We start from the raw sequence: 235075 nt of genomic DNA, 5'->3' as shown, positions 1-235075 counted from the left end.
CCCCAGGTGCAGCACCAGCCACTGCCGCCGGCCCGGAAACCCGTGGCCGGCAGGGGGCGCTCGCTGCAGGACGAGGCGCGTTCTCCTCGGGTCAGGCCCCTGGCTGCGAGTCCTCTGATTCTCCAGCCCTGGGGAGGCGGGATTTGGCACCACCCCTCCCCTGTCACTGTGCCTAAGGCAGTGCGTGGCCTGCAGGAGGCAACCGCGAGGTAGTTCCTGTTGGCTTCCACGTACGTAGGCCTTACCCTGTGCTGGTGCTTGGTGTGCCCTGGGTCATTTGATCCTCACAACCACCACGGGGTGGGTGGCAGTGTTATCCCCATTTTACAGATGAGGAAACTGAGCCACTACAGGTGACCCAACTCACCACAAGTCACCCAGGATTCACACCCAGGCAACTGATTAGGGGTACAGTCATCCCAAGCAGGAGTCATGACTAGCCCAAGGAGGTAGTTGCTCAGAGCAGGGAGGCGTCTCTTCAGGGAGAGGCTTCAGGGACAAAGGAGGACACGTGTGGAGCCCTGGACCCTGAGCCAGCTCTCCGTGAGCGGAGCAGCTCTGAGGAGCACTGTGGGAGGAGTGTGTGGAGGCGGGAAACTTGTATGCCCTAGGATGGTTGTTTCCCTGCAGCTCAGCCTGGCTAGCCAGGCTCTACCTCACAGTAGGCTGAGGGTCACAACTGCAAGCCCCCCCTGGGGCAAGGTTATGGCCAGGAAGGCCAGAGCCAGCTTCAAACCAGTCCTTCCAAAAGATAACCAAATGGCTGGGCTGGGTCTGCAGGAAGTTCCCCTCACTCTCCTGCCATCCCCAGTTTGGCCCTGGCTTTCACTCCAAGCTCTTTGACATTGGGTTCTGATTTGGGCTCCATTGATGTGGTCTCTGGGTTTAAAAAAAGGAAAAATGCTAGAGCTCCTGAAAGGCCCAAACTTAGAGGGTGAGGGTGCTGAAGTCTGAGCATGCTTTCTCCAGCCTGTTTGACAGCACTAAGCCTGGGGGAACCTGTGATCCTCAACCCCAGCATTCTAGCCCACCTGGCCCCTCTGCCCCACTTGGCTTTCCCAGTTTATCCAGTCCAGTAGGTCACCCCCAGACCAAGTGCAGGCATCAGTTGATCCCTGGCATTGTCTGGGCCAGACCTCGGTACTCTGGCTTGCAGTTGTGAGTAGGAGCATGTTCTGGGGGGCCAGGGGGGAGGAGTGCTGTGAATGTCAACTCTGGAAGCAGTCAGGGCCTGAAGGAGATGGAGAGAGGATCTAGTCTAACCTGTCCCAGTAGGGAGCCCCCAAGAGGAGTCTGATTTTTGAGGTTGGGCTGGAGACAAAGGACATCCACCTCCTACCTACCCTCTGGCATCCTCTGTCGTATCCAGCCCCAGGACTGAGCACCAATCAGTGTTTATACCCAGAGTCACAGTCAGTGAATGACAGGGGTGGTAAAGTCTCCAAAGATAGCCACCAAGGATTTACTCCCTCCCTGGTGCAGGCCTCTCCCCTGCTGAGGGGTGGAGCTCACTTCCCCTCCTCCTGACTTTGGGCTGGCCCCGTGACTATTTTGATCATTAGGTAGAAAAATGCATCATTTGTGGTGGAAGTGATATCCTGGGACTTCTCAGCTCTGGCCCTAAAAGGCCATGAGGAAACTTCTGTCTTCTTCCTCCCAAGATGCATGCTCCTGGAGGCCCAGCTGCCACACTGAGGAAGCCCAAGCCACCACATGGTAAACGGAGGGCCCAACCCAATAGCCCCAGTGAAGTGCCCATCTCATAAGGGAGGCCATCCCAACACCTTGAGCCAACTACAGACTGCGCACAACTGCCTGGCCAACCCCCAGAACCTGAAAAGGATCTTGTTTTAAGCCTCTATGTTTTGAGGTGGATAGCTACACAGCAACAGATGCATGGAACAGCATGTCTTAGGGAGTTTGCTCTCCTGAGACCGCGCTCACAAGATCTGTCTTCCCCCAAAAGGAATCCACCCAAGCATCTTGAGGAATGACTTGGTCCGTAAGTCCTCTGACCTCACCCAGGTAGACATCTGACTGTGCAGGAGCCCCATGGAGAAGCCAGAGAGTCCGAGACCGTAGGCTCACGTTCCGGGAAAGAACAAGTCCCAAGGGCTGGAGGTGCAGAGTGGTGGTGCTAAGGCTCCTGCATGTTTGGGGGCTTCTGAGGTGGCTTGATTTTATTCAGCCCTTGATCCACCTGTGAGCCCTCCTGACTCCTTTGAAGTCCACAGCCACCTCGAAACATCTTGTTAAGAGTGAAAGCCCCACTGGGGTTCCTGGGTGGCTCAGTGGGTCAAGCATTTGCTTTCTGCTCAAGTCACAATCCCAGTATCTAGTCCCCCATCAGGCTTCTCTGCTCAGTGGGGAGTATGCTTCTCCCTCTGCTCATGTGCGGTCTCTTTCTCAAATAAATAAAATCTTTAAAAAAAGAAAAAAAAAGAGTGAACACTCCACCAACAAGTGGGAGGAGTCTCTTTCTTCCCCTAACCACTGAGAAGGGAGAAGAAAGAGATAAAGACCAAACTGCACCAACCCTAAGTATGAAAAGCAGCCTTAAATTTATTTATTATTTTATTTATTTATTCATGAGAGACCCAGAGAGAGGCAGAGGGAGAAGCAGGCTCCAGGCAGGGAGCCTGACACGGGACTCAATCCAGGGTCTCCAGGATCACGCCCTGGGCTGAAGGCAGGAACTCAACCACTGAGCCACCCAGGCATCCTGAAAAGCAGCCTTAAATTTAAATGTCTACAGGTGTGGCCTTCTACACTCTAAAAAGGTTGCAAGTTGTGTTGACTTTTTCTCCTGTTAGCAGCAGCCTTAAATTTACAGCTTTCTGCTGGCAAAGGGGCCTTGAAACCTGACCACGGGGAAGAGTGTCAGGTTGCTATGAAGGAAAAAAGGTCAAGTGGCATTTCACCTCCCTGCTAACTTTAGCAGTGAATAATGAAGAAGGTGTTCAAATTTTAATTAACACAGGACTGTGGCTAATAGCTAACCAGCTCTCCCGTTTTGTAGCTAAAGAAATTGAGGTTAGCAGCCCACTGAGGGGACACTGGGCACAGCCCCTCCCACATTCATCCAGCACCACACCAGTTTTTTTTTTAATATTTTATTTATTTATTCATGAGAGACACTGAGGCAGAGGCAGAGACAATAGGCAAAGGGAGAAGCAAGCTCCCTGTGGGGAGCCTGATGTGGGACTCGATCCCAGGACCCCAGGATCACGAGCTGAGCCAAAGGCAGATGCTTAACCACTGAGCCACCCAGGTGCCCACCATGCCAGTTTTAACCCTGCCATACAAATAACCCCCAGCCCACAAACCCAGAACCAAAGAGCATGGTAGTTGTGTGCAACCTGCTGTATCAGTGGACTCTTCTTGCTACGTAACAAATCAGCCTCAAAACATAGTGGCTTGCAACAGAAGCCATTCATTATTTTCACATGGCAGGGTAGACAGGGTGGCAGTTCCCCTGAGGGGTCCCCTGAGCCTGGGCTCGCTCACGTAGCTGCAGTCAGCTGGAGTGTCAGCTGGGCTAGAGGGCTCAAGATGGGGGCACCGATGTGTGTAGCAGGTGGTGCTGGCTTTCAGCTGGGAGACTCCTTATGGCCTCTCATTCTCCATCAACTACACTGCCTTCTTGATACAGGGTGGGGGTGGGGGTTTGGGACAAAGCTCTAAGATATTACAGGAAGAAGCTGCAAGGTCTCTTGAGACCCAAGCTTTGGGTATTTACTCAACATCACTTTGGCCACATTCTACTAGTCCAGGCAAGCCTGGACTGCTGTATGGTTTGCTTATTTAAGAATGGAAGCTCCAGCACATGATGAGATGAGCACTGGGTGTTATACTATATGTTGGCAAACTGAATTTAAATTAACAACAAAAAAAGAATGGAAGCTCCATGAGGGCTGGGAGCTGTGCTGCTCAGTTCACTGCTATAGCTCCAGCACTGAGAACAGGGTCTAGCACGTAGTAGGTGCTCAGTGAAGATTTGTGGAAGGAATGAATGACAGGATGCTCTTGCTACTGTGCTAGATGGAGGTAGGGATGGCCTGATTTTTGCGACTTAGGGAGCCCTGTGTTCTGGAACCAGCTCCCAACCTTTTGGCTAAGTTTCACAGCATGTTTGACAATACAAAAGCTCAATATTAAAAATGGTACCTAAGTTTAGAAAACAGAAGTTAGACCATGTACTTATAGCTGCTCACTCGTGGAGGGAGACAAAACCAGGCTCCTAAGCCTACCAGCTAAGAAGTGGACCTGGACAGACCCAGAGTGACCCCAGCAAGGAATAACCCTAGTGCAGTCCAGGATTGGCTGTGACCCACACAGTAGGGGGTTAGAGAGCAAAGAATGTATGAGTTATCCACTGTTCTACTTTTAGGGTTTTTTTTTAAGGTGCTTTTATAAAATAGACTACTTTTTAGAGCAGTTTCAAGTACACCACTAAAGTGAGTAAGAATTCCCATGTGTTTCCCTCCTCCATGCACAGCTTCCCTATCAGTATCCTGCACCATAGTACATTTTACAGTCAATGAAATGATCCACTTTCAAGAATGTGGGAAATGCTCATCCTATGATGGTGGGAAAAATCAGGACACCATGAAATATACAAATATGAGAATATGAGTCTCTTAATTGTTATACATATGCGATTTCATCAAATTCACCAATTAAAAAGTTATTTCATGTGCCATCAAAAAGGGAAAAAATACTACCAATTAATTATAAGACTCCATCAACTAATCAGTTGTCATTCTAATTTCTAATTTGTTAAAATATCAGAAATGGTGTTGGGAAAGCTGGACATCTAAAAGCAAAAGAATGAAGACATATGCTTGCCTTATTCCACATACAAAAATTAACTCAAAATGGACAAAAGACTTAAACATAAGACCTGACTGTTATAGCTCTTAGAAAAAAAAAATAGGGGAAAAACTCCATGACATTGAAGTTGGCGATGACTCCTCAGATAGGATACCAGAAGCACAGGCAACAAAAACAGACAAACAGGAATGACCACACCAAACTTAAAACTTCTGCACTGCAAAGGAAACAATCAATAGAGTGACAAATCAACCTACAGAATGGGAGAAACTATTAGTCAACCATATATCTGATAAGAGGTTAATATCTTAATATCTAGAATATACAAAGAACTCTTACAACCCATCAAAAAATTTGGCAAAGGACTTGCTCGAATAAACATTTCTTCAAAGATACACAAATGGCCAAAAAGCATATGAAAATATGCTCAACATCACAACCAGGAAAATGCAAATCCAACCACAATGAGATATTATTGCATACTCATTAAGATGATCACTATATAGAAAAAAAAGATGAAATGAGCACTGGGTGTTATACTATATGCTGGCAAATTGAATTTAAATAAAATTTAAGAAAAAAGTACTGAAACAGATGTGAGGACATTTGTTTTTAAAGATTATATTTATTCATGAGAGACACAGAGAAAGGCAGAGACATAGGGAGGGAGAAGCAGGCTCTCTATGGAGAGCCTGATGTGGGACTAGATCCCAGGACCCCAGATCATGACCTGAGCCAAAGGCGGTCAACCACTGAGCCACCCACAACTGCTGAGCCACCCCCGTGCTCCAGATTTGAGGAAATCTGAACCCTTACATACCGTTGGTGGAAATGTAATTTTGGTGTAACCACTATGGAAAATAATATGGAGGTTCCCTGAAAAAATTAAAAACAGAACAGCAATCCCTCTTCTGGGTTATATATGTAAAAGAACTGAAGGCATATTTCCATACCTGTGTTCGCTGCAGCATAATTCACAATAGCAAAGAGGTCGAAGAAGGGAAATACGTGCTCATTGAGGAATGAATGGATTAAAAACCCGTGAGATCTTACTGAGCTTTAAAAAAATAGGAAATCACGTCATGTGACAACATGGATGCACCTCGAGTACATTATGCAAAGTGAAATAAGCCAGTAACAAAAAGATAAATACTGTAGGACCCCCACCTATGAGAGTTATCCTGAGCAGCCAAACTCTAAAGCAGTAAGTGGGATGGTGGTTGCCAGGGCCTGGGAAGCGGCTGAGGAAGGGGAGTCACTTCCTGTTCAGTGGGTAGAGTTTCAATAAAAGTTCCATGTGTTGCACAGCAATGTCCAGAGAGCGGACACTACGTTTCTAAATGGTCAAGATGGTAAATTTTATGTTCAGCACACACAACAGCTTTCCTAGGTTTCCCCAAACCTCCACAAGCTATACTTTTTAAAAAGTGCTATAAATAATAAGCAAGAATGACTTTGGCATTGGCGGGATCTGTGACCCTCACCCCACCCCGGCGCTGGCCTGCAGGAGGGCTGGAGGCTGGCAGGTGGCCACGCCCTGCCCCGGGAAGAGGCCTCGTCTCCCACCTGCCTCTCCGGGAACAGACCCTGTGGCCACAGGCCAAACGAGGTCAGAGGGACCTAATTTCCTTCAAAAAAAAATTTTTTTTTAAAACACAAGGCCTATAAAAACGTTCACAGCATCATAATAAGCACCCATATTCCCGGCCTTTCAGCTTCTTGCTTCTCCTAGAATAGAAACCAAACTTTACCAACAAAGTTCCCTTTGCCCCTGTCCCCGGCCAGTCTCCTTTACTCCGGTGTTACCCCCTCCGCACGCCCTCGCCTTCAGCGAGCGGTCGGCACCGCCCCCGCCGCCGCTCTCCCCGGCCGCGCCCTCCGGCTCGCAGCACCCCTCTCCCTGGGCCCCGCCGCCCCGCCCCGCCCCGCCCCGCCCCGCCCCGCCGCGCCCTCCCCTCCCCTCCCCTTCCTCCGCCGGGCGCTCCCCCGCCGGCCCTGCGGCCCCGCGCAGCCCGGGGACCCCTGTCTCCGTGGGCGGCCGCGGAGCTTCCTCCCGGGCGAGGCCGCCTCGCCTACGGAGCGCCTCCGCGGAGTGTCCCGGGCCAGGGCGCGGCGCGAACGAGCCGGACGGAGCCCGCAGGAGCGGAGGTCGCCTCCCCTCGCCCCGGAGCCCGGCCCGCTCCGCCCCGCGCCCCCGGCGCCCCGCACGTCTCTGCGCGGCCCGGCCCGAGCCCCCGGCGCCGCCCGCCGAACCTGCGGCCGCACGGCACCGACCCGGCCCCGGCTCGCGGGCGTTCGCGGCCTCTGCCCCGGGTCTCCCCGGAAGGCGCGCCGCGAGTTCGGGTCCCGCTGCAGCCCGGAGGCTGGTGCCCGGCCCGCGCCCGCAGCCGCCCCGGAGCCGGGCAGAGCGGGTCCCGGCGCGCGGCCCGGGGGGCGGGGCGGCCCGGGGGCGGGGGCGGGGCCGGGGGCGGGGCCTCGCCCTTCCCGCGCCTGCGCCGCCTACCCTCCACTGAGAGCTTCCACCGCTCGCTCGGCTGTCAGGCGCGGTGGCCAAGTGGTAAGGCGTCGGTCTCGTAAACCGAAGATCGCGGGTTCGAACCCCGTCCGTGCCTGGGGCTGGAGGTTGGGGTTTGGCGGTGGGGCTCTGCGGCCCCCACGTGCGCCGTCCCTTAACTGCGCGGTATGTTTTTACTTTTCAGCTTGTATTCGGGCGCCCTCGGTCCCTCCCCTCCCCGAGGCCGCGCAGTCGCTCGCGCAGGCCGGGCCAGGGCGCCCGGGCTCTCGGGGCCCCTCGTTGCCCGCTCGGTCCCCGCCGCGCCGGGCTTCCCGGTGGCATTTCGTGCCCCCGCAGCCCCGCTCGCCCTGCCGCACCCTCCCCCCTCCCCCCCCCCAAGACTCTCCTGGGATCCCTGTGGAGCCGCTGCGGGCCCCGGGGAAGGGCCCATGCTCTGATGTCTCCGGTGGGGGAGGGGGCGGCCTGGTGTCGCGGGGGTTGCGTGTCTTAGGGTGGCAGAACTTCCCAGAAAGCACGTTGGAATTTCTGGAGCGGTGTTTTCTGGTTTGCGTGTGTTCCTTGAAAGGCGAGTCCACCTGTGCCTACTGCCCGCACTGTTGCCTAGGAAGCCGGCCGCGTGGCTGGACCGACTGGTAGGCGCTTAGCCCTTCCCCAGCCCTCGTGAAATTACGGTGTGAGTCTGGTGCCTGCCTGTGTGATCCTTTCAGTCTGGCCCCTAGCCGGTTATGACACTCCCCAAGTCATCTCTAGGATAAACAGCCCAATTTAATATGACACGATGTTGAGGGCCTCTCATTCCTGAATCATTCTAGTCTGTCCCCTTCTTTAATTGTGATCCTCAGCACTGAAAATACTGTACTCCAGAGAGAGTTTTGTGGATGGAACTTCGCCTCCCTCATCCCATATTTCTGTTAATATGACCCCAAATCACATTACCTTTCCAGAGGCCCCATTGCACCCTTAACGGTGGGGAGCTTCAGGTGGATTGAATGTCAGCAGAGTCTCTGAGGTGATGTATGGAGTTATCAGAAGACAGGATGTGGGGCTCAGGGAGCAGGGAAATCTATTGGTTTTTTTTCCCTCAGGCTCCAGTAAATGGAAGAAATGCTCTTGGCTTTTGAAGGGAATGCTGAGCTAAGGATTCAGTGTTATCATGGACTTGTTAGTAAATGCAAATTGAGACAGATTCCAGATATTCAGAAATAGGAAGAGGAAAGGTCCCAAACTATTGGATATTGCCTTGAATCTTATCCCTTCAGTTGGATTCCTGATGAGAAGAAACTTGCAAGGTTACGTATTGGGTTTCCTGTTGCAGCTGGAGCAGAGAATTTCACGCTTGCAGAGGCAGGGTGATGAACCAAGCTGAAATTAATAAAAGAGGGTTGAGGTACAGAAGATGTCAACATACAGATGGAGGAAACGGGACTCCAGAGGTAAAGGACCAGAGACAAAGGTCAAGGATGCGACCCAGGTTAAGGTGGGTGAGGAAAGGAGGAGCAGTTTCAAGTACCAGGGTGAGCATGGGAGCAGAGTTCTTGTGGTTACCTTGAGAGCCCATGGGTATCTACACTCACCTGTGGTGGGTCACTGGCTTAAAGAGTGGGGTGCTGGGCAGCAAGAGATACCTGTGTCGGGTTTATGCCCTGACCTCTATTAAATCACTAACACACCCTGGACCTCAGCTTAGCTGCAACCTTCAAAAGTTGAAAGAGATGTTTCCTAAATACCTTGCGGCCTGAAATTCTGTTTTCTCTCTCGGAGCCCAGACCTTGGAGAAGTCAGGGGACTTCAAGCTGTCCCGCCCATCTCTCTCATGGCTGCCAAGTGGTGACAAATAGTAGTCCCTTTCACGGTGGGGCCTGGTCATCCTGACCTCATGAGAAGGTCCAATGACCCTGGCTCCTCCACCCAGAGAGGGACAGTCAGTGCTCCCTGATGGGCAAGACGAGAGCGGCAAAGGCCCCCATTCCTATAGCCTGCCTCCTACTCTAGTTGTGACACGCAGCCCTGAAGAGACTACTCCAGAGATGGTTCCCTTGACTGTCAGTTTTCCCTTGCTCAGACCTCCTCCCAGTTGCTCCCTCCAGGATCTAGAACAGAACACAGAGCCTCTGGCCTTCTAGTTTGAGAGCCACGTCGGCAGACAGCCATTTGTGGGCAGCTGAAACCTCCAGGATATTTTTAAAAACATACACTACTTTAGGTCAGGCCTCTTCCTTCCTGTACATAAATATTATTATTTAACTTAAAAGCAGAATTTGGCAAGTGTATCTATTTTGCCTCCTGCTGTCAGTTTGAATCCAATATTCCAGCCTAGAGAGAGGGATTTTTAAATCTTTCATTGTACAATAAAACACAGATTCGAGAGCCACACATCAGGTCAGTGTCTTAATGAATTATAAGAAGAATACCACTCAGGTCAGAGAACTTGGCCAGGCACCCCAGAAATCTCTTTTATGTGCCCCCTGCCCTCAATCACAACCTGCCCCCACAGCCAGAAGTAATGATACTCCCTAGTTAGTGATTATTTTCTTGCATTTTTACACATCAGCTAGTTGTACATCTTTATAGTCTATAATTTAACTTTGTTCATCTTTTTTAAAAAAAAAGATTTTATTTATTTACTCATGAGAGACACACAGAGGCAGAGACACAGGCAGAGGGAGAAGCAGGCTCCCTGCAGAGATCCTGATGCGGGACTCGGGACTCGATCCCAGGACCTTGGGATCATGACCGGAGCCCCAGGCACATGCTCAACACTGAGCCACCCAGGCATCCCTAACTTTGTTCATCTTTAAAACTGATCTTTTAAACTCTTTTTTCTTTTCAATCACTAGTATTATCTTCTTTCCCTTTCACTTCTTGCAATGTATCAGTTGAGGAATCTTGCCTGTTTGACCTGTCGGGTTTCCCATAGTCTGGGCTTTGCTAACTGCTAACGTTTGGTGCAGTTAAACAAGCTCCTCTGAAAAAAAAAATAAAATAAAATAAAAAATAAAAATAAATAAAAATAAAAAAAATAAAAACAAGCTCCTCTGTCCTTGGTATGTCCTGCAGATCAACAGCTATATCCAGACACTGGATCAGAGTCAGTTTCCAGGTCTTTGGCAAAATGCAAGTATAACCCTGTGTGAGAAACCTCTGATTCCCGCAGGTAATAAGTGACTCAGCTTCTTGTCTAGGATCTCTCTGTAGTCTCACACCATGGCTGGGAGGCCCCTTAGGGCTGGGACAGTGTCTCACTTATGCCTGGGTTTTTAGCACCTGGTATAGAGGAGCCCTGGCATAAGAGGGGTCCCTGTTTGGAGGGTTGGGGACGTCTTCCCTGATGGTGATGTTGTGGCTGGGTTCTGGAGGATGAATAGGAATTCACCAGAGCACTGCAAGGTCTTGGGTATTTCTGCCCTCATTCACTCATCTTTGACACTCAAATACCATGAGCTAGGTTGAAGCTCACCAGGCAGGGGTAGGTTTTTCTTTACCTCCTGGCCCCTCTAACCTTGCACATAAAATGAAATTGCAAATTAAGAAACAAAAACAAAGTGAGAATTTATAATAAGCAAATACTAAAGGTCCACCCTCATTCTTGGGGGCAGAAGTTACCAATTTGGAATCATGGCCTGACAGGAATGAAAATGACCATCTAGTCCTCCTATTTTATAGCTATAGAAGCAGTTAAAGAGAGGGAAGTGATTCATTCAAGTTTATCCAGAAAGCTCTAGCTTTTATAATACAGACTAGGCTCTTCCACAGAATGAGCACAAATCTGTTTGGAAATGCCATCTCCAGGATCCCTGGGTGGCTCAGCGGTTTGGTGCCTGCCTTTGGCCCAGGGCGAGATCTTGGAGGCTTGGGATGGAGTCCCATGTCGGGCTCCCGGCAGGGAGCCTGCTTCTCTCTCTGCCTGTGTCTCTGCCTCTCTCTGTGTGTCTTTCATGAATGAATAAATAAATAAAATCTTAAAAAAAAAAAAGAAATGCCATCTCCATTATTAATTGACATGTACCCAGGAGATGGCCCATCTCTTTGCCAGTCTGTGAGCCAAGCAGGCACCTTATTTGTCTAATATTCACCCCCAGCAATAGGAAAAGCACATTGGGACAAAATAAGAGGCTTGACCAGGCCACTCGGGTTATAGAGGCAGGGAGGAACACAGACAAACATGGCCAATGGTTGGAATCCCCAGGAGAGTAACTAGCTTTTCTAGACCAAGGGCTCTCACATGGTCCAGGCATTTACCTGCCCATGGAAAGCCTTTCAGAGAGTCCTGGCTGGGACGGCTGGGACCCTGGGCCAGGAGGGCTCCTTGTGTGACCTTACTTCCCACCCTCTCCGCCTCACTCCTTAGGTCACATCCAGAGGGTATAACCCAAGCAGAGTGTCAGACCACCTGCCTCCGCCCTAACCCCCCTCATGCAGGAAAACCGAATCCAGCTTGAAGCACTGCTTTGGCATTACTGCGATATTACTACACCTGGAAAGAATTGACTCCTTTCCGGGGAATGTACTCCTCCGCTGCTGCTTGTGGGCAAGCGTTGTGCCCTCTTGAGTGACCTAGACAGATAAAGGGCCTCTTTATATGTTGACTGGATGAATGAAAGTCAACAATTTTTTAAAAAGTCAACAACTTCTTTGGAATAGGCAAAGGAATAGGCAAGCCGGGAGAAACCACAGCGAAGATCCTGCTCCAGTTGTGTCAGTGATGACACAGAGGCCGAGAGGCAAAGAATAACTGATTGAAGGTGGCACAGGCATGAGAGACCCCAAATGTTGACAGGACCAGTGATCCCCGGGATGGCTTCTTGGCAGTAAGGACTTTTGTGCCCAGCCTGTCTTTCTCCTGAGCTCTGGGACTCTCCCCTGTGTCCAAGCCATCTGGGCTGGGAAACAAAATGCCTGTAGATTGCCATCTGAACAAACTATGTCGTGCCTTGTGTCAGAGCTCTTTCTGGCTGATGGCAGGAAGCTGGAAAGAAGCCAGCACAGTCGGGACTGGGACGTTGCATCTGATAGGCTGGATGGTCCGGAGGAGGAAGTTGAGCAGAAAGAATGCAGCACAGAGTGACCTTGGGTAAATCATTTCACCTCCGCAAGCCCAGTGTCTGTATCAGTAAATAGGGGGTTCCTCCCCACCCCCGCCCCCAGCCCCACCACCCCACAGCACTTTATGTGTTGTTAGGGATGTGGCAGGTGTTCATGTACAGGAGCGGAGAATCAATACCACAACATGAAGTGGATATGAAATACCTTGAGTGGTTTGGGCTTTGGAGACCACAGTCAATGTTGGCCCATCTGCCCTTGGGGGATGTGGTTCCCCTCTGAGAGGAAATTGGGGAAATCAATAAGTATTGGAGAGAGTGATTCTTCGGGGCTCAGCCCTGGGGGCCCTTGCCGAGGGTTTAGGGTAGTCCAGCCCATCCAATAATAGTAAAGCTAGGTTCTCAGGGCAGTGTAGGCAGGCCTCAAAGGCATTCGGCAAATATTTACTGAGTGTGCATTATATGCCAGGCACTGGGACACAGTAACGTATGAAACAGAAATTCCTACCCCTGTGGAGCCTACATTCTGGCAGGTGGAGGCAAAGATCAGCAAGGAGACACAACATGTACTTAGATGAGCAAAATATGTGGCACATCAGAGGGGAAAGGACTGAGTGAAGGGAAAAATGCTAAGTGATGAGGAAGGAGGCTGCTGTTTAAAATAGGTCAGCCAAGGAAGACCTAGGGAAGAATCTAGAACGGGGAGGGGGTGGGGGGAACAAGGTCAATGTCTCCAGCTCTCTGGGATTTTGTCCTCAAGGCAGGTCGATCCCTGCCTTGGAAGGAGCCATGGAGATGGATGTGGGCAGGAGTGTCTGGGACCTTAAAAGTGCCCCTGTCACAGCACGCCCTCCCCTCCCCACCTCCCTCAAGGGCTCTGGCTTGCTAAAGAGCCTAACTCCTAGGGGTCATTTGTGCGGAGGAGCATGCAAAAGGGGCAGAAGCCCGAGCAGACTTGGAGAAGGCAAAGGCGACATGAATGGCTCTGGATGTTGGGCTTCTCTGAGCTGTTTCCCTGGAGCAGCTGGTGGAAGGTACGCTGGACCCGGGAGGAACTGGGCAGAGAGGGGCTGGTCTCTGCAGTGACCCTGGCAAGTAATTTCACCTCTAGAATGTGGGCAATAATAATAATACCCACCCGAGGGCCAGCGTCAGAACGTAAGGAGAAGCACAGGGTCTTGGCACCTAGAAATTTCTCACTGAGGGCTATCTCATCTTGGCACATTCTCCAAGGCGATATTTCTCAAATTGCAGGACGTCACCATGCGTGGAGCACGAAGGAAATTTTAATGGCTTGCGGGCAGCACTTTTTTTTTAACGGAACAGAATAGGATAACAAAATTGTTTCAAGTGTGTAAAAATTGTTTCAATGAGACATTTTGTGTGTGGGTATAGATATCTCCTACCACGGGGCGTGACCGGAAATTTGGAAGCCACTGCCCTTAGATGGTGCTTCTGTAACTGGCAGGCCACTGTCCCCGTTTTGGCCGTATCAGAATGCCACTTGTACTCGTATAGGCTGAATCCTTGGCTGTGAGCTGGCTCACTTTATTTTTTGCCTCATCGTGACAACAACATTCATGACATTTACATTAAAAAAATACAGCACATTTTTTTCAACCTGAAACCATCTCACACATGAGGATAGCGCTCAGGGACGCTGGTGGTCAGGAGTGTCACAGTGAAAGCACTTGTTCCAAGTACGGCTGGAGGAGCTGTGAGACTCAAGCCAGCCCCCGCCCACTGTCCAGCTTTCCCCGTCCTTGGGGTTAGCCTTCCCACCGTGCCCCCTCAAGGACAGCCCCTGTCTGCTTGTGGACTGGCTCTGGGTCTTTTTTTGGGATGGAACCCCCAGTGGAGGCCAGGGCCCAGTATCTAACTTTGTCTTGTGAGCTGTGCCAACTCCGCCGAATCTCCTTTCGAGTCCAGCTTTGATTCCATTGATGGGATTAGGTGCCCCCCATGGCCATGTGCTTTGATGTGGTCAGGGGGTAGCAGGGAGATTTCTAGCTCAGGGAGCAAATCTTAATCTTCTGCAGGCTTCTCTGGGATCAGCGCTGGGGTAAACCCATTACATCCCTGCCCTTTCATCCCCCCAGGGCACCGGCTCCTCCAGGCTCCTCCAAGCTCCGAGATCCAAAGGGTTTGTCAGATTTAGAGAGAGCAATAAAAGGGGAAGAAAAAACAGCATGAACCCCAGGCCCCCTCTAGCATGGGCAGCATCACCAGCAATGTCAGGGCATCTTCCTCTTTCTTCCCTTCTAATCCTAGGCTCCCACAAAATGAGGATTACAGACGCTTGGGGCCGGCTCAGGCTGCCCCAGCACTGGGTGCCTCTGCCAGTGCCTGGCCGCCATCTGCCCTCCACCCTTCCTAGAGCCACTCTCTCCTGGGAGGACCTGCTCCCGCACATCTGTCTGCCTCGTCCTGGCAGCCACTTCCCTGCGTGGGGGGAGCCCGTTAATTGAGCAGATAAACCAGTCAACTTCCACCGCGGTGAGGTTTTAAGCCATGTTTTGGGTTGGTGAAGCCAGAAAGGAGAAGATAGGAACGTAGCCAATAGCCATATCAGGCCACAAACAGGTATGTCTTATTATTTTCCTTAAATGAGACCCCAAGGCTCCATGTGAAGCGAGGCAGGGGCATTCAGTCTCAGTAGTGATTTGGATCTCCAGCATCCCCTCTTACAGCCTCCTTCATGTTCCCTGGAACCCTGGCCATTTTGAGGATGGGCATCTGGGAGAGGCCCGCGGACACTCCTGGCCGCTCTCAGACGAGAAACGCAGTTACTCCGCCGACCTTCTGGCGTCTCCAGAGGGAGTGGGCCAGCAGGTCCCCACCAAGGGGATCCCACTGACTTCCGACCTCTCCAGTCTTGGGAACACTCTCTGGGCGTCTCAGCCTTTCTCTACCATCCTTTCTCCCCACAGACCCCCTAGAGGAGCTCAGGTTTTCAGAAAGCGCAGTTAAAAGCGGTGGTTTGCAGGAACTGGGGGGGGGGGGGGGGGATGGGGGGAGAAAACACAAAATTAACATCTCAGCAGAGCGTGCTGCCGGTTACCAGGCTGGGCGCCTGACGCGGATTGTCTCGTTGGTTGTGGTCACCGAAGGCGGCAAGAAGCGCCCGGCCGGCTCCGGGTTCCAAACCGGGAGGTCGAGGCAGGCCGCGGGAGCGCTCCGCCAGGGCGGGGCCGCGGCCCAGGAGCAGCGTGGCCGGCAGGGGGCTCTCCGCGCCGGCCTTCGCGCCAGGACGCGCCGGCAGCCGCTCGGACCGGTCAGAGGAGGAAGAGGGAAAATTACTGGAGCTCGGGGGCGGGACGGCTGCGTGCCTGGGAGGAAGGCACTCGAAACTGTCGAGTCGGTCGAGTCGGGCGGCTCGGGAGCCCGGCAGAGGGGCGCCCCGGCCCCCCCCGCCCGCGCGTCTGGCCCGCGGGCGCCTCAGCCCCGAGCGGGCGCCTCAGCCCCGAGCGGGCGCCGCGGCCGGGGGCGGGGGCGGTGCCGCCGAGGGGCGGGCGGAGGGCGGGCTGGGGCGGGGCGCCGGCCGCTCGGCTCCGGGAGGCGGTGCGGGCGGGCGCTGGCCGCGTCCGCCCGCCGGGAGCCGCGGGGCGCGCAGCCTTCCCGATGTGTCACCAGCACGTGGAGCTGGCTAGGGCCGCGCGAGCGGGCGGGACGAGCTCCCCCAACTTTCGAGGGGTCCCGCCGCCCCGCTCCCCTCCCCGCGGCGCCGGGCTCGCGCTCCTCGGGGAGGGGGCGGCGGCGGCGGCCCCCGGGGCCGGGCGGGCTGAGCGAGGCCCCCGCCCCGGGCCGGGCGCGCGCGGGGCCCCGGGACGTCGGGGAGCAGGGCCCCGCTCGCAGCGGCTTCCCCGACCCCCGGCGGCGGCGACGCGGGCTCGGCGGTGCGGGAGGGCGCGGCCTGCGGTGGGAGGCGCCCCGGCCCGGCCCCGCCCGGCCCCGGCCCCGGCCCCGGCCCCGGCCCCGGCCCCGGCCCCGGCCCTGCGGATCCGAGCGCAGGTAACCGAGGCGGCGCGCGGCTGGGCCTCGCGGGCGCGGAGTGGGATCGCGGCGAAGTTTCTCGGCGTGTGACTCGAGCGCTGTCGGCGGGGGAGCGGGGTCGGGGGAGGCTGGTCCCCCCCGCCCGGCCCTCGGCCTGCACCGGGGGGGCCTGGAAGCCACGACGCCGCGTAGCGCCCCGGAGGCCGGCTTCGGAGCCCGCGGGCCGAGGTCGGGCGGGGCGGGGGCCGTCGCGGGCGGACGCCGCGGGGGGACCCAGCGCCTCGGAAGGCGGGCGGCGGGCGGGCGGCGGGATCCGGCCGGAGGGAGCCCGTCGGGGACGGGCCCGCACCGCCACCTCGGAGACGCGCGGGAGCCGAGGGCTGGGTCTTTGCGGGCGAGATGAGGGTGTCGGTTCAACTGGCCTACAAAGTCCCAGTCCTCGGCCCCCAGGACCGGCGGCTTCTCCAAGCTCCAGGCCGGCAGGGCGGGAGCTCGGCGCCCAGCGGGAGCGGGGACCCTGCGGGGCCCGCACCGGAGAGGGTAGGGCGCGGGGCGCTCGGCGCGGGGCGCTCGGCGCGGGCCGCGTGCACATTCCGGGGATCCCCGTGCTTCGCAGCAGCAGTGGGAATGTGCTCAGAACTTTAACTCGGCCACTGTGTGCAGGCGGTGTCAGGTCGGTGTCCTTCCCGCCGGGGCGGACGTGGAGTGGGGGGGAGACACGGCCTCCTGACCCCCAGCCCCCGGGCGCCCCAGCTCCCCCGCTCCCCACGCGCATTCCCCGACTGGGGCTTGCCCTGCCGCGCTGCGGGGGGCGGCTGCCTTGAGCTCGGAAGTGGGGAGGATCACCGATTTCTGGACTTGTCCCTGGGCACATGGGACGGGGTGTGGAGGGTTAGCCCCTGCCGCTCCCTTCCACCACCGTTTGTTCAAAGATACATCTTTGTGGGACTGTTCTTTTGTTCCCCGATCTATGCAACTGGTGTTGACTGTGGCTGGAGTTTTCGGGTTTTATGCCGAGGTTCCCCCTTCTTCCACCCTCTACCCGAGCACTTTGTTCTAGGCCCCCTCCCCCAAAAGAATAGCTCTACCAGCCCCGGAAACCTCGAGTTTGTTGGGCGTTGGGACCTTTGTTTATTTTTGTTTATATTTTGTTTTGGCTATCTTGGCAGTGGGGACCTTGGAAAATCATTTGGGAACACGCGGTGAGGTGACCTGAACAGTCTGAAGGGCAAGCTGACAAAAACAGGGCACCTTGGGCCCGCTTCCGCCTGGCTTTGGAAACCCAGAGAGTTTTCTAGAAGCAGGAGGAGGGTGAGGGAGAAGTCACCCCCGCCAGGTTGGCCAACCCCCCCTGGAAGTTGTGCGCAGACCTCCATCTGGAAGGTTTTCCTACAGGCTTATGTGAGCTTAGTATGGAGTAGACTTTGCAGGAACCCTATGTAGCCTCTGCCCCTGTTTTGGTGGTCATGTGGGGGCCTGAACGGAGGGGGTCAGGTATGTGGAGGGGAACCCCATGGGCTATGGGGTCACTGAGGCAAGGTTGGGCCTGTGAATCCAGGAGTGGACACAGCCTTGCCACGCAGCTGGCCTGCATGTTTTCAGTGTGAGGTTTGTCCTGCATGCCCTAGTTTGTGTAAGCGCAGATGCCACAATTATGGAGAAAAGTTTGTTTGGCCGGGTATCTAAGCGTACAGGTTATCTTAACAAATTCTCAGTGTCGAGGCAGAACTGTCTAAGAGTGGGCTAGGGAGCTTCGACTGGAGGCCTTACCCTATTTAAGAAAAATCGCTCTCTTCTCTGGAGTACTGAACCAGGTTGGGAAAACAAAGTTCTCCCTTTGAACGCACGCCTCTCCCAGCCCTGGGGATGAGTATCTTAAAGTAAATGAAGTGGAAATCTCCAGAATGTTATGTGGTCATAAAAAAAAAAAAAAAAACCCCACAGAACTGGGCTGGAGGGATGGGATGTGGAAAAGCAGGCCCAGCTGGCTGATTCACACCCACCCTGGAAGGGACCGACGCTGGGATCATGGACAGAAGTCCTGGGAATCAAGCATAAGGAGCCGGGAGCGTTCTTGGACTGGTTCAGGTGGCTGGCAGTTTTCCCTTGGGCATAGCTGGGGCTGACCTGGGTTTTAGGGATTTTTAGGAAATGCCTTGGTGCTTCATTGCTTTGGGGGAAGTGAGTGATTACGTTTTTCCTTTTCGGGATTTTTCCTTTGCAGAATGTGACTGAATCAGCCACACAGTGGGCTGGGCTGGCCTGGCCCCCAGCAGCTGATTTGTGCTTTGATTTAAGCCATTGTATTTAGGAATTATGCTTTGGTTGAGAGCCTTTTGAGTTTTCTGTCCCTTTTGAATTCTCATTAGTCCCTGAAACAGATGCCTCCCTCCCACCACCCCCGCAGCACCCCAAGTACCTGTTAGCCAGGTACCTCTTAGCTCCACCGGGAAAGAGGCTTACAAGGCAGACTTGTGTGCCCTGGAGCCGTCTTCTACTCTGGAAGCAGCTAAATGCAGGGTGGAAAGCTGGTGGGAGGGACGGGTTTCAACCAGACCCCCAGGGAGACCCATGGAAGACTTAAAATCCAGCTGGACACCTGGTCCTGCCTCCTGGGAGGAAACTTGTATTCCCTCAGTTCTTAAGTAGATTGCAGCCTGGTGAATAATTAACCTCGCCTTTGTAGCCTTTTTTTTTTTTTTTTTAAAGAAAAATCCCAACCTAGGAAAGATTAAAGATCCATTTTTGTTCAGCAGGATAGGATTGGCAAAGGAAGTGTTGGGAGAAGCCAGCCCTCTCATCTCATCCCCCATGTCCTAGCAACTTTGGAAGTTCTGATACTTAAAAGTATCTCCAGGGTCGCGTGCTGGTGGCTGTCCCTGAAAGTGGCCTCTGAGCTGCTTTGCCAGGTCTGCCTTTGCCCAAAAGCCAAGTTTTCTGAACCCTCAGCAAAGGTCAGGATTCTGGCCCCTGCTTTGCACTTTGGGTGACGTGACGCTCCCGCACCCAGTGGATTTTGCCACCGGGTGGTCACTGGCCCGTCTCGGCTCTTCTACACCGAAAGTGCAGTGCTCCTAATCTGTGACAGATCTGTGGAAGAGTTGTGCCAGGAGCAAGGGGTCAGCCTGAGTTCTGTGAAGGGTTTTTCTTGAAGCAGCCTACTGTGAGGGCCATGAAGACAGACCTTAGGTCCAGACGAGCTCGAGTTGGAGTCCTGACTGCCACCTGCCAGCTGAGTGGCCTTGGGCAAGTAACTTCTCTGTGCCCATTCCTTCCCTTGTAAACGGGGGTATGTCATGTTGTGTGTGGTGAGGCTTATAGGAACAATGGAGGTTCGGTGCCTGGCACTCACCATTGGACCTTTGACGTGCTCATCTCCTCGGCTCTCTTATTTGGGATCTGCGTGTGTATACGTGTTGGTTGAGAACAGTGTAGAGTGATTGTGACCTCAGGCTTGTGAGGGGCTGGCAGGTTGGAAGGTTGTCTCCCTTGCTGTCTAAATATGTAGCCTTGGGCAAGCTACTTAACCCACTGGGAACAGCAGCTTTGTAATCCTAAAGTGGAGATGATGCCTGGGAGCCTCTTCCCCTGGCTCCACCTTTCTTGTCTACCAGCCCTGTGGAGGGGGCAGGCCCCGGCTGGGGTTACAGCTGTAAGACGGGTCTGGCCCCTGGTGGCCCACTGTGATTTGCTCTGAGAGCAGCCTAGGGGTATCGTGAGTCCTCTCGTGGCTGGGGCTGAGGCCCAGAGGGGAGAGGCTCCCCCAGCATCTCCTGGCTGCCGTGCCGGAGACTCCTGGTGCAGTGGGGCTTCCCAGGTTGGGAGGCAGCAAATGTGAGCTGTGGAACAGGAGGCGGGTGGGGTTGGATGGGCCAGCACAGAGTACTTAAAGTACCCTGGATGTGCTCCTGTGGCCACCTCGAACATCTGCTCTGCAATACATCCAGCCTGAAAGGCCCAAAGATTGGCGTTCTGACACTGAGCACATTTTGTGAAAGGGCCCCAGGAAAGGTGAATTGCCACAGCTGCTTTTGGCTTGCTACTTCATTGACCCAACGGGGAGCTAACGTACTCTAGTGGTATCCGTCAAGCAGGGTACGAAATTAAAGTGGGGATGGTGGTAGAAAGAAATAAGTTGATACTCCAAAAAAAAAAAAAATACTGCAGAGTAATCAACACGGGAAACAAAAATCAGAATTTTGTTGGACTTCCTTATACTTTTTTTTTTTTTTATGGCTCAGTGATGTTTTTATTTTGAATTTAAACCCAGTGCTTAAGAGAGACCATCATCTTTTCAGTGCTTTAGAGACCTTCGTAGTCCTCTCTGGCCGTGGGCAGCAGGCTGGGCTCACAGCGGCCACGGAGCAGGTGACTTCTCACCCACTGCTCAGCTCTCTCCCTCCTCCCTTTGGCACGGTCTGGGGAATTTTGAAATCTGGGGAATTTTGAAATCGCCCTGTAGCCAGACCCCTTGTGTTTGCTGCCCAGGAGAACTAGGGAGGGAGGTGCTGTGTGGAAAGAACCATCTCCTGATCTTAATCTCTGCTCTGCCACTCTGGGCTGGAGAGCCCCTTCTCGTTCAAGTGGGGGATTGGGCTTAATGTAGTGTGCACACCCCTTGTAGCCTTAACTTTCTTCCACGATTCTGGGCCAGGAGGCACAGATGAGGGCACAAGGTTAGAACCTGGGGCTGTGGTTTGGAGGGGTGGGGAAGGGACTCTGAAATGTGCAGCTGGGAAATTTGGATCAGTCTGTGAAGACTTTGTGGTTCATTCTCATGAAACTCACTTCCTCTCATTGGATTTCTGCCCTCGGGTGTGTGGGGTTCAGGGGAAAAGCTAGCTTCTCCTTCTTGGTGACTGAGGCATTCATTCTGCTCTTCAGTTTTCTCTTTCTCTATCCTTTGCAAGGTAGATCTCCCCCACTCTCCTAAAAACAAGTGCGTTGCATTGCTGCTTACCTGCTGTTGGCACCCGGCTTTCCAAAAGATTGGTGGAAGACAAAAATCCTTCCCTGCTGAAGACAGGCATTGGCCAAAGGGTGTAGGCTTTGCAGTTGGAAACCAGGCTCTCCCATGGACTAGCTGAGTGACCTTGGACCAGTGACATGCCTTCCTGGGACTCAGTTTTCCTGGCTGTGATGATACACGCCTGTCTTGTAGTAGGACCAGAGGATCAAATGAGAATGCGCATGTGCAACGCCAGGCGTGCTGGGTGGGAGGGGAGTACGCGTAGCTGTTCTCGAGTGACACCAGTAGTTCATCCCAGGGCCTGTGGGGCCAGTGAAGAAACCCCAGTGAGGTCGAGGAAAGACAACCTGAGCCTGGCAAGCAGCTTGCTGGCTTAATATCTGAGGAGAAAATATTGGGAGAAAAGCAAGTCCTTGCTGGGGGATGGGAGCAGAAAAGTCACTGCTTCTTCAGGGAGACATGCTGGGTACAGCCTGGTATGTGTGTGGGGGGGTGGGGGGCGTGTTGCTGACCCCTCTCCCAGGGGTGGGTTCATGCAGTCCCTCTCCTCTGCCCATGAGAAGGCACAGGTTAGTAGGAGAGTCGAGATAACATTCCCTTGAATCCCTTCCCACAGAGCTTGCTGTTGTGAGCTTAAAAACATGGCGGGGAAAATGTATCTTTGCTCTGGGAACTTTGAGGGCGATTAAACAGATTCTTGGAACCAGGACTTGCATATGAGCAAAATGTTAGTCTCCAACTTGCCTAGCCAGACCGCTGTCTATCTGAGAAAAGTCAACCAGACCACGTGCTCCCAGCTGGTCAGCGTGGAGGGTTCACCCTCCCCTGGCTTGGGTCTCCCTCTCTCTTCCCCTGCCTCTCCTGTGTCTGGTGATAGCAAGCATTCATTGTCACTCAGGTCTGGACGCACACTAACCTTGGCCAAGTCACTGAACGTTAAACCATCTGGCAATATATCACATTTCGTCAGTGGGCCTTTTCTATATAGATGAGGATAGAGGGGCAGTGCTAGGTGCTGGAAAACCACTTAAGCACTGACAGTGGGAAGGGGCGCAGGGTCCAGGACCTTGACTTGAATGTGAGGGGTGGCGGTGGAGCAGGGGGGCTGCTCCTTAAAATAGAAGTAGTCTGAAGAACCAGCTCCCCCTCTTTCCAGCTCCCGAGTGGGGGGATGGGGCTGCTGCCAACCTACTTGGCATCCTCCCTTTCGTCCTTTTGGTGGATTTTGTTGTAATTAGACAAGTCGCGACAAATATTCCATTGCCCTTTGGGCTGGGGAGTTGTGAGGACTCCTGCCTGGAAACCGGGCCTCATTCACTGGGGAGCCATAATTAAGCAAGAGAACAGTTCTGGGGCCCTTGATTCAATAAAGACCCTTTTATGATGTTGGTTTTTCCCAGAAAAATAATACCACTTTGCCCCGTTTATTGCATTTAGATGTGTAATCATATTAGAGTTGAACAGCCCGGGGGACTGAAGTTACGCAGTTGGGGTTTTCACCAAAGCCTGTTACCCGGTCTTCAGAGGAAAACCGTGTCCTCAGAAAAAAAGCAAATGACAAGGAACATTTTTGAGGATTTTTCTCTCTTGGCATTCAAAGGCGATTTTCTTGCATCAGGGTGAGAGTTGGCCCAGGATGAAAACCAGAAAGTGAAACTAACTGGAGTGGCCCGTGTCAGGGCCGGTGTCACTGCGGGCCCCTGGTGCTCTCCGCAGCCCGGCCTGTGGGCCTGTGGCCGGGCCATGCGTGCCCAGCGTGGTCCCTCCTGGTCCGGCAGACGGGCAGACTGGATTTGTCAGATGGGCAGCACGTGTGCCCCGCCAGGGCTGGAGGAAATGCCAGAGAGGATGCCTGTGCCCTCTCCACCAGGAGTCGTGGTGTCCCAGCACGTCGGCACCGCGGTGGCAGGGCCGCAGGCGCCGGGGCTCGCAGGTGGCCGCGCTGGGCTGGGCCGCCCCGCCCCGTGGAGGGCAGTCAGCCCTGACTAAATATAGTCCTGGAGGTCGCGGGCAGCTTTGGTTGGTTGGGAGGGTCTGCCTGGCCCCGCCCACGGCCGCTGGCCCCGCCCTCCAGGAGGTCGGCTCTGGGAGGGATGCCCTGCCCCAGGCCGGCGCTCTGGCGTGCAGGCCCCTTCGCAGCCAGCGAACATCCCCTCTCACCTTCTTACCCCAGGCGTTTTGTCGGAATCTACGTGTTTCCCAATTCTGGAGTAAAATCCCTCCTAAAAATCTGCCCAGAGCCGGGTTAGGCAGAGCTCATCTGTGGAGACCAGAACCTCTTTCCCAATTTGGGGTTTAGAAATCTCAGGCGATGAGGAAATTTCTGGGAGTCATTTGTAGGAGTGCTCTATTAAGAAACAGAGGGTATGACATTTCAGAATGCTGAAACCCTGTTGCATCAAAGAGGGGTGGGAGGGGAGAAAGCCACTTACTTTCAGGACAGCTGATGGGAGGTATTGCTGAAATTTTTTTAAGTTGTCACCCTTTACTGCAGAAGCACTGCATTTTATAGATGATTCCACAGTTTATAGATAATGGGTATTAAAAATATTCTTTCAGGATGACTGTCATAAGGCTTGAGGTTTTTGGTTTTTTAAACTTATAATTTAAACTTTCTGGATGTTTTACACTCTTTGGAAGAAATGCTATTAAATTATATGTACATAAAAATAATATGTAGTGGGTTTTTTGGTTTTTTGTTTTTTTTTTTTTTTTTTTTTTGCTTTTTTCTTCTCCAAAGGAATATAATTAGAACATCTGAAACCAGATTACCCAATTAGTACATTTTTCTAATTAGCTGTTAGGAATGTGTGATGAGATGAATTATTGTAGACTTCCAAATGGAACTTTGGCCACAGGGAGGTTCAGAGCAATTACACAAAGGGGAAAAAAAATCATGTGTTTTCAGTTCTGGTTACCATCCCCTCACCTGCTCCCAGTAAAACACCTCCTGTGCCTGCCCACCAGGCAGCAACAGTGTCCAGACAAAAGGTTCATCTTCCTTAGCTCAAGTAAATGGAGTTGAAAAAATTATTCATCATGTCTGCTTCTCTTTGCTCCTGACAGTGGAGCAGGTCGATGAAGGCAGGTTTTAAATGCTGCTTTTTTTACATTTATCAGCAGTAATGTCAGTGGCTGTTCTTTGAGGAAAAAAGTCCTGGTGATAGTTCATTCAGTTCATCTTTTGGGCATGCCTCATGTGTACTTGCTTTGTGCCTGGTGGCCACGGGGAGAGTCTGCAGGGGTGGGGACCTACAGCCAAGACCAGGGAATGAAGCTGGGATCCAGCTTTTGTACTTTTTTTTTGTTGTCGTATATATTTCTATTGGAGTTCGATTTGCCAACATATAGTATAACACCCAGTGATCATCCCGTCAAGTGCCCCACTCACTGCTCGTCACCCAGTCACCCCAACCCTCCGTCCACCTCCCCTTCTACTACCCCTTGTTCGTTTCCCAGAGTTAGGAGTCTCTCATGTTTTGTCACCCTTTCTGATTTTTCCCACTTATTTTCTCTCCTTAACCCCTATAATCCCTTTCACTATTTTTTATATTCTCTGTATGAGTGAAACCATATGATTGTCCTTCTCTGATTGACTCACTTCACTCAGCATAATACCCTCCAGTTCCATCTACATCGAAGCAAATGGTGGGTATTCGTCATTTCTAACGGCTGAGTAATATTCCATTGTATTTATTTTTTAAAGATTTATTTATTTATTTATGAGAGAGAGAGAGAGAGAGGCAGAGACACAGGAGGAGGGAGAAGCAGGCTCCATGCCGGGAGCCTGACACAGGACTCGATCCCAGGACTCCAGGATCATGCCCTGGGCCAAAGGCAGGCGCCAAACCGTGGAGCCACCCAGGGATCCCCTATTCCATTGTATTTATAGACCACATCTTTATCCATTTGTACTTTTTAGCTCTTAATTGGTGCAGGCTCACGGTCCTTACCTGAAAACCAGAAGTTTGTTGTTATAAAGGATTTCATGGGAAAACCTGCCCCAAAACTGACTTGAGACCATTAGAATATGTATTTCTCTTAGGGGGTGTGAACATTCGTGGGTTTCATTGCAGAGATGTGAATGTGTTTAATTAGGGGTGCTGCCCTGCAGGAGTGTTGCAAAATATGTGGTATGTGCACCTTTACCTTTTTAAACCCTCAACAGTTCTGAAATACATATGGTCTGAGGGTTCCAGGTGAGAGATGGCAGCTCTGTGCCCCAGGCTGGGGGCCCAGAAGGAGCCTGTGGGCTGAGCCAGGGGCCAACCGACAGGTGGGCCAGATGCCCAAGGAGCAGGCCTCACAGTCCTCGGAGCTCTTCCCTCATCAGGCCTTAAGTCCCATAAAGGCTCAGAGATTTTGCTCACTGTTGTGTTCTGTGTCTGGAGCACACTAGGTACTGAGTGAACACTGCTCAGAAGCAGGCGTGGGTGAAGTTTTTTCTAGGCCAAATACGGTTTCTCTCTATTGGAACTCTTCTCTTTTGGTGTGCAAGCAGTCATAGATACTACATGAAAGAGTCCACCTGTGTTGTAATAAAACTTTATATATAAAAACAAGAGGTGGTGTGGGTTTGGCTCACGGGCCTTCAGTCTGCCAACTCCTGTGAGAAGGATCAAAGCATCTTTTTTTTTTAAGATTTTATTTATTTATGAGACACAGAGAGAGGCAGGCTACTCTCGGGGAGCCTGATGCAGAACTCGAGCCCAGGACCCCGGGATCACGCCCTGAACCCAAGGCAGACACTCAACTGAGCCACCCAGGCATCTCTCAATGCATCTTTAAACTCTTCTTTCCCATAGACTCTTCTTTCCCATACTGTTGGCTGAGCTGTCTGCGGGCCTTCTCTGCTTGTCTTGTTTCCCTCTCCTGTGGAGTCTCCCTTAAAGAGACCAAAGGTGTGGCTTTGGTGGTGGAACCCACTCCTGGCTCCAGCTGTGGACGAAAGGAGTGTGCTGCCTCCTTGGACCAGCCTCATTAGCAGGAGTGGGTATTTGTACAGACAGATGCATTCAGGCTCTGAGCCAAATTTGCCCAGGGGCACTTGGACCTCTACTCACTGATGAGTTCTTTTTGGGGGGCTGTGCCAACCCCAAGGCATGTTGGCCAGTCGGCATCAGGCCAGGCAGGGCTGGAGAGTTTGTGGGGTGTGTGTGTGTGGGGGGGGGAGCCGAAGGGGGGGAGTGCAAGCATTTAGGAGCTGAGATGTTCTTAGCAAAAGAATTTCCGGCTGAGAGAGATTGGTTATTGTAAACCTGGGGACTCTAATAGAGAAGTTTCAGGTCTCCTGGCTTTGTTCATCCCAGCCTGTGAACAGCCAGCATGGGTGGATTGGGCCAGCGAGTTCAGGAAGGCTTTCTGGGGCAGCAGAGACTCCAGCCCAGCTGTCCTGGGGCTGACTAGGTAGGTGCCAGGGGAAGGGCCTGTAGAGCCCTCTCCCCTGGGTTGGAGCACCAGCATCCCTCCAGCTGGCCTAACTCAGCTCCCTTTGCTAGGGGAGTTTGGCCCCTGACTCAAAGCATGCTGGGCCTCTGCAGGCCCCAGGGCCAGACCATGTCAGCCAGCCCCTGCTGCAGGCCCCAGCATCCCTGTCTGCCCAGGAGCTTCTCTGGAGGACGGGTTCCCCCAAGACATTTTGGGACTGTTGCCCACTGCCCAACCACTTCCTTCCCTAGTCCGGGTGGGACTGGCACATACTTTTCTTTTTCTAAAGCAAATTCCAAACAAGGGCTGATAACTCTGGTTGGCTTTTTTTTTTTCCTTCCACCATGGTTTTGTGGGTTGCTGGCTATTTTAGGGACTCCAAATTCAGAGTGGAGCCTCCTTACTCTGCAGCTCCTCTGGAAGCCTTGATGGCTTTTCACACACATTACCCGCCCCCGCCCCCCCCCCCCCAGCAGCGGGGACAGGCCCTCAGTCATCAACATGTGATCAGCACTGGCCAGGCTCAGGAAAGGCCAGGGGACCTGCATTTGTGGGGGGGGGGGGGGGGGAGTCTGCTGTCAGCCATGCCCAAGTCAGTCACTGTCACATGCCTAGCACGGCAGGGGGTCATCCTCTGGCCACTCCTTGGGCAGCGTCCCACTCCTACCCGACCTCACCTCATTATTGAATATCTGGGTCATGGGACATTGTCCTAAGGTGAGTAGATGGCTTAGAGCGGTGCTTCTGAAGCTGGAAGCTGAGGGTGTCCCCAAGAATCACACAGGGAGCCTGTTTGCAATGCACACTGGGGCCCTGGAGCCAGCATTGCTAATAAGTGTGTGTGATTGGGATGTATGTCGTTTGAGGACTGGGCAGCTGGGAGGCCAGTAGGTAAAGCAGCTTCGCAAGCATGGGGTCAGGGGGAGCAGGGAGAAAGAAGGGGCCAGGGTCAGGAAAGGTTACCCAGAAGAGGGAAGCTGAGTCCAGAAGAACACAGCAGAGGGTGCCAGTCATGATCGCTCACCCTGATAGAATGCTTTGTGCCAGGCAGAGTTCTAAGCCTTCGATGCGAATGAACTTAAATCCTCCCAACAGCCCCCGAAACAGGTAGTTACCCTGATCTTGCAGAGGAGTGGACCAAAGTCCAGAGGGGTTGAATAGCCCACAGAAGGCCCTGTGGCCGTGAAGCCGTGAGCTGGGTCTCATCCTCTCATTCTGCCTGCTGTACAGGAGCCAGTGCACCCCAGGTGGCAGGACCAGTTCACATGGAAGTTGTGCAAACTGAGGGCTGGGGCTTCTGAGCAGGCGAAGCACGATCGTGTTGTTTAGTTCAGATGGCTTTGGTCCTGGTGTGTAGGGGACAGCTTGGGTTTTGCCGGAGGAGTGTATGGCCATGATATTGGTTAGGGTAGAAGGCTGTGGGCAAGAGGACAGTTGTCATAACACAGTTGGGCAAGGGTAAGGCGGTAGCCAGGCTGCTAGGTTTCTGGGCATACTTCCTCTCAGTCTGGACAAGGAAGGTCCTGTGCTGTGGGGTGAAGGTGCTACCGTAGTGCTCGGGGAGCAGCAAGGCCTGTGCCCAGAACCTTGTCCCAGTTGCTCTTCCAAGAGGGGAAGAATTCTCCGTGATGTGAGTCTTTGGCAACTCCCAGGGGGTCCTGGCCTAGCCCCCACCCTTGGGGTCCAAGGGGGAAGGGGAAACCACTTGGAGAGGGTGATACACTTTTGTCAGGAACCTGCTAAGTGCTTGGTATATTTATTTCCCTTCAATCCTCCCACAGCCCTGCAAAGTAGGCTTCTTATTTATTCCTAGTTACAAATGTGAAAGCCAAGGCACAGAGAAGTGAGGTGACTTATACACGGTCACACAGCAAGTAAATAAAGAATGGCACCAGGTCTGTCTTCTGTGGGCTGTGCTTTCACCGCAGCAGGGCCGCCCGTGTTCTGAGAGGCTACAGGTGGTACACACATAGCATGACTGGTGACGGGTCCCCAAGGGGTAGTGCGGTGTCAAGGTAGGTGGGGTGTCAGGGTGGGTGGGGCATGTTCCCAGTGGCCAGTTGGGCAGGTCCTGGGCCTGGGGGCCTGGGTGGAATGGCCTGGCATCAGGGCACAAGTGATCCACTAATGGGTGGCATTCTGCACCATGAGCTTCAGAGGAGTCAAAAGCCCAGGGCCTATAGAGGGGAGGCTTTGCTGCCCTGGAGGCCTGCTCAGATTGGGCTGTAGAAGGGATCACCCCAGAAAGAAGGCCCGTAAACCAGGCTCTGGTTCTGGAAGCCCCTTTCATCCTCCTATAAGTAAAGAAATCGATCACCATCCTCTTCCCTTTCTTCTTGGTCAGTTTCTGACTATTCTCTCACCCCATTCCTAGTTTCTTCCCACCTATGCCTCCCAGCAGAGCCTGTCAGCTGGTTGTTTCGAACCTGAAGGCCACCCGAGACATACTAGCTGTCTTTGCCCATTATAGGCTATTTTTTTAAAATAGTTATTTATTTACTTATGCTAGACATAGAGAGAGAGAGAGAGAGAGAGGCAGAGACACAAGAGGAAGAAGCAGGCTCCATGCAGGGAGCCCGACGTGGGACTCGATCCCGGGACTCCAGGATCGCGCCCTGGGCCAAAAGCAGGTGCCAAACTGCTGAGCCACCCAGGGATCCCCTATAGGCTATTTTTGTAGTGGTCGGGGACCTGCGTTCCTATTCAGGCCAGCCTAATGCTCTTGCCTCTTCCAGAGCCCACCTCTGATGAAGTGGGCAGGATGTGTTAGAGCCTGGGGAAGGCTGGACAGTGTGCTGTTTCTTGCATGTTGCACCCTCTTGCCTCCTACAAGTGACTGTTGGCTTTTCAAGAGCTAAGCCTTTGGTTCCTACGACAGAGCTGAAATTCTCTTAAGTCCTCTAAAAGGGAAGAGATGGTGGGCGCTTAGTTCCAACTGGACCCGTTTTAGAGACAGGGTAAAGCAAAGCCATGGGAACCAGAGCTCAGCCCCCACCCCCCACCCCCCTGACTCTTACTAGAGTCTTAGGTCTTTCAGTAGTTCTTCTCTTGGGCTTTAGGAGTCGAGCAGCTATGACCACCCCCCACCCCATATTCTCCTCTCTACCCTCACCCAGCTTGACCTCTGAGGAAGTCTGGGGCTGACTCTTGCATTCCTATGCCACATTAGGCCTGTGACTTCACTTGGCTTGTCAGGCGCTCAGTCTCTACAAGATGGCTCTACACCCCACAGGTGAACACAAGGGCCAGATGACTCTTCTCGAGGGTCTTAACTGCATTCCCTAGTTCTTGGGACTGTTCTCGTCCACTTGGGATTCCTTTACATTCCAGTCCATGGCTTGTTGTGGGCAGAAAGCACGGCATTTAGAAAACTGGCTCTGGGTGGAGCAAAGGCTGGTCATTCCTGGGTGTGCTGTGGGGGGCAGTGAGGCTGGCCACCTGCCAGGCCAAACATTGGCAAGAATTGTGCCACGGTGGAGACTCGGCAGCCCCCCTACCCACCACAGAGCTCTCTGGCTGTAGGGTGGTGGGTCGGCGTCGGGTGAGGGTTTGCCGTCTCCACCTCAGCCCCCCTGGGCCAGCTGGTTGACTGCTTACTTACCTGGAGAGTGTTCAAGGACAGCAAGAAAAATGAGGGACTTTCAGGGGCAGCTGTGTTTTCTGACTCAGTCATAATGCCCCTAAAAATCCTTATTGTTCTTGCAGTGTGCATCGGGCAGCAGCTGCCAACCCACCCCTTGCCTACCTGGCCACCCTGGAACAGGAAGTGCTTCCTGGGGTCACGTTGGGATGTCCTCCCCCATCCTCTTGAAACGAGAGTGAATTATTAAAACAATTCTGTTGGGCCAATGCATTGATTTGCATATATGTTTACAATTTTTTTCTTTTTTTTCTTTGGAGGAGGGTTAGGGAGGGCTGAGCATTGAGACAGTCCTGCGCAGATTGGAACTCAGGAGAACACAGGGCCTCCTCAGTTTGTGTGTGGTGAAGGTTTGCAGGAGGCCGGCTGCATGGGCAGGGCCCCAGGATGGGTGCCCTTGGGGCTGGTTATGTCAAGAGCAGTGGTGTTGGGCTGGCGAAGATGTCCACTGCTCCTGAGAAGTTGGAACTGTTTAGGGGCAGGAGGGGTGAAGGCACCCGGGCAGGAAACTGTACTGCATTTTAAAACAGGGAGCCCAGCCCAATCCCTGAGAGCCAGTGACCTGGCCATTTTGAAAACATGCTCCTGGTGGATTCAAGGGCTTCTCCCCGCCAATCCCTGCTGTACCCTTGGAGCTTGCTTTTTCTCAGCTGGGATAGAGAACACTCTATCCTGCTTTCACCTCCCGGGGCTCCTCCCTTCTCAGTAGGCACCCCCATCCCCACCTCTTCCAGCCCACCCCAGACATTTTGGCTGAGCCTTGAGTGGATTTAGGGTTACTTGCTGGGGGACTATCAAGAGGAAATACCAATTTGTGACACATCCCTCTCAACCCAGGAAAGCCAGTTCATAAGAATGTTCCCAGGTCCCAAAGCAACAGTCCTTCCCCTCTAGCTGAGGCTGAGCAGGTGGCTTGCCCATGCGTGGATAGACAGGAAGGTGATCAAGCAGCAAGCAGGACTGTGCCTGCTGCTGTGCTCCATCCCAGGGCTCATCGACATCACAGGTCAGCAAGGGAAATTAATCCTCCAGCTATTTCTTAGGTTTCCAGGCGCAGACTTGCAACTCTGGTCACTGGAGAAGATGGCTGTCTGCAGGACCCTGACCGTGTGATCATCCTTCTGGCCAGCCTGGCCTCTTGCTCCTTAGGCTCTGGTCATCCCAGCTGGGCCTCCACACCAGCTCTCCCAGAGACAGTTTTTAAAGGGCTGGGTTTGCTCAGGAGCCTCAGCATTCTTCCACCCAGGAGAAAGGACAGCATCAAGGTAAAGGTTAACAGGAGGTTAGGGGTGGGGTGGGGTGTGGAGTGATGTTTATCCCTTCTTGGGAAGAGGTGGATGGGGTTTTCATTAAGTGAGATTCTCACCACCTACAATAAGCATGGGGTGCTTTGTCATTCCTCATAGCTAAGCGTTTGCTAACTTTAAATCAGCTATCTCTCCCTAAGGCCCCTTTGCCCTGCCCTGCCATCCCTCCCAAACCTCCTTATTCCTGAATTTGTTCCTCATTCTTTATAAACACTTGCAAAAAACAAAAAAACCTCATCAATTTGTTGAAAAAAGTAATACATGAAAAATAAAGCTGAGTACTGTTTCCCCCAACTGTAGAAGAACCGCCTTCCATTGTAGAGCATTTCAAAATTCAGGAGGAGGAAAAGGCTTATAAAAATGCCGTGCCTAGAGATAATGTCTGCTAATGAAATAGATCCTTCCAGCATTTTTCCCCTATGTGCATACACACCCCACCCAGTTAGCAGGACTAGGGCTTTTAAAAGGCGTGAGGCTTATAACCCATTTGAGCAATGGCCCTGTGCCCTTGGGAGCCAGAGTCTCTCTTTTCTTTTTGCCAAGTGGGATGAGCCGAAGCTCGCCTGCAGCCAGGAACCTCAGAGCTCTCAGTGGTGGGTACTGGAGCCACACTAGGTCGCTCTTCTCCACGGAGATTGATGAAGTTGGGGAGGCTAAACCTGTAGGCTTTGTCCTGATTGATTTCCACGTGGGCTGCTACACTGCCTCTGGACTCCGGCTGCACTAAGATTCTGGGAAGCCTTCTACCCATGTCAGCCCCTGTTCCTCCTCCCCAGCCAGGAAGGCCAGTTGGATTTGGGCTGCCAGGAATGGGGGTAGAGGAGGGCACCCAGGGATGGGAATCTTTGTCTTCTGCTCCTCAGGTGCTCCTATTAAGCAGCTGGAGAACTACTCCGGCTCTGTGGCCACAAGTTAGAGCTGAAGAGATTGTTGAGGCTCTGCCTTCAGAGCCCAGTCGAGAAGATGTGACCATCTGCAGCTGGCAGAATTTTACGTCCGATGCTTTTCCCTGCTGCTCAGAGTCATCTTTTGATCCTCATTTTACAGGATGGGCTGAGGCATGAGTGGTCTGGATACCCACCAGAAGACACAGCTAGGGATCCCTGGGTGGCGCAGCGGTTTAGCGCCTGCCTTTGGCCCAGGGCACGATCCTGGAGACCCGGGATCGAATCCCACGTCGGGCTCCCGGTGCATGGAGCCTGCTTCTCCCTCTGCCTATGTCTCTGCCTCTCTCTCTCTCTCACTGTGTGCCTATCATAAATAAATAAAAATTTAAAAAGTAAAATAAAACAGAAGACACAGCTAGGATGGGCAGAGCTGGGGCTGACTCCCAGGGCCAGGGCTTTCAGTAATAATTACTTATAATTAGCATTCGGTTCTAACAAGCATATCCTGATGCTTACTAATACTTAAGCATTTGGTCAGCCAGTATCCGGAGGTGCGTGGGTGGGTGCTGCTGTCTCATGGAGGAGGTATCTGCACCACAGGGAGGCTGGGTTCCCACCCCTGGGTCTTTCTGATGTGACTGCGCACCTGGCCAGCCTGCATCCACAGCTACCCCCATTCAGCCTGCCATGTGGCCCAGGATCCCAGTTCTGGGCCGGGCAAGATTTAACCCCATTTTCAGAACACACCAGAGGCGTGGCCTAGGTAACGCAGCTGTGGCTGGCAGAGGCTCCTGATTCCCTGTTCCCTGCCTGCACAGAGGTGTCTAGGAAGGAGCACGGCCCGCGTGGGGCTTGCTCATCTGGGCCCTGCTCTGGGCTGGCAGCCCTAGGGGTCGGGACCCCTGCTGGAGGTGCCTAGGTCTCCAGAAAGCTGTCCCTCCCCCTCCCTCTTTCCTATGGAGCTAATGTCCAGGAGCCTGGCCGGAGGGCCACCTGGGCAGGCTGCCAGTGCAGGGATCTCATGGGCGGGAGCATTGTGAACTCCAGGAAGCAGTTGGCTGTTCCTGGGCCAGTCTGCAGAGCTGGAGGGCCAGGCTGCCTCACACATGCTGGGTGGAGCAAGGAGCTGAGAACCCTACTTTCCCAGAGCCCAGCAGCTCTGGGCCAGGCCCACAGGCTTTCTTGGGCAATGAGGGCCTGAGCCTTGGCCACGCCTTCCCTTGTTGGCCTTGGCTCTCTCTTTCTCAGTCTGGCTCTCCCCCTGCCCCCCTACCAGCTATTTTGCAGCAGACTGCACACTCTTGGCAATGACATCCTTTTAACCTGCTTCCCAGAAAACAGGATGGTTGGGCAGGCAGACTCAGCCAGCACGTTGGTGGGAAACAGGGCAGTCGACCTCAGCTCAGGCTTTCTTTGCCCATGCTCCTTGGGGGACCGGGTTGGGAGGTGGCCCTAAGCTGCCTTGGCTTACCTGGGTCAGAAATAACCTCAGCTCAACTTACAGCCTAGAGCAGTCAGGCTGAGGCCAGAGCTCTGAGCTTCTGGAGTTGGGGTGTGGGGAGGGACAGGGCTTTGCCCAGGAGTCTGGTCAGGGGCAACCACGTAGCTGGGGGCCTTGAGTAAATGCCCCCCACCTTGGAGTCTTGCCTCATTTGTCCGATGGGCATAATAGTGCCCTTTAGAAATGTGTCTGAATGTAAGGCTTCTGAATACAAATACGAAGCCGTTGCTCCCTTCGTGCCCCTTTGAGGAGGACATTTCAACAGAGAATCCTGGGAGGTGTCTGGCATGGAGAAGATGCTCACTTAATGTAGTTGCACTGCTGAGGAAGTGAGGTTTGGGTCTCAGTATGTTGGATGGTGCCTTCCATCCTTATCTCTACAAAGATGACCTTCCCTTCCTCTTCCTTTCTGGCCCTCCTGCCCTGGCGGGACCCTGTAGGGATGGTGCCTCTGGCTTCCAATGCTGCATTCCTCTTGGGTTGGGCCCGCCGAGACCCATAGCCCATGGAGGCCTCCTTCCCCTCCTTGACGTTCGTCCTGCAAGTCCGGACGCCAGCTCCAAGGCGTTCCCTCTGGGCCTGGGCCAGAGTAGCTGTAGCAGAGCTCCTCCCTCCCCCACCAGCCTCCTTGGGTGCAGACAGCCTAGCACAGGCAGGAAGGGCCTTCTGTTTGCCTTGGCTGGTGGGGAAGAGATTAGTGCTCGCTTTCTGTTTTGACTTTGTATCTAACTCACAGACAGACCTGTGACGTCACAAAAAAGCGCACTTCAGCCTTCAATGAGTTTAGGTGTTCCTAATACCTGGCCACTCTAGAGATGGTTGGAGGATAATACCACCCTCTGGGTGTGTAGAGAAATGTGATGGCCACTTGTCAGCTTTCCCTACCCAGCATCCACAGCCCTTTCTCCTGATAACGTCTCTTCTCCTTCAGAGGATCACCTCTCCGCCACCCTCACATTAGAGGCAAACATGGATCAGGATGGACATGAAGACTCCCCCTTAGGGGTTTTGCAGCAACTACAGGGAAAGAGGCATTTGTTTTTCATGGAATTTGCCAGGTTGATGGAGCTGCTGGTGGCCATCCTGTTCTCCACTTGAGGTCGAAGCCAACAAAGGAAAGAGCTCAGAAATGGAGAGAATATCCTATCCAGACATCAGTAAGCCCCTGGATCCAGCCATTCCTGAAGCTAATGTAGCCATTGATTCACCTGATTATATGAGCCAAAGCATTTCTTTTTTGCTAAAATTATCCTGAGTTGGGTTTCTGTCATAGAGAGGGTCCTAATAAAGCAATATTTTTCTTTGGTCTTATTTAAAAAAAAATCATTTCTGAGGTATACTTTACACTTTACATGCAATAAAATCTACCCATTTTAAGTGCCCAAGTCAAGTTTTATCTACCACCATTGAGATATAGAACATTTCAAGCTCCAGGACAACCACTGACCTGCTTTTGTTGTAGAGGTTAATTTTGCCTTTTCTAGAATTTCATATAAGTATTATCATTTAGCATATACTCTTTTGTGTCTGGCTTTATTCAGTATGTCTTTGAGATTCACCCATGCCGTGTGCCTCAGTAGTTCATGCCTTACTACTGAGAAGCATTCCACTGTATGGATGTACCACTGTTTGCTCAGCCATATATAAGAGGGTGGTCATTTAGGCTATATCTGGATTGTGACTGTTACAAATAAAGCTGCTTTGAACATGAGTCTGTGTGGGCATATGTTTCCATTTTTGCACCTAGACATCAGTCTCATTTTACAGTCGAGGAGACTAATGGTCAGAGAGGTAAAATGACTTGTCCAAGGTCACACGGCTGAGGGACCCTGCCGTTTGCACCAGAAACACAAGTGGGCCAGTTATGTAGCACCGGGGCATGGGTGTTCCTTAATAACAACCTCAGACTGCTTGGGGGAGGTTGCTCATGGAATCCTTGTGCTCAAGAATGTCATTGCCAGAAGGGACAGTCAGAATGAGTTGTAGTCATGTTCTTCACCTTTTCATGCCATTTGTTTTTCCCTGTGGATTCAACCATTGGAGATTATATCTACTAAACAGTATTCGTGAAACCAGGCTCTACCTCCCTAAACACATAAAGATGCATCCAAAACTATCTGATCTGATAATCACTGAGCAAACTTGTATGAAGATTTGGCGTTGAAATCACTCCAGCCCCAATGGGGGACCTGCTTTTTCTTTTTTCGGGCTTGGAATCAACAAACCATGGGCCCATCCCAGGAGTCGGAGGATGTCAAGTTGGTAAGCCCTGGTTTAGCACAGCCTCTCCTCTCACAGGTGCTCCAGCCAGATCTCTCTCCCTCCAGGTCTTCTCTCTGCTGAGGTCAGCCCTTGAAGGTCAAGTGCATGTTGTGAACGCAACAGGGGTCAAATCCCATGAGACTCAGAATCATCCTTGGGTTCAGCTGTGCCAAAGCCAGGACTTTAAGCCTTTAAGCTTAAGCCTTCCTCTCCTTCATTTGAGCCACCTGCAACTGAAAGAGTCCTGGCTAATACAGCTTAGCCAGGACTGCACCCTTCGGTGAAGCTTTCCTCAAGTTCTCCTGGCAAAGGCAATGAACAGCCAGTCCAGTTCACTTCCGGGGGCGTGGTGGTGGTGGTGCAAACACTGCTCATTGCTTTACATGCATTATCTCAAATCCTCTCAACAACCCTAGGGAAGGCAATGGTCATCCCCATTTTACTGCAGGGGAAACTGAGGCACAGAGATGTAGATGTAGCATATTCAGAGTGTGGGTGCATCGCATGCATCGTGTGTACCTCTACGGTTTCTATCTGCTCCCCTGTTCGCCATACCCCTGGTTGGCTGCTCTGCCCCTGTCGTGGCTGTCCACAATTGAAGCTGGACCTGCCGCCTCTGCACAGGCTGACCCTTTCCAGGCTACATCCCAGCATAAATGGTCTGGCTCCGGCGTGGCCACCAAAGGGGCCAGAGAACACAACCCTTACACATGGAGGGAATTAGTTCTCAGGGGCGAACTTTGAGCAGTAGGAGACAAGGTGGAAGGACAATCCCTCTCCTCCCGTTTGGACCATTTGAGGCACATTTCCCATGTGTGGTCTGTTGTAAAGCAGTGACTGTGTTCTTAAACATCACCTGGCATTGCTTCCCCTTCTTCCCTACACTCCCTGTCTTCTCCCTCCCCCTCGCTGCCCTGTGGTTCCACCTCTATGTTAGCAGCATTCATTCCCTAGCCAAAGGCTCCTTTTTCTGGGGAACACAAGCAGTATGGCTCCTGGGTCTGCACTATACTGTTGCAGTGAACAGAACAAGAGAAGGCTGCATTGCATCATTGCCCTGGGGGTGGGGAATAGGTAGGGGATGGGGTCAGTGCCAAATTCATCAGCTCATTCTCCTTTATATCCAACCACCACCCACTCATTCACTATGTTTAATCGGTCAAATCCTCTCTGACCCGCCCCTGTATTTCAGGCCCCACTCACCTCCATCTGGGAGAGAAGAGTCCATGCTGCTTGTAATGTGATGCTGCAAGGTACTCAGCCTTTCTGAGCCACTTTTCCCATCTGAAAAATGGGGAAAAGAATTGTCTTACCACATAGGACTGTTGACAGGCTAAATGGACACTTAGTTTTGTGCCTGGCAATAGGTATAGGAGCCTTTGTTGATGCTCCCTGTTCAAAGTCACCTCTTCCAGGGATCCCTGGGTGGCGCAGCGGTTTGGCGCCTGCCTTTGGCCCAGGGCGCGATCCTGGAGACCCGGGATCGAATCCCACGTCGGGCTCCCGGTGCATGGAGCCTGCCTCTCTCTCCCTCTCTCACTGTGTGCCTATCATAAATAAATAAAATAAATAAAAAATATATATATATAAAAAAAAAACAAAGTCACCTCTTCCAAGTATGGCCCTGCTCTCTAGAAAATCCCCCTCCTCCATTATGAGTATATAGGGCTTCCCCCCACACCAGTCCCATGCCCATCACCAGACCCACGCTAATCCACGCATCCCAGTATTGACCTTGAATATTGGCTCAGGCCTGGGCATGAGACCCAAGTTGGAGTGGTCCTTGTAACAGTGTCCTGAAGTTTTTGGAATAAACGCGTGCTTGTCTTTGCTGAGATCATTAGCTTGGAGCAATCAGAGGTCATTTTTACTATTTGGCCATTTGAGAATGATGTCAGGAGACCACAGAGCCAAGAGGTGGAGCAAGACACAGAATGCTGATGATGTCTTTGGAGCTCCTGGATCCAGTCATACCAGAAGCTAGTTAACAGCTGGGATTTTTTAGGAATTAATACAAAAACCAAGTATCTTTTTATTTGTTTAAGCCCGTTTGGGTTGAGTTTCTATTACTTAAAACTGAAGCAATCTGTTTTTTATTTTTTATTTATTTATTTATTTTAAGATTTTATCCATTCATTTTAGAGAGAGAGTGCACGTGAGCAAGTGAGTGGTGGGTGTAACAGGGGAGGAGGGACCGAGAATCTCAAGCAGACTCCACACTGAGCGATGCAGGGCTCAATTCCATGATGGCAGGATCATGACCTGAGCTTAAACCAAGAGTCAGATGCTTAACTGACTGAGCCACCCAGGCGCCCCTGAAGTGGTCTTGACTAATCTAGTAATAGGTTCTCTACATAATTGCTGCTGGTATTGCAATTAATATTATTATTATAAACACATTACTAGAAGATGCAGCCATGGGGATGCCTAGGCCAGGTTTCTCCAGAGGCTCTTGCCGCCCTCCACACATTATACCCTGGATATCAGCTGCCTGAGTGTGGGGGGTTTCATGTTTGCTGCTGATCTATCTCAGGTAACTCTGTGCCACAGGGTAGGTGGGCTAATAGACATGTTTCATGAACAAGGCCCATCATCCACTGCCTCCTCCATCATGCCCTGCCTTCCAACTCCCATACCAGATACACATTTTGCTCTCTCTCTTGTCCTTGGCCACTGTCCGAAGCCACTGTGGTGTCTGCCGGGAGACCATCTTGGCAAACAGAGCTGTTTTCAGTGTCCTTTTGAGGGCCTCATTCAGCCCTTTACCTGTTCAGATAGTGTTTTAAAAATATATTTACTAAAAGTCTCCATTATAGGGGCACCTGGGTGGCTCAGGGATTGAACATCTGCCTGCCTTTGGCACAGGTCATGATCCCAGGGTCCTGGAATTGAATCCTACATCAGATTCTGATGCTTCTCCCTCTGCCTATGGCTTTGCCTCTCTGTGTCTCTCATGAATAAATAAATAAAAATCTTTTTAAAAAAAGTCTCCATTATAGATCCCTATCTTACACCACCCACTAAAATGAAGTCAAAATTCTCTAAAGACTACTGTAGTGCCAGAAGCTGTAAAAAACCGAGAAGAAAACATAGCGGAAAAGCTCCCTGACATGGGCCTTGGCAATGATTTTTGGGATATTATACCCAGAGCGCAAGGGACAAAATAAACAAGCAGGCCTACACCAAAGCAAAAAGCTCTTGCTGAGCAAGAGAAATTGACCACAAGGTGGAAAGACAACCTACAGAATGGGAAAAAAATATTTGCAAATCGTATCTGATAAGGGGTTAAGATCTAAAATGTATAAAAAAATGCATGCAACTCGAGAATGAAAAAACAAGTAGTTTAATTTAAAAATGGGCAAAGGACTCAAGAAGATTTTTCCAGAAAAGATGTACACATGGTCCACACGTACATGAAAAGGTGCTCAACATCACTCATCATCAGGGAAATGCAAGTCAAAACCACTAAGAGATATCATCTCACACCTGTCAGATCAGCCAGCGTCGAGAAAACAAGAGATAGCAGATGGTGAGGGTGTGGAAAAGGGGGGATTGTAACCTATGCAGCCGCTGTGGGGAAAAGGATGGGGGCTCCTCCAAGTACGAGAAAGAGGAACACCATAGGATCCAGTCATTCCACTCCTGGGCATTTACCCAAAGAAAACAAATCACTAATTTGAAAAGATACATGCACCCCTATGTTCATTGCTGCATTACTTACAATAGCCAAGATATGGAAGCACCCAAGGATCCATTAACAGATGAAGGGATAAAGAAGATGTGGTGTATATAAAATTGGAATATTACTCAGCCATCAAAAAGAATGAAATCTTGCCATTTGTGACAACATGGATGGACCTACAGGATATTATGCAAAGTGAAGTAAGTCAGACAGAAAAAGACAAATGCCATATGATTTCACTCATAGGTCAAATCTAAACACAAAACAAATGAACAAACACACCAAAAAACCCAGACTCTTAAATACAGAAAACAAGCTGGTGGTTGCCAAGGGGAGGTGGGGGGTGGGACAGGTAAAATAGGTGAATGGGATTTAAGAGGTACAAACTTCTAGTTATAAAATAAACCAGGACACCTGGGTGGCTCAGCAGATGAGCCTCTGCCTTTGGCTCAAGGTGTGATCCCAGGGTTTGAGGATCAAGTTCTGTATTGGGCTCCCTGCGAGGAGCCTGCTTCTCCGTCTGTCTCTATTCTCTCACTGTGTCTCTCATGAATGAATAAATAAAATCTTAAAGAATAAAATAAAATAAATCATGGAGATGAAAAGTACGGCACAGGGAACGTAGTCAATAATATTGTAATAACGTTGCACGGTGACAAGTGGTGACTACACCTATCATGGTGAGCTGAGTAATGTACAGAATTGTTAAATCACTATGTTGTATACCTAAAACTCATATAACATTGTGTGTCAACTATACTTTGATAATAATCAATCATAATACATTTTTAAAACTTTCAAATAGAATGGCCCTATGACAGCAATTCCATTTCCAGGAATATATCAGAAGGAATGAAAACACTATGTCAGGCAGCCTTGGTGGCTCAGTGGTTTAGCGCCGCCTTCAGCCCAGGGTGTGAAGAATGGAGACCCAGGATCGAGTCCCATGTCAGGCTCCCTGCATGGAGCCTGCTTCTCTCTGCCTATGTCTCTGCCTCTCTACCTCTCTCGGTCTCTCTGTGTGTCTCTCACGAATAAATAAATTAAAAAAATCTTTTTTAAAAATAAAAGAAAACATTATGTCAAAGACACATCTGCAGCCCCACGTTCATAGCAGGATTATTTAAAATAACCAAGACATGACCTAAGTGTCCATCGACTGATGAACGGATAAAGAAAATGTTATACACACATGGGTGCATGCGTGTGTGCACACACGCACATGCTGGATTATCATTCAGCCATAAAAAGAAGGAAATCCTGCCATCTGTGACAACACAGATGCTAAGTGAAATAAGTCAGAGAAAGACAAATACTGTATGATCTCACTTAGACATAGAATCTAAAAAACAAAACTCATAGAAAAAGAGATCAGATTTGTGGTTACTAGAGACAGGGGAGGAGATGGGGGATTGGCTGAAGGTGCTCAAAAGGTATAAACTTCTGGTGATAAGATAATTAAGTTTCAGGGATGTAATGTACAGCATGATGACAATAGTCAACACTGCCTGTACGGTGTATCTGAAAGGTAAGAGCATAGAGCCTAAGAATTCTTGTCCATCACAAGAAAAAAAAGTTTTCTTCTTTTTGCTTTCTTTTTGTATCCATAGAGAGGATGCATGTAAACTAAGATTATTTTGGCGATCATATCACAACGTATGGGAGTTAAGTCAGTATGCTACACACCTTCAACCTTCATAGTGCTGTGTGCTAATTATCTCTCCATAAGAAGGGGGTATGGGAGAAGTGTCCATTAGGCTGGGTACCAGGAAGAGATGCAGAAATGAATAATGCTTTGCCTGCCTTCAGGGAGCTTCTGTGTTAGTGGGGGGTATCCAAGCTGACAATTTTGGTACAATTATTTAATATTTGGCATTTGGATAATTATCTGGTATTCTTCTATAGACCAGATAGATCATGAAACAACTCTAAAGAGCATCTTTTGGTTTTAAGCTAAGCTGGAACTAATCAGTTTATCTAAGAAAACTTGGTGATGCGGGTAGGGGGGTAGAGAAGTGCCTCCTGGGTGTGAAGCTCTGTACTCAGCCTCCCAAAATCAATCTAATAGCTAAACTGGAATAATTGTCCCATTCTGTTTGATGAAGAAACAAGCTCAGAGAGGTAAAATATGTTCCTGAGCAGAAATGGGATCTGGCCCCAAGTCGCTGTGCTGTACTGGGAGTACCTGGGTGGCCCTAGGGACTGAGTTCTGGACGCCAGCGGGCAGCACAGGCTGCTCGCCGGCTCCCTTGGAACCCCGTGGGAACACTGACTCTTCCACATTCCGGCCCGAGTAACAACTACTGGTTTCCCCGTCTCCATCTCCCCCCGCCCCCGCCCCGTAGGAGTTGCAGGCTGTAGTTACCCCCACGTCTTCCACATCCTGACCCTCCACCAGCCTCTGGCCCGTGGTAGGCTCAGTGTCGTGGGGGTACCTGTGGGGTTGGTCCTCGCCATCCTTTCTCCCTTTCTTCCCGTGCCGCCCTCGTCCTTCCGGGGAGAACCCCCTCCTCTGCGGCTCTCTGGGGGTCCTAGGAGATTTCAATCCTCCCGGAAGCGGGGGCGTGTGTGTCACGTGACCCTGTGAGGCCAATCAGACTGCAGCACGCCGTGGATTGGCCCAACGGGTGAGCACGTAAGCCAATCAGAGTCCTTCCCTGGCACAGTCCGCCTTGCCCCCGGGGCTCCGGAGCTCCAGGCCTCCGACCGCAGCGCCCCGGGGGCCGTGGGGGGGGCGGGGAGAGCGGGGGCCCTGACCAGTCCCACGCGCCCCGTAATATATGCACATGGTAGCAAACAGCACAAAAGAGCTCCTAAAGGAAAGCGACGGGCTCCGCCCTGTTCTTCCCGCTTCGTTCCAGAGACCAACTGTTTGACACGTTTCCTTTTGTATTTTTTCTGATGTTTACCTTCATAACTCAAGAGAATGTACTTCTACTAGACCCATTTCTTGGCTTATAACTTTAGACCAAATCCACTGCTGTCTCCATACGGTTTGTGAGAACTTAGCTCACCTGCACTCCTACCTCCCTCTTAACTGAATGTATAATACCTCTAGTAGGTGTCCATTGATTGCCTATATCTAAATGTCTATTTCTTTTTTCAACTTTGGGTAGTTTATCCTATCTTGCCAGCCCTTTTCAGAATAAGAATAAATATGGCTGTTCCTACCACTCCTCTGCCTATCCACGTGCCACCTTGGTCAGCAATAAGTTTTTTTTACATTGTCTGTGGCATTCGTATTTTCTTCGGCCCCACAATCAAGATTTGACTGCTTTGTTCACAGTTGATCCAAAAGATTAAACCCATGAAACTGCATTTATATGACTATAATTGTAAAAATACTGTTTACTATAAACACCCCCTCTTAGCCGGAGCTCATTGGATTGGAGTTTGTTTTGGTTAGGTCCTAACTCAAATTTGGATGGGATTGGATCAGATCCATCCACATGCCACTGAGACAGAACTCTTCCAGGGCTTGCGACCTGCGCAGCACCAAGGGCCTGTGCCTAGAAGGGCTTTGCGCTTGGTTTGATGTTTTGCTCTATCTTGAAATTCATGATCATTTTTGAACAAAAGTCCTCACAATTATACAGGCAATCCTGAGCTCATCGCCTTGCTGATAGAAGCCTGGGCCTCCTGAGAAACTCTCCTCAGGCAGGAAGGATAGGCAGGGTCCTTAGGCATGTCCTGAAGCAGCCATGGGAAACTAAAGTGGGACGCCATGGATGTGAGCATGGCTGCTGAATGTAGTCTACCTTGTGATATCCAGATGGTCTTCTCCAAGGTCCTTCTTACAAAGGGCTGAAAGATTGGCAAACTTGGGCTGCATGAGGGAGGTGAGCATCAAGGCTAAATGATCAGCTCAAGGTCCCATGCTTATAAATGGCAGGTCCCAGAATCAAATCCTGACCTGATTCCTGACCCCAACCTTTACTGCTCCACCATCTGCCTCCACAACAGTTCTGCATATGATGCAGCACATGGATTTGAGTTCCAGGACTGATCCTAATTTGCTGGTGTCCTTTAGTGAGGGGCTTGCCCTCTCTGGACCACTCAACCCAGAGTCCACTGGAGGGAGCAGATAAACTTTAAAAGTCTCATTCAAACAGAATAACTACATGCCCGGTAATAGAAAAGAGTATGTTTCTTCTATAGACAGTTCCAGCTAATAAATGCAGAAGGAATGAAACGTAATACCATTTTGTAGTCCCTAATAAATTAATTGCTTGAATGGCTGCTAACGTCACAAAAAAAGAGAATAAGACACCATGTGCCTCTTGATAGAAGACCTCAACACCATCTAATGAGGTAGTCTTGCCTCCCGCCCCCCAAAAAATCAAACTTGAATCTGATCAAGCCTCTGCTTCTAACTACCAAGTTCCAGGACAGAGGACAGAGAGACATATTCTATGACAACACAAGGCAGCAATAAGCAAAATGCCACAAGATGAACAGCTAGTTTCTTCCCATGAATATATAAAAACAAAACAAAGCCCTAGACCCAAAGAAACTCATAATTGATTTACCCACCAATTATAATGTGTAGACCTGATTTGGTTAGAAATTTACACTCTAAAGAAGACAATTATGCAACAATGGGAAATTTGAGCACTGGCTGGGTCTTTGATAATATTAGGACTTAAATTTTTGGTGTAATAATGGTATTGTGATTATGGTTTAGTTTGTAAGGAAGAGTCTTTTAGGGATACACACTGACATATTTATGGATGAAATGATGTCATGGTTGGCATCCTGCTTCAAAATAATACAGGAGGAGGGGTGTGGATTGCAGGGAGGGTCAGGATGAGGCAGGATGGGCTGTAGGTCGATGATTGTCAGAACTGAGTGATAGGGATATGAAGATGGGTTATATTATTATCTCTGGCTTTACGTATAACCAATTATAGCTTTTTTAAAGTTTCTTTTCATTTTTAAAAAAGATTTAGAGAGAGCAAAAGAGAGAGAGAGAGAGAGAGAGAGAGAGAGAATGAATGGAAGAGGGAGAAGGGGCCGAGGCAGAGGAAGAGGGAGAAGCAGGCTCTCCTCTGAGCAGGGAGCCCAATGCAGAACTCAGTCCCAGGACCCTTGGATCATGACCTGAGCCGAAGGCAGACACTTTACCAACTGACCCACCTAGGCACCCTTCTTTTCATTTTTGAAAAAAGTTTCTTTTCAGTTTTTAAGAAGTTCCTTCAGCCCATAGGGAGAATCCAAGGCAGCCCAGGCTGAGAGTGGGAGATGGGAGAGAAGAATAGCCACTCCTTTTCTGAGTAGGGCTGAGGGGCTGATTTAGGGAACACTGGTTCTTGCATCTCCCTTCCTGACACCCATGGCCAGGCTGGGCCCTGGAGTGTCATGGTCACTATGCCCAGACTCTAGTCTAAAGTGTGGCTTTCCTGGTGTTTAGATGAGCTCATGGAGCTGGACGCTATAATTGTAGAACTCTGGCCTCAGCCCACAAGCCCAGCTCCCCACTCCCTGGGGGACACTGGCTCCGTATTCCAGGCACATCCTCAGCCACATCAAACCATCTGGCTGTCAGCACAGGGCAGGAGAAGGTGCAGCAGCTGGTGGGAGCTTTGGAGCATTCCCAGACATATTTCCCACAATACCCGTGGTGCTGGTGGTGTGGCCAGGGCTGGGCACTGAGGACCGAGAGGGTTGGAAGGCCATTCTCTGGCCCACCACCCAGGAGTGTCCCCCCAAGGGAGTGGGTGCTGACCACCTTGGGGCCCTGTGTGCCTGTGTAGCCCTGACAAGCTGCTTCCCCTCCCTAGGCCTTGGCTTCCCCATCCAGTGAAGGTGGCTCAGCGTTTCCCAGTAGGCTGCTAGTGATCTTTAGGATGGACAATCCCTCTTAGTGAGCATTCCCAGTCCCCTGCCCATTAAATGCCACAAGCAGTCCCAGTCACTCTGGCCACCAAAAACTCCCTCCCACATTTCCATCCACCCCTGGGTTGCAACCTACTATGGGTCTCTGAGGACCCTGCCAAGCCCATAGTTCTGTGCATCAATGTTTCCGGAGAATTCAGGACAAATTGAGAAAGAGAGGGGCAGAAACTGTTAACACGACTCACGGACTTGCAGGGAGATGCTATTTGGATGGGTCTCGAAGTTCACTGAGAGTTTACAAGAGGAGCACGAAGGTGTGGGGACTGGGTGAAGGGAATTGAGGCTTCTTGGCGGAAAGATCAGCCTGTGCGTGGCCTGAAGGTATGAAAGAGCATGTGGTCTCTGAAGAAGTGCAGAATTTCCCTGTGGCGCCAAGCTTTGGCCTGTGCTGAAAATCCAGGCAATAGAGGTAGGACATTAACTGTGAACCACAGGGAACCAGCAAGGATGTTCAAATGGGGCAGGAGTGGGTTTTCCCATGACAGTCCCTCTGGACTGAGACATCACCGACACCTGTGCCCAAACCAGGAGAATGTCTTTCTGGGAAGAACCCTGGGGGTCAGAACAGCAGAGAGTGCAGGTCCCCAGCTGGGATCTCTTGCCCTAATGACCCCTGGTGGCTGGGGGCAGGGTGGAGATTGGGAGGTGACACCGAAGGAGGGGCTGCTCAAATAATTGAAGACTCCTGCATGTATGAGCAAGAGTGTGAGTGTGTGAATGCATGTGTGGGTAGATGTGTACGAGTATGTGAACAAGTATGTAAGCATGTGTGTGTGGACCCCCGAGGGTCCACACAGGCTGCTCATTCCTTCGTCTAACAAGTACGTGCCAGGTGCCCAGAGGTGAGCAACGCTGACCTGGCCCTTGCCCTCATGGAGCATGGAATCTAGTGGATCTAGTGCAGGGGAGAGGAATAAAGAGAAAACCAAACCAAACACGTTCCACAAATTTGATTGTGACCCGGCTCTGTAGGAGATGAGCCGAGTGGGGGACCCTTTGGGTGGGCTGGTTGGGCAGACCTCTCAGAGCAGGTGGCACTCAAGCAGAGAATCTACAGTGGATATTTGCTGAGCTCAAGCCATCCAAAGTGCTCTCCTTCCTAGCAGTCCGTGGGGGGATTACCTCTTCCCCACCAAACAGAGCCTACCAAGTTCCCTCCACCCTCCTCTAGCCACAGGGTGGACACGGGACCCAGTGCGGCCAGTGAGAACCTCCTTCTGACCCAGGTGGAGGGCAGAGGGTTGGAGACCCTGGCCACCTCCTGCCCTTCCAGCCACTTGGCCCTCTGGAGTGGTCTTGGTCCTTGCCCGTTCCCCAGGGCCTGGTTTCCAGCCTTTGAGCCCATTTTTCTGAGCTCGCATGGGTGTGTCCATATCTGTGGATTTGGTTTTTGGCTTTGGAAGGAGCAGAGCCAGAACAAGAATGCAAGGGAAACAGAGGAGGCTCACAGATGAGGTTCCCCGGGAATCCCCACTCCTGTCAACGATGTGGGAAGGGGGCGCAGAGGCCACGGTGCTTCCTGGAGCCGGCACCTCTACCTGGCACACACTTGTGCACACTCACTCCTGTGCCTCAGCAGGGCTTGCGGGGAGGAAATGCCAGCTGCATTGCTTTAAGCCTCTCTCAGCCTCCCCAGAGACTTTCCTCTGCTTCAGCGCTTCCTCTGAGGCCGTGTCAGTGGTGCAGGCCTGGTCGCCTGGGCGGGCCTCCGGTGGGGGCCTGTGACTCAGAGCCCAGCCAGGCAGAGGCAGGATGTCAGCGCCATTCACTGGGCCATGAGGAATCTCACTCTTCTATTTATAGGCAGTGCAACTGCTGGCCCAGGCTGGTGGGGAAGAAGCGGCCTCTGCAGCACGGGTGTCAGGGGAATGGGAGCAGTGAGCCTGGGGTGAGGATGAAGCCAAGCTCTCCCCACCCCCTCTGCCTACATCAGGGGGCTCCGGACTAGGAGTGAACTGGACCAGCTCTCCCACTCCAGAATAGTCAAGGCTGGGGCAGCCCAGGACAAGGAACACATAGCCTGTGTGACCCATAAAGTGAGTGAGGCTGAGGCGACAAACACCTGAGTGGCATGGCCTGTCACAGCCCCGGAAGGGTGGGCTCCAGGGAAAGGTAGCACCCAGAGGCAAGGCATCCTGAAGTTTGGCCCCAGAGAATTCACCCTACATGTCCCATATTGGGGTCCTAACTTGCTTCATCTGTCAAAGATCGCTGATCCCACCTACCATGGCCCTATGGCCAAGATGGCTCCTTATTTTTAAAAAAACTCTGAGGTTGTGATACCTACTCCGAGCCAGGCCCTGCCACATATATTCCCTGGTTCAATCTCCCAAAGCCTTATAATGTAGGTATCAATAAGCCCATTTAACAGAAGTCAAAACTGAGGTTCAGCATGGTTAGGTAGTTGCTTGGTTTGGGGCAGGTGCTTGTGCACAAATGTGCACCATGTGCACAAGTGTGCAAATAGAAGCTCCATTACCCGGTCACAGGGTGTTGGGAGAGTAAATGAGATCACACTGCCTATTATTGGTCACCATCTCTTTATGGAGCACTCATCTACCTGGCTTACATTGTCCTTGGCTGAGCTTGCATCTCCGATCACATTGGAATATCCGTGTGTCATGGGTTTGTCTGTCTCCCACACTGGGCAAAGTAAGCAAAGAGTCTTGTTCCCCCTATAACTGCGGCCCCCAGCCTAGAGACTGGAACTGAGCAGTTGCTCAGAAAAGCCTGTTGCTCTTTAGCTGTCCCCACCTCAAGGACCTTCAGAGGCTCCCCCACCCTCAGACTCTGCTTCTGCTGGAGCAGCCCTGCTGGGTGCTCTGCTACACGGGATCTATGACTTGGGGCAGATACTGAAAACGCCAGAAGGGCCACCTCTTCCAGAGGGGCTGGCTGTGGGACTTGGAACCAGGCTGCAAGCTCCAGACTCTCTTGTGGGAACCAATTTCTTGAACAGGAGGCCCTTCCAGTGGAGGCTCCTCACCGTTCCTTCCACCCCATGCACATGGCCTTCTAAATGATCAGCAAACCTCAGAGTCTTTTCTGAGTCTTGCAAACTTTGCAGCCTGACAGTATCTGAATGTCACTGCCTCTTCTATCCCCCACAGGACACGATGAGCGTGCATAGGAGGGAATAAAGTTGGGGGTGGAAGAGAGAGGGTTAGTTCTGAGGCTCCCTAAGCTTAGGAGGAGTTCATATAAAGGGAAAAGGGGCCCTAAGGGGTAAGGATCTTGGGGAAGGGAGGTAAACCCTCAAGAATGTGGACAGAAGAATAGGGCCCCTGGATGGCTCCATTAGTTAAGCGTCTGACTCTCGGTTATGGCTCAGGTCACAGATCCCAGAGTCCTGGGATTGAGCCCCATGTCAGGCTCCCCATAGGGAGCCTGCCTGCCTGTGTCTCTGCTTCTCTCTCTTTATCTCTAATGAATGGATAAATAAAATCTTAAAAAAAAAAAAGAAAGAAAGAATAAGAAAGAAAGAAAACTCCCTCTGGCTGTGGGGGTAATGGGACTGGAGGAGACAAGCTGGTGCCAGGAGGACCAGGCACCATTGTGGCCTTCATGGTGAGAGATGAACTCCGGAGGGGTTAGAAAACATGGGGTGGGCGGGAGGGGAATACTGAGAAAGAGCTATGACGTGGTGTTGACCGGCCTCACTAAGGCCCAGCCCACACTGATGAAGTTTGGGGTGACCAGAGCCGGGGGAGGACGAGCCCCCAGGAACCCCAAAGAGACCCTGTCACCAGCGCCAGCTGGATGGGTGCAGAAATGACATCATTTTCGTGTACTTAACACAAGGTAAACAGGGGCAGAAAAACCCAAGCCCTCATTATCTAACTTGGTAGCTGGCGGCTGGCTCCTTAACAACCGGTTTCCTGGGATTCTGCAGTCCTCAGGCGGTGGGGAGCCAGATGGAAGGGGCTTCTACTCCCCGTGCACAGTGAGCGTGATACTGGCCCCTTTGCCTGGGCCTCTTCCTTTGAGTCCTTTCCTACGTGTGCATGGAGCTCAGGACCTGCTGAGGCCCAGGCACCAGGCTAGCCACTGGGGTATGGTGGAGAGCAAAAGCAAATGTGGTGGGGTAGGGGGATTTGATTTTAGCAACCAGGTGGGCTTGAGACCTCAAGAGTACAGGAAGGAAGTGGGGAGACCAAGTGGCGAGGTTGTTGTAAGCATTCCAGCATAAGCTGGACAATCCTGAAGGCACCTTGGAGATCATCCAGTCTGACCCTTGATTTTACAGATGGGTAAACTGAGGCTCAGGGAACTCAAACAATGCATCTAGAGTCATATACTGGGAGAGAAACAGGGATAAGACTACAACTCAGGTGTTCTGATGGCTGTGCTTCTTTCTGACAAATCCACTAAGAACCAGCCAATTTAAGAATAGAAAGAAAGAAAGAAAAACAGCAAAGCATATAGTCTGGCCTCCCCCTTAACACTCATCACCCAGGCATGCACACATGTGGGCTTTCCAGAGGGTCAAAGAAATGCCTTCTTGCTGGATGGGTCCCAAGTGCTTTCCCTTTGTCCCTGGAACCTACCCCACAATCCAATCTAATCCAATCCAGTGGGAGGAAGAGCTTCCTCCTGGCGGAAAGAGCCAAAGGATGACCAACGGTGGCCAGGCAGCCTCAGGGGAATGGCCCATGAGCCACAGTTGCTGACGCGGTGGTGGGAGCACCTGGCCCCTCTCCACCCTCCCTTGATGGAAAGCCCCAGTGAGGGGACAATTTCCCAAGGAGGGCCGAGGCACAGCAAGTCTCTGAGGCTGCCCACCCTCTGGGGGCTCTGGGCTTTCCCTTGCAAAGCACACCACACCCACCCACTCCCTGCAAAAGTCTGGTAGACTTCATTCCCTGCCTTAAACAACAGCAACAAACTACAGCAACACTTCCTTTTTCTAAGGTCAGTTGAGTAAAACAAACAGCATGGAGAAAAGCTGGAGAACTAGCCGTGTGTCTTTGGACAGGTTCCTAGTTTCCCTGGGCTCCAGCTTCCTCATCCGTATTGAACCCTAACTGTCCCTAAACTTCACTGACTTGTGAGTTTGAATAACTACTTAATATTAATGCCCAAAGCTACTAAATCCAAGCCCCCCCTTCTCCCAGCAGTGCTTTCCGGGGACCCCCAAGGGGGCCTCCTTGCCTGTCCTCTGGGGTTATGGGGGCCACACCCTATGGCTAGAACTTGGGAATGTTACCTTACATGGCAAGAGAGATTTTGCAGGTGTGATTAGATTAGAGGTCCTGAGATAGGGAGATTATCCAAGTGGGCCCAATGCAGTCACAGGGGCCCCTATCGGAGGGGGGCAGAAGCGTCAGAGTCAGAGAAGATGAAGCAGTGACAGAAGCAGAGGAGAAAAGGCCAAGGCAGGAGTCATTCAAGGGAGGGGACGTGGGCCCAGAGGTGCCGGCAGCCTCTAGAGGCTGCAAAAGGCAAGTAAGTGGATCCTCCTCGAACCACCAGAAGAAATGCAGCCGTGCCCAAAACTTGATTTTAGGAATTCTGACCTCCAGCATGAGACAGAAGAATTCATATCATTGCAAGCTACTAGGTTTGTAGCTTGTTAGAGCAGCAATAGGAAACTGACATGTAGGACCAAACTCCTGGGGACAGATGGCTGCTCACATTCCTCCTAGACCACTCTGCCTGTCCTTCTCTGCCTCTTTGGGCCACTGCCACATCCTTGGTGGCTCCGAGACAGCCACCCCTGCTGGCAACAGTTTCTATGTGGGCTTCCCTCTGCTGTTTACCCCAACTGCAATCATCGGCAATCTTCAGGGAACAGCACTGGTTTGCTCCTCTCCTGGCTCGCACAGGTCACAACTGCTCCCTCCACCCAGACAGACCCACCCCAGGTTGATGTAACTGCCACATGACCAACAGGACCATCCTCACCAATCATACTTCAGTTGATCTCTAAGTGGAGCTCCCTGTACTGGAGGTCCCTCACTCATTGATGAATTCTTCTCAAGACCCTCCATTCTCCACCCAGCCCATCACCTCCAAGATAGTCATTTTCTGTATGAATGCCTCCAGATGTGTATGTGTTTCAAGGTTCATGTGTTTCTTCCCCACCCACCGCCCAGAAAGCAGCTGACCCACATAGATACATGGTAGGAGACAGGAGGTATAGCAGGTGCCAAACCCCATATGTCACGAACCGACCAGAGACCAGGTTCAAGGGCATGACACAACCTGTCCATATAGCTTATAAGCTGGATCTATCTGTGAACTGGGTTCACCATTGCTTATGAGTCCCTCCCTACCTCCCTGCTTGGGGTCTGGACCCCCAATATTGATGACCTCCAGCCCCTTCCTGCCTCCAGGTCCCTTCCCTACCTCCTTCTCACTGGTGGCATTAATTATCTCCATCCCCATGACCCAGTTCAGCAGCATTTTTTTTTTTTTTGAAGCAACCACTGACAAGGGTCAATTATGCAGGATCTTGAGAGCACTTTTCTTTCAAAGACTTTTACAAGTTTCATTTAGTTAGGCAAATGACAGGTGTTCCCTGAAGAAAATGGTTAAGCAAAAAACAAAAGGACAGAACAGTCTTAAGTGTCCAGCAATGAGTGTGGATAATGAATGGATAAAGAGATATACACAAAGGAATATTATTTGACCATAAAAAAGAAGGAAATCCTGCCATTTGCAACAGCATGAACAAATGGACCTTGAGGATATTATGCTAAGTAAATTTTTGACAAAGGCAAATACTGTATGCTGTCACACGTGGAGTCTTAAAAAAAAAAAAACCAGAAACAAAACAAAACCTGCAAACACAAAAAACCAAACTCATAGAAAAAGAGATCAGATTTGTGGTGGCCAGAAACAGGGGTGGGGGAAGTGGTTGGATGAAGGTGGTCAAAAGGCACTGACTTTCAGTTCTGAGATGACTAGGTACTGGGGGAGTAATATACAACATGGTGACTCCAGCCAACACTGGTGCATGGTATATTTCAAAGGGAAGAGAATAAATCCTAAGGGTTCTCATCATGCAGAAAAAAAATATTTTTTCTTTTTTCTTTTTGTATCATGAGATGAGGGATGTTAACTAAACTTAAATTTACTGTGGTCATCACGATATATGCAAGTCAAGTCATGTTGCTGTACACGTTCAACTTCTACAGTGCTATATGTCAATTCTATCCCAATAAACCTGGAAAAAATAGAGCAATATATATTCAGCACATTTGGGTAAATGGGAAAAAAAAGAAGCAAATAAAAATGATCTGTATTCTGACTATATAAAGATAACAATCCAATAATCCATTGCTGACATTTTGGTGTATATCTGATATATATATATATATTTTCATCACAATCATGCCACTCCAACACAGGCTTTTTTCTCACTCAGCAAATGTATGATAAACTGCTTTCTGGGTCAACAGACACACATCTACATCACTATTTTTCACGGGCATATGGTTTTTGCCTAAGTGAATGTGCTACATTATGTGAAATCTACTGTTGGACAGTTATGTTTCCACTTTTCCAAAGCTGTAAACAATGTTGCCTTGTAAATACTTCTTGGCCTACTTTTTCAGCTATTTTGGGAGGATAAATTCCTAGAGGTGAAATTGCTGGGTCAGAGGGTGTGCGCATTTTTAAGGTTTTTGGTGCATATTTGTGGCCTGCTCTTAATTCCAGACTCATTTCTTTCCTGCTCTGGATTTGCCACCCAGTTTAGCATTAGCTCGAGGACAAATAAGTTTAGGTGGTAAATCTGTTCTTTGTAATTCTCCAGGCTGCATCTCTCAATTAATATGTATGATTGGGGAAGGGGGTGGGGGATGGACTCTAGTTTCCAAATGCTTGGCATTTTACTGCATCCTGATATTAAAGCATCCTGATGTTCTGGGATGTTTGGGTCTTCCTAGTAATAATGGGCATTGGATTAAATGGTACTTTTCCCTTCTAGACTGACAAATTCCTAGTTAGGCCAAAGACAGTGTGATTTCTCTGAACCTCAATTTACTCATCTGTAAAGTGGAGATATTAACTGTACTTTGCAGAATTTTCATGGTGGGAGAGAAAGGAATCCTGCTTGGTGTCTGACACATGGTGAACCCACACCACTGTGATTTTGTCCTGCCTGTCTTGGGCCCCAGGTGGAATTCAGTGGGGTCTCTTGGCCCACATGTTGGCACTGGACACTTGGATCCTCATAGGCCCTGCTCCTGGCGATCCCAATCCATATTTCCAGCCAGCCTCCCTCAAGAGCAAACTCCAGATTTGCTCTACCTTAAAAAGCCCTTGAGCTCTCAGAAGGACAACCACATGAGAGAACAGAACATTAGAGAAAATTGCTTGTCTAAAATAGACAAATAATTTTCATTTCATCCTTACCTCCGTGTTCTACTTTATCTGTCTTTGCTGTCCTTCTTTCTACATAAACCAGGCACGAGGGCGATATTATTCTTATAAATTCTTGAGATGGATTACATAATAATCTAGACTGGAAACTTCAAAAGAAAGGCAAATGCTTGGTAAATGGACAAAAGCCTTTGCAACTATTTAAAGAGACAAAGCCCAGATCACCCTTTGCCTCCTGATGCTCAATAGTGGCCTGGCCTCCTTCTTGGGCTTTCCAAAGACAGTCCTAGCTGAATCTGTTCAGAGCTGTCTGGCCCAACTTCCCAGATGACCAGAATCACCTGACAGACTTATGAAAATGCAGATCCCTTGGCCCCAGGACAGATCTCTTGAGTCAGATTCTCCAGGGAAGAGACCTGTATATTTACAAACGTACATTATACATTTAACAAATGGCCCTGGGTAATTCTTAACACCATAAAAAATAATCAGCACACTATTAGAGAGGGAGAAAATATTCGTGGTTTTCAACCTTGGCTGCAAATTACATCTCCTGGGGACCTTTAAAAGCATGACACCCAGTTAAATCAGAATCCCGGTCATCTTGAGAACTGTGTACAGGGACCGGGGGAAGACTTCTGACTACATGTGAGCCGAGAGTCCTGGGTTCTAGCACTGGTTTCACCACTAACTCATTGGGTGGCATCCCTAGTCCATAGTGACCACATCTGCAAAATGAGGGACTAGGGCTAGCCCAGCGGGAAAATGCTTTCTGCCATGTGTCAGTCTGACTGACTGGAAGTGACTGGGTCCCAATGTAGAAGATTCTGGGGTTGGGCCTGGGCTAAACAGGAAAGTGCCTTAACTGATTAGTGACATCTGCCATGGATGCAGACAGAGGGCATTGGCCTCTGCACTGGTGCTTTCTATCCCGGACTAGGTCCCCTCTAAGCTTCAGTGACATAATTGATAATGGCACCAGATTTGTTATGATAAAGAATCGAGATAATCTATACAAAAAACACCTTGCAACCTGTATAGTGCCGTACAGATGTTAGTTATTATAGAATAGTTATTACTTTAGTTCGAGGATGTTATCTCTTTGACACTTTTTAAGGCAGGTTGTGAGCAGCAAGTAGCCTGCCCAGGCCAGAGCAAGGTGAGGTGGTGTGTCTGGATCAGAATGCACTCTTGAACTGGGAACCAGATGGGATTACAGTAATGGATAATTGAGCTTATCAGGGGTTTCAGAGCCAGAACTCTTCTTTTTTTCAACCTGAGAAGTGAAATGGTAGAGGGAAGACAAGAAAGAGGGTTCTGGATTCCAAAGAGTAGCTCTGCCCCAACTAGAGCCTACTGACCATATAGTCTTTCTACTTGCAGGAAGGGTTATATTTAAGGTCCCCAGCCACCCTATCTACCCATCTATTCATCCACCCATCTCTCTACTCATCCACTTGTGCATCAGTCCATTTATGGACCTACATTCATTGAGAATTTACCATGTAGCAGATATGTTCTAGATTCTGGGATACAGTTGGGGCTGCTATGTTGCAAAAGTCCAGGGAGCAGCATTCACATAGGTGTTCACATAGACATCACACAGATAGATATTTGCATAGATCCATTTGGAGACAAACAAGACAGACAAGATCTTTGCTGGCATGGATTTTTCATTCTAGAGGGAGGACAGACAATAAAGAAGAAAACAAAATTAATGAACAAGAACATGTCGCAGAATGATAAGTTCTAAGAAGAAACCCAAACAGGGTGATGTGATAGACAGTGACAGGTATGGGACAGATTGGGTACCTAATTTGGATATAGTGGCCAGGAAAAGTGATATTTCAATAAAGGCCTGAATGACAAGGAGCAGTTTGCCATGTGAAATCTAGAGCATATCAGGCAGTCAGGACAGCAAGTGCAAAGGTCCTGAGATAATTGTTTCTGAACAATTCTAGAAATCAAAAGAATGCCAGTGTGGCTAGAGCTCAGTGTGTGAAGGGGAGAGTGGTAAGAGATAAGTGAACTTTTGGCTTAAGCAACTGGATGAATGGTTGATGCCATTTATTGGGACAGAGAAGACTGAGGGAGGAACAGATGGGCAGGGAAGTGAATCAAGAGATCTATTTGGACCATGTTACCCTTAAGGTGCATATCAGAAGTATTGAGTGGACGGCTGGACTTTGGAACACAGAGGTCAAAATGGAGGTATGAATTTGGGAATTGTGGTAGACATGGGGGTTGCTTATTCAATATCCATACCCATTTTTCATGCCAGCTACCCTAATTTATGTTGCTGTGTCCACATCTCCTATGTACTTGAGACAATAGCACATCTGCACTAGGAATGACATGTAGAGCTCAAGTCCAAGCCAATGATACATCCTTTCATCTGGTCATGTAACTGGCTCAGGAGTGGGCATTTGAGTCCATCTGAGGCTGCAGACAAGTGTTAGTTTCCTAGCTCTTTCTAGAGCACTCTAGAAGAAACCTCCTTTTCCTCCTGAATATGAAGAATCTGGAAGTCATTGGCAGCCATCTTGCAACCATGAAGGGGAGCCAGGATTACTGTAAGGTTGATACAATGGAAAGCAGAGCATACGGACATAGGAAAAAGAAAATGTAAATCTTCTGACATCAAGTCACTGGAGCCCATCCTATCTCAGAGATTTATTTGACAAGAAATGTGCCCAATTATCTAAGCCAAATTGGGTTGAGGTCTCTGTTACTTGCAGCTGAACATAACCCAACTGATAATGGCCATGGGACTAGATGCCATCTGGGGAATGTGTGGGGGAGAATGTAGGTAAACTAGGAAGTGGGTGGACCCAGAGGTAGGCTACTGAAACTTTTCCAAAGAAGGGAGTGATCCCTGAATGCAGTAATCCTGGAAGTTTTCCTGTGTATTATCTAGACCTGTTTTATTAGAGAGGAAGTAAATGCACTAAAACAAAAAACAAAACCACAGCCCCTGTGCCACAGAAGCTAGATTTAAGCAACCTCTGCCATTTGCCATCTGTGTAAGTCTGGACAATTCATTTACCCTCTGAGCTTCCATTCCGACCCCTGTGAGAAGGAGGTAACAATATCCACATCAAAGGGCTCTATGGGGATGGGGACAACAGAGTGGCTCAGCGGTTGAATGGTTGAGCCACTGCCCTCAGCCCAGGACATGATCCTGGGGTCCTGGGATCGAGTTCCACATCAGGCTCCCTGCAGGGAACCTGCTACTCCCTCTGCCTATGTCTCTGCCTCTCCCTGTGTCTCTCATGACTAAATAAGTAAAATCTTTAAGAAAAAAAAAGGGGGCTCTATGAAGGTTATCGGTGTGAAGAATGTGTCAGGCCATGGCAGGTGACACTTTCTATCTCTTCCTTTTGCCTTCCCTTTGGTGGTATAAGACCCTCTCTCTCAAAACATTGTGAAGAATGCTGAGTCATTTTATCATAAAACCAAACATTTTAAGTGCCCCCTCAAATATTCTGACTCCAGAGAAAAAATTGATAACCAGACACATGTTCCTCCTTTTCATGCATCTACCACATTTTAGCATGAAAATAGATGCTCTAATTAGGGAAGAAAGAAGCATCCAGTCTGGTGGGTGCTAAGTGATGACTCATGTGGAACAGGGAGGAAAGGCTGCTTCTAACAGGGGTCACCCTGATAAGATGACCCATCCTCAGAGGTCCTGAGACTATAGCCCCAAGGGTGGAAAACTGGAATAGAACTACTGGAGTCTGAGGCATCACAGGAGGCCAGGATACTGATTAGGGACATGTTAAGCTCCCAAAAGGTGAGATAGAGAGATCCTCCCAAGCCACTGCCATGTATCTTATCTAGCAGAGAAACATTTCTTGGCTGGGCCCAAGTCCCACCTCTGCTACTTAATAGCTGTACAGCCTGGGCAAGCCTATTCAATGCACCTGTACTTCCATTCTTTCATCTGTAAAAGGTAAAATTGGGAGAGTAACGTTCTTCCTAATGTGCTCATGTATCGCTGAAAGGAATGCAAAAAAGTATAACTCTTATTGAGGGAAATTTGGTAGTATCTGGTAAAATTACATAAGCAACTATACTTGGACCCAGCAGTTCCATTTTTTAAGGACTCTATTCCAAAACCACAATGGCAAAAATTCAAAAGACATATGCCCAAACCTATTTGTTGTGGCACAATTTATAGTAATAAGAGACTAGAAACAATGCAAATGTTCATCATTTCAGCACTGGTTGAATAAATTATGGTCCATCCATACAATGGAGTTCTATGCAGCTGCTAAAAGGAATGAGGACTACTTAGATATATTGCTTTGGGAGTGATCTCCCAGATACAATGTTAAGTGAAAAAAAGAGAAAAGTTAGTATAACCATTTATCCAAGAAATGAGGGAGAATGTGTGTATCTGGTGTAAGAAAGTGGTTTAGTTTCATTCTTTTGCATGTAGCTGTCCAGTTTTCCTAAGACCATTTATTGAAGAAACTGTTTTCTCTTCACAGTATATTTTTGCCTCCTTTCTTGCAGATTAATTGACATAAAAGCATGGGTTTGTTTCTGGGTTCTCAGTTCTAATTCCATTGATTTATGTATCTATTTTTGTGCTAGCACTATACTGTTTTCATTATTATAGCTTTGTAGTAAATCTTGTGTGTAATGTTTGCTCCCAATGTGCTCACATATCTCCAGCAGGAATGCAACACACACACACACACACACACACACACACACACACACACACACACACAGTTTTTTAGATTGGGAGGATAACCAATAAGTTTCTTGAATGATTACCTATAAGGAGAGGAGGAAGGGCAAAGAGTCTAGACTTCTCTAAAAGTGGTTAAGAATATCATTCCCTCTATTTTTGTGTATGTTGGGAATCTTCCATGATACAATATGTTTTTTAAATGCTTGTTCCCCTGATCTCACGCTAACCAATGGACTCCAAAGCATGGTTCAGAACCACCACCTACATACACAGTCTTTTCTCAGCCTTTTATATTAGAAGCAGTAAGCTCTCTTGATTAAGTGATTGACTAAATGCTTTGCATCTCTTTTTTCTGCAGCTGAGTCCACCCTACACAATACACAATTCTGCTATTTCTCTTCTAAGTCTTGGCTTGGCCTTTCCCTCCAGGCTTGAAAGGTCTGGATTCACCTCACAGAGAACCAACCTCTAGTCCTTTTCTTACCATATGTTCTCAAGGATATGGAAGCCAGAAGTCTGGGCCCTGCTATTCCTTGGACACAGCCCCAGGTCCACAAAGCAGTTGGAAGGCACACTGGCAGCTCTACATTATTAATGGTCCCTTGCTCTATAAGCAAGGGACACTTGATTTGGCCTGGTGGTTTTGAATTATTCTTATTTCTTTTAAAATACAGAGTTCTTGTATTCAAATCTTACAGTGAACCCAACTTTTTAAGCAGATTAAAAATGTAAGCTTCTCTGGTTAAAAGAGAGAAGAGTTCGGAGCCCTAAGCTCTCAGCTACCACTGCAGCAGAGCCTACCAGGTATCCACATCATCATGCTTTCACTCCTTCCTCCTTAGTCACCTAGAAGCTCTATTTTCAGCTGAGCTGAACATACTGTTACCTGGAATAAAAGACTAATTTCTAGCTATCCTTATAGCTAGATAGAGTCATGTGACCATATCCTGACATCAGAAGTAAAGGGAAATGATGTATTCACTTTTGGTAAATCTTATTAAAAGAAGGGGGGGACCAAAAATTATTAGAATAAATGAATTCGGTAAAATTTGCTGAATTCAAAATCAATGTACAGAAATCCCTTGCATTTCTATACACTACTAACAAAACAACAGAAAGGGAAATTAAGAAAACACCCCATTTATAATTGCAACAAAAAGAATACAATACTTAGGAATAAATTTAACCAAAGAAGTGACAAAACTATATTCTGAAAACTGTTAAGACACTAGTGAAAGAAATTGAAGATGATACAAATAAATGGAAAGATATACCATGCTCATGGATTGGAAGAATTAAAATTATTAAAATGTCCATACTACCCAAAGGAATTTACAAATCCAATCCAATCCTTATCAAAATACCAACAGTAGGGATCCCTGGGTGGCGCAGCGGTTTAGCGCCTGCCTTTGGCCCAGGGCTCGGTCCTGGAGACCCGGGATCGAATCCCACGTCAGGCTCCCGGTGCATGAAGCCTGCTTCTCCCTCTGCCTGTGTCTCTGCCTCTCTCTCTCTCTCTGTGCGACTATCATAAATAAAAAAAAATAAAAATAAAATACCAACAGTATTTTGTACAGAACCAAAACAAAAACCCCTTAAAAGACCCCAATAGCCAAAGGACTCTTGCAGAAGAAGGATAAAGCTTAAGGTATCAGAACCCCAGATTTCAGGACTTGCTACAAAGCTATAGTAATCAAAATGGTATGGCACTGGTATAAAAACAAACACATAGATCAATGGAATAGAATTGAGAGCCTAGAATTAAACCCACACTTCTTATATGGTCAATTAATCTTCAACAAAGGAGGCAAAAATATACAATGGTAAAAGTTTCTTCAATAAATGGTGCCAAGAAAGCTGGACAGCTAAACGCAAAAGAAAAAAACTGGAGCACTTTCTTACACCATGTACAAAAATAAACTCAAAATGAATTAAAGACCTAAATGTAAGGCTTGAAATTATAAACTCCTAAAAGAAGACATAAGCAGTACTCTCGTGGACTTCACCCTTAGCAGCGTTTTTCTGGATATGCCTCCCCAGGCAAGGGAAACAAAAGCAAAAGTAAACAATCGGTACTGAATCAAGATAAAGAGCTTTTTGCACAATGAAGGAAACCATCAACAAAACAAAAAGGTAACCTGAGTGGAAGAAGATATTTGCAAATGATATACCCTATAAGGGGTTAATATCCAGAATATATAAAGAACTTACACAACTCAACACCAACCCCCACACACACAAGTAACCCAATTAAAAATGGGCAGAGAACCTGAATAGATGTTTTTCCAAATAAAATATGCAGATGGCCAATGGACATATGAAAAGACACTCAACATCACTCATCATCAGGAAAATGCAAATGAAAACAATAATGAGGTATATCGCCTTATACCAGTCAGAATGGCTAGTATCAAAAAGACAAAAAATAACAAGTGTTGTCAAGGATGTGGAGAAAAGGGAACACATATGTACTGTTGGTGGGAATGTTAATTGCTATGGCTACTGTGGAAAACAGTATGGAGGCTCCTCAAAAAACTAAAAATAGAAGTACCATATGATCCAGTAACTCCCTCTCTGGGTATTTACCCAAGGAAGATGAAAACACTAATTAAAAGGGATACATGTACCCCTGTGTATATTGCAGGATTATTTATACTAGCCAAGATATGGAAGCAACCTAAGCATCCATTGGTAGATGAATGATAAAGAACACATACACATACACACACAAAGGAATATTGCTTGGCCATAAAAATTAATAAAGTTTTGCCATTTGTTACATGGAAGAGGGTATTATGCTAAGTGAAACAAGTCAGACAGAAAAAGACAAATACCATATGATTTCATTTATCATGGAATCTAAAAAACAAAACAAACAGCAAAAGAAGAAATAGGCTCATGAATATAAACTAGTGGCTCCAGAAGGGAGGGAAGCAGAGAGATAGGCAATATATGGGAAGGGGAAAGAAAAGTATAAACTTCCAGTTGTAAGATAAAGAAGCCACAAGCATGGAGCATACAGCATAGTGAATCGAGTCAATAATATTGTAATCACTTTGTGTGGTGACAGATGGTAACTACACTTACTATAGCGAGCATTTTGTAAAGTACAAAATTGTTGAATCACAATGTTGTACACCTAAACCTAATCTAATATTGTATGTCAGATATGCTTCAACTTTAAAAAAAAAAAAAAGAATATGCTGTCACTATAATCTATTGTCCTTCATAGTGTTTTAAAATTTATAAACTTCCTCATATGGGTCAAGTTTAGTCCCAGGCATTTTATTTTGTTGTTATTTTAAAAGGGGTCTTTTCTTTCTAATATAACTTTTTAAGAAAAAGAAAAGATATACACTTAACCTAGGACCCAACAATCTCTTATCTAGGTATCTATCCTACAGAAATAAAACCACCAACATATAAAGACATGTGTTTAAAGTTATTTGTTATAATAATGCTTATAATGACAAAGATTAAAAAGAATTTTTTATTTATTGAATAAAAATAAATTATGGCAGATCCACAATATGGAATAATATGTAGCTATATAAAAGCTGAATTAGATCTTCATTTAATGAATAACTTTAAAAAACAGTAATTGTATTTATGTGAATAAAGTAAGTTTCAGGGGATCCCTGGATGGCTCAGTGGTTTAATGTCTGCCTTTGGCTCAGGGTGAGATCCTGGAGTCCCGGGATCAAGTCCCACATCAGATGAAATCCCCATATACATGTGTACATGTCTATATGAGCATGGAGAAAGATGAAGAAGGATCTATAGCAGACCATTAATATTAGTTATTTGAGGTGGGATATGTATTTATTGAGAATATGAAGATATATGACAACACTAGCATATAAAACAGACCAGAAGAAGTTGAGCAAAAGTGTTCTAAAGTCCTTGTGTTGTCTGGGAAGCAAGAACAAGTGCTAGTTAATCATTGATTTTGATATATCAAGGATGCATATCGTTTATCTTTAGCATAACCTATAAAATAATTGTAAAGGGGTAAATAACTTCTGAGCAAATGAGGGATGGAAAACAGGAAAATTCTTTTTTTTTTATCTTTTTTCTTTTTTTTAATTTTTTTTTAAATTTATTTATGACAGTCACAGAGAGAGAGAGAGAGAGAGGCAGAGACACAGGCAGAGGGAGAAGCAGGCTCCATGCACCGGGAGCCCGACGTGGGATTCGATCCCGGGTCTCCAGGATCGCGCCCTGGGCCAAAGACAGGCGCCAAACCACTGCGCCACCCAGGGATCCCAACAGGAAAATTCTTAATCCAAAAGGGGTCAGTGAAGGAGAGGTAAGAAACATGGAACAGAAGGAACAGACAGAAAACAGTAAAATGATAGCTTAAAAGCAAATACATCAGTAATTACAAAAAATATACAGTAAATGCTCCAATAACTGTTAGAATAGAAAACACAACTCTGTTGTTTACAGGAAGCACATCTAAGAAACCAAGATACAGAAAGGTTGAAAGTAAAATATAGGGAAAAGTAATTCCATGATAGATTAACCAAAAGGAAGTTAGTGGTGCTATATTAGTATCTTTTGATGTAGATTTTAAGGCAAAAAGAATTGCTAGAGATAAGTAGGGAATTTTGTGACTATAAAACATTCAATTCACTAAGAAGATAGAACAATTCCAATTTTGTATTCACCTAATAGTACAGCTTTAAGTATATGAAAAGCAAACATTCAGAAGAAATAGAAAATTCCACAAAGAAGAAAATTTTAGAACACAACTCCCAGATACTGATTTTTTTTAATCAGATAAAGATTTGAATACTATAATCAGTAAAATTGACCTAATGGAAATATATAAAACACTGCACCCAATGACTGCCAAAAATACACTCTTTGTAAGTATACCTTAAACATTTACAAAATTATATATATGCTGGGCCAGAAAGCAAATTTTAAAACCTTTGAAAAGCTGAAATTATACAGGGGCTATTTATTCTATGATCATAATGTAATTACACTGAAATCACCATAAAGAGATAATGTTTAGAAATTAGGAAATATACTTCTAAATAACCTATGAGTTAGAAATGAAATCATAACAGAAATTCTAAAATATTTTGAGCTGAATAATGCAAGGTACTATGTATCAACAGTTGCGGGATATACCTAAAGATATGCTTATAGAACTCTAACCACATGTATTAGAAAAGAAAAAAGGCCTAAAAGCCAACAGCTTAAGCTTTCACTTCAAAATTTTAACCAAAGACTAACAAATCAAACTCAAAGAAAATAGAAGGAAGAAAATATTCAAGGGCAGAAATTAAATGAAATTTAGGAAATGCACACTAAAGAGTATTGAACAACATGAATAGTTGTGTCGGAAAAATCAATACAACTGGTAAACCCCAAGCAAGACTGACATGAAAAAGAGACAGAAAGGCATACGTAATGAATGTCAGCAGTGAAACAGGGAATCTTATAGATTCCACAGATATTGAAAGGACAAGAAGAAAATATGGTGAAGAACTATGCACCAATACATTTTAAATATCAGATGAAATAGACAAATTTCTTGTAAAATGTGACTTGCAGAAAATGACACGAGAAAACAGAAAAATGGAATATTCTTAAGACATAGTCAATCAATAATTTAAAATATTCCCACAAAGAAAACTGTAGTTCTGGATAGCTTTACTAGCAAATTCTGCCAAATACATAAGGAATAAATAATTTCAAACTTGCAAACTCTTCTAGGGAATAAAAGATATTAATCCCCTACTTATTTTGTGAAGATTTTGTAAGACTCTGACAACAGAATCGATCCAGAACATTTAGAGGAAAAAAAATTACAAGCCAGTCTCATGCCCGAACATAAATGTAAAAATTCTCAACAAAATATTTCTCAGCCTATTTATGAATAGATCAAGTTGGGTTTATTCTACATAAATGCAAAGTTGGATCAACATTTGAAAATCAGTCAATATTGACAGAATAAAGGACAAAAACTATCTCAATAAATGCAGAAAAATATTTTGATAAAATTTAACATCAATTCATGATTCTTAGCAAACTTAGAATGGAAGGAAATTCCTAAACATGAGAAGTGACATCTTGAAAACACCTATTGTAATCTTCATACATAATAGTGAAATGATGAAATATTTCCCTTTGAAATCAAGAACAAAATAAGGATATTTGTCATCACTAATGTTATCATTGTATTAGTCTACTGCAGTAAGACAAGAAAGGATTGAAAGAACTACAACAGTCATAATTTGTATATAATTTATGATGTGTGGAAAATCTAAAGGAGTTAGATACATTTTGAAAATTAATGAATAAATTTAGTTATGCATTCGAAACAAGGTCAATATAGTAGAACTGTATTTCTATGTATCAGGAAAAAAACAAATACAATGAAACAAAAATATACCATTTTCAATAGCATAAAAATAAACCTAAGAATAAATCTAATAAAATATGTTACAAAGTAAACCTCCAAACAGTATGAGAAATAGCAAAGATCAAAATAGAGGACTATACCATGTTCATGAATTGAAGATTCAATATTGTAAAGATGTCTACTGCACCCAAATTATTATATAAATTCAATGTAATCTCAACCAAAATCAACTTTTTTTGCAGAGCTTGACAAGCTGATTCAAAACTGCATATGAAAGAACAAAGGCTTAAGAACAGCCACATCATTCTTAAATGAGAAGAACAAGATGGGAGGACTTTTTCTATTTCACATCAAGAATTATTATAAAGGGCAGCCTGGGTGGCTCAGTAGTTTAGCACCACCTTCGGCTTGGGGCATGATCCTGGAGACCCTGGATGAAGTCCCTCATCAGGGTCCCTACATGGAGCCTGCTTCTCCCTCTGCCTGTGTCTCTGTGTCTCTCTATATCTCTCTCTCATGAATAAATAAATAAAATCCTTTAAAAAAAGAATTATTATAAAAAATACAGCATTTAATAGTGTAGTATAAAGACAAATTTGTCAATGGAACAGAATAAAAGATCAGAAACAAACCGAGTGGTATATATACACACATGAGATTTATGACAAAGGCAGCCCTGAAGAACAGTAGGGAAATGACAGTCTTTTCAATAACTGGTGTTGGACAATATAATTATATGTCCTTTTGAGGCAAGAATACATTGTATAATTCCACAGGAAGTGAAAAACAGATACATATGAAAAGAAAAGCAAAAGGTAGGAAAGAAGGAAGGAATCCTTCTAGATAACAGAGGTAAAGATTTTCAAGAACTGTCATAAAGGAACTTTTGATCATCAAAAGACATTCAGAGAATGAAAGAACAAGCCACAAGGTGGGAGAAGATATTTGCAACACAAATAACCACAAAAAACTCACAGTGATAATATATTTTTAAAATTCTTTCAAATCAGCCAAAAAGAAAACAGGGCCAGGGATTTGAAAAAGCACTTTACAAAAGAGATTGCCAATGGCTAATAAATGAAAAGGCACTCAACCTGATTATTAATCAGGGAAATGCAAAATAAAACATGACCTGATACCACTAAACACCCACAAGAATGTCTAAAATTAAGCAGTGATAATAACAAGTGTTGGCAAGGATTTAGAGCAATGGCCCCTCTCACACACTGCTGATTGGAGTACAAATTAATACAACTACTTTGGAAAACCATTTGGCATTATCTACTAAAGCAGTACACCACATAGCATCGGACCCAAGCTCATCCCAATAGAAATGTTTGCATGTGTCACCAAGAAATACAATTAGAATGCTCATAGTGGCATCATTCACAAAACCCAAAAATCAAAAGCAATCCAAAAGGCCATCAAACATGAAATAGAGAAATACATTTGGTATGTTTAGACAGTGAATGAACTATAGTTCATATAGTTCATATAGTTGCCATATAGTACAACCTGGATGAATCCCACAAATATAATACTGAATAAAATAAGCCAGCAAAGGAGCATGTATAGTTCGATTTATATATATATATATATATATTTTTTTTTAAAGATTTTATTTATTTATTCATGAGAGACACAGAGAGAGAGAGAGAGGCAGAGACACAGGCAGAGGGAGAAGCAGGCTCCATGCAGGGAGCCCGACGTGGGACTCCATCCCAGGTCTCTAGGATCACGCCCTGAGCTGAAGGCCGCGCTAAACCGCTGAGCCACCCGGGCTGCCCAGTTCGATTTATATAAAGTTCAAAAATTAGGCACAACTGAATTAGAGCTGAAGATTACAAGGACAGTGGGCAAAGCCATAAAGAGAAGCAAGAAAGACGTTAATATCAAGATTATGTTAATTATATGGAAAGGGAAAGGTAGTAATCCAAGAGGTAGGAACCAGGCTTCTGGGGTGCTAGAATGATCTATTTCTTTTCTTGACCTGAGGTATATTGGCGTTTGCTCTAGGACAGTGCACGGAGATACCTTTGTTTTTTCCACTTTATGTATCTATGTTACACTTCAGAAAATTTTATTATTTTTTAAAGATTGTATTTATTTGAGAGAGAGGGAGAGAGCACAAGCAGGGGGAGGGGCAGGCGGAAAGAGAGAAGCAGGCTTTCTGCTGAGCAGGAAGCCTGTTGTGAGGCTTAACCCCAGAACCCTGATATCATGACCTGAGCAGAAGGCAGATGCTTTACTGACTAAGCCATCCAGGCGTTCCTACATTTCAGAAAATTTTAAGTGATTCTGATAATATTGCGGCAACATTTTAAAATAAAATATGCATAAAGAATTAGAAAACATGGGGAAAATCCTTGGTTTGATTAGGTTACAAAATTTGAGCAATTTTAATCTTGGATATCTGTTGTTATTTTAGCATTAAAATAATTTATAATTTAATAAAGTAACTTCTAAATGAATATTTGGGAACAGGTAGTATTAGGAAAGATAAATTAATCCAGAATAATCTGAGACTTAGGAAATGTGCTGAAGAACACACAAAGGGATTTTTTAAGATCTACTCAGAGAAATGACAAAAAGAAAGCCAAGGCGAGTCCAGGGCTTGGGGGCTTTGATGTCATGTAAACAGATGATGAAGAGAAAGCAGAGCCACTCAGTTTTTATTTTGCTTCTGTCTTCATCCAGGAGAATAATCTTCAAACTGGAAAAGAAAGAACAGACACCACAAAGCCCAAGATGAATGAAGAAACCAAAATGTGATCACAGATTAGTCAACATAGCTTGTGGGTAATCAGAGGACTGGAATGGAGGCAGAGGGCAGATAACAAAGAAATATAATCTTGTGGTTTCAACCACGAAGGATCTAGTCAATACATTTTCCTGCCTCAAATCCAGAGCAAGGTATAAACAGGTTGTTTGTGGACCTTTCTAAAGGCAGAGGTGCTCACTTGGAGCTTCCCATGAATCAGCACGAACAAGTCCCACCAGATGGTTTCATTTCATACATTCACAACACCAGATTGAACATACCAGACATAGTTTGTGTGGGTTGCAGATTGGGATTTTTATAAATCTTATATGGTTCAGAATTCTCTAGAAGAATGGGGAACCTATTGCAAGTGGGAAGTTACCCTAATTTGGGTTTTTAAAATTTGACTGGGAAGACACAGTATCAGTGAAGACAGGCTAGGTTGTGCTGCAATAACAAGATAACCCCAAATCTCAGTGGCTTCAGCAAGGAGGCTCATTTCTCATCCATGCCGTAAATCCACAGCATATCAGCAGGACCCTCTGCCCTGCCTCCTCCTCTTCTGGGACCCAGGCTGAGGGGGCAGCCAGACCTGGAGCATTGCTGATCACTGCAGCAGGAGGAAAGAGCATGGTGAGCTGTGTTTTGAAGGCTATCACCCTGGAGAGGCGGTGCAAATCTCAAAGTGGGACAAGCTTCCTGTGTGCTGGAAAGATGAAGCGCCTGGAATACCTGGGGAGGAGCACTCCTGATCTCTGTAGAGGTCTTCAGCCCTCTCGTGTGGCAATGTGAACTGATCCAAGCAAGGAGGGCGAGAAGGAGTACCGGCAGCTGGGTAGGGATCCAGGCCTTGGCACATGAAGGCCTACGGTTTCCCCTCCTCTCCTGATTGTGGTTCCAGGAGTAGGAGTAAGTCAGAGCATGAACCAGACTAGCCCATGGCTGGGCATGAAGTGTGAGGGAACCAGATACCAGATGAAGGCAGTATTTCCTGATTCCGCTCTCCCTTCATGCCTGTGCCCCCTTGTCCCCAGTGCCCTTGCTTCTCTTCACTTCCAGTTCTTCTCTCTCCCAGCCCTCTTGGATGTAAGGTTCTGAAATGATGCATCTCTGTCTTTACTTAGTCTTGCCTTAATTAGCCTCTATACCTCAAAAGACACCATAAGCAAGAACTACCTAAAAATTCAAAAGTAGAAGGGTATTGAAATATTTGCCAGTATAATCATATGAATGGAATATTACCACTTTTCCAAATGGCATTATAAATGAGCATTTATTGACAACAAATACATCATAACATATCTTTCAAAAGTTGTGACAAAACCCAACACCCTTCGAGATAAAAACTGTCCGTACACTAGGAATAGAGGGGAACTTCCTCAGCCTGATAAAGAATACCTACAAAAGCCCGCAGCTTACATCATAGTTAATGGTGACAACTCTAAACCTTCCCTCTGAGATCGGGTACAAGGCAAGGATGTCCCCTCTCCCCACTCCTTATCATCATTGAACAGGAAAGCCTTGCTAATGCAATCAGACAAGAAAAGGAAATGGAAAGTATACAGACTGGGAAGGAAGAAATAAAAAGCAGTCGTAAGGTGGTGACGCAGCGCTAGGCAGAAGGGGGGACTCTTGGTGATATCTGTAGCTGCCCCCTGGACAGGCAAGGGTGTTCAGGATGAATCTGGTGCAATAGTGAGAAGCCTGACAGACCAGCACCCAGAGAAGTGGCTCATATCAAGGACTGTAGCCAACGAAATGCATTCACAGCCAAGGTGGCACTGGCATTTTCCCCGGAGCTACTGATGACGCACTTTGTGTATAAATTAGTGCGAGCAAGTTCACCCCTGGTTGTCCTCTGGCTGGCATGCCAGGAAGCTCCTGCTTTCACAGAGCCCTTCTGGTTAGAGAGGCCAATAAACTTTATTGCTGGCTTTTTAAAGTCAAGGTCCAGTAAAGATACTGGAGGTAAAAAGTACTAGCCAAGTATGGTGAATATATGAATATGAGCATTTTCTAGTTATGACCACTTTGTCTCCCTATTCCCCCAGACTTCCACTCCTATAGTGAAACCACACATTGTGGATTAACAGCACAGGCTGCTGGGGTTCAAATCCAAACCCAGTGTCACCTTTGTGGGACCTCGAGTTAGCTATGTGGCTTTCCTGGCCTCAGTGTCCCTAACTGTAAAATAATATTTCAGAGACTTGTGTTGAGATTTAAATTAGATTAAATATAAAGGATTTAGAATGCAGCTTGGTCTGGAGAAAGTACCCAGGAATTTTTTTTTTTAATTTATTCATGAGAGACAGAGAGAGAGAGGCAGAGACACAAGCAGAGGGAGAAACAGGCTCCCTCTGGAGAGCCCAATGCGGGACTCGATCCCAGGACACTGGGATCACAACCTGAGCCAAAGGCAGATGCTGAGCCACCAGGTGCCCTGCATCCAATAAATATTACACATTGTTTTTATTATTACAAATATAGTCCAATAGTATTACAATACAGAACAATAATTTCAAGAAGAGTCTGCAAGTCAATTAGAGTATCTTTGTAGGCAAACAGAAAATGTGAGATTCCTAATAGTAAAACCATATGAAGTAAAGGGAGGTGGAACATCTGCAGAGAGGAGAGATTCAGGAATTGGTGTCACCTCCCATGATGAAGGAACTAGTGTCACCCTTTGAAGCAGGTATTTGGTGGTGTGCCCTTAAGTATTCAATTCAGAACATGAATAAGGTGATGCTTCAGATCAATAGGGAGAGAAAAAAAATACTCAATTTTGTTAACATTTTGGGGGAAAAAGTTAAGTTAGCCTCGCCACAGTGTCACATTCCGAAATGAATTCCTAACAGATTGAGTTACATGTGAAACATGAATAAAGATCTAGAAGAAGAAATAGGTATGGAGACCATTTTAAGCAATGTGAAGGGTTTTGGATTCCTCCTCCACTCGGTGAACCATTGGAGCCAGGGACTGAAGATTAGGGACAGCTATCTGGCCCTTTGGCTGCTCTCAGACCCCGAGTGACTGGCATCTTGTTGAGCTGAGTGTGACTCCTACCTTAAAAAAATTTTTTTTTCAATTGAGGGACAGTTGACACACATTACACTCATTTTAGGTGTACAACATAGTGATTCAACAACTCAACACATTGTGCTATGCACACAAGTGTGGCTGCCATCTGTCACCACACAATGCTACTACAGCACCATTGACTTTATCCCCTATGCTATGCCTTTCATGCCCATCACTTATTCATTCCACAACAGGAAGCCTGTATCTCCCTCTTCCCCTATTTTACCCATCCCCCCATGATCCCTACATTTAAAGACAGATATATTCTCACAGTGTGGCCTCAATGCTGGCCAACCACTTCCTCCAGAACTCAACCAAAGAAAACGAAACCCTGATCCCCTCCTGTAATAGAAGAAGTCCTGACTGTTGTCCTAAATAAGAAACAATATGTCCAGTGGTTATAGGGCCCATTCTACATGTGCCTTCGCCTTACCCTCTGGTTTAAAAAGCCTAAAAGACATGATTCCCTGATCATGCCCTTTCCCCCCGACCCCCTCCACCATTTCTCCCTCCTAGCCCTGCCCATGCTCCTTATCCTGCTCTACCATTTTTTTTCATTATCATTCACCACTTTTTTTTAAATTTTTTTTTAATTTATTTATGATAGTCACACAGAGAGAGAGAGAGAGAGAGAGGCAGAGACACAGGCAGAAGGAGAAACAGGCTCCATGCACCGGGAGCCCGACGTGGGATTCGATCCCGAGTCCCCAGGATAACGCCCTGGGCCAAAGGCAGGCGCTAAACTGCTGCGCCACCCAGGGATCCCTCATTCACCACTTTCTAACACATAATTCACTTACTAGGTTTATTGTTTATTACCCAGCTCCCTGCCCCCACAACTATAAGCTCCAGGAGAACTGGGAATTTTATCTGTTTTCTTCATTGATGGATCAATGAATGGAATGGAATGGAATGGAATGGAATGGAATGGAATGGAATGGAATGGAATGGAATGGAATGGAATGGAATGGAATAGAATAGAACCTGGCACCTCATTGGCACTTTATACATATTTCTTAACTTAATATATCACTGGACAGGGAATGGCTTTCTAAGCTTGATATCAAAGAAAGTAAATGCAAAGAAGCATACTGATAGGTTTTTCCATGTCTTCCAAATTTTTCTGAGCCATAATCAAACAGAAACTGAAGTATCTAACAATAGGTGGTCTATAAAACAAATTCTTACACGTCTATACAGTAGAGGACTTCCAGCAACTCCAAATAGTGTTGCAGATCAAAATGTACTATCATGATGAAGAAAGACCATGATATATATATAAGGAAGTAAAAACAACCGGTTCTAACATGTTGACCCAAATCTTGCTTAAAGATGTATAGAAAAACTGTAAGATGTTTTCCCCCAAGGGTCAGTAGCTCAATCATTAAAACAATAATTATTAGTACCATATTGATTGTTATTAATTTTGCCCTTAGGAGTTCCTGAGATAGTACAGAGGCCCTGTCTGCCCAATAACTCAGACATCTCTTCAAGTTCTCACTATTTTTCATCATTACTGCTTTTTTGGTTTCCGTTATTATTATTTAAAATTTGTTGCCTAGGGATCCCTGGGTGGCTCAGTGGTTGAGTGTCTGCCTTAGGCTCTGGCATGATCCCAGGGTCCTGGAATCAAGTTCCTCATTGGGCTCCTTATAGGGAGTCTGCATCTCCCTCTGCCTATGTCTCTGCCTCTCTCTCTGGGTCTGTCATGAATAAATAAATGAAATCTTTAAAAAAAAATGTGTTTCCTGTACTAGATGATGAGTTCCTGGAAAGCAAGGACAAATGATTAGGTTTGAGGTCTTAAACCTGAGGACTTTTACAGACTGTTCTCACTTAGCCCCTGGGGTAACCAGGACATCCAAGGAGGAACTAATGTCTGAAGGATACCAAAGAGTATCCTCCCAGGACAGGGCAGCTCAGTGGAGCAGGGGCTGGGGGGGGGGGGCTTCCCCTCCCCCCCCCCCACTTCCTTGCACACCCTCCTGATCACCTAACATCCGAGAACCAGGACTAGTAGGCTGTGATCCTTCAAGGCCTACTAGGGGAGGGGTCAAGGAGGAAGAAATTCTGATCCTTCCTATCAGTCTTTCAGAGATGGGATGGGTGGGCCACTGGCACTTTCATGTGCCCCACTGAGCTTCCATCAAGACTGTGGGAGCTGCATTAAGAAACATAGGAAATGGGATCCCTGGGTGGCGCAGCGGTTTAGCGCCTGCCTTTGGCCCAGGGCGCAATCCTGGAGACCCGGGATTGAATCCCATGTCGGGCTCTCGGTGCATGGAGCCTGCTTCTCCCTCTGCCTGTGTCTCTGCCTCTCTCTCTCTCTCTCTCTCTCACTGTGTGCCTATCATAAATAAATAAAATTTAAAAAAAAACTTATTTAAAAAATGAATTAGGAAGTTGAGGAAGTCCTTGCACATTTCAACGTCACCTTTTACCTCTAAAGGGGCTAAAGTGTATTAAGCATCTTCTATGAAAAGTGAGGAAATGAATACCCTAACACTCTCAGTCTGCTGTGAAATTTTCCTTATTTTTACTTTTTCAATGTTTACAATGTTATGTTCTAAAACCATAGTACTGGGGGATCCCTGGGTGGCGCAGCGTTTTGGCGCCTGCCTTTGGCCCAGGGCGCGATCCTGGAGACCCGGGATCGAATCCCATGTCGGGCTCCCGGTGCATGCAGCCTGCTTCTCCCTCTGCCTATGTCTCTGCCTCTCTCTCTCTCTCTCTGTGTGTGTGTGTGACTACCATAAATAAATAAAAATTTTTAAAAAATTAAAAAAAATAAATAAATAAAATTAAATTAAAAAAAAAAAAACAACATAGGAAATGTCCAAAGAGGCCTATTTCCCATCTTCCCTCCCTCTACCCTTGGCCACGGCTATACCCAGCACGTCCTGCCCCTCCCAGGAAGTCAGCCCAGAGTCTTCCCAAGTTCTTCATGGCCTTTGGTTATGTTTGCTTCCAGATCAGCACAGTCATTGCCCCATTTTACCCAGAGGCTTGGGAGAGGTAGCCTTGAAGGCCATGGAAATGATGTAGACTGGTTTGTAGTCTGGTTTGACCAGGTTCACTTCTAGCGACTTAACCTCCCTGAGGCTCAGGGTCCAGATGGACAAAATGGTGGGAAGTGTCAACCTTCCCAACGAGGAAGTGGAGGCTCAGATCTACCTCCCACTAGTGTTTCTCAGAACACTGTGGGCGGTTAGGGCAGGCTATGTCCTTGTTGTGAAGGACTAGCCTGTGTGCTATGGGATATTGACCATCCCCGGTTCCTTAGAGTGTCCAGTCACTGGGACAACCCAGATGCCCCAGGCATTTCAAAGTGTCACCTAAGCCAGCATTCCAGTAAGAGGACACTGTACTCCTTGAAGGCAAAGACCAAAGCCAGGTGGCCGATAGGGGTTCAGTATGACTCTGCTACTTTCATGGACTTTTCTTTTTAATTTAAGAAAAAATTGGGATTCCTGGGTGGCTCAGTGGTTGAGCATCTGCCTTCAGCTCAGCGTGTGATCTCAGGGTCCTAGAATCAAGTCCCACCTTTGGCTCCCTACTGGGAACCTGCTTCTCCCTCTGCTTATGTCTCTGCCTCTCTCTGTGTGTCTCTCATGAATAGATAGATGAAATCTTTAAAATTAAAAAAAAAAATCACCTCTGGGGGCAGTTATGTGATTAGGGTAGCACTCATAGTATGGTACCCATGGGCTTTGCCCAGGTGGCTGCCAGACTGAGGGCCAAAGAGACAGGCCCAGGCATGGCAGCAGCCTGGGATAGATCACACTCTGCCACCACCTTATAAGTCCTGGAGCTTAGCTCAGAAGGAGTTGGCCAACAGAGCCTTGTGGCAGGCTGAGGTGTCAAGAAGGGGGTGTCACAACCCAGGGTGATACCACAGAAGCTTCAGGGCAGAAGGACAGGACACTTGCATTCAAACAGTCCTGTCGCCAGGCCCAAATATCCTGTCCTCCCCTGTTGCTTGGCCCACATACCCTGGGCTCCTTGGCTCTGCCCAGAGATGAACGATGGTCACATCTACCCTGTGACCTCCGTAGTGACATGCCAGCTTCTAGGAATACACTTAGCACAGGCCCCGGGGGGGGGGGGGGGCTCACCTCACACCCCTGAGCCTGTTTCCTCAGCTATGAATAGCAATCACCTCCATCAGGCTGAAATCGCTTAGTATCCAGAGGTGCTGCATCTCTGTGTTCACTCTCTGCTCCTGTTACCAACAGCCAGCAGGTGCATAAAAAAATCCTGACTCTCAGTCCTGGCTGCACTATTTTCTAGCCACGGGACTCTGGGTGGGTTGTTTCACCTTTTTGAACATGCATTTAATTACCAAATAAACAGAATAACTACTGCTGACCTTCCAGGAGCTGTTGTGACAATCAAATGAGCTAATGGCTGGAAATATTTTTGCAAACTCCCAAGCCAGCACACCCTCCCCTCTATGTGCACCGCACCCCTCTGGCCCAGAAGCCTAAGATGATGGTCCAGGAGGTGAGCAATGCCTTCCAGTCCATTCCTAGTCCCTCTGGGGAGACAGCTCACTGGCTTCCAGGGACTCTCAGGGAGTTTGCAATTGCACATGTATTCAACAATCTAATTTCTTTCAACAAGATGCTTTTTTTTTTGCTCAGTCATGCACAAATTCGGATTTTTTTTTTCTTTCACTTTGTCATTTTGGGCATTTTTCTCCCTTTTATTGTATGTGTTTTCTGTTCCTGTGGGTAGGAGACCCCTTGGCACAGCAAGAATTTGTCTTGGGTACTTCATCTCCCCCGCTCCCCACCGCACCAACCTCACTTCTTGCCCAGCAAGGATTCTAGGCAGGGCACAAGTGCTGTACAAATGGGTTGCTTTGGTCCACAGTACAGGCCCCTGGCAAGCAGAGCTGGAGACCTTGGGCCTGATAGGAACAAATGTCATTGGTAAGGGAGGGTCCATACCTCTACCACCAGGAAAGAAGATTTTCTTTTTCCAATTCACTTAATTAGGAACAAATCCCTAAGCCAATCGGGTAACAGAATAGCCCTGCTGAACTGGTAGCCCAAAGGTCCTGCCAATCTTTGAGTTCCTTCTTGCCCAGGGGCTATGGGTGGGGACTCCCCAGATAAAGCCACTCCCTCCAAGGGGGATTTAAAACCAGAAGTATTTTTGCCTCCTGTCCTCTGAGAGAAAGGCTGTGCCCAAAACCAGGACAGCGTTTTTTAATAAATGCTTTTTTTTTTAAGATTCTATTTATTTATAAGAGAGTAAGAGAAAGAGCACACATGTGCACATGCACACAGAGCCGAGGATGAGGAGCCAAAGGAGAGACAAGCAGACCATGCGCTGAGCCCTGAACCCCACATGGGACTCTATCTCGGGACCCTGAGATCATTATCTGAGCCAAAACCAAGAATCAGACTTAATGTACTGAGCCACTCAGGCTCCCCCAAAATCAGGACAGCTTTAACTGCTATGGTTTCACCCTTCTGTATGTGTCCTGACCACTCACTACTCCCCAGGAGCTGAACCCCAAAGGCCATTCCAAGATCTCTTCTTCTAGGAAGTCAGTCTCACCCACACCCTGCTTGACCCTCAGGTGCTGGTGGGCACTTTGTCCTCTGAAATCCTACGATCCCATGCTCTGTTGTCTACAGACTTTCTATGCTTCCAAATATTTACCTGGGCTCTTTCTCATCTGCGCTGCCCTTTTAGACCCGTGAGCTCCTACAAGATAGATAGTCCTGCTCTTTGCTGTAGACCCAACAATGCAAGTCAAGAGCTGTCCCCAGAGTGAATGATCAAAGAGTCAGGTTTTATCTCCCTTCTCTTCCACTTCGCCACCACCTTCCGGCTGTGCCAGGGCATGAGGTTCCTCTAAGACAAGGTTCACATCTCCCCTCCACCACTTCACTGCATGACAATGCATCTCCAGCACCCAGCACAGTGCTTGGCACAGAGTAGGTATCCAAACATTTCAGTGTTTGTGGGACTGATGTGCAGCAGGATTGGACACATATTCATACTACACTCATATTTGTGAAGAAAAATGTCACTTCTTTCTCTATAACTGATATGCATTTCTTAGGAACTGTCTAGGGAGGCAGGCCAGCTCCAACTTACCAGGGAAAGATAGTCCATCCTACAGACTTAAACACTGGACACATGGCCACTATACCTTGATGTTCTCAGGCTCCATCTACTTGCTCATTCTTATCCCAAACAAGGGACTCTGCGTTCTTAATAAAATCCGTTGGGAGTAGAAGGGGTAAAATATTCAGACTTGTTCCTTCCTCTGCAGTCTGCCCTCTGCCCCACAGCAGTGATCCTGGAGTCTCTGCCAGAGGAATTGAGAAAAACTTGCTCTCTGCAATGTCTTCTTTTAAGCTTATTGTCTTGCTATAGGTTCAAGTAAAAATCTAACTAGACAATGTTGCACAGTGACTGTTGTTCTAGCAGATATCCACTCTCCCAAGACAGGGACATCCTAAATGGGTGATACACCTTATCACAACAAGACATACAGTTGTGGAAATACATATGGAAAAATTCGATATATTAAAAAAATTGTGTATTTTTTATATATATGTATACATAAAAGCAGTCCTCATTATTCACAGGTCCTATATTTTCAAATTTGCCTACTACCTAACATTTCTTCAGAAGCCCCAAATCAATGTTCACTATGAGTTATTCACAGACACGTCAGAAGAGGCAAAAGAGACATGTCAAAAGCACCTCAATGCCCACACTCCCAGGTGAAGTTAAACAAGGCTATGCTCTGCCTTGTGCTCTCAACTCTTACACTGTAAACAAGTGTCCTTTTTATGTTCTATTTAGTGACATGCTTTTTGACATGCTTTTTGAATTTTTGTGTTTTGGGGGTGATTGCACTATATAACGTGGTCCCTAAGGATGGTGTTCAACTGCTGTCTAGCACTCCTAAGTGTAAGAAGGCTGGATGTGCCTTACGGAGAAACTATGTGTGTTAGATAAGCACCATAATGGTGCTAGATGACCCATAATTGGTGCTACTGGCTGTGAGTTCAATGTTAGTGAATCAACAATATATATTCAATAAAGTGTCTTACATATATACATACATACATATTGATCTCTTTACAAAAATGTGATTGGAGGCTTATTGGAACTTAATCTTGAATATCCCATAGGAGCAATTGCTCTGTATTCATTAATTCAGTATTTATAGTGACTTTATAGAACATAACTACCATGAATAATGAGAATTTTTTTAAACACCCAAAATATATATTCTACATTTAGGAGGCATTTGTCATGATTCTGGCCACCTAGCATTTGAATCCCCTTCTATAATTTGGGGAATTCCTCCCTATAGTTCTTGGCAAAGCAAGGAGCCTACCCTCCACTTCAGAACCAGGGTATGACATGCGACCCAGACTCTGAATCAGAGCTAGTGCCACAAGGAAGGGAGAAGATTGAGAAATAATCCAAAGCATTCCCATTGGTGGAGATGGCAGCAGTTCCAGGGGCATTGTGGAGGGGCCAGTGCTAGTAGGGTTGGCAATGCAAGCCATTGCAAGCCACTGTGCCCATAGCATCCTGCACCTGGATCTGAGAATGCCACAGGGCACTGTTAGTGGCTGCAGAGCCTGGAGCCTAGTTTCCCAATTCTGGGTCATCTGGAGATGACCCAATATCCTTTTAATAAAGTCCCTTTCTGTTTAAATTAGCCATAGTTAGTTTCTATTGTTTGCAACCAAGAATCGTGTTTGTGTATGTACATGCCCATATATATTGAGCTATTGTGTGTTTGCTTGTTTACAAGTGAATGAGTGAATGGGAATGAAGGAGTGTTGGTGAGGGAGGCTTCATGGAAGAAGAGATCACTAGGCGGATCTTGAGGGCTTGCCAGGGGAACAAGGAAGGGAAAAGTGTTCCAAGCAGTGTGGACTGCACGTGTGAAGGTATGAGGGGGAAATGAACAGCACGGCACATTTGGGACACCCTAAGGCTTTCAGTGAAGCTGGAGCATCGGGTCTGTGGAAGGTAACATTGGAAGTGGGGCAGTGAGGAGGGCCAGCTATAGGTGCTGGAGGAGAGGCAGGAATGAGGCTCTGGTCCTCTCTCTGTGGTCCCCTCAGACCCTGGAGGCATACTCTCATCCACACCCAGCACAATATGTTTTCACCTCTCAGGCCAACCAGACACGCACACACACACATATGCCCACAAGGAATCAACCAAACAGATGCATTCTTGAGGGCGGAGAAAGCCAAATGGCTTCCCAGCAGTCCAGGGAAAAGGTATTGTTTATAAGAGTTCTCAAAGCACCATGTGAAGACATCCAGGTTCTTCTAGGGACACTGAATGAGAATGTGACTGGGTTGAAGGTGGGCTTAGTCAGCTCAGGCGGCCATGGCAACATATCACAGACTGAATGGCTGAAGCAACAGAAATGTATTTCCTCATGGTCTGGAGGCTCAAGACCAAGGTGCCAGCATGGTAGGGTTCTGGTGAGGGCTCTCTTGCTGGCCTATAGATGGTGGCCTTCTCACTGTGGCCTCACGTGGTAGGGAGAGAACTAGATCTCAATCTCTCTCTCTCATGTTATAGGGTCATAGTCCTGACAGCTCAGGGTCCCAACCTTTTGACCTGACTTAACCTTAATTGCCTCCTAAGGACCCCATCTCCAGATACAATCACACTGGGAGGTTAGTGCTTCAAAATATAAGAGAGCCACTGCCCTTTGGGGAGCTTCCTTCAGGAAAACAGAGCTTGTGCTGGCTGCCCAGAGACCAGGCCCTCCTTCCAGAAACTGGCTGTGTGGCTTTGGGTGAGTCCTGTGCCCTCTCTGGCATTATCTAGAAAACGAGCAGCTCAGATTAAGCCTCAAAATTCTTTCTTTTGCTAAGATTCTGTGAGAGTCACAAGGCTCTTTGCTTTGGGTTTGGGGTGGGAAGACTTTCCCAGTGGACCAACTGAGTTCCCCCAGGAAAGGTCAGGTCAGGAAGAGTTTGGCTGTTTTCTTTCCAGCTCTTGTAATGAATGTGTTTGGCGCAGGGACTGTCTGTTGCCATGGTGAGAGCTTCCTGAGGTGCTGAGCCCCGGAGACCAGCCTCTGAGACAGCAGCAGCGGCTTGGGGGTGGGGGGCTGTTGGGAGCAGGGGTAGGGAGGGGTGTCAGCAGATTCCAACTCAGGAAGAGGCCCAGAATCAACAGATTTTCTAGCAGCCCTGGCTAAAAGTAGAACTTGGGGATTTTGCAGTTCATCCAACCTCACCAACTCTATTGCTTTCTATTCATGACTTTAGTTCTCTGTTACTTGACCACAAGTACGGATCATTTCTTTTCTGCAAAAGCTGGCTCTCTTAGGCTGGAAGGTTATCAAAAATCAATCTGGGAGGAGAGATGAGTGGTGAGCGGTGTGGAGTAGAACCTCACGATGTAGGGGCACCTGGGTGGCTCAGTGGTTGAGCAATTGCCTTTGGCTCAGGGCATGATCCTGGGGTCCTGGTATCGAGTCTTGCATCAGGCTCCCAACAGGGAGCCTGCTTCTCCCTCTGCCTATGTCTCTGCCTCTGTGTGTGTGTCTCTCATGAATAAATAAATAAAATCTTTAAAAAAAAAAGGAACCTCACAATGCAAAGTATTGTCTTGGACTAGCAGTGTTGTATCACCTGGGAGCTTGTTAGAATAGTCCTGGGCCCCATCTCAGAACCCACGAATTAGAATCTGCATGTTAGCAAAGCTCCACAGGGATTTATGTACATGTTAAAATTCCAGAAGCCCTGCTATAGTGCTAAGAATACCAGCTTAGAAGCCAGCAGACCTGGCGCTGGGGTCAGCTTTGTACTCTGCTGTGTGACTTTGGGCAAGATACCCTTGGCTCTCTGAGACCTAATTTCTATAAATTGGAGAGGTGAAAAGAATTTTTTTCTAAGGTGCTATTACCTTCTGCTGAGAAGCTTTGCTTGGGACAGATTAGTGTTTCCTGGAGGTCTCATCTGGCTTTGAAAACCAACCATCCCAAATCATTCCCCCAGTCAACATGCAGGAATCTGGGGTATTCTGAGCCGCTAAGGAAGACAAAGACAATCAATGGTCTTCTGGAAACTGAGAAAGGATAAAAGTCCATAGGACCTTTGGTGTGATGAAACTGGAAAGTCTACACAACCAGTCAAAAGGAAACAGGCACTGATTTGGTGAGGTATGGGGGTGAGGAGGGGAGGCTGTTCCCTAAATACCAGACTCAATTCATATCTTGCATCCCAGGACAGGTAGTTTAGCACAGTGCTTCCTAAACTGGAACTTGTATCAGAATCACCTGGAAGCCCAATTAAAAGCATTGATTGCCGGACCCCACCTTGAGTTTCTGACTCAGGTGGAGCCAAGAATGTGAATGTCTAACCCAGGTGATACAGATGCTGCTGGTCCAGGGACCAAACTTTGAGGTCTGTTAGCTTAGGACTTTTAAATCCACTGTCTGTGTAGGAGGGATTATTATCCTTACGCTCATTTTACGGATGAGGACCCTATGAATCCATAGTTGATTGGCAGGAAGACAGACTGTAGAGAAAGGTGAGGTAATTCTAGTACCAGTTTCAGTGTGTGTGGGGAGGGTAGGATCGTGAGGGGGGAGTGTTTCCCCACACCATCAAGCAATTCTCCAACACCAGCTACATATCCTACAATTCAACTCAGTTCTGACACTATCTACCTGGAGATAGAGTCAGATTCCACAGGTAATGTGCTCAGTCATAGAAGGCTGCCCACCTTACCTCTACACCGACTGCGGATTGGAGGTTCCAACAACTCCTTCCTTGAGTTTGATTAATTTGCTAGCGTGGCTCACAGGACTCAGAGAACTATTTACGAACTAGAGATTACCAGTTTATTATGCAAGGATGTAACTCAGGCACAGCCTTGTGGAATGGATGCATGAGGCAAGATCTGGGGAAGGTCTTGGGACTTCCATGCCCTCTTTGAGCCCATGCTATTCTCCCTCAAACCTCCATGTACTCACCAACCCAGAAGCTCTCTGAACCCTGTCTTTTGAGGTTTTCATGGAGGTTTCATTGCATAGGCATGATTGATGAGATCATTGCCCATTGGAGATTGATTCAGCCTCCAGCCCCTTTCCCTTCCCCGGAGGTCAGGGGGATGGAACAGAAAGTTCCAACCCTCTAATCACATGGTTGGTTCTCCTGGCAACCAGCCCCCATCCTTAGAGTAGGTCCAAAAGCCACCTAATTAACATAACAAAAAACACCTTCACCACTGTCATCACTTAGGAAATTCCAAGTGTTTTAGGAGCACTGTGCCAGAAATGAAGGCAAAGACCAAATATATGTTATAAATCACAATATGGCAGGAGGAAAAGGCAGAAACACAGCCAATGTTAGCATGCGAAGTTGGGTGGCTGTCCTTACTCAGAAGTCAATAAAGGAGCAGGGATCAGCCTAAGAATGGACCAAGGACAGCTGTCCAGGCATGACAGCTGGAGTGCCCAGGGGCTCAGTCCCAGGAAGAAGGCAGATGCTGGGACACAGGGGTCTGGCAGCCAGGCTGAGCATGCTGGGAGCTCTCCAGCCCCAAGGAGGAGCCCTGGAAATCCCCCTCACTGGGCTGAGGATGCAGGTGGGAAGCACTGAGGAGCTTGGTAGCCCATGACTTCAAGTCTCTCCAAGTCAGGAGCAGTGGGTGGGGAGGGAACCAGAAATGATAAGACACAGTTGTCCTGAGCACAGACTGGGTTGGTGCAACTCCTAGGCTCAGTCACTGGGGAAAGCCACAGGTTAGCTCTGCTGCCCAGGAATAGGCTTCCCTTTGTTGTCTTCCCAGGGGTGGAAGCCTGTGAATCCTGCTAGCAGCTGACAACTGGGGTTACTCACCTGTCAAGGCCAGAAAACCTGCACTGTGCCAGGCTCATGGGGAAGTGAGGAGGGAGGTATTTCTGGAACCCAGATGGAGCTCCATACAGCAGGGCAGCTTTCTGAACCTCAGTCCTTTTTGTTCACCAGAAGTGGGCACACAAACCCTTTAGAGGTAAAGGTACCTTACAGACCACTTAGTTTACTCCTTATTTTAAAGATGTGGTCAGTACATTTGGGACTGCCTCTCTGTCTGCAACTCCTGTTCCTTAGCTTCTGCTGAAAAGGGCAGCCCAAGACAGCCATGTTTGTATCAGGTGATTCATTGTTCTTTTCTGGCCATCTCTGTGTGGATGAGAACTAGTCACCTGACCCAAGAGGAACCAATCTATTGGCTGGCCAATGACCAATCGATTCAATCTCTTGAAAATTTGAATTTAGAGAGTCAGTCATTCATTTTTGGGTCCTGGAATTGGAAAGGGCTGGAGTGGTTATGTTAGGCCATTTTGAGCAAACAGGAGGTGAGGGTAAGGAGAAGGCAGGCAGGGAAGGAAGGAGGAAAGGGAAAAATCCAGCACCTTCAATTGGATGTTTCACAGGAGCCATAAAACCATTATGTGAAGAACCAAACTTCCTCCAACAGTCTGTTTCTCTTCCCACCATCAATAGCTCAGTGAAAGGCACCACCACCCATCCAATTAAGCAAACCAGAAATGTTGGAGTCACTGCTGTCACCTCCTTCTCATTCACAGCATTCAATCAATCATTGCATCTTGTTTTTACTTCCTTAATATCTCTCAAGCCTTGCTTCTCTCCCTCACTCCTAGTACTCCCCTAGACATGACAGCATCATCACTTGCCTGGAGCTCTGCAATGGCCTCCCCACATCCCCTGGAATCTTTCCACTCTATATTCCCTCTATAGCCATCAATCTTTTAAACATGCAAATTTGATATCACTCTCCCACCAGAGAGGGCACAGGCCCCACATGATCTGCCCCTGACTCTCTTTCCACCTCTCTTGCCTCTCACTACACCGTTCTCTGCACTCCAGCCACACTGGCATCCTTACAGTTCTCTAATCTAGAATACTCTTCCCTCCCTCTTCTACCTACTACCTGAAAATGGATCCTTTACAGAGTATGAGAGTGAAGATGGAGAGAGAATTTGAGCCCTTGATCACACTGTACCTGAAGCTAGCATGACACTTGCAAATTCCCCTTCCTTTAATCTAATGTGAATTGGAGTTTCAGTCATTCACAATGCAAAGAACCTTGACTTAGTTTGCCTCCTCTGCTCTGAGCTCCTATACTTGAGGCTTCTGCCTTATTCTTCTTCATATCTCCAGTGTCTTAAAGAAGACCTGGCATTCAGCACTCAAATATTTCTTGATGCTAAAGATTGTACTGTAGAAGAAGAACCAGATAGAAGCAGAGGGAGGCATAGAGAGAAGAGGACCCTCTGCCTGCTTTGAGTGAGCCAACCAAGGAGAGATATCCTTGTGATCAAAGATTCAAGACTCTACAGGGATCCAGCTTGACTTCTTCCCAGTTATCTCTCAGAGGTCACCCAGTCCCTCCTCTGGCTCCAAAGGGGACTATGTTCCCACGGTCCATCTTCTTACAAATTGCCAGATCAAAGCCTAACCAGACAAGGTGAAAGCATCTCAGTTTAGTAGCTTCCAAAAAAACCACTGAACTTAGAAAGCAAAAGAGAAAACCAGAGCCCAAGCCCAACTCTAACCCTTCCTAGGTGGGGCTCTCAGCTTCCCTATCAGTATATTCAGGGTAATGAATGAGATCTGAATCACCCTCTGCCCAGGGTTTACCTGAGATGTATGTGAGTATGAGTTTTAGATGCCATTCTATTATTGCTGTTATCATGTCCTTATATGGTAATAATGCTAAGTTTTCTTAAAACACTACAAAATAGGATCTGCTGTTTACAATAATGAAAAGTGTGTCATTTCAAGACATTCAAAATGAACAGGTGACATACTGGGGTTGAATGCTTGATAGAATCTTTTCCCTTAAAATCACTTAAGTAACTGCTTATTCATCAAGAGTACTCCTGTATTATGTTTTAGGACTTTAGGACCTTTATCAAGATTGCCTGAAAGTTCCTTCCAAAGTTTCATCCGAGCCTCACCAAGTTAGATAGTTCTCTTTACTGACTTGTACCCGTAGTGCAGATAGAAAACTCAAGCTGGAACAGAGAAGGAAAAAAGAAACTTAAAAAATAAAATAAAATAAAATTATATGAGCTGTGCAATGCCTTTCCCTTCCTTAACAGCCCATTGCATCCTCTTCAACACCACTGTGAGAAGCCAAAATAAAAACTGTGGGCCCCCCCAACCTACCCACCTGGCCAGACACAGACCTCCCCTGGAGAATCTCTCTGGTTGTTACTAGAGTCATTTCAATTTGTAGTCATACACCAAAAAGGGTAAGGGAGGTACAAGGCCAATCAGGGGAAGGTGAGGACTTGGTAGGATCATCTAGCAAGAGAATGAGATACCATTTTCATCTATAGAAGTGACACATTGAAAAAAGCTATAATGCTTACTAGTGGTGACAAGGTGGTAAGATGTGCCACCCATGCTTTGGTGATGTCTACAAAGAGCCTAAAACTATTCATAGTTTTTGACCCTTTAATCCTGCACTTCAGAAATTTGTGAACACGAAGATATTCATGGCAGTATTATTTTATAATGGCTCACCTAGATCTCTAGGTTTTGGGGGCTTCTTTCATGTTCATGGGCTCTCATATGGAAAAGGCTCCATATGAGTGTTGGGCTCAAGAGCTGTGTCAGGCTATGTCCTCTCCTCATTCTAGTGGAGGGGGCTGGGGTGGTCCCAGCTTCAGCCTGGGCTATGTTCCTGCTGCAGTGTAGACCTGCCTGGTGTCTGATATATGGGTGGGACAGACCCACCCAGGACTCTACCCAAGTAGAGAATTCAACAAAACAGAAAAAGAGGCAAGCCCATCCAAGTCCACTTAGGCATCAAACCTCAGGGGTCAGAGGGGAGGGGTGACTCTGAGTCCTGCTTGAATCCCAGGCAGAGACAGGACTGCAAATAAACACCGAAAGAGCTATCTGAAACCTTTGAATGACACTAGTCCAAAAAGCCACTCTTCTTAGATCTGTATCTTAAAATGTTCTACAAAATATGGAACAATGCATTGTCACTTCTATGTAGAACTCAGTGTGCTTCTGCCCTAGCAGGTGGCTTAGCAATGGATCCTAGGCCTCTCCATCCTTGAGCCATGGAGGCCTCAAGTGTCTGACACTGATACTGATGAACACCTTGAGGGATGCCACTGAGACTCCAAAAAAGACAGACTGGAGGTCCTGCAATTTTGCATGAAAACCAGGAAAATACTGCTAATTACAGACAAAGTGACAGTCACCCAGGGAAAACATGAATAAATACATCCCAAACTCTGGGAGTTTTACTGTTGCAAAGTACTTTTATGACCATCTTTTGATTCTTAAAATAAAGGGTTCTTCCTTTTACATAAGGAAATAAGCCTGAGACTACTTTCCTCACCCAAGACCATCTCATGGCTATTGGCACAGTCCAGCATCTCTGGTCCATTTTCCTATGACACAGAATTTACCCTGGACCCGGCCTTAGGGGAGAGGCTCCGGTAGACGCTGTGATCTTCAGCACAGGGTAACCCTCAATAAGCAAGGCTACCTACTATTTCCTCCCTTTATCTCCCAGTGCCTTCTCTTCTCCTTCCTTGGTAGGGCACCCCGGACTGCATATCAGCATGAGTTTCCCTTCCCTGCTTCTGCCCTCAGGAGACACAGAGAGTAGAAAAGGGCCTGGACCTGGACCAGACCTCCCACAAACCATCCAGAGTGTATTTCCAGGGCTTGATGATAAAGGAGTCACAGTTTAACCTGGAACATGATCCCAAGACAAGCCTTAGATACTTTTTTGTTGCCTTGATTTGAAGAGCCTTGGGTCAGCCAATTATCGTCCCCCAGAGGCTGTGCCTCTGCTTTCTCTGGTGGGAGGGGAAAGGTGGGAATAGAATCCAGGCTCAGCTGACCAGGAATAGAAGTTGGTTGGGTAATGGACCTACTGTGTCCTGAATACAATGCTAGACATTTTACAGATATAACCCATGAGGTCAGTCTCATCACTATAACTTTCTAGATGAAGAAAGTGACCCTCATGAGTAATTCTTAGAGTTCTGTTTCTAGTAATGGCAGAGAAGCTCCCACTAGACCACAAATAACTATGAACTCTGGACAAAGATTTAAAACAAAACACTGGAAAATAATCAGAAGCAGGCAAAAACCAGGAGTCTACTTTTACCAGTAGACTGGAGATGACAGAAGCAAATCAGAGACCCCAGAAATAGATCAATAGAAAGGATCCAATGCGAAGAATAAAATAGACCTAGGAAAAGAGAATAAATGCCTCAGGGACTTGTAGGGACAATAGTAAAAGGTCTACCATTTGTGTAATTTTAGTCCAAGAAGGAAAAGAGAGAGAGAATAGAAGCGGAAAAAAAAAAAAAAAAGATTTGAGGAATTAGTAGCTGAAATTTCCCCATTTTGGTGAAAGACATAAACTTCTAAACCCAAACATCTTTATGAATCCCAAGCAGAATAAGTACACAACACACACCTAGACATATAATTAAACTATCAAAAACCAAACACAAAGAGAAAAATTTGAAAACAACCAGAGAAAAAAATAATCTCATACAGAGGAAGAAATATAAATATCACTGACTTCTCATCAGAAAGAATGGAGGTGGGCAGCCCAGGTGGCTCAGTGGTTTCGTGCCATCTCCAGCCCAGGACGTGATCCTGGAGACCTGGGATCGAGTCCCACGTTAGGATCGTTGGGCTCCCTGCGTGGAGCCTGCTTCTCCCTCTGCCTGTGCCTCTGCCTCTCTCTCTGTCTCTCATGAATAAATAAACAAAATATTAAAAGGAAAGAAAGAAAGAAAGAAAGCCAGAAGATAGTGGGACACATCTTTATTTATTTTTTATTTGAGAGAGAGAGAGAGAGAGACAGAGCACAAGCAAGGGGACAGGGGCGGGGTGCATAGGGAAAGGAGAAGCAGACTCCTCACTGAGCAGGGAGCTCAATGTGGGGCTGGATCCCAGGACTCTGAGAACATGACCTGAGCCAAAGGCAGATGCTAAACTGACTGAGCCACCCAGGTATCCCAAGGATGATATCTGTAAAGTACTCGGTGGAAAAAACCTGTCAACTCAGAATTTTGTATCCATGAAAAATAACTTTCAAAATTGAAAATGAAACCAAGACATGTTCAGGCAAATGAAAACCAAGAAAATTCCTCACCAGTAGACCTGCCCAAGACAAATTCTAAAGGCAGTTCTTCAGATGGAGGAGACATTCCACCAAACCAGATTATGAGGAAGAAACAAAGAATGTGAGAAATGGCAAAATTATGGTTGAATATAAAAGACCACTTTCCCTCTTTTTAAAGTGCATGTGACTATTTAAAGCAACAATTGTAAATTGTAGGGTTTGTAGTGTCTGTAGGGGTGATATGTATACAACAATTACATGTCACATAAAGAATGGGGAGGTCGTGGCTAATGGACCCATCAAGTTGCAAGGTTTTTATATTTTAGGAGAACACAGGTAGCTTGCCACTGTCCTGCAGTCAGGAGGTAGCAGAGCAAAGGATGACTCATGTCCAAATCCCAACCTGTTTCTTCTACATCAGACCCACTGAGTGGGTAAGGAGGAGGAAGCAACATAGGATAGAGTGTGACAGCCTCAAGTAGCCTCTGGGTTCAACAGCTGCTACACCCGGAGGATTCCCAGGCCCTGGAGTCTGACCCAGTGGATAACCGGGCCGTATGTGCCAGGGCAGGGATGGGGTGGCAGGGATGGGGCCTCAGGGCGAGGCCAGAGCAAAGCACCAGACTCTCATCAAGGCTTGAAGTCAGTTCGTGTGTGTGAGCAGGTGCACCTGTGAAGAGGTGACCTCCAAGAGGTTAGGAAGGTGTCCACTGCCACGGTGAATCCTGACCCCACGCCCTGGCCAGGAAGTGGCTAATTATCCCTGGACATCACCTTTCCAGCTATCCAGGCTCACCAAGGCCTCTGCAGAAGAGCTAGGACAAAGCAGGTCAGAATTTTTGTGGGGGGAATGGGGGCAGGCCAAGGGTGTCCCTCCAGCACTGCAGAGTCTGCCTCCTAGAGCCCGGGAAACCTGTTCCCTCCTTCCATTCATGCAGGGTACCTATAAAGCCATAAAACCTGGACTCCGGACCCAACACCCCAGAACCAGCCCCACGTGTCTGCTGCTCACCAGCGCTTACAGGGCTGGGAGGCACCCTGCTCCTCAGTGTCTGAGCTCCGGGTGCCCCTCTGAGCATCTAGATCCTGCCATGCCATCTTCTTCCCCTGTTGTCCCCACCACCCTAGAGGTGAGAGCTGCCTTCTACAGTTACTTTCTCTGGGTTTTCCTTAGTGTCCCCTTGCTTCTTTTTTTTGTTGTGTGTAACCAATTCCTTCAATTTCCTCTGTTGGGGCACCTGGGTGGCTCAGTTGGTTAAGCATCTGACTTAATTTTGGCTCAGATCATGAGATTGGGCCCTGCATCAGGCTCTGCACTCAGTGGGGCATCTGCTTGAGATTCTCTCCCTCTGCCCCTCCCCCTACTCACTTACTCTCTCTCAAAACAAATAAATCCTTTAAAAAATGAATAAATAAATTTCCTCTGCTGAACTTCTGCATGATTACTGTTTTCCTGGCAGGCTCCTGCTGCTATGGAAAGAAACAGAGGTGCTTCTCCCAGGAGCCTGCTATGGTTCACAGGAGACAGTGTGGGACAGAGGGAAGGACATGGGCTTGGGGCCATGATGGGCCTAAGTCCAAACTCCAGCTCTACTTACTCCCTGAGTGACTGGGGGCAAGCCTCGGTTTCTCCGAGTTTCTCTACACCTCAGTTTCTTCACTTGAAATCAGGCCGATAACACAAACCTGATTAGAGACAAAAACCACAATTTGAACTAAATCAGGCAAAAGGGTGAGATCATTTTGGAAAGTTTCCAGAAAAAGAGCTTATCAATTACAAAGGGTGAGAAAGCAGGGGAATGCTTGCCTCATGTTTGACAGGAACCAGGACTCCCAGTATACGGGGGATCTCTCTCTGCTTCTGTTTGTGGACCTGATTCGTACCATGTAGGAGAGGAAAGTGGCCCCAAGTAGCTTCCAGACTCTCACCTTCACAGCTTTGCTCACATAAGAAAGGACTCCTCCTGCTAGGCCCAGCTCAGTAGTTCAGGTAAAAACCCCCACCTGTGCCACCTCTCAAATGCCTGAGGATGCTTCCCGATTCATTCCTTTGGTAGAGACATAGAAAGCCTGTGTTAAAACACCAAGTATAGGGGCACCTGGGTGGCTCAGCGGTTGAGCGCCTGCCTTCAGCCCAAGGAGTGATCCTGGAGTCCTGGGATTGAGTCCCACCTCAGGCTTCCTGCATGGAGCCTGCTTCTCCCTCTGCCTGTGTCTCTGCCCCTCTCTGTCTCTCATGAACAAATAAAATCTTAAAAAAACAAACTGCCAAGTATACAAGGTCATTATCAGGCAACAATAAGCAGCCTGGGCTTGCCCCAGGTTTTCTGTGGGAGCCTATTGAGTCACTTTCCCTTTCTGAGCCTCAGTCTCTCCCTCTGTCAAGTGGGTACACCAGCTCCATGATTGTGAGAGTCAAGAGTGGCAATGAAGACAGACTTTAACATCCATGTGACGCTCTGTTCATAAGAGGGGTGGACACCTGGGGTTTATCCCAGGTCGAGAAACTAGTGCTACCAACAGAGGGTGGGAGCCAGAGGAAAGGAAGCATAACAACAGGCTTAGAAAAGTAGCAGAGCTCATACAGCAGGTAAGCCCCACTGGCCCAGAGAAGAAGGACGTGCCCCCTGGAGAGAATATCTCAGTCTGGAGAACTCACCTCTACAGGATCAAAACGAGACCGTCCTTCTGACATGGTGACCTTGCTCTGGCACTTCTCTAGTCCTACCGCTGCTTGACCCTTCAGCCACGCTAAATTATTCACAGGCTCCTGAATATATCACTGTTTTACCTCAATGTCTTTGCAAAAACTGTTTCACTGTCCTCCTGGAAAACTACTACACATCCCTCAAAGCCCATTTCAGACATTTCCTCTGTGAAGTCCTGTTTCTTAGCAGCAGACCCTCCCTGCCCCATTCACCAGGGTTGATTACCCCCTCTTTCTTTGTACACCAGTGTGCCTAATACTTCCTGCAAGACAGATGTGGTTCTCAGCCCTCTTTTGTGGATCTGCTGCATCAGGATCACCTCAGAAGTGATCTCAAAATATTCAGGCCCAACCCACCCCCATCCTATGAGAATTTGACTCAGGGAGTCTAGGATGGGGCCAGGTATCAGAAGTTTAAGTTGGTTGTAATGCTCAGTTAGGAGTAGGCAGCTTGCTGGGGTGTGAACTTTGAAAGCAGAGTTTTCTGCTATATACCAGGGCCCAGCTCAGAAGAGTGCTGAGTGAGTATGGAAGGAGGGAGGGAAAGAGGAAAGGTGAGTAGAGGAAGCAGTGGGAGGATGAACATGGGCATGATCAGGGATGGACAGGCAGGAAGGGGCAGGAGGCAAGGGGTCTCACAGGTGAAACTTCTGGACGATTTCTGCCTCATGTCTTGCTGGATATTGGTAAAGACACCAGTTCTGGAGTCAGACGTGACAGTGTTTGAGGCCTGGTTCTGCCACTCACTAGCTGTGTGTGCCTCCACCCCTGTTTCTCTGCCTACCAGCAGTCGTGGCCATAACCTGCCTCATGACAACGTTTGGAGAATCCAGAAGGGCCTTGGAGTCCTGTGTTCTTTAAGCGTTCCTGTGCATGCACCTCACCTGGAGATCTCGTGAAAATGTGGATTCTGACTTGCTGATGTATGGTCTGGAGCCAGAGAGTCTTCAGTTCAATCTCCCAGATGGTGTTGGAGCTGAGGGTCTGTGGGCCAACTCTGAGCTGCAGGGCTACAGAACACACAAACCAGCTAGGCTCCCTCTCAGGCTACCACCCTGTTCCTCTGCAACAGAATGGGCAGCAGGCCAGGCGTGCCCCTGACCTGAGTGCTGTGTGTGTGCAGGCCCTGTGCTCCACACGGAGCAAAGGGAGGCTCCTGCCTGCTCAGTGCTGGACCAGCAGTGACCGAGCTACTAAAACCATCCTGTAGGGAGTCCTGCTGCTGCAGTAACCAATTGCCACAAACGCAGTGGCTTACAACAGGAATGTATTCTCTTAGGGTTCTGGAGGTCAGAATATGAAATGAGTCTTAAAGAACTCAAGGTGTTGGAAAGGGCCCCTTCCTTCTGGAGGCTCCAGGGGAGAATCTATTCCCTAACTCTCCCAGATTCTAGAGGCTTCTGGCATACTTGGGCTTGTGGCTGTGCCACTCCAAGCTTTGTTTCTACCATCCCATTGTCTTATCCTCTTTCTGACCCTCCCGTGTCCTTATAAGGACCCCTGTGGATACACTGGGCCCACCCACATAATCTGGGATAATTGCCCCAAGTCAAAACCTTTACATTTATCAGCACCTGCAAAATCCATTTTACCATGTCAAGTAACAAAGTCACATGTTCTGGAGAAGAGGATGCAGACATCTTTGGGGGGCGTTACCCTGCCTGCCACAATGACTGTCTGGGTATATCATCAGAACTTCCTAAGTCAGACCCTGACAGCAGCTCCTAGGCTGTTCATCTCCAGAGATCAAGCCCCTCGTCACGGTCCCTTCAAGATCCGGGCTCTAGGCCAGAAGAGCGACTTCTTCCACTGGCCATTTCTTAGTCTGACCCTTCCTGTCCTGTGCATTGACTTCTCAAGTGTCAGAGGCTGAAGGGCCAGGGCCAAGATCATGCTATTTCCCCAAGCCCAGGGCACACAGCTCATAAGAGCCAGGGAAGAGGTAACCTCTTGGCAGCAAAGAAGAAAACTGGCAGGAGGGCCAGACAAAAGCAGTCAGAGCACTGGCCAAGGAGGAAGAGTGGATAGTCATTGGAAAGGAAAAGAAAGCTAACAAATCCAGCGCTGCTTTTCCCTAAAACAGTGACTCCCTTGGCCCCACAGACCCTGCCACACTGGTGTGAACTGAGTGTGAATCACTTGATGGCCACATGTTCTGAGCCCATTAATGGCTCCTTGGAGCAAGTGGAGTGACAGGTGCCCGCTCCCACCAAGTAGTCAGAGAATGGGCCCACAGGGCAAACCGAGCCATGCTTTGGCCTGTCCACCATGTCCATGAGTGCAAAGACTGTGCTTTGGACTTAGAGGTAGGAGGACCAACCATCCGGATTTTCCTGAAACGGAGGGCTTTCCTAGGAAGATGGGGGTAAGTTGGCCCCACAGACCCCAGCAGTGGGCTTGGCTCCTGTTCACCCTCCAACCCCATCAGCTGGCAGGTTTCGGAGCTTTTAAGAAAGACTATCCGTGCGAAGCAATGTCTGCAGGTCCAGACGGAACTAAGGGGCCCTTGCAATTGTGGCTGCTGAGTCACACCTGTTCCAGGCAGGGCTGATTCAAGAGCTTGGTTTTCCTTGTCACTAAGAAGATGGAGGGTGGGCTCAGGTTGGAAAGAGGAAGGGAGGAACAGGTCCCCAAATTTAATACTACTCCACTGCCTACTCAGAAGCCTGCAATAGTGGCATGCCTGTCCAAGGTCAAGGATAGTCGTGTGGGGGCACAGGATGTGCTGCTGGAAGTGTGGGGTGTTGCATGCTGGGGTTAGACCCTGGATACCCTGCTTCCCAGCAGAGCAATCCTGAGCTGAGCCCTGAGTGAGCCCCTGGCATCTCTGAGCCTGTTTTCTCACCAGGAAGAGATTAATGAGACCCCCTACACAGAGTTAAGATGAACAGTAAACAACCAACTTGTGAATTTGCCTTCTACAAAGGAGGGGAGGTGGCTCCCATCCTGACCAAGGTCAGTAGGAAAACAAATTAGCAACCAGAGGCTGCCTGGTGAGCTGTGAATTAGAACAAAGGGAGCAGGACAAACCCAGGGCTTTCACCCAAGCTCAGGACCCAGGGCCAGTCCCTCCCTCCCAGCTGTTCCTTCTTCAGTATTTCTCACCCGTCCCTGGCACTCCCATCCTTCCAGCATTACCTCATGTTGGCTGTGTTACAGATGATTTAGATCCTGGTTCCATTATATGACACACAAACACTCTGCTACATTTAAAAAAGAAAAAAATTTTTTAACATAAGTGATCTCATTTGACTGTCCCAGCAACCTTTTGGAAATAGGTGTTAATCTACCCATTTACCGATGTGGAAACTGAGACTTGGAGAGGCTAAGAAAGTCAGACCCACATCTCCAGACACTAAGTTCAATGTTTTCCCCACTGAATGAGACCCTGTGACATCAGACGTGTTGGCAGGGGAGGGTGTCCCTCTGCAGAGAATGCCCCCCAGCTGACAGCACCTGGAAAACACTCCCGTCCTTTGGGTAACTTCCTGGCAGTCCAAATTACTTGACAGGTAGAAAGTTCTTTCCAAAAGGATATGGGTCTCCTTCTCAGTCCCCACTTGACTGCTGAGAGATAATCCTGGGTCTTATCTCTGACTCATCCTCCCATACCCCTTACCCCAGACACCCTGAGCCAACTTCCCTCAGCTGCTGAACATGGAAGGGACAACTCCAATGTACTTGTATGTGAGACAAGGAAATTTACTAGGCTGAGCAGAAAAGAATAATCTCAGTAGGAGGATAATCATGTAAACTACAATCAGGAAGGAGTCCCAGTCCCCTGGTGGGCTGTGCTGGCCTAAATCACAGAGCCCCGCTCTGCTCTCATGGTGCCTCCACCTGACCTCAAGAAAGACCTGACACCCTCAGGAATCCAGCCTGAGAAGGGGTCAGGAACAAAGCTCTGGACCTTGTCCCCTGACAGAGGGCTACAAAACTACTTACTGACTTTTGTAGACTGGGAGATTTTGAAGACCAGAATCGACCAGAACGTTAATACGAAGGAAGCACCAAAGCATTTGTCACCAGATATGGCTGCCAATTTGACCAGCCTCACAGCCCGTGCAGGAAGGGGAGGAAGGTGCGGGTAGAAGGCAATCTTACAAACTCAAAGAGGTGAATCCAGCAATGCTCGCTGCAGCATCCTTGTGATCTGGTGGCCCTGGAAACAGCCTATGTGCCCACCAGTAAAGGAATCAGTAAGTGGACTATAATACCCTCACCTATATCATAGAATTTTTTGCAGTATTAAAAAAGAATGAGAACACTATGAATCTCAAAAACTTAAAAAAAAAAAAAAAGCTACCATATGATCCAGCAATTCCACTTCTGGGCATTTATCAGAAGGAAACAAAAACACCAACCCAAAGAACTATCTGCACCACCATGTTCAGTGCAGCATTATTTAGAATAGCCAGGACATTGAAACAACCTAACTGCTCAGCAATGGATGGATGGATGGATGGATGGATGGATAAAGGAAATGTGGTATCTATATAAAATGGAATATGATTTGGCCCTAAAAAAGAAGGAAATCTTGTCAATTGTGACAACATGGTTGGACCTTGAGGGTTTTACACTAAGTGAAAAAAAGACAAATACTATATGATCTTATTTGTATGGAAAATCTAAAAACAAATTCATTCCTAGATACAAAGAACAGATTGGTGGTTGCCAGAGGAGGGCAGTGTATGTGGAGAAAATGGGTGAAGGGGCTCAAACCGCTGAGCTACCCAGGCATCCCTACACTGATTTTTTTTAAAGCAAACTGCATGGGACGCCTGGGTGGCTCAGCGATTGAGCATCTGCCTTTGGCTCAGGGCATGGATTCTGGAGTCCCGGGATCAAGTCCCACATCAGGCTCCCTACATGGAGCCTACTTCTCCCTCTGCCTATGTCTCTGACTCTCTGTGTCTCTCATGAATAAATAAATAAAATAAAATAAAATAAAAAGCAAACTGCAAAGGGTGCCTGGGTGGCTTAGTTGGTTAAGTGTCTGACTCTTGATATCAGCTCAGGGTTGTGAGTTCAAGCCCTGCATTGGGGCCCATGCAGGGCATGGAGTCTACTTAAAAAAATAAAAAATAGGGACACCTGGGTGGCTCAGTGGTTGAGCGTTTGCCTTCGGTTTAGGGCGTGATCCCAGACCCCCGGGATCAAGTCTTGCACTGGGGTCCCTGCATGGAGCCTGCTTCTCCCTCTGCCTATGTCTCTGCCTCTCTCTGTGTCTCTCATGAATAAATAAACAAAATCTTAAAAAAAAGACTGCAAAACAATAGTACAGTATATCATTTATATTTAACAAATTAGACAAGGCATTTATATATGCATATTCATGTATATAAAGTCGTAGAAAAGGATTTGGGTATATATCAAACTGCTCATAGAACCCCTGTTATCTCTGGAGAGGAAAGTAAAATTGAGGGGTGCTCAAGGGGAAATTTATTTGTAATATTGGGATTTGTATTCCTGTATTAAGTAATTAAAATTAATGACTTAACAAAGCAACAATTTAGAAAAGAAAGCAAGTGTGGTCCTGCTGGCTAAGGTGTATTCCAAGACAGAAAAGAGATGAGATACTTGATGGGACGAGCACTGAATGTTATATTATACATTGGCAAATTGAATTTAAATATTTAAAATAAATAAAAAACTTAAAAAAAGAAAGAAAAGAGATGGGGTTGACTTTCCATGTGAGGTTGGGGGAGGAGCCTTGGGATGGATGTAAGGAGCTGACTTCATTCTGTCCTTGGTGCTTGAACACTCTTCCCAAGCACTTCCTGAGCACTGAGGCTTTGCCTGTTCACTGGTCAAGTGGCAAGTGCATCGTCCATGGGGGCATAAGAGGAGAACAAGCTTCCTTCAACTAATATACTCACCTTGGCCCCATCTGATTCTAGTACACAGAGGGCTGGTTAGCTTTTCTCCCATACCTGGGAAGAATGGAGTCTAGGAGGACAAACTGAGCTGCTTTGAGTTCCTTTATGCCGTGAATTCCTACATTATAGGACATAGAGGGTGCCTTATCCATTCTCTGCTGAAGCCAGCTTGGCCTGTTAGTATTATACTCCAGGAGCAGCTTGGAGGAAGGGGGCCTTGGGAGAAGAGAATAGAGGATCAAGGTGGCTATCCTACTTTGCAACCTTGCATTTCGAGCTCAGCAAGAGACAGAAGCTCTCAGGAGAGACCATCACTTGGAGTCATTTCCCCGGTTAAAGAGTGGAAACCCACAGCAGTGGGCAGGGGCAGAACTACAGGTACTCGAGTGCTGGCCTGACAAGCAGCAGAGGCTAGATTCCAATGTCCATGGGCGAACAGGTGGGGCAGAGACCCAAGACCAGACTCCCTGTGTGATGAGGAAACTGGGTGCAGTGGGGGAGCTCAAGACAGAGACAGAAAATTCTCTCCCTGGGACACCTGGGTGGCTTAGTGGTTGAGCGTCTGCCTTTGGCTCAGGTCATGATCCCTGGGGTCCTGGGATCAAGTCCTGCACTGGGATCGCTGGAGGGAGCCTGCTTCTCCCTCTACCTTATGTCTCTGTCTCCATCTCTCTCTCTCTCTGGTGAATAAATAAATATTTTTTAAAAAGAAAATTCTCTAAGACTTCTGGTGTCTAGAAATGACAAACTAAGTTTCCGGACCATCACTTACAACATGACAGTAAGGAACCTGTAGACCCCAACAAGAAAATCACCAGGAATCCCAATAGAAAAGCAAAGCATCAAAGCTAGCTGAGCATCTCTGCTGAGCTGTGGTCACCGTGACTTCCACACTGACAACTGCATGAACACCAGAGACAGGAGATAAAGACTCAGGCCCACCTAGGTGGGAGATCTACTAGGTCACCCCACATAAATCTGGGGCCCAGCAAAAAGGATGAATAAGAAAAATACTCTGTTGTCTGACACCTTGGCACTGGGTAGAGGTAACAGGGGGAAATTCCCCTGGAGATTCATAACCACGAGCGCGCCCACATGGAGGCTTGCAGTCTGAACTCATGCACCTGAGAAATTAAAGAAAACACAAAAGCAACCTCAAGCAGAGACTTGTCTGAAGTGTCCCGATTTGGTAGCATCTCCTCCTTCAGTGTAGAACAAACCATTTTAATTCAGGCCTCAGAGTATTACCACAGATAAAATTCCCAGGAAAATGAGCAACTTGGAGGCCACACACACACACACACACACACACACACACAGTCCTTGGAGCATGGCCCTGCTAACACCTTGACTGATTTCAGACACCTGGCCTCCAAATCTGAGAGAATAAATCTCTTTTGTTATTCTTGTGCAGTGGCCATGCTAATCTTCTCTGTATCATTCCAACATTAGCATATGTACTGCCGAATCAAACACAAATCTCTGTTGTTTTAAGCCTCCAAGATTATGGTGATTGGTGATGGCAGCCTTGGGAAACTGAGGTAGGGGCAGAGGTAATAACCTAAGGAATAACGACTGAGACATTTCCTAAACTGTTGTAAATCATCAATACTCAGATCCAGTGATCCCAGTTAATCCCAAGCACAGAAGTTAAGAGGGAATTCATGCCTAGACACACTAGTGAAACTGGAGAACACCAAGACAAAAAGAAGATTTTAAAAGTAGCCAAAGATGGGCAGCCTGGGTGACTCAGCAGTTTAGTGCCACCTTCAGCCCAGGGTGTGATCCTGGAGACCCGGGATCGAGTCCCACATCAGGCTCCCTGCATGGAGCCTGCTTCTCTCTCTGCCTGTGTTTCTGCGCCTCTCTCTCTCTCTCTCTCTCATGAATAAATAAATAAAATCTTAAAAAAATAAAAATAAATAAAAGTAGCCAAAGAGAAAAAATATAGTCTGAGAGCTGGTTTCTCAATGGCCATAGTGGAAGCTGGAAGATGGTGGAATGATACCTTCAATGAGCCAAAAGTAATGGCTAGTCTAGAACACTATGTCCAGCAACACTATCATTCCAGAGTGAGAGTAAAAGAGAGCGTTCTTAGAAAATAAAATTATTCCCAGCAGAATCTCATTAAAGGAAATTCTGTGATCTATATCAACAGAAGGAAAATGATCCTGATTGGAAGTTTTGAGAAAAGGACAAAGGGTGGGATGGGACATTTGGGTGGCTGAGTGGTTGGGCATCTGCCTTTGGCTCAGGTTGTGATCCTGGAGTCCTGGGATCAAGTCCCACATTGGGCTCCCCGCAGGGAGCCTGCTTCTCCCTCTGCCTGTGTCTCTGCCTCTCTCTCTCTGTGTCTCTTATGAAAAAATCTTTTTTTTTTAAACTAAAAAAGGACAAAGGGCAAATAAAGGGTAAATATGGGATAATTCTAAATGAACATGGCCTGTACAAAACAGTAAGTAAGATGTCTGGGAATGTGCTGGATATTACCAGTTATTAATTTTATTCTTGCCTCGTATTGCAGAGATAGAAGCCTAGCAGCTACACCTTTCAGATTCCCATGCCGGAGGGACTCTAGTATAGCTTCCGACAATGAGAAGCATCCACACGAGAGGAGAGATGGCAGAGATGTAGAAGCCATCCTTCTGGCTCTTGTGGTAGTGGCAGAGCAGACTAGAACACCAGGTGGCACAACCCAGTATCCTGATCCCTGTAGTGAACATAGCAATTTCCTGTCATTTCCAACCCTAGATAATGTTTCCTTCTATCTCCAGTCTTGCTCTCCTTCAGGCTTTCCCACAATCTGGTGACCAAATCTCCCAGTTAAAATTTTTTTAAGTTTGTTTCTTAGAGGCGGGGGGGAGGAGAGAGAGTGCCCAAGTGAGGGGTGAAGGGCAGAGGGAGAGAGAGAGAGAGAGAGAGAGAGAGAGAGAGAAACCTTAAGCACAGCACTACACTCAGCATGGGGCTGACTCGGGGCTCCATCTCTCTGAGATCGCGACCTGAGTCAAAAATCAAGTCAAACACTTAACTACTGAGCCCACCCAATGCCCCTTTAAGATTTTGTTTTTAAGTAATCTCTACACCAAACATGGGGCTTGAATTCATAACCTCGTGATCAAGAGTTGCATCTCTATCAACTGAGTCAGCCAGATGTCTCTCAATTAAATTTTCTTCTTGACATACCTAGAAAAATTTGTTTTTCTGGCTAGACTTTTACTGTTACAACAGATAAACACACACACAAATAATGTAGAATTAAAATATGTGGAAACAATAGCATCTACACTGAAGGGGTTAATGGAGTCAAAGTGACTTAAGAATCTTGTATTATTTGGGAGGAAGGGAAAGCTTTTAATTAACTTTTGACTTTGATAGGTTAAGAATGCAGGGAGGCACCTGTGTGGCTCAGTCAGTTAATGGTTAAGCATCTGCTTTCCCCTCAGGTCATGATCCCAGGGCCCTGAGATCACGCCCTGCATCATGCTCCCTGTCCAGCAGGGAACCTACTTCTCCCTCTCCACCTGCTGTTCCCCCTACTTGTGCTCTCTCATGGGTTCTCTCTCTCTCCCTCAAATAAATAAATATTGTTTAAAAAAATTAAAAATCAATCAATCAATAAATAAAATACACTATTTATGGGTCACCTGAGTGGCTCAGTTGGTTAAGCATCTGACTCTTGATTTTGGCTCAGGTTGTGATGTCAGGGTCATAAGATCAAACCCCACATCAGTCTCTGCACTGGGCATGGAGCCTGCTTAAGATTCTCTCTCTCCCTCTCCCTTTGCCCCTCCCTCACCCCATTTGCATGCTTGTGCTCTGTCTCTAAAAAAAAAAAGTATCTACAAGAGTATCAAAGAAACAGTAAATTATTGAAAATAACAAAAGGAATGCAGTCTCTTTGTGGCATAATTATAAATCTGCATTGAGAGACATTTTTTAAAAGACTTCAATAAAATTAGAATTACATCATGTTTGTTTGACCCATAACTTGCATCATGAAAAAAAGTTAATTCAAAATGGATCATAGACCTGAACGTAAATCTTAAAACTACGGGGAGAAAGCCTTTGCAACCTTGGGTTAGGCAAAAATCTCTTAGCTAGGACAACAAAAGCACAATCCATAAAAGAACAAATCAATAAATGGTACTTCATCAACATTAAGACTTTTGCTCTTCAAAAGATACTCTTAAGAGAATGAAAAGACAAACCATGACCTGAGGGAAAAGAAATTTGCAAAGCAAAACTCTGATGAAGTAGTTGTATCCAGGATATAAAGATTTCTCAAAACTCAATAAGAAACAACCCAGTTAAAATGAACAAAAGATTTGAACAGACACCTCACCAAAGAATATATGCAGATGGAAGATAAGCACATGAACAGCAGCCTCAGCATCGTAGAGGGAAGGGTGGGATATCTGGGGAGGAAGGATAGCAATAGCAAGGAAGAAATCCTTGGGTCTGATGGATTTGTTCATTATCTTGTGTGTAGTGTTGGGTTCATGGGTATACACAGGTGTCAAAACTTACCTAATTATACATTTTAAATATGTGTAGTTTATTGCACTGTCAATCATACTTCAATAAAGTTCTATTTTAAAAGACTTATAAAAGCAGAAATATACCATGTTGGTGGGCTGGCAAACTCAACAGTCTCCCCAATTTGAGTTTAAATTCAATGAAATCCCAATTAAAATATATCCCAGCTGCTTTTTTTTTCTTTTGTGGAATTTGATGAGCTAATTCTAAGCTTATATGGAAATGCAAAGTGCCAAGAATAATCAAGACACTCCTAACATTTTTCCCACAATGTGAAAGAATTTGGTTGATAAAATATAAAGATTATTATAAATCTATAGTAACTAAGATAGTATGGTATTGGCTCAGGAATAGACCAATGGAACAGGAGAGAGAGCCCAGAAATAGGCTAATGTTTATCCGGACCCTTGAGATGGGCTGTAGAGGAGAAAAAGGGGCAGACTTTGCAATAAATGGCTCGAACAGCTGGGCATTTTTTATGAAGGTGGGAGGGTGAAAACCAGACCCCTATCCCACACCATACAAAAAGGTCAATTCTAGATGGAGGAAAAACCAAAAGGCCAGACACAATAATTGTAGAAGATAACACAAGTGAGTATCTTCAAGATGTCAGTGTAGAGAAAAAAAAAATTTTTAAACACATGAAAAGCACAAACTCTAGAGGAAAATATTAATAATCTCAACTATTTTAAAATTCAGGATTTATATCTTCAAAAGGAAAAAGACAGTTTACACAGTGAGAGAAGGTATTTGCAACATAAAAACCAAACCAAAAAATTGATATCAAAACTATATAAATAACCGGTTGCCAGGGCCTAGGGAGAGCAGAGATTGGGGAGTTATTGTTTAACAGGGATAGAGATTCAGATTTATAAGACTGGAAAGAATTACAGGAATGGGTGGTGGTGCTGGCTGCACATCAGTGCGACTGTACTTAATATTACTGAATTCAAGATGGTCAAGAGGGTAAATTTTATGCATTTTAACACAAGAAATAAAAAAGATGACCATTAAAAAGCTATATAAATAGCCCTATAGCAAATATTTTTCTAGGCATTTCACAAAAGAAGAAATTCAAGCAGCTAATAAAATACGAAAAGATGCTCAATTTCATTAATAAATCAGGAAAATGAACACTGAACCACAAAAAGATTATTGCATACATATTATCAGCACAATCAAATTCCAAGACTACCAAGTGTTTAGTGAGGCTGTGAGTCACAGGAGCTCTCATGCACTGCTTAGAAGACATATAAATTGGTGCAACCACTTTGGTGAACAATTTGGCATCTTCTGATGAAGTTGAGTAAAAACATACCTAGAGAAACTCATGTGTATCTGTACCAAGAGTCATGAACAATTCTTTATCCACAGCAGGTTTCTTATTAAACCAGAATATTAGAAACAGCTCAAATTTCCATAGAGCGGATTGGATAAAGGAATGGTAGCATATTAATAAAGGGAGTACTATACAGCTATGGAAATGGATGAACCACAACACAGACGAAGCTTACAAATATTATGTTGTGCAATGACTACAAAAGGATACATTTACTGTAACTCAGTTTCTTTAAAAATTTATATATACGTTGGGACACCTGGGTGGCTCAGTGGTTGAGCATCCACCTTCGACTCAGGGCATGATCTCAGCCCAGGGATTGAGTCCCACATGGGGCTCCTGCAGGAAGTCTGCTTCTCCCTCTGCCTATGTCTTTGCCTCCCTCTGTGTGTCTCTCATAAACAAAATCTTTAATTAAAAATTTTATATATATGTCAAAAATATGCAAAATATAGATACTGTCTATGGATTAATACATAGGTGTTAAAATTGAATAAAAAGCAAGAAATAGGGATCCCTGGGTGGCGCAGCGGTTTGGCGCCTGCCTTTGGCCCAGGGCGCGATCCTGGAGACCCGGGATCGAGTCCCACGTCGGGCTCCCAGTGTATGGAGCCTGCTTCTCCCTCTGCCTGTGTCTCTGCCTCTCTCTCTGTGACTATCATAAATAAATAAAAAATTTAAAAAAAAAAAAAAGCAAGAAATATCATCTTGAAGGTCAGGAGATAGTTATTTCTGGGAGAAGGGAGGACATGGTCAATGGGGAAGGCATACACACAGGTTTCTTGGAGTGCTGGCAGTATTCCATGTGCTCAAGTCCAATAGGCCTCTTCCCTAACATGGAATGAAAATCCTTCTGTTCAGGCTGATTGATCCAGCCTAAGTAATGTGCCTAGCCCTGACCAATGAATGCCTGGAGCTGACTGGCTTATGTCCAGAGTTCTGAACCAATCCCTGGCAAGAGAGTCAAGATTTCTTAAATCAGGTCCACTCCTAAAGCTGGGGTGGGATCAGCTTTCCCCAAGGCACCTGGACCACTTGGGGAAGGCAGGGATAGCTAACTAAAATCATGGTTCTTTTAAGAAGTAAGGAGGAGGACATGAATACTGAAAAGGTACCTAGCCATGTTGTGTGTCCATCCATCATTGGTGCTGCTGTGATTTAGCACTCACAGATGCCATTCCTGACCCCACTAACACTGGACTCCAGAACCCTCTTCTGGTGGCACTGTATTAGAAATCTCTAAATCTCACTGGCAGGACAAAGCGTTTTTTTATCACTCACTGGGGACTCGAGGACCCAGGAAAGAGCACAGAGTTGAGTCTAGGTCATTGGCACTCCCTAGGCACCATCTTTCCCTTTGGTTCTCTTAGTGAGAGGGTGCCCACTTCCCATCTATTCTGAGATTCCTCTAAAATAGGAGAGGCACTTGTTCTTATGCTGAGTAGCCAGGGGCAAAGGGGAAAGACACCCTTTGATGAACAAACCATGTTCTGACCCATTCCTCCCTTTAGCCCTCTGGCAACCTTATATGGCAGATAGGGCTATTACTAGTTCCACTGGCAGACGAGGAAACTGAGTCTCAAAGAATTTAATTGCCTTGCTCAAGTTCACACAGCTAAGTGGCAGAAGAGGGGTTTGCATCCATCTCTCTGACTCTGAGGCGGGATCTCTTCCCACAGCCTCAGACTGTCTCCTATTAATGAGCTTCAGATCATGAATAACCGAAGCAGGTTTGATTGGAAAAGCAAATGGCTTCTCAAGAAATAATGCAGAAATGGGAGGCTAGGGAAAATTCTACCCAGGACCTTGCTAGAAATCTCAATCCTTCCAAGGCTGGTCACGCTGGAGTTATAGTTGGCTATTTTGTTTTTTTTTTTTGTTGTTGTTGTTGTTGTTTCTTTCTTTGTTTTTAAATATTATTTATTTATTTATTTATTTATTTATTTGAGAGAAAGGGAGAGAAAGCATGAGTGGGGGTGGAAGGATGGGCATAGGGAAAGGAAGAAGCAAGACTCCCCACTGAGCAAGGAGCCCAATGCAGGACCTTGAGATTGTGACCCAAGCCAAAGGCAGTTGCTTAACCAACTGAGCTACCCAGCCACCCCATAGCTGGTTATTTTGGTTCTGTCCCTGACAGTGTCTAAGTCTCAATCCATCCATCAACCCCACTCCTACCCATAACTTAAATTTCCAGATTAAGACTGGGAGGGATGATATTCCAGAGATCAGAATGAGGACTCCCTGGGAGGGTCAGAATTAAAGAATCTTTCTCCAGTTCAACTCCCTAGCCAATGCAGAAATCCTCTAGTACCATGAACCCATGACTAGACACCTCCAGGGTCAGGGAGCCCACCTTCACCACCAGGCAGATCCCTGACTTGCACTGAGTCAAGAGTCCTCACCAGGTAATGACCACCCCATGGTGAAGTTCTAACTATCTGCAACAGCATGGGAGGTAAGTGTCTCCATGACCCTCCTTTGGGGAGAATAAGGGGGCAGGGGAAAGAGAAGAAAAGAGAGAGAAAATGGTAAGCACAAGGTAGAGGAAAAGATATTTTTTCCCCGAGGCTAGGCTAAATAATTCCAGTCCTGCAGTCCAGCACACCATTTCCAGAAAGATGCTCCCCTACCAGAATCAAATTTACACAGGGTGTGGGGGGGGGAGTACATAGGTTTGCATATGACACACACAAATAAATAAATGCACTGACACACACCTGAGATCCAGCCCTTGGCCCTGGCACGGTACAGCCTCAGCCCCAAACATCTGCCCTCAAACTGACACCTCTCAGGCCCCCAAGAAATGCTTCAACACTGCTACTGTCCTGTGTTCCACCCTCACGTACCACAAAGATTTGTGGATTCCACCACTAGCAAGGTTGCACACAGTGCAGAGAGGCTGAAAGGAGCAGAACTGCCTGGGTAAAAGACAAACCAAATAACTTGTGGAATCTTTCTTCACGGAGGGCAGGAATGCATCCTGGCATTCCATGTATCATTTAGGAGGGGCGCTGAGTATTCTCTGGCTTCTTTCTGTGTCCCTGTGAGCGGTGCGAGAGCTATTCATGAATGACTATGGTATTTCCAAGAGTTGTCTGAGAGTGACTGAGAAACTTTGCAATAAATGATTTGTATTAATCTGAAATTCGAGTATATCTAGGTCCAGACATAGTATGCATAAACCACGATGCCAATTTTTTTTATACTGTCAGCTAGATAGCGGCTAAACTTCAGGTTTGCAGAAAGTTCATAATACAAATATTTAACAATTTTAATTCTTAAAAAGGTACAAGTAGTTGGGACGCCTGGGTGGCTAAATGGTTTAGCACCTGCCTTTGGCTCAACGTGTGATCCTGGGGTCCTGGGATGGAGCCTGCTTCTCCCTCTGCCTGTGTCTCTCCCTGTCTCTCTGTGTGTCTCGAATGAATGAATGAATGAATCTATCTATCTTAAAAAAAAAAGGTACAAGTAGTCTCAGCTTTATTTAAATAATCATATTGAATTCTCCTGCCTGTCGCTTCTGCTTGCCCTGGGACCCACCCTTGGACCCTCAGCTCCAGCGTTGCCACAACCTGCTCGGAACCTCTAGGTCTGGCCTATCAGCTTGTGCTCTGCACCCAGCTAGGCCCTCCTGGCCCCCGGGGGCCTCTCAGGGACAGGTGTTAGAAGAAAAGAAGAGCGACTCCTTTGAGCCACTAATCTCAGAGTTTGAGGGAAGATAGCTGTTAGGGACAGACTTGTTTTTATTTATTTATTTATTTATTTATTTATTTATTTATTTATTTATGATAGTCACAGAGAGAGAGAGAGAGAGAGAGAGAGAGAGAGAGAGAGAGAGAGGCAGAGGGAGAAGCAGGCTCCATGCACCGGGAGCCCGATGTGGGATTCGATCCCGGGTCTCCAGGATCGCGCCCTGGGCCAAAGGCAGGCGCCAAACCGCTGCGCCACCCAGGGATCCCAGGGACAGACTTGTGATCCCTTTTTACAGCTTATGACAGAAATGCCTAGTAGAGGAAAAGGTTACATCTATGTTGGAAGCTGACAAGAATAATCCACATGCAAAAAATGACAAGGACTTTATGCTAAATACAGAGCATGTAGGAATAAATTACAGAAGGACTTTTGGGACCACCCCCAAGCTACCTCGCCTAGGAGAGGCCTGGCCTCACAAAATTAACAGCTCTCCAGAAGGGGGAAGAATAATCAGATTGAATCCTTGGGAAGCAGGGTGTAAAAACACAGAACGTAGCCAAGGAGTGAGTCCCTGCTCCCCCCGCCCAGCATTCTGAAGCACACTGTGAATCTAAGAGAATCATTTTCAAACATCATTACATGGCAGCAGTCCCAACAGCGCTCATAAATATTTTTGTATTGACTTTTGTTTTAGTCTTTAACAGTATCCTATGAACTTTTTCAATAAACAGTGCAAGGCAAAGGAAGAGAAGTTTCAGAGAGCAGAATAAATCTCTGAAATGTTAACATAAACTCCCAGCCAACACTGCCTTGGACTGCCAAGGAGGAGCACGGGGCATTGAGGGAGATTCAGGCACAGACCAGGCATAGATGTGGCCACCTGGGCTCTGCCAGCGTCTCCAGCAGTGTCGCCAAGCAGAGAGGGAAGGAAGATTCCAGAACAAGAGAAGGAGGTCAGCTGGAGTAAGAGAATGGGAAGGGAGTCTCAGCCAATCACAGAGGTGTAAGGTGTCTCCGAGACACCTGCCCTGTGCTATGGGCTTAAGCGCTCAGGCTGTGGAACCAGAGTTCGAATCCTGGCTACACCACTAACTAGCCATGCACCCTCAGACTCAGTTTCTTTATATTTAACTTGAGGGTAAAAACAGCATCTGCTCACCCAAGGCCAATTGTCAGCATTAAATGAGACAATCCATTTGAAGTCGCCTAGCACAGCGGGTAATGTGCTCAATAAATTGTGCCTGATGTGATTTTCACAGGCAGGGCTTTGGGGGTTCTAGACAGTCCCAAGGATATCCCACAGGTCAGTATCTCTCATTCTAAAGTGTCTCTCAGTTCTCCCAGGGACAACCAAGTTCTGGGAAACATGTTGTCGTGAAACACTAATTTGTTTACAGCTATTTACTGTGGAAGACGGGCGATGAATACCTGGCCAGAGACGGTTAATACAGCTCCTGGGAGACAGGTATGTTCAGGAAGCCAAAGCACGGATCAGCTGGTGGCTGGTGAATGCCAGGACCAAGTGGCGTGTCCTGGTGGGAGGAGCACAGCTCCAGGACAGAACCTGGTTCCCGCTACAGCCTGTGTGGTCCCTGACCACATCACTTCACCTCTCCAGGTCTTGATTTTTCTAGTTAATAAAATGGACATGGTGGTGCCATCACCAGGATCACTACAGAAAGCAAAGAGTTAGATAGAGTCTGGCTTGAACAGGTACAGCTTCAACCTTAGGGGACTGAGTGAATGGTGCTCCCGTTGACGTCAGAAGATCCAGTGGGATTTCTAGCTCAGCTGAAACCTCAGCAAATCACTTCTGTGTCAGGATCCAACTGGATAGTGTCCCTAAAAGTGCTTTAGTTGTGACAGTAATTTGCCAAGCATACTATTTGCCAAGCAGTCTTATATACTGGGCCTCATTGAAACCTGAGGTTCAGAGAGGTAAAGTGATTTGCCCAGGGTCACACAGCAAGTAAGTGGAGAAGCAGATCAGATGCTAGTTTTGCAACCCTGAATCCGCAGCCCTTTATCTCTGTGCCTGCCCCAGAGCTTGGGGCTCTACGGCTTGATGAGCAGCCCAGCCCCACACCATCCCCAGGCCCTGGCCTACCTGCCTCTGCCTGGTCCCACCTATCAGCTCCTTCCCCACTGGTGAGAGGACCCAGGGACTATCTGCTGCCACCACCCCAGCATCTGATGTGGCAGGGCTGGGATTTGAGCCCTGGTCCATCTGACACCTTCTACAAATGCCAAGTGGGATAATACACAGAAGCACTAAGCACGGCACAAGCCCCTATGGGTTCTCAATGTCTGTTAGCAGAGCATTGTCAGATTAGAAGTTCCTGTGGGCAGAGACTGTGTTTTCTGTGCCTGTAAACTCTGGTGATTCCAGACTGAGAAGAACACACAGTGTTTTAGCACTGGGTGAAAGAGCAGAAAGCCCAGAAATTAAGAGAGGAGAGCTATTAGGGAAGCATAGGTCATGATGCCTAATGCTGGAACCTACAAATATTAGAATGGACAGCCCCACACTAAAGCATCCTTGAAGGGTCAAGATCGAGAGGCCTTTGGATTCTGCAGTCAGGAAGTCAGGAGGCCATCATGAGAGCAGGGCCTGTCTGTAAGAGATCAGATGCCAGAGGTCTGAGTGGCTGAAGAGGGTGCTCCTTCCTGCCCAACAGGAGTAGCTAATGTTTATGGAGCAATTGTCACATGCCAACCACCGTTGAGCATATTTTTGTTCATTATTTCAGTAATTCTTCTCAATAATCCTTATCAGATGTGCTATTGTACTCATTTTAGACATGGTAAGATCAAATTAAATAATTTCTCCAAAGTCTCACAGCTAGGAAGGATGAGATTCAGGAGTTGAATGTAGTTCTCTTTGATTTCTTAACCAAAATCTTAATCGATGCAGGGGAGTAGGGCAGAGGAGAGCCAGCCAAGATGATAGAGACCCAAGATCCAGGCCACAGTGGGCAGAATACATCCCTTTCTTCTGGTTTCTGCCCACATAAGCCGTTTAGTTTGAACCAAGAATTACTTTGAGTGCCCACACATAGTTTTACAGGTTGGGGTACATCTGGACTCCAATTCTGTTAGCCATTTTGGCCCTGTGGGCCAGTAAAGAAGCTTCTGGAAGAAAATGGAGTCCAGAATCTGTTCCTCTCCCCACACACATATACTCTTTCAGGAGTAGAGTGCTCAAGCTTTCATTATCTCAATTGGTCCTCCAACCAGCTTGGGGGAGATACACATGGAATCATCCTCATTTGCCAGATATAAAACCTGAAGCTTGAGGATTCTTGTCAGAAGCCAAAGTATCAGAGTGCTAAACAGCTCTGCTGAGAGGAGGTTTTAATCTTGTTCTCACTGATCAACTCTGCCAAGAGACCAAGACTGAGATCAGAGGGAAAGTCCAGGATGAGTCACTGGTGCTACATTCATGCAGTGACCACCTACTACGAGCAGATCCTTTCCAGGCAGAGCCTTAGAGACAGAAAGACAACAATCTCTGCCTTTAACCCGGGGAGACAGACGAGGGCACGGTTGGTGACTCGTGACTGGTAAGAGCCAGGGACACCTGGACCCTTAAAGTAAAGATGTCGGGACGAGAGGGGATTACTGTCAGGGAGGGAAGGCTGCGGCTCTCCGGGACTCAGGGAGCCACCCCTCAACCCATCCTGGTGCTCTCCGCATGCAGGGCAACCAGACACCTAACACCCCAGATGGCCCAGGTCAGCAGCCCCTACGTGGTCTCCTTGCTCCCTAACAACCTCAATGGCAGCACCTGGCCATTCACTGCTTCGGGGAACAACCTGGCCCCAGCATGAGTCCCATTCAAGATAGTCCCATCCCTGCAACGAACTCTGTGTGACCCAGAGCCACTCAATCACACCCCTGAACCTTGGTTTCCTCATCTGTCCATGCGCCCCACAAAGCTGCCAGGAGAATGAGAACGGGATCCGTGGTCCACGGAAGTGCTTTTTAGGCTGTAAATGTCTTTACAAAGAGCAGGGGCTCCTCTAGGGCTCCTGATGGATCCCCACAGTTGAGGTTCAAGGCTGTGGTTCTCCTGGCTCTGAAGGTAGCAGACGAGTTAATTCTCAAGTTCGTAAGCCCTTGGGGAGCAAAGACAGAGCAAAGGGCAGGTCTGGAGGCCTCTTTTGGAAATGACAAGATCCATTTAGCAATCAATTAGCGCCGTCCCCAGGCTCCGGGCCTGCACGCTCAGCAGAAAGAATGCGCCACACGGCGCTGATTAGAAACAGATGCCCTGGCGAACGGAGCTGGCCGGCGGGGCCGGAATTCCTGGGCACCCAGCTCCTGGCTGGAGACTGCGTTCTGGGCCCCGGTGTGTGTGTGGGGGGAGGCCCGGAGACCAAGCTAGGGGAGCAGCCGCCCCGAGAATGCATACCTGCAAGGGGATTCAGAGGGGGAGGGAGGAAAGTTGACTGTCGGGAATAATCAGGAATATGATTAGTTCAACCGAATACAGAATATGACTTTTGACCAACAGATACTGATTCCACTTGTGATACAGCTGATATGCGAGGAAGTAAGGCTCTCTGGTGCCTTGGAAGATAACCTATAGCCACCAATCTCCTTGATTGAGCTCTGCAAAGAAGCCCCTTTCATACTATCCTCTTTATTTATCATAGGTCACAGACACCCTGCTGTTATGTTCATTTTGCAGATGAGCAAACTCAGGTACGAGACGTTTCATAACTTACCCAGGATGGACAGCTGATAGTGAATTCAGCATTTGAACCCAGCTGAGAGGCTCCTCTCCTGACCATGATAATGACTTCTCTACTCCCCACTTTTTCCTTCTCCTTTAACAATCAGAAGGGAAATTTTGAGCTCCTTTCCTCCAGCCTTGCAGCCCCACAAGGAAGCTCACTGCAGTGTCCCTGTCAAACCCTCCCCATGATGGAGGGCTCACTGCCTCCCCAGGCTGCTTATCCTCAGCTTGGACAGTTTACCAGGCTGGCTATCCTGTCTTCTATTCAGCCGAAAGTTGGTCCCTGCAAATATGTGGCTTCCCCCAGCAGCGCTCCTTCTGTCCTCTGAATCCACTCAGGTGTCAAATTCCTTTTCCCTGGGACCGATTCAGGGCATGACCATGCCCACCCTTATTTGTCTAAGTTGTGCAGCTTCTGTGACAGCTGCTCCCCACACCATCAGCTGTGCAGCTCCCACACCACCCCCACACCCTCCCCCAGACACCTTGTCAGCCCATTCACCCCCCTGGGGGTCCCCCAATGTGGACATGGGTCCCCTTCTTCCCACAGCACAAGAGTGAATATTCTTTAAAATAGTATTTTAACATAGTTCATTTGCCATTATAAGAGTGATACATGCTCACTATAGAAAATATTAAAAATGCAGTGAGCAGAGAAAAACACTTTCCCAGAAAGAAAAATCAACCATGGTTCCACTCCAGCCTTCTCCGCTATGCTTACTTTTTACCTAGCTTCCTTTACTGTAGATCTGCAAATGTGTTTCCTGCAGTTTCACTTACCATCGTGGCATCAGCAGTTTGCTGCATTATTAGAAAGTATACGAAAATGTCATTTGTAATGATCACATAATAGTCTGTAAAATATTTGCTATTTCTCTTATTTGGGGCATTACTATAAATGCACACCTCCAGTTATTCCTTACCACAGAACCTCAGTTTTGTTCAAGGTCTCCACAAGATGTCACCTACGTACTAGGGCATAGGGGGCCTTGATTCTAAATTCCTTGTAATGATGTCAAGCCTCCTACACCCCCATGTTTGCATCATCAGGGCTGAGCAGAGAACACCACTAATGCACAGGCAAGGGTTCAAGCGCTGTTCCCCTCTTAGTGCCTTGCTGAATTTTAGAACCTCATGTCACAGCCAGATAGGACATTTAAAGATCAACCTCTCAAGTTTCAGATGTTAAAACTAAGTTCAGAGAGGGTAAGTGAGTTGCCCAAGGTCACACAGGGGCCCTTGGCTCTCAGCTCAGAGCTCTCTCCACAGCCCCCACCTCCAGCCTATCTGAAATAAATGAATGCAGCTCCCAGATAGCCAAGGAGGGCTCAAGTTAGGGCAAGGTTTGTTATTATTAGGTCTTAAAGAGAATAAATCAAGCAAGACATTTTTAGCTAAAGCCACTGGCCTCTTACCAAGAATTTGAATTTAACCAGGGGGAAGAAAGAGAGAGAAGAGAAATCAACAATGGCTTGTATCCACAGATGAGGTGACTCGGAAGTACACAGGCATTTCCATTTTCCTCTCCACCTTCCCCTCTTCCTCTCCCCCACAATCTCAGCCACCACCAAGAACCCTGTTGGGATCATCAGACTTGGAGTTCTCAGGCTGAGATACTGAGGTCCTGAATCCTGGAGAACTGAATGAGAGGGCAGGACCATAGCCATCAACAAAATAAGATCCAGAGGACAGGACTAAGGGACTTGGTATGTCTTCTTAGAATGACAAGGATGGATTAATTTGTGGGAAACATCAATGTGTGAATGATAACAACCAGAAATCACCTTTGCCAGCACTGAGCTTCCAGAGACGTGTTAAGTCACTTCACATCTCTGGTCTCCAAGTCCTCATCTGTAAAATTTATCCTTCCAATCCATTCTGCAAACATTTCTTGAGTGTCTACTCTATGCCAGGCTATGTGCTAGGCACCAAGGAAGGCCATAAGTATCTCAATTACCAGGATAAATAAAGAAAGAATAAAAGAAGAGGACATTTAATCCCCCAGGCATTAGGATAGGCAAAATGGACACAATGATCAACAAAATGCATAGTGAGGCTTATGGTTTTAGATATATGATTTACCAGACAACCTGAAAACCCTCCCACTAATAAACACTTGGACATTCTGGATAAAATATAATAGACATCCTTTTTAAAAGCAGAATTAAGTTCTCAAGTAAGTAAGGAAATCCAGGACCAGAAATTGAGATGGAACTAAATATCAGAGGGGTAAGCTTTTGAGTTAATGCTATAGCTGTAAATGGGGGAACCCTACACCTGTGCCCCCCCAAACTCCCAAACTGGAAAATAACACAGTTAGATAGCAACATTCTCAGGACAGTGATACTCCCAGGATTTTGGAAACCAGGATTTTGGAAAGTGCACTGTCAGCCACGGCTTCACATGATTCCTACAGGTAGGGTGCTGCTGTAGATGAGACCATTGTCCAAAGTTCCAAGATGGGTGAGCAAGAATCAAACAAATAAGCAACTGGATTTATTCCATCCCTCAGGATTTCGTACATCAGAACGAACAGCACATCAACTACAAAATAAATATATCCTTTTTTTCCCCATTGGAACACCTGATGAATTTGCACATCATCCTTGCCTTCCAATTTTAGTATTTGTGCTGCCCAAAGCAAGCACCAAAATAAGTATGTCTTAATTAACAACATAAAGGGTGTTTTAAAAAGGAAAAAGATATTTTCTAAAACAAACGTATTTGGAAAATATCCAACTTGAACTATTAGGAAAATCTAGAAAGTCACTGAAATTAAAAAACCAGTGGACGAGTTAAAGAGCAGATTAAATGCAACTGAAGGAAGATTGGTACACAGGAAGATATAGGCCTATTCATAACTTGCCTTCTTGCTTCTTAGGCAATACTTATACTCTCTAAAGCATGACGTTATAAGTTGTAGTGTCATTTTGAGACGAATCATTCAAAGGATAAACAAAGAGAAATTGATTATTTTAAACATAGATGTGATGAGCTTTTTAACTATCAAACATGCCTTATTTTACTTTTGAACAGACTAGTTTCTGACATCATACATTTCTTTATTTCTTCTTCAATAACCATATACTTCCAAAGCCGAACATCATATGACCTGTTATCATAGCATGCCCTCTGCACGTGAGGCCACAATCCCAAGCAAACTGAAACAGTTGGCAGGAGTTGTATTCCTAGAAATCATTTCCAAACCCAGGATAGCTAGCGATACCTTACCTATACATGCTAATCACCAAAAACAACATAAATGTATACCATTGGGTTGGACAGCCTGGTATCGATTTATAAACACCACTTCTTTTAAGTCAGAGAATTATTTTTCCCAGCATGGATCCAGTTTGCCGGGGAGAGAAATAAGGTTGGAAGAGGGAAGAGAAGTTGAAATAACAATTTTTTTCCAGAAGGTTGTGGCAGTCAGACGTGGCTTCAGAATTTCTCCATAAGCTACCACTTGGAGGCTGAACAGAAATAGTAGTTCGCAGCCTTTCCACAAACTCACTTCACAGTTATAATGGCAGGACATAGCAGTTTCCCAGACAGTCCCACAATCAGTAGCTTCTCCTAGCTTCTCCCACCTGTCCTTCTTACAGCAGGCCAGAGGTATAGCTATTACACCAATTCATAGACAAAGGCTAAGAGTTTGGCTGGATCGACAGGGATTTTGGAAAAATGAGATTGGACAGTTGGTGACAAAGATATAGAGGTGTGAGGATAGAGCTCTCCAAATGAGCATATTTAGTGTGGGGTTGCTCAGCAGAAGAGGGTTCCAACAACCAGTAGGGAAGATAATCCACTCTATGGATGTCAGTCAGCCATCCCTCCAACCACTTCTGTCCTTTTTCAAAGTGCTCATCAATGAAATGGCCATGGTAAAAGAGATGGAGGTTGTGCACGGGTTCAGCAACAGGGGCCCCTACTCACCAAAGTCAATCTGGCTAAAGCTTCTGCCGAGTGTCCAACCTCCGATCACAAAGACTAACACTGAGCCCTGAAAATGGCACTGTTTTCCAGAGGGACACACCAGGCCATTTAATGGAATGTTGATGACATTGAACTAATTTCATCATTGAGAAGACAGTTCATGGAAACTGACAAACTCACTCTAAAATCTGTATGGAAAGGCAGCCCGGGTGGCTCAGCGGTTTAGCGCCGCCTTCAGCCCAGGGCATGATCCTAGAGACCCGAGATCGAGTCCCACATCGGGCTCCCTGCATGGAGCCTGTTTCTCCCTCTGCCTGTGTCTCTGCCTCTCTCGCTCTCTCTCTCATGAATAAATAAATTTAAAAAATAAAATAAAATCTGTATGCAAGAGTACAAGACCCATGGAAACCTATCATGCTTAAAGAATAAGAAGGGAGGATTTGTTCTAACAGATACCAAGGTAAAGCTACAATAATTAAAATAGTCTAGTATTGGTATAGGAATAGACAAAGACATTGATGAAATAGATAAGAGTGCCCAGAAACCAATGCAAGCATATATGGAAGCTGGACATATGACAAAACAGTCATTACAGATTAGTAAACAAAACAAAACAAAAAGGATGGACCATAACAAATAAGACTGCCATGCCTGGACACCTATATGGAAAAAAATTAACATTAATTCCTCTGACATGTCCTACATAAAACTAAATTCAAAGTAGATTTATGGGCACCTGGGTGGCTCAGTCAGTTAAGTGTCTGTCTCTGGATTTCAGCTGGAAAGATTGGAAGATTGAGGCCCACATCAGGCTCTGCACTCAGCTGGGAGTCTGCTTGAGATTTTCTCCCTCTGCCCTTCCCCTCTGCTCATACACTCTCTCTCTCTAAAAAAGACAAACAACAACAACAACAACAAAAAGTAGGCTTAAATACAAATGTGAAAGATAAAATTATAATAAAAAAGTAGAACATATATATAGGATCATCATTTTAGGTCCTCAGGATAGAGAGGGACTTCTTAAGGTACAAAAAAGCACTTATCTTAAAAAAAGCAACAACAACTACCAAAGTAGGTAAATTAAGGACTTATGGTTTCCCAAAGACTTCATGAAGAATGAGAAACAACAAGCCACAAACTTGGAGATGACAACTGCAATATATATTACAAAGGAGTCACTTCCAGAACATCTAAAGAATGCTTATAAATCAATTAGAAAAAATAACCTCAAAGAAAATAGATAAAGGGCAAAAACCTTATTATTATACTGAATACTGAGAAGACAAATGCCAAAAAAATATGAGAACACGCGCAACATAATTGAGAATAGAGAAAATGCAAATTAAAAGCAGAATGCTAAAATTAAAAGTTTAAACACACATAGACACACACACACATGCAGAATGCCATGCCATTCCACACTCACCAGTTTGGCAAAAATTAAAGCACTGACAATACCAAGTGTTAGTGATTATGTAAAGCAAAAGAAACTCATATACTGGGGTGCCTGGGTGGCTCAGTGTTTGGATGTCTGCCTTCAGCTCAGGTCGTAATCCCAGGATCCTGGGATTGAGTCACACATCACACACCCTGGGGGAAGCCTGCTTCTCCCTCTGCCTGTGTCTCTGCCTCTCTGTGTCTCTCATGAATAAATAAATAAAATCCTTAAAAAAAAGAAAAGAAACTCATATACGGAGAGCAGGAATGTAAATTGGTACCACCACTAATTGTTGGGTAATAGTAAAGTTGAACATGCCCTATGAACCCTATGACCCAGAAGTCCCAAAGTCCCAATGATAGGTGTATAATCACCAAACATTGAAAACATCACAAGTGTCCGTGATGAGATTAGGTTTATATATTGGGATAAAGTCAAACAATGAGTCCACTGTTTGTACTGTTAGTGAAATGGGTGAACTCCAGTGCTGGTCAGTAATGTCAATTAACTTCAAACACATAAATCTGAAGGGAAAAAAAACAAATCACAGAAGACTATATATAGTAGGATTCCATTTGCATACACTTTAAAAACAGGCAAGATGAAATAATAGATCTTTTAAAATTCATATACATGTGGGAAAACTATATAGACAAGCAATGGAATAATGAACATTACATTCAGAATAGTGATTATGTGGGGAGCAGGGCAGAATGCACTTGAACAGAAGCACAGAGGGAGCATATTAGGTATTAGATAATTTTCTAATTGTCATCCTGACTGTTCAGTACGTCATTCTTCGATGTGTGTTTTATATACTGTTTTATGTATGATGCACAATGAAAGCAAACACACAGAGGGTTGAACCAAGTACCAGAATTGAGCCCATAAAAATGGTCCATTACACATAATATCTGGTGTGTTGTAATAGTAGCCATTGGTAGCTTTAAAGGGTACTGAGAGGTCAAACAATTTGAGGAGAAAAAGAATATAATTTAATAGCATATTTATTAACTTATTTCTTAAGATACAATTTTATTTTTACTTACTTATTTACTTTTAAGTAGACTCCATACCCAGTGTGGAGCCCAACACAGGACTTGAACACATGACCCTGAAATCAAGATCTAAGCTGAGATCAAGAGTCAGAAGCTTAAGCAACTGAGCCACCCAGGTACTTGAAGACATGATTTTAATTCAAAAGTTTTTAATGTAGATTTTTTTTAAAAGAGAAAAATAGTAAAACATTCTCTAGAATGATGAATCTTCAGAAAGAGGAAGTATAATGAATGAATCCTCAAAAAGATAAGTAAAATTGAAACCATATGTATATACATTATAGTTTGGGGGACCACATAAATTATCATTCTACCAAAGATACCGTTGAGAATGAGAGAGGCACTAGTAATAATTATGCAAAGATAACGACTATTTACCATGACTGGCCAGAGCAACCTGAAACATATTCTCATCCTGGGGACACTGCAAGCAAACACAAATTGCTTAAAAAGGGAACACAATTAATTGGCAGGAGACTTTCCAACAACAATAACAGACACCAGGAGACAATGTGAAAATACCTTCAAATTACTCAGAGAAAATAAAGGTCAACCTAGAATTCTATGCCCAGCGAGATGTTAGAGAGGAAAAAACCTACTTTTGCTCGAACTAAGACTAAAAAAGTTTATCCAACATATCTGTGCTAAAAGAAGGAGTGAAAGGTAATAAACAGTGGTGAGCAAATGAATTGATAAAGTTGCAGATAAATCTCTAAAAACCACGGCAAATAACATTAATTATTATAATGAATAATGTAAGGATATTAGAATAAGTTATCACCAAAAAAACTACAAAACAGTATAGTGAGCTAGGACAGAAGTGATTATACTAAAGGATCAAATGGTTTGGGAAGAATACAGAGATATTGATTGTTACCTGTTAGGTCAAGTATATATATTAAATTTTAAGTGTAACCTCTGAAAAAACAGAAACAGAATGCATAACTTCCAAACTAGTAAAGAAAAAAGTGAAAGAAGAGTCAACTAGACTGATCCAATTGAGATATGAAGTGGAAAAAAGGACAAGAAAAGCCAAGAACCTAAAAGGAACAAAATAAAGCAATATAAATAAGTCCATCTATCATACTTGTTAACCAAAATATGAAAATCATTACAAAAATAATCACAGTACATTTTAATATACTAGATTATTCACTTGGGAGATAGAGGTTCTCTGACTAGATTAAGAACAAAAGCTGGAAATATGCTGTTTACAAAAGACACTTAAAACGCAAGGACTCAGAAAAGTTGGAAAGTTTTTTAAATTGATAACAATGAAAGAGGCAAATATTAATCAAAAGAAAGCTGGTGTAGTCAACCAATATCTGACAAACTATACTTTAACGCCAAAGCATTATTAGAAATAAAGACAGTTACTATATAATAATTATAAAGTTCATCAGAAAAGTAGAAGATTTCTGAACATATGTGCATCTACATAATACAGTCTCAGAATATATAAAGCAAAAATTGACAGAATTACAAGAACAAATTTAAAGTCTAAAAATCATAGGAGAGTTCATCATATCTCTTAGAAATTGAAATATCAAGGAGGAAAAAAACAACTTGGGCTTTAGAAGATTTTAACAACACACTAAGTTTAATCTAATGACATAAGTAGAATTCTACAACCAGCAGCAAGAGAATATATATTATTAAAGCTTCTGTGAAGATTTTCAAAATTGATCATGTACTATACTATAAAGAAAATGAATAATCTATCATACAGACTACATTCTCTGATCACAACTCAATTGAATTCAAAATCAGTAACATAATACAGCTTTGAAAGTCTACTTCAAAGCTGTGTTTGGGAAATGTAAAAACCGTTCTATCTAACAAAAGGATCAAACACAAAAACAAAATGCAAAATAAAAAAATATTTACAAGGGGGGCGCCTGGGTGGTCCAGTCAGTTAAGCAACTGACTCTTGAGTTCAGCTCGAGTCAGGATCTCAGGGTCATGAGATTGGGCCCCTCCTCGAGCCCTGAGCATGGAGCTTGCTGTGATTCTTTCCTTCCTTCTCCCTCTGCCCCTCTCCCCTTTCTCTCTCTCTCCAAAAAAAAAAAAAAGAATTTACAAAGTGACGTACTGTTCCTAAAGTTTATGTGGAAGAACAAGGACAATAAACACACAAGCAAATTTTGGAGAGAAAAGTATGATACCTTATCCTACCAGATAGCCAGACATTTTATGAATTATAGTAATTAGTACAGTATGGTATTGGCATAGAGATAGAAAAATAAAACCAATGGCACAAAATGGAGCCAAGAAACAAGTCTAGGTCCAGGTGGAAACCTTGACAGAACATTACAATGGGGCAAGAAGGTGATGCTCTAGTCAATAGAAATGTTGGCAATATTAGTTACCCAAATGGGAAATAGGGGGAAAAATAGATTCTTACACAGTTGATAAAAGTCAATTTCAGTTGAATTGAAACTCCAAATATGAAATGCAAAGTTTAAAACCTTCCAACAGGAAATGAAAAAAATCTGCATGACCTCAGAAAAGGATTTCTTAAAGCAAGCAGAAGCCATAAAGAAAAGGTTATTAAATCTGATAACAGATAATGCCCTTAACAGAATTAAAAGATGAAACACAGTATTAATTATAAAGTCAAACACAAACTTTCCCTATTGCTCCACCAATTCCACTCTGAGGTATTCACTCAAGAGAAATGAAAACATATATGCACAAAAAAACAGGTATAAGAATGTTAGCCATTTTATTCATAGTAGCCAAAAACTGAAACCATCTTAGTGTACATCAGTGGGACACTGGGTAAAACTATTATAGTACATTCATACAATGGAATCTCTTCAGCAATAAAGAAATCTATGCAACATGGATGAATCTCAAGAACATTATGCTAAGCAAAAGAAACCAGATACACAGTATGATTTCATTTGTATTAAGTTCTAAATCAGACTAAATTAATACATGGTAAAAGAAATGCAAACAGTGGTTGCCTTCCTTGAAAAGAGCATAAAGGATCTTATTGGGGAGACAGAGGTACTCTATACCATGACAGAGGAGTGGGTTACATGGCTATATGCATTTGTCAAAGTCTATCAAACTGTCCCATTTACAATCACATCAAAAATAATAAAATACCTAGGAATAAACTTAACCAAGGAGGTGAAAGACCTGTACTCTGAAAACTTATGAAACACTGATAAAAGGAATTGAAGATGACAAAAACAAATGGAAAGATAGTCCATGCTCATGGATTGGGAGAACAAATATTATTAAAATATCCACACTACCCAAAACAATCTACAGATTTAATATAATCCCTACAAAAATGCCAAAAGCACTTTTCACAGAACTCGAATAAACAATCCTAAAATTTGTGCAGAACCACAAAAGATCCGGAATATCAAAAACAACCTTGGAAATGAAAGATTTTTCAGAGAGATGGGTGGAGTGGGAAGACACGGTGCTCACCTCATCCTATAGGTACACCTACGTAACACCCACATTAGCATGAATAATGCATTTAATGACCCAAACACTGGCAGAACAGACTCCTACAGCTAAACATCTAGAAGAGGCCCCATGGAAGAGGGTAGGCAGGGCAGAATACAGGTGGGGTGCTAAGTGAACTCACAGGGGATCAGGGAGGGAGGGAGCCATAGGCATGAAGATGAGAGAGAAACAGACCTTCACATTAGGGCAGCCCGTGTGAGGAAGATGAATCCCTATGACACTAGGCTTTGAAAACCAGAGGGGCTGAATTTTTGAAGTTCTTACAACCAGTGGGACTTAAAACCTGGAATTTTAAAAATCATTGGGTTGGTCTGCGGAGAGCCAGGAGCCGGAGAGGAAGACAACCTGCAGTTTGGAAAATGCCTGGGGCACCTGAGAGGGAGAGTTGTTTACTCATCTCATTGTGTTCCAAAGAGAGGAGATTGGTGGGGGACCCCTCCAGGACAAAGGAGCTGGCAGGCATCATTATTCTCTCTTGCCCCACAGCCTAGACACCTGGCCACCTGTGGGAATCAGTGTGGCAATGATACTGGCTACCTAATTTGCTTGCACTGCTGCCTCACTCCCACTACCCTCCCAATCCCCTCTGGCTGTGTTTCCATGGATCCACCCCTCCAGACTGGCCTGCCTCAGTCTGGTGCTACAGGGCCCTCCCACAAGGGATCAAAAGCACACAAACCTTGCTAACCCTGCCCCTCTGGCCCCTGTGCACACCCCTGTCAATACCCTCTTGGGAAGAACCCATCCAAAGAAGTACCACAAGCCTGGCAGTGTGCTAGCAGCCCAGACAGGGGCCAGAACCACTCCAAAGTGACTCCTTCTCCTGGGAAGAGGGAAGATAACTACACACACCCATCCGACTGCAGCCCCAGCAGTAAGCTAAGGGCAGACAGAGGTTCTGACTGCAGGACCTGCCCACTATCAAAAGCTTCTCAGAGACAACATAGGAAAAACTGCCACACAGTTTCATGCTACTTCATCTCTGGGGATCTCCTGGTCTGACTCAACTCAAGCCCTAGGCAGCCCCAGACTGGCCCACTAACCATACAGGGATCAGATCCTGTCCATGACAGGCAAAGAGAGATATTGCAGATGACTTAACTGAAGGCAAACAGCTCAGCCACGACCTTAGGGTTCATGCAATACACATAGGGGACACCTCTGAAGTGCCGTTTTCTGGGAAAAGGAGACATTGCACTGAGGAGCTCTACAAGACCTCTTCATAAGGCCACTACTTTCAAGAGCAGGATATATAGCTGACTTTCTTAACACATAGAAACAGGCACAGAGTTAGACAAAATGAGGAGACAGATGAATATGTCCCAAATGAAAGAACAGAACAAAATCATAGCAAGACACTTAAGCAAAACAGAGATGAGTAATATGCCTAATAGAGAACTTAAAGTAAAAGTAATGATTGTAAAGATACTCACTGGACTTGAGAAAAGAGTGGAGGACATCAGTGGGACCCTTAACAAAGAGATAAAAAAAGAACTTATCAGAGATGACTACCACAATGAATGAAATAAAAAAATACACTAGATGAAGTATATAGTAGACACGAGGAAGCAGAAGACTAGATCAGCAACCTGGAGTCCAGAGTAATGGAAAGTTGAATCAAGCTGAGTCAGTGAGAAAGGAAAAGGAGAAAAAGGGGAGAGGGGAAAAAATTATGCAAAATGAGAACAGGTTTAGGGATCTCAGTGACTCCATCAAGCCTAATAACATTCACATTATGAGGATCCCAGAAGAAGAGAGAGAAAAGGGCACAGAAAATGTATTTAAAGAAAAAAAAATTACTGAAAACTTCTTGAATCTGGAGAAGGAAACAAAAATCCACATCTAGGAGGGACAGAGGTCCAATAAAATCACTTCAAGGAGATCCACACCAAGACACATAGTAATGAAAATGATAAAATGTAGTGATAAAGAGAGAATTTTAAAAGCAGCAAGAGAAAAAAAAAAGAAAGTAGCTACATACAAAGGAAACCCCATAGGGCTATCTGATTTTTTTAACAGAAACTTTGCAGGCCAGAGAGAGTGGCCTGATATATTCAAAAAGTGCTGAAAAGAAACAGATTTGCAGCCAAGAATACTCTATCCAGCAAGACTATCATTCAGAAGAGAAGGAGAGATAGAGTTTCCCAGACAAATAAAAGTTAAAAATAAAATAAAAAGTTAAATAAAACCCCCCTCTCCCCTTTTCCCCCTTCCACTACACCAGGAGCAAATCCAGCCACTTCCCCATACACATAGTGCCATTGGCCTGTTGGTCCCAAATCTACAACCCAGCTGCCCTCCTGCCTTGGTCAATGGGCACTGCCTGCTGTCTGCTGAATGCCAAGTGAACATACCTTCACCTCATATCAACAGGACTCAAACTGAGACTTTCTTACTCCAATTTCAGCCCCATATCAAATTTGTGCACAAAAGTGTGCATAATTATAATGGCAGAATGAAGCAACACAAATGACAACACTAATTCTGTGGAATATGTAGTGGATAAAAGGAGTGTACTGAGTTGGGAACATCTCCAACAAGCACATCAAAGAACAATACATACAGCATGATTCCAGTTACTAAAAGAATCAAGCCCCCTCTCCACCCAAATAAAAGAAAAAAAGAAGAACAAAGCTGGAGGTATCACAATCCCAGATTTCAAGATACACTAATAATCAAAATAGCATAGTATTGGCACAAAAATAGACACATAGATCAGTGGAACAAAATAGAGAGCAAGAAATAACCCCATGATTATATATGTTAATGTTTGATAAAGGAGGCAAGAAATATGCAATGGGAAAAAAAGTCTCTTCAACATATAAGACTAGGAAAACTGGACAGCTAAATGGAAAAAAAAATGAAACTGGACCACTTTCTCATACCATACACAAAAACAAACTCAATAAAAGTGGATTAAAGATCTAAATGTAAGACCTGAAACCTAAAAACCCTAGGCAAGAATACAAGCAGTAATTTCTCTAACATCAGCCATAGGAACATTTTTCTAGATATAATCTCCTGAGGCAAGGGAAACAAACTATCGGGACTACATCAAAATAAAGTATTCTGCATATTAAAGGGAAAAAATCCACAAAACTAAAAGGCAACCTATAACGGGTGAAGACATTTACAAATGGCATATCCAATAAAGGCTTAGTATCCAAAATATATAAAGAACTTATAAAACTCAACACTCGGGCAGCCCTGGTGGCGCAGCGGTTTAGTGCTGCCTGCAGCCCAGGGTGTGATCCTGGAGACCCTGGATCGAGTCCCACGTCAGGCTCTCTGTATGATGCCTGCTTCTCCCTGGGCCTGTGTCTCTGCCTCTCTCTCTCTCTCTCTCTCTCTCTCTCTCTCTCTCTCTCTGTCTCAATAAATAAATAAAATCTTAAAAAAAATCAACACTCAAATAACAATACAATTTAAAAATGGGTCTGGGTAGCTCAGTAGGTTAAGTGTTTGAATCTTAATTTCAGCTCAGGTCATGATCTTAAGGTTGTGAGATTGAGCCCCACATCAGGTTCTGCTCTGGGCATGGAGCCTGGTTAAGATCCTCTCCCTCTCAACCCTCTCAACCCTCTCTTCCTCTCTATTAATTATTTATTTATTTAACTAAAATAAAAATAAAAATGGGCAGGAGACATGAATAGACTTTTCTCCAAAGAAGACATCCAGATGGCCAACAGACACATGAAAAGATGCTCAACATCACTTATCAGTGAAATACGAATCAAAACCACAATGAGATTATCACCTCACACCTGTCAGAATGGCTAAAATCAACAACACAAGATTTTATGTGGTTATAAGTGCACTATTGGTAGGAGTCAAACTGGTACAGCCAGTGTGGAAAACAATATGGAGTTACATCAAAAAGTTAAAAATAGGGACACCTGGGTGGGTCAGTGGTTGAGCATCTGCCTTTGGCTCAGGGCGTGATCATAGAGTCCCAGGATCAAGTCCCACATTGGGCTTCCTGCATGGAGCCTGCTTCTCCCTCTGCCTATGTCTCTGCCTCTCTTTCTCGGTGTCTCTCATGAATGAATAAATAAAATCATTTTTTAAAAAGTTAAACACTAAAAAAAAAAAAGTTAAACACTAATTCAAAAGGATATATGTATCCTTATGTTTATTGCAGCATTATTTACAATAGCCAAATTATGGAAAGAGTCCAAGTGTCCACCAATGGATGAATGGATAAAGAAGATATGGTATATGTATACAACAGAATATTATTCATCCATAAAAGAGAATGAAATCTTGCTATTAGCAACAAGATGAATGGATCTGTGGGTATAATGACAAGCAAAATAAGTCAATCAGAGAAAGACAAATTCCATATGATTTCACTCATATGTGAAATTTAAGAAACAAAACAAAGGAACAAAGGGGGAAAAAAAAAGACAAACCAAGACATAGACTCTTTTTTTTTTTTTTTTTAAGACATAGACTCTTAGCTATAGAAAACAACCTGATGGTTACCAGAGAGGATGTGGATGGGGGATGTGTGAAATAGGTGATAGGGATTGAGTCACTTAGGATGAGCACGAATATATAGAGTTGTTAACTCACTATAGTGTACACCTGAAACTAATATAATACTGTACATTAATTATACTGGAATTAAAATTTTTTTAAAAAGTTAAATCTTGCCATTTGCAATGACATGGATAGAGCTAAAGAGTTATAATGCTAAGTGAAATAAATGAGTCAGAGAAAGCCAAATACTATATGAAATCACTCACATGTGGAATTTAAGAAACAAACAAACAAAGGAAAAAAGAGACCAAAGGAGACTCTTAACTGTAGAGAATAAACTGATGTTGTTTACTGGAGGGGAGGTGGTGGGGGGATGGGTGAAATAGGTGAAGGGGATTAAGAATACACTTAAAAGAATTGGATGTTTAACCGACTGAGCCACCCAGGCACCCCAAGAGTACACTTCTCTTGATGAGCACCAAGTAATGTATAGGATTGTTGAGTCATTATATTGTGTACCCAAAACCACTATATATTAATTCTATTGGAATTAAAACTCTAAAAAAAAAAGACAAAACAAAAATCTATCAAACTGTAGCAATTAAGATTTGTGTATTTCACTGTATTTGAAAAACAAAAACAAAATCCCCAACTCCCATTTCCTCCAAAAAAGACAAACTACAGCTTGGGAGAAGACATTTGCCTGCCAAGAGATTCATGTTCAAAATCTATTAAAAAAAAAAACAAAAACTGCAAATCAATTCTGGAGGAAAACCACCAAATATACTAGGCAAAAGACATGAACAGGCAATTCACTGAAGGGAAAACATTTGAAAATATGCTTGACCTCAACAGCAGTCAGGAAAATAACAAGATATCACGTCATAGCCATGGGAGGCACAGTTTCTGAAGTCTGAGTCTCCTAAACTCTGATGAGATTCTGGAGCAGCTGACATTTGGATGCCCTGCTGGGGGAGCTGGACGGGGTGGGGGGGGCACACTTCGGGAGATGAAATGAGACCTGTTGCAGTAAGTGCCCCTCCTACCCGGAGATTACTTTAGAGTGGGTGCACTGCACAAGGGTCATCTGTGGCTGCCACACTAGTAACATTGGAGTCCTGAGAGAGAAGCTGGAGAAAAGCAGCCTTGGGCCAAGGGTGGGGGCCCAGGGCTCTCTGCCAGATTCATCCACTCCCTGCCCCCATCCCAACCTGAGCTCATTCACAAGCAAACAACATGAAAACAAAGGGAAATCATCCAGCAGAGCCTTCCCATCTGCACAGCAAGGAAGTCTTGGTCTCAAGGTTAATGATGAAGAGGAACTTGCCTGGCTGTGGCGGGTCATGGGGTCAGCAGGATCCTTGATAAACAAGAGGGGACGGTGGCACCAGGCGGCATGGGGGTGGGAGATCGCTAAGTGATCTGACCACAGGGTCAAGAGGAGGCCAAGGATGCACAATCTCAGGGAGATGAAATGGTGATCATTTATAAGTGCAAATTGTTTTACATTCCAGGAGAGTTGGCTCCTAAGCCACTCTTCCTGCAGAAGTTTAGGTGGTGGGTGAGTCATTGTTATAAATAGACCAGCAATCAGAAGAATATCATCAGAAAGGACACAGTCCCGTAGGCATAACCTTGGAGGGAGTGGAAGGCACTGCATGAATAGAACCTGCTTCTAAGGGGAGTGCAGAGGGAGGGCTTTGGGGGCTGTCAGGGCAGAGGAAGCAGCCACCAGAGAAGGGGCCTCCAGCTGAGCAGGAGGAAGAGAACATTAGACACTGGCCAGGGACAGCCCCCTGAATGGCTGAGCAGAGCCCAGATCACAGCCCGCAAGTCCCTGGACCGACTGAGTCAACTTGCCTTCTAGTAATTCTTCCAAAGAATTCAAACTCTTCTAGGGTCCCAAGATAGCCCATCAACCAAGACACGAGAGAATGGAATTCCTCAACTGGCATGAGCTCAGTCATGCATCCACCCACAGACTAATGAGCCCTGGGGACACAGAGGTGCCCTGCCCTCAAATTCACAAAGACTCTGAAACTGGTGCTCAGAGCTTTAAACTTGCAGAAAGGGAGATCATCATGGAAATCAAGCACTACCCCCTGAGGGAATCTGAGTCCAGCCATTCCTGGCAGAAGGGGGTTGCCCAGGAGCCTTTCCTGACCCCTTTGGCCAGGCTGGGTGGTGTCCTCTTCACTTCCACAAGCCCCTGTACTTATCTTACCATAGGTCACATCCCAAAACTGAGCTCCAGCCCATAGCTAAGTACCAAAGGACCTAAGAACCTAGAGCATTCCCACACCCCAAAGAGGAGGCCTGGGTCTGCCCAGCCACCATAAACTACCACCCTCAGAAAAGACCAGGAAGCTGTGGAATCCACCCAGATGTCAAGGGACAGGAAAGGGGGAGGGCTTTCAACCTAGCATAATGGAAAGCAATGTGAAAAAATAAAAACACGTCCTGTTTAGACACCCACGAATTGACATTCCCCAATAAACCACAAATCATGGGATTACTGTATCTGTTTCCACAATAGGATCATGAATTCCTTTCCAGGGAAAGATGTCATCATCTTTGTTCCCAGCACCTGCCCTGCTCACAGAGTAGCTGCTTGGTAGACGACTGGAACCCCCAGGCCCCTCTATTCTCAGGGTAGGGGTTACCTGGGATCTTCACACTGCAGGTCTTGTCTGTTGGACAGAACCAACCGCCACCCCATCGCACTTGCTCGGGGTTCTCCCCCATCCTGGGGCCCCTGCTGTGGGCTGCAGAGCAAAACCCACTTTTTGAGAGACTTGGCCGCCTGGCCTGGAGCTTCTGACTTCACTTAGGTCTCACCCTTCTTTCCTCTTCTGCTGTGAGGCCCAGGGTTCAGCTCTGTGGAGTAGATATTCCAGTGGGAAGGAGTCCCCCCCCCCCCATTTAATGCCCACCAGCCGCATATCAATAGGAAGTGGCCAAGAGGCTCCAGCCAAGCCAGTGGGGGACGCTCTCCCTCCCAGCAGTGCAGGTGAAGCCCAAGCATATCTCTTTTGGCAGGAGGAGAAAAGAACAGGTAGCAATCCCTGTGAGCAGACAGCGCCATCCTTAATACAAGCTGCTGGCTTCCCTATGGACACCCAGGGCTTTCCCCCTACTTCCTCTGACTCTGCCCCAAGGGCCATAGGGGAGGGGAGGGAGATCCTGGGCCACCAGCCCCTCAGACACCCCAATCAGCAGGAACCACAGACCCAGCACCCACTCACATCTCAGGACATCCAGGGGAGGCCGCAGGGTCTAAGCATGCAGGCTCCAGAAAGGCCTCAAATATCACCTAGCCTAACACAGCGTATTCACAGTGCCCCCAGGAACCCCCAGCACACAGCAGGAAGGCAGCGTAGCCAAGACCTGGGGCTCTCCACCCCTGTGGGAGCTTGGTTTTGATCTGTTTTCCATATGAGTATGAAAGGAAGGTGACCCTGGCACTCTCATTCTGCAACTGGGGAACTTGGGGTCAGAGAGAGGGAAGGATGGACCCAGCCTGATACAGAGAGTCTATGCTGGGCTCAGGAGTCTGTGTTAAGTATGGCAGGCATGGGGAGCCATGGGAGGTTTCAGAGGGAGTAATAGGTCTGAAGCAGGCAGGATTTTGATGGATTCTTGTCTCACATTTAGATCTTTCATCCATTTTTGAGTGTATCTTTGTGTATGGTGTAAGAGAGTGGTCTAATTTCATTCTTCTGCACATGGCTGTCCAATTTTCCCAGCACCATTTATTGAAGAGATTGTCTTTTTTCCAGTGGATAGTCTTTCCTGCTTTGTTGAATGGTCTAGTTGACCATAGAGTAGAGGGTCCATTTCTGGGTTCTCTATTCTGTTCCATTGATCTATGTGTCTGTTTCTGTGCCAGTACCACACTGTCTTGGTGATCATAGCTTTGTAGCACAACCTGAAATCTGACATTATGATGCCCCCTGCTCTGGTTTTCCTTTTCAATATTCCCCTGGCTATTCAGGATCTTTTCTGATTCCACATAAATCTTAAGATTATTTGTTCCGACTCTCTGAAGAGAGTCTATGGTATTTTGATAGGGATTTCACTGCACCTACAGAATGGGAGAAGATATTTGCAAATGACATCAGATAAAGGGCTAGTATCCAAGATCTATAAAGAACTTATTAAACTCAACAGCAAAGAAATAAACAATCCAATCATGAAATGGGCAAAAAACATGAACAGAAATTTCACCAAAGAAGACATACACATGGCCAACAAGCACATGAGAAAATGCTCCGCATCCCTTGCATCAGGGAAATACAAATCAAAACCACAATGAGATACCACCTCACACCAGTGAGAATGGTGAAAAGTAACAAGACAGGAAATAACAAATGTTGGAGAGGATGTGGAGAAGGGGGAACCCTCTTGCACTGTTGGTGGGAATGTGAACTGAGTGAACAGAGTGGTGCAGCCACTCTGGAAAACTGTGTGGAGGTTCCTCAAAGAGTTAAAAATAGACCTGCCCTATGACCCAGCAATTGCACTACTGGGTGTTTACCCCAAAAATACAGATGCAGTGAAAAGCCGGGACACCTGTACCCCAATGTTTATAGCATCAATGTCCACAATAGCCAAATTGTGGAAGGAGCCTCAGTGTCCACTGAAAGATAAATGGATAAAGAAGATGTGGTCTATGTATACAATGGAATATTACTCAGCCATTAGAAACGACAAATACCCACCATTTGCTTCGATGTGGATGGAACTGGAGGGTATTATGCTGAGTGAAGTAAGTCAATCAGAGAAGGACAATCATATGGTTTCGCTCATACGGGGAATATAAAAAATATTGAAAGGTTTATAGGGGAAAGGAGAGAAAATGAGAGGGAAAAATTAGAGAGGGTGACAAAGCATGAGAGACTCCTAACTCTGGGAAACGACCAAGGGGTAGGGGAAGAGGAAGTGGGCGAGGGGATGGGGTGACTGGATGACGAGCACTGAGGGGGGTACTTGACAGAGTAAGCACTGGGTGTTATACTATATGTTGGCAAATTGAACTCCAATAAAAAATATACATAAAAAAAAATAAAAAATAAACCCCGATCCTTCTAGCCTAAAGCACAAACTCTCCAGCATTGGATTGGATTGTACCTCAACTGGCTTCCTGGGGCCACAGAGCTGTCTCCCACTTCCAGGAAGGAGAGCCAAGAGGCTCAGAGGATAAATGGTATAAGCGGTAGGTGTCAGCCCCTAAGACCTGAGCCCAGAATCATCTGGACATGGTTTGGACAATTTTATTTGTCTCCAAGAGACCTGATGACATTTTTCCTTCTTTATTCCCTTCCCTAATTTTTCTTCTCTAGTCAATGAGACTGTACTCTCCATTCCAGTGAGTCACCGGAAAATGTAAATTAAAAAAAAAATTAAGAGGAACATTGCTCCTACGTAAGCCCTTGCCATCTGTGAATCATTCAAGACAGGTATAATGGACATAATTACAGCTCGCCCACAAGCTAGACCCAAAATCAGTCTTTAAGTCTGATTTCAGAGTCCAGTGGTTTCCCCAGCAGAGCCTTGGGGCAGCAGGAGCCAGCCCAGAGGAGAACTCTGACCTGAACCAGTTTAATAAGTTCTTTATAGATCTTGGAACCAGGGTGGGAGGAAGGCCCTGACACTGGAGACCCAGCAATTTCAGAACACCCCTCCTGCCCCATCCCACTTCTGGCTGCCATCTCATGCTCTCAAGGCCCCTCCCTCCATTTGAACTCCTCCACCTTTTACCACCTCACTTTTTACAGGAGCCACAACTTTATTCCTCCATCACTGTGTGAAGCCCTCCAACCTAACAAAACGTAGCGATAGTCAATTCATACTGCAAATAGGATAGGCCTATGTGTGTATAGATAGCCAGAAGCTTGAGTAACCATTTTCTGCTTCTATTTCTTCATCTATAAAATGGGACAATAGTAGCCTCTTCCCCATAGGCAGCTAAGCCTGTGTTCAGTAAACACCAGGTATTATCAACACCATTGCACTCTTCATCATCTCGGGAGATGGGAGTGTCAGTAGTTCCCATGTAAGAGGGCAACCTCTTCCCATGGCCTTGGGGGTCCCACATTCTAGAAGCCAGTATTAGGAATCACAAAGGCACAGTAATTAGAATGTTAGAACTTGAAGATCATCTAGCTCCAGAAGGGAAATGGTCCCAAGAAAGGCAGAGACTAGCCCCAAGCCTCTTAGTTGGTCAGTGGCAGAGTCAGGACAGGAACGCAGGCCCTCTGCATCCAGGCCACTTCTCATTCCACTCAGCACAGAGTCCCTCAGAGTCCCAGGGGTCAAGGTGCAAGCATAACACATCTCTGTAATCTGGGGAGATGAGTTGGGCTCCTGGGAAATGGGAATCAGTACGCACTCAGCTAAGTCATTCCAAATTTCTCAAGTTCAAGGCCAAGTGTGGGGACTTGTGGTCAGTGGGAGGCCCACTCCTGCATGTCAATGCCAACACCAAAAGGAAAGGAGAATATTCCTAGGCTTCTCAGGGAAAATACATTAACCCTGGAAATGCCCCCAAAATGTCATCAGGAAGCATGGTTTGAAGATTGTCCTTTCCAACCTGCCCTTCCAGACACCCCCAGATGCAGCAGCTTACTGCCTCCCCTTGGCCTGAAGATACCCACTCCTGCTCCTCTTCCTTTCTCCCAGCAGTGATGCAGCAAATACACTAGGCTACAGAGATAAAGGGAGCATCTCTACTCTCCCAGAGCTCACAGGCTGTGTGGCCAGGAGATAGGCAAATGCAAAGGAAGCAGGTCTGTAGGCAAAAGACAGTCCCAGCCAGAAATCACACAAGACAAAGGAAGATGTCACACTGACGGCCTTTTTGTCCTCCCTGCTGCTGTCCTCTCCTCCCCCAAGGAATTAGGCACATCCTTCAAGCCCTTGACCAAGACCCTCTCCTCCTAGAAACCTTCTTTAATAAAAAGGTTGTAATTCTGTCCTAATTGGTCTCTGAGCAGTCCATATCCCTGCCCCTACTCCCCACCAACTAGGGCCCTTGACCTGACCTACAGGTCTTCCCTGCCCTAAGCAAGAGCCACTGTTGACCAGAGGCAGGAATTAACAGAGCTGAGAGCCAATCCCAGACCTTCTGACTGTGACCAGTGCTTTTCCCACTTTCCCAGGCTGTCTTTTTAATTTTTTTTTTTATGATAGGCACACAGTGAGAGAGAGAGAGAGAGGCAGAGACATAGGCAGAGGGAGAAGCAGGCTCCATGCACCGAGAGCCCGACGTGGGATTCGATCCCAGGTCTCCAGGATCGTGCCCTGGGCCAAAGGCAGGCGCTAAACCACTGCGCCACCCAGGGATACCCCCCAGGCTGTCTTTGTCTGTTGCCTTCCACCAGTGATCCAAGGCAGTAAGAGGCTTATAAATGGTTTCCCCACCCCTAAGTACTGTGGGCTCCTGGGTCAAGGTGGAGGCCAAGGTTCTATGTCTATGGGAAAATGAGTATCAAAAGGATCCTGACCCAACCTGCCCCCATTACTAGGAAGGAAGTAGCCTTCCCCATCAGTCAGGATTCCATTCAATTGGCTGTAAGTACCAAAAACCTTAGTTAGTGTGGGGTTTGACACCTACAGATTCATTTTTCTCACATACAATGCCCAGAAACAAATAGCTGTTCAGCTTGTCACCAAGGATCTAGACTCAGTCTATGTTCCAATCTGTCATCCTTAGAGTCTGAGTTCCATTCTCACAAGATACCTGCCTTGTACCCACATTTGCGTGCCAGCCACAGCTGTCCCTCAGGGACTCCTCAACACCAGCAGCCTCCTGGACATGTAACAGGACAGAGACAGAAGACTTAAAAGGGACAGGGTAGACTCCTGGACTTCCTGCTGCTGCAGCCAGGAGGCGGAGCATAGACGTTCTGGGGGTGGCCTGGCCTAAAGGGTGAAGAAGGAAGCCCAACCCAATGCTAGGCAGCCAAAGTCACTCCTTCTACAACCCAGCATGGCTAGGAATTAACAGAGCCAGGACTCTAGCCTATGGCTCCTACCGTCAAACCAGAGCCATTCTCACTTTCCCCTCTGGCTCTCCCCTTCAGCCAGCCATTCTAAACAGCCAGACTCCAGAGCCAGAGGAAGGAGCTTGGGCTCTGAAACCTGGTGGGGCCAATCCCAGCCTGGGCTCTCTGGGGCTTTCCAGAACTTCTTTGTTCTTTTCCAGAACAGCTGCCAAAGAGCCACCTGACAGGAGAGTAGGCTGTGGACACCAGGGCAGCCTAGGAGGGGCTGGCACCTGCTGCAGCTCTTCAGGCAGGGCTCTGAGACGTGAGTGCAAGGAGGAAAAACAATTCAAGGGAAATTCTGTGGCCAAGACAAAGCAGCAGTATTTGACTTGCCTTGAAACTGCCCTCAAGAAGTTCTGCCCAGGGGCATCTGGGTGGCTCAGTGGTTGAGCATCTGCCTTTAGCTCAGGGCATGATCCCAGGATCCTGGGATCGAGTCCCACATCAGGCTCCCACTCTGCCTCTCTCTGTATGTCTCTCATGAATAAATGGATAAAATCTCAAAAAAAAAAAAAAATCTACCCATGGGGGAAATGGAATCAGCTGAGGGAGTTGGCTGGGTAGAGCTGGACTAAGGGAGATGTGGCCCAGTTGACCCGCACCCAGAGCAGCCAGAGCAGTCAAGCCTCTAATTTCCCCCACAACTTCCCCCTTCCTCAGCTCCTCACCCCACATTTGTGCCTGCACTGTGGTACCTGAAGCCCCCCACCCCCACCGTCGTACCAGCAGCGTGGGATGCACAAAAGAAAAAAAGAAACTACACCATGCAATTGAAAAAGTCACGTTTCTGATTCACATAAAGTCTAGGCTGACATTCAGATGTCAATCACAGTGCATGCCCCATAGCCAGCATAGTTTTATGCAAGGTGATTACACCTTGCCCCAACCTGCAGGTAATTGGTCAAGAGAAAAGCACGTGATTCAGATCAGTGACTCCGTAGACTGGCAACTACACAGCCTGGGATTGAAATGTGAGCTAGACCAAACTCTTCCTCTGAAAATTGGCACCTAAGCTCACCAGAAAGCCTGAGATGAGGAATCCGCAGGGCTCCACAGGGTGAGTCTGCCCTCACAGCTTCTAGGTCATCTACCCTGGTGAAACCTGGCCAGAGGCCCTGACAATCTCTGAATCGCCTCAGGGGTCTTCTTCCTATTCGTAAAGCATAGAACATATTCAAAACCTTCCTCTGTCCTCTCCTATTTTCTTTTTCTTTAGTCCCACAGTGGTGTTTCTGCTGGTATAATCTCACCTCTATTCCTGGTTCTGTTGAGATAGCTGATTAAATCCATGGTTCACACCCACACTGATCTCTTTATTGAATACTCCCTCTGCCACACCCTCAGTGTTCTCTTCCAAACATACTTTCTCATTTTTTATGATATAGACAGGCTGAGACTCTTCCAGATCTTTAAGTTCTCGCTCTTTTTTGCTTAAACAATTTCATCTTCAATTCTTTTCTCTCTTGCATTTTACCATAACTAGCAAGGAGGAACTAGACTTTTCCTTGAATACTTTGCTTAGAAATCTCCTCAGCAAGGGGCACCTGGGTGGCTCAGTCAGCTAAGAACCTGACTCTTGGCTTTGGCTCAGGTTATGATCTCGGGTCATGAGAGTGAGACAGGGTTCCAGGGCTGAGCTGAGCATGGAGGCTGCTTAAGATTCTCTTTGCCAGGATTCCTGGGTGGCTCAGCGGTTTAGTGCCTGCCTTTGGCCTGGGGCACGACCCTGGGGTCCTGGGATCGAGTCCTGCGTCAGGCTCCCGGCATGGAGCCTGCTTCTTCCTCCTCCTCCTCCTGTGTCTCTGCCTCCCTCTCTCTCTCTCTCTCTCTATGTCTATCATAAATAAATAAATCTTAAAAAAAAAAAAAGATTATTTCTGCCCCTCCCCACCCTCATGCTCTACCTGCATGCTTGCCCAAGAAAGAAAAGAAGAAAAGAAAGAAAATTTCCTCAGCCAACTACCCAGTTTCATGGCTCCCAGGTTCTACCTCTTGCAAAACACTAAAACATGAACACAATTCAGTCAAGTTCTTTGCCACTTTTTAACAAGGATTACCTTTTTTCCACTGTCCAGTAGCACAGAAGTCTTAAGTATCTTGGAGTGTAGCACACCTTCTCATGGGTCACACTTTGTACCTCACCTTTACATACCTGTTGGGACTTGAGTCTAGTCATACATCTAGAAGCAAAGAGGAGTGGTCCAGGTGAATACTGAACAGAACCAGCATTGTCTTTCATGGCAACTGCCTCAGAGGAGGCCATTATAGTTTCCTCTGGCAATGCAGGGTTAATCCCCTGAAAAGGTGTGGAAGGATGGCTGCTACCACTGAGGATGGGGAGATCTCTCCCACTGCCAAAGAAGACTCATCAAAGATTAGGGGTTCAATGTCCCCAGCTTCATTGGAGTCTTCCCACATATCCCCATCCCAGTGTACAAGATCCCATTCTTTCCCAGTCAATGCCCCCATTTTATCAGATATCTTGCGAGGCTGGGGAGCCAATTTGTATTGTTATTTAGCCACTCACAGGATGAAATTCTGTGTTTGACTTTCAGCACTCTCAGCCCTGCAGCTACTAGCCCTGTCTCATCAGGACACACATAGAAGCCTTCAGGTCATTTATACTGAGTTTGAGCTGGAAATTTGAATCCTTGAAATCATCTCACTTTGTCCAGCAACATTGTGGCTTTGTCCACAAGCCAACATTATTACATTCATTCATTTTCCAAAAATGTTCCAAAGTATCATATTCACAATTATCCTACCCTTGCTTCTTATAAGAGGTTGATTAGGACTATCTAATGCAGATATTGTGTGTATTTTTATTGCCAGATCACACCATGGACTACCAGTACTCTCTTTACTACTGGAAATAGAGTCTTAGCATCCTTAACCTTAATCAGATCAGAGACCCACTTCTAGAATCCCTAGAACCAATTCAGAAAACTCATCCTCAAAATTCTGTTCTTCTAGTTCCACTCCTGGTACCAAAACCTGTATTAGCCAAGGTTCACCAGAGGAAAAGAACCAGGTGTGTGTGTGTGTGTGTGTGTGTGTGTGTGTGTGTGTATGACTTATAATAAGGTATTGTCTTGTGATAATGGAAGGCTGAGAATTCCCACATTCTGCTGTCTGCAAGCTGGAGGCCCAGAAAGTCAGTGGCATAGTTCAAAGGCTGGAGACCCATGGTATAGATTCCAGTCTGAATCTTAAGTTCTGCAAACTAGGGGCACTGAGGGCAGAAGATGGATGTCCCAGCTCACTGAGTCAGGCAGAGTGCAAATTTAACCATCTTCCACTTTTTTGTTCTATTTAGACCCTGAACAGATTGGGTAATGCCCACTAACACTGAGGAGAGCCATCTGCTTTACTCAGTTTACCAATTCAAATGCCAGTTTCTTCCAGAAACACCCTCACAGACACTCCCAGAAATAAAATTTAACCAGATACGTGGGCATCTAGTGGCCCAGTCAAGTTGACAAATAAAACAAACCATCACACAGCCTTAGAAAATCTGATTCAGAGGAGTGGCCAGGAATTTGATTTAAACCAGCACCCCAGGGGCAGCCCCGGTGGCTCAGTGGTTTGGCGTCGCATTCAGCCCGGGGTGTGGTCCTGGAGACCCGGGACCGAGTCCCACATCGGGCTCCCTGAATGGAGCCTGCTTCTCCCTCTGCCTGGGTCTCTGCCTCTCTCTCTCTCTCTCTCTCTCTCTCTCTCTCTCTCTGTGTGTGTGTGTGTGTGTGTCTCATGAATAAATAAATAAAATCTTAAAAAATAAAATAAAATAAACCAGCACTCCAGGAGAGTCTGATGCAGGTGCTTTTGGGTCCACTGAAGTAGATAGAGGGCAAGAGGGCCAGCTAATACTGATATATGGAGGAGCAGACACATGATGAATAGCTGGTGGCATAGGTCCCAGGAAATCCTACAGCTAAATTCCTAGAGTCACCTTGGTTAGGAAACCCCTCCAGCCCTGTTCTGAGGCCTGGTGTGAGGAGCTCAAGGCCCCTGCATGTATATCCCACAGTACCTCCTCTACTGCATGAAATGACCAGAACATGACTCAGCTTCATCATCCAAAGAGCTCAGTTAGGACCAGGTATCACCTCCTCAGTGGCAGTTCTAAGGAGAAGGATCTTAGAACCTCTCACTTCCCCTAACAAAGTCATTGTGTGTAGCAGTCCAGCCTTTGGAGCCGGGAATACGTGGATCCAAATCCCAAATTCCACAGCTTGCTTCTGTGCCCTGCTGGCCACATTAATTCACCCTATGGAGCCTCAGCTTCCCCTCAAAATACCAGGTGTGGAATACCTGCCTCACAAAGTTGTCATGAGAGGTTATTGACCTTCAGTATATACTGGTTTTCTCTTTCAATCTCATCTAAAACTATTGTCAAGATCAGACACAAATTGAATATATGCCATAGCCCCAATCTGCCCTGTAGGGAACTTGTCTTGACAGCTACTATTGTCATCCTCCTGGAGCTACACAGAGCAGAAGCATCAGTGCATCAATGGTTCTTTTTCTATAGAGACATTTTTTTAAAATTATATATATTTAATATATATTTTAATAATTTCTTAATATTTAATATATTAAAATATATAAATATAAAATATTAACTTTTAAAATATAAAAATAAATATAAAATGCTATCTATATATATTATTTTTTGAGAGAGAGAGAAAGGAAGAACAAGAGTGCATGCAAACAAGCAAGGAGGAGGGGACAGAGAGGGACAGAGGGAGACAGAGGGGTAGAAAGAGAGAGAGAAAGTGAGAGACAATCTTAAATAGGCTTCACACTCAGAGTGGAGCCTGACATGGGGCCTGAATCCACAACGCTGGGATCATGACCTTAGCTGAAATCAAGAGTCAGATGCTTAATGACTGAGTCACCCAGGTGTCCCAATATGAATTTATTTATCAAGGAAAAGGTAAGAAGAGGGACACAGGCAAGATAGGATGGTATTTTTTTCATCCATAACCAGTTGCTAAAACAGGATTTTTTTTCAAAATAGAAATTTTTTTACTATTTTATCTGATTACAAAAGTATCACTTGTTCATTAAGAAAAAAAACCATAAAAAAAAAAGAAAAAAAACCATTACAAAGTCTGTATGGTAAAAGTGTCAAATTCCCATAGAACACTAAGCCACAGAGAAAACCATGGTATATGCTGTGTCTTTCCAGATGCCTTTTATTTTTTTTAAGATTTTATTTATTTGAGAGAGAGAGAGAGCGAGCACGCATGAGTGGGGAGGAGAAGGAGAAGCAGGCTCCTTGCAAGCAGGAAGCCCAACACAGGGCTTGATTCCAGGATCCTGGGATCATGACCTAAGCTAAAGGCAGGTGCTAACTCGACTGAACCACCCAGGAGCCCAGCCAGATGCCTTTTAAAATGTATATATGCCTTTTTTTTTTAAGATTTGTTTATTCATGAGAGACAGAGAGACAGAGAGAGAGAAGCAGAGACCCAGGCAGGGGGCGAAGCAGACTCCCCCACAGGGAGCCCGATGCGGGACTCGATCCCAGATCCCGGAATTACGCCCTGAGTTGAAGGCAGACGCTCAACCACCTAGCCACCCAGGTGTCCCTATATATGACTTTTAAAAAACATAATGGAATTATACTGTTCTGTATTCTCCCTTTTCCCACTTACTTTATATCATCCTAGTGGTTTCAAGTGCACTCTCCTTGCCTTGCTCCTAGAGGGAAAGCAGCCAGGAGCCAAGCAAGACCTTGTGAATGACTCAGTAGAGACTGCCCTGATGTAGTACATTATGCAACATACATATTTTTCAGTAAATGCTGAAAAGAGAAAGCTCTTAGACACTGGAATAATTGCCCCTATTTTAAAGCCTGCTTCTATCAAAGAGGTGCTAACTGCATAGAGAGTAATTTTACCAAAAGGGGATTTGCATCAAAAAAGGAGTACAAATGCAAATTAAATAACAGATACCATTTTTCACTTACCAAATTAGCCAAAAACTTTTTTATTTTATATATTATATACCTGGTGTGGCAAGGAGTATAGCAGCCTCTTTTGTATGCTCCTGGTGGGCATAGTAATTAGAATATACTTTCTTTTTTTTTTTTAGAATATACTTTCTTGGGGCACCTGGGTGACTCATTCAGTTAACCATCTGATTCTTGACTTCAGCTCAGGTCATGATCTCAGGGTCATGAGATTGGATTCCATGCTGAGTGTAGGAACCTGTTTAGGATTCTCTCTCTTTCCCCCTCTCCCTCTGCCCCTTCCCCACCCCACCCCCTTGCGTTCTCTCTATTTTTTGTTTGTTTGTAGTTTTTTTTTTAAGATTTTATTTATTTATTCATAGAGACACAGAGAGAGAGAGGCAGAGACACAGGCAGAGGGAGAAGCAGGCTCCATGCAGAGAGCCCGACATGGGACTCCATCCAGGGTCTCCAGAATCATGCCCTGGGCTGCAGACGGCGCTAAACCGCTGCACCACTGGGGCTGCCCTAGATTTTATTTATTTGACAGAGGGAGTGAGTGAGGGAACATAAGCAGGAGGAAGAGCAGAAGGAGAGTGAGAAGCAGGTTCCCCACTGAGCAGGAAGCCTGACACGGAGCTCAAGCCCAGGATCATGACTTGAGCCTACAGCAGATGCTTACATAACCCCTGACTGAGGCACCCCTCTCTCCCAATCTCTAAAAAAACAAACAAACAAACAAACATACTTTCTAGAAAGTAATTTGGCAATATACATATATAAAAAACCTGACAGATGCTCATATCTTTTGATCCATTGTTAGGAAACCACCCACAAAGAAAGACTTCAAAATGCTTGCAAAGAGGTAGGCACAAAGATGTTCATCGTAAATATTTTGCAATAATGGGGAAATGTAAATAGCCTAACAGGAGAATGATCAAATAAATTATGGTCCATTCAAAGTATTACATATTATCTGGCTATTTAAAGTCCTCATTAATGTAGGGAAGATCAAAATCAAGTGATTGGGACAACTGGGTGGCTCTGCGGTTAAGCATCTGCCTTCGGCTCAGGGCATGATCCTGGAGTCCCAGGACCAAGTCCCACATCGGGCTCTCTGCATGGAGACTGCTTCTCCCTCTGCCTGTGTCTCTGCCTCTCCCTCTGAGTCTTTCATGAATAAGTAAATAAAATCTTTAAAAAAAAACAAAAAAACAAAATCAAGTGATTAAATAGTGATATCTGCTACTTGAAGGAATTTGTGGGTAATATAAGGGAGGCCATTTGTAGAGGTAATTTAGTGGAGTCCTTGAGGTCACCTAGTGGAAGCAGAGGCCTCAAGCTCTGTGGTTTTTGCTCTGGGTTCAAGCAAATATGAGCCTCCCTTAGCATCTTTGCCATCTTCAGACAAGTGCTAATCTACCACATTATCTACTGACACTCAGGTAACTGGGATAGCCTCTGTAATTGGGTACTTTGACGTGTAGAAATCCAGAGACTGATCTCTCATTTTAATTTTTGTGCTTGCATGATTATTTGTTCTCATTTAAAATTATATCCTATAGTTTACCCAAAGAAAATGAAAACACTAATTTAAAAAATATATGTGCACCCCTATGTTATTGCAGCATAATTTACAATAGCCAAAGTAGGGGAGCAATCTAACTGTTCATCGATAGTGAATGGATAAAGAAGATGTGGTATACATATATATTATCAGCCATAAAAAAAAATAAGATCTTGCCTTTTGAGACAACACTGGATGCACCTGGAGGGTGTGATCCAAGGAAGAGAAAGACAAACACTATATGATTCCACCTGTATGTGGAATTTTAAAAATAAAAAAAAAATGAACAAATAGCAGAAACAGACCTATAAATACACAGAATAATGGTTGCCAGAGGGGAGACAGTGGAGGGTGGTGTGTGAAGGGAGATGGGTGAAGGGAGAGGGAAGTACAGGCTTCCAGTTATAGAATGAGTAAGTCACAGGGATGACAGGTACAGCATAGGGATTATAGTCAACAGTGCTGTTAATAGCACTGTAGGGTAACAGATGGCAGCCTCATTTGTGGTGAGCACTACATAATGTATAGAGTATATTATGTACACTATGTTAGACATGGGAAACTAAAAGTGCATGTCAACTATACTTCCAGATAAATAAGTCATAAATACATAATAAATAAAACAATGCTCTATGATCACTATATAGAAATCTTAGAAAGTATGGGGCAGGGAAACAAAAAAAAAAAAAATCACCAAGTCCACAGGGTTGCATTCCCTGGTTAGGGTGGACTACCAGTAAAGCAGCTCTTGCAAGGACTGCCAACTGCTTCAAGACATTTGAGGAGCCCAGGAGCCTTAGCCCCAAACTTAGATTAAGTTTATATTAGATTTAGAGCGCCCAGGCACCTGCAAGAAAAATTTTAAATCCTTTTTAGAGGGACACAAGTCATACAAGTCTTCAAATTATTTTTACTAATAATTTTTTCAAACATAGTATCCTACACTCAAAGATAACCAAGTTCACAGGGGACAAGATACCATGAGTAAAAACTGGCAGGAAAAGGGGCACCTGGGTGGTTCAGTGGTTGAGCATATGCCTTTGGCTCAGGTCATAATCCCAGAGCCCTGGGATCGAGTCTCACATCAGGTTCCCTGCATGGATTCTGCTTCTCCCTCTGCCTATGTCTCTGCCTCTCTCTCTGTGTATCTCTCATGAATAAATAAACTATTTTAAAAAAATAAACTGGCAGAAAAAAACAAGACAAGAGATATACATCCTGCTAGATCCTGGTATTATCAGACAGACATTGATCCTGGTGTCTGGCAAAGGGTCTCATCAGTATGCTCTGTTCAGTGAGGCAGGGAAGGATGGAATATATTTTAGAAAGACTTCCTTCAAAATGTTTTCAAATTTGCTTTAAATTGATCAGGAAAAAAAAAATTATCAGGAAATTTCATCTGTAGACCAAGCACAGCCTCTCTCTTTGTCAACTTCCCTGAAGGGGGAAGCCTGTTTGCAGGGTTCACACCAATGTTACTTATAATAGAAGTGATGGAAGTACACAGCCATAGCAAAATGGTTACATTAACAAAGATACAATGTCAATGAACCATTCATAATTGTCCGGCTACTGCTCAAAGCTGCTGGGGAAAGAGAAGAGGCCAGAGCTTCAAGCCTGTGCCCTCCAGACAACCTGCAGACATCCATGGCTCCCTACTCCAGACTTGAGAGAAAAGATAAGGAACATTAACAAATGAAACAACCCCAGGACAAACCCTCCAAAGGGTCTGTAAGGGAGGTGGACTTTGATCTTCGGGTCTTCTGACCTTTTCTTGACTTGCTGAGATTGGCCAAAACCCAGAGTCCAGTTGCCAACAGAACAATGTGGTTGTTCCGAGTCTCTGGAGCCAAAGGTTTCAGACTTGATTTCCAGGTGTCCAAGGGGAAATCATCTGTTCTCTATCAAGAGAGCTGGCGTCCCATCCCAGCCAACATACACTCTCCAAAACATGTTTTAACCCAGCATTGAATGTCACAAGAAAAGCGCCTTAAGACTCTCCAAGGTCTCTGAGACAGGAACCCAAATAGGCAGGGCTGAAATATTGAGTTCCCAGGAGATACCAGGCATCAACTCTTACACAGTCCACATGAAAACCTGGCCCAGTGCGGATGGTCATTCACCCACCACAGTTGAGGATGGTGGAGCCAGAACACAGCAGGGCTACAATTTTAAACCAGGTCTCTTGCCAACAACCCTCCCCTTTTCATAGAACCCGCTAGAGCGCTTGGGATCCGACCACACTGCTGTCTCCCACACTCCAGAGCTGATCCATGGGACCTTCCTAAGAGTCTTAAGAGAGAAAGAAGAGGCAATATGGTTGCTTTGCCCAATAAGATGTGGAAATTTACCCAAACCTACTCAACCACACGGAAAAGACTGGCTGATTTTATAAAATCCTTCCTCAAACACATCATCTGTACTTCTTCTTCCACACACTCAGAACTTAGAAAAAAAATTTCTCATAAAAAAATAAACAAACAAGCAAGGCGATGGATGTGTTAATAAATGGCGAGAACCCTTTCACAATATATACATAATCAAATCACCACGATGTGCACTTTAAATGTCTTACAACTTTGTCACTAATACCCCAATAAAGCTAAAAAAAAAAAAACAAAAAACAAAAAACCTAATGATTACCAAGAAGGAAAAAAGAAAGAAAAATCTGCATTCTTTTTCCCCAGAAGGAAGAGACTTAAGCTTCGTTAGACGATTACTCTGCGCCAGATGCCCTTAGCCCTGGCAAAGTTGCATGGCGCGTGTCAGAGCCAGTCCTCATCAGCCAGAGCTCCTTTTAGAAGGCATCTCCCTTCACTTACTAGCTAGCCATCAGAGTGACTGACGCATCCTGGTTTACATGGGACTGCCCAGGATTTAGCACTGAACATGTCATGAGAGCTGCTGCTTGTCACACCATTTTGGCTTGAACAGAACATTTTTCTTCTTGGTACATTTAATAGTAAAGCACAGAATAGTGTCAAAACACCCTGATTTCCCTATTTCTGTATTTTCTCTCTTCTCCTTTTTTAATAGCACTGAAGACACAGACCTCATCCCCAAGTCAATTGAACTCTACCCATGATGGAGGAAGACTTGAAAATTATACAGGGATCCTCAGTGGCCCCATATTTCCTTCCCAGAGAAAAATGAAGCTTCTAGGAAGGCGAAGTGTTTTCCCAGGAACCAGAACCCCCGAGCTGGTACGGCTTGTTAAATAGCTGTGTGTCCTTTAGTTAAAGTTCCTGGCCATCTCTGAGCCTAAGTTTGAAATACAGGCATTTTAAATGATCTCCTTCCCTTAGGGAGTACAAAGGCCTTGATGCTCAGCCCCCTCATTCTACAGATGAAGTCATGAAGGCTAGAGAAATAGGGAGGTTTGGCCAATGTCACCCGGCAAGCCAAAGCAGTACAAGACATGCAGTACTCTCTAGAGGTCTTTTGTCCCCGCCCCCAACACCCACTAGAGAAAAAGCAGAGTATGCTGAGAAACAGAATCTGTTTAATGTTGCTTTCTAAGCCTGTAAGGAAAATGAGCCAAATGCTGAAAGATTAAAAATTCTGATCTTAAAAAAAAAAAAAAAAAAAAAAACAATTCTGATCTTTCAAAACAAATCAGAGTTTAATTTGGGTTTTCTTCAAGCCTCATAAAAAAGGGGAGCTGAATCCTTGACCAAATACTCAGCATTCCAAACTGGGAAGATGAGACAGATTTTAATCCCCTGCGTGAGGAGCAGGCTGATGGGAGGATGTGTGTTTCCATTGGCTGCATATTTCTCAGATGTGTAAATGGCAGGCAGCCTGGAAAGAGGAGGCCCGGCCCCAAAGGGTTCCAAGGAGAGAATGTCCGAGCAAAGCCAGAAGGAAAGCCAACTGGGCTGAATGCTGGTAGCTCAGTGAGGTTAAGTAATTTGCTTAAAGTCATTCAGCTAAGAAGGGTCAGAGTCAGGAACTGAATATGCATCTACATTCAAGCCCAAGTGCTATGCTACATCACCTTGAGAATAAGAATATATAGATCAGGGCACCCTTCAGTGAACCAGGGAGTCTGCTGTAGACTCTCCAGGCCCCCTGTGGGTGTCTCCTACTACAGTCTTGCAGCCTGTTTCTTTAGGGTCCCTGATTGGATTGGGATTCATTCATTCATTCAGCAAACATTTAAGAGTCTACTGTATGCTGACTGACACTCCCCATCAGGAAAATAAACCAATTAAACTAACATGGAGATGTGTCCAAGTGCTGTAAGATGAAGGAAGGCTTCCTGAAGGAAGGGTTATTCAACGTAAGTCTTGGATTGGGACACATCAACTGTCATGTCAAGATGAAATGTGGCTGAATTATTCATTCATTTACTAGCAGGTTAGGTCCCCTTTGGTAGGGAGGACCCTGGTACCATTGACTAAAACAAACTTGGGGATTGTCTAGGAAGGCTGATTATCCTCAAATATTCCAAAAGTCAATATATCATGCTCTCAATTATCTCTATATCCCACTTGTGTGACATCTGCCCCCACCAGTATTGGCAAGGCAAAGAAGAGGACTTCTATAACCCTAGCACCTCTGATCCAGTAACTTCAATAAATAGAGACCTGTTTGAGAAGTAATGTAGTCTTGCATTATAGGTGAGAAAACACAAGCTGAGAGAGCTTGGGTGGCTTACCCAAGGCCACGCAGCTGTATAGGACAGCACCAAGATTGAAATCTAAAGCCCATGCTGTTTTCATGGCCCCACCCACCTCCTGTGTTCTAGATAATGCTTCAGAAACAAGATCTCTGTAAAGAACAGTCCCATAAAGATACCAAACAAGAAGCGATTCTGCCCCCTCTGGAGTGCTCAGCCTCATGCTAGTCATCAGGGGCTCAGGGAGGCCTAACCTCAAGGAAACTCTATTCAGACATGAAAAGACCTAAAAGGTCTACTTGAAATCACAGAGGCCCACGTATAATCAGGATCTGAGTTGTATGGCATCCCTGGTGTCAGAGATCAGTGCCCCAAAGGAGGCAAATTTGTGCTGGCCTAACAGGTCAGGAAGTGTGTTGACAAAGCTGGAGAGAAACTGGAACCCTTGTGCATTGTTAGTTGGAATGTAAAATGGTGAGTCTGCCATAGAAAACATGACAGCTCTTCAAAAAATTAAAAAATTAGGGACGCCTGGGTGGCTCAGGCCCTGAGCGTCTACCTTTGGCTCAGGGCGTGATCCTGGAGTCCCAGGATCGAGTTCCGCATCGAGTCCCAGGATCGACTCCCCTGCATGGAGCCTGCTTCTCCCTCTGCCTGTGTCTCTGCCTCTCTCTCTCTCCGTATTTCTCATGAATAAATAAATAAAATTTTTTTAAAAAAATTAAATCTCATATGATCCAGCAATTCCACTTCTGGGTATACACCCCCCCCCCCAAGAATTGAAAGCAGGATCTCAAAAAGATATATCCACACCTGTGCTCATAGCAGCATCTTTCACAATAACCAAATGGTGGAAACAACTCAAAAGTCCATTGACAGATGAACAATGTGGCATACACATAGAGCAAAATAGTATTCAGCCTTGAAAAGGAAAGGAATTCTGACTTATGTTACAAGATGGATGAATCTTGAAGGAATTATACTAAGTGAAAGACAGCCAGACACAAAGGACACATAGTATATGATTCCACTTGTAGAGGGTAGATGCTAGAGTAGCTGAACTCAGGGACAGAATGTTGCTAGGGGCTGGGGAGACAGGGAAGTGGAGAAAATGGGGAATTATTCAATGGATGTAGAGTTTCAGATTTGCAAGATGAAAAAGCCCCAAGATGGACTACACAACAGTATAAACGTTGGTCTTCCACACTAGCAATAAACATGTTTTCTTTTCCCCAGCTCACCTCTACTCCCTCAGGCTGGTTCATTTTCAGGCTTGACCCCTCGAGCTCAGGCTGCTGCAACCGTATCTTCCAGATTCACATTCTGCCAAAAGAAAGCAAACATCTATGTCCCAGCATTCCCAGAAGTCCCAAGATCCATTTTGGTTGGACCAGTGTGTCACTTGCCCATGAGGCAATCAGGGAGCATGGAGGCTTATGATGCATTTAGCTTCAGACTGGATCATGGGTTCTACTCCTGAAGCTGGGAGCATAACCAACTCTACCCAGAGGTCCATGGACCAAAAGTGGACCAAGAATTTTCCCAGAGGAAAATTGGGATATGCCCACCAAAGAGATAGTATGGGTGAAAATGGATGCAGAGCCTCCAGACTTCAGTTAACATCCCCTAGTTCTATTTGCCTAAAGAGAACAGGAGGTTCAGAATGGCTACGTGTATCCGAGATCATGGAGCTGAAGGAGTAAATAGGGACCTCAAGTTCAGATCTGCTCTGATCCAATGTAGCAGAGTGAGTGTGTGTGTGTGTGTGTGTGTGTGTGTGTGTGTGTGTGTTGGGAAGGTAAAAGAACTAATGGTAAGAGTTGCATTGGGTGGGGTAGCCATGCTAGGTATTCCTGGTAGGGTGACCCTTGTTATGGGGAATTCTGAAAGTCAGGAGGAGGAGGTTGAATTTCATGGAGAAGGAAATAGAAACTTCTATGGGTTTTAACAGAGATATGATACGATAGGATCTAAGCCCCACTAGAGGCTGCCATGGGTGGAGGGGTCTGCTCTCTTACCGATTCTGATTAACACTCCCTTTTATGCCTTGAGGATATTTTCAAGGGATGGGCTCCATGAGGCGTGACCCATCCCCCCAGCTTCCTGGCTCCAGCCTGTCCTCTGAGATTCTGAGTGCCCCTCCTCTCCCCTCTCCTACCCTCCGGCCCCCCCAGTGCTGTGGCTTTGGCAGCCACTTTGGAAACTGCAAGTTTTAAATGAATTTCCACCCCAGAGGAAGTTAAGAAGCAGGCATGTTCCACCAGCCACTTCTGAGCCCCAACATTTCTCCTACCCCTTCCGAAAAGGGATCAAATACTCTTTCACAATAGGAGGAGGAGAAGGGAGGAAGACAGGAGGGGCAGCAATGAGGGGGGAAAAAAAGAACAAATACGAGAACCTCGTTTGATCTTAATCAGACAAAGTTTATGTCTGAATTTTTCTCTTCCATGCTGAGAAAACCAATACATAAGGGAAAACAAATCACATGTTATTTACTTCCCTCGAATTTTCTCTGATTGATTCCAAAAGGGTTTAGGAGGCTCCTAAGCCTAAACACAACAGGAACCGTGATAATTAGGGGTAAGAAAGGAATGAACACCATAAATGGAACAGAGGAAGGAGATGCCAGGATACCAGCAGGCACCTGAGGAACACCAGTTTATACCTTGGACACTCTCGTGGCCCCATATGGAAACACACGTTAGCTTTATATTCATTTTGTCTGCTGATGATAGAAAAGCATTCGAGTGCATCTCTGGCCACAAACTTCTTTCTGGGACTAAACTCAAGCTGAAATATATCACATGGGGCAGACAAATTATATTGGAGTCACAGAGAATAACAAGAACAGTAAGCCCAAAGGGCTTTGGAAGGAGGCACAGCCCTGACTAGCAATGAATGTTCTAAACAGCATTTGTATTGCCCAAGGGAAAGCATGATGCTTGAGTGCATCTTGTGGGAAAAGATGGGGACCTCACCCTGGACCTGGAAGAGTTAAGCACAGCAAGGTGGGCAGGCCAGGAGATTCTGAGAGAAGAAACTGGCTAACCCAGAACTAGGTCTGCAAAGTGAGCTGGAACAGCCACCACCCGCCTGCTCCTGGCCCTTCCAGCCAGCCTGACCTAGTCACACATCGCACCTCTGGAAGTCGAAGCATCCCTTCCTCTCCATCCCTCAATCCTTGCATGCTTTCTTCTGATTTTAAGATCCTGGCTGTCACCTTAAGCCTCTAACTATGACTGCCAAGGTCAATGTCCAGTTAGATAAACATTTGCGGATGACCTCCCGGCATCCACCCCTGCCTGGTCCCCCCAGCAGTGCTCCCTGAGGACCCCCTGGAAAGCACTCTAGCTCTATTTCAGCCACGTGGTTTGGGTGGGATTGATTCTGCTCCCAATTCTAGGGTTGAATTCCAGGACCAAGCATTAACCCATCAGCGCATCACATCCCTCCGACCTTGATGGCTGCTTTCATGGAAGGACAACAACCCATATCAGGCTAACAAACCTCAGTTCTAAGACTTTTGTTTTGTACTCTCAGGAAAGTGAATTTTCTCCTTCTCATCTAGAAAGAAAGTGGAAAGGATGCAGCCCCCGGAGCTGCTGGCAGCCATCCTGTGACCACGAGGGCAGTGCCAGCTGAAGAAGTGAACCCAGAGGAAACCAAATTGTAAGATGGGAACATCCGGATTCTAGAGAAACCACTTGAACACATGCAATGAGCCAGACCCCTGGACTTCCCAAATTAGCTCTTTCATTTAAACCAGTTTGGGTCGTCATAGGTAAGCCACTTTTGAAGCCCTTCAGAGTTAGGGTTTCCTCATTCTCCCCTGCACTGAGACGCTGCCTTAGCCTGCTCCTCTGGGCCCGTGGTATTCCCTCGGGTCTGAGGTGGGAACTTCTACTCTCAATTCCCATTCCAGATGGAGCAGGTTGAGCCAGCCCTGGCCTTCCAAGGAAGGCTGCAAATAATTCAAACACCAGTTATCAAAGATAAGAGAAAGTTGAGTCAACACACAAAAATGTAGCAGCCTACCCGATCCCAGCAAGCCTTCAGAGGCTTGGGTCCACTGTTCCCCAAGGCCGTGGCAGCCAGGCTGAGGGAGGTCTCTGGGTATCCAGGCGAAATGGTGCTCGGGATGCCTGTCAACAGGTAGTGAGGCTTTCTAGCACCGGACTAGAATCAGGAGTTGGGGCTCTGACTAGAAGAAGATGGGCAGAAGCAAGCAGGGTTCCCAGCTTAGATCCAGGCTAATTACTTAGCCAGGAATTCAGACAAGAAAGCATCCAAATACCAGAACAGGAGACGAGTCCAGCCTTTTATCAGACACAAGGCAGAAATCCAATTACTTCAGTGAAGCCAAAATCAGATCCAGCCTAGAGGCCAAGCTAACCTGACTCTGGGTCCTTTGGACATCCTGATAGAGCACAGGTCACAGGGCCCCCAGCTGAGGGTCCAAGGGCTTGAAACTATCCACTTTGCCACCCAATGCAGGAAAGCTCTTAAGACAGAGACTATCTCCCACCTCAAATCCACCCTCTCTTCTTACTAGATGTTTGCTTAAAAGCTTTGGTCAAAGGGGCAACATACACAGATGATTAAAAGGAAGCTTTTTGCCATCTTCTTCCCCTTTCTTCCGGCTTGGAATGATGCTGTAAGTAAGAATCACCCGGAGCTCTGGCAGCCATCTTGCAGTCCAGAGGAAAAGGCCAGTAGACAGCAAAGACATGGCCTCGACCTTGATAACACTGAGCTGCTAAACCAACTCTGGGACCACCTTCTTCTGGATTGTTTTGGTTCTCTGAGGCAATTTAATGTCTCAATTGTTTAAGCCAGAGTTTCTCAAAGTGTGGCTCCAGGGCTGCAGCATCAGCACCATCTGGGAATGTGTTCGAAATCATATTCTCAGGCCCCACCCCAGACCTACAGAACTGGAAATTCTATGGTGGGGGGGGCTGCAATCTGAGTTTTACCAAGCTCCCCAGGTGATGCTGATATGAGCTAAAATTCAAGAACCACTGGCTTAAACCACTGTTGGCCTGAGTTTCTGTGAGTTTCAGCTGATAATATTTATACTGACGCATTTCTCCATGGCATCCCTGAACTGTTTATGGGATATCAGGGGGCTGAGAGCAAAGCAGGAGAATGAATATTCACAAAACCAAAAGGGAAAGTTTCAAAGGGGCAATGGAACTGGCAAAGGAAAAGATAAATAAAAATTAAGCACTTCTGGCTATCAGAATAACTGTAAACACAATTAAAGGCAAAAGAAAACATTGGGGAAAATAATTGCAACAAATGTGACAACACTTAAAATCTTTTTGTCAAAAAGTCATGCAAAATCAAGAAAACAATAAGATCCCAAATAAAAAACACAACACACACACAAAGAAAACATTTACAGAATAAGAATACAAATGGATAATTAAAAGGAAAAATACTCAACCTATTAGGAATCAAAACAATGTGAATTAAAATGAGATCTTCTCATCTATTGAATTAGCAAAGATTGAGTAAAAGAAACTTCTTGCTCTAGGGAGGGTAAGACAGGATGGACACCTGCCTGCACTGCCGATGGGGGTGGAAACTGGAACCACCACCATTCTGGAAAGCAATCAGGTCCCATTCATCAAGAGATTTTTTAGTGTTCATACTCTTTGAATCAGGAACTCAACTTCTTTTTATCTAATCCAGAGGTCAACAAAAGTTTGGTTTTTGTATAGTCTGTAAGCTAAGAATGTTTTACATTCTTAAAAGGTTGGAGGGAGAATAAGAAGAAAAAGAAGAAAAAAAGAAGGAGGAAGGAAGAGGAGGAGGAGGAGAGATGGGGGAAGGGGGCAGAAAAAGGAGAAGAGGGAGGGGAAGGAGAGAAGAAAAGGGGGAGAAGGAATAGCAGCAACAGAAACTGTACCAGGTACAACTAAATATATGTTCTAGGGTCACCTGGGTGGCTCAGTTAGTTAAGTGTTGCCTTTGGCTCAGTTCATGATCCCGGGGTCCTGGGATTGAGTCCCACATCGAGCTCTCTGCTCAGAGCCTGCTTCTCCCTCTCCCTCTGTCTGCCACTCTGCCTACTTGTGCTCTCTCTGTGTCAAATAAGTCTTTAAAAGATAAAAATTTTGGGATCCCTGGGTGGCGCAGCGGTTTGGCGCCTGCCCTTGGCCCAGGGCGCGATCCTGGAGACCCGGGATCGAATCCCACGTCGGGCTTCCGGTGCATGGAGCCTGCTTCTCCCTCTGCCTGTGTCTCTGCCTCTCTCTGTGACTGTCATAAATAAATAAAAAATTAAAAAAATAAATAAAAGATAAAAATTTTAAAAAATATATTTTTCTATCTGCCTTCTATTGACAAATGTTGCTGACTCTAGGCTAAGAAGGGGTTGGCAAACTATGGCCCATGGACCAAATCCAACCAGCCACCTGCTTTTGTAAATAAAGTTTTGTTTTTTGTTAAAGATTTTATTAATTTACTCATTAGAGACACAGAGAGAGGCAGAGACATAGGCAGAGGGAGAAGCAAGCTCCCTGCAAGGAGCCTGATGCAGGACTCGATCCCAGGACCCTGGGATCATGACCTGAGCTGAAGGCAGAGCCACCCAGGTGCCTCTCATGCAGCCTTTAAAAGCCTTTAAAAGGAAGGCAACTATGACGCACATTATGACATGGATGAACTTGAAAGACATGCCAAGAGAAAGAAACCATATACAAAAAGATAAATATTGTATCATCCCACGGATACCAAGTATCTACAAGAGGAAAACTCACCAAGGCAGAAAGTAGAACGAACAGTGGTTATGAAAGGTGGGGGATGAGCGGGGAGGGAGTCACAGTCAAGTGGGTACAGTGTCCATCTGAGATGATGAAAAAGTTCTGGACATGGATGTGGGTGCTGGCTGCACAATCACATGAATGTACTTGATGCCACTGAACTGTATTCTTTAAAATGGTTACATGGTGAATTTTATGTTCTGTATATTTTGCCACAATTAAAAAAAGAAGAAGAGGGGAAGGAAGAGGAGGGAGAGACAGAAGAAAAGAAAGCACCTCGGGTCCTGGGAAGAGGAGAAGGGAATTAAGTAAGTAGGGGCTGCTGTTATCCAGCCGAGGTTCAGGGAGCACCTTGTCCAGGGGGGCCCAACCAGACAGTAGGAGATAGCGACTCATAGCCAGGCCTGTGGCCTCCAGGGCACCAGCCATTCAAACACTTTGACAGACAGGACACCTCTGAAAGACCCAGTGCCCATCACTGCTCACACAGAGTCACCAAGCACCTCCCCTGCACTGGACAGAGGATATGGCAGCAAAGCGGACACAGCCCTAAGACACAGGACAGCTGGAGGCTGTGGGATCTCATGCAGCCATCCCCTCCCACTCCCCCCACTCCCATCTTGCTACTCCGCAGAATCTTCACACAGACATGGCCCAAGGGACATTCTGCCTCTGACATCACCTGGCCCAATTTCTACACAGATGGAGGCTGCAGCAAGCTGGGGTGAAGACAGTTAGGACTGGGGTCAAGAGGAGACCAGAATTTAACTCTGAATGTCTCAGGAAATGGTCACCAGACATCCCACAAGAGCAGAGGGACACGGGATCAAATCTTGCCCTGGGTTGGGAAGCAGCTTGATGGAACAGGAAACCCATGGGCTTTGGAATCAGATGATCCTGGGTTCGAGTTCAGCCTCAGTTTTTCATCTGTCAAAGGGGTATGATGGTACCTGCTCTGACAGTCATCCCAGGTGGAGCCAGACTACCCGGGTTCAAATCCAGTTTCCCCACCACTTATTAGATACATGACCTCTAATAAGTTAATTTCTCTGTGCCTCAGTTTTTCTCATCTATAAAATGGGGAGTTCTTTCCTCAGTGGGTTGTTGTAAGAATTAAAAGAGTTAAGACAGAGAACATGCTGAGCACCGTGGTGCCTCACACACCAAAAAGTGTGAGTGTGTGTGTGTGTGTGTGTGTGTGTGTGTGTATAAAATACTATACACTATGCAAGAGGGGCTCTGGGAGAGAAGAGGAAGCCATGGCCGTGTCCTCCAGAAAGGAGGCAAAAACAGAGCCATTCCAGACACACTCCTTCTCTTGGCTGTCTGTGCCAATCCCTCCCCACCACTCCTCAGCATAGGTTCTAAGGTCCTGAGGTGGCTCTCAGCACTTAGGGAGCCTCCTGCTTTCCTTCAGAAGGTGTAAGGAGGACTCTAAACAGGAAGAGACCCTTCTTCCAAATGAGCATTGAATGCTCACCTCCAAGCCACCCTAAGGAGTATTGTTTTCTCTGTTTCACTGATTAGGATACGCAGGTACAGAGAGATTGACACTTGGCCAAAGTTCCCCAACAAGTCATCACAAGGGTGAAATTTAAACCCAGGCCTTTCTCGATGAAAGTGGAGGAGTTTCTCATGGTCACATTCTCTTCCCATCCAACTCAGCCTCAACATCAGCTCTGCCACTTCCTGGTTTGCTGAATTTGAGTAAGTCCCTCCCCCTCTCTGAACCCCAATATCCATAGTTGTAAATGGGGAGACTAGGTGTTTGTTCATTCAATAATCATCAACTCAGCCCAGGACCATGTTTACCGGGAAGCTGTCGAAGATAAAGTTTTGTGGCCTCCCTCTTGCACAGGCTCCTTCTGAGATCCTGGGAAGAGTCTATTATATACTTTTCTTAAAGAAGTTCCCAGGTCCCCAAAACCTGGGCTCACCCCTGCCACCCAGCGTGCCAACACCATGCCAAACCCTGGATGTCGGGTAGGACAGGTGTAGAAAGGACACTAGAAAAAGCCATGTTTAGAGTCTCCAGCTAAGAGCCTGACCCACAGGAGGTGCTGAACAAAAGGTAGCTGGCAGTATAGTGCTTATTACGTATTATTTGTCTCTCCCCTATTAGAATGTTAGCTCCCCAAGGAAAGGGAACTGTTGGTCAGTTTTGTCATCGATGCACCCCAAGAGCCCCATAAGTATTCTCTGACCCTTGAAATGGTGTGTTTCAACTTCCCAACCCACCAATGAGAAAGGTGGTTCCACCTTTAATCAGGGCCAGGCCCCAGGGCCCCACAAACCCCAGCAGAGGGTTCTGACTTCCAGCCTCCCACCCCTTCCCTCCCTGGGGTCACTCTGGAGCCAGAGAGATACTTTTAGAATAAAAATCTAGGGCTGAACCGTCTAAGAAAAACAAGGAACATGGCAGGGGGGGCGTAAAGTGCATAGAGCATAGTAAGATTGCCAGATTTAACGATAATATAGGACAACTAATTAATAAAGTTCGACCAAAGAGAAATCATATTTTAGTATGACTGTCCCAGGCAATAATTTGGGGGCATACTTACACCGTAACATTAAGATGCATTGAAACTGAGATTCAAACTTAGCTGAGCATCTCGTATTTCATCTGGCCACTCTGCTATGTACTGTGTCTTCTTGCGCAAGGATCTCAACCACTCCGAGCCCTCCCTTCCCGGTAGAATTGCTGTGAGGTGGAGGAAAAGAGGGATCTCACATAAGGGCACAAGGAGATGCTTGTGCGCTCCGTGTTAGCTCCTCCTCCCCTGCTGCAGACACACCTAGGGAAGCCCTGGCTTGCCCGCTGTAAGAGAACATGGTAACTACAGTGTGGAAGGTCTCCAGCACTGTGCATAGATGGAGTGGGAGGGCATTAGGTCCTGCCTTCAGAAGGCAAATGTCTAACCTGGTATTTCTCTGCCCTATCGGACCCAGCACTCCCTTTTCACAAACATTTTTATGCCTCCTTTACCTTTGCTCAAAAGAAACTCAGTGATAAAGTAATGCATTTATATGCAAACTCCCTGCTCAGCAGGGAGTCTGCTTCTCCCTTTTCCCTCCTCCTCCTCCCCCTGCTCTCTCTCAAAAGGATAAATAAAATCTTTAAAGAAAAAAAAGAATAGAATGCTTTACTTGCAATGTAAATAAGAAATAAAAGGAATGTAATAAAATAACATTTCAGTATGTGAATGCTTGAGCATGCGGTGGGGAGACGCATTAACTAACAGGGAGTAGGGTTGGAAATCAGACACTCTTCAATACTAACTTGAACCATATGAAATTACTGATATGGAATGGTTTCTAGTCTATGAAAATTTCATGTGATTCGACCTAATATTTGACATTCAGAACACAAGTAAACTAAATCTACCTATCGTGTGCGTGTTGCACCATGAATCAACAGCTACAAATGCAGTTATAGATCTGTTGGCAAGTCAAAAATTATAAGCATCATTGCCATCGAGGCTGTGATTTTCCAGAATGATGGTCCATCTTGTTAAAGTTGCAAACAACACAAGGTATAATCTTTTTTGTGTTGCTCACTAGTTGCACTTCGGAAAAGTTTGTATTTTGTTTAAGTTTTTATTTTCATTCCAGTTAGTTAAAATACAGTATGATAGTAGTTTCAGGTGTACAATGTAGTGATTCCTGCTTCCTTACATCACCCAGTGCTCATCACAGCAAGTGTGCTCCTTAATCCCCATCAACTATTTTCCCACTCAGCCATTAGAAACGACAAATACCCACCATTTGCTTCAACGTGGATGGAACTGGAGGGTATTATGCTGAGTGAAGTAAGTCAACCGGAGAAAGACAAACAGTGTATGTTCTCATTCATTTGGGGAATATGAATAATAGTGAAAGGGAATATAAGGGAAGGGAGAAGAAATGTGTGGGAAATATCAGAAAGGGACACAGAACATAAAGACTCCTAACTCTGGGAAACGAACTAGGGGTGGTGGAAGGGGAGGAGGGTGGGGGGTGGGGGTGAATGGGTGACGGGCACGGAGGGGGACACTTGACGGGATGAGCACTGGGTGTTATTCTGTATGTTGGTAAATTGAACACCAATAAAAATTAATTTATTAAAAAAAAACTATTTTCCCCATTCCACCAGCCCCCCCACTCTGGTAACCATCAGTTTGTTCTCTATTAAAGAGTCTGTTTCTTGGTCTGTCTCTTTTTTCCCCCTTTGCTTGCTTTGTTTCTTAAATTCCACATACAGGTGAAATCTTATGGTGTTATCTTTCTCTGACTGACTTATTTCACTTAACATAATACTCCCTACCTCCACCAGGACATTGCAAATGGCAAGATTTCATTCTTTCTATGGCTGAATAATATTCCATTATATATATGGCATATATACATATATATGTGACTATATATGTGTGTATACACACACACACACACACACACACACACACACACACACACACACCCCGCATCCTCTTTATTTATTCCCCTATCGATGGACATTTAGGTTGCTTCCAAATCTTGGCTACTGTAAATAATGCTGCAATAAACACAGGGGTAGATGTATGCCTCTGAATTAGTGTTCTTGCATTCTTTGGGTAAATATCCAGTAATGGGGTTACTGGATCACAGGGTAGTTCTATTTTTAACTTTTTGAAAAATCTCCATATTGTTTTCCATAGTGGCCTCACCAGTTTGCATTCCCACCAACAGTGCAAGAGGGTTCCTTTCTTGCCACATCCTTGCCAACACTTGTTGTTGATTTTAGCTGTTCTGACAGGTGTGAGGTGATATCTCATTGTAGTCTTGATTTGTATTTTCCTGATGATAAATGTAGATGAACATCTTTTCATGTGGCTGTTGGCCACCTGGATCTCTTCTTTGGAGAAATGTCCATCCAGGTCTTCTGCCTATTGTTTAATTGGATTATTTGTTTTTTTGGTGTAAATTCTTTATATATTCTAGATACTAAAATATTAAGTTTATATTTTAAAAATGAAAAAAATTGCATTTGTATGTAAAACAGTTTTAGGTTCCAGGCACAGAAAATTATAAACAGGTTTTTGTTTTGTTTTTTTTCCTGCATGATCTTCTTACAGGATATTCAAAATTTGGGAAGAGGCAAGAAAGGTTCTTGTTGCATGGGTCTGTCCCACACACTGTAGGACTTGCCCTCTAAATGGACATGTTTCATCACCAAATCATTAGGGCAACCAAAATTAATCCCCCCCCACACACTTCCAAAATGACCAGAAAAGAGATGATGACAATGCCCCCTCTGAGAACCAGTCTAATAACCTCTGCTTCAATAGTTTCAGTGATAAGAAACCTTATTAAACCTGTGATTATCTCCACAGGGCCTGGTATCACCGTCTCATTGACTCATCTTTCAGGAGGTTATACTTGTTCCTTATGCCTCTGGTTGGGGCAGATGGTGGTACAACTCTTCAAAAACCTTGACCCAGTCAGTACTTCTATTTCTAGGAAGGAGCCTCTTCTAAGAATTCTACTTCTAAGAATATATGTAAGTAAACAATCCAAATAGCCATTAAAATCCCTGTGCACAGAAAGCACCATATGTAGTGGTAGAACTAATAGCCATTTCCCTACTGTTGGTATTTCAAGTAAATTACTATACCACCTCTCTCTGGACTAGGGAGTCACGATCAGAAATAATATGTTGACAGCTATTGGCGGGCATGGGTGCTTCTGGATTTTCTTCTTTTTTGCTCTTCTCGTTTCTATAATGATTTTTATCCTTACTGTAACTGTAAGAAAATAAACTCCATGGAAAGGAAAAACAAAAAGTCATGAAGCCATGGTTAGAATCCTTTTCTGTAGAGATGAAGAAGCTGAGGAGAAGTGGCATAGGAGAGCAGGCCACTCAGGCCATCAGGGATCCCCCATCTCTTGCCACCATTTGAGACTTAATCAGTATATGGGTCCCCAGTACCACTCCAGGGGCTCCCAGGAACAAGATCTAGGGACACATAGACCACCCAGCCTGTGGCCTGCAGAGTCACCATGTGGGTGTCCCAAAGAAGTTGTCTTCTTGGGGCACCTGGGTGGTGGATCAGTGGTTGAGCATCTGCCTTTGGCTCAGGTCGTGATCCCGGGGTCCTGGGATCAAGTCCCACCCACATCAAGATCCCTGTGAGGAGCCTGCTTCTTCCTCTGCCTGTGTCTCTGCCTCTCTGTGTGTCTCTCAAGAATAAATAAATAAAAGCTTTTTTTTAAAAAAAAAAAAAGGCTGTCCTCTATAGCTTCCCATAGTGACTCATGCTCTAAGTTGTGGGGTGGGCAGGGGGCGGGGCAGTGGCACCAGGAGGCCTGGGAGGCCCCATCCAGATGGGGTCAGGCTGAGATATGATCTATTTTGCTCTCTTGCCCCTTCTCAAAGTGAGTTAGTGAGGAAAAGCAGGCAATAAAACAGCATATGTAGTATTTCAGTATGGCAAAAATGTGCATGCTTCTGTGCAGGTGATAGAGATGGAGACAGGTGGAGAGAGACAGGGGACATGTGTGTGAGAGAGACAGAGAGTGTGCGAGCACACATGTGAGATTGTACACAGGCTGCCCAGAAAGGCACACACCAAAATGCCACTGTTGGTCATATGCAGGAGGAGAGAAAGGCCACACTTGCATGGTTACAAGTGCAGACAGTTCTGGGCTCAAGTCCCAGCTCTGTCACCTACTAAGGTACAACGCTGGAGAAAACAACTACTCTGTGACTCAGTTTCTCAGTCTGGAAGGTGAGAATAGCAACAGCACCTACTTTATAAGAGTGAATCGAAACATTGCTTCTGGGATGCTCAACAGAATGCTTGGCACCCAACACATGTTGGCTTCCATGACTTTCACTATCAAGGGATATAATGATACATTTTGCTGGGTCAAAACCCACATAAACACAAACTACAAAATGAGCCCTCTGGTCCCACCGGTCCGACCTGGTTGGCTGAACACAAGCTAAGCAGAAGTCCCATCAGTGACCTTGGGCTGTGAGACAGACTGTCCCCTTCAATCTGGAGGCGATCACGCTGAGAAGTCTGTAGAGAAAGGCCCCCACTGTTGCGCAAAGGACCCAGAGCTCACTGATGCAGCATTAGTGAAACCAAGTGAAATACAAGGAATCAGAAGGGAAGATAAGTGGAAGCTATAAACAAAATAAAAGGACAACAATCAGCCAAGAAAGAAACACTGGAAAAGGCAGGGGACAACAAATCAGTTGAAGCAGGGCTTTATCAGACGTACTGGAGCTGAAATTTAACCATAAAATATGCCTCCCCATCCTTCCCAGAATGCCTCTGCTGGACCAGTTACTACACAGCAGACCCCAGAAGGCAGCTGTCTGCTCATCGGAGTATACTTGGGGGAAGATTAAATAAATACCTTCATACAAGGAACAAGGAGGGAAGAACTATCAAACTACATCAAAAAAACAAAAATGATGTTATGGAATACTGATGTATTTCCCTAGCATTCTTTGCTCTCTATCTCTGACAAACACATCCATTATGCCCTATTTCAGGAATTTTGAATTTTTAGGTATTCAGTTTAATAAATAGACTGCATGTCTATTTTCTCAAGTTATTGTCTTTACAGTTTTTTTATTCTCCAATTTTCATAAGACCTTGTTTAAATTATTACCTGGGTAGCTCTAAAACTCTAAGCTTCCATAAATCAAAAAATTACTGTATTTGTTTATAGTAAGTTAATTTGGATTTCCGTTCTTATATTTTGGAGATCCAGCTATCCAAAGTCTCTACCCACAGAACTCTTACCCTTCATGTCAGCATTCCAAGTTCTTGATGGCTAGGAATCCTAGTTTCTCGGTCTGCACTTGTTGCCTTGGTACTGGCCATGAGGATGCTTTCCTATACGAATGAGACCACTCCATTCTTTCCTTTTTCATCAGACAGTGACTAGAATCCTACTGGGAGTCTGGGAAAACATTCTTACCAGTTACAACTTGTATTCCTTCAAATAGCCATCTACTTATGTGCAGATTCCAGACTGTACTCAGAGGAATATTCCCTGGTTGTCCTTTGTGAATTCCCTCATGGCTACAGTCTCCTGGTTCTATTGTCACAAGCTTACTATAAGAGACATCATGTGCCCTATGGAGCCACTTGTCAGCTGGAAATGCTGTTTCATTCCATTTATAATCCGTAATCTCGAACAAACCGGAAAACCCACATTAGGAAGTCATGAGTACGTCACCACGTTAAAATTAATTAAAACCGGGGATCCCTGGGTGGCGCAGCGGTTTGGCGCCTGCCTTTGGCCCAGGGCGTGATCCTGGAGACCCGGGATTGAATCCCACGTCAGGCTCCAGGTGCATGGAGCCTGCTTCTCCCTCTGCCTCTCTCTCTCTCTCTCTCTCTCTCTCTCTCTCTGTGTGTGTGTGTGTGTGTGTGTGTGTGACTATCATAAATAACTAAAAAAAATTAATTAAAACCTACAATTTGAGTAAAAAAAAAAAACTTCACAAATAAAAAGGATAGCTCAAACCATATGCAAGTGCTTAGTTTAGGTGAATGGATTGGGAATCCAGATAGCCCAGTGGTGATTGTGAGCTGCTTCTTAAAGATTTTAAGGACTAGATACAAGCTGAGATTTCTCCCCACTTTTTACCTTTTCAGGATGTGTTTTTTGGAGACTAGGATATTATTTAAGAAGAAAGAAGAAGAAGAAAAGAAGAACATTGCTTACAGTTATTTGAGAGAGAGAGCATGCATGTGAGTCTGGGGAGGAGGAGAGGGAGAGAATCTCAAGCAGACTCCTTGCCCGGCACAGAGCCCTACAAAGGGGCTCAACTGCACCACCCTGAGATCATGACCTGAGCCGAAATTAAGAGCCACCCAGGAAAAAAAAAAAAAAAAAAGAGCCACCCAGGCAGCCCTGTCAAGCAATGTTTTCTTAAACACACACACACACACACACACACACACACACACACACACACAATTTCCACTATGGTTCAGAAATGCTGTGCATTACAAACAGAAATTTGTTTTTAATATGGAAGTGAAAGGAGGCTGATTCTTGAACAAGTTAACATTTGTGTTAACCAAAATAAGTACTGAATACAAAGTATATATATAAATCTCGAGATGTACTGCCAACCTTTAAAAATGAACTTTAAGAAGATTTTTTTAATCAAGTGTTAAATCAGCTCATTTTTTGTAAGAATTAATCTATACCTATATACATACAGAACGTCTAGAAGAAAATATTCCCACGGTTAATACCAGATAAGTCTTGATTATATGACTGTGGAGGACATTGTCTTCTTTTTTACACTTTCCTGTAAGATCTGAATTTTTATAGTGATCACAACAGTTATATTGCTTTTGATAATCAGAGGGGGAAAAAATAAAAAAATCCTATTTTTCCAAAAATGACAAAAGAGGAAAGACATCTAATGAAATCAAAGTGGGTCAAGGTTGCTCACGGGCCAGGGAGCTGGAACAGACCAGAATGCCTGGTTGGGAAATGGCCCAGGCTAAGCCACACCAATGTGACTCCACAAACTGTCCCCGATGAAAAAAGGCCAACCAGGCACATGAGCAATTTGAGGTCAGATGGTTCTGCAAAAGCCAGACATGAACACCAGGGGCTGCTGGTCCTAAGAGGGGGGCTCTAGACACAAAGGTCACTTGGCCTCAGTCCTTGGAGAAGCTTCCAGCCTCAACGAGCCAAAGAAAAGCATGGTGACATCAACGAAGAACCACAACTGGTTTAACAAACCACTTGTAAAATTTTCAACATCTATAGAAATGAAAGGAATACACAATAAGACAATAAGTCATCACTCTTCACCTAACAAAAGAATGAAGAATTTTTAAATGCTGGTAGGGGTGCATGGAGACTGCCAGTCACTCACTGCTACAGGGAATAGCTGCTAATGTGTGTTCTGAAAGCAATGCAGCAGTACCAGTCGTTTTAGATATTCATACCCTTTAGGGGTGCCTGGGTGACTCAGTCGGTTAAATTGTCTGCCGTTGGCTCAGGTCACGATCCCAGTCGTGACCCCACATCGGGCTCACTGCTCGGTGGGGAGCCTGATTCCCCCTCTCCCTCTATCACTACCCCTGCTTGTGCTTTTTCTCTTTCTCTTCCTAATAAATACATTAAAAATCTTTTTTTTTAAAAAAGATATTCATACCCTTTCAATAATTCCATTTCTAGAAATCTACCAGAATACAAGCAAACAAAATGCTTCATTATCAAAGATATTCATTGCAGTGTGCTTTATCATTTTTTTAAAGGAAATAACCTGAATACTGCCCAACCATGGTTATAATGGTTAATTTTGATACAACCTCTCAGTGGGGCATTATGTGGCCATTAAATACAATGTTTATGGAGCACTTACAATAACACACAGGAGGAAATGTTTGTGTTGCCATTTTAAGTGATACAGTAGGATATAAAATTGTATATACAACACAATTTTAACTACATAAAAATTTACATTAAAAAATGGAGAGAAAAAAATGGAAAGAAATGCACTAAAGTGTTTTACAGTTCCTGGTGGGTTGGTCAGGCTATGAGTGGGTTTGTTGTTTTTTTTTTTTTATTATTAATCTTTTAAAAAATAATTTTGTAAGGATTTACAGGAAAGTTGTAAGAAAAATACAGAACACACTCCTCTTACCCAAATTCCCCAACTGTTAACATCCTTCCACATCTGCTTCCTTGCATGTGTGCACACTCATTAGTCTTCTGAACCATTGGAGAGCAAGCTGCACATAGGATATCCCACTTCCCCTAAATACTCCAGGGTAAATGTCCTAAAAACAAAGACACTCTAGCATAAGTACCATATAACCTTGCAAATCAGGAAGTCAACAAGACACACATCACTATCATCCACGCCCTATTCAAATTTCACCAATTGTCCCAACAATATCCTTTCCATTTCCTGTCCAGACTCCAATCTAGGAACACACCTGGCATTTAACTGTGGCTTTCCAGACTACTTCACACTGCAACATTTTCTCCCATTTCAAGTCTTTCCTCAACAGCTATGCTTTTTTTTTTTTTTAAGAGTACAAGCCTTTCAGGGCACCTGGGTGGCTCAGTCAGTTAAGCATCTGCCTTCAGCTCAGGTCATGATCCCAGGGTTCTGGGATAGAGCCCCAAGTTCTGGGATAGATCCCAGGGTTATGGGATAGAGCCCCAAGTTTGGCTCCCTGCTCAGCAGGGAGCCTGCTTCTCCCTCTTCCTCTGCCTGTCATGCCCCCTGCTTGTGCTCTGTTAAGTAAATGAATATAATCTTAAAAGAAAAAAAAAAAAGGAGTACAAATCTTTCACTTTATAGAGCGACCCTCATCCCAATGCCTACTGTTTCCTTAAGCCATACATTCTTGGCAGGAAGAACAACAGAAAAGAGGCTACCTTCACATCAGGTGTGATGACAACATGTCCAGTGCTAGCAGGGTTCATTCTGATAACCTGCTTAAACTGTCATCTGCCCTGTTTTTCTCCCAGAAAAATCACCATTTTTTGCCCTTGTAACTGATTCTGGGGACACATTCCAGTATTACACCTATATCCTAGTCCTCAAACATTCACATGCCAGTCTTAGGATCATAGACAACTCCAGCCTGAATCAGCCACCACCGATTGTTGCCTAATGTTGGCTTTTCTTATTTCCAACATTCCTTCTGCATATGTATGAATTGGTGATCTCTTGCAAGAAAAAGCTTTCCCTTCTTTAATTTATATATCAATATGGACTTGTGGATTCTTGCTTTATTCAATGAGTTTTATTCCATACAATCACTATTTATATTGATGCACAAACTATCCAGATTTGATCCATAGGAACCCCTTCTTTCTGATCCTTCTTGTATGTTTCTCCTGATTCTTTGAGCACTTCCTTACTTTCTGGCACAAGACATTTCAGACTCATCTTTCTCTGCTACATCTCTGAAATCAGCACTTCTTCAAAAAGCCCTGGTTCACTTTAGTGGAGAATGATGTTCGGAAGCCAAGACCTGGGAACTTGGTGTATTCATCGCTGCTACAAATGTTATTGCTTCTAGGCCCTCTGGTAACTAAGAGATATGGGTACGTATATAAGTAGATGCGCAAACCTCTGTAACTATATATTTACATATAATCTGCATATCTGCAGATTTGTATACATTAAACTCATGGTTTCAACGTGTGTATAAATATATGTACATCAAGGAGATCATACCTAACCAGCACTCACAGGTCTTTCTAGCCTTCCCTCTTCTCATGTTCACAAATCACCTCTCAAATAGTAAGAACCTTAGTTCCCATTTGTCTCAATTTATTCTATTCACTCAATATAACCAGTCTCCCAACCATACTAGCTGCCATTTCTGCCCACAGTCCCTGCACGTACCCCACTCCTCAGCTGCCAGGCACACCAATGCCCCTGTGAAGCCCCCCCAAGTACCTCACTTCTTCAAACACCTGCAATGACAATAACTCCGCAAAATATTATCTTCATATATTGCTACTTCCTACATTTTTCTTGCTTTCAATTTTTTAATGTGACAAAGGTTTAAGAATAAGCCCTACTCCCCTGAGGCGGCTACATGCCAAGGTCTCCCATGGTTATTGCACATACCCCTAGCAGACACAGAGATGCCATCAGCATACAGTGTTAGAATGACCTCTCCCTGCAGACTTCCTTGTCTCCTTCATGCTCTCTCTGCACCCACCCCCAGCCCAGGCTGTAGCTTCCAAGGGTGTGGCTTTCCCAGGGACCCCTTGCCTCCCTGGAGGCCAGCCAGCCCCCTCCCAGGGACCCCAAGGCTCATCTCCCATAGGGCTTCTCAGCCACAGCAACACCTTCCATCTGAAGGGGGAGCCCCACCACCCACTCCTCTTCCTTCCCATCCTCACAGACTCAGCACTGAAAAAAAAACAAATTATGTCAAACCCAATGAGAGACAGTGTGGGAACAAGCATAAAAGACACACAAGACTGCTTTGACAAAAGAACTTTTTTTCTTAAAAAGCTTGAATGTCAGAGTGCCTGGGTGGATCAGTAAGTTAAGCCTCCAGCTCTTGATTTCTGTTCAGGTCATGATCTCAGGGTCCTGGGACTGAGCCCTGCATTGGGCTCTGCACTAGGCATGGAGCCTGCTTAGGATTTTTTTTCTCTCCCCCCCACCTGCCCCCATCCCCTCTTAAAAAAAAAAGAGCTTGAATGCCAACGTGCTGCTTACAGATGAGCAGGAAAACCACAGAAAGATGGTAGCAGCAAGATGCAAGATGGCATCAGAACACAGATGGCTGGGGGTGCGGTGGGCAAATTGGGATACCCTACATAGAAGTAGACAGATGGATCCTTAATCCACCCTTCCAGCCACCCTGGACAGCCAAGGTCACCTTCCAGACAATGAATGAGCAGGACCTGGCCTCCCTAAGAGCAGGACCAGAGGCACCCTCTAGGCCTCCAGACACACTAGGCTCTGGTCAACTGCTCCTGGCTGGAGCCTCCTGAAGCAGAGTTAGGGCCCATGAGCAGAGTGAGACCCTCCTCTGGCCAGGAAGCTCTGCTGGCAGATTTAGGCCTTACTCCAAGCTGTCTCCCAGCCACGGTCACCCAGGAAAGGAAGCTGGGAGCAAGAAGCCAAGATCATTTAACTCCCAGGCTGGCCAATGTTGTCTGGGCCTCATTCCACTCCTGTCCTTCAGAGTCAAGAGGAACAATCAGCTCTCCCTGGGTCTCAAGTCTGCTGGCCTTCTGAAGGAAACTACGCCACTGGCTCTCCTGGTTACCCAGCTTTCAGGCTCAGACTGGAACTATACCATCAGCTCTCCTGGGTCTGCAGCTTGCCCTCACTCCAGGTCCTAGGACCTGCCAGCCTCCGTAGTCACATGAGCCAATTCCTTACAATAAATCTCTATATGTATACACACACACTTATTGGTTCTGTTTATCTGGAGATCCCCGACTAATACAGTGGCCCAAAGAGAAGCAGTGACCTAGCCTGGGTCCCTCAGCACTGCAAGATGAGGGCGCAGGTACTCAGACCTCCAAGCACAGCCTCCTCCTCCTCTTTCCCATTTCACAAGGACTGGGACTCTCACTTATGGAAAAGCAGCCCATAGTGGCTTTGGCCAAGGTGAGACCGCCCACATGGAACAGGCAATTGTTCAGGATACCAGGCCATCCGGCAGTGGGCAGGAAGGAGCAGGTGTCTGCAGAGTCATAGAGCCCTGGGTTCAAAATCCAGAGCCTCTCCAAACTATCTGTTTGCCTTGGCTGTTTGCTGAACCTCTCCAGGCCCTGCAGAGTGGCTCCGTAAAACAAGGATGATACACCACAAAGCGGTTGGAGACTAAACCAGCATGGGGCCTGGCCCACAAACAAAGTTAGGAAAATATTCATTCTCTCCCTTACCCTTAAATTTCTCACCTCCAGTGGAAAACTGGTGCCGGGGAAGGTGGGCTTCCACTCATGGATCTCTGGGAACATCTGCCACACCTCCTCCTTTCCTTCTCCTCCAAAGCACTCAAAGGACTGGCAGAGTTTGCCTTGTTCATCCCTCTGTGCCCCCCTCCCACCAACCCTCAAGGCACTCCAGCTGTTTGCATTCTACCAAAACTGAAGCATTTGAGGGCCACAACCTCAACAAAGAACTTAAGAGGCACTTGAGCAGTACTTTTGTCCAAGACTCAGAGAAGGATGTGACCAGTCCAGGATCAGGTAGTGGCAGAACCAGAACCAGATGCTTGAGCCACAAGTCCAAGATCCGAGTCTGGAGTCACTCCAACTAGCTTTCAGGGAGACCTGGGCTAAACCGGTGATTCTTGGTGTGTGCCCAGGACCAGTAGCAGCACCTGGGCTCTCTCTGAGAAATGAACTTTCTCAGACTCCACCCCAGACTCTAATTAGTCCAAGAGTGTGGGATGAGGCCCAGCAACCTGTATTTTAACAAGCTCACCAGATGATTGGGAACCACTGCTCTTAGCCAATGGCTCTTAAAGCTTGTGTCCATTAAAATTAAACCTGAAGAGGCTTTGCAACATGTTCGGGCCCCTGACTCAAAATGCTAATTTAATTTGTCTGTGCTGGGCCAGACAGCTAGAGCTTTGAAAGCATCGCAGGTGATTCTAGTGTGCAGCCAAGCTGAGAATCCCCCAGGCCAACCCCACTCACCTGAATTTCTCACCCTTCATGCTCTCAGAAGGCTAAGCTGGAAGGACCCAGAAGGGCACCCAGGACTGAGTATGTGCCTGGTCAAAGCTAGCTCCTTGCCGCTTCGTTGCCATGCCTCCTGGCCCTGTGGCTGCCTAGGCAAACCTCTCCTCTGCATTCCCAGAGGGGCTTAGCCTCACGACCTGAGTGGCTCTCTTGGCAGGGACACTAACATGCAAACCTTCTGCCTACCGTCTCAGTAAGCCCCAGTTCCTTCATCGGTGGTACGGGGCATCATAAAATCATGGGAGAAAAACGCCAGCACAGCAGCCAGCTCCAGGACCACATCTAAGTTACTGAGGATGATGCTTAGTCATCCAGCCTTCAGGCACCTAGCCTGGCATCATCCAGCTGCCCTCCACATGGCCAGTCTCCTGCCTAGTGCCTTCCCACCACATTCAACTTCTCACCTGCACATGTGCTGTCTGTTCTGCCTAGAACATGCTTCTCTGCCTACAAACTTCTACTTATCCTTCAAGGCCCTACTCAGTTATCACCACCTTTTTGCAGTCTTCCATGACTGTTAGGCTTTTGTGAATTACAACTCTAAGAGCCCCCAACCCCCAACTCAAGCTAGTTTAGGCAGAAAAGGGACATTTTGGCTTTCAGAACCAAAAATGGGCTTCATGCCTGGTATCTGGTCACCACTCTCCTACTCTTGATACTGGTGTCCTCCAAATTTGTCTTTGTTCTCTAGCAGGCTGGCCTCATGGGTGACCAGATGACCCCCAGCATCTCCAGGTTCACATCCTACCAGGGAGCTGCCCCAGCAGGTAAGAGCTTCTCTGATCCAGTAGTTCCAGACAAGGCCCAAGGTTTTTCAGTGGCCAGGATTGAGTCCCTTGCCTATCCCTGAACCAGTCACTGTTGTCAGGAATGCTCTGATGGGCCAGACAGCCCTGGGGCTTGTGTCCAGCCCTGGAGCCTGGGGATGGGGTCAGCCCAAACCAAACCAAATGGAGTGAAAGCAGAGGAGGTATGATTCCCGAAGGAAATCAGGGAGCAAGTGCCAGATGGAAGAATGGGAACTTGGCAACAACCTGTGGCATACGGCCTCAATGGGTTAGGACCCCTCCTCTCGGCTCTGGAAGGCTCAGAGCTCCTACTGATCAGAGCGTGGCAGCCACTGCACGGCACTTGTCTTTGCGTCTACACTGGCTGCAGAACATGAGCTCTGAGAGTAAAGACGACAGCCTAGCCGAGTCTCAAGCAGCCAGATGACAAACCTCTGACAGCACGGCAGGCTGATCCCAGGAGGAGGATATGGCACGATAATCGCTCTTGGGGAAAGGTGGTCTTTGTAGAGAGAATATCTGTTAACGTGAAAAGTCCGGGATGGTAGGAATGAAGTAGGGGAGGAGGAGAAAGGGGAAGATTGCTGTGTATGATAAAGTTGAGAGTGTGGCCCCTGCTGAGGAGCTGGCTAGAAAGCCTGAGAAGCAGAAGAGGAGTTAAAGCTCTGGAAAACCTGAGGAGCAGACTCAAGGTCAAGAGGTAACCAGTGTCTCCCAGAGGCTGGAAGAAGAGAGAGCATTAGAGGTGATGCTGGGCAGCTATACCTCTCTGACTCCTTCAGAAGTTCGGCAAACATCTGCTACACTCAACAGCCTGTGTTTGCAGCTGACCGGAGAGTTCAGGGTAACACACTAGATTCTTCTGTAGACTCCACACAGGGTAGAGAAAAGAAACAATGCACAGATGGAGATGTGGCGAAAGCAAGAAAAAAGTGGAGATCTACTAAAAACCACTGAATTTTAAATGGTTAGAATGGTAAACTCTCTGTATATTTTACCACCATTTTTTCTAAAAAGGAGTAAATGGGCGCTTGGGTGGCTCAGTTGGTTAAATATCTGCCTTTAGCTCAGGTCATGATCCCAGGGTCCTGAGATTGAGTCCCAGGTCAGGCTCTTTGCTCACTGGGGAGTCTGCTTCTCCCTCTCCTGCTCTCCCAGCTTGTGCTCTCTATCAAACAAATGAATAAAATCTTTTTTTAAAAAAAAGTGAAAACAGGGCATCTGGCTGGCTCAGTCAGTGAAGCATGCCCTCGATCTCAGAGTCGGAAGTTCAAACCCCACGTTGGGTGTAGAGATTATGTTTTAAAAAATTGTTAAAGATGTAAAAGTTATCTGCATGGCAGGGACAAGAGGAGAATTCATTGGAAGTAGGAAACTGGAGCCCCAGTAATTCCTAGATGTTGGGAGGGAGACCTTACTAGATTTCCCACTGCAAGTATACTTGACTTGGGACCAGTTTTTCTTAACTGTTAAGGAGAAGGGTGACACTACAGGGCTTAAGTCAAGTTACTGTGAATACATTATAAATAATTAATACATAAATCACTGCCATTGTCCTGATGATTATTTATCCTATGGCTCCATTTCCCTAGTATCAAGCTGACCATAAACCTACTACCACATCTCATCAACTTGAAGATTCTCACCTTTTCAGTGTAACCATCCGGACATCAGGTGCACCTTACAATCAAGAGTACGGCACAGTTGGCACCCTGTTAGCTTTTCCATCAGTAAGTGAAATAGCGATGCTTCTTCCAATCCTTATTCTTGGTCTGTTTCTCTGTGGGCCTTTCTCAGGGAAGTCAAGCTGGGCATGCTCGCAGGTCCGTATCCTCAGGAGGCACAGAGACACCTTGGTTGTGAATCGCAATACTGGGAAGCACTGACTCCCCGAAAGCCAGCTGCCCTGACCGCTTCTATCTCATCAAGTCCGACCCCGGCCTGTCACGGACCTGCACAGCTGGGAAAGACGTGTGTGTGGAAAAGGAGATTAGTTTCTCAGATGTGCAGTGTTTGCAGAGGAAGTGCAACGTGGTGTTTACTCTGTGAGCCCGAAGTCCCACATCTATGAGTTGCCTGTGAGCCTCGGAGGGCCACACAGAGACTCAAGACAGCCTATATCTATGTGACAGTAAAGGACAGCGATCACCTAGGAAATGCTCTGCCCTGCCTTTGAGGAAGTGTTGTTTGGGGCACCTGATCAAGCCATAGCTTAAACCATTGGGTGGCTCAGTGGTTGAGCATCTACCTTCGGCCCAGGGCAGGATCCTGGGGTCCTGGGATCAAGTCCTGCATCGGGCGCCCTGCATGGAGCCTGCTTCTCTCTCTGCCTGGGTCTCTGCCTCTCTCTCTCTCTCTCTCATGAATAAATAAATAAAATCCTTTATTAAAAATGTTTTTTAAAAGAGGAAGTGTTTTACTTCAGACCAGTTGACACAGGCCTTGTTCTGAGCCACCTTGGAACTCTACCTCTGCTGCCTTTGAAACTCCAGTGCTAGCCTGCCCACCCCCATGCTTAAGGGAAGGATGAGAGTCTCCCCAAGGCCCAGAAGGCTAAGGCTGAGCACAGCCCTTGGAGGAAGGCAGCATGGTATGGCAGCAAGAATCAGGGACAGGGTAGCCAGATAAAATATCTGGGTATCCTATACTTTTATTTGCCAGATCTGGTGACCCCAGTCAGAGGCAACCCAAAAGCCACCAGTCTCTCAACCCCTGTGGCCACTGCGCACAGCCTTCTCCTGCCGTGGCCAGCAGGGAGGCTCCATCCAGGCTTGGTGTTTACCCAGGAAGACACCATCTACCCCACTCCCTCACACTTCTGGGGGCCCAGGGGACCTGCAGACCACTCACCTTCCACTGTGAGCCTCAAAGCCTGTCTCTTTCAAATCAGAGGGTCCAGCTCTGAGCCTGACAGGACCAGCTTCAAGGGCCTATGTGGTCAGAAGAAAAATGACCCCCAAAGACATCCAGGTCCAAATCCCAGGACCTGTGAATATTCCCCTATAAGGTAAACAGGATTTTGCAGATGTGATGAAGAATTTTGAGACCGGCCTGGATGATCCAGAGTAGTGCCCTAAATGCAGTCTTATAGGACAGAGGCAGAAGAGAGGTGGCAGCAGAAACAAGAGGAAGGGGAGGCACAAGCCAAGGCCTGCAGGCAGCTCCAGAAGCTGGAAGAGGCCAGGAAACAATTCTCCCCTCGAGCCTCTAGAGGAAGCACAGTCCTGCCCATGACTGGATTTTATTTAGCCCAGAGAGACATCATTCCAAGTTCTACCCTCCAGAACTGTGAGAAAATAAGTTTATATCATTTTAAGCCACTTGGTTTGTAGTAATTTGCTACAGCCACACAGGGCCTGTACTCTGCCGGTGCTGCCTTAAAATTGTGATTTTTTAAAAACACATTTTCATTTTGCACTGGGACCAGCTACTGCTGGGTTCCAGTATACCTGCAGCTCTTACTCTTCCCCCTACTAAATCCTGCACATTATCTAGAGAATCAGTGTTACTCAAAAATGGGGCAGAAAGAAGGCCTTGTTTTTGTATTAAAGCAATCACATTTCTTACAGGAGAACATGTAAATTTCACATAAATGTAAACAGCACAAGAAGAGATTTCCTTTTTTTAAAAACATCAGGCCCAGGCCTTCAAGGGGATACACTAAGTCTCCTTTGCCCTCAGGGATAGCCACCCTGAAATGGCCATAAGATTTCTCTCTCCAGATGACACTAAACTCATATCTGTCAATAGTAACTCTGAACGTGAATGGGCTTAATGACCCCATCAAAAGGCGCAGGGTTTCAGACTGGATAAAAAAGCAGGACCCATCTATTTGCTGTCTACAAGAGACTCATTTTAGACAGAAGGACACCTACAACCTGAAAATAAAAGGTTGGAGAACCATTTACCATTCAAATGGTTCTCAAAATATACCCTAAAAACTATAGAACACTTCTGAAAGAAATTGAGGAAGACACAAAGAGATGGAAAAATATTCCATGCTCATGGATTGGCAGAATTAATATTGTGAAAATGTCAATGTTACCCAGGGCAATTTACACGTATAATGCAATCCCTATCAAAATACCATGGACTTTCTTCAGAGACTTAGAACAAATTATTTTAAGATTTGTGTGGAATCAGAAAAGACCCCAAACAGCCAGGGGAATTTTAAAAAAGAAAACCATATCTGGGGGCATCACAATGCCAGATTTCAGGTTGTACTACAAAGCTGTGTTCATCAAGACAGTGTGGTACTGGCACAAAAACAGACATATAGATCAATGGAACAGAACAGAGAACCCAGAAGTGGACCCTGAACTTTATGCTCAACTAATATACGATAAAGGAGGAAAGACGATCCACTGGAAGAAAGACACTCTCTTCAATAAATGGTGCTGGGAAAATTGGACATCCACATGCAGAAGAATGAAACTGGACCACTCTCTTGCACCATACACAAAGATAAACTCAAAATGGATGAAAGATCTAAATGTGAGACAAGATTCCATCAAAATCCCAGAGGAGAACTCAGGCAACACCCTTTTTGAACTTGGCCATAGTAACCGGAGAAGGACAAACAGTGTATGTTCTCATTCATTTGGGGAATATGAATAATAGTGAAAGGGAATATAAGGGAAGGGAGAAGAAATGTGTGAGAAATATCAGAAAGGGAGACAGAACATAAAGACTTCTAACTCTGGGAAATGAACTAGGGGTGGTGGAGGGGGAGGAGGGCGGGGGGTGGGGGTGAATGGGTGATGGGCACTGAGGGGTACACTTGACGGGATGAGCACTGGGTGTTATTCTGTATGTTGGTAAATTGAACACCAATAAAAATTAATTTATAAAATAAAATAAAATAAAAAAAAGAGAATAGAAAAAAAAAAAAAGATTTCTCTCTCCATCCAGTGCACTCTACAGCATCACCACCGCCAGGAAGCTTCCAAGATCTCTCTCTCTGTCTCTCTCTCTCACACACACACACACACACACACATACATACACACACAAGGATTGATCACACAGGGTTGGTGGTCTCTTCTTCAGCCTCCCCTCTGTAGATCAAAAACTCCCTGGGCTCTCCAACCTCATGCACTGCTCCTGCCCCTGATACAGGGCATAGGGCACAGACCCTGTCTGGGATTCATTGGTCAGCAAATCCAGCCTGGGCTCCTGGGTCAAGATCATAGCTTATTCAGCTTGTCTTTGAATGAGACTGCGTGGTTTTTGGAGTCAGAGAGTTGAGGGTTTAAGTTTTGCCCCACCAAGGACTGGGGGCATATTCTTTCAATCATTCAACTACTACCTGAGTCCCTGCCATGTGTCAAGCACTGTTCTAGACACAGGTGATATAGCAGCACATTGGGTTGTATATTTTCAATTTGGCATCTTTGCTACCTCTTTAGAATCTCTTCTACAGTAGGAAAGCCAGAATGATATTTCCCAAAATCTCCTCCCCTGTATGTGTCTGGGGGAGAGTCCATCAACGAGAGATACTCAAAGGAGCTTTGAAAGTCAAAAGAGGAGGGCCTGGGTGGCTCAGCGTTTGAGCGTCTGCCTTCAGCTCAGGTTGTGATTCCAGGCTTCCTTCAGGGAGCCTGCTTCTCCCTCTGTTTATGTCTCTGCCTCTCTCTCTGTGTTTCTCATGAATAAATAAATAAAATCGTTTTAAAAAAAAGAGGAAGTCAAAGAGAAGTCATTTTTCTTTCTGGAGTGGTTGCAGGCATGTGGTGGACATCAAGTTTGCAACTTCCAGGGAAATGTGTACAAGTTACTTGGAGGTAAGTAAGCTGGCCACAAGCAGATTTCTGGAAAGTTATTCACAGCAGCTTCGGGGGCAGGCTCTTGAGAATTTTTTCCTTCTCACAACAGACTGAGACAGCTGACAACCAATTCCAGCATTTCTCAAAATTCAGGCAAGCTCTGAGTAAGCTCTTGAGAACCGCCCACTATCCTGTGGCCAGCTGAGACCACCAATGCCTCCACTGACTTTAACTTCCCAAAGTCCTCCCAGCAACTGCGTGAGCTTCTAATTCCGTGGATTAAAACCTTTCACATATGGAATCTACAGAATGGCTTCTGTTTTCCTGATCAAGCCATAGCTTAAACCAACAGCCCACAAATCAAAGTGTCCTCAGAAGAGCTTGGATTTCTAGTGGGCTGAGGCAGTCAGAAACAATCAAAGGAATAAACAAAAGTTACTTTGGTTAAGGTGGTAAAGGGGCCCTCTCTGAAAAGGTAACTTTTGAGTGGAGACCTAAACGATCCAAAGGAGGCAGCCATGGGAAAGGCCAGAACTTTCCAAATGGAACAGCAAGTCAAAAGGTCGCCATGAGAGAATGAAGATGGTATATTCAAGAAATAGCAAGAGGCCTTCACTACTAGACAGACTGGAAAAGTACCACCCCTACATTCGAGCTACCACTAGCATCTCACCTCTGCTTTGAGAACCTGTTACTGTCTGCAGTGATCTTTCCCAGCTTTTTGTTTGCTGGACTATTGTCCATCTATCCTCATTATTATATGAGCCCATGTAATCAGGGCCTTGTCTGGTTTGACACTCTGTCCCCGGTGCCTGATACCATACCTGACAGCCAGATGTTTAGTGTTTGGCCAATGAACCAGGAAGTAAATTGAACTGTGACAAAGGCCACAATGGAGACAGGTTCAGTAAATGGCCAGGCGGGAATGTTAACTGTGCAGGGCCTGAGAGGTGGCCTCTGAAGGTATTTCTTACTGACAATATTTGTATGCCACTCTGATAAAAGAGAAGTGGACCCAGGTGAGCACAAAAGAGGCCTTTGATGTCGTACTTCTGGCTGTTTGTCCAAGGCCCATACTCAATTTGGCTCAGTCTGACACAGACATTCTCTGGGGCATTAAGTGGAAAAGGAGTTTCAAGGTCACTTGCCCTCATACAACATAGGTCCCTTATAAAGAGAAACCAGCTAAGCTTCAAAACTAGGAACGTCTCCAGGTGTGTGGAGAGAAGAGGTTTCATGGGGAAGCCATTTGTTTTTGCATTGACATGGATCTGCATGACTGACAGCTAATACATAGGCATTTTGTTAAAGCCTGAAATGTTTGTCCAGTTAGGTTGCCATGGTGACATCCAAACTCCAGGACAAGATCCAAAGATGAAGCACCTGAAATCAATTGGCCATAGGCCAGTTGCCAAGGCCTCTTCATCCCTCCTGGTCCTTCCCTGCCCCTCTCTGCTCCTCCAACCTTGGACTCCCATGATAATTGGGGGCACAGAGGAAGTGGTTGGGAACCAAAGTGACCTTGATGTTTTTTATTTTTTAAAGATTTTATTTATTTATTCATGAGAGACACAGAGAGAGAGAGGCAGAGACATAGGCAGAGGGAGAAGCAGGCACCTCACAGGGAGCCCAATGCAGGACTTGATCCCAGGACCCTGGGATCATGACCTGAGCCAAAGGCAGACACTCAACCACTGAGCCACCCAAGCACCCCTAAATGACCTTTTTAAAACACAATCTGATCATGTCAGTCCCCTTCTCTAAACCAGTCAGGGCTCCTCTGCTTTCCACTTAAATAAAATCCAAACTCCAATACTGTGGTCCGTGAGGCCCTGCACAAGCTTCCCTGCTAATCAGGACACTTCACTGTCCCTTGGGCCTCTGCCAGGGATTTCAACAAGCCAGGGGCTTTCCTTCCTCAATACCTTGGTACATGCTGCTGCCCAGCTGCCTGGCCATTCTAGGTATCTGTCACCTCCTAGAGGCCGCCCTGACTACCCCTAGATAAAGTAGCTCATCTAAATATTCCCTCCCGGAATTCAATAGTTTTCCTTTCTAGCCCTACCTTCAGTGCATAATTGTACATTATACATTTGTCCAACAGATAGACCACCTGCCTCGTTCACCTAGTTATAAACTCTTTAATGGCAAAGTCTTTCTATTTATTAACTCCTCTAATCCATTGCCTAGCACAATGCCTGGCATGCAGTAGGTACTCAAACATTTGCATTGAATTATTTAGCTCCCATCTCCACTCTAAGGGAAGGAAGGAGATCAAGCAGCACCATTTCCTAACCCAGGAGTGGAGAGAGGGAAGAGTGAAATGAGGGGACCCAAGAACCTACATGAAGTCCCAGCTCAGCCTAGCTCAGCCCATGCTGAGGAGATAAACGAAGGCTCCCAGCATGTGGTCCCAGTCCCCAAAGAGGCTCCTGTTGCCACAGTCTGCGACAGACCTCTCCATGTTGCTCTCTAGAATTGGGGAGAAGCTGTCTGTAGTTGGGACCAAGCTGAACTCACTTCCAAGTTAAATTATCTGGTACTTGGGAAGCCTAGTCATTCCTCAGTGCATCTTTTTCACCTTAATGAACAGTAACTAGCTTTTAGTAACTAGATAATAAATAGTATCTGGATACTAACTAGCACATCCTCTATGCCAGAAATTGTGCTGAGAGCACCTTACAAGGATCATCCTATGTCACCCTCACAATGGCCCTATGGAATTAAGGTTACTACTATCCCTGTCTTTCAGATGAGGATGCTAAGTCTTGGAGACAGTAGGAAAATTTTCCAAAGTCACACGGCGGGATCCCTGGGTGGCTCAGTGGTTTAGCACCTGCCTTTGGCCCAGGGCTTGATCCTGGAGACCCGGGATCAAATCCCACATCGGGCTTCCTGAATGGAGCCTGCTTCTCCCTCTGCCTCTCTCCCTGTCTGTCTCTCATGAATAAATAAATAAAATCTTAAAAAAAAAAAAGTCGCACAGCTACTAAACTTGAAGGGTTTGGGCTCTTAACCACTAAGTAAGATCATTTCCCCTTAAATATCACCCATTTGAGGCACCTGGGTAGCTCAGTGATTGAGCGTCTGCCTTTGGCTCAGGTCATGATTCTGGGGGCCTGGGAATGAGTCCTGCATTAGGCTCCCTATGGGGAGCCTGCTTCTCCCTCTCCCAAAGTCTCTGCCTCTGTGTGTGTGTGTGTGTGTGTGTGTGTCTCATGAATAAATAAATAAAATCTTTAAAAATTCACCCATTTCTCCTTCAAGCAGCCTTCTGCACCCCCATCAAGCACAGAATGAGGTCCCATCACTAGGCATGATGATTAGTTAGGGGCACAGGGTGGGGAGCACAGTTGAATAGGCTAGGTGTCTGGCCCTACTGAGGGAAGGTCTAAAATTCTGTAGGAGAGTGTGGATGAATTGGGATGATTAGAAGCATATTAAGCAAACTAGAGAATAATTTTTTGTGTGCTGAAAGTATTAGGCTGAAAGTATTAGGTATTAACAGTAGCTGCCACAACAGACAGATCTTGAAATCTCAGCAGCTTAACACAGAACGGTTTATATCTCATCCACATCACAGGCTGATGCTGGTTATCAGCTTACCTCCAAGAACCTGGGCTGCTTCCATCTTGCAAGCCCACTGTTGGAGTCCTTCAAACCGGCTGCCTGGAGGTGGAGAGCCACAGTGTGCATTTCCATTGGCCAGAACTAGTCACTCATCTCTGCTAAACTACAGAGGAGGCTGGGAGATGTAATCCCCTATGTTCCCAGGAAATAGAAAACAGTGGGATGAACACAACATGGTATCTACCATATTGCATAAGGAAGTAAAATGTAATCCTTGCAAATAATCCAGTTAAAAAAAATGGGTAGAAGACATGAATAGACATTTTTCTAAAGAAGACATAGGATGGCCAAAAGACACATGAAAAAATGCTCAACATCACTCATCATCAGGAAAATGCAAACCAGAACCACAAGGAGATACCACCTGTCAGGATGGCTAAAATTAACAACACAGGAAACAACAGGTGTTGGTGAGGATGTGGAGAAAGGGGAACTCTCTTGCACTGTTGGTGGGAATGCAAACTGGTGCAGCCACTCTGGGAAACAGTATGGAGTTTCCCCAAAAAGTTAAAAATAGAACTTACCCTACGATCCAGCAGTTGCACTACTAGGTATTTACCCAAAGGACATAAAAATACTGATTTAAAGGGATACATGCATTCTTGTGTTTATAGCAGCATTATCAACAGTAGCCAAACTATGGAAAGATGGAAGGAGCCCAAATGTCCATTGACTGATAAATAAAGACGACGGATAGAAAGCTGAGTAACATTCCATATATATGTATACCATATTCATATATATATGAAAATGAAATCTTGCTATTTACATCGACATGGATGGAGGTAGGGAGTATTATTCTAAGCAAAATAAGTAAGAGAAAGGCAAATACCATATGATTTCACTTACACGTGGAATTTAAGAAGCAAAAAACAAACCCAGGGGATAAAAAGAGAGGCAAAGCAAGAAACAGACTCAAAGTTTAGAGAACAAACTGGAGGGAAGAGAGTTGCTGGGTTAAATCAGTGATGGGGTTGAAGGAGGGCATTTGTTGTGATAAGCACCAGGTGTATATTAAGTGTTGAATCACTAAATTCTACACCTGAAACTAGTATTACACTGTATGTTAACTGGTATTTAAATAAAAACCTGAGGAAAAAAAACTTAAAAAAAATGTGATCGTTGTACTGCTTGCAGTCCTGCCATGGACAATATTTACATAGGCATATGCAGGCAAACATTGGATATTGGCTCAACCAAAAGTCACAATATAACTATATTAGGAACAGGAAGAGAAGAAAAGTGAATGCATGGGGAGTTTCCAAGGTTGGGGAAAGAGCTAAAATTTTTTAGTAGGCCAATAAAATCTTTAGGGGCACCTGGGTGGCTCAGTCAGTAAAGCACCCAGCTCTTGATTTCAGCCCAGGTCCATGATCTCAGGGTTGTGAGAATGAGTCCTGTGTATCAGGGTCCACACTCAGCAGGGAGTCTGCTTGAGATTCTCTCTCTTCTTCTGAGCAGTCTCCTCCAGCCCGCATGCACTCACTCTCGTGCAAGCACTCACTCTCTTTCTCAAATAAATAAATCTTTAAATAAATATTTATTAAATTTAATTTTAATTTAATATATAATTATATATATATTAGTGGAAAATGCAAAAGGAAGCCTTAAAGAATTTTTTTTAATTTATTTTTTATTGGTGTTCAATTTACCAACATACAGAATAACCCCCAGTGCCCGTCACCCATTCACTCCCACCCCCCGCTTTCCTCCCCTTCTACCACCCCTAGTTCATTTCCCAGAGTTAGGAGTCTTTATGTTCTGTCTCCCTTTCTGATATTTCCCACACATTTCCCTTCCCTTCTATTCCCTTTCATTATTATTTATATTCCCCAAATGAATGAGAACATATAATGTTTGTCCTTCTCCGATTGACTTACTTCACTCAGCATAATACCCTCCAGTTCCATCCATGTTGAAGCAAATGGTGGGTATTTGTCGTTTCTAATGGCTGAGTAATATTCCATTGTATACATAGACCACATATTCTTTATCCATTCATCTTTCGATGGACACCGAGGCTCCTTCCACAGTTTGGCTATTGTGGACATTGCTGCTAGAAACATCGGGGTGCAGGTGTCCCGGCATTTCATTGCATCTGTATCTTTGGGGTAAATCCCCAACAGTGCAATTGCTGGGTCGTAGGGCAGCATATTTTTAACTCTTTGAGGAACCTCCACACAGTTTTCCAGAGTGGCTGCACCAGTTCACATTCCCACCAACAGTGTAAGAGGGTTCCCTTTTCTCCACATCCTCTCCAACATTTGTTGTTTCCTGCCTTGTTAATTTTCCCCATTCTCACTGGTGTGAGGTGGTATCTCATTGTGGTTTTGATTTGTATTTCCCTGATGGCAAGTGATGCAGAGCATTTTCTCATGTGCATGTTGGCCATGTCTAGGTCTTCCTCTGTGAGATTTCTGTTCATGTCTTTTGCCCATTTCATGATTGGATTGTTTGTTTCTTTGGTGTTGAGTTTAATAAGTTCTTTATAGATCTTGGAAACTAGCCCTTTATCTGATAGGTCATTTGCAAATATCTTCTCCCATTCTGTAGGTTGTCTTTGAGTTTTGTTGACTGTATCCTTTGCTGTGCAAAAGCTTCTTATCTTGATGAAGTCCCAATAGTTCATTTTTGCTTTTGTTTCTTTTGCTTTCGTGGATGTATCTTGCAAGAAGTTTCTGTGGCCGAGTTCAAAAAGGGTGTTGCCTGTGTTCTCCTCTAGGATTTTGATGGAATCTTGTCTCACATTTAGATCTTTCATCCATTTTTGAGTGTATCTTTGTGTATGGTGCAAGAGAGTGGTCTAGTTTCATTCTTCTGCATGTGGATGTCCAATTTTCCCAGCACCATTTATTGAAGAGACTGTCTTTCTTCCAATGGATAGTCTTTCCTCCTTTATCGTATATTAGTTGACCATAACGTTGAGGGTCCACTTCTGGGTTTTCTATTCTGTTCCATTGATCTATGTGTCTGTTTTTGTGCCAGTACCACACTGTCTTGATGACCACAGCTTTGTAGTACAACCTGAAATCTGGCATTGTGATGCCCCCAGATATGGTTTTCTTTTTTAAAATTCCCCTAGCTATTTGGGGTCTTTTCTGATTCCATACAAATCTTAAAATAATTTGTTCTCTCTGAAGAAAGTCCATGGTATTTTGATAGGGATTGCATTAAACGTATAAATTGCCCTGGGTAACATTGACATTTTCACAATGTTAATTCTGCCAATCCATGAGCATGGAATATTTTTCCATCTCTTTGTGTTTTCCTCAATTTCTTTCAGAAGTGTTCTATAGTTTTTAGGGTATAGATCCTTTACCTCTTTGGTTAGGTTTATTCCTAGGTATCTTATGCTTTTGGGTGCAATTGTAAATGGGATTGACTACTTAATTTCTCTTTCTTCAGTCTCATGGTAGTGTATAGAAATGCCACTGATTTCTGGGCATTGATTTTTGTATCCTGCCATGCTACCAAATTGCTGAATGAGTTCTAGCAATCTTGGGGTGGAGACTTTTGGGTTTTCTACGTAGAGTATCATGTCATCGGCGAAGAGGGAGAGTTTGACTTCTTTGCCAATTTGAATGCCTTTAATGTCTTTTTGTTGTCTGACTGCTGAGGCTAGGACTTCCAGTACTATGTTGAATAGCAGTGGTGAGAGGGGACATCCCTGTCCTGTTCCTGATCTTAGGGAAAAGGCTCCCAGTGCTTCCCCATTGAGAATGATATTTGCTGTGGGCTTTTCGTAGATGGCTTTTAAGATGTTGAGGAATGTTCCCTCTATCCCTACACTCTGAAGAGTTTTGATCATGAATGGATGCTGTGTTTTGTCAAATGCTTTCTCTGCATCTAATGAGAGGATCATATGGTTCTTGGTTTTTCTCTTGCTGATATGATGAATCACATTGATTGTTTTACGGGTGTTGAACCAGCCTTGTGTCCCGGGGATAAATCCTACTTGGTCATGGTGAATAATTTTCTTAATGTACTGTTGGATCCTATTGGCTAGTATCTTGTTGAGAATTTTTGCATCCATGTTCATCAGGGATATTGGTCTGTAATTCTCCTTTTTGGTGGGGTCTTTGTCTGGTTTTGGAATTAAGGTGATGCTGGCCTCATAGAACGAATTTGGAAGTACTCCATCTCTTTCTATCTTTCCAAACAGCTTCAGGAGAATAGGTATGGTTTCTCTTTAAACGTTTGATAGAATTCCCCTGGGAAGCCATCTGGCCCTGGACTTTTGTGTCTTGGGAGGTTTTTGATGACTGCTTCAATTTCCTCCCTGGTTATTGGCCTGTTCAGGTTTTCTATTTCTTCCTGTTCCAGTTTTGGTAGTTTGTGGCTTTCCAGGAATGCGTCCATTTCTTCTAGATTGCCTAATTTATTGGTGTATAGCTGTTCATAATATGTTTTTAAAATCGTTTGTATTTCCTTGGTGTTGGTAGTGATCTCTCCTTTCTCATTCATGATTTTATTAATTTGAGTCTTCTCTCTCTTCTTTTTAATAAGGTTGGCTAATGGTTTATCTATCTTAAAAATCTTTCAAAGAACCAACTCCTGGTTCTGTTGATCTGTTCCATAGTTCTTCTGGTCTCGATTTCATTGAGTTCTGCTCAAATCTTTATTAACTCTCTTCTTCTGCTGGGTGTAGGATCTATTTGCTGTTTTTTCTCTAGCTCCTTTATGTATAAGGTTAGCTTTTGTACTTGAGTTCTTTCCAGTTTTTGAATGGATGCTTGTATTGCAATGTATTTCCCCCTTAGGACTGCTTTTGCTGCATCCCAAAGATTTTGAACGGTTGTATCTTCATTCTCATTAGTTTCCATGAATCTTTTTAATTCTTCCTTAATTTCCTGGTTGACCCTTTCATCTTTTAGCAGGATGGTCCTTAACCTCCATGTGTTTGAGGTCCTTCCAAACTTCTTGTTGTGATTTAGTTCTAATTTCAAAGCATTATGGTCTGAAAATATGCAGGGGATGATCCCAATCTTTTGGTATCAGTTCAGACCCGATTTGTGACCCAGTATGTGGTCTATTCTGGAGAAAGTTCCATGTGCACTTGAGAAGAATGTGTATTCAGTTGAGTTTGGATGTAAAGTTCTGTAGATATCTGTGAAATCCATCTGGTCCAGTGTATCATTTAAAGCTCTCGTTTCTTTGGAGATGTTATGCTTAGAAGACCTATCGAGTATAGAAAGAGCTAGATTGAAGTCACCAAGTATAAGTGTATTATTATCTCAGTATTTCTTCACTTTGGTTATTAATTGGTTTTAAATATTTGGCAGCTCTCACATTTGGGGCATATATATTGAGGATTGTTAAGTCCTCTTGTTGGATAGATCCTTTAAGTATGATATAGTGTCCCTCTTCATCTCTCACTACAGTCTTTGGGGTAAATTTTAGTTTATCTGATATAAGGATGGCTACCCCTGCTTTCTTTTGAGGACCATTCAAATGGTAACTGGTTCTCCAACCTTTTATTTTCAGGCTGTAGGTGTCCTTCTGTCTAAAATGAGTCTCTTGTAGACAGCAAATAGATGGGTCCTGCTTTTTTATCCAGTCTGAAACCCTGCGCCTTTTAATGGGGTCATTAAGCCCGTTGACGTTCAGAGTTACTATTGACAGATATGAGTTTAGTGTCACCATGATATCTATTCAGTCCTTGTTTTTGTGGATTGTTCCACTGAACTTCTTCTTAAAGGGGAATTTTAAGAGTCCCCCTTAAAATTTCTTGCAGAGCTGGTTTGGAGGTCACATATTCTTTCAGTTCCTGCCTGTCTTGGAAGCTCTTTATCTCTCCTTCCATTTTGAATGAGAGCCTTGCTGGATAAAGTATTCTTGGCTGCATGTTCTTCTCATTTAGGACCCTGAATATATCCTGCCAGCCCTTTCTGGCCTGCCAGGTCTCTGTGGAGAGGTCTGCTGTTACCCTAATATTCCTCCCCATAAAAGTCAGGGATTTCTTGTCTCTTGGTGCTTTAAGGATCTTCTCTTTATCTTTGGAATTCGCAAGCTTCACTATTAGATGTCGAGGTGTTGAACGGTTTTTATTGATTTTAGGGGGGATCTCTCTATTTCCTGGATCTGAATGCCTGTTTCCCTTCCCAGATTAGGAAAGTTTTCAGCTAGGATTTGTTCAAATACATATTCTGGTCCTCTGTCCCTTTTGGCGCCCTCGGGAACCCCAATTAAACGTAGGTTTTTCTTCCTCAGGCTGTCGTTTATTTCCCTTAATCTATCTTCATGGTCTTTTAATTGTTTGTCTCTTTTTTCCTCAGTTTCCCTCTTTGCCATCAACTTGTCTTCTATGTCACTCACTCGTTCTTCCACCTCATTAACCCTCGTCGTTAGGACTTCTAGTTTGGATTGCATCTCATTCAATTGATTTTTAATTTCTGCCTGATTAGCTCTAAATTCTGCAGTCATGAAGTCTCTTGAGTCCTTTATGCTTTTTTCTAGAGCCACCAGTAGCTGTATAATAGTGCTTCTGAATTGGCTTTCTGACATTGAATTGTAATCCAGATTTTGTAACTCTGTGGGAGAGAGGACTGTTTCTGATTCTTTCTTTTGAGGTGACGTTTTCCATCTAGTCCTTTTGCTCAGTGCAGAGTGGCCAAAAGCAAGTTGTATTGGGAAAAGGAGAAAAAGAGAGGAGAGAAAGAAGGAAAGAAAAGAGAAAAAGAAAAAAGGAAGAAAAAAGAAAAAAAGAGAAAGAGAAAGAAAAAGAAAGAAAGGGAAAAAAGGGTGGGGGAAGGAAACAAATCAAAAAGCAAAAAACAAAACATAACAAAACAACAACAACAAACAACAACAACAAAAAACCACGGGGGAGTATCTTCTGATTCTGTATACTTTAAGTCCCTTGACTTCCCCTGGAACTTGTCCGTCTAGCTGGTCTTCTGGGGGAAGGGCCTGTTGTGCTGATTTTCAGGTGTTAGCACTTGGGGGAGCTGCTCTGCCCCCTGCCTGGTGCAGGGCTCAGTGGGGGTTGTTTACCCCGTGAGGCCCCAGGAGGAACAACCGCAGTGGCGGGGCCAGCTCTGCAGCCCTGGAGTCAGCCCCCGCAGTAACTTCAGAGCCCTCCGTCCGCAGGGCCTGGAGGCTCCAGGGCGGGGCCGCTGATCTGCTCAGCTCGCGGCAGGAGCGTCCTTGCTGTCCTGGGCCCTCCCGGCCTCTGCCTGTCCCGGGGGGAGGCCGGATCCTGGGCTGTGTCCCGGCGCCCAGTGCTCCCGGCCTGCGCTGTTGGATTCGCGCTCCCGGTGCATAGCCCCCTCCGCGAGCCGCCGCCCGAGCCCCCTCCGAGCTGCTCCCGGGTCGCTGCTCCCGGGTCCCGCCGTGCGCGCTGCAGCCCTTAGGGAGCTCGGCGCACTCTCCTGGGCGCGCAGGTGTCTGTTAGTGTCCCAGGGAGCCTGAGGGCATCCCCGCCCTCCTGGGTCCTGCTCTAACTCCCTGCGCGCCCCTTTCCGCCCGGCACGGTTGGTGCAGCTCCTGCTTCTCCGGGACAGGGCTCTCCTGTCCTGGGGACACTCACCCCGGCCTCAGCCCGGCTCCTCGCGGGGCCCCTCCCCCTCGGAGGCCTTTTGTTTCTTTATTTCTTTTTCCCCGTCTTCCTACCTTGATAGAAGCGCGAACTCTTCTCACTGTAGCATTCTAGCTGTTCTCTCTTTAAATCTCAGGCCGAATTCATAGATTTTCAAGATAATTTGAAGGTTTTCTAGGTAATTTGGTGGGGACAGGTGATTTGGGGACCCTACTCTTCCGCCATCTCGCCCCTCCTTCCCCTTAAAGAGTTTGACTCCAGGAAGTTGGCATCAGAGGTATAACAACACTGTATTATCTTAATTTTTTTTTAAACAGGTACTCATTTTGCCTTGATAAAAATTAAAATTAATTTTTAAAAATAGAAACAAAGCAAGGTAACATCATTGCTTTCCTAGTGAGCAAAAGGCCAGGACAAACACCAGATAGGACACATGGTGGAGGCACAGAGCAAAATCCAGGGGCGCGAGTCTAGCAAAACGTACATTATCTCCCGACTCTTGCCACCCCTTAGAGAGGCAAGCATGGGCAGGGCTCAAGTCACACCTTAGGTCATGCTCCAGGGGAGGGACCCCAGAATGATTAGGCTAGCTAGGTTATGCTGTGGAAGCCCCCAAATCTCAGTGGCTTCACACACCACAAGTTTCTTTCTCACTCCTTTTCCTGTCCTGTGAGAGCTAGGGGAGTAGCAGCGCTCTGTGCAACTCAGGCCATCAGGGACCAGATGAAAGGAGGCTGTTCTCTCTCTGAGCTGCACCACAGGTAACACACAGTCTCCTCAGGTGCCTTCTCTGTGAAAGAAGCTGGAGGGTGGTTCACTCGCCCCTGAATACTTCAGCCCAGAAGTTACACACATCCTTTCCTCTCACAGCCCATTGGCCAGAGCCCACCCAGCTGAAAGATAGCCCTCTACACACCCAGAGGAAAGACAACCAGAGCTGGTGCACCTGATACCATCCACAGAGATCCTAATTTCCTGTCACCAGAGAAATTTTAGGAGAGTTGGAGGAGGCAGGGACTCCATAACTGGGTTGGAAAACTCAGGGCTGTGCAATCAGGGTTACAGACTTCTACCAAGGGTCAAGCTATGGACATACCGGGGACATCCCTCCCCTCCACAATAGAGTCAACCAGAGTCAGTGCCTGCCATCTGCACCCACTACAATATGAAATGGGTTATTTTTCTGAAGCATTAGGAAAATGGGGGAGAAAGACCACTGAGCTCATATGCCCTATCCACTCTCTACCTCTAAATAGAACTAATCAGGCCAACCATAAAGAACACAAACCATGGGCAAATGAAAATCCAAAAAAAAAATTTTTTTTCTGACAAAATTTTCAACCACAGCAGAGCTTCCTCTCAAGACCCACCAGGTCTCTTCAAGTCTGACTTCCCTTTCATTTCTTCCAGGGTTGACATGAGGCCTATGTGACCTAATCCCCTTATCATCAAACACCCTCATCTCACCACTGTGCTGCTCCAGAAGTCATCATTGGCCTAGATAAAGAGAATCTCCACTGTCCTGTGGGGGGGATTTTATTCTAGATATCTCTCCACATTTGGAATATGCAAAGGTTGTTTTTAATCAAATTGGCTTAAAGATTTTAAGACAAGGAAACCTTTTTGTTTTTGTTTTTTAGTAGGGAAGGGGCAGGGGTGATAAAGAATCCCAAAGAGTCTCCATGCTCATTGTGGAGCTGGAGCCAAGGTGTGGCTCGATCTCACAACTCTGAGATCATGACCTGAATCAAAATCAGGAGTTGGACGCTTAACCAACTGAGCACCCAAGACCCCAGAAAACCTTTAATACCTGTCCATTTCCATCAATGTAAAGATTATCTCTACAGCCACGTAAGTGTCTCAGAGAAGTGAGTAGTAGTAATAACAACAATATAACAATATATAACAATAGCCAATATTTATTGAGTGTGCCAGGCCCATAGTGGTTTACTTGGTTTAACTCCTTTGGTTCTCCCAACAGCCCAGAGAGGCAGGAACTATCACTCCCATTTTACAAAGGATGAAAGAGACAATACTTTCCCTAGATACACACAACTAATAAGTAGAAGAGCCAAGATACGAACCCGTGCAGTCTGGCATGGAGCCCAGGCTTTGGAAGTTTGCAAAATTTAAGTTCAAATTTGGCCCTGCCACCTCATGTACATGTGACTTTAAGAAAATAATTTCTTATCTTTGAGCCTCAGTTTCTAATAAAATGCAGGTGCTAATATCAACTCCTCTAGAAGTTGTTGAAGATTAAATGGACTACCCTCTGTAAATTTCTATGAGGCTGGCACAGGAAAACACCAGGGTGAGCCCGTTTTGGTGTGCATTCTAGCCAAAGCTGCCCTTAACTAGAGTTCTGGTCTTCTTTTAGGGACCTTCCCCCAGCCTCTTCCCCTCCCCCCCACACCACCACCACCACGGTTTTCATCCATACTTTAGAGATCAGTACGATTACACACAGTAAGGCAGAGAAAGTGAGGGAACACGTTCATCCTCCCTCTCTGCTCTGACTACCGGGCATCTGGGTCACATCCAGTTTCACACTGTTGTAAACACTCAGCCTCACATGTTTTGCCCAGGCCTGTGCCTGGCTCCACCTCTGGCATTCCTCCCCACTTTCTGAGTCAGATCTTTGGAGGTGCCCAAGGGGGGCCGGCCCAGGAGCGTCTCCTGGCACAGCCCTCACCCTGTACTGGAAAAAGCAGAGAAGACACAGCTGTCTGCCACTGCCGGGCACTAGCTGGGGTCCTGCCTGCCTGTGAGTGGGGAATATCACCCTGAACGAGAAGCTGCCTGATAAAAATGGGTCCAAACAAAATTCATTTTTATTTTCCTACATCCACTTTTAGTTTAGGTATTGCTCAGCTTTCACACCCCACAGCTCACTCCCTCAGAGCCACAGGCCAGAGCAAAAGCACACCACTTCTAGATGCCCAAGTGGGCCACATCACCTTGCTGGCTTTTAACTTAATACTCATGAAGAACCAGAGGCTCCCAGGGCCAAGGATTCAAACTGAACTCTGAACCCTCAACTGGAAAGAACCAAGCTCACTCTCTGAACCCTGAAATGAAAATCCAAAGACAATTTTTCTCCTGAACCAGGAATCAAATCCAAGTTTTTCCGCAGGAAGCATCCAATGAAAATTTTTGACCTAGATCACAGGCTTTGGAGTAAAACTGAACTTCAGTCTCCCTATCTATAACAAAACTACCATAAACTAAGTGGCTGAAACAACAGAAAGGTATTTCCCTAGTACTGGAAGCTGGGAAGTCTAAGACCAAAGTGCTCACAGAGTCTATGTCTGGTGAGATCTTCCTAGTTCATAGCTGGCAACTTTCTGCTGTGTTCTCTTGTGGTGGAAGGGGTAAGAAAGGGGTGAGAGAGGCAAAGGAGCTCTCGGGGGTCTTTTAAATAAGGACACTAATCCCATTCATGAGGGCTCCAGCCTCATGACCTAATCACCTCCCAAGGGCCCCACCTCCTAACACCATGACTTTATGGTTAGGACCTCAACAAATGAACTGGGGAACAGGGGTACCCATAACACTTACTTCAGAGGTGGTTGCAGAAGTTAAGAGGAGCGACATCTGGGCAGTCCCTAGCAGGTCCCTGATACAGACTCAGCCCGTGAGCTTTCTCTTCTAAAACATCCCCCCTATGAGTGGGAGGAAGTATTAGAGTGAGAGGAATGTGGCTTTGCATTGAAAGAAACTTCACTTACTGACTCTTCCTTCTCTTGGACCTCTGTTCTCTCACATGGAAGGTAGAATAATAACTTTCTCAGAGGATATTCGTGAGAATAAAGTAAGTTAGGTTCTGTACTTCTCTGCCCTCTTCAAGGAGATTGAGTCCCAGAGGGTTGTCCCAGATGTGCTCACTAACACGTGGGACCAAGGACTGGTTGGTGTAGGAGGGCTTCTCCCCTTCCCCGGCTGGAGGGTTCCCCCATGATAACATTGCACTTGGAGAAAGCCAGCCCTCCCCCTACCCTGCTCACCCAGTCCTACCAAGGGGCTGGCAGAGAGGGCCACCTCGCTCCCCGCCTCAGGGTCCCACTCTGCTACAGGAATACCAACTCTAGTTGGCTCATGTCCCCAAACATCTTAAGAATTTGGAGGGGAGGGCAGCCCCGGTGGCGCAGCGGTTTAGCGCCGTCTGCGGCCCAGGGCGTGATCCTAGAGACCCGCGATTGAGTCCCGCGTCAGGCTCTCTGCGTGGAGCATGCTTCTCCCTCTGCCTGTGTCTCTGCCTCTCTCTCTCTCTCTCTGTCTCTATGAATAAATAAATAAAATCTTAAAAACAAACAAACAAAAAGAATTTGGAGGGGAGGAGTTCCTGGGTGGCTCAGTGGTTGAGCATCTGCCTTGGCTTAGGGCGTGATCCCAGGGTTCTGGGATCAAGTCCCCTATCAGGATCTTTGCAGGGAGCCTGCTTCTCCCTCTGCCTATGTCTCTGCCTCTCTCTCTGCATCTCTCTTGAATACATTCAAAAAAAAAAAAAGAAATTTGGAGGGGAATCTTCCCTCCCAGTTTTCACTCAAGAGGAGACAAATCCAAGGGACAGTAGTCACACAGCACTCAGAATTGCTCCTTGCTCCCCCTCTAATAAGCCACATGACCACATTAAGCTGTCAAGGCTGGTTCCTAATGTTTCTTTGGGATGAACTCTTTCTCCACAGAACTTTCTACCAGTTCACCAGATGCATTTGAAACCAATGGTACAAGATAGGAGCATACAACACATCTGGTTCCCTGTACCACTACCAAAGAGACTTCCAAATTGAGTGACCTAAAACACAACTGGAATACCTAAATATTCTTTAAGCTAAACCTGAACTAGTCTCTAGATGGACATAAGGATTTTGAGACAGGAAAAGGAATCCTTTGTTTTTTTTTCTTCTTAAGATTTTATTTATGTATTCACGAGAGACACACAGAGAGGGGCAGAGACACAGGCAGAGGAGGAAGAAGCCTCCCTGTGGGGAGCCCCATGTGGGACTCAATTCCGGGATCATGGCCTGAGCCAAAGACAGATGCTCAACCACTGAGCCACCCAGGTGCCCAGTTTTGACTGTTTTATCCTAACATTAGGATTATAAGAGCTATGAACATCTACTAGAGATGTGATGATATTAAAGAATCATGTCCACTTCTAGGTGTGATAATAGTGCTGCGATTAAGTTTTTTTAAAAGGCCATTGTTGAACAAACTGATGGTTGCCAACAGGAGGGGGTCGGGGGATAGGCAAAATGAGGGAAAGGGAGTGTGAAATACAGGCTTCCAGAAGGGAGCAAGTCATGGGAATAAAAGACACAGCATAAGGAATATAGTCAATGAGATTGTAAGAGTGTTGCATAGTGACAGGTAGTAGCTACACTTGTGGTGACTATAGCTTAATGTATTGGCTTACAGAATCAGCATGCTGTATTCCTGAAACTAACGTAAGTAATACAATCAGGGTTATACACTTTTACCAGGGTCAACTATAGTCAAACTTTTTAAAGAAAACCATAAGGAAGAGAATATTCTGCACTATACTGTATTTATCAGAAAAAACCTGCATATAAGTGGACTCATGCCATTCAATCCCTTGTTATTCAAGGATCAATTGTACATCTACTATACCTCAAACCCCATACCCCAAAAATAAGGCATGTCTTCTTTAAATTCAAATCACAAAAAATTGACCACATATTAAGCCTCAAATTAGGCCTTTTTAAATCTGAATAAGTAGAAATACAAAATATTTGCTAGTCACAAAATAATAGTAATTAAGATAAAAACAAAACAAAATTTCATACAGAAATATTTTAACTTTTTAAAATAATTCTTAGATAAAAAATGAAACTGGACTTTTATTTTCAGTCAAGATGGCCAAATAGAGAGTGGATTTACCTCCTGCCTGAAACAACTACAACATGAGAGTCTCATGACACTGGACATCACAAAGGACAGTGTTCCCTGAGTGGCAGCATTTGGGCCACAGGGCCAGAGGCGCACCCAAGCAGGGCCAGGCAGACTTCCAGAGTCGAGGAGACCAAGGTAGTTAGATTTCACAGGACAGAGTACCAGAGACAGAAGCACAAAGAGAGAACTCCAAAGATACTAAATAGCTCTAGACATCACCTGACTCTCCCCATCTTACTTGGCACTACCTGAGCTCAGCCCATTCTCATGAAGATTCCTGAAGCACTCCTGCAAGCTCATCACACCACCCGGACACGCCTGATAAGACACACCCTTCCATGGCTCCTCTCTGCCATCAGGATGAAGTATGCCTCCATACCTCAGCTAAGAAGGCTTCCTGTGACCTGGCCCCTGACTTTTCTTTCCCCTTGTCCCTTATCCCTCTCCCACACATTTCACACTCCAGCCAGAGTGAGTACCTGGAATGCCTTCCATGTACCATACTTACTCTGGCCTCCAGGCTTTGGCACACGCAGTTTCTTCTACTTACATTTCCATCCCTCTTACACTTTGCCTGGCCAATTCTTCCAGCTATCTCCTTAAGACTACTTCCTCTGGGGGGATCCCTGGGTGGCTCAGCAGTTTGGCACCTGCCTTCAGCCCAGGGCGTGATCCTTGATTCCCAGGATCAGGCTCCCTGCACAGAGCCTGCTTCTCCCTCTGCCTGTGTCTCTGCCTCTCTCTCCCTCAGTCTCTCATGAATGAATGAATAAAATCTTAAAAAAAAAAAACAAAACCACAAGACTACTTCTTCCAGAAAACGTCCCCCTAGCCCCATAAGGCTAAACTAGGTACCCCTCCTGTGGGCTCCCCCCAGCTTCTAACACTGCATTAAAAATGTGTGTCTGTCCGGGTGCCTGGGTGGCTCAGCTGGATGAGCATCTGACTTGATTTCAGCTCATGTCATGATCTCAGGGTGGTGAGATTGAGCCCCATGTCCAGCTCCAGCTCCATGCTCAGGGGGGGTGTCTGCTTGAAGTTCTCTCTCTCCTTCTCCCTCTGCCCCTCCCTCCTGTTTTCACACATGCTTTTTCAAAAAAAATTTTTTTAAAGATTTATTTATTCATGAGAGACACAGAGAGAGGCAGAGACACAGGCAAAGGAAGAAGCAAGTCCTCCACAGGGAGCTTGATGCAGGACTCGATCCTAGGACCTCAGGATCACAACCTGAGCCAAAGGCAGATGCTCAATCACTGAGCCACCCAGGTGCACCTCTCTCTCTCTTTCAAAACTGAAGAAAGAAAGAAAGAAAGAAAGAAAGAAAGAAAGAAAGAAAGAAAGAAAGAAAGAAAGAAAGAAATCCATCTTCCCCAAGGAACTCCCTGAAAAACTTGACTTTATCTACTTCTACTGCTGGACTCCCAACACCTAGCACATAGTAGGCACTCAATAAATACTTGTCCAAGACTCAATCGCCTGAATAATGGACAGCAGTCCCATAGCTACCTTACAGCAGTTAGCACATAATTGATCTGCCTCCAAAGGCCCCACTGTTTCATTTCTCTGGAAAACTCGGGAAGGCTGGAGAGAAGTTTATGAGCTGACAGCCTCTCGAAGGTAACCCTCAGTTTATGTTAACTTTTGCTTAGAATTTTAAGGTGGCCTCTCCTTCCATTCCCCTATACATGGTTTCCAATCTTGGCTGCACTCTAGAATCATCTGAGGAGCTTTAAAAAAAATACAGATGCCTGGGCCCCACATCCAGAGGTTCTTATTTGAGGGTCTGAGTATCAATCACCTGGGCTTCCCCATTGATTCTATCAGCTGGCAAGGTTGATAACTGCCAAAGGGTTATGTTCTCTTTTCAGCTCAGCTCCTATTTACTCTTCAAAACCTAGGGCCAATGACACTGCCCAGGGTCCAGCCCACTGAGAATGTCCTCAACAGAGATTCATTGAACCAACAAATGCATGGATGAGAGAATTTCTAAATTGGACATTCTGCTGGAGGTAAAAAAAATCCTAGGTGGATTGGCATGCAGGAAGTGACAGTCCCCGACAATCACGGTCCCTCTAAACCAACTAGAAGGACACGGCACTCAGAGGAAGAGCAGCAAGATGTGAGGCAATTGTTGTTCCCCCAGAAATCATGGTAACAGCGCCAAAGAGATTCACAATCATTAAAGTTTTCTCCTTGGCACTTTCACAGTTGGATCAGTTATGAAAATACTGAATAAATAATGAAACGATGGCCTGGAGAGAGCCTCTGACAAGGAGGGCTCCTGCAGCCGTTTGCAAAAGTGGAAGTACAGGTTTATTGGACCTGGCAGGTACACTAAATCCTGACTCTCAGAGAGGAGGCTGGGAGAAAGGCTGTCCTTCCGCGTGTTGCCAGAGGTTTATGACCACTTCAGCACTGCCCGCTCACCTGCCCACACACAGACACATTCCAGGGGCCTCCCCTCTGGCTCTTCTTAAGTAACCAGGCCCAGCCTCTGCAGCCCCTCACCCCTTGTGGGTTCTGATTGAATTGATCTTGGTGGGGGCCTAGTCACTGGAAGTTTAAAAGCTGCCCCCCATTACCTTGCTGGACGGTCCCAATGCACACATAGATATAAGAAATATTAATGTACATGATGCAACCAGAAAGATACTGAACCCCCACCCCCAGGGCCCTGGGCTAACATAACTGTTAAGCACCAGAAGGACTATTATCAGAGGTCTTCACAGCAGTTCTCAGCCCAAAGTACATACCAGAACCATCTGGGACACCTTTAAGGAAAACAAATAATGGATCCCACCTCCAGAGCATTTTATAGCTCCCAGGTGATTCTAAGGAAAAGCCCCCTAGTCTAAGAGAAGAGGTAGTGAGTGACAAACGTGATGTAAGATTACCCATATTACTTGCTACAAAGGTAAGCAGAGACAAGGTATCCCCAAAAGAGACTCATCGTTTCTGGTTATTATCAGAGAGTGCTTCAAAGAGAAACAGTATTTGTGCTTAGGCTGAAAGGAAGGATTTGTATATGTGAGTGAGGAGACATAGGACAGCAAGGCATCCCAGGAGGAGGGAAGAATGGGAACAAAAGTGTGGAGGCTGGAACAAGAAGGCATGTTTAGAAGGGTCTCAAGGTGAAAGAGAGCATGACCCAGAGCCTAAGAGCAGGGTGTTAGGTGTTGGAAAGCCACAGACAGGGGAGACTGGAAGGATCCCAGGCTTCTCTCATCCTCATGGCTCCCCAGAATGGACACCAGATGAGTCTAGCTTCCCTTTGTCTGCTATTTCTACATTTTCTAGATTTACACTTCTTAATTAATTCAATTTGCTCAATTCACACATTCCCAGTACTTGCAGCATTTTTCCCAGGGCCTCAGAAATGTATCCCATGAAAGCTGAGTTATCTGTGTTCAACAGCAGCTTGGCAGAGGTTCATATGGAAGGTCAGGAGGTGGCTAAGAAGAGGCTAGCTGGGGAGGCTGGACCCTGCATTGGTGTGTCCATGGCATGAGTTCAAAATAAATCACAGCTTCCATCAAGGTAGGGGGCTTCTTTTTCTGGCCCTCTCTCCTGGTCCCAAGGGTTGTATCCTGAACAATGAACACACCATCAAGGAGCGCCAGGTGAGCTGGGTGGTCCTGGGTGAACTCTAGTAGGGGTGAACAGGGAGGGTCATGAGTGTGTTGGTTGGCTCTGGGTCCAAGGAGATCCTGGGAAGAAGGATCCAGAAGTCTGTTCTTGGGCTCACTGGGCCACGGGAAAAAGGAGCAAGAGCAGTAACCAGCTATGGAGCAGGGGTCAGAGGTCTGAGAGGAGAGTAGTTAATGATCACAGCAGTGTGAAAAGGACAAAAGTGTAAAGGGTAGGGGTTGGTGTCATCATTAAGTGAGGATAAGATACAAGCTGGACATTTACCAGTGCATTCCTCCAATATGGGCAGGGGCCAAATCTAATCCTTACTCTATGCCCTACATACATTGTAACTGCCTCTAAAACATTGGAGAGTTGGCTTGTGGCTGAGTGATGGGGCTCATGCCCTCTTTAGATCAACACTGTCCACCACAGACACCATGAAAGCTTCCTGCATGATTTTAAATTTTCTAGTAGCCACATTAAAAAGTAAAAAGCAGGTGAAATTAATTTTATACCTATATTTACCCCATTCTATCCAAAATACATATCAATATATAATCTATATAAAAGTTATTAGCAAAATTTTTGCCTTTTTTTCAACCAAGTCTTTATGTATTTATATACAGTACACCTCAATTCAGAGAAGCCACATTTCAAGAGTATCTGATTTGGTGGCCTGTCTTACACATGGGAAAGAGATGAATGGCTTTGCCTCATCCATGGCCAAGAGTGGAAGTGGCTAGAATAGTGTCCCCTTCTGTCCTCAGTGCCTGTCCATGTCCCTCCTGGAGTTACACACTTGACAAAGATGCCCTTGCAGACAGGGAATGGGTGCAAATGTGTTCCCCTCCAGACTGCCCAGTCCAATCCTCAAGACCCATCTGCTGGGGAGTATGCGGCAGGTCCTCAGGCTTGCATGGTATCAAAAAAGGAAAGGCTTCTTGCAAAGACTGCCAAAGGCCATGGATTAGTCAGCTCTGGCTGCCATAACAAAGCACTACAGGCTGGGTGACTCAAACAACAGAAATTTGTTTTCTCACTATTCTGGAGGCTGGAAGCCCAAGACAAGGACTTGGCAGGATTGCATCCTTCTGTGGCCTCTCTCCTTGACTTGTAGATGGCTATCCTCTTCACATGGTTTTCCCTCTGTGCTGGTTTGTGTCCTAATCTCCTCTTCTGAAAAGGACACCAGTCATATGGGATGAGGCACCACCCCACTTACCTCATTTTAGCTTACCTCTTTACAGACCCTACCTATCTCCAAATACAGTCACATTCTGAGGTATTGGGAATTGGAGCTTCAAAACATGTATCTGGGGAGACACAATTCAACCCATAACAGAAGTGAAACAGAGGATACTCTGAGGTTAAATGCAGGCCCCAAACTCCCAAGGTCCTTGAGGTCCTTGAGGCAGACACTGGCAGATACAAAGCTTCAAACAAGTCTATCCAGAGAAAATAGCCTTTTTTTTTTTTTCTGGATAGCCTTTTATTTTAGGACAAATCCACTCCATGTGTCTCATGGTTGTAAGGATATAAGGCAAATGCTCCACAGATACGAAGACAGTCCAAACAGCCATGGCTCCCAGGAGACAAATGAGTCTGTGAGATGCTGAGAAAGCAGAGGAGTACCCTGCATGTCCTTAGGCAGGGAACACACAGGAGGTGAGAAACTGAGGCAGGCCTGATCTCCACCTAGAGCTGGAGAAGAGATGACAAAAAGTACCTGGGCTGGACCACTAACATCCCCCTCTTGATACCATTCAAGACTAAAGCTGCCTTGGCTGAGTGAAACTGGATCACTAGCTAGTGAGGTACAGCCATGTTGTACTCTCAATGCAAAAATGTTCTTCTCCTTCAAGGAGTGGACATCCCCACTGTCAGTCATCCTGGGAAGAGGTCATCCTGCAGTATAAAGACTGGGGCTGCAGGCATTCACCTAAAAGGGAAAGGAACTCATCCCCATAAATCTGCAGGAATATAGGATTAGACCAGCTAAGCAGAAGATCCCCAGGCTCTGTGACATGTCCACTGAGCCATGTCCTGTCCAGGATGGCTGGGGTGGCAAGTGACAACCAGGACAGAAACAGTTGAACACAGAAGCACCCACACACACACCCAACACAGAGAGTCGAGAAAAATCAAGAGAAGACAAGCAAGATAAGGCTTAAGTGACAATAATATAGATAGTAAATGATGAAGGAAACTATTTCAGTAACTACTGGTCGAGGCTTGGACCTGTTTGCCCACTTCCACTGGGCTGTAAGTTCCTGAAGGCCTAACCTCTTACTCATCCTTGTTTCTCTAGAATGATCCTAGCACAGAGAAGGGCCTCAATAATCATGCAATGCAGGACATGGGAAGCCAAATCCAATCCTTCAGAGAAGAAAGTGAAACACTGGGTACCAGGTCATCATGGGTATGACAACAATCCTGGGGAATCTTAAATGACAGTTTTGCTTGGACTTCCTAACAGAAAGAGGTGGCCTGTCTCCTATCCTCGATGTCTCTAAACAGAATATGCCTTCCAGAGAAACAATGTTGAAAAGCCAGCAAAAAAAAAATTAGCAGAAAAGAAAGGGAATGTTTAGAGGTAAGCTTGGGTCCAGTACACATTCTGTGAGGAAGAAGAAAAATAATCAAGAGCAAACTCTAGGACAGGGCCAAACTACCAGGGCCTTCCTTTGTTGGCAGCAACCAATTGCTGAAATGATTTATCTCCCAGGGACCCTAACAATATGGAAGAGCTATTGCAACCCAGACCCCTCCTGGCCTGGATTAAAGTCCAGGAGAGACAAGGAAGGAGCTGGAGTCTGACCACCTCACCACCCAAGAGCAAGACCACTTTGCCAACAGCATCCATAAGCAAAACAATCTTGGAAACCTTGGTCTCACCATTCTCTGCAGTCCTTCTGATGAAGACGATTCAGTTTTTTTTTTTTTAAGATTTTATTTATTTATTCATGAGAGACACACAGAGAAAGGCAGAGGCACAGGCAGAGGGAGAAGCAGGCTCCATGCAGGGAGCCCGATGTGGGACTCAATCCCGGGTCCCCAGGATCATGCTCTGGGCTGAAGGTGGCACTAAACTGCTGAGCCACCTGGGCTGCCCAGAGGATTTGGTTCTAATGCCCAGCTGATTAAGGAGGGAGAGGGAAAGGAAAGGAAAGGAAAGGAAAGGAAAGGAAAGGAAAGGAAAGGAAAGGAAAGGAAAGGAAAGGAAAGGAAAGGAAAGAAGGAAGAGAAGAAAGAAAGAAAGAAAGAAAGAAAGAAAGAAAGAAAGAAAGAAAGAAAGAAAGAATTTTTTACTCAAAAATTCAAAAGTAGACCTGAGATAAAACATTCAGCAGTAACAGCCTAGATCATTGCCTCATAAGCAAACTATCACCAGTACGGCCCTATTGCAATCAATGCTACAGCCAGTACTGTTTTCACTCCTGCATCAGAAACTTGACCTTGGGGATCCCTAGGTGGCTCAGCGGTTGAGCACCTGCCTTTGGCCCAGGGTGTGATCCTGGAGTCCAGGGATCCAGTCCCACATCAGGCTCCCGGCATGGAGCCTGCTTCTCCCTCTGCCTGTGTCTCTGCTTCTCTGTGTGTGTCTATCATGAATAAATAAAATGAAAGAAAGAAAGAAAGAAAGAAAGAAAGAAAGAAAGAAAGAAAGAAAGAAAGAAAGAAAGAAAGAAACTTGACCTTGATACTTCCGGGAACCACTGCCGCCGCCACCACAAGCTGGACACGGGGTGGCCATGCACGCCGCAAACATGGTGGCTTCACCCACAGCCTGTCTCTTCCGGTGGCTGCCCTCTGAATCAAGGTGTGCATGGTGGCTCTGATTGGTGGGGCCTGGTGACAGGCCTGTGTCCCAGTCCCAAGACAGGTGGGAATGTGAGTTCTGACTTCCTCACTGGGAGGACAGAAGCAGCATGTCTCCAGACACAGAAAGACAATTCAAAAGACGCTGTGCATTGCAAGATGAAGGAAGTTCTGTGGATGGACAGTGATGCTGGCTGCACAGCAATGTGAATGTACTTTTTTTTTTTAAGATTTTATTTATTTATTCATGAGAGACAAAAAGAGAGAGAGAGAGAGACAGAGACAGAGACACAGGCAGAGGGAGAAGCAGGCTCCCTGCAAGGAGCCCAGTGAGGGACTTGATCCCCGGACCTCGGGCCCACGACCTGAGCCGAAGGCAGGCACTCAACCACTGAGCCACCCAGGCGTCCCAATGTGAACATCCTTACCACTGTTATGTGTATGTGTATTTTACTACCATTTAAAAAAAAATTTTATGGGGACACCTGGGTGACTCAGGAGTTGAGCATCTCCCCTCAGCTCAGGTCATGATCCCAGTGTCCTGGGATCAAGTCCCCCATCTGGCTCCTCACTGGAAGCCTGCTTCTTTCTCTATGTCTCTGCCTCTCTCTGTCTCTCATGAATAAATAAAAATCTTTAAGTAAAATAAAATCACATGCTATTTTAATAAATAAAAATAAATTTTAAAAATTTGTTAACCAAAAAAAAAAAAGAATTAAAAAAATTAATAAAGACATCAGGCACGGGATCCCTGGGTGGCGCAGCGGTTTGGCGCCTGCCTTTGGCCCAGGGCGCGATCCTGGAGACCCGGGATCGAATCCCACGTCGGGCTCCCGGTGCATGGAGCCTGCTTCTCCCTCTGCCTGTGTCTCTGCCTCTCTCTCTCTCTCTGTGACTTTCATAAAAAAAAAAAAAAAAAAAAAAGACACCAGGCAGTTGCGAATGTGACAAATGGCCACAGATGATCTCATAAATGTTTGGTAAATAAGTAAATAACGAATTAGGTGGGGATGCTGGGCTCCCAGGCACACAGTAGTTATAATCAGTCACTGTTTAACACTTCTCAGGTTACTGGGCATTTTTAGTGTACTTTGTGCTTCCTGCTATCATAGCTCTTGCTACCCAGGATGACTGTTGTTTATGTCATTATAGCTAATTTGTAGAAGTATCTACAGTGTACCTGGTGCTTCCCCACATTATCTCAATTACTCCTCACACTAGCTCAGAGCAAGTAGTTCATTATACTGGAGGCAGGAGGATCTCAGGATAAGTCAACAGAGACCTAAAGTGAAGTCAGTGGATTCAGGAAAAGGTAAAGATCCAGGAGAAGCTGTGGAAGAACGAAGGAAATAAGATGAGAGAAATGTCTGCGTGTTTATGCTTTTGTGATCATGACTGGGAGAAGCGTACAAGAGTCTGGAACACAGGGGAAATTTATCCAAATAGGGTCAGGTCACTCAACACTAAAACAGCATCTGCCCTACATCCAGCACCCCTGGCAACAACCCGCCCCTCCCCCACCATATGGTAGGATGTTATCTTAAGGAGAATCACCTGCAAATAATGTAAACAATTGCTCCCAAGGAAGCCGATTGGAGTCCAGCTAGCTTAGCTCTGCCCTAGGGAGGAACTGAGAGGGTATTGGTCAAGGTCATGGGAGATATCCTCTGGTTAATAAAGGATTATTTTGAACCTGAATACTCAAGAGAACAGGTGGGTTCAGCCCATACCTGTTGCTTCTGCCACTGAGGCTGATCAGAAAGTCTAGGTGACTAGTCCAGTGTTTGCTCGCTCATCCACATGGACTCACATGTTCTCCTTCCTGGCATCTCTGCCTGCAGGAAGCCCCAAACTGGAAAATCGTAGTTCTCCCCTAGTTTGGGATTGGGCAGCTGCCACAGCCTGCTGCTTACACTGCTTTCCCGACCCTTACTCCTGCCCAGCCAGAGTCTGCCCGTGAAAGGTTTAGGGAGTAAACAGAGAATTCTTAGGGTTACAATGGAAATTGAAGATTAGAGAGGGTGAGTAAATACCATGCCCCAGGTTGCCTGGCTAGCAAGAGGTGCCTGGGGATTTGAACCTGGCCCATTGTCAGAGCCCAACCCCTTAATCACCAAGAGCATACGCAGAATCCTGTTCAGACAGGAACTCATTATGTGACTGTAGCAAGTGAGTTCAGTTCATCGAGTCTATTTTGCCATGAGTAAAAAGATAACAAAAAGATCTACCTAACAGGGATCCCTGGGTGGCGCAGAGGTTTAGCACCTGCCTTTGGCCCAGGGCGTGATCCTGGAGACCTGGGATCGAATCCCACGTCGGGCTCCCTGCATGGATCCTGCTTGTGTCTCTGCCTCTCTCTCTCTCTCTCTCTCTCTCTCTCCCTCTCTCTCTCTGTGTGTGTGTGTGTGTGTGACTATCATAAATAAATAAAATCTTTAAAAAAAAAAAAGATCTACCTAACAGTGCTGATGAGAGGATTAGACATGATATGTGCCAAGTCTTCACTCAGCACCAGGATCAATGAACAAAAGTACTATATTCCCATCTTCAGATGGAAAGTAGCATCAGAGGAGTTAAGGAACACAGCCAGGGTAATACGTCGGTTTGCTATCAAAACAGACCTTAGGTGGCCTGGATGCTGCAGTTGGTTGAGAGTCCCAACTCTTGGTTTTGGCTCAGGTCCTGATCTAAGGGTCATGAGATTGAGCCCTGCATCACGACCTCCATGCTCAGCACAGAGCCTGCTCAGGATTTGCTCTTCCTATCCTCTGCTCCTCCCCTCTGCGCACGCTCTCTCTCTCTCTCTCTCTCTCATAAATGAATGAATGAATGAATGAATGAATGAATAAATAAATCTTAAAAAAAAAATCTCTAGTCCTGGGGTTTTTTACTCCAAATTCCATTTGTCTGGCTCATTTGAATGTTGGATGTGAGTGTAGGGAGACTACATCTAAGGGCCCTCCATAAAAAATTCAGTTTTATTTCACTGAGGACAAGACTGCACACCTACTCCGTGTAAAGGATGATGATGGACACTGCAGAATAGGACACAGTGACGATGACCCAACTCCATCCTCAAGGGAAGTGATGTGGCCAGTGAAATGGACCTGGTACAAAGCTGTAACAGAAGCACCTTTCCTTTCTCCTTCCATCAGGGAAATGGCTTTAGCCAAGCAGGAATTCTTAACCTTGGCTGCCCATTGTTATCACCTGGGGAGGTTTGAAAAAGCTGCCCTGGTCCCACCCCTGGAGGTGCTGAGGTAAGTGGTCAGGTGCACAGCCTAGACATTAGTGAATGGGCAGCCAGGCAAAGAGGAAATTCTAGGGCCAAGTTGGGGGGAAGGGGGGCGGCAGCAGGAGATGGAGGGAGCACGAGTAGGGAATTTTCCATCAGGGAAGTGAATGACCAGTGAGGAGATTGCCCAGGTCTGTGGTCTTTATGGTCCTAGATGCAAGACCTAGGCACCCATGACAGGATCAGGAGGGAGCCCCTGCTTCCCCACGAGCAGCTGCAGACACCACAGGCAAGACCTCAGACATGCAGTCAGGATGGAAATGGCTCCATCAGCCTGAGATGGCAAGACACCTCTATGGCAAGAGCTGCCCACGAGGCTGCATGGAAAGGAAGCCGAGAACTGGCCTTCCTGACTATGGGAGGCAAGACTGCCAAGAGACAGTCTGTTGAATTTCAAAACACGAAGTCAGATAAATAAAATGCGTTATTTTATTAGCAGCCCTTAAAAGCTCCTGCAGTGGTGTGAGTTACACCAGACACAGCTAGTTTCATATATTTATTTTATGTGTTTAGCACTTCATTCACTCTAGCTTGCCCAGTGAAACACTCCACCTTAACACATTTTTACTGTTATGTTCTTCCATATTGATCAGACTTTGTTGATTACTCACAACCAGTACCTCTAGAGAGCAGCATCTTGCTTCCAATGTTTCAATGTTATCTGTCCAGCACTGTTACTGGGGAGCTTGGTTTCCATACTGCATTCTGAGCATCTCCCGTCTTGCATTAATTTTTCCTCTATGGCTTCTCAGAGTTCTTGCCTGCTATTCTACCATTTTGTACTTCTTAAAATGTCAAGACAGAAGGTTGAATCAGGAAAATATGCAAAAAACACAATTCTTATAAATACTCTTATGTTCTGTATTAAGTCCAAGAGTTGGTGCTATGTTGAACATTACTTGCCAGAGAAATTCAAAGCTTAGCTTTTCAAGGACTAAATAAAAGCTGAGAAACATGCACAGAGCTTCCCCTCAGTGGTCACCACCAGTATCAGTCTGGGTCCTCCAGGAAGGAGTTAGGAGTGATAAACCGAGGGAGAGCAAGAACTATGGAAGATAAAGGGGGAGGAGGTGAGACTGGGCAGGAAAAGCCTTCAGAGTGCCATGCAGCCCCGAGCCTGTCAAAGGAAAGAGGGAGGGGAAAAAATAGGACAAGGAGAATCTCAGGCCACAATGTAGATCATGCGAAGTCTTGGCAATCCAGTGGGCAGTGAAGCAAAGTTGCCCATTAGGGGACTCTCCCATTGGGGAATGGTAGATGCTGGTGCCTCCACCCTGCTGTTATGGGCTTGGAAGCTGCCTGGGAAGAGCAGGAAGCTGCCTCAAAGGCTGCTGCTAGAGGCTCTCTGCTAATCCTATTCTTCCTGGCAAATTTTTTCTGGAAGGGGAATCAGAGCCATGTTCCTCCATGACTACTGCACCCCCTCCCAGCTCCTGGTGATGTACACCTTTTTTTTTTTTTTTTTTTAAGATTTGATTTGATTTTAGAGGGAGAGAAACAATCTCAAGCAGACTACATGCCCAGTGCACAGCCCATCAGGGGGTCCATCTCACAACTCTGAGACCATGACCTAAGCCAAAAATTTTTTTTATTTTTATTTATGATAGTCACACACACACACACACAGAGAGAGAGAGAGAGAGGCAGAGGGAGAAGCAGGCCCCATGCACTGAGAGCCTGACGTGGGATTCGATCCCGGGTCTCCAGGATCGTGCCCTGGGCCAGAGGCAGGCGCTAAACCGCTGCGCCACCCAGGGATCCTAAGCCAAAATTTAGAGTCAGACACTTAACCAACTGAGTCACCCAGACACCCCTAAAGACTTTATATTTTTTAAATTTATTCATTTGGGAGAGAGCGAGAAAACATGAGCAGGGAGAGGGGCTGTGAGAGACGGATAAGTAAATTTTCCACTGAGGGGGGAGCCCAACTTGGGGCTCAATCCCAAGACCTCAAGATCATGACTGAGATCATGACTGATGCCTAACCAATGAAGCCACCCAGGCATCCCTAAAGATTTTATTTTTAAGTAATCTCTACACCCTACATGGGGCTCAAACTCACAACCCCAAGACCAAGAGTCACATGTTCCACCAACTGAGCCAGCCAGCTGATCCCAATGTAAATCTTTCAAATGAAAAGATATAGCCTCCTTGAGGTTATTGCTTACTTGTCTCTTCTTAGCCTGGGGTGATTAAGTGAACGCCATGCCCAGCTAAACTGTGGAGGAAATGCAATTAAACATTTTATAGGGAGACACAATTGACTGACAATCAGTGGTAGAACCATGAGCAAACTTTTTGTTTTTCTCTATATTTCAACTATTAGTGGTAATTTACTTTGTTTTTGATTGGAAAACACTTCTAATAAGCATTTTAAAATCAATTCCATAATCACATTTTTTCGATCCAAAATGCTATTCCCCAATTTGGTAACTCAGCAATAGCTTCAAAGTAAGAGACCAAGCAAGCATGGGCTTTGAGTTCAAACTACTACTCTGTACACTGGGCAAGCCCTTGCCCCCTCTCTACTGCAGTCTCCTGATCCAAAAAGGAAGACACGTGTCCTTACTTCTCAGCATCACTTTATTAGATAATATAGTATATGCACCATGCCTACATATAGTAAGAAACCAGCTGATTTTGATGCCTCCCCCAAACTCCTGGAAGTTTCCAAAATCCACATTCAAAAGACAAAGATTGGCTATAGCTGAGGAAATTCAAAATAATGTCCTAGAAAGTCCCAAAAATGAGTTCTAAAAACCTTAGCCGCAAGTCTACTTCTCAGTGTATAATCAAGAAAAGTGAAAGCAGAGACTCAAACAGTTAACTGTACATCCATGCTCAGAGCAGCACTATTCACAGTAGCCCACTTGCCCCTCAACAGATGAATGGATAAACAAAATATGGCACATATATAGATGGAATATTATTCAGCATTTAAAAAGAAGGAAATTCCAACACACTATAGCACAGAAGAACCTTGAGGACATTAAGCTAAATGAAATAAACCAAACACAAAAGGACACATGTTGTATGATTCCACTTATATGAAGTACCGAGAGTCATCAAATCCATAGAGACAAAACACAGAACAGAGGTTACCAAAGGCTGGGGGAGGAAAGGATAAGGACTTAGTGTTTAATGGGTACGGAGCTTTGGTTTGGTATGATAAAATTCTGAAAGTAAATGGTGATAATAATCACAAAACTAAGCTGAGCTACTGGTAAGTTATTTCTCAAATAGAGAAGAAACATATAGCTTGTGCAACTCATTGCATTTTTTTAATCACTTTTAACTATAAAAATAAGAAAACCACATTACAGAAATTTTTGAAAATAAAAAAAAACTCATAATCCCATTTCTTTTTTTTTTACAGGATTTTAAAAAAGATTTTATTTATGTATTTGAGAGAGTAAGAGCATGAAGGGGGAAGAGCAGAGGGAGAAGGAGAAGGAGATTCTCCGCTGAGCAGGGAGCCTGATGCAGATCCTGAGACTCCAAGATCGTGACTTGAGCCCAAGGCAGACACTCAACCAACTAAGCCATCCAGGCTCCCCTTACAGAATTTTTTTTAAAACTTAATTGTAACCATAGTGTTTGGACACCATGGGCTCTGAAATAGGTCCCAAAAATGACTTCTAGAAACCTCCTTGGCAATACACAGGCTCAAGATGAACACTATTATGTCTCTTGGGACTCTTAGCCTTGCTTCCTTCAGGGTAGGACGTATCCATACCTCTGGTGTATGGGAAGGTAGGACCACGGGATGGTTGGTAGAGGGGGAGGAGAGCAGGAAGAAAGACTCATGGCTGTCAACGTTTCCTTTATGTCAGTACAAGGTCATTGGCACACACATGGGCACACAGGCACATGCACACAGGTCCTCTCCATGCTGCATTCTATCACTTAGGGCTCTGTTTCAGGCCAAAGTCTGAAGAGTTAAAAAAAAAAAAAAAAAAAAAAAAAAAAGGAACTGGTTGTTGAGGCAGCCCCAGGCCATGGAACTAAGAACAATCTGGTTGATGGCTGAGACCCATTGTAGGGTACCCAGCACCAAGTACTCTAGGGAAAATAAAATAGAACTATGGCCTTCTATTCAGTTTGACTCTCACCAGGACAGCAGGGTGCAAGTCTGGGACTGGACACACCCAGAGCTGAGCCTTAATGCAAACTTAAGCAAGTGACTTTCTTCCTCTGAGCTTCAATTTCCTTAGCTTTAAAATGGGAATGATGGGGCACCTGGATGGCTCACTGGTTGAGCATCTGCCTTCAGTTCAGGTCATGATCCTGGGGTCTTGGGATCAAGTCCTGCATCAGGCTTCCCTCAGGGAATCTGCTTCTCCCTCTGCCTATGTTTCTGCCTCTCTCTGTGTGTCTCTCATGAATAAATAAATAAAATATATATTAAAAAAAAGTGGGAATGATATTCCCTACCTCCTGATGGTATCTTCAGGACTAAGAAAGACAGCATAGAAAGTAGCTGGCTCACAGGACACCTGGGTGGCTCAGCGGTTTAGCACCTGCCTTCAGCTCAGGGCGTGATCCTGGGGTCCCAGGATCAAGTCCCACATCGGGCTCCCGGCATGGAGCCTGCTTCTCCCTCTGCCTATGTCTCTGCCTCTCATCTCTGTGTGGATAATAATAAATAAATAAATAAATAAATAAATAAATAAATAAATAAATTTTATGAATAAATAAATAAAACAAATGAATAATGAATAAATAAATAAATAAAATGAATGAATGAATAATGAATGAATGATATGAATTATTCATGAATAAATAAATAAAATCTTTTAAAAAATAAAATAAAAAATAAAGTAGCTGGTTCACTAAATGGAAGCCATATCAGACTCGACCCTCCTAATGCCTCAGAAACAACTCCATTGATCTGACCAACAAACAAACACTGAAAACCTTTCCACTGGTGGACCTGGTTGTGAACTCTTGGAAATAACTCACCAAATTATCTTAACATTATAAAGAAACACTTGAAAGACTTAATAAAAAGGTTTACATAAGTATTTTTCCCAAGCCAGATTATCAGTCATTCCTTAACAAATGAACTGACCTGGTTAAAAGACTGGATTCTGAAAATAGCTTTAAAATTTGTTGAAGAGAAATCTCCTATGTCATTTTGATTATAAATTCTTTTTGAGTCTCCACCCATACCAAAGAAGGTAGGTGTATTATATGAGTTAGGAGAACACTAATTACTGTGGTTTTTTTTTTTTAAGATTGTATTTATTTATTCATAGAGATGCAGAGAGAGAGAGAGAGAGAGAGGCAGAGACACTGGCAGAGGGAGAAACAGGCTCCATGCAGAGAGCCCGACGTGGGACTCGATCCCGGGACTCCAGGATCATGCCCTGGGCTGCAGGCGGCGCTAAACCGCTGTGCCACCGGGGCTGCCCACTAATTACTGTTACATATGAACTTCAGAATGTCAGTGGCTAAACAGAATAGAAATTTATTTCTCATTACAGTTAATTTCAGTGTTCTAGTGGGCAGGCAGCTTTTTCTCCATATGGTGACTCAGGGACCCAAGCTTCCTCCACTCTGTGGCTATACTGCCCCCTGGGATCTCTTTACAGTTGGTGGAAAATTTAAAAAAAAAAAAGCAGAGAAGCTCCATTGCGTCGTAAGAGTTGACCCATGAACAGCACACATCATTTCCACTCACATATCATTGATGAGAAATAGTCACATGGCCACAAGGGCAGCAAACTAGCAGAAAATATTTGCAAAAAATATATAATTGAGAGGTATGTGACTGGCTCAGTCAGAGGAGTGTGTGACTCTTGATCTCAAGGTTACAGATTCAGGCCCCATGTTGGGTGTAGGAATTACTTAAAAATAAAATCTTTTGGGGATCCCTGGGTGGCTCAGCGGTTTAGCACCTGCCTTTGGCACAAGGTGTGATCCTGGAGTCCCAGGATCGAGTCCCATGTCGGGCTCCCGGCATGGAGCCTGCTTCTCCCTCCTCCTGTGTCTCTGACTCTCTCTCTCTATGTCTATCATTCATAAATAAAATAAATACATAAATCTTTAAAAAAAATAAAATAAAATCTTTTTTTAAATGTTGTTTTTAATTTTAAAAATATATATATATTTGACAAAGTTCTGCAGAATTCTTATGTTTAGAATATATAAATAAGGTACATACAAATAAATAAATAAATAAATAAGGCACATATAGTAAGAATGTATTATATACAGAATATTATCTGGAATTTATACACAGAATATATAAAGAACCCTTATAACTCAATAATAAGAAGATAATTCAGTTGGAAAATTGGGAAAAGATTTGAAGAGACACTTCACCAAAGAAAATATATAGATTGTAAATAAGTACATGAAAAGATACTAAACATCATTGGTCATTAGGGAAGTTCAAATTAAAACCACAATTAGATACCACTACACACCACTAGAATGGCTAAACTTAAGTGCCCCAAGTGTTGACATGATGTAGAGCAACTGAGACTCACATACAAAGCTGGTGAGAATGTAAAACGGTATAATCTCTCTGGAAAACAGTTTAGAAATTTTTCTATATATAAAATGTTTACGTTTTTAAAGTTATATATTGTCAAACTCAATTATTTTAGAATATGTTTTTTTCCAGAAATACATGGAGCATTTAAGAAATTTGATTACATTCAGGTATCAACAAATTTCAAAAGATTGGTATCCTATAGGTCACTTTTTCTAGTCACAATACAATTAAATTTGAAGTCAATTACAAATAGAAAACTAGAAAAAAGTGTTTGGAAATAAACCATATATTTTTTAAATGGGCTAAATAATAAATCAGTGGAGGGGTGTCTGGGTGGCTCAGTCAGTTAAGCATCTATCTACCTTCAGGTCCTGATCTCAGGGTTCTGGGATCAAGCTGTTTGTCAGGCTTCCTGCTCAGCAAGGAGTCTGCTTCTTCCTCTTCCTCTGTCCCTCCCCCCGCCCCTCTTGTGTGCTCTCTCTCTCCTAAAAAAAAAATATATATAATATAATATAATATATATATATCTTTTTAAAAAATCAGTGGTAATGGTTTAATTTTTATTATTTTTTAAAATATTATTTAAATTTTAAATAATTTTTAAATTTTAATATTTTTTAAATATATTTTTTTATTATTTTTTTAAAGAATAGTACTATATGTTAAAACATATAGAGTACCTAAAGCATTACTGTGCTAGTGGGAAATGTATACTTTTATATGGTTATATTATATATTAAGAAAAAAAACACACTAGAAAAACTAATAGTACAACAAACCCAAAGAAAGTGGTAAAGAAGAAAATAATAAAAATAAAAGCACAGAATAATGAAATATAAAATAAACACACATACACAAAACCATTATTTAATTCTTTTAACATGTTAATAATACTAACAAACCATTGACAATATTGATGAAGAAAAAAATGATAGAAGGCATAATATATATTGAAAAAATACAGAACATTATAAGCCACTTTATGTTAATAAATTTGAAAACTTAGAAAACAGGACAGCCCAGGTGGCTCAGCAATTTAGTGCCACATTTAGCCCAGGGCTTGATCCTGGAGACCCAGGATTGAGTTGCACGGCAGGCTCCCTGCATGGAACCTGCTTCTCCCTCTGCCTCTCTGTGTGTGTGTCTCTCATGAATAAATAAATAAAATCAAAAAAAAAAAAGAAAGAAAGAAAGAAAGAAAGAAAGAAAGAAAGAAAGAAAGAAAGAAAGAAAGAAACTGAATCAGCAGTTAAAATTTTTGCCACAAGGAAAACACCAGTTCAACTAATAACTTCTAGTAATCATTCAACAAATAACTCCAATATCACACAAACTGTTTCAAATTATAGTAAAGGAAGAAATACTCCCCAATTCATGTTATGAGGCTAGCATAAAGTTAATACCCAAACTGACAAGGACAAAACTGATTAATCCCAAAACACACAAAAGAAAAATTACAAGACAATTTCACTAATGAACATAGATGCAAAATGCTTTTTTAGAAATTAGCAGGACCCTGGGATGCCTGGGTGGCTCAGCAGTTGTGTATCTGTCTTTGGTTCAGCCTGTGATCATGGGATCCAGGATCAAGTCCCACATCAGGCTACCTGCATGGAGCCTGCTTCTCCTTCTGGCTATGTCTCTCTCTCTGTGTGTCTCTCATGAATAAATAAATAAAATCTTTAAAAAAAAATTACACACATGTAAAAATTACAACTCTATGGTCAACTAATCTTCAACAAAGCAGGAAACTATATAAGAGAGAAAAAAGTCTCTTCAACAAATGCTGTTGGAAAAACTGGACAGCAACATGCAAAAGAATGAAACCGGACCACTTTTTTACACCATACACAAAAATAAATTCAAAATGGATAAAAGACATAAATGTGAGACAGGAAATCATCACAATCCTAGAGGAGAACACAGGCAGTGAGCTCTTTCACATCATCCATAGCAACTTCTTACTAGGTACATCTCCAGAGGCAAAGGAAACAAAAATGAAAAGAAACTATTGGAACTTCATCAAGATAAAAACCTCAGCACAGCCAAAACAAAGAACAAAAAAAAAAAACAAAAAACAAAAAACAAACAAACACACAAAAAAAAAACAATCAACAAAACTAAAGGCCACCTTTGGAATGGGAGAAGATATTTGTAAATGACATGTCTGATAAAGGGTTAGTATTGAAACTATATACAAAGAACTTATAAAAATCAATTGGCTCAGTTGGTTAAGAGTCCAACTCTTAACCGTGGCTCAGAGTATGAGAGGGCTTGATCAGTCCTGCATCAGGCTCTGCGCTGAGTGAAGAGTTTACTCGAGATTCTCTCCCTCACCCTCTGCATCCCCTTGCTCACACACTCTAAATAAATAAATAAATAAATAAATAAATAAATAAATAAATAAATAATTTTAAAAAATCTCAACACCCAAAAAACAAATAATCCTGCTAAAAAAAGGACAAAAGACATGGGTAGACATTTTTCCAAAAAAGACATACAGATGGCTACCAGACACTGAAAAGATGCTCAACATCACTCATCATCAGGGAAACACAAATCTGAGCCACAATGAGATATCACCTCATGCCTGTCAGAATGGCTAAAATTAACAACTCAGGAAACAACAGATGTGGCAAGAATGCAGTGAAAGGAGAACTTACACTGTTGCTGGGATTGCAAACTGGTGCAGCTACTCTGGAAAACAGTATGGAGGTTCCCCAAAAAGTTAAAAATAGAACTACCCTACAACCTAGCAATTGTACTACTAGGTATTTACCCAAAGGACACAAAAATACAGGTTCAAAGGGGTCCATCCACCCTGATGCTTATATTTATAGCAGCATCACCAACAATAGCCAAATTATGGAAAGAGTCCAGATGTCTATCAACTGATGAATGGATAAAGATGTGGTATATAAATATCCAATTGAATATCACTCAGCCAAAAATAAAGAATGAAATCTTGCCATTTGTAAGGACTGGATGGATCTAGAGTGTATTATGCTAAGTGAAATAAGTCAGAAAATGAAAAATATCATATGGTTTAACTCATACATGGAATTCAAAAAACAAAACAGATGAACACAGGGGAAGAAAAAGAGAAGAAAACCATAAAGCCAACTCTTAACAGTGAATGGGGAACATGTTAAATCAGTGATGGGGATTAAGGAGGGCACTGTGATAAGCACTGGGTGTTGTATGTAAGAGATGAATCAGTAAATCCTACACCTGAGACTAATATACTGTATGTTAACTAATTGGAATTTAAATAAAAACTTGGAAGAAAAAGTAAATAAGTAGTAAAAATAAATAGTAACTAATTCCAGCAATGCATAAAACAGTGGTGACCAAGTTGTACTTGTTGCAGGAATACAAAATTGTTTTAATGTTAGAAAACCAATTCCTGTAAGTCACATAGATTAAGGGAGAAAAATCACATAATCATCTCATTAATCAAAACATTTTTGATAAATTTAAATATCCATTCATGAGAAAATAAATGAAAAAATAAATCCTTACAAAGCTAGAAGCAAAATTTCCTTAGCCTCCTACCACATATCTCACTGAAAACTGACAGCAAAAATGGTGAAACATTGAGTGTTTTCCCTTTGAGACCAAAAAAAAGAGTAACTGCTTATATTTTCATTCAACATTGTATTGGAGGAAGAGAAGAGAAATAAAGGCATAAGACTGAAAAAAAAAAGGAAATAAACCTTTTGTTATTCATATATATAATCTCATACACGGAAAACACAAAAATCTATAGAGAAATTACTAGCATTAGTAAGAGAGCTTAGCAAGGTTGCTGAATAAAAAAAAATCAATATACAAAAGTCAATGAATTTCTACAATCAGCAGCAAATAAAAAAGTAATTTTTGAAAAGATAATAGTGCCAAAAATATAAACTGAAAATAAATAAATCTAACAAATGCTATGTAGGTGCTTTATGGAGAAAAATATAAACACTTTTGAAACACATTAAAGATATAAAAAATGGGGAGTTTCATGGATATCTTTAAGATTTATTTATTTATTTATTTATTTGAGAGAGAGAGAGACTGTGCACAGGGTGGGGAGGTGCAGAGGGAGAGAGAGAGAGAATCTCAATCAGACCCCTCACTCAGCAAAGAGTCTGACACGGAGCTTGATTTCATAAACCTGAGATCACAATCTGAGCCAGAACCAAGAGTTGGATGCTTAACCATCTGAGCCACCCAGGTGCCCAATGAATATCTTTTAATTTTAATATAGTTTTTCTCTAAAATGTTCAAAGTTGGGATCCCCGGGTGGTGCAGCGGTTTGGCGCTTGCATTTGGCCCAGGGCGCGATCCTGGAGACCCGGGATTGAATCCCACGTCGGGCTACCGGTGCATGGAGCCTGCTTCTCCCTCTGCCTATGTCTCTGCCTCTCTATCTCTCTGTGACTATCATAAATAAATAAAAATTTAAAAAAATAAAAAATAAAATGTTCAAAGTTAACTCTTTGAAAACATACATAAAAATAATTTTAATTTGTAATGTTTTTGTTAATTAATTCCAACATTGCTGAAATGAATTGCTGGAATTGCCTATCTACAGAGCACCCAGACAAAAACTATTACAGCTAAATTTGGTCACAGTTACAGTTGTACCACTCTCAGTATGACATAGCTGTGTACATATTTTTACACATATTTACACATATATTTTAATCATGTCATTATGAGAGTACATTTGTCAAGGTAGAAAGATGGAACATATTTAACACCCTGTTAATTTGATTCATAATTTCTAAATATTTGGGCAGATTACCATCTGTGGGCCTCCTTCTGGGTTCTCATCACGGGCCCCTCGGGCATTAGGGGCAGGCCCAATGAGAGGTGCAGTGGACCTGGCTGTGGGCAGGAAGCCCATCACTGGCTCTTGCAGACTCTCAGGTGAGTCGGGATGTCCTACTTAGAAAGGGCAGTCAAACCCCATGAAGCTGGTTCCTGAGAAGAAGCTGGGGGTCCCTGAGAGCAAACCAACTCAAGCTAGAGAAACTTAACATTTGAGGCTTGTTAGTCTGTTGAATCAGGGCTGGATGGTGGGCATGTTTGCCAGAAGATTCTTTTTATTTTTTTTAAGATTTTATTTATTCATTTGAGAGACAGAGAGAGAGATTGTGAGGGAGAGAGAGAAAGCATGAGCAGGGAGGAGGGGCAGAGGGAGAGGGAGGAGCAGACTCCCCACTGAGCAGGGAGCCCAATGCAGGGCTCAGCCCCAGGACCCCAAGATCATGACCTGAGCCAAAGGCAGACACTTAACCCACTGAGCAACTCAGGTGCCCTGCCAGAAGGTTCTAGAGAGGAGGCCAGGGATCACAAAAAAAGAGAGGGTATTGCTCCCTTCTGTCCATGCAGAAGCAAAGTCTGAAATTCATTCAACAAATATTTCCTGAGTGCTAATCAGCATCCGCATGAAAACCAGTAAGACTTATTAAGCATTGAGGTCCCTAATCCCTATGAAGTAACTTTTACATATAACCATATACAATGCACGTTGTGTATAATAGCCACATGAATTAGGTGCTATTATTTTCCCAGTTTTACAGATGAGAAAACTGAGGATTGATATTAAGTGATTTGTCCAGGGTCATACAGTGTGTACATGACAGAGCCAGGATTTGAGTCTGGATAACCTTCAGTGTGTCTGGGTCTGCACACCGGGCTGTGTGCCAGCATGTAAATTATAGAAATATATGTCATAGTCCTTACCTTCAAGGACATCATGGTCTAGTGGGAAAGTCAAACATGCACGTAAATATGTTTTGATAAACCAACCTGGATAAAGCTAGGACATCTAGATGAAACAAAGTAAACAACTGGGAATGATAGAATAAGTCGGGTTGACAGTGGGCGCCTATCAGACTCTAGAAAAAGTTCATACAGAAACATAGTGGGTGAGTGGTAACAAAGTTAGGTTAATATTAGACTGTGCAAGACTTCTAATACCAAAGAGTTTGGACTTTATCATCCAGTTAATGTTAAGGTAGAGGAGTGACTGAAAAGCATAGCCTTAAGATTCCTTTGTGTCTTCTGTGTTGGGTTGGTGGGGTGGTCACATCTAAGAGCAGGATGACCCATGGACCAGGGGAAGCCCCGGCATGCAATAATCCAGCCTTAAGGCAGGGTCTTGGCCATCAGGAAGAAAGGAATGGAGACAAGGAACTTGATAAAGGAATGACAGACTGGGCTTGCTGTTGGTTGGCTAGCTAAGGGAAATGAGTTAAGATAAAGACAAGGAATAATAATAGGGTGCCACCAAGAATGCAATGTAGCTTTCAAAAATGATGTTCATGAGCATACAGGAAAATGCTTATGATATTACAAGCAAAAAGAACAGAATTTTTTTAAAGATTTATTTATTTACTTTATTTATTTATTTATTTATTTATTTATTTATTTGAGAGAGAGAGATAAAGAGAGTGCAGGGGCAGGGAGAGAGGCAGAGAGAGGAGAGAGAGAATCCTCAGGCAGACTCCCTACTGAGCATGGAGCCTGATGTGGTGCTCCATCCCAGGGCCCTGAGATCATGACCTGAGCTGAAATCAAGAGTTGGCTGTTTAACCCACTGAGCCACCCAGATGCCCCAAGAACAGAATTTTTTAGATCACATGTACCTGTGATTACAAATATCTTTTCAAAGCACAAGAAAGAATACACCAAACAAATTAGTCATCCTACTCCGAAAACTTATTTCTACTTGGTTTGTGTCTTGGACTGAGTTGTCCTAACCTCCAGTGTAACTGTATTTGGAGATACAAACTTTAAAAGAGATAAAGTTAATAAGGGTGAGGCCCTGATCTGAAGGACCCACATCCATATGAGAAGAGGAGGAGGTACCAGAGCTCTTTCTCTCTCCACACATGCCCAAAGAAAGGCCAAATGAGCACACAGCAAGAAGGCACCATATTCAAGCTGAGGAGAAAGGCCTCACCAGGACCCAACATTGCTGGTACCTTGATTTTGGACTTCTGCTGTTGGAATCCTGTTGTTTCAAAAGCCCCGTCTGTGGTATTTTGTTATGGCAGCCCGAGCTGACTAATACTGTCTGCCAGTCAGTTGCCAAGTCCTGCCAATTCTTTCTTTGCAATTCTTATGATCTCGCCTTCCTTCCTTGTCATTCCCACTGCAAACATGGCTCACGGCCATCTTGTGCCCAGATGAATGCAACTGATTCTTTCATTGTTCTGGCTTTGTGCTTCCTGACTGACTTGCTTCTCAGACTCCCAGCCACCAATTTCTTACCTTGTTCCATCCTGTCAGTTCAAACAGCTGAGATGTTTGAATCTGACAACTGATATCTTCCTCAAGTACCAACCCTCAGCTCCTTCCTCAAACTCTCTGCTCAGGGGCAGCCCTGGTGGCTCAGCGGTTTAGCGCCACACCTTTAGCAGGGTGTGATCCTGGAGACCCGGGATCGAGTTCCAGAGTCCCACATCGGGCTCCCTGCATGGAGCCTGCTTCTCCCTCTGCCTGTGTCTCTGCCTCTCTCTCTCTCTGTGTGTCTCTCATGAATAAATAAATAAAATCTTTAAAGAAAAAAACTCTCTGCTCACCTCTCAGATGCAAGTTCTCTGGCCTTTCCAGGTGAACTGTAGTTTTTCGTCTGTACGTGCAGAAAGAAACCCAGTTCAGATAAGCACTCAAATGGCTGGTGTGAATGAAGATAGTCTCTTTCCACCTGTCCCTCCTCACCTCTGTGTGTCTCTCCTTAGCTCCATATTCCCAGGCTCCTACTGTAGACAGTATTTTCCACATGGAGGGGAAGAGAACCACCAGCAGCCTAAAGGCAGCCCAGATGACCAAATTTCCTGGGAAAACAAAGTTTTTTTCTCCTCACATCCATACATGTCAAAATTCCAGAGGGACTCTGGTCTTTCTTGGGTCCAGGGCAAGAGGAAGGGGGATTCTAACAGGCCCGGGCTATGTCATAATACAGTGGTTTGCAAGAGTGAGAGAAGTCCCTATTGCCAAAAGAGGAAAAAGTTGTTGAGCAGATAAAAGCAAATGCCTATTTTTCTAGGCGACACCTGCTCGATGCAGTGCAGCACACAGGACACCTCGCCCAGGGTCATCCTCACTGGCTTTGCCACACCCGCAAGAGGCAATCAAACAGGGCCTCCCTGGGCAGAGCCTGACATCCTGCACCGCCCCACACCTCCTGGGCCATAGGTAATCTATTCCAATTGGTAATCCAGTAAGGAAGCATTTGAGCACTTCTTGGAACAATGGCCATGTTTTTCTTCCACAATGATTCATAGGAGCTTGGCTGTGGGGTTTTACAAAGAAAGGAAAATAGACACTGACATCTCTGATGGCAGAACTCTGAGTTCTTCCAGAGCAAAGCTGGGCCCCAGTTTGACAAAGAAGGATTTGGTTTGTGATACAGAAGGTGGGGAGGTCTCCTGGCTTTAAAGTCAGACTAACGCTGGATGAAAACACAAAATGTATCTTCAGAAGCTGCATCCTGAGAGATCCTTTAAATATGGTAAGCTGATGCTGGCTCCGGGAAAGTGAATTGGCACACATGTCCATTGTCAGGGGGGTTGCAAACTAGTATAAGCCTTTCCAGGAGCAATGTCTTTATATGCCAATACACTTTGACCTACAAATTTCATTTCCAGGAATTCATTCTAAGAAAACAATACAGAATGCTAAAGAAACTTAATGGAAAAAAAAAAAAGAACGAAAACAAAAAACTGTTCACCATGGTATTGTTTATAACAGTGAAAATTTAAGAACAATGTGAAGGAATGATTAAGATGCATTACAGTGTATCCTCTCCATGGGATATTTTTCAGCAATTAAAAGCAGTATCTAGTCAGTACAGAAAACAAAATATAAGCAACTTTGAAAGGTTATTTAGCCTTTCTTTTAGGAAAAAACTTATACTGAGGTAAAACTGAAATACTATTTTTGACATTCAGTTTGTCAAAGATCAAACACATTGTTAATACCGTGATGGCGATTATATGGGGAAACACATATTATTATATGTTATTGGGTAGAGTTTTAATTGGTACAGCTCCTACGAAAGGTAATCTGATGGTTATCTATCAAAATTTAAAGTGTATGTTTGATTTTTTTTAAGATTTTATTTTTAAGTAATCTCTACACCCAATGTGGGCTCAAACTCACAACCCTGAGATCAAGAGTCACATGCTCTATCGACTGAGCCAGCCAGGAACCCCTAAAGGTATATTTTAAAACAAAGCTGCTGACCTGGCAAAATTTTACTGCCAGGAATTTAGCCTACAGATATTACTGACACATGTGCATGAAGAGCAAGTCTGTTGTTCGAAACATTGTCTATAAGAAAAGAGAAATAACTAATCTTCAAAAGGAGACTGGATAGGGACGCCTGGGTGGCTCAGCGGTTGGGCATCTGCCCTTGGCTCAGTGCGTGATCCCGGAGTTTCGGGATCGAGTCCCACGTCGGGCTCCCTGCCCTGCATGGAGCCTGCTTCTCCCTCTGCCTATGTCTCTGCCTCTCTCTCTGTGTCTCTCATGAATAAATAAATAAAATCTTAAAAAAAAAAAAGGAGACTGGATAATACGTTATGGTACACCCATGCAATATATATACTAGTAGCTGTTAAAAAGAAAGACCATGCCAAAACCATATGTGCTTTTGTAGGATGATTGTCAAGATATATTCAGTAAAAAACAATCAAGAAAGCAAGGTACAAAACAATATGTCTGGTATTCTACTATTTTCATAGGGAAAAAAGCTCATTTATGTTTGAATAGGTATAGATTTTCTCAGGATACACAAGCAAACAATAACAATGATTCCTCTGGAGAGGGTGACTGAGGTGGCAAAGAGACTTTTCATAGCACAAGTGGCACTGTGTAATTTTTTAAATCATGAGTATGTATTTCCTTTTTTAAAAAAAGACAAGGGGCACCTGGGTGGCTCAGTTGGCTACTCCAACTTTTGCTTTCAGCTCAGATCGTGATCTCACACTGATGAGATCAAGCCCCATGTGGGGCTCTGTGCTCTGCATGGGGCCTCCTAGGAATTGTCTGCCTCTCTCTCTCTCTGCTCCTTCCTCTGCTCATGTGTGTGCTCTCTCTCTCTCTCGCTCTCTCTCTTTCTCAAATAAATATTTTTAAAAAATTAAAAAATAAAAATAAAGACAAAATTAAAATACACGAGCTATAAAAAGGATGTCTATATATGTTTATAGGTACATAGATAAATACCTATATTATACTGTTACGTAAGAAAGGTAAGTTAAAAATTGTACATACAGTATATTCACAGTTATATAAAAGGAGAAAAAAAATGTTTGGAGAAAAAAGACTGGGAGCAAATGAGGAAATGTACCAAAGTATTAACCTAGGGACTAAGAATGATTTAGCTTCCAATTTTTTTTCTGTAGTTTCCAAAATGTCTTTAATAATCACATTTTACTTAGGGCATCTGGGTGGCTCAATCAGCTTAGCATCTGGCTCTTGGTTTGCCTCAAGTCTTGATCTCAGGGTCGTGAGATCAAGCCCTCACGTCAGGCTCCATGCTCAGTGTAGGTTTGCTTGAGACTCCCTCGCCCTCTGGCCTTCCTGCTTATGCTCTCTCTCTCTCAAATAAATAAATCTTTTTTAAAAAAATCACATTTTGCTCTTAAAATAGAAAAAATAAACTTTAAAATAATTATGTTGGGGTGCCTTGATGGCTCAGTCGGTTAAGCATCTGCCCTCGGCTCAGATCATGATCCGAGGGTCCTAAGATAGAGCCCCACATCAGGCTCCCTCATCAGCAGGGAGTCTGCTTCTCCCTCTCCCTCTGCCACTCCCCCTGCTTGTGCTCATTCTCTCTATCTCAAATAAATTTTTAAAAATCTTTTTTAAAATTATGTTAAATTAAAATATAGTATCCATTCCTCTTTGCAGTCTAAATGCAGAGGGTAAAATCAGAGAGACAAGAATATACCACTCAAGCTCTTTTTGACTCCATGATTCTGCATTAATGAAGTTTGTTGTGTTTTCTTAAGTTCTTTTTACTTTTTCCAGCTTGGCAACTGCTGCCAATAAAGACAAGACATAGTTCTTAAATCAGCCAAAAGAAAGCTGTATTTATAATACCCAATACCAATGACTATGCAGTTGGATGAGCTTTATCAGACGTTATTGCACTGCAAATTGAAACCATCTTTTTGGAAAGCAATTTGGCTATATGAATCTGAAGTCATAAAAGGTGACCCAGTGATTTGACTTCTGGAACCCTTAGGGAAAAACCTGAAATAGTAGAGAAGTATGCTAAAAGATCTTATTTAAGAGTAGTATGCAACCATAAAACAATTATAATTATGAATAGCTTGTAGCAACATGGGAAAATGTTTATGATACAGTATTTGCACCTGAAAGGAAATAGAACACAGACATGAATGTATGTGACAATTACAACTACTTCATTAAATGCATATGAAAAAGCCTTGGAAAGAAGTACACCACATGGTCACAATACTTGTGTTCAGGTGGTGGGATCTTGGGGGGAGTTCTGGGGGCTTTTCTCCTGTTCTCCTTTCCAAATTGTTTATATTCTTTTTTAATAATGTATTAATAAATACTAAAAAGTTCTATATCCAGGGTGTTCCACAGGAAACGATTACTCTCGGTGTCACTGAGTCTCTATATCCCATTAGTGAAAACAAAGGCCCTCCATCTCATGTAATAAGTCACTGATATTTATTAAGCAACCACCTTCTGCAAAGTAGTGGTTACATATTTTAGTTCAATCAATCCAATGAAGTAGAAATTCTTTTTTTTCTTTTTAAAGATTTTATTTATTTATATATTTGAGAGGGAAATAGAGAGAGACCAAGGGCACAAGAGCAGGGGGAGGGAAAAGCAGACTCTCCACTGAGCAGGGAGCCCAATGCAGGGCTTGATCCCATCATGACCTGAGCCAAAGACAGATGCTTAACTGACTGAGCCACCTTGGTGTCCCAAGGTAGAAATCCTTATTACCATTTTACAGATGGGGAAAACTGAGTCTCAGATAGGCTAAATGACACAATGAAGAGGTGACAGCATCAGGTCCTTCTAGCTTCAAACCCAGTTCTTCTCACCATGTCACAAAAACTACCCCAAACAGTTCTTAGGGTCTAGGATGTGCCAGGAAGAATGCTAATGCTTTACATACTCTTCTCATTTAAGAACCCTTTAGATATAGGTGGTGTTCTCATTTTATAAATCAGGAAACAGCAGCTGAGGGAGGTTAAGTCACCAGCACAAGATACTACAGTTGATAAGTTAGAACCAGGATTCTAACCCAAGTTGGCCTATGTTGGTAACCGTGACACACCTGTCGTGCCTTCCCATGACAAGGAAAATGCAGACACTCTGAACCCGGAACAAAGGGCACCATCCCCAGGACAGCCACTATCAAAAAAGAAGAATGTGGCAGGGAGGTGAATGCAATAGGAGGTGGGCTCTGGGGCTGTCCCGGCTGGGCAGGGCCCACTCTGTGCACACTCACACACCTTATGCCCGAGGCTGGATGAGCTGGCGCTGTGCACAGAGATGTCCATGTGGCCTGGCCTAAGGCCAGCACAGATGTCATGTCCTCCTGCCAAGACTGATAATGCTTGGGCTAACCTGCCAAAAAGGCCTCAAGAAAAGCCGTTAGAGCTCTCTTTAAGGATTCCTGGTTCCTGGGTGTGTGGAGAGACAACACTGATGGAATATTCCAGTGCCACCTGGCTTGGCACGAGAAAGTAAGTCTCCCCTCCTTGACCCCAGGAGCCATAAGACCCCACTGGGACCTGGAATCCAGGGGCTCTGTGCCTGGGCCCAGAGGCTGAACAAACAAAATGTTAAAGACTTGACCTCTCAGGGGAAACAGGAAGCCCAGGTCAGCAGCCTCAGAGTGACCAATCCAAAACTACTCAGGCTAGAGGCCAAGTGAGACCTGAATATGGTCAAAGGGCATCTGAGCTGTGGCCATGGCTGAGTGGGCAGTTCAGCACCCAAGAGAACTCCAAGGATATAGAGTATGGGGAACCCTCATACACTGCTGATAGGAGTGACAATAGACCCAAGCCTTTGAAAGATGGTTTGGCATTATCTGGTATGTATTCTATGACACAGTAACTCTGCTCATCATAATATACTTAGAGAAACTCTTCCACCACGTGGGCCCCAGAATGTGCATAGCAGCATTGTTCATAAAAACAGAAACTGCAAACAGCTGAAACATCCACAGATATGAGAATGTATTAAATATGTATATACACTCCATTCATATACTGAAATAGTATATAGTCATGAAAATGAATAAACCACAACTTCATGAGTGAATCCCATCAACACAATGTTAAACATCACATTGTAAACCACGTTGCAGTTTTTTAAAAGATTCATGTATCTATTTAGAGGGAGAGAGAGCCCATGCGCACACAACAATGGGGGAGGGGCAGAGGGAGGAGAGAGAGAATCCCAAGCAGACCCTGAGCTGGGGGTAGAGTCTGATGCAAGCTCGATCTCATGCCCCTGAGACTATAATCTGAGCCAAAATCAAGAGTCAGTTGCCCAACCAACTGAGCCACCCAGGCACCCCACACATAGTAAAAAAAAAAAAAGTAAAATAAAGCAACTCATAATATATCCAGTGAGATTTCATTTAATAGAAATCCAAAAAACTCTCCAGACTAAACAACATATTGATTAGAGACACAGGCTTATGTGACAAAATCAGACAACTGAGGGAATGACAAATACAACCTTCAGGATGGTGATCTGAGTAGAAAGGGTTGGAATGTGGAGCATATAGAGCACTTAGAAAGTACTGGAAATACTGTCTTTGCTAAGTTAGGTGCTGGGCACCTGGGTATTTATTTTTACTATTTTTCTTTAAACTCACCCCATGCATTATATACACTCATGTATGTATCTAACGTATTTCAAATTCAAAAAGAAAACCTTCAGAAAAAATCTCAATGGCAAACTGTTGCTGGCTAAGAGGAGGTGGTCCCGCACCTGGCAGCCTGCCCAGCTCTGACCCACCCTGCTGCCTCTGAATGCCCCAGGGAGGTGGGAGGGGTGCAGACACTGGCTGGCCTCAGGAAAGGGAGCTACAAGGAGGAAGTGCAGGTCTGAAGTCACAAGATGAGCCCAAATGCCATCTTTACCATTGATTGCATGACTCTGGGCAAGTAATTAAAATTCTCTGAGACTAAGTGTCATTTGTCAAAAGAGCATAAGCTAACACCCTAGGCTTCTATCTCTGATATTTTAGTGCAATAGCATCTTGTTTGGCATAGAATAATAAACACACTTCAAATACCCAGACTCATCATGAGAAAAACATCTGACCAGTTGCAACAGTGAGCCCTCCTGCAAAATACCTGACCAGTTCTCCAGGAGACTGTCAAGGTCAACAAAAGCAGGAAGTCACAAAGGACAAATGCTGTATGATGCTGCTTATATGAGGCACCTAGAATAGTAAGATTCATCAAGACGACAGTATAAGAGGCACCTGGCTGGCTAAGTTGGAAGAGCCTGCAACTCTTGAGCTCAGGGTTGTTAGCTCAAGCCCCAGTCAGTGTAAAGATTACTGAACAAATAAATAAATAAACGTTTTTTTTAAAAAAAGAAAGAAAGTAGTATAGAGGTTACCAAGGACTGGGAGAAGGGGAAGTGGAGAATTATTGCTTAATGGGTATGGAGTTTCATCTGCAGTGATGACAAAGTTTGGAAGCTGGACTGTGTGATGACTGTATGACGGTGTGAATGTACTTAACCTGAACACTGTACTTAATCTAAACACTGAAAAATGGTTAAATTGTATGTTTTGTGTGTTTTACCGCAATTTTTAAAAAAATAGACCAAATAAAAAATGAGACACTGCCACAAGAGCAGCCAGGCAGAGTCTAAAAAGACCTGACAATTAAATGTAATGTGGTTTCCTGGATGGGATCCTGGAACAGAAAAAGACATTAGGTGAAACCTAGGAAAATCTAAATCCACATGGCTTCATTCATTATAACAAAGATCTCATATTAAGGTGAGATGTTAGTAAAGAGGGAAACCAGGTGTGGGGTATATGGGAACTCTGAGCTTTCTTCTCCATTTTTCTGAAAATCTAAAACTAAAGTCTGTAATTAAAGTTATATATAAATAAGGGTATTGTGCAAATCCATATAATTATATATAAAATTACAAAATATAAAATGTTATATATACTCACATATATAGAAGACAAAGGAAAAGAGGGACCAAGGGATTGAGGGAAGGAGTCTCCTGACATTGCATACAATGAATGTAAGGTATCAAAAGGGAAAGGGGATGGAGGGGATGTGAATCAGGTCCTAAGCCTGTTTTCCGGACCTTCCTCTCCGTGGGGGGCAAGTTACCAGCACAGTGGCAAATCCTCACCCACAGACATACTGAGTCCATACTCTTGTTGCTCTTGTCCTGCCCACCAGCCCAGAAACGGTGGCCCTGACTACAAACTGATCTCTCCTCTGCTCTCCCAAATCCTCCTCACCAAACTTTGAGGAATTGATTATTCTTCCTTTCATATTTCTCACCACCAACATTCTACATTTGTCATCTCTTCTTCAAAACCAGACCCAGGACCCTGGCAGATCACTGAAAGAACACAGAAAGGCCACCTGAACTAGGTGTTTCTGCTACCCACACTCCCCAGACCCCCTACAAAACCCTCACCCTCTCACACCTCACCTCTACCCCATGAGCTCCATCAAAACAGAGACAGTCTCTCAGTAACATAGGGTCACAGAATTGATGAGGCCACCCACTCCTTAGCCCATATTTTTCTAAGTAAAATAGAAAGAGGCCCAGAGGGTCCATGTGACTTATCTAAAATCATAGCTACTTGAAGGCAGGGCTAGGCTTGGGATCTGGACCAAGGATTCCTGAACCCCAGTCTTTTCTCCTATAACATGCTGCCTTCCTGAATCTGACATTTAATGAACTTCTGGTTCTGGCAATAGAGCAGACTAGACACTCTGAACTACTTCCTGCCGAAACATTAAAAGTGCTGGATAAAATGTTTCACTCCTTTAAAGGCACCAAGTGAGCTGGCAAAAAGGGTCAGAGGCCAAAAAAAGAAGGGAAAGCAGGAACCCGGACAGGATGTGGAAACTGGCTTTCTCCCCAAGGAAACATGCCAAAGCCAAGCAACCTTGAGCTTTGGTTTTTAAGGCCTAGTAAGAGCGTATGAGAGGGGAGACAAAGCCTTGCCCCAGCCAAGATGGAGAATCTGATGGAGAACCTCCTGCAGGCCTGGGCCACATCTCCAAGACAAGAGTGGGCTAGAAATAAGCTCATGAAATAAACTCTCCACAGGGGAGCAAGGAAAACTGCCCATGTTAAATAAACATTGGAAGTGGGTAGAAAGAGAAAAAAAAAGTTTACCCTGAGAATTCTTTAACCACAAGCCAGCTCTCATATTTAAATTCATATAGTGGGCAAAATTCCTCGAGCCAATTGAATAAAGCTTTAAGGGAGCAGGAGAGTTAGTCATATGAAATATTTAGGGGCAGAGCATTCCAGGCAGGCAGAGGCAATCCCCGACTTAAAGGTCCTGAGGCAGGGACCATGCCTGGCTTGTTCCAGGAACCCAAGAAGGCCTCAAGGCCTGGAGTGGAGAGAGCCAAGGAGAAGGAGAAGATGATGAAGTTACAGAAGTAGCAGGAGACCAGAATGGACAGACCACAAGGGTGCTCTGCCACTGTAAAACTGTAAAACCATGGACTCTTTGAAATGCTGAGCCCCTGGAAGAGTTTGAGTAGAGGGGTAAGGTGATCTAATTTACGTATCAAAAGGATCTTCCCGGGGTGATACCATAGAGAGTGAATGTATTTAATGCTGCTGCACTGTTTACATTTAAAATGGTAAATTTTATGTTTTTTTTAAAGGTTTTATTCATTTATTCATGAGAGACACAAAGAGAGAGGCAGAGACATAGGTAGAGGGAGAAATAGGCTCCCCACAGGGATCCCAATGCAAGACTTGATCCCAAGACTCCAGGACCATGACCTGAGCCAAAGGCAGACGGCTCAACCACTGAGCCACCCAGACACTCAGGTAAATTTTATGTTCTGTGTATTTTACCACAATTTCTAAAAAAGTGATCACCCTGACTGCTGTGCTCAGCATATGTGGAATGGAAACTTGGAGACCAAATAGAAAGGTATTCCCAGTAATCTAGACAAAAAACAGCAGTGGTTCAAACAAGGCTGATAGCAGGATAGGAGATAAGATCATATTTCAATATGTCTGGAAGCCAGATAGGTTCCTGACATTGGTTGTAAGGTATCAAAAAAAAAAAAAAAAAAGGAAGCTTACTATGACTCCAAGCTTTCTGGAAGGACAACGTTACCAGCAACTGGATTGATAGGACACAATAAGAGGTTACATTTGGGACTTCCTGGGTTTGCAATGTCTACTAAACATTCAAGTGGAAATGTCAAGTGTTGGTGAAAATGTCAGAGCAACAGGAACTTTCAAAGGCTCCTCGGGGAGTGAAAACTGGAACTACCTTGGAAAACCCTTTGTTAGTTATCTACTAAGGCTAACATGCATGCCATCTGTGACCCAGCCACTCCAACCCTGGGCAGGTCTGATAGCAAACTGTACATGTGCCCAGTAGAAGACAGGACCCGAGAACACTCACAGCAACAGTCCTCATAATAACCCCAAACTGGACAAAATCCATCAACAGTAGATTCAATAAATGGGGATATAGTCACATAATGATATATATATATATATATATATATATTTTTTTTAAGATTTTATTTATTCATGAGAGACACAGAGAGAGAGAGGCAGAGACATAGGCAGAGGGAGAAGCAGGCTCCCTGCAGGGAACCCAATGCAGGAATCGATCCCAGGACCCCAAGATCACACCCTAAGCCAAAGGCAGAGGTTCAACCACTGAGCCCTCACATAATAATATATTACCCGGCAATGCAAATAAGCAAGCTACTGCTTTACAATAATGTGAATGAATCTCAGGTCACAGAATATAATCTTTGCAGAATATAAAGTCAGACAGAAAAAGAACATAAAGAATGTGGCCAATTTATTCAACAACAGATGAGAAGTCTTCACACAAAAACTTGCACATGAACACTCACAGCAGCACTGCTCACGAATGCCCAAAGAAAGAAACCAAGTGGCTATAAACTGATGAATGAAGAAATGTGGTATTGTGATGTAATAGAACATTATTTTGCCATAATAAAGGACTAAATTCTGGTCCCTGCTACTACCTGGATAAACCTTGACATTGTGCTAAGTAAAATAAACCAGATACAAAAGGCCATTTACTGTGTGATTCCATTGATATGAAATGCCCAGAAAAGGCCAGTCCATAGAGACAGTGGTTGCCAGGGGCTGAGGAAAACAGAATGGAGGTGTGGGGAGTAACTGCTAATGGCTGTAAGGTTTTCTTCTGAAGTGATGAAGATGTTCTGGGCCCAAGGAATAGGGATGGTTGCATACAACATTGTGAGTGGACTGAATGCCAATGAACTGTATGCTTTAAAATGGTTAAAATGTGTGTCAGTGGGGCACCTGGCTGGCTCAATCAGATAAGCGTGCAACTCTTGATCTCAGGGTCATGAGTTCAAGCCCCATGTAGGACATTGAGATTACTTTTTTTTTAAGACTAAAATGGTGGCTCAGTGGTTGAGCATCTGCCTTCTGCTCAGGGCATGATCTCAGGGTCCTGGGAGTGAGTTCCATATCAGACTCCCCATAGGGAGCCTGCTTCTCCCTCTGCCTATGTCTCTGCCTCTCTCTCTGTGTGTCTCTCATGAATAAATAAAATATTTTTAAATGACTAAAATGGTAAATTTTATATGTATTTTACCACCATAAGCTAAAAAAGATAAAACTAATCTATGGTGTTGTAAATCAGAACAGTGGAATGTAGAGAGGGCTAAGTGGGAAGAGGGCAGAGTGCCTGAGGGTGCTGGTAATATTCCTTTTTTTTTTTTTAACCTGTATGGAAGTTACATGAGTGTATCCATCCTGCAAAGATTCCTTGAGCAAAAGAGACAAGTATAGACAATTCTTTCAAGGAGTTTTGCTGCCAAGTAGGGCTGAGAAAGTGGGCAGGAGCTAAAGAGGAAATGGGATGGAGGGACGGTTGTTTTCAGATGCAAGAGACAATCAGGGTTTTTGTGCATGTAAGAATAATCTAGGAAGGGGGCAATGGACGCCGAGGAAAGGTAGGAGACAATTGCTTTTGTGGACCCTGAGCAAGGTAGAGGAGCCGAGATCTCAGAGCCAAAGTCTCAAGCATGAGTGGGGTTCTGCAGTCAGCCAATCTGCAAGAACAGGCAGGAATCTGATCGCAGATGTGTCAGAGCAGGGGAGATGGATAGCAGTGGGTACTGCCCCCAATTTACCAATGAGCAATCCAAGACTTGGGGGAGAAAAGCAGTTTGCTCCCACTCGCACAGCTGAAACCAGGAGTGGAAGCCAGGCTTGCCTGACTACAGGTGCATGACATCAGAGATGCCCCAGAGCTTCAAGTTCACCTCCCAACCATGAAAAGGAGCACTTTCTATTGTCTGCCCTGAAACAGCTTCTCAAATGTTTAGGAATGGCGCCCTAGGCTTCTAAGGATTCTGGGATGTAATGAACAAGTCTGTTCTACCTTGTCGATGTGCCTTATCCTATAAAGGATTGAAATTACGCTTCCTCCTCAGCCTCCCATCTTTCAAGGCCAAAGAATTCTAACCATGGAGCTTGCCCTGATGGTAAAAGCCCTTCATCACTCCATCGTCTGGCTCCCTTCCAGTTCTATTACATCTTTCTTGGAATGCAGAGGCCATAACAACAGAAACCACAGTGGCTTCCATTTTCAAGGGCCTTTTGCAGGGACAAGGGCCCCATTTATGTATTCAGACCAGTGGTCAGTGGAACTGCAGCTTGCCCAAGGTCACAAGGAGTGTCCAACAATCAAGCCCAACAGAAGAGAATTCCACTTGCCATGATCTCTTCCTCACACCCAACTGCCTACACACAGGATTCCAGAGGGCCACATTCAGCACTGAGTTCCTGGGGTAAAGTTACATCATATTGGCTGAAAGCAGTAAGAAGGTTTTATTGAATAACATAACTGGAAGTCCTGAAATAGGCAGGCTCCTTGGCTGCTTGATATGGGCTCAGTGATGTCATCATGGTCCCCGTTTCATTCTGTCTTGCCAGCCACAGAGGCTATATTGGGTTGAGTGGAAGCCTCCCCCATCCCCAAAAGATATGCCTTTCCCCTAATCCCCGGAACTTGTGAATGTGACCTTATTTGGGAAAAGGGTCTTTGTAGATGCAATGAAGCTAAGGACCCTACAATGAGATCATCCTGGACTACCAGGTGGGCCCTAAATCCAATGACGAATATCCTCATAAGAAACAGAAGAGGAGACAGACCCAGAGACAAAGGTCACATGCAGACAAGGCCGTGACTGCAGTGAATAGCTATAAGCCAAGGAACACTGGACACTGGCACCATGCAAACCTCAAAGAGTCAGAGAACCTCATCTCCCCTAGAGCCTCTGCAGGGAGCACAGCCCCGCTGATCAACTTGATTTTGAACTTCTGGACTCCAGAACTGTGCGAAAATAAATTTCTTTTGTCTTCAGCCACCAGGTTCATGGTAATTTGTTAGGCAGCCTAGGAGACTAATACAGAGGACAAGAGATTCGATCATGTGGGTTAACTTAGGCCTGAACCGCATGCCTGCCCCTATGTCCAGGGGTGGCGTTAGCTTTCCCCAAGGTCCACAGGCTGCACAAGGAAGGTGTAGTTTTCAAGAGGAGGGGGATGAATGCAGGAGAAGCACCCAGGATGTTTACCCCAGTAACATCTCCTGAGCACCCGAGGGATACTATCACATGTTGAAGGTACAGAGCCACACAGCCTGAAGGTGTCCTCCGAACCCTGAGAACAAAAGGAAACATCCAGAATACAGAGCACCTTCCTCTACAAACACTGGATGTGAAAGTGCTCATGAACTGCAAGGAAGAGCCCACCACATCCACCTGTTTGCTCAAACCAGGACCCCAGGGTCCTCCCAAGACTCCTTCTGTCCTCACCTTACCTTCAATCTGTCCCTCCTCCTGCCAGCTCCACCTTTCATAACTAGTTCCAATCTGTCAGTCTCCCTCCGTTCCCATAGCTATCACTCTAGTTGAGGTCACTATCTTCTCTCACCAGGTGACAGCCCCTAGGCACCTCCCTGCCTTCTGTCTTGGCCCCTACCACCATGCTCCCCCGGGAACTGGAAGGATCTTCTGAAAATGAAGGTCTGTCCATGTCTCATTCCTGCTGAAAACTTCTCAAGCCCCCCCCACACACACACACATAGGTTTCAGGGCCTGCTCACCTAATGTCACCTCCACCATGTCCCTCACCAACTCCCCAGATACGTGAGTCCTCTCCCAGCTGGGGCCTGTGCACATACAGTGCCTCTGCTTGGATAATTCCCACTACTACAAGTCCTCGAGGACTCAGTGCCAGGGGCCTTTCCCCTGAGGGGATCACCTGGAGCGCCCACCCCTTCGTCTGGGTTCCCACCATACCCTGGACTGGTACAGTCCTCCTGTGCTGCCCTAATGTTGTGTGCATGCACCACCACCCTCCCCCTAGGCTCTGAGCCGCCTGAGAGCAGGAACTGGGTCCCCTACCCCTTTGTCCTTGCCACACAGCATATAGCAGTTGTTCGGAAATAGACTGGTGAGTAAAGATCAAACCTACATTGCATTCCCTTGCTTTTTCTGAAACAAAATGTGTCCTAGACAATTGCAAAATCTCACTGTTTCCCATGTTGGTAGAGCAACCACAGAAGCCCAGATAAGGGGTCAGATCCTATCTTTGTAACCTTTGGCCAGTTATTCCACCTCCCTGGGCCTCAACTCCTCCTTCTGTAAAATGAGTTTCATAAGCCTTACTTCATAAGGAAAACCACCTAACGTATCATCTGGCAGAGGGAGGCAGCCTGATGCATTTTACTTGCCTTCACAAATGTGCACACTTTGCCTGAAGACAGCAAGCATATACTAAGAACTCCCCAGGAGCCAGCCTCTGTGTGGGAGGCATTGGGGGGCAAATAACAACGTTGACCCTTTATCCCTTCACCCTAGATTTCACAGTAACCTTTTCTGAGAAATGTCATGTCTAAAATCAGGAGTGGGGACGCCTGAGTGGCTCAACAGTTGAGTGTCTGCCTTTGGCTCAGGGCCTGATCCAAGTCTGGGGATCAAGTCCCACATCAGGCTCCCTGCATGGAGCCTGCTTCTCCCTCTGCCTGTGTCTCTGCCTCTCTCTGTGTCTCTCATGAATAAATAAATACAATCTTTTTTAAAAAATAAAATAAAATCAGGAGTAAATCCTGCCTGTGAATTCATGGGTAAGTCTGCCAACCCACAGGAAGCCCACTAACAGGAAGGTAACCCTGAGCGGGCTCCTCATCTCCTCCAGGACCTCTCAACCCTCTGGGTCACACAGGAGACAGCACATCAATGGGTCTTTACTGCCACCTGCTGGATAAATAGAATAAGGCCACAGGCAGCCACCAGCAGAAATTCAGGCGTTTGCCCAGAATTGCCAAACACATGGCTCTAACTTACTATCTGCCACATTTGTTGAAAAGCTAAGGAGAAAGAGTCAGGGGAAATTGCATTTGAAGTCAAAATTATCTTACCATAAACATTGTTTTTCAAAAAGGAAAACCAACTGCACCTTGCAGTGGTCAGAAATGGAAGTGTGCCTCCTGGGAGAAATTTCTCTCTCTGACTCAAAAGGGAGGACCAGAATATCCTGTAAGGTGGAGACAAATACCTTCTTCAGAAACCATGCCTATGTTTTACTCCACAGGCTATCAAGTACAAATCCAAGAGAAATTCTGCAAACCTTGGTCCCCTGAAACCTAACTGAACCATCCTCCTGCCCATAAACACCTGCGAGTCTAGCTCGGTCCCGGAACCAGCTCAGTAGAAACTGCCAGAAGCAGGGAGGCCATTCTTTCCAAAGACCTTCGTTTTGCAGCCAGACTCACTAAGTCAACAAAGCAGGAGCCAGCCCTGCTGCTCGCCTTCCTGTTACACCCTTCAACTTCTTCTCCCTGGCCTGCCACGCTCACACACACGTGTACACATGCACAGACACAGTCCTCCAGATCCAGCATTCTTGGTTATTTGGGTGGGAGTCTGCTTGGGGAGAACTGGGAGACAGAATCCAGATATGCTATAGCCAGGGTTTGGGTTTCTCTCTCTCTCTCTCTCTCTCTCTCTCACTTTCTCCCTATTCCAACCATCTGATGGTCCAAGAATGCAAACTCTGGAAAACCAAGGGCAGTGTAGCGCCAAGGTATTTACGAAGCCAGTGTGTGCTTCCATCTCCCTGGAAGGTAGTCTCAGATTTCCTCAGGGCAGAGAAGCTTTACTGAGTTCAGCCAGTTACTTCTATACATAGAGGGGTCGCGGGTAGCTTCTACAGTCTACCTATCCAGCCATTCAGGCATTTAAGAGCAAAGCTTGGGGGGCACCTGGCTGGCTCAGTTGGTGCAGCGTGCAACTCCTGATTTCAGAGTTGTGAGTTCAAGCCCCTGTTGGGTGTAGAGATTACTTAAAAATAAATTTTTTAAAAAAAAATGAGCAAAGCTTGGGGAAGCTCCACCCACCATACCATCCTGGGGTCTCATGACGATCAAACTGTCCCCACCTTAAACCAAACTAATTTAGGAGTGGAGTAAAAGGGTACACTCCCCCCAAAATTTCCTAAAGAGAAGAAAGTCATAACAGGCAGAAATATACTGGAGTCATCAAAAAAACACAAAATGACTTCCACACATTGTGAATGGCATGGTTCTGTTTGTTCTGCTACAGTACAAAAACTGAAAGGTTTTCATCCAGATGAAAAAATAAAAAGAAAGAATTATCAGCACTCTGGTATTATCAACCCATGATGATACTTTAAATACACCATCTCTGCCTAGCTGATGACCTGTCCCCCAGCCTGAGCAGTAACTTTTTCTCATCTGCTAAGCTTCTGTTAATTTTGCATCCCTTGCATTTGGGGGATTCAAGAAGCAATTGCCATTGCCTCTCTGGCCATCTTACTTTCCCACCCTGAGCTTCCTTCCAGGCCTCTGGGGTTCTCCTTACTTTCCCATGCAGTGCCAAGGCAAATGGGGGAGGTAGGCATCAGGTCATCCCATGTCCATCTTCAATGCTTTTCCCTGCCCCATGGGTCCCTGGGTTTCTCTGCATGCTCAAAGCCTGGTCATCCTTTGCAAGATGGTCATGGCTGCCTAAAAGCACCAACGTCTACCACTCTCTGAGGACCTGACTTGCAAGAACACACCAGGAAGCAGGGCTCATGCTCCATCTGCTCTTAGCATCCCCAGATCTCTTTCTGTGCCTTCTCCCATCTTTCTTCTCACAACCCAGGGGATTGGGGAAGGGGAGCCAAGGATCATTCTTTCCCTCCAAATTTTTTTAAGGCACATAGTCCTTTGGTCTAAAACCCCCTTGCCACTTTACAAAGTGGGGGGTGGGGGAGGAAAAAGAAACATTCAAAAAGAAATTAGGTCCTTTTTTGTAAAATAAAAGAAAAATGCCTCCACTAAGGCAATGAACAACATGCTTGCATAGAGAGAGGACATCAGAGAAACAAAGGCATATCACAAATGTCAACCAATCACTTGAAAAACACATGTTTAGGGATCCCTGGGTGGCTCAGTGGTTTAGCGCCTGCCCCAGGGGGTGATCCTGGAGTCCAGGGATCAAGTCCCACATCCGGCGCTCCCCGCAGGGACCCTGCTTCTCCCTCTGCCTGTGTCTCTGCCTCTTGCTCTGTGTCTCTCATGAATAAATAAATAAAATCTTTAAAAAAAAAAAAAGAAAAGAAAAGAGAAACACATGTTTACTCTCCTTTCCCTCACTCAGGACTTGTGCTGTGGTCAGTTCTGATTCTTTCTTGGCAAATGATATTGCTTGCAAGAAATGTCAAAATAAAAGCTTCTCTTCTGTTCCTCCTCACAGTCCCTTTGCACCTACATTTCTCCAGCAGCTTCTGTCCACTTCTGTGGACTCTTCCCAGGCTGGTTCATGCATCCTGAGAGAAGCTGGCTTAAAGTCACCTTTGCCTTCCCTGCCACACGTCCCCCAGTCAAGAAAAACAAAAGTGTCAAAGGCAGCAGGTCAAGTGGCCCCATGCATCCTCCAGAATGTCTTAGCCTGAAATGCCCCTGCCCCTGCACCTACCCCAAGTAGGTACATTATATGAACACTTTCTAATTCCCACATCCCAGGGCACCTGGGTGGCTCAGGGCATGATTCTAGAGTCCTAGGATTGAGTCCCACATTGGGCTCCCCACAGGGAGACTGCTTCTTCCTCTGCCTATGTCTCTTCCTCTCTTTGTCTCTCATGAATAAGCAAAATCTTTAAAAATAATAATTCTCACATCCCAAAATGTCCTTTTTAGCCTTCATCTTACTTGCTTTTCTCTATATACAGAAGATGACCATTCCCCCTCCTTAAAACTCTCTTCTTAGATATGACTTGCATGGCATTTATGCCCTCCTAGTTTTCCTCCTCCTCCCCTACCACAGCCTGGCTCTGGAATCCAACCCTTCCATCTGCCCTTTCATTGCTAATTTGCTGCAATGTCCTGTCCTTGACCCTCCCCTTACTAACTACATGCCCTCACAGAACAATCTCAACTGCTGCCAGTGCTACAACACCTACCAAAACCTCAAAAAAACCCCGCCACATTCTCTCTCCTCCCTCCCTCCTCCTCTCCCTTTCTGATTCCACACACATATATGCAATCACTTGTTGACTGTTTTGCTAGAATACAAAAAGTCAAGGGAGCCTGCTAATTTCCTATATTTGAAAGTCAGGACCAGCAGACCAAGACTAAAGGGGTGGATTCCAACTCAACACAAGGGAGAATTTTCTAACAAAGAGCACTAGCCAGTAGTGAACAGGCCGCTTCTGAGGTAGTGAGCTCCCCATGACTAGAAGTGAGCAGAGAGGACTCCTACACATAGTACGAGCCCAAACTAAGCAACATCCATGTTCACAGCTCCTCATGAAACTGATATTTCTCAGCTTGGCATTCAGAGATTTGAATAGATAGAAGTTTGTTGGTGGTGTTCTTTTCTTTTTTTTTTTTTTTTTCATTTTGTTGAGTACCTAATATTGCAATTCTTCACTGTAGGACACTGGTTAGAAACCATGGCAATATTACCTTTTATTCAATTATTTTTTTAAATAACCACAATTTTGCCCATCCCATAATTTATCTTACAAACTCATTTGTCATACACACTCTAGTTTTGCGAGAACAAAATTTACTTGGTCATTGATTGAAGGCTTTCAG

General features: G+C 45.4%; 2 long non-coding RNA genes, 1 other non-coding gene and 1 pseudogene across 3 annotated transcripts; 2 read left to right on the top strand and 2 right to left on the bottom strand.

Annotated features, from left to right (window-relative positions):
• Positions 1–7373: 7373 nt before the first annotated feature.
• On the top strand, positions 7374–7445 carry TRNAT-CGU (transfer RNA threonine (anticodon CGU)). The gene has a single exon. It is a non-coding gene; the product is annotated as a tRNA-Thr (tRNA).
• A 19902-nt stretch (positions 7446–27347) lies between these two features.
• LOC129508661 (uncharacterized) lies at positions 27348–149973 on the bottom strand. Its single transcript, XR_008664226.1, has 4 exons — positions 149878–149973; positions 147084–147165; positions 37577–37657; positions 27348–28192 (listed from the first exon to the last, which is right to left on the bottom strand). It is a non-coding gene; the product is annotated as an uncharacterized LOC129508661 (long non-coding RNA).
• LOC129508653 (uncharacterized) lies at positions 28187–35822 on the top strand. The gene is made up of 2 exons (XR_008664225.1): positions 28187–31681; positions 32587–35822. It is a non-coding gene; the product is annotated as an uncharacterized LOC129508653 (long non-coding RNA).
• LOC129518185 (U6 spliceosomal RNA) lies at positions 98308–98406 on the bottom strand (annotated as a pseudogene).
• Positions 149974–235075: the final 85102 nt, after the last annotated feature.

The sequence above is a fragment of the Nyctereutes procyonoides genome, unplaced genomic scaffold (genome assembly GCF_905146905.1).
Source record: "Nyctereutes procyonoides isolate TBG_1078 unplaced genomic scaffold, NYPRO_anot_genome, whole genome shotgun sequence".
Lineage (NCBI taxonomy): Eukaryota > Metazoa > Chordata > Mammalia > Carnivora > Canidae > Nyctereutes > Nyctereutes procyonoides.
The sequence above is the reverse complement of the archived record's forward strand: the minus strand, read 5'-3'. Positions and strand labels throughout refer to the sequence as shown.